This window comes from Heterodontus francisci, chromosome 9, assembly GCF_036365525.1.
Source record: "Heterodontus francisci isolate sHetFra1 chromosome 9, sHetFra1.hap1, whole genome shotgun sequence".
In the NCBI taxonomy this organism is placed as follows: Eukaryota; Metazoa; Chordata; class Chondrichthyes; order Heterodontiformes; family Heterodontidae; genus Heterodontus; species Heterodontus francisci.
This window is the reverse complement of record NC_090379.1, coordinates 57,630,314-57,886,761: the sequence shown is the minus strand read 5'-3', so window position 1 is coordinate 57,886,761 and position 256,448 is coordinate 57,630,314. Positions and strand designations below refer to the sequence as shown.

General features: G+C 41.9%; 1 protein-coding gene across 6 annotated transcripts; it reads right to left on the bottom strand.

The window, feature by feature from the left end:
* Positions 1-23,611: 23,611 nt before the first annotated feature.
* Positions 23,612-237,510, bottom strand: samd4a (sterile alpha motif domain containing 4A). Of its 6 annotated transcripts, none has more exons than XM_068039169.1 (13): positions 237,422-237,510; positions 234,632-235,166; positions 136,955-137,470; positions 112,890-113,153; positions 94,999-95,108; positions 68,172-68,258; positions 52,703-53,006; positions 46,177-46,262; positions 39,448-39,566; positions 36,447-36,648; positions 35,749-35,875; positions 32,725-32,808; positions 23,612-26,589 (listed from the first exon to the last, which is right to left on the bottom strand). In XM_068039169.1, the coding sequence occupies exons 2-13, from the start codon at positions 234,825-234,827 to the stop codon at positions 26,561-26,563; spliced, it is 2,124 nt and encodes a 707-aa protein (XP_067895270.1). In that variant the 5' UTR covers positions 234,828-235,166; positions 237,422-237,510; the 3' UTR covers positions 23,612-26,560. The 6 variants fall into 6 exon arrangements, 5 of the variants coding, with proteins under 5 accessions (XP_067895270.1, XP_067895269.1, XP_067895273.1 ...); XM_068039168.1 differs by lacking the exon at positions 237,422-237,510 and adding an exon at positions 236,080-236,538; XM_068039172.1 differs by lacking the exon at positions 237,422-237,510 and adding an exon at positions 201,770-201,868 and having other exon boundaries at positions 234,632-234,719.
* Between the last annotated feature and the right edge of the window lie 18,938 nt (positions 237,511-256,448).

Below are 256,448 nucleotides of genomic sequence, written 5' to 3'. Positions count from 1 at the left end.
TAAAGTTGAAGTCAATAGGGAGTGGTGGCACATGTGGTAAAGGCCTCGGTTTTGATTTCAAGGGTTCTAGTCAGACCGCTTGCTTGTAGTCATGGCTGCTGTACTTACCATCTCCCTTGGCCTGTAGCATGGAAGGGAGATTGAGTAGAGGCAGCACAGAATAGAACAAGCTACTCCAGAGGGAGAGGGAGAAGGAGGTCTCATCCACCCAGGCTCTTCAGGGAGCATTTGTCTTACCTCAACTTAAGTCAGGAACAGTGTGTGCCTTGTTTCCATTTTACAAAGGAGGTACTCACCTCTTGCAAACAGACCTGCAACCTCAGAGCAGGCCAAGTACGGCACAACCAGTGACTATGAAGGTGACCATGGCCATGTATTTCTTTTGAAAGAAAAGATTTTGTGAATGTGTATATGTTTTTTAATAGAAACACAGAAGTCTTTTACAGCCACAGAATGTCCCAAAGTGCTTTACAGCCAATGAAGTACTTTTGAAGCAGAGTCCACTGTTGTAAGCCAGGAGTTACCTTTTCTTTCCAGGTTTATCCTGGAGTAGTGAAGGTTCAGTTGAAATAATATCTTATACAAACAAATAAGTATTTCAAATGTGAAAGCTACTCAAACACTGGCACAATTAAGTAAGTCCTGTTTGTAGAAAAATGTAAAGGCAATGGTGCAAATTGATTCTGGATTACTGTATTGATTGGTAATTACAGAATTTGAAGGAGCTGTGATTCCTTGGATTAATTGTTGGATTTGTAAGAAGAGGATTGTGAAGCTACAAAAGGTGATCGCAACACCCCAGTAGGGAACTCCAAATGAAAAGAGATCACAGATCTGGGGTAGGGCTACAGTTACAGTAGTTCCGGTTCACTAACTGGTGCTCTCTGAGCATGGCTCCCCACTGGAAACATTGAATTTGTCCTACAGCATTTCCTGATGAGAAAATATAACTGCACTAAGTTTTAAAATTATTCCAATTTAAAAAAAAAAAAAAAAATTGCTACTCCCTTTTAGACAAGGATTCAGACTGCAATATACCATAGTCCATATTTTTGTCTTTCATTTCGTTTGCCCTAAATATTTGCCATAGAAGCAGCTCAACATGAAATTGTCAGTATTATTCCAGAATTGTCTAGAGCAGGACTGTCTGAGGTTTTGTCTTAATATATGGATTTTTTCCCTAAATTTATATTTTTAGCATCATTTGGGGAAAAACTGGAGCCCAAAGTAAATCATTGTTCGTGTCCCAACAAACTTTGTTTAGAGCTTTTTTTAACCTCCCTCGTCATTCTTTTGGTAATCATAAACTTATGCCTGCTTGTTATTGACTTACTAACCTGGAAATAGTTTGCCATTAGGACTATGAATCAATAAATAAACAACAAAAACTGAGTTTACACTGAAATCTGCAAAAATGGAAAATGTCAGCTAATTTTCACCATCTACTCTCTCAACAGTCTTCCATAATTTTCACGCAGCTATTCTATCCTGCTTTACCTGTTGTTTCTTTGACAAAGGATTACTTTTTGGCTCAACCTGTTTATCAGTTCTAGTGAATCTTTGCCGTATCCTTTCCATGGTTGTAGTGTATCATTCATATAATAGGATCCTATGTGACTGCGACAAACGTAAACTTTCTGTCCTCCTTCTCGACTTGTCTGCAGCCTTTGATATGGTTGACCACAACATCCTGCTCCATGGCCTCTCTACTGTTGTTCAGCTGGGTGGGACTGCTATCATCTGGTTCCATTCCTAGCTATCTGATCATAGCCAGAGTATCACTTACAATGGCTTCACTTCCAGCTCCTGCACAGTTGCCTCTTGTGTACCCCAACAATCTATCCTTGGCCCCCTCCTATTTCCTCATCTACATGCTGTCCCGTGACAATATCCTCTGAAAGGATAGCATTTGTTTTCACTTGTACACTGACGGCACCCAGCCGTGGCTTATCACTATCTCTCGCGACTTCTTCACTGTTGCTAAATTATCAGACTGCTTATCCGACATCCAGTGCTGGATCACCAGAAATTTCATCCAATAAAATATTGGGAAGTCTGAAGCCATTATTTCGGTCCCAGCTCCAAACTCCATTCCCTAGGTACCAATTCCACCCGTCTCCTTGCCAACAGTCTAAGGTTAAACCAGTCTGTTTGCAACCTTGGTGTCACATTTGGCCCCCGAGATGAGCTTCCAACCTCATTTGCGCCAAAGACTGCCTATTTTCACATTTAACACCACCCGACTTTGCCACTGACTCTGCTCCTGCTGCTGAATCCCTCATTCATTCTTTCCTTGCCTCTAGTCTTGACTATTCCAACACACTCCCTGCTGGTTTCCCACATTCTACCTTCTGTACACTTGAGGTCATCCAAAGCTCTGCTGACCGTGTCCTAACTTGCAACAAGTTAAAGGCCGGCTCGGGTCTGCAAATGAAACCTGACCCAGCCCGTCCTTTTATCTTTTCCCGTGCCCGACCCAACCCGACCACAGGAATGTTCAGTTAACCTAGCTTCTGTTTTTAACTTTTTAAGCTTGTGCAGATAAGCAACAAAAACTGTAATTGGACTTGAAAGGTTGTTTAAAAAGTACATTAAGATTGGAGTCACATACTGGAGGTGATGATAGAGTGTGTCTGGCTCGAGCACGAATGCTGGACCCAGGAGAGTTCCCCAGACCCAATACGTCGTCCGGTCCCATTGTGTTCGGGTCGGGTAGCCATGCTCGACAACAAGTGCTGTTGCACGCTGTCACCCGTGCTTCATTGGTTCCCGGCCAAACAATGTCTTGATTTTAAAATTCCTATCCTTGTTTTCAAATCCCTCTATGTCTTGCCCTCCCTATCTCTCTCTAATCTTGTCCAGCCCCGACAACCTTCAGAGATATCTGCGCTCCTCTAATTCTGGCCTCTTGAGCATCCCTGATTTTAAGGTGAGGTGAGAGTGACTGCCCATGACATCAAGGCAGCATTTGACTGAGTATGGCATCAAGGAGCTCCAGCAAAACTGGAGTCAATGGGAATCGGGGGGAAAGCTCTCCACTGGTTGGAGTCTGAACCAGCACAAATGAAGATGGTTATGGTTGTTGGAGGTCAATCATCTGTGCTCCAGGACATCACCGCAGGAGTTTCTCAGGGTAGTGTCCTTGGCCCAACCATCTTCAGGTGTGTCATCAATGACCTTCCTTCAATCATAAGGTCAGAAGTGGGGATGTTCGCTGATGACTGCACAATGTTCAGCACCATTCATGACTCCTCAGATACTGACGCAGCCAATGTCCATATGCAGCAAGACCTGGACAACATCCAGGCTTGGGCTGATAAGTGGCAAGTAACATTCGCACCACACAAGTGCCAGACAATGACCATCTCCAACAAGAAACAATCTAACCATCTCCCCTTGACATTCAATGGCAGTACGATTGCTGAATCCCCCACTATCAACATCCTGGGGGCTTACCACTGACCAGAAACTGACCTAGACTAGCCATATAAATACCATGGCTACAACAGCAGGTCAGAGGTGAGGAATTCTGCGATGAGTAACTCACCACCTGATTCCCCAAAGCCTGTCCACCACCTACAAGGCACAAGTCAGGAGTGTGATGGAATACTCCATCAACAACAATCAAAGCTCCAACAACACTCATGAAGCTCGACACCATCTAAGACAAAGCAGCCCGCTTGATTGGAACCCCATTGACATTCACCCCCTCCACCAACAACGCACAGTGGCAGCAGTGTGTACCATCTACAAGATGCACTGCAGCAACATACCAAGGCTCCTTCGACAGCACCCTCCAAACCCACGACCTCTACCACCTAGAAGGACAAGTGCAGCAGATGAAGGGAACATCAACACCACCTGCAAGTTCCCCTCCAAGCCACAGCATCCTGACTTGGAACTATATTGCTGTTCCTTCACTGTCGCTGGGTCAAAATCCTGCAACTCCCTTCCTAACAGCACTATGGGTGTACCTACCCCACCCACATGGACTGCAGCGGTTTAAGAAGGCAGCTCACCACCGCCTTCTCATGGGCAATTAGGGATGGGCAATAAATGCTAGCGACACCCACATCTGTAAATGATTTTTTTTTAAAAATCACTCTACCATTAGTGGCTGTGCCTTCAGTTGACTAGGCTCCAGAATATCCTCCCGACAACTCTTTACCTCACTTTCCTCCTTTAAGACACTCCTTAAACGTACCTTTCTAACCAAACTTTTGGTCATCTGACCTCATATCTCCTATGCGGCATGGTGTCATATTTTGTTTTAAAATTCTCCTGTAAAGCACCTTGGGATTTTATGTTAAAGGTGCTATATAAATAATAAGTTGTTGTTAATACCTTTGTTACATGCACTAATTACTCCAGCACTCCAGCTGTGGCATGCTCAATTTTTTTGTGCAAATTAACCATCACTGCCCAGCTTTTATGTTCAATGTCTCTAAGCATATGCATGCAGCTAAGTCTTAGGCAGAACTACCACGTAGCAATCCAACATTTTCACAGTAAATAATGAATGGAGATAACAATGTTTTATCAATTTCATTTCATACTTGTCTCCACTACAATCAGACTCTAAAACATACTTCAAATAAGCTTGAATACTTATTCGCTCAGTAATTGAAATCTCTGCAACAACTAGCCATAAATCCACAGTTATACAAAGTTCAGAACTGGTGGCCGTGTTGCTTTGAATGTCTATTCAGCATTTAACTTTCACAAAACTTATCGCGCTGAGGTGATTTTTAAAAACTTTATTCATTTTTTAAACTAATGAATAAACTTACCTCACTTCTGGATTTCCTGCAAGAATTTGTAGCTGAAAGCAGGATCCTCGGATGTGTTAGGGACATCGTACACGCTGTATGTTATAAGTGCTATATGCTATAAACATGACAGACACGTCTGATACAATGTGAATCTGCAGAGATCTGAATTTGACACGTTGCAAGTGAGGAGTAAAAGGAGATTGGATTTCACAAATTTCAGATTATTTCAAGCAAATTTATCAGTGGAATTTGGTTTTAAAAAATTTAATGATACATAGTGCAAAGTTTAAAATGACCACAGTTAACTAGTCATTTTAGTTAGTCAAAGAATAGAAAAGTGTAAGCAAGGCTATAACAGAACATGGATTTCTAGAAGACAATTAGTAAACTCTCAATATTCATACATTTAAAATCAAATTACAAAAAAAAGGATGTATATTGTGATCTTTGAGAAATAAATAAACTGCACCATTACACTCAAATATATTGCGCACGGTTGTACTGAAAATCTCTCCCCAACCCCAGTCCACATTTTGTCAAGAGGCAGATGAAAATAAGAATTAGTACTTTCAATGTAGTGTTTGTGCCACAACATCTCCCCTCAAACAGATTCCATTTAGTTTTAAAGCTAATTGTATCATGGCTCAGTGAATAAATGAAAGGTCCCAGATTTATCTATTTGGCTTTGCAGATGGTCCTACCACTATACCATATAATGGACGTTGCCTATCTGGACTTCAGCAAGGCCTTTGACAAGGTCCCGCATGGTAGGCTGTTCCAGAAGGTTCGAACACATGGGATCCAAGGTGAGCTAGCCAATTGGGTACAAAATTGGCTTGGTGACCGGAGGCAGAGGGTGGTAGTGGAGGGTTGTTTTTCAGATTGGAGGCCGGTGACCAGTGGTGTGCCACAGGGATCGGTGCTGGGCCCTCTGTTTGTCATTTATATTAATGACTTGGATGTGAATGTAGAGGGAATGATTAGTAAGTTTGCAGGTGACATCAAAATTGGTGGTATAGTGGACAGTGAAGAAGGTTGCCTAAGGTTACAACAGGATAGAGATCAACTGGGAAAGTGGGCAAGGGATTGGCAAATGGAATTTAATGCAGCCAAGTGCAACGTGATGCATTTTGGGAAGTTGAACCAGGGCACGACATATACAGTGAATGGCAGGGCCCTGGGGCATGTTGTTGAGCAGAGAGACCTTGGGGTTCAAGTACATCGTTCCCTGAAAGTGACAACACAGGTAGACGGTGGTGAAGAAGGTGTATGGCATGCTTGCCTTCATTGGCCGAGGCATTGGGTACAAGAGTTGGGACGTCATGTTACAGTCGTACATAACGTTGGTTAGGCCGCATTTGGAGTACTGTGTGCAGTTCTGGTCGCCGCACTACAGGAAAGATGTGATTAAGCTATAGAGGGTGCAGAAAAGATTCACAAGGATGTTGCCTGGTTTGGAGAGCTTGAGTTATAAACAGAGATTGGAATAGGTTGGGTCTGTTTTCCCTGGAGTGAAGGAGGCTGAGAGGGGACATGATAGAGGTATATAAAATTATGAGAGGCATAGATAGGGTAGATAGCCAGAGTCTGTTTCCCATGGTAGGGGTGACTAAAACTAGAGGGCATAGATTTAAGGTGAGAGGGAGGAGGTTTAAAGGGGATCAAAGGGGTACATTTTTCACACAAAGAATAGTGGGTATCTGGAATGAGCTGCCAGAGGAGGTGGTGGAGGCAGGAACAGTAGAGACATTTAAGAGGCATCTGGACAGGTACTTGAATGAGCAAGGCATAGAGGGATGTGGAATTAATGCAGGCAGGTGGGATTAGTATAGATAGGCATTATGGTCGGCATGGACATGGTAGTCTGAAGGGCCTGTTTCTCTGCTGGACGACTCTATGACCATACTGGGGACTATTACTGTTTCCTCGGTGCTGGTTGATATGTTAGTGAAGGGCAGAAAATGAAATGTAATCTCACATTGGGATGTATTTTCTTTTATTTCCACCTATGCTTGCTTACTTTGGGAGAATAATTTTCTGGAGATCCTCCGTCATAGCAGTTACAATTTGGGCATATGCCAGTTATCTTTTTGCAAACCGAAACATGGATCTAGTTCCACAAATCAGCCTAAACTTCTTATAATCTGAAGTATAAGCTTGGGATGGAGAGAGTCCTGGTTCAGTCATGTGCATTTCAGTCTAGCTTTCTCAACCTTGTTTAGCTGCTTCATCAATGACTTCATCATAAGGTCAAAAGTGGAGCTGCTTGCTAATGATTGCACTGTGTTCACCTCCATTCCCAATTCCTCATAATGAAACAGCCATTTTAACATACGATCACAATTGTATTTATTTGAAGGAAGAAAATGAAAGTTTCTTGGGGGGTCCTCCCTTATCCTCTAGAAGTCCAGTGTTTTGATTGTCAGTAAATATTTTGAACATAAAACAGCATAAGCTATTTACTATAGATCATGGCGAATAAGTCGACCTTTGAAGTCTCCAAAAAAGGGGGTTGATTTATACACTGCGCATAAAATCTGATCCGCCGATGTGGGTGGTCACCATTTTGAAATGTGAAAAATAAACATAACACCAGTAATTCACATTAAATCAATGTGGCACAATTTATTGAATAAAATAATTCTAATAGTCACTTGGAACAGAACATAGAACATAGCACAGCACAGTACAGGCCCTTCGGCCCACGATGTTGTGCCGAACCTTTAACCTACTCTGAGATCAAACTAACTACCTACCCTTCATTCTACTATCATCCATGTACCTATCCAAGAGTCGCTTAAATGCCCCTAATGTATCTGCTTCTACTACCACCGCTGGCAGCGCATTCCATGCACCCACCACTCTCTGTGTAAAGAACCTACCTCTGACATCTCCCCAAAACCTTCCTCCAATCACCTTAAAATTATGCCCCCTGGTGATAGCCCTTTCCACCCTGGGAAAAAGTCTCTGACTATCCACTCTATCTATGCCTCTCATCATCTTGTACCCCTCTATCAAGTCACCTTTCATCCTTCTTCGCTCCACTAAGAGAAGCCCGAGCTGCCTCAATCTTTCTTCGTAAGTCATGCCCTCCAGTCCAGGCAGCATCCTGGTAAATCTCCTCTGCACCCTCTCTAAAGCTTCCACATCCTTCCTATAATGAGGCGACCAGAACTGAAAACAATATTCCAAGTGTGGTCGAACCAGGGCCTTATAGAGCTGCAGCATAACCTCGCGGCTCTTAAACTCAATCCCCCTGTTAATGAAAGCCAACACACCACACGCTGCCTTAACAACCCTATCAACTTGGGTGGCAACTTTGAGCGATCTATGGACATGGACCCCAAAATCCCTCTGTTCCTCCACACTACCAAGAATCCCGTCTTTAAGCCTGTATTCCGCATTCAAATTCGACCTTCCAAAATGAATCACTTCACGCTTTTGCAGGTTGAACTCTATCTGCCACTTCTCAGCCCAGCTCTGCATCCTGTCAATGTCCCATTGCAACCTACAACAGCCTTCCACACTACCCACAACTCCAGCAACCTTCGTGTCATCGGCAAACTTGCTAACCCAGCCTTCCACTTCCTCATCCAAGTCATTTATAAAATTCACAAAGAGCAGAGGTCCCAGAACAGATCCTTGTGGAACACCACTGGTCACCGAGCTCCATGCTGAATACTTTCCATCTACTACCACCCTCTGACTTCTATGGGCCAGCCAATTTTGTATCCAGACAGTCAACTTTCCCTGAATTCCATGCCTCCTTACTTTCTGAATGAGCCTACCATGGGGAACCTTATCAAACGCCTTGCTAAAATCCATATATAACACATCCACTGCTCTTCCTTCATCAATGTGTTTTGTCACATCGTCAAAGAATTCAATAAGGCTTGTGAGGCATGACCCGCCCCTCACAAAGCTATGCTGACTGTCTCTAATCAAACCATGCTTTTCCAAATAATCATAAATCCTGTCTCTCAGAATCCTCTCCAATAATTTGCCCACTACCGACGTCAGACTGACTGGTCTATAATTCCCAGGGTTATCCCTATTCCCTTTCTTGAACAAGGGAACAACATTTGCCACCCTCCAATCATCTGGTACTACTCCAGTGGACAGTGAAGATGCAAAGATCATCGCCAAAGGCGCAGCAATCTCTTCCCTCGCTTCTCGTAATATCCTTGGGTATATCCTGTCTGGCCCCGGGGACTTATCTGTCCTCATATCATTCAAAATTTCCAGCACATCCTCCCTCTTAACCTCAACCTGTTCGAGCATATCAGCCTGTTCCACGGTGTCCTCACAAACGACCAGGTCCCTCTCACTAGTGAATACTGAAGCAAAGTATTCATTAAGGACCTCCCCTACCTCCTCCGACTCCAGGCACAAGTTCCCTCCACTATCCCTGAGCGGCCCTACCCTCACTCTGGCCATCCTCTTGTTCCTCATATAAGTGTAGAACGCCTTGGGATTTTCCTTAATCCTACCTGCCAAGACTTTTTCATGTCCCCTTCTAGCTCTCCTAAGTCCATTCTTCAGTTCCTTCCTGGCTACCTTATAACCTTCTGGAGCCCTGCCTGATCCTTGCTTCCTCAACCTTAAGTAAGCTTCCTTCTTCCTCTTGACTAGCTGTTCCACATCTCTTGTCATCCAAGGTTCCTTCACCCTACCATCCCTTCCCTGCCTCATCGGGACAAACCTATCCAGCAGTCGCAGCAAGTGCTCCCTCCACAACCTCCACATTTCTGTCGTGCATTTCCCTGAGAACATCTGTTCCCAATTGAGGATTGCTGAAAAAAAGAGATGCTGTTGAAGCTTTTTGTCTTGCAGCATCAGGACAGATGCAAAAATGTCAAATTTCAAAAGAAGCACAAATTTAAACTGCATGAGAATAGATTGCAGATTGGTTGGCAAGTTGACTGGTCGAGGCAGTGCCATGGAGAATGTACCAGGGAATGACTGTCCCCCACACTTTTGTTTAATTCAAAAAATCCAATGCCTGGATATGTGCCTTTTGTCTACAGAGGACAGCTCTCTGCATACGAATATAGGGGCGGTACAGTGGCGCAGTAGTTAGCACCGCAGCCTCACAGCTCCAGGGACCTGGGTTCGATTCTGGGTACTGCCTGTGCGGAGTTTGCAAGTTCTCCCTGTGACCGCGTGGGTTTTTGCCGGGTGCTCTGGTTTCCTCCCACAGCCAAAGACTTGCAGGTTGATAGGTAAATTGCCCCGAGTTAGGTAGGTGGTAGGGGAATTGAGGGAAGGTGGGGATGTGGTAGGAATATGGGATTAATGTAGGATTAGTAAAAATGGGTGGTTGATGGTCGGCACAGACTGGGTGGGCCGAATGGCCTGTTTCAGTCCTGTATCTCTAAATAAATAAATATGTAGATTTTAGCAAGCGTACATGAGCCACATTGCGAGCCTGACTAATAAATAATTTTACAAAGATACCTTTAACTACAATCAAACTCTTTTGAAACCCAGTAAATTCATTGTCTTCGGCATACGACGCACAGAGTTCAATGAATTCATTCTCAGTCACTTTGGCTATGGCATCATTGTAGGGATCCCACTCTGGATCAGATGTGGCGCTTTCAGTTTCATAATCATCCCTCCACAACAAATCATCTTCTTCTCCATCCATTGAATTGGGTATTCCACAATTTCTGAAGGATCTGATGACAGTTTGCGCAATAACAGCATTTAAAAAAAAAAATTCATTCATGGGATGTGGGCATCGCTGGCCAGGCCAGCATTTATTGCCCATCCCTAATTGCCCTTCAGAAGGTGGTGGTGAGCTGCCTTCTTGAACCGCTGCAGTCCATTTGGGGTAGGTATACCCACAGTGCTGTTAGGAAGGGAGTTCCAGGATTTTGACCCAGCGACAGTGAAGGAACGGCGATATAGTTCCAAGTCAGGATGGTGTGTGACTTGGAGGGGAACTTGCAGGTGGTGGTGTTCCCATGTATTTTCTGCCCTTGTCCTTCTAGTTGGTAGAGGTCGCGGGTTTGGAAGGTGCTGTCTAAGGAACCTTGGTGCATTGCTGCAGTGCATCTTGTAGATGGTACACACTGCTGCCACTGTGCATCGGTGGTGGAGGGAGTGAATGTTTGTAGATGGGGTGCCAATCAAACGGGCTGCTTTGTCCTGGATGGTGTCGAGCTTCTTGAGTGTTGTTGTAGTTGCACCCATCCAGGCAAGTGGAGAGTATTCCATCACACTCCTGACTTGTGCCTTGTAGATGGTGGACAGGCTTTGGGGAGTCAGGAGGTGAGTTACTTGCCTCAGGGTTCCTAGCCTCTGACCTGCTCTTGTAGCCACGGTATTTATATGGCTACTCCAGTTCAGTTTCTGGTCAATGGTAACCCCTAGGATATTGATAGTGGGGAATTCAGCGATGGTAATGCTGTTGAATGTCAAGGGGAGATGGTTAGATTCTCTCTTGTTGGAGATGGTCACTGCCTGGCACTTGTGTGGCACGAAAGTTACTTGCCACTTATCAGCTCAAACCTGGATATTGTCCAGGTCTTGCTGCATTTCTACACGGACTGCTTCAGTACCTGAGGAGTCACGAATGGTGCTGAACAGCTGCGAACATCCCCACTTCTGAACTTATGATTCAAGGAAGGTCATTGATGAAGCAGCTGAAGGTGGTTGGGCCTAGGACACTACCCTGAAGAACTCCTGCAGTGATGTCCTGGAGCTCAGATGACTGACCTCCAACAACCACAACCATCTTCCTTTGCGCTCGGTATGACTCCAGCCAGCGAAGGGTTTTCCCCCGATTCCCATTGACCTCAGTTTTGCTAGGCTCTTTGATGCCATACTCGGTCAAATGCTGCCTTGATGTCAAGGGCAGTCACTCTCACCTCACCTCTTGAGTTCAGCTCTTTTGTCCATGTTTGAACCAAGCCTGTAATGAGGTCAGGAGCTGAGTGGCCCTGGCGGAACCCAAACTGAGCATCACTGAGCAGGTTATTGCTAAGCAAGAGCTGCTTGATGGCACTGTTGATGACACCTTCCATCACTTTACTGATGATTGAGAGTAGGCTGATGGGACGGTAATTGGCCAGGTTGGATTTGTCCTGCTTTTTGTGTACAGGACATACCTGGGCAATTTTCCACATTGCAGGGTAGATGCCAGTGCTGTAGTTGTACTGGAACAGCTTGGCTAGGGGCGCGGCCAGTTCTGGAGCACAGGTCTTCAGTACTATTGCCGGAATATTGTCAGGGCCCATCGCTTTTGCAGTGTCCAGTGCCTTCAGTCGTTTCTTGATATCACGCGGAGTGAATTGAATTGGCTGAAGTCTGGCATCTGTGATGCTGGGGACTCCAGGAGGAGGCCGAGATGGATCATCAACTCGGCACTTCTGGCTGAAGATTGTTGCAAATGCTTCTGCCTTATCTTTCGCACTGATGTGCCGGGCTCCCCCATCATTGAGGATGGGGATATTTGTGGAGCCACCTCCTCCAGTTAGTTGTTTAACTGTCCACCACCATTCACGGCTGAATGTGGCAGGATTGCAGAGCTTAGATCTGATCCATTGGTTATGGGATCGCTTAGCTCTGCATATCGCATGCTGCTTATGCAGTTTGGCACACAGATAGTCCTGTGTTGTAGCTTCACCAGGTTGACACCTCATTTTGAGGTATGCCTGGTGCTGCTCCTGGCATGCCCTCCTGCACTCTTCATTGAACCAGGGTTGGTCTCCTGGCTTGATGGTAATGGTAGAGTGGGGGATATGCCAGGCCATGAGCTTACAGATTGTGGCTGAGTACAATTCTGCTGCTGCTGATGGGCCACAGCACCTCATGAATGCCTAGTTTTGCATTGCTAGATCTGTTCGAAATCTATCCCATTTAGCACAGTGATAGTGCCACACAACACGATGGACGGTATCCTCAATGTGAAGACGGGACTTCGTCTCCACAAGGACTGTGCGGTGGTCACTCCTACCAACACAGTCATGGACAGAAGCATCTGCAGCAGGCAGATTGGTGAGGACGAGGTCAAGTATGTTTTTCCCTCATGTTGCTTCCCCCACCGCCTGCCGCAGACCCAGTCTAACAGCTATGTCCTTTAGGACTCGGCCAGCTCGGTCAGTAGTGGTGCTACCGAGCCACTCTTGATGATGGACATTGAAGTTCCCCCACCCAGAGTACATTTTGTGCCCTTGCCACCCTTAGTGTTTCCTCCAGGTGGTGTTTAACATGGTGGAGTACTGAGTCATCAGCTGAGGAAGGGCGGTAGGTGGTAATCAGTAGGAGGTTACCTTGCCCATGTTTGACCTGATGCCATGAGACTTCATGGGGTCCGGAGTTGATGTTGAGGACTCCCAGGGCAACTCCCTCCCTACTGTATGCCACTGTGCCACCACCTCTGCTGGGTCTGTCCTGCCGGTGGGACAGGACATACTCGGGGATGGTGATGGCAGTGTCTGGGACATTATCTGTAAGGTATGATTCCGTGAGTATGACTATGTCAGGCTGTTGCTTGACTAGTCTGTGGGACAGCTCTCCCAACTTTGGCACAAGCCCCCAGATATTAGTAAGGAGGACTTTGCAGGGTCGACAGGGCTGGGTTTGTTGCTGTCATTTCTGGTGCCTAGGTCGATGCCGGGTGGTCCTTCAGGTTTCATTCCTTTTTATTAACTTCGTAGCCATTAGGTACAACTGAGTGGCTTGCAAGGCCATTTCAGAGGGCATGTAAGAGTCAACCACATTGCTGTTGGTCTGGAGTCACATGTAGGCCAGACCAAGTAAGGACAGCAGATTTCCTTCCCTAAAAGGACATTAGTGAACCAGATGAGTTTTTACAACAATCGACAATGGTTTCATGGCCATCATTAGACTAGCTTTTAATTCCATATTTATTAATTAAATTCAAATTCCACCTACTGCTGTGGTGCGATTCGAACCCATGTCCCCAGAGAAATACCCTGGGTCTCTGGATTACTAGTCCAATGATAATACCACTACGCCACCGCCTACCCACAATTTGATGGTGCAACCACACAAAACATCAAGCAGGGCAGCGTACATATTTCCACTCTGTGAAGGTTTTTTCTCTATCAACCATCCACTTTATCCATTTGGCGTGAACATGCTCCTTCAATGGCTGGTTGAGGCACTCACCCAAAGGTTGAACTATGGACGTTAGACACTACCCTGGTATAACTGCAATATGCGTGTTATTTCTTCACAGGTACCTCTTGATCTCATCGGCTATCTGGAATCTGAACATGTCTCACACTAACGAGCTGCATTCGTTACGTCGGCCACCAGGATGCAAATTCCACACATTATTGATCCATAACTTCACTCCATCCTCCCATGCAGCTGTTGTCATGGACATGCACAAAAACCCCTCCAGGGAACTTGATGTTTAGCATGGTTATACATTTGAAAATTACCATAGGCTTTAATTTCGTTCCGACGGCCATGCAGGCTAGTACCACCGTGAATCCTGTCTTTTCATGTCCTGTAGTTTACACCAGAACTGTTTTCGAAACTTTCACTCCACAGCTCGGTTGCTGGGCATATTGAAATTCATGGGCGTTTCATCCATATTGCCAATGTGGGATAATGGGTACTCATGTTTTTGCTGCTGTCTAATGATGAGTGGCTGGAAGCTGGTAATTTTGGCATTGAGGTCTTTTGGTAGTCTGAGCAATCTTGGTCTTCTGCTGCAACATTTTCGTTCCAAAAAGCAGCTACACCAACTAGCTGTTGCTCTGAAATCTTTGCTGGACTCAGGGTTTGATTTGGCCCACTCAAGTGCATATTCACATTGCACTTCAGGTCATGATGTAGCCATTCTGACGATTTTTGAGGACCCTTTCTGATACTTGCTGCTGAAGATCAGTCCAGTGACTGGTCCCTGTTCTCATGGTGCATTTAATCTTGTGCATTTTCTTCAGGGCGGATTTCTTCCATTCTCACACCAGTTTCTCACTAACACCAAATTCCCTCACTGCAGCACAGTTATTTGATGAGCTAGCAAATGTTATGACTTTTAGCTTGAGACCAGCTTCATACTTCATTCGTTTTGCTGGAGGACTCATTTCTCTTCGTCATTTGCCATGCGGGTCGGCTCTGTGTGGGCATGTCTTAAACTCCCGGGCATCTTCGCAACACAACCTGTATCGCCTGCTTGATCCCTTGTGCCCAATAAAGTAAGTAAAACATGCAGTTGTGAGGCAAAAATTGAGGCTGATTACTAATGTGAGTATAGCATGTTCACGGCTGAAAAGGGGGTCGACTTATACACAACGATCTACGGTAATATGAAGCATCAGTGATCAAGACTTTTATTTGGTGTGCGATACTAAAAAGCCAATTATAATTCATAAGGTGCTGTTAACACCATTATCAGCATGTTTTCTAACCAATACTTTAGACTCAGTTAAGACATAGTATAAGGGTGACAATATTTAATTTTAAAAACATAACTTTAATCATATTGAATGCTAGCCAGCATTTCCGACAATCGTGGATTTCTGCCCCCTGGTGGAATCATTTAAATTTTTACTGTGTAAAAATTGCTCTCGGTCAAATTATTATATTTTCCTTCTTGAAAAGGAAGCTCATCCAGGCCTGTGTAATAGATTATATGCTACAACAAAGAAAGAATAACTAAAAAAACAATTAATGGCCCAGACTTTGTGATCAAAGGCAAAACAACAACCCTCGCCCCTTACCTGGAAGAAAGCTGCGCACAAAATCTAGCAATCTCTGTGGTGTGGACTTCCCCTTTCCTGATGGCAGTTTAAATCTCGTGCCAACTCAAGGGAATCTCCTGGCGTGCAGCAATGGTGATGTCAGCAAGCAGGGTAAGCAGGAAATCACATTAAGGTATTCTCAAAAGCAGCAAACCAGGAAGTAAAAAGTACTTTATCCTTCACTTTTAATTTTAAACTTTCTGATAGCAAAGTAAATGATTATGATTGGATTATGATAGAGCTAAATATCATATAAACAAGAAAAAGCAAAACATTTAAAAAAGTGTGGAATTTCTTATCATAATGGAGAAATCTGACATTCAACAAAAGTAAAATGATTCTTTCAGAACCAGAGAGGGTGCTTTGTAGTAACAATGAAGTCAGTATGCCATTAAAAACCTAATTACACCTCATTCAACAACAAGCTGTAACATTTTAAGGGTTTTTACAGTGAAACTAAGAGTGTAAGTTCTCACCAATTCAACTGATTTCCTTTGAATGCGGTCTGAGGGGACCTCATCTGGCAAAGTGTGGAATCACTGACAGCAACCTCTGGATTTCCACATTATTCTGCACATGTGCAGAATCGCAAGGTTGTTGTCAGTTTCAGTGGAATAATGATAGCGAAACTGTCAGCTTTTGCTGTCCTTACCACTGCAAAATCTGGGCAATATAATGCTGTAACATCATATACCAACAATTTGTTTAGTTTTTCCATGCCACTTTATACGCCTCACACTTTTCCTGTCCTCAATGCACTGACTCCTTAATTGGGATACAGTTCTACCAATGTTAACAAGAACATAAGAAATAGGAGCAGCAGTAGGCCATATGGCCTCTCAAACCTGCTCTGCCATTTAATAAGATCATTCAATAAGACCAAATTGTGCACAGTCCTCCAAGTGCAGTCTCAGCAAAGTGCTATACAATTGTAGCTCACTTCTTTACTCTTCTACTCCAGTCCCCTTGCAATAAACACCACCATGCAATTTGCCTTCCTAATTCCTGTACCTGCATGCTAACTTTTGAGTTTTTCGTATGAGATAATCCAAATCTCTAAGTATTGAAAAGTTTCTCACCATTTAAAAAATATTCTGCTTTTCTGTTCTACCTACCAAAGTGAATAACCTCTGATTTCCCCACATTATACTCCACCTTTAGTTTAGAGATACAGCACTGAAACAGGCCCTTCGGCCCACCGAGTCTGTGCCGCCCATCAACCACCCATTTATACTAATCCTACACTAACCCCATATACCTACCACATCCCCACCTGCCACCTTATTTCCCACTCACTTAACTGCTCTATGTCTCTTTGCAGCCCGTGTCCTCCTCACAGCTTACAAGCCCACCTACCTTTGTATCATCAGCTAATCTGGATATATTACCCTTGGTACCTTCCTCTCAGTTGGGGGTCAACAACCAATCTGAAGAGCCTTTTTTGAAGAGCCCTTCGGCCCACCGAGTCTGTGCCGACCAACAACCACCCATTTATACTAATCCTACATTAATCCCATATTCCCTACCACATCCCCACCATTCTCCTACCACCTACCTACACTAGGGGCAATTTACAATGGCCAATTTACCTATTAACCTGCAAGTCTTTGGCTGTGGGAGGAAACCAGAGCACCCAATGGAAACTCACGCAGTCACAGGGAGAACTTGCAAACTCCGCACAGGCAGTATCCAGAACTGAACCCAGGTCGCCGGAGCTGTGAGGCGAACCACTGTGCCACTGATCTGCCCCTGATTAAATGCATTGTTTCAATAAGTTATGTATTCAGATGACAATGTTATTTTTTCACCACTTTCCCATCTTGTCCATTCTTGGGTGCTTGGTGGAAAGTGGCCTTCTAACTTGTTTGATGATGAATGTGAGGCCATAAATTTATGGAGACCAATGAGATGGATGTTGAAGGAGTGGCTGGTTGGTGCAGCACTGCTTTGTGCATTGGCAGGGATTAGGAAGGGGGAAGACTGTCTACTGCAGTTTCGGCTGATATGGATGCACTGGTGCAACCGAAATGATCCTTGCATTAGTAAGGGCATCCCTCACAGCCACGTGAGCAGCTGTGGGTAAATTGCCCTCATCATTCCTCCTCCTCTGTAGCAACCCAGAAGGATCTCAGCTCTTTGCTGCGTTCCTCCTGCAGTTCCAGGCATTGTTTTGTGGGATGTTGGGGCCAGTGCAGCAAACCATGACCAATCTAGAGCCTCTGGTCTTATTCAAAATAGGGGCATGGGTTCTTTTACATCCACTTTGGAAAGCAGACAGGGCCTCAGTTTAACGTCTTATCTGAAAGATGGCACTCCAGAAGTGCAGCACTAACTCAGTATTACACGGGAATAGCAGCCTAGTGTTTCTGCTCAAGACTTAGAGGCACAGGAATTGAATTTTACACAGGCGGTAGGGGGTCCACAAGCTGAAGCCAACCCTACTTTTGCAGACAGCAGGACCCAGGGCCACATTTTCTTGGCAGCAGCCAATTAGGTGGCTACCTTCCCTATTAAGCCCAAGAGCAAACAGCAGCTCAGCACTGCCATCGCTAGCTGGAGCTACACCTGAAGGATGAACGTGCATCGATGGTTATACGCCCTCAAAGTCAGGTAAAATCGGGTCAAGGGGTGTCAGGTTAAGTTAACCAAACCCTGGCAAAGGTGGGGAATGGTGAGTCATAGAGGGTAAGTGGGGCCATTGCCACAGGGGAGCCCTTTTGTAGGTCACAGAGCACCCAAAAAGGAGAATCACCCACCGCCAGGGTATACTTGGTAGTCTCCCCACATAGCAGCGGGTCCCCCAGCAGCTGGTAAAATAGGTGGAAAGTGGCTCAATTAGGCTGCTTGCCTGGAGCCTGCCAGCTTTCCTGCCACTGGGAAAATGGCATGGCTGAAGACAATGGGCACGGTACCTGATGCATTCCCGTACCATTTTACCAGCCTTCCCACCCCTCCGCCTGTCCCAAAGAGCTGGTAAAAGCCAGCCCATAGAATCCTAACAGCACAGGAGGAACCCATTCAACCCATTGAATCTATGGCAGGTGGCTATAGAGCAATTTACAGTCCCATTCCCCTGCCCTGTAAGTCTTTTTCCTCTCACGTGTACATCCAATTTCCTTTTCAAAATCATCTGTCTCCACTTCCATCATGCTTGTAGATACGAGTTCTTGGTCATTAGCACTCACCTCATTAAAAAAAAGTTCATCCTCACATCCCCCTGCATCTCTTGCCCAATACCTTAAATGTGTGTCCCCTAGTTCTTGTAAGATCAGCTACTAGAAAAAGATTTTTGTCTACCTTATCAAAACATATCAATCTTTTACATCTCTTTCAAATCCCCCCTCAATTTCCTTTGCTCTAAGGAGAACAACCCTAGCTTCTGCAACCTTGCCTTGTAGCTAAAATCCCTCAGCCCTGGAACCATACTGGCAAACCTCCTCTGCACCCTCTCAAGGATCCTTACATCCTTCCTAGTGTGCTGACTAGAACTGGATGCAATACACTAGCTGTGGCCTATCCAGAGTTTTATAAAGGTTTATCATAACTTCTGTTTTTGTACTCACAAAGTAGAGGTGTTGAGTCCCAAGATCCCATATACTTTGCTAACTATTCTCTCAATATGTCCCACCACCTACAACGATCTATGTACGTGAACCCCCAGTCCTTCTGTCGCTGCATTCTTTAGTACTATGCCATTAAATCTATATCACCTCTCCCTATCCCTTCTGTCAAACTGCACCACCTCACATTTCTCTGCATTGAATTCCATCTGCCCATTCTGCTAGCCTATCTATCTCATCCCATTGAAGTTAGGCCTTTTTTTCAGTTTAGAAGTCCTTCTTTAGATTGTTCCTTGCTCTTCTCCATTACTAACCTAAACCTTATATGATCACATTTACCCAATTCTTCCCCCCCATCCCCATCCCCGCAGACACTTAGGGAATAAGGCAGTCCAAATGGTCCAACACCAGATCCAGCAATTGACTGTTGCAGTCAATTAATATCATCCTCACTGTCTGCCTCCAAGTTTGGTATCAGCAAATTTTGAAATTTTACTCTGTATTCCAATATCCAAGTAATTTTTGTATATTTGGTCAGAGTACTGGCCTTTGGGGAACACCACTATATACCATCCTCCAGTCTGAAAAATCACCATTTACCACGATTCACATTTTTCTGCCCTTAAGCCAGCTTTTTAAGCAATCTGACACTGGCCCTTCTATTTTATGAATCTCAATTTTGTTAACCAGCCTTTGTCAAACACTTTCTTAAAATCCATAGTCAACATCCATTGTTTTCCCTTCATCAATCTTCTGCTACAAAAAATTGAATTATGTCAAGTGTGATCTGCCTTTTACAAATCCATGCTGGCTCTCCTTAATTAACTCAAACCTCTCCAAGTGCCTGTTGACATTTTCCCTGATGATTTGTTTCTAAAATTTTCCCCACCCCCCACTGATGTTAAACAGACCAGCTTGTAGTTACTACACCTTTTCTTGAATAAGGGAATCACATTTACCACACTCTGGTACTTCCCTGCATCTAGGGAAGATTGGAAGATTATGGCAAGCCCTATGGACCAGGTGACATCCATTCCAAGCATAGCCAGCCTTTCCAGTACATGATGCCTATTAATTTTCACCTCATTCATTACCTCTGGTTCTGCTGATATTTTGACAGCATACTCCTCCCTAGCTAGATCCCCTCTCATCCCATTGAAGTTAGACCTTTTTTTCAGTTTAGAAGTCCTTCTTTAGATTGTTCCTTGCTCTTCTCCATTACTAACCTAAACCTTATATGATCACATTTACCCAATTTTCCCCCCCATCCCCATAGACACTTGGACCATTTGGCCTGCCTTATTCCCCAATACCAGATCCAGCAATGCATCCTAGTTGGACCAAAGTTCTCCTAAACACATTTCAGAAATTCCTTCCCTCCTTTTCCTTCACTCTACTAGCATCCTAACTGATATTCGCATAAAGTCCCCCAATATTACTGCTCTATAGTTCTTATTTCCCTGTAGATTTGGTCCTCTATCACCCACTATTTGGAGCCTCTAGAATACCAATAACTTCACAACTCTAACCAAACAAATTCTACCCTTGCCCCCTCAAAGGACATCTCTTTCCAACACTACAATGTCTTCCCTAACCAGTACTGTCAACCCATTTCTCTTTTTCCTTCCCTATCTTTTGTATTCCTTGAATATTAAGCATCCAGTTCTGACCATTTTTAAGCCACGTTTCCATTATTGCCACTATATGATATGCCCACACAGCTATTTGTGCACGTAGTGTACCAACCTTATTCACCACATTTTGTGCGTTTACAGACATGAATTCTAATTGTCTTTGTATTCCTCGTAGTCCTTCTTAGAAGTTGTACCATATTAAAAGCAGCCTAACTACTTTCAACACTCACTTTATTCCTCTTTTTTACTTCTACATGTTGGCACCCATCCCCCCACTGCAAATTTAAACTTTCCTCAACCACACTCCTCGTGAGGACAATAGTCCCACTCATGTTGAGGTGCAACACACCATATTTGAATATGTGCCTCCTGCCCCAGAACTGGTCCGAAGGGCCCAAGAATCTGAAGCCCTCCCTCCTGCACCATACCTCAAGCCACATATTGATCCTCCCTAACTTCCTATTTCTACTCTTGCTAATGCACAACACAAGTAATCCAGTGATTACTACCTTTGAAGTCCTACTTTTTAAAGTTCCTCTCTAGCTCCAGAAAATCTGACCGTAGGACCTCAATAGCTGCCCTCTTTATATACCAATATGTACCACAACTTCTGGCTCAGTCCATTCCCTCTGCAGAGTACTCTGCACCCTCTTCATGATGTTCTTAACATACCATATGGGACTCACGATGAATATTACAGAAATGTCTGTCTGTCTGCCCACCTGACTATGGAATCGTTGATAACAACTGCATTTCTGCTCTTTGCTGTTCCCTCCTGTGCAGGGCCTTGTCCATTGGTCCCATGGCCTGGACTGCACTCCTTCAAGGTGTTGTCACTCCCAGAAGCCTCCAAAAGCACAGTACTACTTTGAGTGTGGCATGCACCCCAAAGACTCTTGCACTTCCTGCCTCTTCCAGATGACCACCCATCTACTATCCAGAACTCACTGCCTGTGGGGTGACCACCTCCTGGAACGTATGATCCAGTAAACTTTCATCCTCCCAGTGACTACAGCTACCCCTCAAGCTTGGAAACCGTGAGCTCAAGCAGCAGGAGACACTTCTTCCACCCCCAAGAAATATGAGGTGTCCTGAAGTTCCCACATGGCGTAGGAATTGCAAGCAACAGGCCCCATTGTCAACTGGAAAAAAAAATCTCTAATTCCTCTTTTAGCATCTACTTAGTACCTTGTTTAACTATTAATTTTAATTAATATATCTAGACCTGCTCTGTGCTAAAACTCTTAATAACTCACTTACGACACTTTCCCTAATGGAAATTTTTAACTTCCCAGCTCCTTATTCAAATGAATGCCCTAGTTTAGACAGAGAAAAAAAATTCATCAACCAATCACTTACTTACTTTCCTGTGATGTCACACTTTTGTTTTTTTTTCTTGAACAGTTGATCTGCTTCAAACCCCCTAGCTCTTCATACCCCCGCCAGTGTCACTTTGCTCTTTGGCCTACTGCACCACCACTCTTTAAACCCAGACACCGATCACACTCAGCTCTCTTGGGCCTGCTCTACTGCTGCTCTTATACCCCGCTGCCATCTTGTTCTGCTGTTGGGCCTGCTCTGCTGCTAATCACGCTCCTGCTTTTGGGACTTGAACCCATAACCTTTATTACTCAGACAAGAGTTGAAATAATTGCAGGCCCTGGCAAGCCATCCATCAGTCACCTGTCTTCTGCATTTGTGCACGGCCGACGGGGAGATATATTGCAGTGGAGCCCTGGAAAGATCCAGAGACAAAAAAGCTGAGCACAACAGTGGTTTTGACAGCCACTGGTAACTCGGCCACCAGGCAGCAGGTCGTCTTCTAGGAGGTAGCAAATGTTCAACACCTAACATAACGGCCTGAGCCAACCATGTTTTGATTCTCTGCTTGTAGACCGCTTTTATGGGTTGTGCCTCCTGCGAGCTTCTGCTCTCTGCTGGTCTCCTGTCTGCTGTGCAGCTACAGGTCTATTAGCAGTAGGCTACTGCAGTGCTGTCGCGTGTTATCTTGGTCCTCATCTGAGGTCCAACCTAAGGCAGCCTAAAGCAGCACCCGCAGTAAGAAAGAAGCCGAGAGGACTGAGTATTTATCCACATTTTTGGCTTAGATTGCTTCAGCCCCCTCATTTGCTGCTGTGTGAAACACTTATGCAACACTTGTGGCAGAACCTGCCTCTCAAGAATTGGCCTTCACAGCCAACAAAAGGTGCACCAAGAGAAGACATCCCACCTCAATGGATTGTTTGCTGCGTGTCCATCATTTCTTGTAGATGGAAAGATGCTAACATGAAACCTAGATTTCACCGGTGAGTTTCAGGAAGCTCGGGAAGCCCATGGACCTGATGTTAAGTGAAAACTCTGTCAATGTCACAGTGATTAGCATATTGAAATTGACAACTGCTTTTGCTGGTTTTAATACATCATTCTGGAAGCACATTGTGAATGTTTTGGGAATGCCAACATCACCTACAATATTCTAGCTCCAGCTCATTCTCCATGGAATAGAGGGTTATGCACAGTTTCAAACATTGCAATTGTTCTCAGGAGAACGTGCTGAATGAAACCCAAGCACTTTTCCAAAAAGAAGAGAAAATAAAGAGAAAGAGAAAGAATAAGAGGAACTGAGAAATCATTTGCTGTCCAAGTCAATCTGGGTTGTTCTACTATACCTGTTCATAGATGGCATAAGAGGAAAGGGTTTGGTAGCTTTTCCTGCTGCCTTCTTGATCAGAGAAAGATATAGGATATGGAAAGACCTAGAAAAAGGGGGGAAAAATACAGACTTCGACCCTTCTGCTTTCTGCCCATTTTTCTTTTCAACAGCATGACTGATTACATAGAGCCTTTTTCATTATGAATATTCAAACTAGCTGTGTGCATTTTTATTTTTGCAGTTAAAAAAGACACATACACCACAGTGTTACAAAAAATTGTATTAATCATCTCCCTTCACTTTCAATATAATGCTGATATGAAATAACCATCATTTTAGTTAAGTGACAAATGGGAGCAATAAATACATTGTAGCAAGTTTGCTGTTTAAGTCACAAGAGTAATTCATTGGTAACTTTAAACAAGAACATTTGAAAACTATACACTTGCAAAGAACAGCAAGTAAAACATATTAGTGTTTGTCATAAAGCTTTAACATGTAACAAACGTGCTTTTTCCATAAGGTGACAAACTGTAAAAATATGCATTTATGTGCAGCAGTAACTATGCAAGAAACATACTTCTTGTACACTACCTTCTTTACAGAGGGAAACAGGAACATAAGCATGCATGCATTTACAATGAGGGATTGCCTCTGCCTGACATGCAACAAAGAAAGAAAGCAATACAGGATTGTGTATTTTAAAGAGAGGAGAGGTTCTACCTTGAACTCTTCAACAAAACTGTTCATAAATATATATAGGGTATAATATAATAAAAAAAGGGAGGAAGTATCCAGGCCATTACTATTAGCGTTGCTGTTGCTTCCTATTCCTCCCAGAGGAATTAACTTTCACTATTTTCTGAATCAAGATAAAGAAATACAAAAAATAAAAGCCACCATAGCAAATTTTGATGACTTGTACAAAACAATTTAATTTCTTATTTAGTGTTTATATATAGTGCACCCACATCCATTGCAAGACCTGTCGTTGTAAATATACAGCACTTTTAAAATATCTTCACTATTTTATGTCTTGCATTCTAGCCATAATCTCTTAAAAGCATCACGGCAACCTGGCAGAAATTACAGAAAACCTTCATTTCTGGCACAGTTCACTACGGTAGGATGTGTTTTGTGTGGCTCTTCAAGTAAGTTTTTCAATGTCCAGAAGTTAAGCACTTCAAACATATTCAAAACAGTTACTAGGCCAGGCTTTGTGCTGGGCTTGCAGGGATATTCTGTGTGCACAACATTTAACAAAACAAAAACAAAGACTATAAATATCAAGAATATGTCTTACGACCTTTGTTTTTGAATTGGTGGTGCTACCTTGCTCTGTATAAAAGAGTTAACATTTGGGGTAGGTGAAAGATACAAAAAGGAAAGGCACTGCCACTTTATTTCTAGATATTTGACTTCACAGCCTTATATGCATGCAATCATCATTTCATAAATAATTCATTTTACATAGGATAGTATTAATCAAGCTCTACACCTGCAGTCAATACAGGACTCAACAGAAGAACAGAGAATGACGTCAATGTTCTCAAGACAGAAGCCACATGTTAAAATTAATTCACTAGATAGCACTTCTTAGCAAAATAAATTTTTGTCGCTATGTAAATATTAACCTATACCTTGTCAAGTGATAAGCAGTAAAAAAAAAATTAACTAAATGGATGTTAATATTTTGAGACATACTCATGGTTACCAGCCATAGCAAGTTAATACATAACATATCTAAAATAAGACATCTAATTAATAGATAACCTCTGCATCTATAATCAGTGGAGGAATAAATATCAATTCTGATTTGTAAATACTTTAGGACTCTCATTGAACAGGATGCTTTAATGTGAATGCAGTCACATTACCTTTTCTGAAGCTGTGTTCACTGTATAAACATAAATGCATTGTTTATGTATATAGTTTAACACTTTTTCACAACTTCATCTATAATACTGCATTTCCAACTCCCTTTCTGACAACACTATATCCACAGGTATTCAATCTCATCCCACTTCTTTCTGTTGTTTCTCAGCACTTGCCTTTTCCTTTCCTTATATATTGTACTAATTGCCAAGCTAGACTGTCTCTCACTCTCAGATGCTGAAGCTCTAGATTGCAGATATTTGAACATTTACTATGGGTATGTAGTTGGGGGAGGGGGCAGGAAAAATATTCAGGACCTGACAATCATATACTATATCAATTTTGATTTAACTAATTTTTAGGGCTTTTTGGATTGGGGGGCAAAAATGTAAAAGCAAAACAAGAGCAAGCAGCATACTCGCCGACAGTTAAACAGACTGCAAGGCTGATTAACTTTAACTCTTACCATATTACACAGGTCTCCTGCATTCAACAACATTCCAGAACCTCCTCTCTCATTTCAGCATTTTTAACATCTGTACCTATTTAGGACTAGCACTTATATTTACAACTTCTTTTAAATTGACCAAACATCCCCTAGAAGCATAGCTTTGCTGCTAATCAGAAAAGCAAACCTGCTGCTATTGCAGAAGGAAAATATAAAATGCTTTAACAATACAAATCACAATGGCATACCTGAAAATGTTTATGTACCCTTTATATTTATGTAAACAAGATGTAAATTTATTTTAGTTACACTTAAATCACTCATTTCAGATTCCCCTTCATGACAACAGTACTTCAATTCTGAAAAGAGCTTAATGACCCCGATCAGATGCAATGAATATGAAAGACACCTTACATGTTATCCTTTTTATTCTTCTGGTCACTCATTTGTATTACAAGTTTGTAGATTTTTAAAAAAAATAACTTTTCTGAATACAGAAATGTAACCAACCACTGTTGTGTTGCTTCAAGTTCAACTCTTCCCTTGTCACTAAAAAAGGTCTCCCCATTCATTTGCCATACCTACACTAAATGCTCTGCTTACATAAATTATGACCCTTCAGTATTAGGCATCTAAGGGTGCCTCACTGCAAAACCTTTTTCATGGACAGAATTACTTTTGTTTTGCCTGACAATAATTCAGGTTTTGATGACACAGTAACATCCAGACTCTTGCACAAAAATGAAATGTGTTCAATATAGCTTGCAGAAACATGAGACAAGACATCAGTTGACCCTGTCCAGGGCATAGGATTGGAACTTGTGAACTGTGGTCTGAACCTGCAGCTACTTTTGTGGTTCAGAGCCAGCACCAATGGTGTAGTTCAACCTTCTAGATAGTAGAGGTTCTGTCGACGCCATCTGAAAGTTAAAAGCAAAATCAGTACTCTACAGTTTTATTGTTAAGGGATTATATACAGCAGTACTTTATTGTACAAATATTTTTATTTAAAGCTACACAATACAATTTTCATTTAAGGATCATGACAAACATTCAGGGCTTCAGTTTAAAAGCCTGATGCCAAAATAGGCGTCGGGTGGAAAAACTTGCGGCCCGCACACATGGGGCCCATGTTGTGGAGCCACCATGATTCCAAATGTGGAGGGGGCGGGCGAGCCATCCCCTGCAACTGCATCCGGTGCCATTTTTAAAGGGCTTAGAACCATAAATGAGCGTTTAAAATCTTAAAAAGGAACATTACATTGTAAATTAATAAAAGTGAATTTTTTTTCCATCCTCTCTCACTCCAATAGCCTTGCATTAAATTAGTTGCCCGATCACCCCCCCAAAATACTTAACTTGAGGACGTGAACTTCTCCCCTCAAAGTTCATGAACTGTAACCCTCAATCCCTGTCCATCATCCCCCCCAACCAATCCGAAGATTTTTAACCCTGCTCCCACAGGTGTTGCGCCTCATTTCCCCAAACGGGGATTTGAAGGTGTGGCATTGCCGGCATGAAGATCCCAGCCTGATGGCAGAATCGTTGCAGCCTACATATTAAAGGCAAGTATCCATTTGCACATTATAATGCAGGTCCCGTCGCTGAGCAGCAGGGTGGCCTCGCCACCGTTGCTGCAATAGGGACGGGGCCTGCCGGCATCTGGGTCGGTGGCGGGCCTCATCCATTGCTATCTTCATTCTCCCCCCCACCCCCGTTCCCAGTGTCGGAGAACCTTTGAAATCCAGCCCATGATATCAATTACAAACTTTGGGTAAAAAATGTTAGTTTTAAATACATTTCAAAAGTGGCAGTCCATTATTAGACTTGTATCAATCTGCTGATATGAAAAGATCAGCCACAGTCTGGTTTGAACTCAAACTATGCAGCAAGAAAGGGATAGGCTAATAACTTGAGAGGAACATGGACATCTATAAGTGATACAATAAACATAACATATGTAGAAATAATGTACATACATAGCATGACATTTCACAAAATGCTTATGGAAAATGCACATACATGCATGATTCATCACCAGGATTGCTTAAAAAAAAAAGTGGGTCAATTCCAATGTTAATGATTTTAATTGACAACTATTGAACTTCTGAATAGGAGCAAGTCAGCTAAATTGTCTATTTAATCATGAGCATTTGTTCCTCATCAAATTAAGTCACTCTCCTCATCTGTAGTCAGTAACCTACCTAACTGGGACAATAGACAAAAGGTGCCTAATGCTTTTATGGACCTTTGTGCATAGAACATACCAAATCTCCCTTTTCCACACCTTGTAAAGTTCTCCCTCATGTGGTCAAAAAGTATACATCACTAAACACCAAGAGCCAGAGGTTCCCTTGCATAATGCCACAATGCAGGCCTTGTGCCACTTTGTTCTGCCCCTCTCACCACCAGCTGCTTCCTGTGCGACACACACAGCGTTCTGCCAGATGCCCTGTGTGCACGGTAAGAGCCTGATTCAAAACTATCCTGATGTCACACAGCCCAAGTCGCTGATGTGATGCCAGGATCCCAAAATTGGGTAACGAATTTCCAGACAATGTCTGTGTTATTTACTCGAGAAAAAACAAGTATGAAGCTTCAAGATGGGCCCTGCAGTCATGTTATTTAAAGAGCCAGGCACCCTGATTGCAGCTAGGTTAAAGTTATGGAACTTTTTCTATTGCCAAGTGCCTAGAAGTATTCTGGAGTGTTTTTGGATGGGTTTTGGTGAGTTCCTGCATTTGCCAGAGCGTGTTGCTGCATCCTCACAGGGATAGCAGAAGAGTAGGTGATTTGAGAACATAAAGGTCCAGCAGTCAAAGCCCCTGGCCCTGATGGGTCCACGGTACTTATTAAAATAAGAGATTTGCTTCTACACTCATTCATTCTATTTAGGATACCCAACCGCAAGTTCCATAACAAACTTAAGGTGGCCACAAATGCTGCACTCTCAAAAGGGAAAGAACAATTAATTGCTCCCCTCTCCAATTCTAACTGCAATCTTACTAAGACCCTGGTATCTCACTCGAAATCAGCTCTTATCCGTCTGATATACAAAGAACAGGATCATCAAAAGTAAATATATTCTATTCAACACTAACAGACTCCTTGATTGGTTAAATACACAAATTCAATCCACCAAACAGCTGCCGTTTCATTCGATGCTAGAACTACCCTTGGCTAACAGGAGTGGTTAAAAAACAGACAGCTCCCACCTTCTTAGACTGAAAAATTAGCTTGTATGCAGAACCTCAAGCTGAGATTTATTTGGTCTTCACAATTAACAAAAATACAATACGAGTATAAGAAACTTCAAATACTTCTTACTTCTTCACAAGAGAAAAATCAAAAAGTGTTCGTTAAATATCCAGATTTCCCTCCATCTTAATTTTAAAATATTAAAAACTTTTAGTCTTGGACAAAAATCTTCATCCTACCAGCTTTCTGACAGAGTATTATGGTACATCTACACACGATTACCCATTCATCATTTAAGACATTTGAAGCTCTGAATAGGGATTTTTTTTTTTTTAGTGCTTTCAAATTGGTATAACATTTTAATTTGGAGATGCATTATCACACAATTTATTTCCATCGGTAAATTAGAGCAATATTTGTAATTGCTCCATTTCAGAACTTTCACAGACTGAACATTGCATTAGCTTTTTAATGAAAATTGTCAATATTTGGACATGGCATAAGCTGGTTAACTGCAAAATTCATGATGGTGATGGGCTTTTATTATATTGGTAATAATATTATATAGTATAAATTTATTTATATTTTTGTCAGCACTGGCAGTTCCCATCTAACAAACACAGAAATATAGTAGATTACCCCAGTAATTGCCACAATATTTGAGAGTTTTGTTTAAAATAGAATTTTGAAATACATAACTGAGGGCAATATTTGCAGAACTAGATGAATTAAATTAGTAATTTATGTGGTTTACATAAAATTTGATTTAAAAATCAGTTCTATACAAGATTTCTCCTGGAATGCTGAAAAGTTATAGGCTTCAACTCTGGCAATTCAGGTATCAAGTAACTTGAACAGAGTGAAGCTTTAAACTCAGAAAAGGATTAAATTTTTGATGTATAAAGATTACAATTCTTCATTTTTTTTGTTGGAACAAAAACAAATCAACTATTTCAGCAAATAAAACTTCACCTTTTCCTACCAAATGAATATAAAACTTACTATTCAGTTGATGGCAAGCTGGAGAGGCTTTCACAGCACTTTAACTAAAACTAGCTGACTGCAAATAAAATCTTAAAATAAGTCAACCCAACACTGTGTACTTTGCCGGGAAAGTGATGTTTAAGGAAATGCCTCAAGGTTTGCTATACTAATAAGCTATTTAAGAGACATGCAAAGCAGATGGCACACGGACACAGTTCATTTTGTTAGAACTCTGGAGCTTAACATATGGATAGCAGTCCTGCATACCAAACCACACCACATTATTGGCTGAGTTTTCCAAAAATATTACTAATAAATGGCTTCATTGTGGATCTACAGGTTTAATTATAAGTAGTATGTTCATATTTCCACTTCATTAATGAAATCAAATGTAAATCTGCCAAATAAAGTTGTGTCAATAATTGGGGAATTCTTATCAAAAAGAAACTCTGACACTGGACATACTGTTTGACCAGATCGATCCTCAGAATACTGGATCAATATGCATTTTCAATCATACGTATTGTTTAACTGCTCCAAAGGTCAACTAAGGTAATAGCATTTAAGCACCATTAAAAAATATAAATCTATTTTTTTCTCCCACATAATATTTATGCTGCAGAACAAGCATGTATAAAAGTCACCTTGTAGCACTCAAGAATGGTTTGTGAAAAGGATGAGAAAAATCGTGCACTTTAATTAGGTACATCAGAAAATGTGTTCATCTGTCATCCATTAATTTAAATCAACCATTGCTGTTAAACAAAAAGTAATGGATTGCTAGGTAGTAATTTCAGTGGAAGATTTGATTATGTCCTCAACCAAGTGAATCTCTCTGCCTTTTCAACCTACCCCAAGTGAAATTTTACTAAGAACATATGAATTTAAAATGTAATTACAGCATTAAATCTATACTTTCATGCATCCATTTTGCTTTTAAAACATTGATAATTCAGGAAAAATTAAGTGAAGATTTAGAAATACAAATGTTATCAAGGACAGCCAAGATAAACTTGTAGAAGGTATGTTCCACTCGACAAATTTAATAGTTTTTAAGCGATTAATTGGATAAATAAATAGAACGTAGAAGATGCATTTTCAGAAGACATTCAATAAAGAGTCTTAGAGGCTTAACAAGTACAAGAAGAAATGTAACAACATGGATAGAAAGTTAATTGATGAACAGGAAACAAAGAATTAGGGTAAATGGGTTCTGCTTGGATTGAAGGAGGGCTGAAGTGGTGTAGGTCAAGGGTCAGTCCTGGTATACATAAATGATTTAGACTTGAGCATAGGGAGCACAATCTTAATTTTCTGATAGCACACTTTGGAAAACAGTAAAGAGGAGCACAAACTACAGCTGGAAAGCACAGATAGGCTGGTGTAATGGGTCGACTGGTAGAGGATGTAATTTAATGTGAAAAACTGCAAAATAATACATTTTGGGATTAAAACAAAGAATGGGAGTATACACTCAATGGAGTGTGGATGGAGAGAGATCACAAATACCTAACTCTCTGAAAAGCAAGTCAATCAAGCCATAAAAATGGCCAATAGTATTTTTAGATTTTAGAAATAGGAGCATAGAGTAATAAGTTTATATAAAACATTGGTTAGGCCACAGTTACAGTATTGTATGCAGTTTTGGTATGGCATTATAGAAAGGATATTAAAACCATAGAAAGCATACAGCATATATTCAGCAGGTTGATGCCAGGGATAGGAAACCATAGTTATGAAAAGACACAGGAGATACCGGGACTATTTCCACTGCAGAACAAAAGGAGTAACTGAAAATCAAGAATCCTGGTTTAGATGATTTTTGTCAGTAGCAGGTATTTAGAAAAAAAGCATCAATACTCATACTTCTTGCAGCTGACATTTCGGCCTGAATTTTACCAGCGCGCCACAAATCATGGCGGCACGCTTGGAAGTCAGTTGTCTGCCCACACGGAGTGGCCGCCACTGAGCCCCTGCCATATTTCGCGCGGGAGCTCATTTAAATGGAGGGGGCGGAACAGCCGCCCCCGATGACATAGAAGGGCGGCCACTCCATCCCCGGCAATGATGTCTGAAATTTGAATTTTATAGGAACAGTATTTCACATTGCCTTCAAAAAAAAAATTAAATAAAAGCTGGAGGCCCTATCCCACCTCCCTCCCAATGTTTGTTTTTGGGCCTATTGAACCAAAATTAATTTCATTCTCAACCCAAGCATCCCCCCACCCACCAACCTCGTTACCTTTGCCATTCAACCCCTTCCCACCATCCCCTCAGCCAATACAAAGTGTTTTCCTTGCTCCCACTCTCCCCCCCGCCCTGATAATTTCACTCCTGCCCCCTCCCCATCAGCGTCATGCCTCTGAACTCTGAATGGACAAGTTAGATGATTTGCATGTGTTTCAATTTATTTTATCAAAATGAAAGCCCCACTGAGGCCTTGCCGCCACCAGTAAAACATGGCGGGGCCTTCTCAGCGTCGGGCGTCTTGGTGGGCCTCTCCCAGAAGAATTTTCCAGGTCCCCTGCCACGAACCCAGCCGTCGGAGGGCTAGTAAAATTCAGCCCATAGTCCTGCTCACTGAAATTTGATTAACTGCTACAAATTTAAAGCGCAGAATGATATAAAAAAAATCAAAGAAGCTATAAATTTCACACTTTCATTTGCAAGTGAAAAGGAAACTTTTACACGTTTCTAAACTATTCCCCCACTAAAAGGCCTCTTTCACCATAAACTTGGTTCACAAAGGCTGTCCAGTTACAAGGATATTGTTCTTCTACATGTAAAGCTACTCTGAACATTCCAATTATACAGACGCTTCACTTAGTTTTCAGACATGCTTGCATTACATTGTTTTCATCTTTTACACTCACCACCCAGGGCATGTTCAGTCATACTGAGACACAGTGATTCTAGTCTGTTGTTTATATCAGGTTCTGTTACTGGCACTTGGAACTCTGAAAGGGAAATTGACCATCTATTAGGATTCAAAGATATATAAACCGACAAGAATTACTATTGTGAAACTGAACAAAAAAATTCACAGGTGTCAAACTATTGAAGCATTTTTGGCATCTAAAAATTGTACAAGTAATTTTCAAAAAGGTAATTTGGACTCAAATTTGCCTGTCCTTGGATGGCCAACAAGGTTGCTTCACAAAATTTAATTCAAGTAGGCTGAAAGGAGAAAGAGTGCGAGAAAAATTGCACTGATATATTTGGTACCCATTCCAGGTTGGGGCAAATTATTTAGAGTCAGGGATCCTGCTTTACATGTGACTTGGATACTTTAAATGTCAGTGGACATAAAAGTTCCAAAAGAAATCCAACCTTCATCCTAATGAACATATACAATAGAAGAAACATGCTTCACTGTATTGTGACAGGTTGACCTACAATCTGACCTTCCAAAAAGGACAGCAATTTTTCCCCAGAAGGAAGGAGGAGCTGATCTAGACTAATGCCCGGGAGTATAAGGAGCCTGGCACATATTCTCTCTTGTCCCAAATGGAGTGGAAAAGTTTAGATTTATGTCCAAGGATCTGATGGCCTTTCACTAGATCCATGACAAAGAATCAAATTAGCTCAAAATTTACTTTACCACAGAAGAAACCAAATTTTTAACATCCAAAAATGACATCATTATCTGGTACTTTGTAACTATTAACACCATTGTAGTGCTAAGTAATGCAACCTATAGTGCCTCCACTGACCAACCACCATTTTGATGCCAGGAGGAGAGATATGACATCACCACAACACAACAGAATGAGGTTCTAGGAACACTGGTAAAGGTCCTGGGATTTGAGAGCATTGGAAAGGAATATTGGGTGCACTGAGGTGTGTGTAGTAGGAGGGATCAGTGGGAATGTGGACTAAGTATTTCGGAGCACTGAGATGGGTTTGGGGTCCAGGGTAGAGGGGTTTTTGGAGCAAGAGTCTAGCAGTATTGGAGATTTTTCAGATCTGGCTGTAATACAGGCAGCAGGGTTTAACAGGTCAAGTTTGCAAGCAATACTAAATTGGGAGTAGAGGTAAAATAATAAACATCAAAGTACATAAATTCAAAATGATCTTGACAAGAGCAATCAGTGAGTGGAGAAATAGCAGGCGCAATTTAATACAAGGAAATGCAAGATGAGATGTCAGAGGAAAAGTGGATCATGTGTGAAATGGGAATGTTCAAGGTATCAACGCATGAGATATCTTAGGGCTTTAGTAAGCAAGTCAACGAAACCATCAGCACAATGTCCCCAGGCTGTTAGATTATCGGGATGTATAACAAATGGTATAACATAAATCCAGAGAAGTCATTTTAAAATTGTAATTGGTCTTGGTGAGGGCAAATTGGGGTATTGCATTCAGGTTTGGTCTCCCCATGTCAAAAATGATATTCAATTATTGGAAGGGGTACAGAGAAAGGCTACACTGTTGATTTGAAAACTTGTTGGAATGATGTAAGAGGAAAAACTGATTACCCTGGGTCTTTTCTCTCGAACAGAAAGCCAAGGGGTGATATGACAAATGATTAAAATTATGAAATGCTTGGACAATTTAGATCCAAGTTATGCTTTTCTGCCATGTACAGAATTTAAGCACAAGGTCGTCATATTTGCATATTAAGGATAACAAAATAAAATAGGAAATGCAGGAGGGCTTTTGTTTTAAACTAAAGGTGGTGGAAAAGGTTTGTGGCACAGGAGGTGGAACAAGACAGCTCAATGAGTTTCAAGAAGGGACTACACAGTATATTGTCAAATGGGATTCAGGGTTATCACAAATACATCAAGGGAATAATGTGGATAGTCGAGCTAGATAGACCAAAGGTGGTTTCAGCTGAAACTGTTAATATGTTATTATTTAAAATTTATGCCCTTTAGCTACTAACTCACCAACCAGTAAGACAGTTTTCCCTTATTTATTTCATCAAAATCCTTCCATTTTAAACACCCAAGTTAACCTTCTTTGTTTTTATAAAAAGAACCCTAGTTTCTCTAGTCTTTCCTCAATTATTGCTTGCTACAGTGAAGGCAGAAGTTACAGAGAGTATACGGGACTATTTCTAGCGTTCATAAATCTTAAGGCTGGTTATATAGCAAAATACTTAGTCAACCATGGTTGTAAAACCATGCACAAGCTTTCAAAATTATAATTTTTCCTTCACCTAGCAAATAACTAGAGTTCAAACATCCTACATGAAGCAATTTACATTAGCTGTAATTTTATTTTTAATTGACATTTTATTTAGCTAATATACATCACATCCAAGACAAGGGATGCTTAGCAGGTTTCCTGGAATTTTCTACTTATTCTACAAATTTACAAAAATAAAGTCACAAATGGTCCTATAAAAATATTTACAAGAGTAAAACAGAAAACATCTAAGCTTTCATAGTATATTTCTCAGTTTATATATATAAAAAATAAATACAGTAAGCCTAATCAATACTTAGCAGCTGAACATCTTCCATGAAGCATCTGTTATGCTACAATATTTAAAAATAGAAAAGTTTTTTGTAGTTGCACTAATGCAATAAAATTCCAGCTGTAACATAAAGCCTATGGTGGAAAGCTAACTAAAGATCCATCACAGACAACCTGTTATTTATAGGGACAAATCCCACCACTGATGTCTGTGGTTTAATCAATCCAGTAATCTGACTAGCGTCAGAAAATTTTTTGGTCGGGCTATAGCAGACTCTGGTTTGCATACTCTGGCCTTTAGCCAACCAGCCACCGTACATGCCGGCTATGTAGGGGATAAATGAATCTTTTGCAAGTCGAGAGGAATGCACGGTGACAATTGAGGCTCAACATTTTCCAAGCGTTTAAAAGTGTTGACGTTAAGTTTTATCCACATCAAGAATGGCATCAGCCTAAGCTTCTCTTAAGCTCACCTTGCTGCTGGAACATCAGCATAGTTTGTGGTGATGTGTGGACAGGCAGAGAGCGCGTACGCTGCACAGAACTATGGGTTCGGCTTGGCATACTGTTACTCCCTCCAGGGTTAGCAAACCAAAGGTTCTGTGGAAATACAAGCCATATATTGTAAAATAAGTTTAAAATATGCTGCCTCTAACAAGGTAACGCTGGCACTTGAAACCTATTGCACACTTCGTATAATGCAGTCGATATCTACCACTACAGAACTTACCATCCTCACAAGTTTCATTCACTGTTTTATGTCTACACTCTCTGAATGAATTTGTTGTACACTGTTCTGTACATAAAATTCTTGGCTTCTCCCATTCTCAGGGTAGTAGTCTGTTCTTCTTCCATATTTTAATCATTCCTTTTCAATACCTCTACACACCATAGTGAGGAAAAACAGGAAATGCCTGCAGACTGTTCTCACTGGACCTTTTTAAAAGGAACCAGACAAGTTACTCAAATCAGGAAAATCTGAGAAATTTTTCCAATCCAGATTTGGCAAATCTAGTTAAACAGTCTATTTTACTGCCCTTTAACTTAAACAAGGATGCTGTATCTTCCATTTGCTAAACAAAAATTACATTTAAACCAGCAAATTTCCAAGAGTTACACTTACACATCTCTATAGAAGGGACATACAAAAGGCAAAGAGACTTAAACAAACCTGTCTCCCTTGTTTTAATATGGCAGGGTTGCTGGTTGCACTACGCTGTGGGGCACCCATAAGTCCACTAGGGCCTATAAGACCCAGACGAGCAGTGGGCAGATTTCGAGGGGGCATCTGGAATTGGCGCTGAGTTCGTCTACCAATTCCTCCACCCACAGATCCAGCTGCTGGTAAGGAGTTGGATTGACTAAAACCCCAGCTGTGCAAAGAACAGATAGGTAAATACAACATTTAAAAAATGAACAACTGTTATGACAAAAATTGACAAAGTAAGACTATTAAAGCCCCTTCAGATATCCTGCAGCAAGCTGTTGAGATACCTTTGTGTGAAATGTTTACAACTTGTTTGGTTCTTTGCATCATTTCCCTCTAATTAAACTTTAAATTTGTACAGCTGGTAGTCAATTGGTAGTTAACAGGTAGCAGATGACCATAGTCATTGGCTTGGCATTAATCTACTGCAGTTGAGTTAATTTAGCAGCTGAAATTGTTTGATTTAATTTGGTAGGAATATAAAAAAGTTAGCAGAGAGTACATTGAAAAGAAAATGAGGTGGGAACACAATTGAAACAGCACTTCCATGAACAGGAATTTGACAAGAGGAAGGGTAAAGAGCAGAGAGGAAGAGGAGCAGAGTAGTTTAATTGAAATTAAAATAGATAAGAAACTTTATGACTAAAATAACATTAATAATAACAGCAGCACAGATGTGCAGTTCCTGCAGGATGTGGGAGTTTCAAATAGCAGATGCTAACGTGACATGAAATCCTGTGACATTGATCACAAGTTGTGGGAGTCAGTTGCCAGTGATCGCCAGAGTTGGCGGACAGCCATAAAAGCAGGGCTAAAAGAGTGGCGAGTCGAAGAGACTTAGCTGTTGGCAGGAAAAAAAGACAGAAAAGCAAGGGGAAAGCCAACTGTGTAACAGCCCTGACAACCAATTTTATCTGCAGTGCCTGTGGAAGAGTCTGTCACTCTAGAATTGGCCTTTATAGCCACTCCAGGCGCTGTTTCACAAACCACTGGCCGCCTCCAGGCGTTCACCCGTTGTCTCTCGAGACAAGGAGGCCAAAGAAGAAAAGAACTCGACAAACAGTTAAGGGCAGTTTCTCAGTGGTTGGACATGGGTAGATTGCCTCAGAGTGTTCTGTTCACAGTATGCAACAATGATTTGGACATAGGGTAGAGGGAGTGGTGTCCAACTTTACAGAAAATACTAAAATATGAGGCATAATAAATAATTCAGAATAGCAAAGGAAGTTGAAAAAGGGATATTGATAAGCTAGTGGAATATTCAAAAAAATGCAGCAGATGGAATGCAATGTCTGTTTGGAGGAAGGTTTCGGGGAGATGTCAGAGGTAGGTTCTTTACACAGAGAGTGGTGGGTGCGTGGAATGTGCTGCCAGCGGTGGTAGTAGAAGCAGATACATTAGGGGCATTTAAGCAACTCTTGGATAGGTACATGGATGATAGTAGAATGAAGGGTAGGTAGTTAGTTTGATCTTAGAGTAGATTAAAGGTTCGGCACAACATCGTGGGCCATTAGGGCCTGTACTGTGCTGTACTGTTCTATGTTCTATGAGCACTAGTGCAATTTTGGGCTTCACATTATAGGAAGGATGTTAAGGTACTGGAGAAGGTAGAAGACAGATTTTCAACTTCTTTTGCTATTCTGAATTATTTACTATGTCTCATATTTTAGTATTTTCTGTAAAGTTGGACAAATAGTGTCCAAAAAACAGACTGGTTGCATTTTGGGTTTTGGTTACTAGTCACTTCTTTAGGGTGAATGAGCAATTTCCTGTAGATATTTAACCTTGACTGACCCATCAAGAATAACTCTCAAAGACAGAACTGTAATTGCTATAAAATTAAATCAATAGTATGACATTTAAAACTAGTTTTGCTCCAAACTTTTGAGTTTCTCCACATTAATTAATTGATCATTTCACAAAAAAGTCAAACTACCCGATGAAGCAAAATAAATATGACTGTTTGGATTTCTGGCTTATCCCCATCTGAAAACGAAAAATCTGAAGTTTATAAATGAGATTTCATCAATCTCATGTGAAAAAAAACAAGCAATGACAGTTTGATAAGATTTGCATGAGAAGACTTGTGTTTGTTTGAATACATAAAATAGATAATTGCAGAAACTTCACACTGTTCTGTACTTTCAAGTCGATTGATCATTTTGCTATGAATGACTAAGAATTTGCAATGATTTTTAAGCTGTTGTGTTAGCTTTGTCGTGAGTATACACTGAGCTCCTATAGCCTGTTTGAATTACTTGAATAGTACATTCTTGGTCAATTAAGCTACCTGTCCTAAAATTGTAATCTACTGCACTCCCGCATGTCTGTTAGATTAATTTAGCAGTAAGTTGATGTACATTAAAAAGGAATCATAAACCAGACTACACTGGTCAATAGCAAGAATAATACACCTCAATTTGGAGACATTCACTTGATAGCAGTGAAGTAACCATTCACTAAAGTGATAAAAAAAATTCTAAAATCAAGGGCACATTACAAGTATCAAGACAAATTTCATTGCAACTGGTATTGCACTAAAATTCTTCTGTAATATTGTTTCACACATTTTCCTTTTTTGTGGCGTAGCAGACATACAGATTTAAAAACTTGAGGATACTTGATTATATAAACCAACAATGAACAACTTCCAATGTTATATTCGTGATTAATGTACAACTGTAAAAATACATATACTGGAACTCTACAAACATTAATTGTATGAATATCAGGGATAAGTAAGCAGTAACAGGGCATTACTTTATTTGGCTGATACTTAACAAGTATCATAGACGTTTACACTGTTTACATTAGTATCAAACCAAAGGAAAGTGGAAATTCAGATTTTCTTTTGCTCATCTCACAATTTTATCAGATAAAAGGCACTATTAGTTAGAAATGATAAATGGATTTAAAATGAATTGATAGTAAATCCACAATCGAGAAGGTAAATATGAAAACACACTTTCTTTGCTGTCGATAGCCTGGCATATCCAAGAGGGATTTCCGGGGGAAAGACCTAAAGAGCTTCTGAACCTGCTGTTTCCAGGACAACAATCTCTTCTTCTGTGTCTCTGTAAAAGCCTAAGAGAAAAGCAAACAATTCTAATTAAAATTATAAAATGTCAGTACACTATGAAAACATTAATTTTAAATTCATAAATTAAGTCAACAAACATAATTAACATCATTTGAGCTAATACTAATAGGGCATTTTCAGAATTGTAACATTATACTTCACATGCATCAGTAGTAAAAAAAAAATTCTCTTTAAATCAGTGAGTAATACATCAGGTTACACAGTTGTTCCAGATTATTATATATTTTGATTTTTCCAATGGACTGCAGTGGTTCAAGAAGGCAGCACACCACCACCTTCTCGAGGGCAATTAGGGATGGGCAGTAAATGCTGGCAGTAAATTAAATACAGATACCAGGTACATCACAATAAATATCTACTTCTGTAAAAAGACCTACACAATAAAAGATCATATGCCCAAAAGATATATTTACACAAATAATGCCTGGAATATCTCAGGTCATTAATATATGAAAATTAACAATTTACTTTACATTTGAAAGTTATAGTTATCACAATATAAAAGTCAATGTATAAATGCATTATGCACACACTGAATAATCTAAAGATGTAATGTAGTTTCATAACTAAGAGAATGTCTTTTCTCGCGTTGGAAAAATATCAACATTTGTTTGATAGGCAATCACAGCAGTCAATTATTGCATTGCAAAGCCCCACAAACAACTAAATCTGTTTTGGCAGAGTTGATCAAGCAAGGAATATTGTTAGGAAGCTCTCTTCAAAAATGTTTCATTGGCTTTTTGACATTCATCTGAAGGATCTTGAATCACATGTTTCTTGCTTGATTGAACATCTCATCCAAAAGGCAATACCTAAAACAATGCTGCAGGCCCTTAGAGCTGCACTGAAGTGCCAGCCTAGATTATAACCTGGAACAGGGTTTGAACCCACAACCATCTGATTGAGGAGAGTGTGCTACCACGGAGCTAAGCTGAATATCTAGCTGTGCTACACAAGGTACAGATGAAACCCATATTCTGTACAGGGTACCTATGCGAGCATCTTTCATTGTTTTCACGAAAGGCGTTTTTTTTAAAATTCATTCATGGGATGTGAGCATCACTGGCTAGGCCAGCATTTACTGCCCATCCCTAATTGTCCTCGAGAAGGTGGTGGTGAGCTGCCTTCTTGAACCACTGCAGTCCATGTGGGTAGGAACACCTACAGTGCTGTTAGGAAGGGAGATCCACGATTTTAATCCAGAGACAGTGAAGGAACGGTGATGTAGTTCCAAGTCAGGATGGTATGGGGCTTGGAGGGGAACTTGCAGGTGTTGGCGTTCCCATGCATCTGCTGCCCTTGTCCACCTAGGTGGTAGAGGTTGCAGGTTTGGAAGGTGCTATCTAAGGAGCCTTGATGTGTTGCTGCTGTGCATCTTGTAGATGGTACACACTGCTGCCACTGTGCGTCGGTGGTGGAGGGAGTGAATGTTTGTGCTTGGTGTGCCAATCAAGTGGGCTGCTTTGTCCTGGATGATGTCAAGCTGCTTGAGTGTTGTTGGAGCTGCACTCATCCAGGCAAGTGGAGAGTATTCCATCACACTCCTGACTTGTGCATTGTAGATGGTGGACAGGCTTTGGGGAGTCAGGTGGTGAGTTACTCGCTGCAGGATTCCAAGCCTCTGACCTGCTCTTGTAGCCACGGTATTTATATGGCTACTCCAGTTCAGTTTCTGGTCAATGGAAACCCCAGGATGTTGATAGTGGGGGATTCAGCTAGCGTAATGCCATTGAATGTCAAGGGGAGATGGTTAGATTCTCTCTTGTTGGAGATGGTCATTGCCTGGCACTTGTGTGGCATGAATGTTACTTGCCATTTATCAACCTTACCAAGTTGGGCCTAGGACACTACTCTGAGGAACTCTTGCAGTGATGTCCTGGAGCTCAGATGATTGACCTCCAACACCCACAACCATTTTCTTTTGCTCTAGGTATGACTCCAACCAGCGGAGAGTTTTCCCCGATTCCTATTAACTCCAGTTTTTCTAGGGCTCCTTGATGCCATACTCGGTCAAATGCTGCCTTGATGTCAAGTGCACCTCAACGAGTTCTGTTCTTTTGTCCAAGTTTGAACCAAGGCTGTAAGGAGGTCAGAAGCTGAGTGGCTCTGGTGGAACCCAAACTGAGAGTCACTGATCAGGTTATTGCTAAGCAAGTGCGGCACAGTGGCGCAGTGGTTAGCACTGCAGCCTCACAGCTCCAGCGACCCGGGTTCAATTCTGGGTATTGCCTGTGTGGAGTTTGCAAGGTCTCCCCATGTCTGCGTGGGTTTCCTCCGGGTGCTCCGGTTTCCTCCCACATGCCAAAGACTTGCTGGTTGATAGGTTAATTGGCCATTATAAATTGCCCCTAGTGTAAATAAGTGGTAGGGAAATATAGGGACAGGTGGGGATGTGGTAGGAATATGGAATTAGTGTAGGATTAGTATAATATGGGTGGTTGATGGTCAGCACAGACTCGGTGGGCCGAAGGGCCTGTTTCAGTGCTGTATCTCAAACTAAAATGCTGCTTGACAGCACTGTCGATGACACCTTCCATCACTTTACTGATGATTGAGAGTAGACTGATGGGGCGGTAATTGACCGGGTTGGATTTGTCCTGCTTTTTGTGTGCAGGACATCCTGGGCAATTTTCCACATTGCCGGGTAGATGCCAGTGTTGTAGCTGTACTGGAACAGCATGGCTAGGGATGCTGCAAGTTCTGGAGCACAGGTCTTCCACTCGGCACTTCTGGCTGAAGTTTGTTGCAAATGCTTCAGCCTTATCTTTTGCACTGATGTGCTGGGTTCCTCCATCATTGAGGATGGGGATAGTTGTGGAACTACCTCTTCCAGTTAGTTGTTTAACTGGACGCCACCATTGTGGCAGGACTGCAGAGCTTACATCTGATTCATTGGTTATGGGATTGCTTAGATCTGTATCGCATGCTGCTTACGCTGTTTGGCACGCAGGTACTCCTGGGCTGTAGCTTCACCAGGTTTACACCTCATTTTGAGGTATGCCTAGTGCTGCATTTGGCATGCCCTCCTGCACTCTTCACTGAACCAGGGTTGGTCCCCTGGCTTGATGGTAATGGTAGAGTGGGGGATATGCCAGGCCATGAGGTTAGAGTTTGTGGTCGAGTACAATTCTGCTGCTGCTGATGGCCCACAGTGCCTCACAGATGTCCAGTTTTGCATTGCTAGATCTGTTCAAAATCTACCCCGCACGGTGGTAGTGCCACACAACACTGGAAGACCACAAAGAACAGGAGTTCTGTGTTAAAACAAATTTCCAACAAAACTTAACAGTTGCTTGACTAAATTTCAATAGTAGGGTGAAAGTAGTATTTTTCTTAAAAAATAAATTGCAAAGGACATATATAAACATAAATAACAAAAAGAATTATGTATGCAGATAACAGCGTAAAGCAAAAACATCTAGGGCTGAATTTCATCAGCCCCTCGACACTGTGGGGCGCGGCAAGGAGGCCCGTAAAATGCTAGGGAAGCGGCCCGCCTCAACCCACGATGCAGAGAAGGCCTCGGTGCGTTAAAATATTAAAATGAGGATAATTTAATTTGAATGTTACTTACCTGCCGCTGGTAGCCATCCCACACCGATTTTAATGGCTAACCGGCCGCGACTCACATGCCTTCGGAACTCCATTGGAGTTCCCAGGCGAGACACTGGTGGGGAGGAGGGAGGAATAAAATTATCAGGGACAGGGTGGGGGGGGGAGGAGGGGGGGGGGGGGTGGGGTGGTGGAGGGGAAGAGCGGAAAAACACTTTTTATTAGTTGCAGGGAGGGTGTGAAGGGGTTGAGGGTCAAAGGGAACACATTCCGGGGGGGAAAGTTCAGAATATAAATAAAAGCTTTTTCTGGGCGTGTAATATCGCAAGGGCTGTGCGATGGCACTTGCATGTCGGAAGGCCGCTGCCTTCACAGTGCCACCACAGAGCGCAGCACGCTGATAAAATTCAGCCCCTAGAGTGTCCAGAGGGAGATAGGGAATTTTGATATGCAGCCAACTTCATTTTAAGGAATAGAACAGATAATTGTTTCTCTTCATTTGTTACTGCTAACATACCAAGGGAAAGTGTTCCAAAATTCAGAACACCGGTTTGTTCATTAATTAATGTTGAGGCAACCAGAGCTTCAACAAACAAAATATTTCTCTGCAACAAAATTTAAATAGCATTTGTCACCAGTGAAGGCATGATACTGAAAGAACTTTTAAAAAACAAAATATTATAGCTACTACAAAGCAGATTATTTGTATTTGACTTTTAAACAAAAAAAAAACTATTTTAGGTTCAGCAACGAACTCCAGTGTAAATAGACCTGTACTTTGAAAAGATTGTACAATGGACACCTAATTTACATAACTAAACTATTAACACTGATCTCACAGCAGTGCTAGCAAAAGAATTAATGCAGGACTGGAAGTGGGCCCTTGTAGTTTTTTTTTAACATTCCCTTCAGTCGAATAGGTGTGGAGTATTTGCACAGTCAAGTTAAAAACCTGCTAAGTACAGTCTGTATTGCTCCAGAATAACTCGCTACCATATGTAGTGGTTGAAGGAAATAGCACAGATGCATTTAAGAGGAAGTTACATAAGTATATGAGGGAAAAAGGAATAGAAGGATAGATTGATAGGGTGAGATGAAGTAAGGTGGGAGGTAGTTCATAGGGAACGCAAACAATGGCATATCTGTTCTATGCAAGTTAAATTAATACAAATCAAGAAACTACTTGAAGGCAAAAAATACTGAAATATTCTCACATTTAAAACATGCACGAAGACAATTTCGCCTAGTACCATAGGCGGCCAGACAACTCAGGAATGCTACAAAATATTTACTCAAACACAAATAACTGTTTGGTGATGGTCATCATAAGAGCTTATTTGAATGTAAATAATTATACAAAATTCAAGCGTAAATTAAATTTACAATTTAGTAATTTTCTGATTAAAAAATGAAAACCAAAAAGGCATATACAACAACTTATATTTATATAGCACCATTAACGTAATTAAACATTCCCAAAGCACTTCACAAGAGCATTATAAAACATATGACACTGAGCCATAAAAGGAGATATTAGGGTCAGATGACCAAAAGATTGGTCAAAGAGGTAGGTTTTAATGAGTGTCGTAAAGAAGGAAAGCGAAGTGAAGAGGCAGAGGGGTGTAAGGATGGTATTCCAAGGCTGGGGGGCCTGGGCACCTGAAGGCCAATGGTGGAAAGATTAAAATCAGGGATGCACAAGAGGCCAGAATTAGAGCACAGATATCCTGGAGAGTTGTGGGACTGGAGGAGATTACAAAGGTAGGGAGGGGTGAGGCCATGAAGGGATTTGAAAACAAGGATGAGAATTTTAAAATCAAGACGTTGCTTGACCAGAAGCCCGTGTTGGTCATCAAGCACAGGGGTAAGAGGGGAACAGGACTTGGTGCGAGTTAAGACACGGGAGGCAGAACTTTGGATGACCTCAACTTTATGGAGGGTAGAATGTAGGTGACCAGCAAGGAGTGCGTTGGAAATAGTAAAGTCTAGAGGTAATGAAGACATGAATGAGGGTTTCAGGAGCAGATGAGTGGAGACAGGGGTGAAGTCAGGTGATGTCATGGAGGTGGAAATAGGCAGTCTGAGCGATGGCACAAATTTGAGGTAGGAAGCTCATCTTAGGGTCAAATGTGGCACCAAGGTTGCAAACAGACTGGCTTAATATCAGACTGTTGCCAGAGAGAGGAATGGAATCAGTAGCTAGGGAAGAGAGTTTGAAGCAGGGTCCGAAAACAATGGCTTCAGTCTTCCCAATATTTAACTGGAGGAAATTTCTGCTCAAACAAAAACAAGAAATGCTGGATTCACTCAGCAGGTCTGGCAGCATCTGTGGAAAGAGAAGCAGAGTTAACGTTTCGGGTCAGTGACCCTTCTTCGGAAATTTCTGCTCGTTCAGTACTAGATATCCAAAGAAACTTCAAATGGCAATTTTTTTTTAAAAAAAGGACCTGATTACCTCTTACAGAACAGTTCTAAATCCATGTCAAACAGTTGATGAATCTCGGGTAAGGATCATGTTTTGGTGTACAGTACATTGACTGAATATTAATGTAAAACAGATCCTCACTTGCCAATTGTTGCAAAGCAAATAGAATGCTGAACAGTAGAGTTTGTGACAGGACACCATGGTTAAACTGCATCATGCTCTAGTCAGACCAACCTCTTATACTGTGTCCCATTATGGCCACTGAGACAACAACTAGCATTTATACAGCACCTTTTGAGGGGGGAAGGAGTAGACAACACAGGCAGATATACGAGATTTGGAGGCAGTTCAGAGAGAAGCCGTAAGGCTGACTCCTATTGTCAGAGGTCTGAGCAGAGGAAATGACAGAGGTATTCTTGCTGTATGTTTCCTACATTTGCAAATTTTTCTTTTTGTTTGGCCATCTAAGAGATATACAAGATAGTAAACAGTATGGAAAAGACACATCCGTAAAATGATTTCATACTAAATTGAGAATAGGACCAGAGGACAGGTTCAACCATGTAAAACTTCAAACAATGGTAGTTTATCCGGTTGAGTATTGTACACATACTCACCTCATGACCTACACATTTGTCTATGAGCTGCAGATAAGAGCTTATGTTCTCTTCATCAGGTCTAGATACTAGGAGCTGTGTACACACTGCAAAAGAGAATGATCGAGCATCACAAAAGCTGTAGTGGAGATCAAAACTACTTTCAAGTTTCCCTGATACAAAGCTGAAAACCACAAAGAAATGCAAAACTTAATTCTTCAACTTTACAGAATTCAGCAATGTTTACACACTTTCTTGGGTCAGAGAACTTTACAGGTACATGATACTTACACATTGAGGGTCTTGTACAGTTCTGTACTTTGATCATGCTAGAGAGGGGGGAAAGAGAAAGACACAGATAGACAGACAGACAGATGAGGCAGGGCAGGGTGACAGCGCAAGCAACAGACACACAGACAAATGGACAGAAGAGGGGGAAGCAGAGAGACACAGAGACAGGAGAAAAAGACAGGCAGAGAGAGACAGACCCACACAGACACCAAGAGAGAGAGAGAGAGAGAGAGAGAGAGAGAGAGAGAGAGAGAGAGAGAGAGAGAGAGAGAGAGAGAGAGAGAGAGAGAGAGAGAGAGAATGAAACACCGATCAGACAGAAAGGAACACACACCCAGAACAGTTGGGTTTAAGTACTGGTTTAGGAATATGCTAAGGATTGAAGGGAGAAATGGTTCAACAGGTTGTCACATAAAAGATAAAGAACCAGGATTTGGAATGGGTTGGAAAGACAGATACGAGACATATTAGGAAACTTTGCTGGGCACAAGAAGCACTAGAGTTGATAATGAGCCAAAATGGAAAAAGATCAAATGAAGCTAAAGACAAGGATTATATTATCAGAAATTAGAGTCATAGAGTTATACAGCACAGAAGGACCTTCGGCCCATCGTTTCTGTGCCGGCCATCAAGCGCTTATCTATTCTAATCCCATTTTCCAGCACTTGGCTCGTAGCCTTGTATGCTATGGCGTTTTAAGTGCTCATCTAAATACTTCTTAAATGTTGCGAGGGTTCCTGCCTCTACCACCCCTTTAGGAAGTGTGTTCCAGATTCCAACCACCCTCTGGGTGAAATTTTTTTTCTCAAATCCCCTCTAAACCTCCTGCCCCTTACCTTAAATCTATTCCCCCTGGTTACTGACATCTAAGGAAAAAAAGTTTCTTCCTATCTATGCCCCCCATGATTTTGTATACGTCAATCAGATCCCCCCTCAGCCTTCTCTTCTCTAAGGAAAACAACCCTAGTCTATCCAATCTCTTGTCATAGCTGAAATGCTCCAGCCCAGGCAACATCCTGGTGACTCTCCTCTGCACCACAATAACATCCTTCATGTAGCGTGGTGATCAGAACTGTACATAGTACTCCAGCTGCGGCACAGTGGCGCAGTGGCTAGCACCGCAGCCTCACAGCTCCAGCAACCCGGGTTCGATTCTGGGTACTGCCTGTGTGGAGTTTGCAAGTTCTCTCTGTGAACGGGTGGGTTTCCACCGGGTGCTCCAGTTTCCTCCCACAGCCAAAGACTTGCAGGTTGACAGGTAAATTGGCCATTGTAAATTGCCCCTAATGGAGGTAGGTGGTAGGGAATATGGGATTAATGTAGGATTAGTATAAAATAGGTGGTTGATGGTCGGCACAGACTCGGCGGGCCGAAGGGCCTGTTTCAGTGCTGTATCTCTAAATAAAATAAAACATAGTGTTTTACACAGCTCCATCATAACCTCCCTGCTCTTATATTCTATGCCTCGGCTAATAAAGGCAAGTATCCCATATGCTTTCCTAACCACCTTATCTACCTGTGCTGCTGCCTTCAGTGATCTATGAACAAGTACACCAAGGTCCCTCTGACCGTCTGAACTTCCTAGGGTCCTACCAACCATTGTATATTTCCTTGCCTTGTTAGTCCTCCCGAAATGCATCACCGCACACTTGCAGCACTAAATGAGGCCATTCAATCCACCATGCCTGTGCCAGCGTCCTACTACTCTAATCCCATTTCCCTGCTCGTTCTGCCATTCATCAATTTTTTTCTTTTACCAGGTAGCTGTCTAATCACTTCTTAAATGCAGTATAATGCATTCCTTATTGTAACGCATGAAAATATTTCTTTTAACATGCTGCTTTATACTTTTAGTAACTTCATGGCTCATTAATGATTCACTAATTCGTAATTTACCATCAACATTTTTAAAACTTTGAACACTTGTAGGAATTTCTCTTCCTCTCCCTTAGTCTCATCGATAGTGAATACAGTAATAGTTTTTCAAGTCTATTGTGAAATATAATTTTATGTTGAGTAGTATCCTAGTAAATCTATATTGTGCCAACACCTAGCTATAACTTTGCCTAACCATGGTCTTGTTCAAATTCATGCTTCTGTTTTTGTATTCAATGGGCCAAACTCAGATTATCATTTTTCCCGCCTGCAATTCTGCTTTTAAATATGTGTATTTGTACCTTTGAAATCTTAGCTCTTCCACTCTATTTTAATTTAGAATTTTTACCATTTAAGATATATTTCTATTCGGTCATCCTCCTATTCACCTCGCCCCACCAAATGTACAACCTCATTCATCTTCATTGAACTTTACTTAAACACATATCTGTCCACTTCTCTAAACCAATCTTCTTACATTCTTCCTCACATTTTGCTATACACCTTTATGTTGGCAAATTTGTGGTATGTGGGTTTGGTAGCCTAGTCCTCATGTTACTACTGCTAGTGACACCCATGTCCCAAAAACAAACTTTTAAACGTCCAAATCATTTATGCATATACAAAGGGGAAGTGGTCCCTAGACATATCAATTGCTAGGCCTGGACAATGATAAAAGTTAAATTTACTTTCTTTATTCATTTTACATTTAATAGCATAGGCTTTAGTCTTTGTAACAAGGCTGTAATGTGGCACTTTTTAAAATATTGCTTAAAAGTTCAAATATACCACATCACTTGTCAATATACTCAGCCATTTTGAAGAATTCAATGAAGTTACTCAAGTGTGGCCTGCACTTCACAAATCTGTGTTCACTATTCTTAATTAGTGAATTAATTCAACCATACCTTTTAAAGCATTAATGTCTGTAACAGATGTGGCATATTATTCAAATACTTTCAACACTAAATTTGCTTACATTATGACAGTAAACCTAGGCAACTTGGGGTCAAAATGAAGAAAAATTTGACAAACAATCTAAGGTATGCTAATAATACAGTTGTATTGCAAATATATAACATTACAAGAGACACAAAGATAAATCAGACAAACCTGGAATATTTATAAAAATGCTTAAACTGCAAAGTCAATAGCAATAAGTGAAAAAGTACTTCTGAAAAATTTCTTATGAGCATGGAAATACAGCAAGTGGATAAAATTGTTCACTTGAATAATCTGTTATTTTGGCCATGTAACAATGAAGTTAACACAACATAAATGAAACATTTAATTGGATAAAGAACCCTTTCAAAAAATCAAACCAGGACAATAAATAGAAGAGGTAATGTTCTTATTCACTGATTTCAGGACAATGAAAACCAGGCAGTTTCTAAGATCGCCAGTTTACCACCAAGCAGTAAAGATGAATAATTACCTCCAGAAAGTGTATGTTGTTAGAAGTATTGTATGGATGTAAAAATTGGACTTGAATTCTCTTGGATTAGGTGCTAAAAACATGCAATAGAACATATTTGTCAAGGCTATTTACAATTGAAGGGTACTTGAACTAGCACAAGAGGAAATAGAGGTGGCGATAAGGATCATACAAGGAGAACACACTGGGCTGAATTTCATAAGCCCATCAAAAAAAATGGCGGCCCACCCGTGTGGGCTGCACACCAAAGAGCCGCTGTGATTCCAAGCCCAGCGACTCATTTAAAAAGCTGGGGCGGACCAACCCCAACATCACGTGGAGGGAGCAGGCTGTCTGTCCCCAGCAATGGTGTCAGCTGTCTGTGCGCAGGCGCTGACGCCATTTTTAAAGGGCTGTTAGCCCTACCGGCATACGTAAATATTTAAAGCTTAAATGAAAATACATACATACATCTCTTTTTTCCCTTGCCCAACCACCCCCCCCCCACAATAACAATTAAATTAATTATTTACCCTTTCGCCCCAAAACACTTACTTTTACCATCTGACCTTCTCCACCCCATCCCCCTGCAAACTGCACAAACTTTAAACTTCGCCCCTTCCCACCATCCCCTACATCCATGGTGTTAATTTGACTCCGGGCCCCCTTCTCCCGCACTGAGAAACTTACCTCCTCCTCCCCAGCATTGTGCCTCGTTTCCCCGGACGGTGATCTGAAGGTGCAGCAGCGTCGGCCGCCAGGCCGAAGAATGCAGCAGGACATTAAGGTTAATGGTAAGTACATGCAAATCTAGTAATTTACTTTATTTGCATATAGCAATTGTGCTGCTGTCGTCAAGCGGCAGAGTCCGCCACAGTGCCCCGCCACCATCGGGAGGATTGGGCAGGACCCTACCGGCATCAGGGTCCGTGGCGGGCCTCATCCGAGGGCCATCTTCAGCAACCCCCCCCACCCCAGCCATGGATCCCAACGTCGAGGGCTCCTTAAAATCCAGCTCATTATTTGGGAGTCACAAGGAAAGTTGTTGAGACTGCTATGGTCTGGAAAAGAATATGGTACTAGATCAAGAGGCATGGAAAACAAGGCTGGATATTATAGAATCGGCAGATGCAACATCAGGGAATAATACAATCCATCTATGCAGAGACTAGAAAGTTGGAACACATTAGTCACCATCCTCCAGAAGGCAGGGGAAGCGGAGTGATTTTAATTGATAGATTACAGAATTACTCATCAGAAAACACTCTAGTCCATCCAACTTGTCCCATACAATTGTGATGCCTTGTACATCACAATACATATTCATCCCATCGAAAATCCACGTAATCTCCCGAGGTGAGAAACCAAATAAAAACCCAGGACAAATCAACGAAAAAAAAATTCCAGGAAATTCATCTGCGATTTCTCTACTCATTTGAAACAATTTGCTGATAGGAATTTATTAATTAAGCCAACAGAATTTCAGCTTCAGAGAACAAAAAACACTGAAGGGATTTTCACATAAGCATTTGATACACGCAAGTACAAATGTGAAAAAATATCTGAGGCTTCTGCCCATCTATTGCTTTCTTCTTCAGTTGGCAGAGCAGGCCATTATACTGGAGAATTCTTCATACCTTCAAACATCGTTAATGCTCTATAAACCAGCCAGAGATACAGCCACAAGTCACTGTTGATTCATAGATACTTCCTAGTGAGTTGTTCCACTTAGGGGGCTGACTGAGAATTTTTAACTCTCAAAAACATTTGGAAGCTTGAATGTCAGCCATAATTAGAACTTGACAGCAGGGACATTAAATGCTCATGTAAGCCAATACATTGCCTGACTAGTTACGATGGGTTTAAAACTGTATGTGCTCATCCAGGCAAGACACAACAGCAGAGCATTTTCTTATTTCAAGTATTAAAAAGTAACATTAAAAGAAACAAGAACAAACTTGCATTTATATAGTGTCTTTCATGACCTTATAATGTCATGAACTGCTTTACTATTGATTAAGTGCTTTTGAAGAGTAATCCCTTTTATAACGCAGGCAAACACGAAGACTTGGTTGTGCATAGCAAGGTCCCATAAATAGCAATGAGAAAAGTGACCAGCTAATTTGTTTTAGTGGAGTTAGCTGAGTGCTAAATATTGGCCAGAATACTGAGAGCATTCCCTGCACTTTTTCCAAATAGTGCTACGTCAGCCGAGGGGACAGGCAATTTAACGTCTCATCCGAAATATACCTCCAACAGTGCAGCAAAACAGTGTCAACCTTGATTACATACTCAAATCTCTGAAGTTGAGCTTGAATGCATGATCTCCTAACTCAAAGCCAAGAATGCTACTACTGAACCAAGGCTGATAACTCCAGTGAGACAGTAACATTTCCCTCTACTCTACCTATACTATGATTTTTAGAAGACCATGCCCTTTTGCACCAATGTGAATTTTCCCTTGTACTGCATCAGTGGCCTCATTGAATAAACATGAAACATCAGGTTAATTTAGAGATCTGTACTGCAAATCTAGATTCACTCGGAATTGGTTAAGAATGGGCACATATTTTCTGCAAGATTTATAAAGTTAGCAGAGCAACCTTTTATCTCACTGGTTTGGGGTAAATTTGAAATTGTGGGGTAGTATTTCAACTGGGGGTTTCTCTCATCTCCTGGTATAATTTTGGCAGGAGATAGGTGTAAACTCCAGAGAAGGGGCAGTAAACAACCTTGTAATGCTGTTTCTCCCGAGGTTCTTTCAATCTTTCACTGAAGCTATAACAGGAATGCAGCAGAATCCCAATGGAAATTGCTGGCATAAGTCTCAGTTAGCCCAAAGGCCACCCAAACCCCATGACATTCTTTTACTTTACAATCCACTGCACCATTAGATTTTCCTTTTATGACTTATTTTAACATTTTTTATATATTTTTAATTGAGACATCTTCAAAAGTAAGGCCTACCTTTGCCCATGACCCTTGTAAACTGTCCAGGCAGATCTCCTTCCGGAACAGGAGCACCTCCTGACTCACCCTCGCACCCTGTGACATTTTGTTGCTGAATGCCCACAGCAGCAGAGTCCTTCACATCAGGTAGTCGACTTCCTAAGCTGCTGTCTGAGTTCATTAAAGAGGACTGAGAGTCCAAGTCTTGGTTCTGTTCACCAGTGTTTTGGGTATGAGAGAAAGTGTAAGCTTTGATAGGGGTAAGAATCATTTGGTGCAGCTCCTGGAGTGCATTACGCAGATTACCACCTTCAAGAATATCCTGTACAATAGAATATAAAGCATCAATGCAGTATTAAAATGTGTTTAACTTATTGAAATATTCATTACATTTACATTGGTTGAGATTATTCATTGACTACATTTTAAAGCATGCATATTTATTTTATCTAGACTGATCAGGAAGTTAAGATATTTCAGATAGGTTAGGACTGTAGCAATCAATTTTGGGTATACTAAAAATATTTAACTGTAGATTTGCTAAATATTCTCCTGAGTCGGAGTGAAAAATGCACGCTTCACTAGTAAGGTTTTAAACTGAAGATATTGTATGACAGTTACCTTTTCCAATTGTTTCTTTTACAATAATTAAGTGGTATTATCTGACCTGCTCAGTTTTAGACCTCCAACAGTAGCAAAACAAATCTGATCAAATCAATATCCTGCTTTATATACTTTGTAAGTTATCACATTACTTGGACTGAACATTTCACAAAATTCCATTCTGCATTAATTGGTTGAAACACATTGGAGGGGTAGGAAGGCTAGATAGGGCAAGTGAACTATGTTTTGGGCTTTCTGAATATTTTCAATGTGATGGCAACAAAAGGCAGCTTCCACAAGCAGACCAAGTCTTCTGTAAACAGAAACCTGCACTCTTATGCAGGTTTTGAATGCGCACAAAGCAGCAATCATCTTTTAGTTATAGAACAAGGCACTGGAAGTGACATGGCCGATTCATTACTCCTGTCCTCTCCAAAAGGCAGTCAATACCAAATTGCCAAATGGCTATGACAACATCCAGGCTTGGGTTGGTAAGAGGCAAATAACATTCACACCACATAAATGTCAGACAGACAAGGGAGAGAGAGCATGACCAACTCCCCATGACACTCAATGGCATTACCATCAACATCTTGAAGATCACCAATGACCATAAATTGAACTGGACCAGCCACATAAATGCTGCCACTACTCCAGCAGGTGAGAGGCTAAGTTTTCTGTAACAAGTGGTTAACCTCCCAACTCCTCAAACCCTCTCCACCACATACAAGACAAGAGTTAAGAGTGTGATGGAATACTCCTCACTTGGAGCTGCAGCATCCAGGACAAAGCAGTCCATTGATGTAAACATTCACTTTGGCATACTGTGTTTGCAGTGTACTATCTATAAGTTGCACTGCAACAACTCGCTAAATCTTCTTTTGCAGCACTTCCCAAACACGAATTTCACTACCTAGAAGGATTGGGCAGCAGGTGTACAGGAATGCCATCATGTGACACACACCATCCTGACATGGAAATATATCGTCATTCTTTCATCGTTGCCAAGCCCTAGAAATCACTACCCCAATATTATAGGAGCAGCTTCACCAAACAGACCACAATGGTTCAAGAAGGCTGCACACCACTGCCTTCTTATGCCATTAGGGATGGGTAATAAATGCTACCTTTACCAGCAACGCCTACATCCAGCGAAGGGGTAGGAGGAAAAAAAACTGACTACACCAGCTCTAGGCCTGCTACGCCTCACCCATGTTGCAGAATTATTTACAAAATTCTGTGGGTTTGCACCAGCTTTACTTAAAGTCCTAGGTTTGAACTGTGTGAAAACAGATTGCATGTGTTGAGTAGACTGAATAGGTTTTAATTAGAAAACACTCCTCTCATGCAATCTCTCTCTACCCTAGTCAACTCATACCTCCTAGACATCTTGCCTAAGTTCCTTGCTAGCATATTCAACGACTTTCCATAGCATTTCTTGCATTAAAAAGACACCACTGTAAGAACAGAAGATATTGACACTAATTCAGAAAATAAAAGATAGATGGAATTCGGGTGTGTGCCCAAATAAAACTGAGAAAAGCTTTGAAAAGACTTTTAAAAACAGGAATGAGGAAGCATGGTGGAAGGATTTCCCAACAGAAGGGCACAGTAGCTGGAATACTGGCCACCAACCGTGGAGTATATAGGGCAGGGAACAAAAGCAAACCTGTATGAGAAGAATGGTGGGCATAAGCAGGGACATAAAACTGAAGGTAGATACTGAAACAGGATTGGGAAATGCTGTAGAGGCAAAGGTAAGAACACAGATTTTGTAACTGAAAAGGGCACAGGGAACCTGCCGAAAATTAAAAATCAGCAAAACTGAATTACAAGGATCTAAACAAAATTCTGAATAATTCTTAATTTATATAGATTATGTATTGGGCGGCACAGTGGCGCAGCGGTTAGCACCACAGCCTCACAGCTCCAGCGACCCGGGTTCAATTCTGGGCACTGCCTGTGTGGAGTTTGCAAGTTCTCCGTGTCTGCATGAGTTTTCACCAGGTACTCCGGTTTCCTCCCACCACCAAAAAACTTGCAGGTTGATAGGTAAATTGGCCATTATAAATTGCCCCTAGTATAGGTAGGTGGTAGGGGAATATAGGGACAGGTGGGGATGTGGTAGGAATACGGGATTAGTGTAGGGTTAGTATAAATGGGTGGTTGATGGTCGGTACAGACTCGGTGCGCCGGAGGGCCTGTTTCAGTGCTGTATCTCTAAATAAATAAATAAAAATAAATAAATGGAGGGGATCAAGTGGGTAGGCTGGCTGTAACATTATTGAAGCTGAACCTTGAGGTGAATGATTAAGCCATAGATTAAAGTCTTGGCAGTAATGGAGAAGTGGGAGCAGGGGTTGGATATGTTTAGGAGGTGGAAAAATGTAATCTTGGCAATATGTAATGGTAATAGATGTAATGGAAGAAAACAAAGCTCCAAATCAAACACCATGCCAAGGTCCTTAAATTGAATTTAGCCCAAGATAGTAATCAAGCAACTGATGAAGGTAAGGGGAAAGATGTGTAGGAGCTAACTGGAGCCAAAAAGAATTGCATCAGTTTTGCATACATTAAGTTAGAAGATTTTTAATTCTAAGACTTTAACCTCTTTTAAGAACTGACCCCTACCCTCAACCCTGGATTCCAGTGGGATTTTTTTTCATCTACTTGATGCAACCCATGGCAGTTACAGACTTTTCTAACAGACCTGCCAAAGCTTTGTAGAAAATAATAATCCCTATCTGAGGCCTACCCAACAAATCCTCTGCATTTAATGTTTTTATAATATCTGATCTAAGCTTTGTAGATAGTTCTACTCACTTGTTCTCAGGTTACAGCTGTTATAGCTGCGTTTTGCCTTGAAAAAGAAATATACACACTAACCCTACAGAACTGTAGGTAGGCTTCTGAACTACAACAGCTTCAGTTGTTTATATGGTGTTACGACCAGCCGAGAAGGGGTCTAGGGGTTCCCGCTCAGCCTTTGCCTGGTTTAAACGTAACAGGGTTTAATTTTAGAAACACTGTTTTAGCTCCCCCTTCAGTGAATCCTTGTTCGCTGCTCCAATTGTAAGGCAAAGAAATCAGACAAGTTTCCTTAGATTTAAACAAGAAAGGTAGAAGTTTATTCATCTTAAACTCTAATCCAGTCAACGACTACGAATATGCAACGCAACCAGGCTAGCATGCATACGCGATAAACACACACGCAGATAGAGACAGAAGAAGTCGAAAGAATAAAGGGGAAAAGTTTGAGGCAATATCTGTTAATTACTGCCCTTTGAGTTCAATGTGGAGTTTTTGGTTGTCGGTAAGTCCTGCTCTTAGTTGGGGCCCAGCTCACGCTTCAACTTGTTTCAATGTCGGAGTTTTTTCTCTCGAGGTGTACGTGATTTCCCTGGTCCGGTGGCTTGGGAGAAGGCGAAAGAGAACAGCTTCCTTGTTCCAGCTTCAGTTGCAAACTGCCTTCTGAATTCAAACTGTCCTGTGGCTAGTTCAAAAAACCTGGACCAGCCAGTTAGTCATGTGACCAGCTGGTTTAACCAGTGGATTTTATCATCTTAGCAGGCCCTGGAATGCACTTCCTCACGCCTTCAATGTCTGATGATCAAAATCCATTTGGGTTAATTGGAGCAAGGAATAGTCCTTTGTCTCCACAAGCAGCATCTCTTCATATGCAAATATCCTTCCAGCCCAGATCTTCAAACAAGTCTTTTCTTCACTGCAGCAACAGTTTAAAATCATATGACAAAATTAATATGCCTCATTCTTGGCAGGTGAGGGTCTGCATGACACCTCCACACCCAGCGGAATGAAATGCGATTTTTAAAAAGAGCATTTCATTAAAAGGGACTAGAGAGAAGATAAGGACAAGAAAACACACATGCATTTCCCTCATTCATTCAGAACCCTAACAATAGTCACAGCCTGTCTTTCCCTGGTAGCAGTGCTGCTTTAAAAGGCCCTTTTTGGCATCCTAATAAACATGTGGTTTTTGGGGAAATTTTTCCAGTTTGCACATTTCCATAACTGCCTAAAGTGTCTTTGTTATTGTTGAGGTCTGCAGGGGGCGGGCTTGATTTAATTAGCCCTAGGTTGGAGTTCCGCTCGGGGGCGACGGCAATGGGCGGTTCCACTCTGAACTCTCTTTCAGTGCTTTGACGAGTCATGCAATGGCTTTTCACCTTAGCGGGATGGCTGGTTCCCTTTTTTCCTGACTGTGGGGGAGGATTCTTTACTAATCTTCCCTTTGTCCTCTGGGACATTCCTGCTTGCAGGTATTTGTCCAGATTCTGCTGCACTCCCCACCCCCCCCCCCCCCCCCGGCCGTGACACTTCGATTAGGTGAGGCATCACCCTCCCGGTTTCTCCGCCCTCGAGGACTTTGTCTCTACAGGTTCCCATAAATGCTGTTAGCACCTCTGTTTTCCCTTTAGTTTCCAACAGTCAGCTCTTAAATGCCCCGCTTATTACAATGGAAGCACAGAGGTCTCTGGGTCTCACTCCTACTCACAGCACCTTTCTTTTTGGCTGGAGGAGTGCCCGTGTCTCCTGCTTTTCCTTTCCTCCCAGGATTGCTTAGGCTTCTATCACCTTCTCACCCTCTGTCCTTTTTGGATTTGTGGGGGTGATTAGGAAAGGTTTTCTCCTGGTAAACTGACTTATAAATGAGAGCAAACTCATCAGCCAGGACTTCTGCCTGCCGGGCTTTATGAGCCTTTTGTTCCTCCACATGTGTCTTTATAGGGAGCAGGAGAGTGTTTTTAAATTCTAACAGAATTACTTCTGAGATACTCATAGTTGAGTTGTACTTTAACAGCGCTCAGCCACTGGTCAAAAGCCAGCTGCTTATTTCTCTCAAACTCCAGGCAAGTTTGATCAGCTTGCCTCTCAAGGGTTCTAAACTTTTGGCGATAGGCTTCTGGTATGAACTCATATGTCCGGAGAATAGCATTTTTTTGTCCGTTCATAATCTGAAGAACTCTCATCTGGCAACATGGAATAAACCTCATTGGTTTTTCCTACTAATTTGCTCTGTAACAACAGAGTCCAAGCCTCAGTTGGGCACTTTAACTACCTTGCCAGTTTTTCAAAAGACACTAAAAACGCTTACACGTCTCCCTCATTGAATTTTGGGATCAGTTGGGAGAATTTTAACAATTCTGTACCCAGCCCTGAATTACGCTCCTCTTTATTGGCCATGCATTCACTGGGGTTACTATGTCACCCCTATTTAACTCAAACCGCTTCAGCTCTCTCCGCATTCTTTCTGGAGGGTTCTTTCTCTTTCCTCTTTTTCTTCACGTACCTTCTGGAAGGCTCTTTCTCTTTCTGGTCTCTCTTTCCTCTATTTCAAGTTTCCTTTGTTCCAATTGTATCTTTGCTAGCAATACCCTGTCAGGGTCTATTTCCAACCCTGCTTCTGCTTCTTCAGGTTCAAGGGAAAAATGGTTGGCCACTAGCCTTAGGAGTTCAGACTTCCTAGCCTTGCCACGTACAGTGATCCCACACTGCTCAACCATTTTCCTCTACTCCTCCATAGACAGTGATTTTAACTTATCCCAAGTTACTTCACCCTTGCTTAGGGAGTTACAAGCTTCAGTCATAAACATGTTAGTATTCTAGCACACACAATCACAAGAAAACCTATATGGAAACCTTTTCTCTTCTTGTTTGGGGTTAATTTGACTTCCCACTTCCAATTTCTCTCCTTTGTCTGTGGGTCAAATCCAGGATGCTAGCCTCCAAATTTCTGTTATGATCAGGCGAGAAGGGGTCTAGGGGTTCCTGCTCAGCCTTTGCCTGGTTTAACCGTAACAGGGTTTAATTTTAGAAACACCGTGTTTTAGCTCACCCTTCAGTAACTCCTTGTTCACTGCTCTAATTGTAAGGCAAATAAATCTAAGGAAACCTGTCTGAGTTCAACAAGAAAGGTAGAAGTTTATTAATTTTAAACTCTAATCCAATCAATGACTTCGAATATGCGACGCGACCACGCTAGTATGCATACACGATAAACATACACGCAGATAGAGATAGAAGTTGTCAAAAGAATAAAGGGGAAACGTTTGAGGCAATATCTGTTAGTTACTGCCCTTTGAGTTCAATGTGGACTTTTTGGTTGCCGGTAAGTCCTGCTATTTGTTGGGGCCCAGGTCACGCTTCAACTTGTTTCAACGTCAGAATTTTTTCCTCCCGAAGTGTACGTGCCTTCCATGGGTCCAGTGGCTTGGGAGAAGGCAAGAGAGAGAGCAGCTTCCTTGTTCCAGCTTCAGTTGTGAACTGCCTTCTGAATTCAAACTGTCCTGTGGCTCGTTCCAAAAACCTGGACCAGCCAGTTAGTCATGTGACCAGCTGGTTTAACCAGTTCTGGCTTTGTGGATTGTATCATCTTAGCAGGTCTGGAATGCACTTCCTTACACCTTCAATGTCGGGTCATCAAAAACCATTTGGGTCAATTGGAGCAGGGAATACTTCTTTGTCTCCACAAGCAGCGTCTGAGAATGCAAATGTCCTTCCAGCCCAGTGTCTGGTGATCTTCAAACAAGTCATTTCTTCACTGCAGCAACAGTTTAAAATCAATGTTCATATGACAAAATTAATATGCCTCATTCTTGGCAGGTGGGGGTTTGCATGACACATGGCCTGAGGTAAAATAAATTAGCTAACCACAGAATAGAATGGTTACAACACAGAAGGCAGCCATTCAGCCTGTCAAGCCCGCAGCAGCTAGTCCTGCTCCCCTGCCCTTTCCATGTAGCCCTGCAAATTTTGTTTTTAAATCTTCTGCTGCTTATTGAAATCCCTCATGAAAGCCACAATTGAATCTGCCTCCACCGCCCTTTTAAGCTATGCATTCCAGATCCTAACCACACGCTGCGTAAAAATGTTTTCTCAAGTCGCCTCTGGTACTTTTGCCAATTACTTTAAAATCTGTGTCCTCTGGTTCTCAACCATTCCACCAATGGAAACAATTTCTCTATCCACTCTGTCCAGACCCCTCATGATTTTGAGCACCTCTATCAAATCTCCTCTCAGCCTTCTCTTCTGTAAGAGCAGCCCCAGCTTCTTCAATCTATCCATGTAACTGAAGTCCCTCATTCCTGGAATCATTCTTGTAAATCCTTCCTGCACCCGCTCTAAAGCCTTTACATCGTTCCTAAAATGCAGTGCCCAGAACTGGACACAATACTCCAATTGAGACCAAACCAGCATTTTATAAAAGTTCATCATAACCTCCTTGCCTTTGTACTCTATGGCTTGATTTATAAAGATCAGGATCCCATAAGCCTTTTAAACCACTTTCTCAATCTGCTCTGCCACCTTCAACATTTTGTGCACGTATGCCCCCAGGTCTCTGTTCCTGCACCCCTTTAGAATAGTACCTTTGAGTTTATATTCCCTCTTTTCATTCTCCTTACCGAAATAGATCACTTCACATTTCTCTGCATTAACTTTCATTTGTCACATGTCCACCCATTCTGCCAGTCTATCTATATTCTCCTCACTTCACAATATTCCAAGTTTTGTGTCATCTTCAAATTTTGAAATTGTTCCCTATACACCCAAATCTAAGTCAGTGATCCTAGCACTGACCCCTGGGGAACACCACTGTATATCTTCCTCCAGTCCAAAAAACAAATCATTTACCACGACTGTTTCCTGTCACTCAGCTAACTCCCTGTCCGTGCCACCACTGTCCCTTTTATTCCATGGAACTCAACTTTGCTGACAAGACTATTATGTGGCACTTTATCAAACACCTTTTGGAAGTCCATAGACACATCAACCACATTACGCTCATCAAAAAACTCAGTCAAGTGAGTTAAACCTGATTTGCCTTTAACAAATCTATGCTAGTTTTCCTTAATTAATCCACCCTTGTCCAAGTGACTGTTAATTTTGTCCTGGATTATCGCTCCTGAAAGCTTTTCCCCCACCGAGGTTAAACTAACTGATCTGCTAGGTTTATCCTCATACCCCTTTCTGGACAAGGGTAGAACATTTTCAATTCTCCAGTATTCTGGCACCACCCTCTATCTAGGGAGGATTGGAAGATTATGGCCAGTACCTCTGCAATTTCTGCCTTTACTTCCCTCAGCATCCCATCTAATCTTGGTGAATTATCAACATTAAGTACAGCCAGTCTTTCTAATACCTCCCCTTTATCAATTTTTAGCCCATCCAGAATCTCAATTACCTTCTCCTTCACTATGACTTTACCAAGGAAGAAGATTCTGCCAAAGACAAAGATGCAAAGTACTCATTTAGTATATCAACCATGCCCTCTGCTGCCATACATAGAAGCTCTTTTTGGTCCTTAATCAGCCCAGCCCTTCTCTTACTACCCTTTTACCATTTATATGCCTAAAGACGACTTTTGAATTCCTTTTAATGTTAGCTACCAGTCTCTTTTCATACTCTCTCTGCCTCCCATTTCCTTTTTCAATATCCCTCTGAGCTTGCTAGTCAGCCCAGTTCTCGCTTGTATTATCAACCTAATGTCATATGCTCCCTTTTTCTGCTTCATCTTACTCTCTTACAATACCTACACATATTGGTGTAGTTCTCAATCTGTGACTTCAGTTTAAAAAAAAGATCCTACCCTTCACCATATTAGTATTTTCAGTCTACAGCAGAATATCAAGTTCACGTCAAATCTGCCAATATCCAGCTGATCTGAGAAATTATCACCGGTACACTTTTACTGACAACGCCATGGCTGCTTGCAAACGTTGCATCTTTACACCTGCATGGCGAATATGCAGTCTCCAAAGACTGCAACTTATAACACCTCTAATGTAATCAAACATCCCAGGGCACTTTATAGGAGCATCATACAACCAAGTATGACACCGAGTCACAAAAGGAGATATTGGGCTGAGTTTTACACCCCCCAAAGAGTGGGAAGGTGGTGGGGGCTGGCGTAAAATGGAGCGGGAGGCTCCGGGGTCCCTTCCCGACCTGCTCCTGCAGCCACTTACACAGGGCGGCGGTGGAAAACGGCCCGCCTGCCCAAGGCTAATCAAGGCCCTCAAGTGGCCACGTAACTGCGTTCACCAGCCTCTTTGGGGAATTTACCCATGGCTGGTCAGGCGGCCGAGGACAGAGAGAAGCCGCCTGACAAAAGCGGACCACCCTTGCGTCGCCAGGGCCCTACCAATTACTCCCGACGAGGCGACCAAAACTGTTGGCGATCCATCAGCTGTCTCAATTTCTCTGCCCCCCTCACTGACTCTATCCTGTCGCCCTCTGAACTTGCTGCACTCCGTTCTCTCAGGTCTAACCCCGACATTGTCATCAAACATGCTGACAAGGGTGGTGCTGTTGTTGTCTGGCATACCGACCTCTTCCTTGCAGAGGCTCAACGCCAACTCTCAAACTTCTTCCTACCTCCCCCTGGACCATGGTCCTGCTACCGAACCATCAAGCTAGTGTCCACAGGACTGTCACTGATCTCATCTCTTCCAGAGATCTTCCCTCCACAGCTTCCAACTTCAGTCCCGCAACCCCGGACAGCCCGCTTTTACCTCCTTCCTAAAATCAGTCCAGTCTCTTCCCACCTACATCTGTAACTCTTCTGACACCCTACGTCATTTTGACAATTTCCAGTTTCCTGGCCCCAACCGCCTCCTCTTCACTATGGATGTCCAATCTCTCTACACCTCCATCTCCCACCAGGATGGTTTGATGGCTCTCCATTTCTTCCTTGAACAGAGGCCCAACCAGTCCCCATCCACCACCACCCTCCTCCACTTGGCTGAACTTGTTCTCACACTGAACAACCTCTCCTTCAACTCCGCTCACTTCCTTCAAGTAAAAGGGATTGCTATGGGTATCTGCATGGGTCCTAATTATGCCTGTCCTTTTGTGGGATATGTTGAACATTCCTTGTTCCAGTCCTACTCAGGCCCCCTCCCTCAACTCTTTGTCCAGTACATTGATGACTGTATCGGTGCCGTTTCCTGCTCCCACCCTGAGAGCTGGAAAACTTGATGAACTTTGCTTCCAATTTCCACCCTTCCCTCACCTTTACATGGTCCATCTCTGACACGTCCCTTTCTCGACTTTTCTATCTCCATCTCTGGGGATAGGCTGTCTACGAATATTCATTATAAGCGCTCCGACTCCCACAGTTACCTTGACTACACTCTTCACACCCTGCCTGCTGTAAGGACTCCATTCCATTCACAGTTTCTCCGTCTCAGACGCACCTGCTCTGATGATGTGACCTTCCATGACAGTGCTTCTGATATGTCTTCCTTTTTCCTCAACCGAGGATTCCCCCACTGTGGCTGACAGGGCCCTCAACCGTATCTGGCCCATTTCCCACACCTCTACCCTCACCCCTTCCCCTCCCTCCCAGAACCACAACAGGGTCCCCCTTGTCCTCACTTTCCACCCCACCAGACTCCACATCCAAAGGATCATCCTCCGCCATTTCCACCACATCCAGTATGATGCCATTACCAAACGCATCGTCCCCTCCCCGGTCAGCATTCCGAAGGGATCGTTCCCTCCGTGACACCCTTGTCCACTCCTCCATTACCCCCCAACACCTCGTCCCTTTCTCATGGCACCCTCCCGTGCAATCGCAGGAGATGTAATACCTGCCCTTTTACCTCCTCTCTCCTCGCTATCCAAGGCCCCAAACACTCCTTTCAGGTGAAGCAGCGATTTATTTGTACTTCTTTCAATTTAGTATACTATATTCGCTGCTCACAATGTGGTCTCCTCGAGGCTGGGGAGACCAAACAGATTGGGTGACCGCTTTGCGGAACACCTCCGCTTAGTCCGAAAGCATGACCCTGAGCTTCCGGTTGCTTGCCATTTCAACACACCCCCCTGCTTCATGCCCACATATCTGTCCTGGGCTTGCTGCAGTGTTCCAGTGAACATCAACGCAAACTCGAGGAACAGCATCTCATTTACCGATTGGACACACTATAGCCTGCTGGACTCAACATTGAGTTCAATAATTTCAGAGCATGACAGGCCACCCTTTTTATTTTCAGCTATTTTTTCTTTTTATTTTATTTTAGTTTGTTTCATCATTCAATGTTTCTTACCATGTGCCTGCCCACTGTTTTTTTTCCATGTTTGTGCTTTGGGCCAGGGCTGCTCATTTTTCTGTCCATTAACACCCTCTCTGCACTAACGCTTTGTCTCTCAACGCACCATTAACATACCGTTTGCCTTTGCTCCATGACCTTCTGGTCAGTTACTCTCTGTGACCCTGTCCTATCAACACCTTGACTTTGGTTATCACTTGCCCCACCCCTGCTTTATTTGCTTAAAACCGATTACATTTCTAACCGTTGCCAGTTCTGATGAAGGCTCACTGACCTGAAATGTTAACTCTGCTTCTCTTTCCACAGATGCTGTCAGACCTGCTGAGTATTTCCAACATTTCCTGTTGTTATTTCGACCATAACTTACCTTGGTTCTGGGCTCCTCGACATCCTTTCTTCATGCTGAGCTGTAGTCCCAGCAGTAGCCATGGCTCCCAGTGGCGCTGCTTGGATAGTTAGCTGCCAGCCCGCTGATTGGCTGGCAGCTCTATTGGGCAGGTCTTCCTACCTCAAGCGGGTGGAAATCCCGCCTCAGAGCAATTAAAGCCCAAGGACCTGGAAAATATAGGTTGGATCCCCAGGCGAGACAGAAGCAGGTCCGCTACCGACTTTTTAGTCGGTGGCCGGCTCCCGACCGCCTAGGGTAAAATCCCAGCCATTAGCTCAGATGACCAAAAGCTTGGTCAAAGAGGTAGGTTTTAATGAGTGTCTTAAAGGAGGAAAGTGAGATAGAGGCGCAGAGAGGTGAAGGGAGCGTATTCAAGTTTAGGGCCGAGGCAACCGAAGGCACGGCCACCAATGGTGGAGCGATTAAAATCAGGGATGCACAAGAGGCCAGAATAACAGGAGTACAGATATCTTGGAGGGTTGACGAGATTACAGAGGTAGGGAGGGGCGAGGCCATTGAGGGATTTGAAAATAAGGAAGAGAATTTTAAAATCAAGACGTGGCCAATGTAGGTCAGCAAGCACAGGGGTGATAGAGGAACGGGACTTGGTGCGAGTTAAGACACGGGCAGCAGAGTTTTGGATGATCCCAATTTTCCAGAGTAGAACGTGGCAGACCATCAGGAGTGTGTAGGAATAGTCAAGTCTAGAAGTAACAAAGGCATGAATGAGGGTTTCAGCAGCAGATGAGCTGAGACAGGGGCAATGTTAGAGGTGGAAATAGGTGGTCTTAGTGATGGCACGAATGAGGTTGGAAGCTCATCTTGGGGTCAAATGTGACACTACGGTTGTGAACAGACCAGCTTAATCACAGATCATTGCCACAGAGAGGGATATAGTCAGCAGCTAAGGAATGGAGTTTGGAGTGGGGAATGAAAACAATGGCTTCAGTCTTCCCAATATTTAATTGGAGGAAATTTCTGCTCATCCAGTACTGGATGGTCAGATAAGCAGTCTGATAATTTAGCAACATTGGAGGAGTCGAGAAGGTAGCGGTAAGGTAGAGCTAAAGGTCATCAGCATCCACGTGAAAACTAATGCCTTGCTTTCAGATGATATCGCTGAAGGGTAACATGTTGATGAGAAATTGCAGGGAGCCTAGCATAGATCATTGGGGGATACCAGAGGCAACGGTGTGGGAGCAGGAAAAGAAGTCATTGCAAGTGATACTCTGGCCATGTTAAGATACATGGGAATGGAAGCAGGCAAGAGCAGTCCCACCCACTGGACGATAGTGGAGAGGCATTGGAGGAGGATGGTGTGGTCAACCGTGTCAAAGGCTTCAGACAGGTTGAGAAGGATGAGGAGGGAAAGTTTATCTTTGTTACGGTCACGCAGGATGCCATTTGTGATTTTGATAAGAACTGTTTTGGTACTGTGGCAGGGGCAGAAACCTGATTTGAAGGATTCAAACATGGTGTTCCAGGAAAGATGGAAACGGATTTGGAAGGCAACAACACATTCAAGGACTTTGGAGAGGAAAGGCAGGTTGGAGATGGGACGGTAGTTTGCAAGGGCAGTGGGGTCAAGGGTTGGTTTTTGAGAGGGGTAATGGCATATTTAAAAGGAGAGAGGACAACAACTGGAGAGAGAGAGAACCGTTTACAATATCAGCTAACATGGGGACCAGGAGGGGAGGTTGTGTGGTCAGCAATTTAGTGGGAACAGGATTGAGGGAGCAGGAGGTAGGGCTCATGGACAAGATGACTGCAGAGAGGACATGAGGGGAAATAGAGAAAGAGAGAGAGAAAAACTAGAGAAAGATGTGAGCTCCTAGGAGTAGTATTATAGGACGTATGGCCAGGTGGGTTAGTGGAAGAGTGGGACGCGGCAGAGGCAGCTGATCGGATGGTCTTGACCTTGACAAAGAAGTTCATGAGCTCCTCGCACATTGTTAAGGTGCAGAGGAGAGGAGAGGGCAGGATTAAGACAACGGTTTGCAGTAGGGGAAAGCAGCCAGGGGTTATCTTTGCTTTCCAGGAGGCCCCTGGAATAGGTGTGCCGTTTTAGTGGACAGCAGCAGGACCCGATTGTGTTTTAAATGGTCCAGCCAGATCTGGCAGTGGATGGCAAAACCAGTTGTCTGCTTGCAAGTCGGTGTTCCTTGGACTTGGGGAGCATAGATGAGGGCCGTACCTCAAGGGCAATAAAATGCTGGTCTTGCCAGCGATGGCCACATACCATGAATGGAAAAAAAAAGGGCAAGACATGCCAATCCAGATTGACTTGCTCAACCTAATACCAAACTATCTCAAATCTATAAGGCCATTTTGAACAGTCACCAAAGCCTTTCAGTCTTGATAATCAATGGTGTAATGCTTGAAGAACTGGGGAATAGCAAATGGATTCCTTACAGAGGAACCCACAGTATAACCTGAAGGACAAAACCTTCCTTGCCAACAGTGGACAAGAATTAGCATCTACCATGTTGGTTTTGAGAAGTTGTCACCTTTCCAATAGAAGGAAGACTGAAGTATCCCTATCATGTGATTAACTAAGCTCCTAATCAGATCCTGGAGCACATGAAACACTGCCCTCAGGAAATTTCCAGGCAGCCTACAAGATATCCACATTGTTATTTTGACCAAAGCATCCAGTGTATCAAATTAACCAGCTAAACAAATGAACCCAAATGATCATGGGACCAGGAACCTTTGCCCAGGACCTGTTATAATCTTGCCAGGGCCAGCAGGGCGAAGGGAGGGAAAGTAAGAATGAAAGTGTAATTTGTGTTTGCATTTTCCTACTTTCGGGAGAGGGAACACGCAATCATTTTCTAAGAAATAAGCTATAAAACAGGCTTAGAATGGGGCTAAACTAGGATCACATTACAAGGATCCCTCAAGATAAAATTTTGAATACATACACAAAGCAAGTCAATAAGACCCTGTGGTACGATACACTTTTCCTATTTCAATTCCTACAAACTGGTCACCGATGTCTATTAATATGGTTTATAGAAATGATCACTCTTGCATTGCTCTGACAAATTTCAAAGTTTGTTTACAGAACAGTATTTATGCAATTCTGAAGAGACATATAGTGGAAACTGATAAAATTCAAACAATGAAAAGATTGTAGAAAACTAAATGAGTGAGCAAAGTAAGGAACTATTCTTATATACAATTTAGAACTCAATAATATACAATTTGTAATTTGTAAATTGCAACAGTCCACAAACTAAGTTTAAGTAAAATTTGCCCCCATTAGATTGAAGAGCTTTTGACCACATACTTGCATAGCGATTGCAAGGATTATAGTGGGGAAGTAAGATTTGAATCAAGATGCTTAGCAAAAAGATGATCTCAAACTAAATTCGATGCACGGAAGAGGAACAAACATTTGTATCTGCACATTTCTTACCTTTTCCAATGATCTGAGCACATTCTGTCTCTCCTTCAGCTTTTGTATACTGAGGACAATTTTGTGTCTTGCACCTTTGGTAACATTCTGCAGTAAGAACAACAAACACCAGGCTTCAAACACTCGTACACAATGGTAATATTAAATTATGTTGTCCATGTCTAATTAAAATATTGTATTTGTTTTTAAACTTAAATGCCGGCATTAAAATTGCTTCATGAGGCACGAGTAATGGACAAAGTTAAAATGTTGCGCTCAATGGTTGCAGATAAAAGTCAAGCCGTAAAAGTTGCATCAGTCAATGCTATTCTTTTGGAGCCAAATCAGGAGAAATAAATCTTTTGACAGGATGGTGGTCTGTAGTTAAATGATCACCATCAATATTTTGGGAGGGCGCTAAGAAGGGAGAAAGCAGGAGAGAGATCTTAAGAAAAAATAAAAATGATCTAAAATAACTTTATTGCAAGAGGGCATTGATAAACTGTACCCAGAAAATGATTGAAAACCTGGCGAATGTGACTTATTTGTTTTGATGCCTATGGTTGCCTCGACTGAATTTGAGAACATACAGAATAGATCTGAAAAGGTTATCCAGGTAAGTCTTCAACTAGCTTATTAAAAAGACTCCTTGACCCTTCCTATGGTTATTCACATATGCACCAGTCATAACTGTTATGAAGATGTACACATCTCATTTTCAAATTCAAAAGCAATGATCTACTGTAAGATTATGTTCATTTTCAAAACTTGATGGCCCAGATTTTCCCGTCAAGGTAATAATGGGGTTAATGTCACTCACTATTATTTATGCGCAAATGGTACAGCAACTTCAGGTGAGGGGCAGCTATGTAGTTAAACTCAAATATCCAGAAGATGTTGTCAGAGTTCCATCGCGCCGCTGTTAGTTTTGCAAAAATGACACTCGCCAACTGCCTCACCACCGAAATGTATTGAATGGCGTGAAGTTGCTGTATTTGCACGGTATATACGAACTAAACTTTCCATAGAAAGTTCAGTCTGGTCTATTCCAGTCTAAGCATGATAAGTGGTAATGACTGCCAATCAACAAGTCTTGCACTAAAAATTAACTATGACAAGTGTGGAGGATCATTCCTTCAGGCTTTTTTTGGCACTTCTAAAAAGGATCAAATTTTAAATTTTTAACATTTCTGTCGTTAAAAAAAAAAAGAGGAAAGTCCCTTAATTAAGCAAGCCTGCAACATTATTAGACCACATGATTCCAATATAATCTTAGCTATAACAGACAAAATAAAAATAGAGGAATACAATAACCACTGCACAGAAATGTAGGTAGGAGGCACAACAATCACTGTATAGAGCCCCTCCCTGATACACCAGGTTGGATTTTACCAAGCCCACCACATTAGGCTCCGTGGCGGGGGGCGCGGAAGATTGTTCTGGCACAGGTCCACTACGGAGGCAGACGCTGGGAGGGCCCTGCCCAATCCTCCCGGCGATGACGAGGCTCTGTGGGGACCCCCCTGCCACTGGGTGGAAGGATCTGGATTTAAATATTTAAATTACTGATATGCAAAATTTTAAATCAAGGGTTAGCAAATTTGCGGATGACACGAAGGTCGGTGGAGTTGTGGATAGTGCCGAAGGATGTTGTAGGGTACAGAGGGACATAGATAGGCTGCAGAGCTGGGCTGAGAGATGGCAAATGGAGTTTAATGCGGAAAAGTGTGAGGTGATTCACTTTGGAAGGAGTAACAGGAATGCAGAGTACTGGGCTAATGGGAAGATTCTTGGTAGTGTAGATGAACAGAGAGATCTTGGTGTCCAGGTACATAAATCCCTGAAGGTTGCTACCCAGGTTAATAGGGCTGTTAAGAAGGCATATGGTGTGTTAGCTTTTATTAGTAGGGGGATCGAGTTTCGGAGCCACGAGGTCATGCTGCAGCTGTACAAAACTCTGGTGAGACCGCACCTGGAGTATTGCGTGCAGTTCTGGTCACCCCATTATAGGAAGGATGTGGAAGCTTTGGAAAGGGTGCAGAGGAGATTTACTAGGATGTTGCCTGGTATGGAGGGAAGGTCTTACGAGCAAAGGCTGAGGGACTTGAGATTGTTTTCGTTGGAGAGGAGGAGGAGGAGGAGAGGTGACTTAATAGAGACATATAAGATAATCAGAGGGTTAGATAGGGTGGATAGTGAGAGTCTTTTTCCTCGGATGGTGATGGCAAACACAAGGGGACATAGCTTTAAGTTGAGGGGTGATAGATATAGGACAGATGTCAGAGGTAGTTTCTTTACTCAGAGAGTAGTAGGGGCGTGGAATGCCCTGCCTGCAACAGTAGTAGACTCGCCAACTTTAAGGGCATTTAAGTGGTCATTGGATAGACATATGGATGAAAATGGAATAGTGTAGGTCAGATGGTTTCACAGGTCGGCGCAACATCGAGGACTGAAGGGCCTGTACTGCGCTGTAATGTTCTAATTCTTACCTTAAATCTTCCAGGGCTGCCGCTATCTTCGGTATAGCGGCCTGCACTCCCATGCCTTCAAGTCCCCATCTGGGGAAAGCCAGCGTGACACTGGCGGGGAGGAGTTAAGGTTTTTAGTGCGGGGTGGGGGGTGGCGCGGCGGAAAATGGGTCAAATAAGCGTAATAGGTGTAGGGCATGGTGGGAAGGGGTAAACCTTAAACTTTGTGCAGTCTGGGGGGGGGGGGGGGGGGGGCGGGGGTGCAGGTCAGATTCAACATGTTTTTTTTGTGGGGGTGGGGTGGGAAGAGAGAGAGAAATTGTTAATGTAATTATTAGGGGGTGGGAAAGGGGCATTAGAAATTTATTGTATAAATTTTGAGAGGGGATACTGCTTTAAAAATTCAAAACAACCAGCAGGACTGGCTGCCCTTTAAAAGAAAAAGGCGCCAGTGCCTGCACACAGGCATCTGATGCCATTGTTGGGAATGGACAGCCCACCCCCTCCAGGTGATTTGGGGGGGGGGGGGGGGGGGGCTGCCCCAGTTATTTAAATGAGCCACTGCGCGGGAGATCGCGGCAGCTCTTTGGCGTCAATTTAGATAGCCCCAAATTTCAGAAATAAAGGAATGAGTAAGAAAAAAGACAGTATTAGCCACTCTCCCTCAAATACATTCTCTCTCAATTTCAGTCATCAAATGCAATACATAGCCAATGTCCTATATAATTATGATAAATGAGTGTTAGTGATGTGAACTAGACTGTACCCTCAACTTTGATGTAAATTTACATAACTTATTTCTGTAGTTAAAAATACAAGGAAAGTCCTTTAAGTATGCCTGCAACATTTCTATTAGACTACAAGATTACTATATAATATTGCTTACAACAGACTTCAAACTAGATTGATCACCCCTCAAAGTAGTACCCGTCCCATCTCTTTCTCTTCTAGCCCTACAACCCACCAAGGTCTCTACCATCCTCCAACTCTAGCCTCTTGTGCATTCCCAACTTCTTTCCCTCCAACACTGGCGGCTGTTTCTTCAGCTGCCTAGGGCTTAAGCTCTGGAATTTTTTCCCTATACCTCTTGGCCGCTCTTTCCTCCTTTAAATGATTCTTTAAAACCTACCTGTTTGACCAAGCTTTTAGTCACCACTCCTAAAATCTCCAAATGGCTTAGTGTCACATTTTGTCTGATAATGCTCCTGTGAAGTGCCTTAGGATGTTTTATTACATTAAAGGTGCTATAAAAATGCAAGTTGTTATTGTAGGGCAGAAGATCCATCTCTGGGGTGCATGACTACACAATGATGAGGTACTATCTGCATAAAAAAGGGATAAAGATGTTGGAATACTAACTTTTGGGCTGATTTCCTCTATCTTCAAATGCAGTTCAAGTGCACACAAATGAATTGAGTCCCCTATAAATAACAATGTCTCCTATCAACACGAAAATAAAAAGCCTTGTTCTGGTTTTGTATTTTAGTACTTTTGAAGGAAACAGCAGAGAAGACTGTTGGCAAGACAGATCTATGTGCAAAAATAAAAGGTTTAAGCACTGCAAGGTGCACAATTTAAGCACAGGAAGGAGCATGGACTAATTATCAAACAAGGATGTCTCAATCATTAAAAGTGATGGTTGTTGTTTTGAACAATACTAAACATAGATAAGCTAACATTGGTATTACTTATACAAGCTCCATATGGAATGAATTACACTGGGGTACTACAATGGCAGAAATAGGAGATTCTAAAAAAGCTGTCACCTTAGATCACATATCTGCTTCGGACAGGTGAGTGAGGGATAGGGATGGTCCCCCTTTTTCACTTCTCGACTGACCGAAGACTGCATGCTTTTTTTTTTTAAAAAGTGCTTTAATTATTAACAGACAAATGACAGGTTTTCTCATAAGTTTAAAATGTAAACGATTATACAACACCCAAAATATACACAACAACCACTCTCTCGCTCATACAGATAGACACACGTTCAAGAAAAGGTAGCGATTATAAAGATAACATGCGTTAGGTCTGATACTTTTAAAGAGTTCTCTGTTAAACTTGCTTTTCCCTGGGATGAAGACTTGAAAAGGTGTAGGCCTGTAATCTTTTCCCTTGTTCACTGAAGACTTGAGGGGCTCAGGAAGGCAGATGCACTGTTGCAGACTGCTCGTTTCTTCCAGTCTAAAGGTCAATGGTGGAGTCCTGGTATGATTTCACAGGTAGGGAGTTCAAGGCCAAACTCCAGTCACTGACTAATAATCCCCAGAAGGACAGCGATGGGGTGGTAGTGAAAGGGAGAATAGAAGTGAGCACACAGGGGGCTCTCTAAAAGTCAGGAATGAAGTTGCAGAGGATAGGATTGAAGGGTTTGTGCGCAAGTTCATAATCGTTCACCATTGCAGCAGCATCCGTCACCTTTTGGACCCTTTGTTCTTTAATATGGGACTTGACATTAATTGGGACGCTATTTTTGAATTCCTCTAATAGGATCACTTCCAGTAGATTCCCATACAAGGGTTCTAGCTTCAAAGATCTCATCCAGCAATCAGAAGCTATGTGTTTAACTTGCTCAAATTCAATAAAGGTTTCGGCAGGCCTTTTTCAAGTATTCCTGAATTTTTGTCTGTATGATTCAGGGACCAACTCATAGGCAATTAAAACAGCAGTTTTGGCTTGCACATAATATAAAGAACTTTCATCTGGTAGCATGGAGCTTCAAGGGCTCTTCCCACTAATTCACCCTGTAAAAGTCAGGGCAAAGACTTTTTTGGCCAATTTAACCTGTGAGCAATTTTCTCAAAAGAGAAAGTATGATTTGACCTCATTCTCATTAAATTTTGGCACGAATAGGGAGCGTCTCAGGACAGAAAAGCTTTGCTTCGAATCACACCAGTATTTGAATTGCCGGTTACCCTCACTATTCAGTTTTTCTCTGTCCAACTCAAACTGTCTTGCCTCTCTCTCCCTTGTTGCTCTTTTTCCCTTTAAAACTTGAATTCCAATGTTTGTATGGCAAGTTCTTTTTCCATTTGAATTCAAGCTAGTGCAATTTTGTCAGTCTCAGCTTGTTTCTTCTGTTTGAGTCAACGTAAAAATGAGTTTTTAAGGTTCTCTGGTTTCCTTGCTTTTGGCCTTAAAAAGTTACTCTCACCTAGTTAGCTATAGCTTTTAGTTCCTCAACATTTACTGGATTCAATGCACCTCAAGATAATTTCCTGATTTACAAATGCTTTGGCATCGAACATGGCCATGTCTTAAATTTATCACAGTAAAAGTAAGAGAAAACCTGATTTACTTTTTCTTTTACAATTTTAGCGATCAATTCAACTCCCGTGTCCAATTCACTTGTTTAATCTAATGTTTCAGATCCCGGATGAGCCCCAATCTGCAACCAACAGGTGAGAGATGATGGGGATGATTCCCCCTTTTTCACTTTGACAGACTGACCTTTTTTTTTTAAAAAAGGTGTTCTCTTTAAACCAGAGTGCTTTAATCAGCAAGAGCAGACAACTGACAGGTTTTTGCGCAAGCATAAAAGAAAGATAAATGTTTATTATACAACACCTGAAATATATGCAACACCACCCACAATCACACTCAGATTTTATTTATTTTTATTTATTTTATTTTTATTTAGAGATACAGCACTGAAACAGGCCCTTTGGCCCACCGAGACTGTGCCGACCATCAACCACCCATTTATACTAATCCCATATTCCTACCACATCCCCACCTTCCCTAACACCTACCTATACTAGGGGCAATTTATAATGACCAATTTACCTATCAACCTGCAAGTCTTTGGCTCTGGGAGGAAACCGAAGTACCCGGCGAAAACCCACGTGGTCACAGGGAGAACTTGCAAACTCCGCACAGGCAGTACCCAGAATTGAACCCGGGTCGCTGGAGCTGTGAGGCTGCTGTGCTAACCACTGTGCCGCACACACTTAAGAAAAGGTAGAGATTATAAAGATTATAAAGATAACATGCGTTAAGTCTGATGATTTTAAAGAGTTCTCTGTTAAACTTGCTTTATCCTGAAGTAAAGACTTGAAACGGTGCGGGCCTGTAATCTTTTCCCTTGTTCACCTAAGAAACACTTGAGGGGTTCAGGAAGACTGATGCGCTGTTAGACTGTTCTTGTTATATTCCAGCCAAAAAAGTCAATAGTGAAGTCCTGGTACAAGTTCTTACGTAGAGATTTCAAGGCCAACTCCAGTCGTTGCCTACATGTAGTTCAAAACCAGTAATCTTTAGGCATAGATGAATTTCCTTTGTCTGCCCAGAATATACCTTTATTTAAGCTCATCAGAAACCTAGTTGGCCATGTGACCATAGTTTCTCTTTCCATAGTCCTCATAAATGGTTTCTGATGGTGAGGCATTGTTCAACAATGTTGGGGTGTCATTCATCTTTATCTCACCTTGAAAGAGTAGGGTTTTTCACACCCATTCTTTGGAATTTGAGTTTGGAGTCAAAAATATGCAAGAGTATTGTTAATCCAATCAGTTGGAGAGAAGCAGCCATCACCACGGAAAGGGTTGGTTTCATTTTAATGATTTCTCAAGGTTGTGTCCAGAAAGGTGGTTTGTATTTTAATGACTTCTCCAAGATTTGTCCAGTAGTTCAGGGCTCTTGTAGTTGTGTGTATTGGCAGGAAAGGAAAGCTCACCTGACCTCTTACTCCATTTTGTTTAGAAGAAAAAAAAAGTGTCCATTTCAGGTTTACTTCACAAGCTCATTTTTTAGTTCATAAGTTCAGATTGCGTGGACATGACACATCAAAGCACTTATTGTCTTGAACAGTCAATAGTTATGCTTCGTGAAGGCAAACTAACTACTCCATTACTTTGCAGGTAGTGCCGAGAGAAATCTTTTAAACCTTTTGAGGCCACTTGTGTAGAATGATCCTTTACTTTGCCTGGTGTTGCAATTGTCAGATGCACAAGCAAATCTATCCTATTTGCCAGTAAATCACAAGATGCTCTTGAAATAACTGCATATTTTAAGTAAACCAACAAAGGAACTGCTAGACTGTTTAATGTCCTAGGTACAGTTCCTATAGGAAGACAAAGACGCCACAAAACAAAATGCTACCTTTTCTCTCGACAAGAGGTTCCAAAACTGGGGTGGTGGAGGGCACAGCAAGGTCACCAGGGGAGGACAGTCCTGAAGAGCAAAGTGACGCTTCACTTGACTGCTCCCAATCCGACTTCATCTAACCCACACCACATTCCCAGTGTGCGCTCTCTAATCTATGCCCACAGCCCAGCCAGCGCCATCTTGGAATATGATCCATCGCAGTTCAAACAGAATCAACTTAATCAGTACAGAAAATTCTGGATAAGATGATGTTCGCAGAAATTCCTGCTTGTTACATCTATGTTGTGCATTTTACTTTAAATATAAAGCTGAATCAGTAAGCAGATTCATGGCTCAAGAGTTTTAACCTGCCTAGTTTTTAGTTCAATCCATGGAAAGCTTACTGAAAGCTAGTATTTTAAAATAACTTTTATATTTTGTGTGTTATTGGCATGACAGACCAGATTTTAGTTGATACCTTGAAACAGCTGGACAATAGCTATGGTTGTACACAAAGGGCTACAGTATTTTTGAGAAGAAACAATTTTTTTTATACAAAGTACATGCCATTAAATTTAAACTTAATTTATATTTGGTGGGTGTTTAAACAGCCTGGATTTTCTGATTGGTGTTATTTTAACACTGATACTTTATGCTAGTGTAAAAATAAGTGTGTCAGGCTGACATTTCATCAGGATTCATTTTAAAACGTTATTCCAAGCAACAGCAATCAATGATTTTTGTTCTGTCCCATCACTTAAAATGTTTAACATCGTGATCTTAAATGCCAAGTCAACAGCTTGATTTTGAATTGGGGTCCTGATGGTGAGTTCTTTCCTGATACAATTGTTGGCAAAACTTCACAAGAACTGTGGAAGATCCAAATGAAGTGTTCCATGTCCGCAACATCGGAGTTCCAAAACACTAAGTGGAAGGTGATCTGATATTACATTACATACAATTAACTTGTCAGAAACAGGCCATTTGGTGCAACGGGCCCATGCTGGTGTTTATGCTCCACACCAGCCAGTTTCCTTTTTGCAGCGGCGACAGGGAGAGCGAGGTGGCAGCTGGTTTCTTTTTGCAGCGGCGACAGGAGAGCGAGGTGGCAGCTGGGTAAGTAAGTCCTATATATTTGGGCAGCGGCTGAACCCGAGACACTACACCTGTAGTGTCTCCCACTCGCCCTCCTCCTCTAACCAAAAAAAAAAGGACTCGGTGGTGTGTAGATAAGGTAAGGCTTTTTCTATTTCTTTTTTTTTTCGTGCGATTGGTAAAAACTTTTCATTCCTTTTTCATTTATCTAAGTTAAGACTAAGTTAAGCTTAAGATTAAAAATGGCAGGAGATCTCAGACTCGTGTTATGCTCCTCTTGCTCAATGTGGGAGCTCAGGGACACGGCTGATGTCCCTGACTCCTTCACGTGCTGCAAGTGTGTCCAGCTGCAGCTCTTGTCAGACCGCATGACGGCTCTGGAGCTGCAGATGGACTCACTTTGGAGCATTCGTGATGCTGGGGATGTCGTGGATAGCACGCTTAGCGAATTGGTCACACCGCAGATTAGGATTGCTGAGGGAGAAAGGAAATAGGTGACCAAAAGGCAGAGAAAGAGCAGGAAGGCAGCGCAGGTGTCCCCTGCGGTCACCTCCCTCCAAAACAGGTATACCGTTTTGGATACTGTTGAGGGAGATGGCTCACCAGGGGAAGGCAGCAGTAGCCAGGTTCATGGCACCGTGGCTGGCTCTGCTGTTCAGAAGGGCGGGAAAAAAAAAAACAAAGAGTGGAAGGGCTATAGTCATAGGGGATTCGATTGTAAGGGGAGTAGACAGGCGGTTCTGTGGTCGAAAACGAGACTCCCGAATGGTAAGTTGCCTCCCAGGTGCACGGGTCAGGGATGTCTCAGATCGGCTGCAGAACATTCTGAAGGGGGAGGGTGAACAGCCAGTTGTCGTTGTGCACATAGGCACCAATGATATAGGTAAAAAATGGGATGAGGTCCTACAAGCAGAGTTTAGGGAGTTAGGAGCCAAGTTAAAAAGTAGGACCTCAGAGGTAGTAATCTCAGGATTGCTACCAGTGCCACGTGCTAGTCAGAGTAGAAACGAAAGAATAGTCAGGATGAATGCGTGGCTTGAGAGATGGTGCAGGAGGGAGGGGTTCAGATTTTTGGGACATTGGGACCGGTTCTGGGGGAGATGGGACTATTACAAATTGGATGGTCTACACCTGGGCCGGACTGGAACCAATGTCCTTGGGGGTGCTTTTGCTAACGCTGTTGGGGAGGGTTTAAACTAATGTGGCAGGGGGATGGGAACCAAATGAGGAGGTCAGTGGACAGTGAGGAGGTAGTAACTAAAGCCTGTAAGGAACTAGATAATGAACTCAGCGTGACTAAGAGGAAGAGTAGGCAGGGAGCAGATGATGAACGCAAAGGGACTGGTGGTCTGAGGTGCATTTGTTTTAATGCAAGTAGTGTAGTAGGTAAGGCAGATGAACTTAGGGCTTGGATTAGTACCTGGGAGAATGATGTTATTGCTATTACTGAGACTTGGTTGAGGGAAGGGCACGATTGGCAACTAAATATCCCAGGATATCGATGCTTCAGGCGGGATAGAGAGGGAGGTAAAAGGGGTGGAGGAGTTGCATTACTGGTCAAAGAGGATATCACAGCTGTGCTGAAGGAAGGCACTATGGAGGACTCGAGCAGTGAGGCAATATGGGCAGAACTCAGAAATAGGAAGGGTGCGGTAACAATGTTGGTGCTGTACTACAGGCCTCCCAACAGCGAGCGTGAGATAGAGGTACAAATATGTAAACAGATTATGGAAAGATGTAGGAGCAACAGGGTGGTGGTGATAGGAGATTTTAATTTTCCCAACATTGACTGGGATTCACTTAGTGTCAGAGGTCTAGATGGAGCAGAATTTGTAAGGAGCATCCAGGAATGTTTTCTAGAGCAGTATGTAAATAGTCCAACTCGGGAAGGGGCCATACTGGACCTGGTGTTGGGGAATGAGCCCGGCCAGGTGGTTGAAGTTTCAGTAGGGGATTACTTTGGGAATAGTGATCACAATTCCGTAAGTTTTAGAATACTCATGGACAAAGACGAGAGTGGTCCTAAAGGAAGAGTGCTAAATTGGGGGAAGGCCAACTATACCAAAATTCGGCAGGAGCTGGGGAATGTAGATTGGGAGCAGCTGTTTGAAGATAAATCCACATTTGATATGTGGGAGGCTTTTAAAGAGAGGTTGATTAGCGTGCAGGAGAGACATGTTCCTGTGAAAATGAGGGATAGAAATGGCAAGATTAGGGAACCATGGATGACAGGTGAAATTGTGAAACTAGCTAAGAGGAAAAAGGAAGCATACATAAGGTCTAGGCGGCTGAAAAAAGACGAAGCTTTGGAAGAATATCGGGATTGTAGGCGCAATCTGAAACGAGGAATTAAGAGGGCTAAAAGGGGTCATGAAATATCTTTAGCAAACAGGGTTAAGGAAAATCCCAAAGCCTTTTATTCATATATAAGGAGCAAGAGGGTAACTAGAGAAAGGATTGGCCCACTCAAGGACAAAGGAGGAAAATTATGCGTGGAGTCAGAGAAAATGGGAGAGATTCTAAACGAGTACTTTGCATGGTATTCACCGAGGAGAGGGACATGACGGATGTTGAGGTTAGGCATAGATGTTTGATTACTCTAGGTCAAGTCGGCGTAAGGAGGGAGGAAGTGTTGGGTATTCTAAAAGGCATTAAGGTGGACAAGTCCCCAGGTCCGGATGGGATCTATCCCAGGTTTCTGAGGGAAGCGAGAGAGGAAATAGCTGGGGCCTTAACAGATATCTTTGCAGCATCCTTAAACACGGGTGAGGTCCCGGAGGACTGGAGAATTGCTAATGTTGTCCCCTTGTTTAAGAAGGGTAGCAGGGATAATCCAGGTAATTATAGACCGGTGAGCCTGACGTCAGTGGTAGGGAAGCTGCTGGAGAAGATACTGAGGGATAGGATCTATTCCCATTTGGAAGAAAATGGGCTTATCAGTGATAGGCAACATGGTTTGTGCAGGGAAGGTCATGTCTTACCAACTTAATAGAATTCTTTGAGGAAGTGACAAAGTTGATTGATGAGGGAAGGGCTGTAGATGTCATATACATGGACTTCAGTAAGGCGTTTGATAAGGTTCCCCCATGGTAGGTTGATGGAGAAAGTGAAGTCGCATGGAGTCCAGGGTGTACTAGCTAGATGGATAAAGAACTGGCTGGGCAACAGGAGACAGAGAATAGCAATGGAAGGGAGTTTCTCAAAATGGAGACGTGTGACCAGTGGTGTTCCACAGGGATCCATGCTGGGACCACTGTTTGTGATATACATAAATGATTTGGAGGAAAGTAAAGGTGGTCTGATTAGCAAGTTTGCAGACGACACTAAGATTGGTGGAGTAGCAGATAGTGAAGGGGACTGTCAGAGAATACAGCAGAATATAGATAGATTGGAGAGTTGGGCAGAGAAATGGCAGATGGAGTTCAATCCGGGCAAATGCGAGGTGATGCATTTTGGAAGATCCAATTCAAGAGTGAACTATACAATAAATGGAAAAGTCCTGGGGAAAATTGATGTACAGAGAGATTTGGGTGTTCAGGTCCATTGTTCCCTGAAGGTGGCAACGCAGGTCAATAGAGTGGTCAAGAAGGCATACGGCATGCTTTCCTTCATCGGACGGGGTATTGAGTACAAGAGTTGGCAGGTCATGTTACAGTTGTATAAGACTTTGGTTCGGCCACATTTGGAATACTGCGTGCAGTTCTGGTCGCCACATTACCAAAAGGATGTAGATGCTTTGGAGAGGGTGCAGAGGAGGTTCACCAGGATGTTGCCTGGTATGGAGGGCGCTAGTTATGAAGAGAGGTTGAGTAGATTAGGATTATTTTCATTACAAAGACAGAGGTTGAGGGGGGACCTGATTGCGGTGTACAAAATCATGAGGTATATAGACAGGGTGGATAGCAAGAAGCTTTTTCCCCCCAGAGTGGGGGATTCAATTACTAGGGGTCACGAGTTCAAAGTGAGAGGGGAAAAGTTTAGGGGGAATATGCGTGGAAAGTTCTTTACGCAGAGGGTGGTGGGTGCCTGGAACGCGTTGCCAGCGGAGGTGGTAGACGCGGGCACGATAGCGTCTTTTAAGATGTATCTAGACAGATACATGAATGGGCAGGAAGCAAAGAGATACAGACCCTTAGAAAATAGGTTTAGATAGAGGATCTGGATCGGCGCAGGCTTGGAGGGCCGAAGGGCCTGTTCCTGTGCTGTAATTTTCTTTGTTCTTTGTTCCCAACTCTACTTCATCTAACAATATCTGCATATCCTTTTATTCCTTTCCCCTCATGCACTTATCTAGCTTCTTTTTAAATGCATCTATGATATGTTAAAATCAACAATTCCTGTGATTGACTGGTATTCTTTATTTCAGTTTTCTCTTTTATATATCCAGATCTTCTATCCACCTTTTCAAACTTGTCCTCATTTTGTGCCTTATTTTCTTTAATTTCTATGTTCTTCTCTTTCTGCTGTGCAACCTTTACATTTTCTTTTGATGGGACAACTGCTGATTTTGGTCATTTTTTCAGCTTATGCTGTACAACTCAGTTCCCTTTCACAGTTTTGAATAAAATTTAATCCATTCTTCCAAGGAATTCATACAAAATCTAAAAGATGGCTTATAATATTGTCATGGAGCTGAGCTGAAAATTAGGAAGGGTCAGAATGTACAAGACTTTCTGCTGAAGACAACATTACCGAGACTTGATTCTTATTTTAACCATTTCTACAACCCTTTGCAGCACAATACAATCACAAGGTTAAAATAGAAAAATTCTAGGGGAAATGTTAACAGGATAGAAGAAAATGGGTGAAAACTTCTGGATGGATGTAAACCAAAGAAAAACACAAAAGCTTAGCTGGTAAGGTTTTACTGGCTATTTGGTAGACATAATTGATCAGCTCAATGAACTTAACTTTTCTCTATAAGGGTAAGAAATATAATATCTTCATTATGCATGAAAACTAGTAAAAAAGTTATTTGGCAAAGCTCGGTATGTCCTACAATCATTATGGGCTGTGAAATGTCAGCCCTAAACAATAATAAAAGAGGGAGAAAACAGAGTGGAAACTAGCAAGAAATATAAAAACAGACAGCAAGAGCTTCTACAAGTACATAAAAGGGAAGTGAACAGCTAAAGTAAACATTGGTCCCTTGAGAGGGGAGACTGGGGAATTAATAATGGGAAACAAGGAAATGGCTGAGACTTTGAACAAACATTTTGTATGTGTCTTCATGGTAGAAGATACTAAAAGCATCCCAATAATAATAGTCAAAGGGCAGAAAGGAGGAACTTAAAACAATCACTGGAGAAAAAGTACTAGGCTCACTTAGGGCTCTAAAGGCTGACAAGACACATCCTAACATCTTTAAAAGAAGTGGCTGCAGAGATGGTGGCAACTAGCAGGGTGCCACAGAGATCAGTACTGGGGCCTGAACTATTTACAAACTATATTAATTACCTGGATGAAGGGATCAAGTGTACGTAGCCAAATTTGTTGACAAAGAAATGTGGAAAAGCAAGTTGTGAGCAGGACACAAAGTTTGCAAAGGGATATAGATATTTTAAGTGAGTGGGCAAAAATTTGGCAGATGGTGTATCATGTGGGTAAAATGGGAAATTATCCTCTCTGATGGGAAGAATAGAAAAGCAAAATATTATTTAAACAGAAAGACTACAGAATGCTATGGTACAGGGATCCAGGTGTCCTGGTATATGAAACACAAAGTTAGCATATAGGTACAGCAGAGAATTAGAAAGGCAAATGGAATGTTGGCCTTTATTGCATGGGGGATGGAGTATAAAGGTAGGAAAGTCTTGCTACAACTATACAGGGCACTGGTGAGACCACACCTAGAGTACTGCATTTCGGTCATGTTATTTAAGGAGGAGTATACTTGCATTGGACACAGTTCAGAAAAGGTTCACAGATTGATTACCAGGATGAAGAGGCTGTCTTTATGAGGAAAGGTTGTGCAGGTTGGGCCTACACTCATTGGAGTTTAGAAGAATGAGGTATGAGGTGATCTTATTGAAGGATAAGATTTTGAGGGGGCTTGACAGAGTACAGACGATGTTTTCCCCTTGTGGGTGAATCTCAGGGGCATAGTTTCAGAATAAGGGGTCACCCATTTTAAACAGAGAGGAGGAGGAATCTCTTCTGAGGGTTGTGAATCTTTGGAATTCTGTACCCCAGAGGACAGTGGTGGCTGAGCTATTGAATATATTCAAAGTAAAGGCTGACAGATTTTTGAGCTATGGGGGGTGTCAAGGGTTATGGGGAACAGGCAGGAAAGTGGAGCTGAGGCCAAGATCAGATCAGCCATGATCTTATTGAATGGTGGAGCTGGCTCGAGGAGCCATGTGGCCTACTCCTGCTCCTATTTATGTTCCTGCAGAAGGTAAAGATGTAACTGTGCAGCATTGGTCTCAGTTTTTACAAAATTCAGCATATTTTCCCCCAAATAGGCTAATGAATTGCAGGATTTCATCAGAGTTTAAAATCCATTTTCAGAGGACTTTGTAGTAAAGGCCAAAATTGTCCTAAGTCTAAAAGAGAATTTGATCAAAGTTGGTGGTGACTGGGCTGAGATAATTTTCACATCATGCCTTTTGAAAGAGTTGTCAAAATACTTATCCCCTTCACCTCAACACATTTTGTGTGACGTTCATTTTTCTTTGCTTATTTACATCAAACACTAATATAAAAGCAGCTAAAACTCTCCAAAATCAAACAGAGGCTCCATCATTTGCACACGAGCATCAAATCAGCTCATTCTACACACTGAGAAAGTTAAGCCATCAAGTTTTTGTTCAAGTTTATCCAATAATATAATACTGGTACAGTATTATTAATGTTGCTTTCCGATCTAAACAACATTAACTGAGAAAATAAAATACTCCTGTTCTATGCAAAAATACTATTAGAAAGAGGGGGATCATAAGAAGATTTGAGAACCCCTTCTCAGGACAGAAATCAGTGGCAAAACAATAATAACATTTAGGCACCCTAATGCTATAAAAGGGAAATAACATTTCAAAACAAACTGAAACAAAGATTAATACTTGGAACGGGCCAATCCTGAAACATTCAAACACAATTGGATGGGTGAACAAAGCGTGAAGTTCACTTCGTGCACAGTAAGAGCAAGAAATGTGTGAAAGTACTTGAAGCAAGGATGTTAAGGACACATTAAGTTATGGATTAAAACAGGCCAAGCTTGAGACAGAGAAGGACAAAGTTCAGATCCCAGACAGGCTTAACCTTTCATTGCCTCTCCCTATACCCAGAAAGCACCAATAGATTTTCTGCCACCTTCCAGTGTTGTAAGCTACAAGGCTGCTTTGTTGATTCTTAATATTGATGACAAACCTAAAGACAAAATCTGAAATAAAGAACCAATACCGCCCAAAATTGCAGGGATCATCCAGATATTAGGGCAATTTGTTTCAATTTAGCATTGTAAATATGTCTGAATTATCTCAATCCAGTACAAGAAAATCTTGCATTAACAATGGCTCTCAAAAGTCGAGCTGTCAAACGGAGACTGTAAGGGGAGTTGGTGGGCCCCTCGAATTACTGCAAGCAGGCGAATGTCCAGCCCAAGTAGATCAAAGAACTAAGTGCTCCTTCCTCACTGAAGTAATTACTGCCATTCTCTCTGAACAGATCGTAAGCATGTTCCTTGAAAATAGAAGAGTGAAAATAGAATACAAGACAAATTGTTACTCTAAAGGAGACTGAAAATCTGTATCCCTGCAGGTGAAATCTCAGCAGTTTGATCTAAACTGCCATGAAATCGCCAGGTAATCCCAACTTTTAAGAGCCACCTCATTGTCTTGAGGTGGACTCGTACATATATAACACACTTAAGGTTTTACTTGCCATATTCAACACATTTGCAAGTGTTAAACCTAAAATATAGTCATGTTCTGGTAGCAAAGCCAAATGCACACTGCATTCAGGGAGGAAGAATAAGTCCTTCCTTGCTTGCAGTAGCATTGTTGGCCAGAATTACTGACTGAAAAACCTAAGTATCTATAGCTCAAGGTCAATTTGCCTAAAAGGTAGCTGCTTCAATGGTAAAAGGGAAGATGGTTGTGGAGCTTACAGTGACAGTCTGTATAACACATGTGCTTAAGTCCATCAGTTTAAGGTGATAGCTGCTTTCTGGTTCATTTCAGTTTCCTAGGCCAACAATTAAAGGTTTGGGATTACTGTACAAAGCAGTTTAGTTGCAAAAGCTTCATAAAATGTTTTACATCCACTCAGAAGATAGTTACGGTCATAAACAGTATCTGCAAATCGTATTATCACCTCCTTCTGAGATGTTGGCTTATTCAAGATGCATGCTCATGCAACGATCCAAAGGAGACTACAATGAAGATTGCGTGCTCTTCATTTGATAATCTTATCCAAATATGGATTGATTGGAGGTCTGCAGCTGCTTGGCGCACTCCTGAACACAATTTGATTAATATGTAGTTTGATTAACACCTCAAACTTTACCTTTTAGATGTAGTTGACCTTCAGATTGGGTATTGGACAGAAATCTCTTGTCCTTGGAGGCTACGAAGCAGAACCCTAAATGGAAACTTCTTTAGTGTTACGACCAGGTAAGAAAGGGGTCTAGGGGTTCCCTCTCAGCCTTCACTTGGTCTTACCATAACAGGGTTTAATTTTAAACATAGTGTTTTTAGTTTCCCCTTGGTGAATCCTTGTTCACTGCTTTCCAATTGTAAGGCAAAGAAACCAAACAGGTTTTCTTAGGTTTAAAGGAGAAAGGTTGAACTATATTAAACTTAAATAAAATCAAGAAATGCTGGAAATACTCAGCAGATCTGGCAGCATCTGTGGAGAGAGAAGTAGAGTTAACATTTCAGGCAAGTGACCCTTCATCAGAACTGAATTGTGAGTTCTGATGAAGAGTCACTGACCTGAAACGTTACCTCTGCTTCTCTCTCTCTCCACAGATGCTGCCAGACCTGCTCAGTATTTCCAGCATCTACAGTATTTTGCTTTTATTAAACTTAAACTAATTCAGTTAATGCCTATGGATCTGTGACGCACCCACACTAGCATGCATAAACACACATGCAGACAGAGACAGAAAAGAGTAAAAGAAATAAAGTGTACAAGTTTGAGGCAATATCTGAAGTTGGTTTTGGTTACTGTTCTTGGAGTTCGCTGTAGAGTCCTTGATTGTAGGTAGATCTTGCATTTCCAGAAGGCACTGATATGATGCCACACAGAAGATCATTGCACAAGATAGGAGCTCACAGTATTGGGGGTAATGTATCAGCATGGATCGAGGATTGGTTAACTAACAGAAGACAGAGTTGGGATTAATGGGTCTTTTTCGGTTGAAAAGATTTAACTAGTGGAATGCCACAAGGATCAGTCCTAGGGCCTCAATTATTTACTATCTATAATTAATGTCTTGGAGGAGGGGACAGAGTGTATTATATCCAAATTTGCTGATGATACAAAAATTGGTGGGAGGGCATGTTGTGATGAGGACATAAGGAATCTGCAAGGGGATATAGATAGGCGGCGTCAGTGGAAAAAAACCTGGCAGATGGAGTTTAATGTAGGAAAGTGTGAGGTCATGCACTTTGGTAGGAAGAATCAAAAGGCACACTATTATTTAAATGGAGAGACACTCCAAAAAAGTGCAGCATAGAGGGATCTGGGTGCTCTTGTGCATGAAACACAAAAAAGTTAGCATGCAGGTGCAGCAAGTAATTAAGTCGGCAAATGGAATTTTGGCCTTTATTGCTAGCAGGTTGGAGTTTAAAAATAGGGAAATCTTGTTACAACTATACAGGGTGTTGGTGAGGCTGCACCGAGTACAGTGTATAGTTTTGGTCCCCGTATTTATGGAAGGATATACTGACATTGGAGGCAGTTCAAAAGGAATTCACTAGGCGGATTCCTGGGATGAAGGGGTTGTCTCATCAAGACTGGCTAAACAGGTTAGACCTTTATTCATTAGAGTTTAGAAGAATGAGGGGTGATCTTATTGAAACGTACAAGAGGGGGCTTGACAAGGTAGATGTTGAGAAGATATTTGCACTAGTGGGAGAATCTCGAACTAGGGGACACAGTTACAGAATAAGGGGACACTTAAAACTGAGATGCGAAGGAATTTCTTCTGAGGGTAGTAAATGTCTGGAATTCTCCACCCCAGAGAGTTATGGAGGCTATATCACTGAAAGTATTTAAAGAGGTATACAAGATAGATATTTGAAATATTGGGGAGTTGAGAGCTATGAGGAGCTGGCACAAAAGAGGAGTTGAGGTCTGGGGCAGATCAGCCATGATCTTATTGAATAGCGGGGCAGGCGTGAGGGGCCGAATGGCCTACTTCTGCTCCTATTTCTTATGTTCTTATGTTTCGTTGGGGCTCAGTATTCTTCTTAAACTTTGTTCGATGTGGGAGACTTTTATCTCGAGGTCCATTTCTTCAGTCGATTTGGATTCCGTGAGAAAGAGAGGGAGCAGACAGGAGAGGCTGTGGTGAGCCAGCCAGGAGAGGAGCAGGAGCAAACAGTCTCTCTCTCTCTCAAACTGCCTGTACAATTCAAAAAAAAAACTCAGGTTAGTCATGTGACTAGCTGGTTTAACCACATCGGTTTGTGGATTCCGCCATCTTAGCAATCATCCTGGAATGTGAGCTTCCTCACCTTCAATGTCTGGTGATCAAAGTCCATTGTGGGTTGAATGTGTCAGGGAATGGTCCTTTGTCTCCACAAGCACAATCTGTTAGTACGTAAATGTTTTTTCCAGCCATGGCTGATGTGTTTAACAAGTCATTTCCTTGCTCCAGCGACAATTTAAAATCAATGTTCATATGACAAAATGAATATGCCTCATTCTTGGCAGGTGGGGGTCTGCATGACAACAGTCAGAAATGAAAATGCACTTGCATATCTCAAAGGGAAAAAACAACTCAAAGGCTTTGACTCCTTCTTAGGAACAAAAGATTTTGAATGAGAAAGATAACATTGGGCAGAGACAAAGGTATAACTGGGGAAAAGATTGAAAGCAGCCAAACTCCAAGGCTTGACAAAAAACAAAAGCACAGACCCTATTGTCTATAGCCCTCTTTCCTCCTGATCTGAAAAAAACCTCAAAATGTTTCATGTACGATGAATAGTGTTACAACCAGGTGAGAAAGAGGTCTAGGGGTTCCCTTTCAGCCTTTGCCTGGTCTTACTGTAACAGGATTATGTTTAATAAACAGTGTTTTGAGCTCCCCCTTGGGTGAATCCTTGTTCACCACTTTCCAATTATAAGGCACAGTGGCACAGTGGTTAGCACCGCAGCCTCACAGCTCCAGCGCCCCGGTTCAATTCTGGGTACTGCCTGTGTGAAGTTTGCAAGTTCTCCCTGTGTCTGTGTGGGTTTCCTCCGGGTGCTCCGGTTTCCTCCCACATGCCAAAGACTTGCGGGTTGATAGGTAAATTGGCCATTATAAATTGTCCCTAGTATAGGTAGGTGGTAGGGAAATATAAGGACAGGTGGGGCTGTGATAGGAATATGGAATTAGTGTAGGATTAGTATATAAATGGGTGGTTGATGGTCGGCACAGACTCGGTGGGCCGAAGGGCCTGTTTCAGTGCTGTATCTCTTTAAAAAAAAGGCAAAAAGAAATGAGCACAAACAGGCTTTCTTAGGTTTAAAGAAAAAAAAAAGTGAAATTTATTAAAACAAACTCTAATTCAGTTAATGCTTATGGCTACACGACGTGCCCAAGCTAGCATGCACACGCGATACACACATGCAAATAGGGACAGAAAAGAGAAGAAAAATAAAGTGAAAAAGTCTGAGGCAATGTCTGAAGGGGGGGTGGTGGGGTCAGTTACGGTGCTCTGGGCTCGCTGTAGAGTCCTTGATTGTAGGTAATCTTGATTTTCATTGGGGCCCGGTATTATTCTTAAACCTTGTTCACTGTAGGAGACTTTTCTCTTTTGAGGTTCATGTGTCTTCAATGGGTCTTCAGTTCAGAGAGAGATGTGAACAGACAGGAGAGGCTGCAGCAAGCCAGCCACGAGAGGTCTTTTCACTCCAGCAGCAAACAGCTTTGAGTTCAAATTCTCTGTGGCAAGTTCAAAAACAACTTCCAACAACCAGTCAGTCATGTGACTAAACTGGTCTGATCACATCTGTGCGTATTCAGCCATCTTAGCATTCACCTGGAATGCAAGCTCCTCCACCTTCAATGTCTGGTAATGAAAAGTCCATTGTGGATTGAATGAGTCAGGGTATGGTTTTTTGTCCCTTTTAAGCACTGTCTGTAAATATGCAAATGTATTTCCCGTCAAAGGTCTGTTTTTTTTAAATTTTTCTTTACTCGAGTAACAGTTTAAAAATCAATGTTCATGTGGCAAAATTAATGTGCCTCATTCTTTGCAGGTGGGGGCCTGCATGACAATAACTTTGAAGCACAAGCATTATGTAGACAAGGTCAGCACCTTTACCACACTGCAGCTCAACCAAACATAAATGATTCAAAACAGCTTACTGGTTTCATTGGTTGAGGGGGAAATGTTGGCCATGACACCAGGAGAACTCTGCTCTTCTATAAACAGTACCATGGAATCTTTAACACCAACCTGAACTATCAGAATAGACAAGACACTGGCTAAACATCTCATCTGAAAGACATCACTTCGAACAACACAGCGTTCCCGCAATACAGAACTGCATGTCAGCTTGGATTATCTGCTCAAATCTTGAAATCTGTTGTGAACCCCTGACTTTGACTCCAAAGGTGAAAAGACGACAAACTGGTCCCATTAGATATTCATTACAAAAACATTTGTATAACTGAGAAACAAACAAGCATGAAAACTTTCATAGAACTAAGGCCACAGGAAAATCAATTATGCCAAGTCAAATTATTTCCTGGTGTCAGTGATCACACTCTCACCTGTCAGTCAAAAGGTCATGCTCCACTCCAGAGATCTGAGCACATAATCTGACAATTTGTACAGTATTGAGAGAGACTTGCAGATAAGAGATTGAACAGAGTCTGCTCTCAGCAGCTGACAAAGAATTCCATGGCATTATTTGAACAGCAAGGTAGCTCCAAGTGTCCTGACCAATAGTAATCGCTCAACCAAAAAAAAAAAAAACTTGGTCACTTTTTCCCATTGCTGTTCATGGGGTCTGGCTGTTTGTAAACTGACTACCACATTTCCCTGTATTAGAACAGTGACTACACTTCAAAAGTATTACATTGGCTGTGAAGCACTTTAGAACATCCAGAGGTCATTAATGGCACTATATAAAATGCAGATTCACTCTTTCTTGAACAGACAAACAGATCCGTGATCGATTATCAGAATAAACACACAAATATAGTTACATCACAGAATTGTAACAGTGCAGGAGGCCGCCATAGGGACCATCGTGTCCACATTGGCTCTCAAACAGCAATTCCCTCAGTTCCATTCCTCTGCCTTCTCCCCATAACACTGCACATTCTTCCTTTTCATATAACTGTAATTCCCTTTTGAATACTTCAGTTGAACCTGCCTCTACCACATTCTCAGGCAGTGCATTCTAGACCTTGACCACTTGCTGCGTTAAAAAGTTTTTCCTCATGTCACTTTTGCTTCCCTTACCCATTACTTTATATCTGTGACCTCTTGTTTGCGATCCTCGAGTATCCAGACCCCTCATGGTTTTGAATACCTCTAACAAATCACCACCCAGCCTTCCCTTCAAGGAAAACAGTCCCAACTTCTCCAATCTATCTTCATAATTGAAATTCCTCATCCCTGGAACCATTCTCGTGAATCTTTTCTGTGCTCTCTCCAATGCCCTCACATCTTTCCCAGAACTGGACGCAATACCCCAGCTGAGGCCGAACTAGTGTCTTGTACAAGTTCAACATAACTTCCTTGCTCTTGTACTCTATGCCCTATTAATAAAGCCCAGGATACTGTATGCATTAACTGCTCTCTCAACTTGTCCTGCCACCTTCAATGACTTATGCACATATACACCAAGGTCTCTCTGCTCCAGCGCCCCCTTTAGAATTGTGCCCTTCATTTTATATGGTCTCTCCACGTTCCTCCTAACAAAATGAATCACTTCACATTTCTCTGCATTGAAATTCATCTGCCACCTGTCTGCCCATTCCACCAACTTGTCTATGTCCTTTTGAAGTTCTACCCTATCCTTCTCAGTTCACAATGCTTCCAAATTTTGTATCATCTGCAAACTTTGAAATTGGCCCCTGTATACCAAGGTCTAGGTCATTATTATATCAGGAAAAGCAAGGATCCCAACACTGACCCCTGGGGAACTCCATTACAAACCTTCCTTCAGCCCGAAAAACATGCACTAACCACTACTCTTTGTTTGCTGTCACTCAGCCAATTCCGTATCCATGTTGCTACTGTCCCTTTTATGCCATGAGCTGCAAGTTTGCTGTGTGGCAATGTATCAAACGCCTTTTGTAAGCCCATGTACACCACATCAACTGCATTGCCCTCATCAATCCTCGGTTACCTCCTCAAAAAATTCCAGCAAGTTAGTGAAACATGATTTTCCCTTAAGAAATCCATGCTGGCTTTCCTTAATTAGCTCGCACTTGTCCATGTGCCTATTGATTTTATCCCGAATTATTTTTTCCAGAAGTTTTCCCACCACCGAAGTTAAACTGACTGGCCTGTAGTTGCTGGGTGTATCTTTACACCCCTTTTTTTGAACAAAGGTGTAACAATTGCAATTCTCTAGTCCTCTGGCACCACCCCTTAATCCAAGGAAGACTGAAAAATTATGGCCAGTGCCTCTGCGATCTCACTTGCCTCAGTATCCTTGGATGCATCTCATCCGGTCCTAGTGCTTAATCCACTAAGTACAGACAGTCTGTCTAATACTTCCTCATCAATTTTAAACCCTTCTAGTGTCTGACTTACCTCCTCTTTCAACATTACCAAGGAAGATGATGCAACCTAGGCAAAGACAGATGCAAAGTGTTCATTTAATACCTCAGCTAGGCCCTCTGCCTCCATGTGTAAATCCCCCTAATCAGCCCCACTCCTCCTTTTACCACCTTTTTACTATTTATATGCCTATAGAGAACTTTGGGATTCCCTGCCAGTCTCTTTTCATGCTCGCTCTTTGCTTCTCTTATTTGCTTTTTCACTTCCTCTCTGGACCTTCTCTATTCAGCCTGGTTTTCAATAGTATTTTCTACCTGGCATCAGTCATAAGCACACTTTTTCTTCTTTATCTTAATCTCCATCTCTTTTGTCATCCAGGGAGCTCTGGATTTGTTTGCCCTACTTTTCCCCTTCGAGGGAACATACCTTGACTGTGCCCGAACTCTCTTCTTTGAAGGTAACCCACTGCTCATCTACCAGTTTTCCTGCCAGCTTTTGACTCCAATTTATTTGCCCCAGCTCCATTCTTACCCCATTGAAATTGACCTTCCCACAGTTAATTATTCTTCCCGAGGATTGCTCTTTGTCCTTTTCCACAATCAGCCTAAACCTTATGATACAATAATCACTATCCCCTAAATGCTCTCCTACTGATAGTTAATCCACTTGGCCCACCTCATTCCCAAGAACCAGGTCTAGTAGTGCCTCCTTTCTTGTTGGACTAACATACTGTTGTAGAAAATTTTCCTGAACACACTTTAGGAACTCCTGCCCCTCACTACCCTTTACACGATTATCCCAGTCTATGTTTGGATAATTAAAGTCCCCCATTAAAACTACCCTTTAATTTTTGCATCTCTAATTTCCTTGCAAATTTGTTCCTCCACATCCTTCCCACTAGCTGGTGGCCTATAGACAACACCAAGCTATGTAACTGCACCTTTTTTGTTCCTTAGCTCCAGCCAAATTGATTCGGTCCTCGACCCCTCTGTGACATCCTTTTTCTCCAACACTGCAATGCTCTCCTTAAGCAATTCCACCATCCCTCCCCCTTTTTCCCTTTCTTATTTTTCCTGAACACCTTGTATCCAGGAATATATAAAACCCAGTCCTGTCCTTCTTTGAGCCAGGTCTCTGTTATAGCCACATATTTCCACTGGCAATCTGCCATACATGCACATTAACCCTGATTCAGACTATTACTTTCTCCCTTACTCTGACCCCACATAATAACTTACTATTCCCTACTCTAGTGCTATCTATCTCCCCCAGTATTCTGTGCACCTTGGTGCTCCTCTGATACTTGCTCCTGGTTCCCACACCCCTGACAAGTTACCAGGTTTGCTTCTCTCCAATCTGAGCTCCCTCTCAGGTTCCCATCCCCTGACAATTTAGTTTAAACCCTCCCCAACAGCACTAGAAAATCTCCGTGAGGATATTCATCCCAGTCCTGCCATGATGCAACCCGTCCATCTTGTACAAGTCCCACCTGCCCCAGAATCAGTCCCAATGTCTCAGATAATAGAAGCAAAATACTGCAGATGCTGGAAATTTGTAATAAAAATAGAAAATGCTGGAAATACTCAGCAGGTCATGCAGCATCTGTGGAGAAAGCAGAGTTAACGTTTCAGTCTGTGACCTTTCATCAGAACTGCTCTGATGAAAGGTCACAGACCTGAAACGGTGACTCTGCTTCTCTCTCCACAGATGCTGCCTGATCCAATGTCTCAGAAATCTGATACCCTCCCTCCTACACCAGCTCTCCAGCCACATGTTCAAATCGCTCAATTCTCCTACTCCTATGCTCATTTGCACGTGAGACTGGGAGTAATCCTGAGATTATTGCTTTTGAGGTCCTACTTTTTAATCTCCTCCCTAGTTCCCTAAAATCAGCTTTCAGGACCTCATTCCCCTTCTTACCTATGTCACTGAAACCAATGTGGACCACGACCTCTGGCTGTTCACCTTCCCCCAGAAGAATGTCCTGTAGCTGCTCTGTGACATCATTGACCCTGGCACTAGGGAGGCAACACATCATCCTGGAGTCACGTTTACTGCCACAGAAATGCCTGTCTGTTCCCCTAATGAGTCCCCCATCACTACTGCTCTTCCACTCTTCTTCCTCCCCTCCTGTGCGGCTGAGCCACCTGTGGTGCCACAAACTTGGCTCTGACTGCACTCGTCTGAGGAGCCTCACCAGTATCCAAAATGGAAAACCGATTAGCAAGTGAAATCATATCAGGGGACTCCTGCACTACCTGCTTGGTTCTCTTAGACTGCCTGGCAGTCACCCATTCCCTATCTGCCTGTATGCTCCTAACCTGCGGTGTGACCACCACCTGCCTCGCGAATGTACAACAATGACTTCAGCCGCCATTCAAGCTCCGAAACCTGGAGCTCAAGCTTCTACAGCCAGTGACACTTTCTGCAGATGTGTTTGTCTAGGACACATGGTGTCCATAACTTCCCACATGCTGCATGCAGCCCTCAGTGCAATGGCATCTCTGGAAATTCCAGAAGTCAACATCACGAGAAAAATGGATTTACTTAGCAAGAAGGCAAAAAAGGAAATTGAAAAGTATATTCCACTCGACCGTGCTGTCCTCCCATACCTTAACTTTACAGACTATTTATTGTAAGTAGAGTAGCTTAACAGTTACTCACCAATCAGCTCTTGCCACTGCACTGAAGCAAGAACCAAATACTGGAGGATTAAAAAAGTAGAAAAATGGAGCGCTTCCTTCCCCCTTCACCGAACTCGCCATTCACCAAACTCTAATCTCCACACTCAGTTTGCAATCTGCACACCATTTGCAGGCTGCACCCAGACCTCTATTTATATTTATTGAAGCTGAAACTGCAGCAACCAGATTTGACTAGTCAGCTACTTAACTAATCAGCTGCTTTGCAGTAGAGCCTGTTAATCCGTGCCCAAGACCAAGAAACTTGCTTTACTTTCTTAACCCTACTTTATCTAGAGGGTAAATCCCAGTTAAATGCTAACTGCAGACTAGACTTTTATAAAAAGACAGCACTTAAAATCCCCACTTACCAAACTCAGCTTGCAATCTGCACATGCAGCCACAACTGACTGAAAAAAGGACAACTTCTAAAAGGGTGATTTTTCTCCAAACAGCAAGGATATCACTTATACATAAGCACACACACAAATGAGGAAAGGTGGGGAAATGTGAAAATTATCCAAAAGTCAATTTCAATTTACAAACTGACTGAGCAAGTTCAATTGATAAAAACATTATCATTTAAGAACAATTCAGGCTAGTCAGGAGTTAATTAACATACCTGTGCTTCTAGCTGTACTTCTGTAAGTGCCATCATTTCTTCATATGTTAGCTGGGAGAATAGAGCTGCGTACTTATGCAGACGCAAACTTTTTAGCCAAGCTGGAACATCTGTAATTAAAATATTAACACCTTTACTAGAATTCAATAGCTGCATTTTTCAGTAATAATGTATTTATCACTATTATTAATGCTACAGTTTTCAAATCTTATAATTGAAAATTCTTAAAATATTGTAAGTAGTCAGTACCACCTTAACATTTAAGCACTAGGGCCACCAAATCCACTTTGCATACTAATTCACTGGCTAAATTACCTCAGAATTATCAGATCAGCAGCAGATTGTCCAGACCAGCTGTATAAATGCAGAACCAATATCAGTTGAGCTGACCCGACTCATCTGCTATGTCAAACACTTTCTAAATTTAGCACAGTTTTGGTGTACTTTTGCATAGTATGTTCCAATCTCTGCTCAGAGGAAAAAAAATTTAGTTGAACAGCCTTTCACAAAAGGCAAGGTGATGTCTTCCTGATAAACAGTTAATATGTATAAATTTCATGCCACACTTTGCAACATAGCGATGCCCAAGTACTGTAATAAAAACTGTTTTGAACGCCATTCATAGAATGCAAAATATTTTTGAACAATGCACGTTTATAAAATTCCATGTAAAAGGCAGGATAATTTTTTTATATAGCGATAATTTTATTATTCACATTTCTGGAAAACAGGCCATCAAATCTGGAGTACAACCCAGTGGAACATCTGCCTCCGAATCATATGGTCCCAGGTTTGGATCGTGGGACTCCACTTCAAATTAACCATGTCAGTTCTTGGCCAAGCCAAACCATACGTTGATAGTCTATGTTCAGGGGCTCAGGAGGTGAAAGAACACTCACATCTCACCCCTTTACAAGCACACTCCTGTATTTGGTGCATACAGCAACAGAGGCAGTGTCAAGTCAGAGATCACACCATACTGTTCTCGAGAGAGATTTCAGAAAGGTATCCAGTGGCTCTTACAGGGAAACAGAACACAAATAGATTTACAATTTTAAGAAAATATTGGCAATGAACCAACCAAAACTAATCCAAAAATAATTAGCTATTCAGAGAAATTTATACAATTCAGTAAATTTGCAAGTATTGTTTAGGTTCTGTATACCTAAATTTTCCTTTGTAAGTAAAAGCCAACTGTAAAATGCAAACCTCAGTTTTAAACCATAGCAATTTGTATTTATAGTTTACTTTTAATGTAATAAAATACCTACAGGCATTTCACAGGCGAGTTATAAATTAAAATGTGAAACCAGGCCACACAGGCAGATCACAAAAAGGTGGGTTTTGAGGAGTATCCTGAAAGAGGAAAGAAAGAGGTAGAGGGCCTTTTGCAGGGAGTTCTAGAGCATAGGACCTTGCAGCTGAAGGCACACATTTAATGGTGGAGGTGATTAAAAGCAAGGATGCTCTCAAGTGGCCAGAATTAGAAAAGCAGTTATCTGAGGCTTGTGCAGCTGGAGAAGCTTAGAGAGAGAGAGTCAGGGCAATCGGTGGGGGGGGCGGGGATTTGAAAACAAGGATGAGAATTTTAAAAAAGATGTTGCATTGCTGAAACCAGAGCTAATGTAGGTCCGTGGGCACAGGTCTGTTGGTGAACAGGACTTGGTCTAAGGACGGATACAGCAGAGTTTAGAATGACAAGTTTATGGAGGATAGAATATGGGAGGTCAGCCAGCAGAACATGAAATAGTCAAGTCCAAAGGCATGGATGAGGGTTTCAGCAGTAGGCATGCTGAGGTAAGGACAGAGTGTGGTGATATTATAGAGGTCTTAGTGATGGGCCAGTTACGTGGCCAGAAGCTCAACTCGAGGTGAAGTATGACACCAAGGTTGCAAACAGTAAAACAGAAAATGCAAGAGATACTCAGCAGTTCCAGCAGCATCTGTGGAGAGAGAAACAGAGTTAATGTTTAAGGTCTGTGACCTATCATCAAAACTGGGAAAAGTTAGAAATGCAATAGGTTCTGAGCAAGTGAAAGGGGGAGGGTGGGAAGAACAATAAAAAGGTCTGAGATAGGGTGGAGAGCAGGAGATTAAATGACAAATGGGTTCACGTTGCAAGACCAAAAGGAGTGGTAATGGGACAAGTAAAGAAACAAAAAGATGTGTCTAGAGCAGGAGGTGTGAAAGGTAGGATCCTGAATGATTTTTGCCCGTTTACTTCTGCAAACTTTCTGGTTCAGCCTCATAGTTGCTAGGGAGAGGGATGGAGTCAGTGGCCAGAGAACAGCACAGTGGTGCAGTGGTTAGCACCGCAGCCTCACAGCTCCAGCGACCCGGGTTCAATTCCGGGTCCTGCCTGTGTGGAGTTTGCAAGTTCTCCGTGTCTGCATGGGTTTCCTCCGGGTGCTCTGGTTTCCTCCCACATGCCAAAAAACTTGCAGGTTGATAGGTAAATTGGCCTTTATAAATTGCCCCCAGTATAGGTAGGTGGTAGGGAAATATAGGGACAGGTGGAGATGTGGTAGGAATATGGAATTAGTGTAGGATTAGTATAAAATGGGTGGTTGATGGTCGGCACAGACTCGGTGGGCCGAAGGGCCTGTTTCAGTGCTGTATCTCTAAATAAAAAATAAAAAAAAATAAATAAAAAAATAAACAGAGTTTGTAGCAGAGAACAAAGACAATGGCTTTGGTCTTCCCAATAATTAACTGGAGGAAATTTCACCTCACCCAGTACTGGATGCCGGACAAGCAGTCCGATAATTTCATGACAGTGGAGGAGTTGAGAGAGGTGGTATTGGAGGTAAAGCTGCATGTTGTCAGGGTACAAATAAAAACTGATAGTGTTTTCGGATGATGTTGCCAAGGGGAAACATGTAGGTGAGCAATAGGAATGAGCCAAATCCTTGGGGGACACAAGAGGCAATGGTGCAGGAGGGGGAAAAGAAGCCATTACAGGTGCTTCTCTGACTACAGGTTAGATAGATGAGAATGAAACCAGGTGAGTGCGGTCCCACTCAGCTGGACAACAATGGACAGGCATTGGAGGAGGATGGTGTGGTCAACTGTGTAATAGGCTGCAGACAGGTCGAGAAGGACAAGTTTATCTTTGTCACGGTCACACAGGATGCAAATGTATGGTAAAATTCCAAGTGTGCCACCACAAACATCAGACCCAACGTGGTATTGTGTATTCCAAGCTAACTGACAGGATAAAGAGACTAGTCCACTCATGAAAATTATCTGAAATTAACATTGTTTTAAGTCATAATAATCAGGATATTGTCAAGTTCCTTAATCCTTTTAAGAATGTCACTTTGTGGTTGTGGAAGAGCATTTGTTATTCAGTCTACTCTCTTAATTCAATGTTGCTTAAGTCAAAACATCTCCTGTTTTTTAAAATTGCTTAATATGAATTGATGAATAATTTGAATATTTTTACATGCCAACAGGAGTAAACTGTTAGTTGTACTTATCATCAGTATATGGATGAAATTTGAAAAAGAGTTTGGTTGCAGGAAACAAGTTGCTAGTTTTCCTGTGCATCTGGTGTTGTACATCATTCCCGGAGTCCTTGGTTGGGTAAGCAAATTACTACCATGGCTTGGTAACTTGGGTCAATTGGTAGGAAGCTTGCAAAAGTAAATTAGGATGACTAAGATTTTTTCTTGTCTAATCCTCTGTCCCAAATGAACTTCACAGGTGGAGAATTACATATTTGTAATTAAAGATGCACCAAAATATTTTGATATGCACAAATGGATGTTTATTATTTCTTACAGCAAAACTGATATTCTAGTAATTAACAGTCATTTTCACATTTTAAAACACCTTAGTTGATGCTAGGGATTCTCACTGAGATTTATCTGGCAATACTACTGTAAATGCTATTGAGGTCACGGATATTGGTGCAGCTTTCCACACATAAATCTTGGCAGATACTGCCAAAAGCATTAAGCAGCAGTTTGAGAAAACAGCTTATTTAACAAAGCAAAATCTGAAACTCAGACTCTCCTTCAAAATGCACAGAGGACTGTGTGCAGTGTACTGTCATGACAATCTGTAAACACAAAATGCATTTGTTTGCAGCAAACTCTCATCTGCAAAATGAATAGTTTCCGTATCATTTAGATATACTTGCCCATTCCTAGAGCATGACTGCAAATGTCAGAGTGGAGATGCGTGGGTGAGTTGCCAAGTTCCCCACATTAAAATATAATTTGGAAATTATACAGTATCTTGTGTGCTGCTAGTTTCTGGGTTTTTTTTTCAATACTGTTACACTAGTGCAGGATTTAAAAAAATATATTGTAGCCATGTTTAACAGAATCAAACACATTTTGTGGCTGTTCAAACTTGAAAGAGGTCTTGCTCGATTAAATGGGTGAGGGGACACTTCTTTCCAAAGGAACACTTCTCTATGTATTAATAGTTTGAGAAACAAATAAGTTAAATTTAATTAGTCTACACATCACTAATTTAAAAATTCCTTCTCTTGAATTTATATTATCTTCAGAAAATAAAAAAACTTTTGGCCTGGGGAATGCAATTTGAAGAGTTGGTCTCAAATTTCATTTTGATCGATGTCAATACTTCTCTTCCCTTTAACACACAAATGCATACATAAAAAAAAGTGTGGGGGACTCAAACTGTGACTTTGATCCAAAGTCGCCAACAATAATTCTGAATATGGACAACAGCAGGAGTCCACTTTTACAAACAGCTTATTTCTCAAGTATGTTGTACTTTAGAAACACCAGACAACTGTCCCAGTTTAGACAAGGGGTGACAACTAAAATAAAAGCACAATACTGCCGATGCCGGAAATCTGAAATAAAAACAGAAAGTGCTGTCAATACTCAGGTCAGGCAGCATCTGTGGAGAGAGAAGCAGAGTTAATGTTTCAGGTCTGTGACCTGATGAAAGATCACAGACCTGAAACGTTAACTCTGCTTCTCCCTCCACAGATGCTGCCTGACCTGTTGAGTATTTCTAGCACTTTCTGTTGACAACTAAAATGTTAACCTGCCCTTTCTCCTTAAAATTGCTGGTGGGCCTGCTGTGTACTTTCAGCATTCTTTTTCCAGATTTCCAGCATTTTGGATTACTTAAGCCACTGTCTTAGGAACATACTCTCAAGAGTAGGGTATTCAGCTTCTCGAGCCTGTCCCACCATTCATGGCTAGCCTATATCACAACTCCATCTGTTGCCTTGGTCCTATAACCCTCAAAGATTTTTTCTGAGGCAAGAATCATCAATCTCAGTTTTGCGCTTCCTGATATTACCCCTGAACAGGCTCTTTAAATTTTTAAGGTTATGGCACCATTGCCCTGGACTTCCTTCACCAGAGGAAATAGTTTCTATCTACATTATCAACTCCATTAATCACCTTAAACATCTCAATTAGATCACCCCATGATCTTCCATACATGAAGGAATACAAGTTTCAGCATCATTCTGGTGAATCTGTACAGTACCATCATGACCAATATTTTGTTCCTGATGTGCAATGCCCAGAACTGAATGCAGCACTCCATACGTGAACTAACCAGAGCTTTGTCTACCTTTAAATTATTTAGACTATATAAGTCACTAGTAGAAAGATTCACTTCTGTCCCATTTGATAAAATGGTTTCCAGACAAACAATTATTACCAGTAACTCACATCCAACACATTTAATATACAAAATGTCCCAAGGCACTTTACAAAGTAGCAACAAGAGAAACTAAGGCTGAGATAGGGGAGAGTGTTGAGGAGGGAGGACTGAAGGCTGGGGCAAAAAGATGGGAGTTTGCGAAGATTTTTTTTTTAAAAGCAGAGAAAGTTAGAGATAGACTTCCAGTAAGAACTGCGGGAGCAACATTTCTATAGTCCTTTAACAAGATGCTTCACAGAAGCAAAATAACTAAGACCGATTATGAACCAGAGGAAAGATTGGAAGAGGTGAGCAAAACTCTGTCAAAGAAATGGGTTTAAAGTAGGGAGATCTAGAGTTGGGAGGATTAAGGGAAGTGCAGAGTTGGATGAATTGAGGAAGACAATTCCAGAGAGCAGGACCTTTGTGGATGAAGCCATGGCTGCCAATGGTGGGACAAAGAGATGACACACCAGAGGCCAAAGAGATTTTGAAGGAACAATGTGGCAACTGACCCTATAATCTGCAAATGATGTCACCATGGAACAACACTTACACAAGAGGAGGAGCTAAAGATGAATCCTTGACAGGTCTTCAGAGACAACTGTGCAGGGGTGGAAAGAGAAACCATTGCTAGAGATGCTCTATGAGCAAATAGTTAAGATTTGAACCCAGTGAGGGGAGTCCCATGGAGATGGACAAGAAAGGAGATGCATTGCAGGAGGACACGTGGTCAAGACAAGAAAAGTTGAGGAACAATAATGTACCACTGTCACTGAAGGATGTTAGTGACTTTGGCCAAGATAATCTCAATGCTGTGACATGGGCACAAATCAGAAATACTTAAATTGCTGTCCATTCCCAACAATAAGAGCTCAGGTACACTGAAACTGTCAACATCTACAACATTTGCTGCTCAAAGTATACTATTTCATTATGAATTCAGTAATTTAACAAATCTTCAAAATAATGCCATAGTATTCTAAATGCATATGCTAAGATGGGCATATTCTTAATGTCCAACATTAACTGGATATATATTGCCCTCGTGTGTTAATTGTGGTAAAAAGAGCATTCCCTGATTTATGTTATGTCTATTTTTTTCGACCAAAATTCGTGCAGAGGAAAATATATTTCTTAAAAAGATAGTAGTTAAGACCAATGCTCAAAGCTGTGCAGCTGTAATCCGAAGGTTACGGAACAGGACACACACAAACCATTTGCTTTAAGATATGTGTGCATGGCCACGTAAAAAAATGTAAAAGGTATAGCATACTTAAATGAATCAGCCACGCACTGCAAAAAAAGAGGGGATGTTGGTTAAGACTACTGAATGTCAATCATAAACAGGAAACATTCAATACATAGTAGCAATGGGTATTTTTCTGAATAAAAAGCTGTTAACCAATGTAAAATGCTGCAATACTAATTTTATAACAAAATGGGCTGGATTAATTTTAGAAGGACTGGTGAACTACTATGATTTCAAAAAGAATTGCAATTCTATAGTGCCTTTCACAAGTTCAGGACATCTCAAAAATACTTTGCAACCAATTAAGCACCTTTGAAGTGTAGTCATGCTGTTGTAATGTAGGAAACAGCAGCCAATTTACACACAGCAAGGTCTCACTAATAGCAATGTGATAACGGCTTAAAATTCAGTGATCTTGATTAAGGGATAAATATTAAACGGGGCATCATGAAAACCACCCAGCTCTTAAAAATTGTGCCATCGATCTTTTTAGGCCACCTGAGGGTAGCTGGAGCCTCTGTATAACATCTCATCCAAAAGATGTCACCTCAAACAGTGCAGCACTTTCAGTACTGTGTTGGAGCTTGTGGAGTCTCGAGTGGAGCTTGAACCCACAACCTATTAATTCAGACAGTAGTGCTACCACTGAGCCGTGGCTGGCACGTAATCTTAGAGCACAGAATATTTCCAACAATGAAGTGTCATCTCTGATCTTTGGTTCTCATTAAAGCATTCTATTTTATGATATGTGCTTGGCAATTCATTGTTTGATACGTTGCCCTTGTGGTTCCAAGTTGTGGAAAAGGTATCGCTACACCAAAAAGGTCACAACAATGAACAATTTGTTCATTCCCAGGCAAGTTTTAATTTTAAAAAAAGCACAGCTTTTATATATGCAAAATGCATCCCTAAAGACTACGCGAAACAGTTTTCACTTCTGTGGCTAACCATAATGTATTTGAATGCAATTTGACTATTCATTAATGGGAATTGAAGTAGGAACAATAAAATATTCTGTAATCATAAATCTAGCATCTTGTTGTAAATTGGTTTTATAAACTCAGCTCCCTTTTAAAAGCGAAATAAAACATTACATATATAACACAATCTTTAGCATACAAATGTACAGAAGTTTCAGTAATACACATTGAAATTGGATGCATATGTTCTTACAGTCTTGTAAACTGGTTCATTTATATTAGATTAGTTTAACCAGACAGCAGGAACTGGAGAAATGTAGACCACTTTCTGATCTTTCAACCGACTCAAACTCCTTCACAGCAGACATTTATCTTTCTCGACTCCCAATGCTTTGCCTGTAGCACAAGGACATTCTAACAAGTGCTCACGGGGGGAAAAAAAACTAATCTGCATACAAATATTCTGATATAATTGGAAGTGAACCTAAGTACCCATTGACTGGCCAAGATTCCAAACTGTTCCTGATCACAGAAAAATGTCTGTGGGTTTAGGCCAATTCAGAAATGTGCCAAAGAGGCATCAGATTGAGCTGAATCCCTAATCAATAACTGTTTTTCTTTGTAATGTCAAAACAGATACAAGATTCTGAATGAAGCGATACATCGGGGCTCCTAATGTATTTTAGCGTAGACTTCATCTCTACATGCTGTCATGATCCTGTCTTTTTTTCCCCCCAGGAAATGTGTGGTGCGTCTTTTTAAGACAGCAAAGGAGCGATACAGCTTTAAGAACCAGCAACCCTCAAGAGTTAGAGAAAGTGCATTTTGGTTGCCGTTAGATACAAGCATACGGAGAGGGAACCAACCAGCTTCAAAGAATGCATCCTGGTTACCATTCAGGGACCAAGGACTAGATATACCATGTTGCAATTATCTTTTGAACTAGCTTTTTAGTTGAAAACAGACTGTTCCAGCTGGGGACAGAGACAGCTGATTGTTAGCACCTGAAATAAAGCCTGGCTTGGGTATAAAATTAAAACCCAACCTGGGCCCCGACCTGACAGCCAATCCGAACCTGACCCGGGCCCAAGTCCTTTAAATTTTTTTAAATGCCCGACCCGAGCAGTCGGGTTTGGTCGGTTAGCCAGGCTTTACTGCAGAGTGCAGATACCAGACTGCAGGTTTCCCGCCTTGACGTCCTGAATGTTCATTTGAAGATTACTTCCCGGAGCAAGGCAGCACTGTCCACGTCCAGCACGACCCGACCAGAGCCCGAATGCTGGACCAGGAAGAGAGACCCGACCCGAACCCGGCACATGTCGTCGGGTCTGGTCGGGTTCGGGTCGGGTAGGGTAGTCACACTTTAACCTGAAAGGAGAAACAGACCATTTAAACTGAAGGAAGAGAATTTAGTCTGTTTATTATCTCTCAAAATTCTAAAAATGTCAAGCCAAAACAGAGATCTCTGATAATTTAAACTGGAGGAAGTGAAGTTAGACTGTGACAATCTTTTATCCTCAAAAACTCTAAAGTCAGATTGATTCTATTGAAAGTGTTTGCAAGTTGTTAATTGTTGAAATTCATCACTGGAGAAGGAAAGCATCACTTACTGCTCGAATTAGACTACGGACTGTTCTACTGTAGAAGAACCTTTTCTCTCCATCGGACGGCTCTGAGGACTTCAAGCAACATTGGACTGTAAATTTGCAAGGACTCTAATTTTTTTTCTATTTTAAATGTTGTTTGTGTCTTTGTAATGTTTACAAATTTAGTTTTTCTAATTAAACAGTTAATTTGTTGATTTAAAGACACCTGGTTTGGTGCGCCTCATTTCGGGGCTAATAGATGGTACAATTTGGCTGGCTCTTTTAATTTGGAAAGTTTAAAATGATATGTTAGGCTATCTGTGGAGGGACAAGATTGAATAACAGTGCGTTTCTCCCACCACAATCAGAATCATATAATTTGAATGGGGACTTTGACTGGAGCGGTTGGTCACAACAATGCCTATTTTTATCTCCAGATCACTTCAGCTCATCCTATATCAACACAAATGAGGTCAAAATCCTCATATACAGAGAGTTTGGTCAAATTGTTTCCTGCTATACTGCTACATTTTGTTGAATATAGACATGACTGGGTGCAGGACCAGAGGGACCTGGGTGTATATGTGCATAAGTCATTGAAGGGGGCAGGACAGGTTGAGAGAGTGGTTAAGAAAACATACAGTATCCTGGCCTTTATTAATAGGGGCATTGAATACAAGAGCAAGGAAGTTATGTCGAACTTATATAAGACACTAGTTCGGCCTCAGCTGGAGTACTGCGTCCAGTTCTGGGTGCCGCACTTTAAGAAAGATGAGGGGGTATTGGAGAGTGTGCAGAAAAGATTCACAAGAATGTTTCCAGGGATGAAGAACTTCAGTCTATCTTCATAACTGGAGAAGTTGGGACTGTTTTCCTTGGAGAAGAGAAGGCTGAGAGGTGATTTAATAGAGGTATTCAAAATCTTGAGGGGTCTAAACAGTGTAGATAGAGAGAAACTGTTCCCACTCATGAAAGGATCGGGAATGAGAGTGCACAGATTTAAAAGTAACATGTAAGAGAAGCAAAAGTGATGAGGAAAAACTTTTTCACGCAAGTGGTTAAGGTCTGGAATGTGTTGCCTGAGTGTGGTGGAGGCAGGTTCAATTGAAGCCTTCAAAAGGGAATTAGACTGTTATATGAAAATGAAGAACATGCAGGGTTATGGGGAGAAGGCAGGGAACGGCACTAAGGGAATTGCTCTTTGACACGATGCACCGAATGGCCTCCTTCTGCGCTGTAACAATTCTGTGATCGTTAGTAATAGTTTCAAGGATTATAGTTATGTGGACAGACTGGAGATGCTGGCATTGCTCTTCTCAGAGCAGAGAAGGCCAAGTGATTTGATAGAGGTGTTCAAAATCATGAAAAGTTTAGACTGAGTAAATAAAGAGAAACTGTTTCCAACACTCGAAGAGTCAATAACCAGAGGGTACCGATTTAAAAAGGTAATTGCCAAAAGAAATAGAGGCAACATGAGGAAAAACATTTTTTTAATTAAAACGCAACACGTTAGGATTTGGAATGCACTGCCTAAAAGGGTGGTGGATACAGATTTAATAGTAGCCTTCAAAGGGAATTGGATAAATGCTTGGAGAAAGGGTTGCAGGGATATGGAGAAAGAGCGGGAAAGTGGGACTAACTGGATTGCTTTCCAAAAGAACTGGGGCAGACTTGATGGGCTGAATGCCCTCTTTCTGTGCTATGCTATTCTATGATTTTATATTAGGAGTTAAACACTTAATGCACTCAAGCTATTTCACTGTGCTCCATTTGAATGAAGAAACTAACCTCTTAAAATAGGAATGTCACATCACACCTCTGTCCCCCAATATCAACAGTAATTTCCAGGCTCTCTCAAAATGAGTCACTAATATTAATAATGAACAAAAAGTTCTTCATTACATAATTGCCACTAAGCATCATGATCTTCACTAGATGACTGTGCACATCACCTTGATCATCCAGCATTTGCTGTGTTGTGCTTTGGAGCAAGCTAGGATCTTAACGAGTACTTGCACATTGCAATTTGAACCTTGTGTTTGAGATGGGAAGCATTATTCTCTTGTCAATTCCCTTTATCAATCATATCAATTACAGTCTTCATTACTCCAAAATTACTGATCAAAATTTAAAAAAGGTTAAATGAACTTGCTGAGCAACGCTATACAGTTGATACACAGAAAATCTTACCAATTACACTTTCCAAGGAGATCGATAATCAAGAATGAGGTGTAAACTAAATAATTAGATGCCCGATTTGGGCAATAATCTGAGCTAAAAACAAATGTCATAAACAATTCATAATTATCCATTTAATTAGAAGAATGAGCATATTAACTTGTATTATTTGTTTAAAGGGGGAAATGTCATTTAAATATGGAATATGTATTTATGAGGACTAAACATAGTAATAAATAACAGAAAATGCACATGAATGTGGAGTTTACATATTGCATAATGATGATTTGGATAAGATATGAATGAGAATTAAATACTAGAGATACTAGTGATGACCTGTAAAACATTCACGGTAAAATCAGTATCTTTATTTCAACAATACTTCTTCAAATACAGGATTTCTAGTTATTATTTCAAAGACTTCAACAGAATCAAAACTTTGCATGCTGGAAAAAGCTACATAAAGCTGTTCATGTGTAAAAACAGACCAAGAAATATAAACACAAATTTTATTAAGAGTCTGGCCTTGTGACTTGTTTATAGTCATACAATACAAAAGTCTAATTGGGAACAAGTTACATTTATATAGCACCTTTAATGTAACAGAACATCGAAAGGCATGTTACAGGAGCATTATAAAAACAAAGTATGAAACCGAGCCACAAAAGGAGATATTTAGTCAAATCACCACAAGCTTGGTCAAAGAGGAAGATTTTAAAGGAGTGTCTTAAAAAGGTGGAAAGTGAAGTGGACACGTGTAAGGAAGGTATTCCAGAGATTGGGGCTTAGGCAACTGAAGGCACAGCGATTAAAATCAGGGATGCACAGGAGGCCAGAATCAGAGGATCACATATTTTGGAGAGTTGAGAGGCTGGAGGAGATTAGAGATGGGAGAGGGGTGAGGCCATGGAGGGATTTGAAAACAAGGATGAGAATTTTATAATCAAGATGTTGCCTCACCAGAAGCCAATGTAGATCAGTGAGCACAGAAGCGATAGATAAATGGGACTTGGTGCAAGTTAAGACGCAGGCAGCAGTTTTACATGAACTTAACTTTACAGGGAGTAGAATGTGGGAGACCAGCAAGAGTGCATTGGAACAGTCAAGTCTAGAGGTAACGAAGGCATGAATGAGGGTTTCAGCAGATTAGCCCAGATGGGTGAAGTCGGGCAATGTTATGAAGGTAGAAATAGGTGGTCTTAGTGATAGCACTAAATGAGGTCAGAAGCTCATCAGAGTCAAATGTGACACCAAGGTTGCAAACAGACTGGGTCAGTCTCAGATTGTTGCCAGGGAGAGGAATGGAGTCAGTAGCTAGGGAACAGAGTTTGGAGCATGGAACTAAAACAATGGCTTCAGTCTTCCCAATATTTAATTGGAGGAAATTTCTGCTCATCTAATACTGGATGTCATATAAGCAGTCTGATAATTTAGCAACAGTGGAGGAGTCAAGAGAATTGGTGGTGAGGTGGAGCTGAGTATTGGCTGCATACATGTGAAAACGAACGCCATGCTTCTGGATGATGTCGCTGAGGGGCAGCATGTACATGAGAAATAGGATGGGGTAAAAAGGATAGATCCATGAGGGACACCAGGGGCAACGGTATGAGCGCAGGAAGAAAAGCCATTGTAAATGATTCTCTGGATACAATTTAGATAGATAAAGAATGGAACCAAGTGAGAGCAGTTCCACCAATCTGAACAACAGTGGAAAGGTATTGGAGGAGAATGGTGTGGTCAACTGCATCAAAGGCTGCAGACAGGTCAAGAAGGATGAGGAGGAAAAGTTTATCTTTGTCACCATCACATAGGATGTCATTTGTGACTTTAATAAAAGCTGTTCAGTACTGTGGCAGGGTTGGAAACCTGATTGGAGGAATTCAAACATGGAGTTCTGAAAAAGCTGGGAGTGGATTTGCAAGACGACAACATGTTCAAGGACTTTGGAGAAGAAAAGGAGGTTGGAGATGGGATGGTAATTTGCAAGGGTGATGGCGTCAAGGAGTTTTTTTTCGTTGAGGAGAGGGATGATGACGGAAGATTTAAAAAGGAGAGAAGGACAACACCTGGAGAGGGAACTATTAACAATATCGGCTAACATGGGGACCAGGAGGGGAATTTGGGTGATCAGCACTTTAGTGGGAATAGGATCCAGGGAACAGGAGGTGGGTCTCACGGAAAAGATGAGCTTAGAGAGGACATGAGGGGAGATAGGAAAGAAACTAGAGAATATGTGAGCTCAGGATTAGGACAGTGGGGAGCATTATAGGAAGATTGGCCAAGTGGGCTAGTGGAAGGGAGGAACGCAGCAGAGACAGCTGATCGGATGGTCATGATCTTAGTGACAAAGAAGTCAATGAGCTCCTCACACTTATTGAGGGTGGAAGGGACAGGGGAAATGGGTTTAAGACGACAGTGTGCAGTTGAGAAAAGAAGCCAGGGCTTATCTTTGCATTCCAAGATGATCCTGGAATAGTGAGCACTGTTAGCAGCCGACAGCAGGACCTGATAGTGTTTTAAGTGGTCCAGCCAGATCTGTTTTCCAGAGTTGAAAAGGCAGGTTTGCTCCTGATGGGCTCCCTTATTATTTGAGGAATAAACGCTCTAATTCCTTGAAATCTGCCTGTTATAATTTCAGCATCTATCAAAGAAAACAAGTTTCATAGCAACATTATGACTGCTTCTTCTGAGTCTGTGCGGTGATATGCCCATTGGAGTTATACTGTGTAGAAACCCGAAGGTATAGACTGTTACCTTCTTCATCTATAGAATCAACGCTGATGTATTCTTTTAACTCACCAAACAGCTTTTCTAAAACTTTTTCATTCAAATCTAGTGAATCTTCATTCTTAGTACTAAGAAAAGCTTTCAAATAAGTTGTTTCAAATAACTGTCGCCACAATTTGCCAGACTTAACCAATTCTACCATCTCTTCCACTCCTCCCATGCCATCCATCATGGAAACAATCATTCCAACTAGGATAACTTTGTTGTTGGGCTCCCCTTATCTTCTGTTGTTTTTGTTCCCCACCAACTTCTCCACACACCCCTGCCACGAACCATTTGCAAACACATGCACATTACATGCTCCAGTCTCCCGGACACCCAACGTGGACCAGGCACTGTCCACCAGACCAACTGACATCTCCCTTAAATTGTCCAATCAAAACAGTCCGGACAGACAAAAACTGATTATAGATTCCTGACACCCAGTGATAATTCTACCTGCAGATTCCATAACGACCAGGCTTGGGAAGTTGAAGGGGCGGGGGGGAGAAAGAGAAAGAGATGGTGGTATTGGTCACCAACACCAATTTTCACATTTATAGCACCTTTAAAGATAGCAAATTGCCCCAAAGAGCTTCATAGAGGCACACAGCATCAACAGTGCTCTAGAGAACTGCAGACTAACTGAATTCAGGATTGGAATAAACAGATCTACCACACAGAGGTGATATGGTTCCAAAAATACATTGTCTGGGGTATCGATCCTGAAGAGACCCACTCACTGTCCAGGAAGATCATCACTAGTTGGGAAATTCCAAGTACTAGCGAAAATAATTAACACACGGCACCAAGCTTTCACACCAGGGTTGATTAGCCATTTTTTGCATCTTGGCTGATAATTGCCAGTACTATTTCAACTACCAGAGTGTGCCCAAATGTGGGTTATGTATTCACTTTCTACACTCCTCCTCACACTATAGAACAATGACTGCACTTAAAAGTAATTCATTGCATGTGAAGTGTTCGGAGGCATTTTTCAGATGCATGATAAAGCACTACTTAAATGCAAGCATTTCATCAAAAACATTTTATGATGAATGCCTCAGACTAACTTCTCAGCAGTCTGTCTCAGCTTTACTGCCTGCCTTATATTCTAGGTTGTAAACTATTTGGTTTACGGAGTAGAAGAATTAAGTTATTGACTTATAGTTTTGCTTACTCAACCAAGCTCTACCCCTTTTGTTGGGATCAGCATCTGAAGTTGGGCTTTAGAACAATTTTCACAGCCCAAGCAATCTCAATAGGAACTTTGGTTCTCCAAAACTAAAATCTGGACTGCCAGTATTCATGTTTAACCACCGGAAGATGAAGAAGTCCTGCAAACCTCACCACAACTTTTCCTAAATATACCAGCAACACTGTCCCTGTGTAACTTTCACCAGTTGAGAAAGAAATGGTTCAGCAGTTTAATGTTACCCACTGTTCAACTAAAATGTGCACATCAGTTGGTGGTACTAGAAATCAGGGCTGTCATATGAAGATAGCAACAAAGATCCTCAGCATAGATATGCTAGATTTTAATACATATTGTTCATTTCTATATGACCGCAGTGTCACAATTCTCTAATCGTACAGGTGTTTTTAGCATTCACAAGTAATGTAATTAGAAAAATTAAAGTTACACCCTGAAGATTTATTTTCTGAACAAGCCCAAAAGAATGATTTTTGTATCCAAGTGAAACCCTCAAACATCATCAGTTCTGAGTGAAAATTTCCCAGACCTGGCAAGGACATCTGCTTGTTTCCTGAAGCACTTTGGCAAAAGGCATTACAACGGAATTAACCAAACTTTCTGAAAGACTGCTTGCAATGAATGACTGTTTTCAATGTAGACACAAAATCACTTTTGCACATGTTCTACCCAATGTTCTGAAAAACACAGTTGCTCCTCAGTGTTGGTTTCTCTCATTGGGTTCTTTCAATTGTTACCTTCCGACATTAAGATGATTTGGTCTATGCTGGAAGCTTATATCATTTGGGTAGCTTTACGATTTTTGATAAAGGCAAAGAGATTTAGTGTGATTTCTTAAGCATACTACCGTTTCATCAACTGAATATTTTGGGGGCGATGGTTATTTGAACTAGGCACATATTATCACATGACAGTTATCTGAACCTTCTGGGCTGTCAATAGCCTGCTGAGTCAGGCAAGAAAGCAGTACCCAGTGACAAACAACTTGCTGACAAGTCACAGACCACAAACAGCCACTGCAGTTGGATTCTAAGTGCAAGTCATCTATCCACGTAATGGTTATTTTGGCACTGCCAGTAGTTGAGATATGCACCAGATTTGTTAACTAAGTAAAAACACACCATCTTGAGCCTCAATTTAGCTTCTGCTTTGGCCACAAAAAAAAATTCTATCAGCACCTGAAGTTATGGCTGCTCCTATAAGAGATACAAAAGTAGAATACAGCATACATGACTTAGAATCAGCATTCAACAGATCCTAACATAGTATTTGTAGCCATGTATCAGCTAAAAATTACGAGTGACTGGATCCACACCAGAGATAAAACTTAAACATATTTTATTCTTCCCGAAAGGGCTTGATAGCCATTAACCAGGAAGATGAATATAAAATTGCTCTATTTTTTAAATCAGCATCAGTCAGAGTACTCTTACAGTCAGAGACACTCATCTGGAGGTTAATACAAACACATTTTAGATTAATTAATTTAGATTAATTAAATCTTTACCACATGCAACACTATGTCACAATGTTACACAGAATCTTATTCAACCTCATGTGCGAGTTTCATTTTCACACCTTACCAGAGTTTGACAATTCTCTGCAATACAAATCTTTTCAGTCCATTTTCAACTTTGTCCTGATTTTCCTTTGATCTTGAAGTTCAACATGAGATCATATACTCAAAAAAGAAAAGCACCTACTATAAACCATAGCTGTACAGAACTGCTAATGGTGCTTTGTTTTCTGCATTGATTGCCCATATTACAGCATTCCAGATGTTTTACATATGTCATCTAATGACAGCACAGTATTTTTTGAGCAGTTATTTTAAAGAATGCTGCTTCTTTTCTCTGTTCCACATGTTACTATTTGGACACTGATAGAACCTTTTGGCCACTATACCAGCCCTTTTTTCTCTGAACCAGTAGAGCAGAAAAGCATAAAACCCACAATATCTTGTACAGGCCTGTGCAAGAACCAAAAATCCATCACTATTAGTAATGACAAAAACTTAAAGGTTGGCTGTTCAAGTTTTCATTGATTCAGCCTAAATTGGTTTTGCCTACAGCTCATTCAAAATTAGAAAAAGTTTGGGACAAAAACCAATTAGCCAGTTAACATGAAATTTGGTGGCAGGTTCCAGAGTTATGGAATCCTTGGGAAGTTTCTAACTAAGTTATTATAGTGAAAAGCCTTACCACAAAAATCCATTGTAGAGCACAATACATCAGCAATGTTAACAATACAAAAGGAACACTCCCTCACCCTTTCTGCGCTACCCGTTTAGAATTACATATTTTTCTTTAGTGAACACCATTCTAACAGTTACCCACCTTTCATGCCACTGCCCTCTTCTTGGAATGTATTACGTGTCACTGCTTGATCTTCAAGATGCTCACTCCCACCGCTACCCGAGGAAGCAACACTGCTCTGTGGGGAAAGAGGAGCATGGTCTGATGGGATACACTGAGGTCCCCTGGCTCGCAGGTCTTCATGGGACATCCATCCGTGACCTAGAGGCTGATTTGGCACATTGATTGGTGGGGTAAGAGATACTGAACGCTTCAGAGGGCTGTGGTGTGTCTGGCCTGAGAGAACTAGAAAACATATTATAACAGAATAATTATTCATTGAAAGTAATTAAGTGTCAAAATCTAACATCTGAAAGCCTACCAAATGTGTCAGTTTTAACCATATACATTCTCTTGCCTTTATCATTAATGACTTCTGAATTTTAATCCTGTAACAATCTTATGTTGGGATCTAGATTTTGTGGTCTCAAGATCATAATATTATTGCTTGGTTACACACAGGACATCAGACATCATGGCCTCCTCACCCATGGAATTCAGTGACATTCCCAAAAGAAATCCACAATTTGTTGTATACAGGATGGAAAGAGCTAGAGAAGTATGTAATGCAAAATTGGTTTTGGGCTTGTAGGTGCACTGGAGGTTAAAATAATGTCTATCCACGTCTAAAGACAATATCCTACCTACACACAATTCATTTACTTCAGACCTTCTATTTATCTTACTTAATTGTACACACTGAACAGCAAATTATTTCTTTTACAGGCAGAGATAATATCAAGTCTTTAGTAAGTGACATTTTCCTTCCTTGATAAAATATTTATGAGTAATCAACAAAACTAAAAAATACTTTCCATTTCTAGATACTCAGCTTAAAGATGCAATTGAACAAAGAATGTTGCATATTTTAATCAGATGTTAATCTCAATTTTGAGCCAAAGAACACCCAAATCACCAAGGCCTCAGTTTAAAACATGGTTGGAAAATATTTGGCCCCAAAGTAGCAAATAATAGTTGCCAATTTAAAATACCAGTGCATTAATATTGTTCCAGATGGAAAAAAAAAGGATCAGGAATGAAAAACGGTTAGAATTGTCATTTCACAGAAAAACAGAAAATGTCGACAACAGTGGCCACAATAACTAGAATATGCCCTTTTACAAACTGCTATACTGTTCCCCATCACCTTCGATCTTGTAGGTCATAAGTAGATTAGATTAGAGATACAGCACTGAAACAGGCCCTTCGGCCCACCAAGTCTGTGCCGACCATCAACCACCCATTTATACTAATCCTACACTAATCCCATATTCCTACCACATCCCCACCTTCCTGATATTCCGCTACCATCTACCTCTACTAGGGGCAATTTATAATGGCCAATTTACCTATCAACCTGCAAGTCTTTTGGCTTGTGGGAGGAAACCGGAGCACCTGGAGAAAACCCACGCAGACACAGGGAGAACTTGCAAACTCCACACAGGCAGTACCCGGAATCGAACCCGGGTCCCTGGAGCTGTGAGGCTGCGCTGCTAACCACTGCGCCACTGTACCGCCCTGGATGAAATCACTGCATGCGGGTGATAATTACATCTAGATGACTATACCATAAACATACAACTGAGTGTACGTGCCATAACTCCAATAGCCACCAGGCGAAGGACAGAACTGAAGCCTAGTCGTTATACACTTAGAAGCTTTTATTTCCCTAGATGCACATAACATATCGTGCGCCTACTACCAATAACACCTCTTTTAATCTGCGCCTATGTATATAAGTGCAGGTGAACCCCCAATTAATGTCCTCTACCTGAATACACTTAAACACCCAATTAATATAAAATTGATAGCGCGTGGTCATATTTCAGTTATCTGTTAGTGATTTTAAAGCACCAGTTCCTTCAATAAATCCCAACTCCATTTTGGGCTGGCAGTTACCCATTAGTAGCCTTGATGGTCACTCATTGGCAGTGTCTAAATTCCACTCTGCTTCTCATTAATGTTACGCACACACACATTTTTGCTCACCTTGCAACCAAGGCAGCAATGCAAGAATGAAGAAAGTTATTATGTGTTAAGAGGAGAGTGTACTTATATTATTCAAAAAAATTACTGCAGAAAGAGAAAAGCACAACACTACAACAAGCTTATCAAGTTCAATAAGCTCAACAAAAACTCATTGAGGAGTTTCTCTTAGGTTTTATATTGTACACAATCTCCTTTTACAGTTACATACAACTATGTCAGAGCACAAACTGCAGAGCTAGACAAGAAATGCAGAAGTGAGATGCATAATTTTTGTTACTAACTGCTGAGCTCCTTTCATTAACTTTGATTTAAAAATTTTGCTGTTAAATGTTAACACAGCAATGTTCACGCAGTTTTTTTCCCCGGGAAGAATGCAGTGTGCCTTTAAGGCAGGTACTGCCTTAAGGCAACAAACTGCAGAGACCGAGTCAAAGAATGCATTCTCATTGCCGGGATACAGCCATTCCGAAAACAAGGATACGAGATATATTGTTGCCGATTGACATTTGAAACTAGCTGAAACTGGTTTTTGAGACAGTCTGCCAGAATATACTGAAGGAAAAGAGCTCTCTCTCAGTTTATTTAAACCTTATTTAGAATTTGGATGTCAAGCCAGATTAATTTCTTAAAAGAAAATAACCAATTCTGTTAACTGCTGATCTGTAATTGCTGAAATTCATCGCTGGAAACAAAGAGCATCAATTCAATTGCTGAACTAGACTACGTACAGTTCTACTGTTGAAGAACCTTTTTTCCCCCCATCGAACAGCTGTGAGGACTTCAGGCAACCTTGGACAATTCCACATTGGAAAATTTCACTTTGGCAGGAGCGTAAATATGCAAGAACACCAATTTTTTCTATTTTAAATGCTGTTTATATCTTAGTAGTGTTTAAGAATTTAGTTTTTCTAATTAAACAGTTAATTCGTTGATCTAAAGACACCTGGTTTGGTTGGCCTCGCCTCATTCAGGGATTAATAGATGGTACAATTTGGCTGGGTCTTTCTTCAATTTGGAAACTTTAAAAATGATATGTTAGGCGATCTGTGGAGGGACGGGACTGAATCAACGGTGCGTTTCTCCCACCACAATCAGAATCGTATATTTTGACTGGGGGCTTTGTCTTGAGCGGTCGGTCATAACAGATGCATAACTTTTGTTCCTAACTGCTCAGCTCCTTTCATTAATTTTTATTTAAAAAATTTTCTGTTAAAAAAGTGAACACAGCAATGCTCATGCACACTTAGCTATTCTGGAAAAGAAATCAAGTAAACTCTAGATGGACATCCACAACCGGAAACTACACAGATATTTCTTCTGCCTAATGGAAACAGTCAAGTGGAACATCTGGCACTATCAGCTAACTTTAACACTTAAAAAAAAAACACAGCCAGATTAAATCTAACCTGTCAAACAGGAATAAAGACTTAAAAAGTACTTAGAATACTGCAATTTAAGTGAAGGATATGTATAATTAGGCCTAGAATTTGTGCTGAGAGATGAGCGCCTTACAGGCTGGGAGAATATGTTGTAAATTCGGGTGCAGGTTGTACATAATTTTCTGGCCTTTATTTTAAATGGTTGTCAAAATGTATGAAGTGCACTCCTGAGACATCCTACTGAAAAAAAATGAGCCTACAATGTAAGCCAGTTGCAAAGACCCTACATCATGTGACTTGTGTGGATACGCCACTGTACATCTTCTACAATAGTCATGTATATACACTGCTACAGATCACCAACCTGGAACAATATTCTACAGCATTTTTACACACAGGCCATACTCAAATATAAGTGACTTATAATACCTCACCATTACATTTCATTAAGGCCAAAATAAATGACCTTGTCTGAATAGCACAGAAAGGTCAGTTGAATTAAATTAGTCTACAGAATCCCAATGCAAAGTTTAAAAGTACATAGCCATTTCAATGCACTTAATAGTAACTTCAGTTCTCAGCAAAAATACAGAATATTCATCCTATCCTCATGACACAAATGCCAATTGTGAGTTATCAGAAATACATGTTACCTTTAACTGGAAATGTATGTGTTTCTGGTTGTCTTTAATCTTGTATTTTAAGGGTTGCTAGAATTTATTTTTGCATGTTAAGGGTCCATTATCAGTTACAAATGTCAGAAAATTATTCCTAATAATCTGAATTAATTTTCATAATTAAATTGAAAGACATGCTAACCAACGTAATCTCAAGACATCTCACAATGTTTGGAAATCTGTTCTAAGCACCCTCTCCAGCAGCACACAGATAAACCATCTGCTATGTTCTGCACCGTTTGCTGTCCCGCTACGCTAACATTAAAGGGAAAACATGTAAATTATAAACAAAATTTAAAGCAATTGGAAAGCTATAATCCGTAAAAGTAAATAAGTGGAAAGGTTCTTCACGAAAGCTCTAATGCCACACTTTCACTCAAAATAACTTTGTCCAACTGATTCTGCTTTTCCATCACTGTTTAGCTCCCCCTCCCGAAAGAACATTTTAAATAAAAGCATTGCAGAAAAAGAACAATACCGCAGTATTTTAAGATTACAGTGTGGGGGATTCCCTGCAAATATCGACAGTCCAAAGGGTTCCTGACACACAACTTCAGAAATTCTGAAGACAGTATCAGCTATCCAAAAGGAAAAAATGTGATGCCATTGCAGGTAATAAAAACAGAAAATGCTGGAAATACTGAGGTCAGGCAGCATCTCTGGAGAGACTGAGTTAATGTTTCAGGTCAATGACCCATCATCAAATTTATTAGTTCTGAGGAAAGGTCACAGACCTGAAACTTTAACTCTGTTTTTCTCTCCTCAGACACTGCCTGACCTTAGTATTTCCAGCATTTTCTGTTTTTATTTCAATTTTCCAACATCGCAATAATTTTCCTAATTGCAGATAATGTTTACTTTGCATGTTAAAAGAAAAATACAGAAATCTAATGAACTCATGTACCCTCAAGGGTCCAGTGACAGAGGATAATAAACATGGAGATTAAAAAAAGTTGCTAACATTGGAAATTTGTAGTAAAATAGAAAATCCAGGCAATACACAAGAGCTTCAACATCTGGAAAAAGGAAAAGTTAGGTTATATTTCATATGTAGTCCCTTGGTCACAACTTGCACCAGCTCTGAAAGAGACATAAAAAAAAATGCCGACAGGCATGTTGTATACTTCCATGAGAAACTTCAGTTGTTCTTGGGTGCAAAAAAAAAAAGAAAACAAACGCATCTCACAGGAAGAGAAGAAATAAACGTGTAAGTGATGTTGGGATACTGGCATTACGACAGCAACTATTGTTTCCAAAAGTAGGATTTCAGAAAGAACTTAAACTGGCCTAGTTAAGTTAGAAGTGACTGCAAAAACAACAAAAACAAAGTCTCAGGACTGGACTTGTTAAAGTGAAGTTTATTGATATTTTATTAACTATTAAAATAATTAACTAGTAAATGTTCAAAGATAAACCACAACAAAGGCAGCAGTGTGCAGTGCACTGGCAATTCTTATTTTCATTAGTCCCATTTAAGACTGCTGGTTTGGCTGCTGTGAGCCTGGGCAAACTGACAGCAGCGCACACACTGCAAACTGTAATCAGGCGCAAACTGAAATAGGCATTAAGCCCCAAATTTGGATTGGTATTGGCCTCAATGCCTGTTACAAGTGAACAACTACAGGGCAACCTAAACAATATGGAATGAGCATGCACAGGCCACAGACAATATTGGACCCTCCCGTGCCCCCTTTTTGCCTGGAAAATAATCACTGCACAATGCAATTTCTAGCTCTATAACCAGCCTCATTGTCTCTCTGCATTGCTTCTAGTACTTGAAAGTCTTTTCATGTCTCATAGACCTAGATGTAGTAGTCCTTTATGTTCAGTATGACAAGGGCACTATATAGCTTGGTTACATCTTCCTCTGACATACGGGGAGGGCATATTGACCATGTATTCTCTTCTAAATCTAAAAACACAGCATTAATTTTCGCTTGTATACCGATGACATCAAGTTTTATTTCACCATTTCTTGCAACTCCTCCACTGTTACTAAATTATCAGACTGCTTGTCTGACATCTAGTACTTGATGAGCAGAAATTCCCTCCAAATATTGGGAAGACTGAAGCCCTTGTCTTTAGTTCACACCACAAACTCCGTTCCATAGCTACAGATACCGTCCCGCTCAACAACTATCTGAGGCTGAATCAGATGGTTTGCATTCTTAGCATCTGACCCAAAGCCGAGTTTCTGACCACACATTCGCGCCATCACCAAGACCACCTATTTCCACCTCTAACACTGGTCGACTTTGCCCATGCCTCAGCTCATCTACGCCTATGTTACCTCTAAACTTGAGTATTCCACTGTACTCCTGTCTGGCACCCCTAGTTCTACCCTCTGTAAATTTGAGGTCACCCAATACTCTGCTGCCCGTGTCTTAAATCACACCAGTTCACCCATCACACTGGCTCCCGGTTCAGCAGCGCTTCAATTTTAAAATTCTCATCCTGGTTATCAAATCGCTGCACAACCTCTTGGTCTCTGATCTCCTCCAGCCCCACAACCCCCAGATATCTGTGCTCCTCTAATTCTGGCTTCTTGAGCATTTCCGATTTTAAAATCGGTTCACCATTGGTGGCCGTACCTGCAGCTGCTGCAAAGGCCCTAAGCTGTGGAATTTCTCCTTTGAAGCTCTCCGTCTCGCTTTTCTCCTTTAAAAATTCTCATAGCCTAGGCCTGGTATTCAGAGATGCAAACTTGCCGAGCATCTGCACTCACCTCTCGACCTCGTAGGCTGGTGCCCAGAGGAAAGCCTATACGTTCGGGGCCTATTTGATTGGCATTGTCGGAAGTTGCTAACTTGAGGGAACACCAACCGCCTAATGTGACTCCACTCCAGATTTTGAGAGGTTTACTCCCTTAGCCATTAACTATTGAAAGTTTTATTGTTGTTAATGTTGAAGGCACCGACTGACAGGGCCCAGATCAGCACAAAAGTAGGTGTGATCTTGTCCTCCAGGTATGCAAAGGGAGCAGCTACAGGTCGATGTTTCCCATCTCCGCACTGCCACCTCCATCCCCTGAACATTCCAGCTACCAAGCCCTCAGGTGGTCAATCTGAGATCACTAAGTCACTTAGGAGCAAACTCAGCGCAGGCGAGTGATTTTCTGGGCAGCAACTGGCTGAAGCGGAAAAAACAGTATAACCAGAGGCTAGTCTCAGGCTCAGCAGGAGACTGAATTCTCTCGATCACTGCAGTGATGGGCGAAGGGCAGTAAACTGACCAAAGTTACTTAAATATCACAACAGAGCAGCAATTTAGAGACAAAGTTGGATCTTACATCATAACAAGCGTAGCCCAGAGTAAAAAGGGTTATCTTGATGTTGAGATAAGTCCAGAAATTTGAAGCCAAGTTTGAAAATTCTAGATCTTCAATATGCTCCTTAAAACCCACTTCTTTGACCAGGCTTTTGGTCATCTGTTTATATTTATTTTAAAAACATGGCCCACTATCAACTTTAGTTTTATATTGTTCCTGTGAAGTACCTTGACAAGTTTTATGTTTAAGACACTATATAAATACAAGTAGTCGCTGTTGTTGTATATACACCTGACTCCTGGTCTTGGGAATTTAAATCCTGAATCATATTGAAATCCATCATTCTGCGGTCACTGTGGCCCTGGGGTTTTTTGGTTTTAATTTCTGACGAGCGGGATGGTGGCGTAAAATGGAGCAGGAGGCTCCATGAGACCTACCCAACCCGCTCCCGTCTCCACTTCACGCAGGGCTACGGCGGCAAAAAACGGCCCGCCTGCCCTAGGCCAATCCTCAAAATACAGGTCGGATCCCCAGGTGAGGCCGAAGCCGGTTCGCCACTGACTAAAAAGTCGGTGGCCAGCTCCCGTTCGCCATGGATAGAATCCCGGCCATTACTGAATACAAGACAAGATGAGCACTGCTTCGCATGGCTTCTTTGACATGCTAGGTCATTAAACAGTCATGCATTAGATTTAATAAAGTCAGTTGACAATATTAACTCAGTTGATATTTGGTCAAATCAAGTCTTCCAACTAAACTTTTCTGCTCTCCTCTGCATCCTGTTGCTTAACAGACCAACCATCCACATACTGAGCTGATGCCCTTTAACATGTACCTCACATAAGCTTGATTGGCATCCTTCCAGTTACGAAAGATGAAGAACACGCAAACAATCCATTTAGGTGGGGTATCTTCTCTTGGCACACCTTTGCTGATATGACCAATCCTTGAGAAGCGGGGCTGCCACAAGAAGCTGCCAAGTGACGCTGTGAGTTCTTGTTTTTGCCATTGGCACCTGTTGCCAAAGCTGCTGTCGCAGTTGGTCATTGGGATAGCGCACACCAGTCAACAGGATGGGTCACTATTTCCCTCTTTCACCAGCTAGTGACTCCCAGGTGTGATAGTTGACATTTAGGGCATTCATGTCACGCTTGCAAGCATCCTTGAAGTGGAGCTTTGGGCGCCCCACTGGTCATCTGGCCCCAGCTACCTCACCATACAGAAGGTCCTTGGGCATGCGACCATCTTCCGTCATGTGGACATGTCTGATCCACCAAAGCCACCTCTGTTTGATTAGTGCCAACACACTTGGAAGCTCTGCCTTTGAGAGACCTGCCACATTTATGGTTTTGTCCTGCCAGGATATACTCAATGCGCCACAGACAGCGAAGATGGAAATCATTGAGCTTTTCCTGGTAGCTGTAAGTCACCTATGCTTCACAGCCATACAGCAAGGTGCTGAGAACACAGGCCTTATAAACCATCAGCTTGGTCCTAAGGATCAGCTTGGCGCTATCCCGTGCACATTTCGCAAGTCGGCCAAAGGTGGCAGCTGCTTTCCCTATGCTTGTATCAAGCTCTGCATCAAGGGACAGATGGTCACCGTGGACCCAAGGTATCAGAATTTGCTAACTACTTCCAATGGGGTGTTTAGTGTGATCAGGGGCGGAGATGCAACAACTTGTCCCATGACTATGGTTTTCTTGGCGCTTATCGTCAAGGAGAACAGGTTACAGATATGATCTTCTCCATACGCCAGCTACAAGAGAAGTGAAGGGAACTGAGTACACCCCTTTACCTTTCTTTCGCAGATCTCATGAAGGCATTTGACACCGTCAGCAAATCAGGGCTCTACAAGATTTTGGGAAATATTGGCTGTCCACCGAAACTCCTCAGTCTCATCCACTCCTTCCCTGACAACATGCACTGCACAGTACAGTTTGAAGATTCCACATCTGACAATTTTGGAGTGAAGAATGGAGTGAAACAGGGTTGTGTCCTTGCCCCCACTCTGTTGGGCACCATCTTCTCCACGTGCCTGCCCATTGCCTTCCCTGCAGATATGGAAGCAGTCTACTTGCACACTAGGTCAGATGGCAAGCTCTACAATCTATCAAGGCTGAAAGCGAAGACAAAAACACATCGCGTCCTGATCAGAAAACTCCTGTAAGCTGATGCTGCGCTAGTCACTCACATGGAAACTCAGCTACCAAGACACATGGACTGTCTCTCCCATACTAAAGGCACAGATTTGAAGTATTTGGTAAGAGAAGCAAAAATGACATGAGGAAAAACATTTTCATGTAGAGAATGTTTGAGGTCTGGAATGCACTGCCTGAGACTGTGGTGGAGGCAGATTCAATTGAAGCATTCAAAAGGGAATTAGACAGCTATATGAAAAGGAAGAATATGCAGGCTTATAGGGAGTAGGCACGGGAATGGAACTGAGTGAATTGCTCGAGAGTTGGTGCAGACACGTTGGGCCAAATGGCCGCCTTCTGCACTGTAACAATTCTGTGATTCTATGCCTGTAACTTGCTCTCTGACTATAGTATAAATTAGACTCTCTCATACTTGAGGAGTCTAACCAGAGTAGCTCATTTTTTATTATGCCCCTTGCATCGAATTACTTTACCCACAGGTGGACCCAAAAACTAAGACTACACCATCTCCTTCCCCATGTATTTTATATCCCTGAATGTTAAACCCATGTACATTTTCTGGATCTGGCCATATTTCTGGTTACCACTGCACCATAGTTCACGACTAGCAGTTCTTACATTTTTTTTTTCCTAATGTTTCTTACACAGATTTACCACCAAAGTTTCCTCAATTTATTTTTGGAGTGCGCGTGTAATTTAAGTGCATGGCCATGCACACACGGTAACTTAAAAGGGCTGACTGGTGTGCAGCCTGCACGAGGGCATTAGAGTTGCTGCAGGGGCTACTGGGAACATTGTTTACTAGCTTCCTATGCCTTCCACTGTCTGAATACTGGTCTTCACTTTTTTTTCCTCATTTTGTCCATATGCACCTATTGTCCATCTTCTGTTCAACAGCCTGGGACCTTCTTCCCTTGCTGACTTTCTTCATCATCCCCATCTATCTAGTTGAAATAACTGAATTACTGCCTCGAGTCCCTTCATGCCTACTTAATCTTGGTGTAACCGTATCTTTTGTACCAACTCCTTTTAGTTCTAAAAGTATTCTCAATTTTTGATGAAGGTAGCATTGTTGCTATAGACTGCCATTCATTTACATTCTCAATTCCATTGACCCTTCCTTTTCCAAACAATGACATTGCATCAGAAAGCATTTCTTTGCAACTCCTATCTTTATGTATAGAGGCAATTCTTGTTTGACTTTCAAAGAAGCTCCATTACTACTTGGGTTATTTAGCTCCACATAGACAACCACCTTTGTGATCGATCTTATCCCCTTCCAACTTTCCTCACTATGCACTGCGCTAGCTCCAGGCACACAACTCTTGATTGGTTCCATTTGATTGTTCATTGAAAATGGAGACCGTTTTTAGTATTTTGTTGCACAATTCACATATTCAAGATGCAGCATTATATTAAAATTTTGCATTTAGTATGTGTCTATCACACCTCACATCATTACACTTGTGGTAGATTTATGAAATTATTTCAGCCAAACACCAAATCACAACTCAACAGGTACAGAACATAACCATGAAAAATACCAAGCAGGAATTAAAATAACCAATCAGAAAGTGGCTACTTTAAAAAGGGCAACTAAAACAAAGGTCACAATTTTTGAAAATTCCTGAACTCCACTTCAGTTTGCCAATCACCTTGCCAGTTTTAAAGTTGACACAAGAAAAACAAAAAATACACATTATTAAGCTTACCTGCACAGTTGATGTATGTGTTTTAATATCTTCAGAACAGTTCTGTTCCAATACCTATCCATGTTAGAAATCAAACATTTCAATTTACCACTTCCCCATGTTTCTGAGCAAAGACCATCAATCTAAGTAGCAAACTTCCAGAATTCACTGTTGCAGCTCACACAAAGATTACAACTTTCAGAATACAGTAAAGGTTGCCTCTTTCTGGAAAGGGAAGGCATGATTTAGAAACAGGAAGCAGTGGCCCAAACTTTGCAGCGACACTGAAGGCAAAACTGTGAGCATTCAGAGTCACTTCACCGGCTCAAACGGACGACAACATTAGGAGACCGCACATGTGCAGAATACCACAGAAATCTGGAAGTTGCTGTCAGTGATTCTACACTCCTCCAGATGGTGCACTGTTGAGGCCTCAGCAGTCTGCAATGCCTAAACAAATGGCGAATTAATGAAAACTTCCACTTTTACGCTATTAGTTTCACTGTAAAACTGCATGAAAACTTTGATCTTGTTGAATGAGTTGTAACCTGTTTTTTTTAAAATGGTGTACTGAGTTTGTAATTACTACTAAACAGCCTGAAAAGCTAATTTGAGAGTAAAGTCACAGAATCATTCCAGCACAGGAGGCAGCCATTCAGCCCATCGAGTCCATGCCAGCTCTCTATAGAGAGCAACCCAATCAAACTCATTCCCCTGCTCTACCCCCATAGCCCTGCAAGTTTATTTCCCTCAAATGCCCATGCATTTCATAGTCATAAATTCATAGAGATACAACACTGAAACAGGCCCTTCGGCCCACCGAGTCTGTGCCGACCAACCACCTATTTATGCTAATCCTACATTAATCCCATATTCCCTACCACATCTCCACCATTCTCCTACCACCTACCTACACTAGGGGCAGTTTACAATGGCCAATTTACCGATCAACCTGCAAGTCTTTGGCCGTGGGAGGAAACCAGAGCACCCGGTGGAAACCCACATGGTCACAGGGAAAACTTGCAAACTCTGCACAAGCAGTACCCAGAACTGAACCCGGGTCGCTGGAGCAGTGAGGCTGCGGTGCTAACCACTGTGCCACCCAAATTTCCTTTTGAAATTATTCATCATCTCCACTTCCACCACCCTTGCAGGCAGCGAGTTCCAGATTATTACAACTCACTGCGTATAAAAGTTGTTCCTCATATTCCCCCCCCTGCACCTCTTGGCCAAAACCTTAAATCCATACCCCCAAGTCCTTGTACCATCAGCTAATGGGCACAGTTTTTCTTTACCTATCCTATATAAAGCTGTCATAATCTTGTACACTTCTAACAAATCGCCCATCAATTTCCTCTGGACCATGGAGAAGAACCCCAGCTTCGCCAACCTAAGCTTGTAGCTAAAATCCCTCATCCCTGGAATCATTTTTGTACATCTCCTCTGCACCCTCTCAAGGACCCTCACATCCTTCCTGAAGTGTGGTGAACAGAACTGGATGCAATAAAGAACAAAGAAGAAAATTACAGCACAGGAACAGGCCCTTCGGCCCTCCAAGCCTGCGCCGATCCAGATCCTCTATCTAAACATGTCGCCTATTTTCTAAGGGTCTGTATCTCTTTGCTTCCTGCCCATTCATGTATCTGTCTAGATACATCTTAAAAGACGCTATCGTGCCCGCGTCTACCACCTCCGCTGGCAACGCGTTCCAGGCACCCACCACCCTCTGCGTAAAGAACTTTCCACGCATATCCCCCCTAAACTTTTCCCTTCTCACTTTGAACTCGTGACCCCTAGTAATTGAATCCCCCACTCTGGGGGAAAAAGCTTCTTGCTATCCACCCTGTCTATATACCTCATGATTTTGTACACCTCAATCAGGTCCCCCCTCAACCTCCGCCTTTCTAACGAAAAAAATCCTAATCTACTCAACCTCTCTTCATAGCTACCGCCCTCCATCCCATGCAACATCCTGGTGAACCTCCTCTGCACCCTCTCCAAAGCATCTCCATCCTTTTGATAATGTGGCGACCAGAACTGCACGCAGTATTCCAAATGTGGCCGAACCAAAGTCTTATACAACTGTAACATGACCTGCCAACTCTTGTACTCAATACCCCGTCCGATGAAGGAAAGCATGCCGTATGCCTTCTTGACCACTCTATTGACCTGCGTTGCCACCTTCAGGGAACAATGGACCTGAACACCCAAATCCCTCTGTACATCAATTTTCCCCAGGACTTTTCCATTTACTGTATAGTTCACTCTTGAATTGGATCTTCCAAAATGCATCACCTCGCATTTGCCCGGATTGAACTCCATCTGCCATTTCTCTGCCCAACTCTCCAATCTATCGATATTTTGCTGTATTCTCTGACAGTCCCCTTCACTATCTGCTACTCCACCAATCTTAGTGTCGTCTGCAAACTTGCTAATCAGACCACCTTTACTTTCCTCCAAATCATTTATGTATATCACAAACAGTGGTCCCAGCATGGATCCCTGTGGCACACCACTGGTCACACGTCTCCATTTTGAGAAACTCCCTTCTACTGCTACTGTCTCCTGTTGCCCAGCCAGTTCTTTATCCATCTAGCTAGTACACCCTGGACCCCATGCGACTTCACTTTCTCCATCAGCCTACCATGGGGAACCTTATCAAATGCCTTACTGAAGTCCATGTATATGACATCTACAGCCCTTCCCTCATCAATCAACTAATACTCTAGTTGTGGCCAAATAAGAGCTTTATAAAAGGTTCAGCATAACTTCCCTGCTTTTGTACTCAATACCTCCATTGGCGAAGCCCAGGATCCCACATACTTTGCTAACAACTCTTTCAATATGTCCTGCCACCTTCAAAGATCAATGCACACAAACTCCCCAGTCCCTCTGTCCCTGTACACTCCATTAAGTTGATATTGCCTCTCCTGATCCCTTCTACCAAAATGCATCAGCTCACACTTCTCTGTATTAAATACCATCTGCCATTTGTCTGCCCTATGTTCTATTACAGTCAATTGGTATAATCCCCACTGTCTGCCACACCTCCAAGTTTGGTATTAGCAATTTTGAAATTTTACTCTATTCCAATACCCTAGTCATTTATTCATATCAAAAAAAGCAGTGGTCCTAGCATTGAACCTTGCAGACCACCACTGTCTACCATTCTCCAATCTGAAAAACCATTTACCATGACTCACTGTTTTCTGTCTTTAAGTCAATTTTTTATCCAAGCTGACAAGGACCCTCCTATTCCAGCCTTTTATGTGGCACTTTGTCAAACACTTCCTTAAAATCCAGCAGGCAACTTCCATTGCTTTCCCTTCATCAACCTTCTCTGTTATTTCATCAAAAAAACAGATTAGTTAAACACTATCTGCCTTTTACAAATTCTTTGTTACGACCATGAGAAAGGTGTTTAGGGGTCCCTTTCAGCCTTCATCTGGTCTTACTGTAACAGGATTTCATTTTAAACATACCGTGTTTTGAGCTCCCCCTTGTTGAATCCTTGTTCACCACTTTCCAATTATAAGGCAAAGAAATGAGCACAAACAGGCTTTCTTAGATTTAAAGAGAAAAATTTATTAAAACGTAAACTCTAATTCAGTCAACGCCTATGGACACACGCCATGCTCCATGCTAGCATGCATATGCAGTACACACATGCAAATAAAGACAGAAAAGAGAAGAAAACAAAGTGGAACTGTTTGAGGCAATCTCTGAGGAGGATTTTTCGTTACTGTGCTTCGAGCTCGCAGTAGAGTCCTTTTGTGGGTTGATCTTGCTTTTCATTGGGGCCTAGTATTCTTAAATCTTGTTCACTGTAGGAGACTTCTCTCTTGGGGTTCATGTATCTTCAGTGAGTTTCAGTTCCGTGAGAAAGAGATGGAAGCAGACAAGAGAGGCTGCGGCGAGCCAGCCACGAGGAGGTCATTTCAGTCAAGGAACAAACCACTTTGAGTTCAAATTCTCTCTGGCGAGTTAAAAAAAAAACAGCAACAGCCAGTTAGTCATGTGACTAAACTGGTCTGACCAAGTCTTGTGTATTGGGAGCAGGGACTGGTTCCTTTGTTCCAACACTGTTTGCTAGCATGCAAAAAATGTCTTTCTGGCTAGGGGCCTGCCAACTCCTTGTAATAGGCCCGCTTTTCTTCCCAGCAACAATCTTAAGTTTAATGTCCATGTGGCAACATTAATGTGCCTCATTCTTGACAGGTGGGGGCCTGCATGACACCTTGCTGGCTCTCCTTAATTATCTCAAACCTCTCCAAGTGCCTGTTGAATTTTTTTTGATTATTGTTTCTAAAACCTTACCCACCACTGATGTTAAGCTGACGTCAGCCTGCAGTTGTGAGGAATGTCCTTACACCCGTTCTTGAATAAGGGTGTCACATGTGCCACCCTCCAATCCTCTGGCACCTCCCCAGTATCTAGGGAAGATTGGAGGATTATGATAAGCCTTCCGCTATCTCTGCCCCCTTCCTTTAACAACTTGGAATGCATGCCATCCAGACCAGGCAATTTATCCACTCTCAGCATGCCAACCTTTCCAATACAGCCTTATCAATTTTCACCCTATTCATTACCTCTACCATCTCCATTTCTACTGATACTTTATCAGCATCCTCTTCCTTAGTAAACACCGATACAAAGTACTCATTAAGTATTCGAGCCTAGTCCAGCACCACGAAACATCCATCACCCTCTTTATCCCTAATAGGCCCAACCAACTCTTACTAACCGCTTACTATTTACATGCTGGAGGAAGATTTTTGGGTTCCCTTTTGTGTTAACTGCCATTCGATTCTCTTATTCTCTCTTTGCCAATTTTACTTTCCGCTTCACTTTGCCTCTCAACGTATTGTATTTGGCCTGGTTCTCACTTGAAGAATTCACCTGATAATACACCCTCTTTTTTAAAAAAAAAATCATATTCCCCGCCTCCCTCATCATCTAAGGAGCCCTGGCTTTGGTTGCCTTACCTTCCGCTTTTATTGAAATGTCTCCTCCTTTAAGATCACCTATTGCCCGGTTACTGTTTTGCCTATCCATCTTCAATTCCATTTTACACTGGCTACATCCTTTTGCATCACACTAAAGTTAGCCCTCTTCCAATTTAGAAGTTCTTACTTAGATTGTTCCTTGCTCTTCTCCATTACTAACCTAAACTTTATGATATGTTGATAACTCTTACCCAAGTATTCTCCCACAGACACTTGCTCCACTTGGCCCACCTCATTCCCCAGCACCAGATCCAGCAACACTTCCTTCCTAGTTGGACAGAGATGTTATGACCAAGGCGGGAGTAATGCGCTGTTAATTCAGTTCCACTACTCCACAGGTCACAGCATATCAAATAAAATTTCCGACCTACTGAAGACTAGCCAAATTAAACACTATTTTTCCCCCAGTATAAAACACACCAAACCAGTTTTTTTAAAAAAACATTAACTATTAGAAAAGTAGCAATAGGTCTTAACTACTAACGAGATAAATCTATACATGAAAAATCCCTTATTCCCTTAACCCTCATGCACACACATACATTCAAAAAGAAACTGTTAATGCATTTCAAAAGGGGGTTTTGGATTATAACAGAGTCATAGCATTATACGGCACAGAAACAGGCCCTTCGGCCATCCCGTCCGTGCCGGCCATCAAGCACCTATCTATTCTAATCCCATTTTCCAGTACTTGGCCCATAGCCTTGTATGCTATGGCATTTCAAGTGCTCATCTAAATACTTCTTAAATGTTGAGGGTTCCTGCCTCTACCACCCCTTCAGGCAGTGTGTTCCAGATTCCAACCACCCTCTGGGTGAAAAGTGTTTTTTCCTCAAATCCCCTCTAAACCTCCTGCCCCTTACCTTAAATCTACGCCCCCTAATTATTGATACCTCCACTAAGGGAAAAAGTTTCTTCCTATCTACCCTATCTGTGCCCCTCATAATTGTGTATACCTCAATCAGGTCCCCCCTCAGCCTTCTCTGCTCCAAGGAAAACAACCCTAGCCTATCCAGTCTCTCCTCATAGCTGAAATGTTCCAGCCCAGGAAACATCCTGGTGAATCTCCTCTGCACCCTCTCCAGTGCAATCACACCCTTCCTATAGTGTGGCGACCAGAATTGTACACAGTACTCCAGCTTAGGAATAGAAGGAATAAAAAAAAATAATTGGGGTTCACGTTCTGGGAGGATGTTTTCGAGATGGTGAGGTGTCCCAGAATCGAATAGTCGATGCCACTCAGTCTCTCCAGGCAAGGTGATAGAAGAGATCGTTGACAGTGTTATCAAGCAGCATTTGCTCAGCAATAACCTGTTTACGGACACTCAGTTTGGGTTCCGCCAGGGCCACTCAGCTCCTGACCTCATTATAGCCTTGGTCCAAACATGGACGAAAGAGCTGAACACCAGAGGTGAGGTGAAAGTGACTGCCCTTGACATCAAGGCAAGCATTTGACAGAGTAGGGCATCAAACAGCCCTAGTAAAACTGGAGTCAACTGGAATCAGGGGAAAACTCTCCAATGGTTGCAGTCATATCTAGCACAAAAGGAAGATGGCTGTGGTTGTTGGAAGTGAATCATCTCAGTCCCAGGACGTCACTGCAAGAGTTCCTCAGGATGGTGTCCTAGGCCCAACCATCTTCAGTTGTTTTATCAATGACCTTCCTTCCATCATAAAAAGTCAGAAGTGGGGATGTTCGCTGATGATTGCACAATGTTCAGCACCATTCTCAACTCCTGAGATATTGAAGCAGTCCATGCAGAAATGCAGCAAGACCTGGACAACATCCAGGCTTGGGCTGATAAATTGCTCAGTAACATTCATGCCACACAAGTGCTGGGCAATAACCAGCTCAAAGAGAGAATCTAACCTTCTCCCCTTGATGCTCAATGGCGTTACCATCGCTGAAACCCCACTACTAACATCCTGGGGAATTACCACTGACCAGAAACTTAACTGGACCAGTCACAAATACTGTGGCTATTAGAGCTGGTCAGAGATCAGGAATTCTGCAATGAGTAACTCACCTCCAGTCTCCCAATGCCTGTCCACCATCCACAAGGCACAAGTCAGGAGTGTGATGGAATACACTCCAATCGCCTAGATGGATGCAGCTCCAACACTCAAGAAGCTCGACAACATCCAGGACAAAGCAGGCCACTTGATCGGTGAAGGGAGTGAATGTTGAAGGTGGTAGATGGGGTGCCAATAACATACAGTGGCAGTAGGATGTAACATCTGCAAAACACACTGCAGCAACTCACCAAGGCTCCTTCAACAGCACCTTCCAAACCTGCAACCACTACTACCACAAGGGCAGCAGATGCATCGGAACACCACCTGCAAATTCCCCTCCAAGCCACACACCATCCTGACTTGGAACTATAACCGCCATTCCTTTACTGTCGCTAGATCAAAATCCTGGAACTCCCTTCCTAACAGCACTGTGGGTGTACCTACCCCACATGGACTGCAGCAGTTCAAGAAGGCAGCTCACCACTACCTTCTCAAGGGCAATTAGGAATGGGCAATAAATTCTGACCTAGCTAGTGACGTCCACATCACATGAACAAATTTTTAAAAAACCCAGCTGAACTTTTATAAGGCTCTGGTTGGACCATAAATAGAGCATCGCATCCAGTTCTGGGCACCACACTTTAGGAAGGTTGCGAGGGTGCGAGAGGATGCAGAGGAGATTTACCAGAATAGTTTCAGGGAGAAGGGATTTTAGCTACAAGCTTAGGTTGGAGAAGCTGGCGTTCTTCTCCTTAGAGCAAAGGAGATTGAGGGGAGACAAATGATTTCAAAAAGGAAAATGGATGGGCATTTGAGGGAAATAAACCTGCAGGGCTACGGGGATAGAGCAGGGGAATGGGACTGATTGGAATGCTTTACAGAAAGTCGCCATGGGCTTGATGGGCCAAGTGACCTCCTTCTGTGCCGTAATCACTCTGCGACCTTTAACAAAGTAAAATGTTCCAAGGCACATCACAGGATAGTTACCAAATGAAATTTGTCCCCGAGCCACCTAGATATATATTTGGACAGGTGACCAAAAGTTTGGTCAAGGAAGCAGGTTATAAGCGATCATAAAGAGGAGGAAAGAAAAAAAAAAAAGAGGGGTGGAGAGGATGTGAGGTTTAGAGAGGGAAATTGAGAGCTTGGGAGTTCACCTGCTTAAAGTACAGCTCCCAATGCAGGGATTAAAAAATTGGGGGTGCTCAAGGGGCCAGAATTAGGGGTGTGCAGAGATCTTGGAAAATTGGAGAGCTGGAGGAGATTACTAAAATAGGGAGGGGCAAGACCATGGAAGGATTTAGAAAACAAGGATTTCAAAAATTGAGGCACTGCCAGATAAGGAGCCAACATAGGTCAGTGAGCATAGGGGTGATGGGCAAAAGGATGGTGCAAGGTTGCTATCTGGGCCAGGTTGGGGGCCCAAAGGAGAGGGTTCAGAATGAATGAGTACCCCACCCTCCACAGCAGGGCAAAGGGAGACAGTCCATGCGCACCCCAGCAGGGTGGGAGAGACCAAACAAGGGAAAGTGAGCGCACTCCAGTGCAACGGAGAGAGGGAAACAGAGTGTGAGCTGGACAGAGAAGGAAAAAGAGGTGTGTGAATGTGACAGACAGCAGGCCTACCCTGATGCATGCTAAAAAGTTAACGCTAAACAGGTTTGTTCAAATGAAAATCAAAGCAAGATTGACAGGTAACTCACTACAATTGCTTCCCTGGCTATTTACTGTAGTCATTCTGGTATTTGAATTCTGCTAACTTTCTGTTGACAGAGTCTCTGCTTGGAAAGGCTCCTTGAACTGGAGTCCAGGCTTTGGAAGCCGCTGACAGAAAAAGCTATTGATGACTTTTCCAAATGCAAAAACTAATGATTTCCAAATGTAATCATTCATTTTATTGTAAATTGTTTTATGTTACAAATCAGTTTAATGAGAAACCAAGATGGCAGGCTACAAGATTTTCAAAATATAATTGAAGCAATTTCTCGGTTCCTGGCATGCTTTCTACAATTGGAAGCCGATAATGGATTTCCTATATAGATTGAGCTTTTCAAACTCCAAACTGGCAATTTTTGTTCCTATTTGTGATCTGCTCTCTGGTAAATTCAGTGATTTCTCACTGGATTATGAATATAGAACTTTACTTAAATAAACAAATGTTGCATGTACAATGGTGTGGTGTCTGAGCTGCAATAGCCATGGGCATGTATTAGATACAAATCTTTATGGATGAAGAAAACAAATTATCTCATGACATATTCATGAAACTACAAAAAAGTAACATGTTAAAAAAGGTCACCCAAATTTCTTAATAGCTGAAGATAATATGGCATACCCATTGCCAGTTTTCTGGCTAATAATTGATCTCCAAGAACAAATTTTCAAAGAGGGCCCAGAAGTCATACAGAATGGAAGTTGCCTTGATACATACAATATACACTTCTAACAATTATTGCTCTTAAGATCTTATTAGAACACAATCTAAGATCCCAATTCATGTGTTCCTCAATAAAAAGGCAACGCACAATCATTTTCAAAGCATGAACGTAATGTGCTGTGTTCATTAAAATCAGAAGCAGATAACTCAATAGTATAAATTAAGTAAACACTTCTTACATTTCCCAGATGAACCAGAGCAAATCATGAAAAAAATCAAAACACTCAGGTAGTCTGACAAGTGGTTGTAAAGATGCAAGTCATGTTAAAGCTGGTTTTTACAAAAGGAAATTATTTGGCTGAGGAAACACAGATAGAAATATCTACAAGACTGTTTATTTTTCAATTTTAACACTGGCATCAATGGCACTAAACAAACACTCCAGGTCTGACACAGTAGTAGTCAGGCACTGCTTCAAACAGTACACAGATCTTTAAATAATCAGCAGGTTTAATTCAGCTCACCTACATTATAGCAATATAAAAGATCACAATAATTAAACTGCTTCACAACATGCTTTTAGAACTTGGTATTCTGATTTTCCACAACCTAAAGAAACACCACCATAATTTGTAAACCAAGAATCAATCTAACCTTATTTTGATTTTAGACATCAACTTATGCTGGAAAAAAATAAATGTCATTAATTTAGAGGCCAGTGACAACCACATTAACCACGTCAACAGCTGACAGAATAAAGAAGTGATGTTTGAACTCCCCTCGCGGTTTATTAAGTTTGTTCAGCGAGTAGTGAGCAACTGAGCCCAGAAATATCCCAGGTCTTGTGCTGAAATAGCTGATCAAATGAGAGGGAAAAAGAAAAGAAATTTAGACGTTGAGCAGGAACTAGGAATTAGAAGAGGTGATTAAAGGCAAGGTGGAAGAGGTAGGGTTTGAAGAATCATTTAAAAGGTGGGGTAGGATGATGCTAAGCAGAAAGTTTTTGGAAGAGAAATTGCAGTGAGCAAAGCCGTGATGGCTGAAGGCTGTCACTAAAATACAAAACAGCCCTAATATTCAAAGTTTCAGATTGTGAGGCTGTTTATTCTAATTATTCATGTGTTTAACTATGATCAGATTCTTGGCACAGCTATTAGAATTTAATAATTGTAAAATATTATGACCAAATTAAATGGAGAATGCGGGTGTTTGGACATTTCATTGAGTAGAGCATAGGAATTGCTAGATAAAAGACCTAGATCCATCTCGTTCACCTTCCTGATCGCGTAACCATTCCAATGATTCTACCACAGAAAGAAGCCATTCAACCAGTCATGACTGTGCCAGCTCTCGGCAAGATCGACTCAGCTCATCCCACTCCCCTGCCCTTTCTCCATAGCCTACAACTTTTTCTCTTTCACATGCTTATCCAATTCCCTTTTGAAAGCCACGATCAAATCTGCCTCTGCCACACACAGGCTGTGTATTCCAGATCCTAACCACTCGCTGCATAGAAGTTCTTCCTCTTTTTGCTATTGGTTCTTTTGCCTATCACCTAAAAATTGGTGTCCCCTGGTTCTCGACCCTTCGCCAATGGGAAGAGGTTTTCCCTATCTACACTGCCCAGACCCCTCATGATTTTGAACACTTCCAGCAATTCTCCGCTCAACCTTCGCTTCTCCAAAGAGAACACCAGCTTCTCCAATATATTCATGTAACTGAAGTCCCTTATTCCTGGAACCATTCTTGTAAATATTTTCTACACCCTCTCTAATGCCTTCACATCCTTCCAAAAGTGTGGTGCCCTAAATTGGACGCGATACTCCAGTTGAGGCTGAACCAGTGTTTCAGAAAGGCTCATCAGAACTTCCTTGTTTTTGCACTCTATGCCTCTTCGCACATGCACGCACACAAAAGGCATTACTTCACACTTCTCGGCATCAAATTTCATCTGCCATGTGTCAGCCCATCCCACCAGCCTGTATGCCCTCTTGAAGTCCTCCTCACAGCTCACAATACTTCCAAGTCACATGATACAATGATCAGAGAGTTGTTGACTAATCAGTCATCAAATTCAATTTTCAAGTCTACAACAGACCCAGACTTGGCACCAGGAGAACCACAGTGGCGGAGAGCTCTGGGAACCATGGATCCTGTTTTTCTCAAGCAAGTTACACTTGCAACATGCTATGTCTCAAATCAATCATTTACTATATCCCAAAATGTTATTTTCTGAAAGAAATCTAATTTGCATTTGAAGAACACTAACTGCTTCCACCATCTCTTTAGGAAGCCTATTCCAATGATCTCAACGAGATTAGGCACTGCTGTACCCAGGATTAAAATTTGCCCCTCCTCTCATTTCTCTAATGAACTAAACTTCCATGTTACTGATTTCAAAGTTACAATCTTCCTTTAAATATAAATCCAAACCTAAAACAGTGAAAGTCACAGTCCAAGGGTACATTTACACTACAACACTAACATTGGTGCAGTTTTACACCAAGAGGTTTAGTTTCACACCAAGACTATTGTGTAAATGTGGCTTCCAGGATGTCAATGATATCAGAACAAAGTAAAACTAAATTCTTTTGAGGAGCAAGTCTAGTTACATTTGGCAGCCAGCCAGTTTAGGCCTTCACACCTGATTTACATCCCACCAATTGAGCACTGGTGCAAAGCTGTAAAACACTTCAAATCAGAGCTATATTTATAGTACCAATGGACTGCTATTTTTCTCAACAGAATCTTTGCATTACTTGGATATTGAGTCATTTCACACTCAAGTACTTGCCTTCACACTTCCCTTAAGTTTTGGATAGGACAGATCTCCTAAATCCTTGCAGCAAGTTCTGAATCCATCATGGTACCTTAGTACTAAAGCAATCTCGTGCAAGATTGCAGTACTTTGTGGGACCAGGTATCTTGTAAACTGTAGAAACCTCAATTGTGTAAATGTGAGATTTCTGCAATTCCAAGCCACATTCTGAGGCAGGGAGCAAAAAATACGATTTCCAACTTCAATCTAAGCCTGGCAACTTTTCCTTGACAGAAACTGGAACTATGAGAATGTCAGATGTTTACATCATGTTCATGCAGCTGCCTTAGGAACATCTCAACCAAGAATATTAGTAGGAAAATTTAAAAGCAGTAGTGAATGTTTAAAAAAAAATGCACTAAGTGAATAATATGGTACCTTTGTGCAATTCATAAACTGAAATAAAAGGCAGTTTCAGTTGGCTGTTCTAACAGTTATTTTTTAAGGATGAAGTTGATAATGTACTTACAAGAATTTTGGAAAAGTACAGCAGAAGTGTCTGAAGTAACCATTATACATATTCTAGGAAAATTCTTTTCCTTTAACAAATTAATGCATCTAAAACTGAACTTTGGCCCTTATAAGTTGCGAAGAGATACTTGCATTTTCCCCAAAAACCTGAAAAATATTCAATCACAAAAAATCAGCAGCATTTTATACTTACTTGTAGTTGTGTTAGTCCCAATAGTGTTGATTGTTGTAGGTACAGATGTAGAAGAATAAAGTGGCAAATGCCCATTCTCACAAGCCTGGTTCTTGTCTGGCCAGTTAGAAGCAGACACACAGATCCCAGAATCACGTAGACTCTGCCAACCATTGAGCTTGTCATCAGAGTTCTGTCTTTGGTGATAATAAAGAGTTTGCCCATAATCCATCGTATCTGGACGTCCTCTGCTCTGGTTCCCATAACCAGAGGTGCGATCTTCTAAATGGTTCAGCCACATGGCTAGTGCATTTCTGTCCTCCAGTGAGGTGGCTGGATGGATCAAAGCGTAGGATAAGAGTTGTCTGCTCTCTTCTATATGCTGATTGTTCTCAATTGAATGAGCCAAGATTTTAGGTAAAAGTTTCATGTATTCCATTTTTGCATCAATATTTCCTGGCTTCAGTAATGGGAGATGGGTCAGCAACAGCATCATCACTTTGTCCTTGGATTCTTGATGCCATTGGTTAATGAATGCTGCAAAAATGTTAAAAGCAGGAAAATATTAATTTTTTGGGTTCTCTGACTCAGTCCAGGTTGGGTTAGAAACTTGAAACTACCAACCTTTTTCAACCCCCAAGACTTAACTGGTACTTCTGATAGTGTGTCAAGTGCTTAGATAACACTAAAATACCTCAAATAGTATTCAATGTGCCATTTTTATCAAGCAGTACAACTTCTTGCCATTAGGTATTGTAAACAAAGACTTAATAGACAATTTGCATTGCAGAAGTGCACTGACTTGATAATGCATAACAAAATTGGATGAATTGTAAATTGTATCCGGACAGCAGTTCTCAATCTTTCACTTCTGAGGCTGCACTCCAGCGTTATTACAAAATTCCAGAGACCCCAAAAGAAGTTGTTTTTCTGTATAAAATTTAGTTATACAATTAAATATATACTTATTTTTGCTTTACTTAATGTAAACCTTGTTGAAGAATAATTCTCACACAAACATTAAAAACCTATCAGATGGCTTCCCTCCCCAATTAAAGCACACTTTGAAAAAAAAATCTTCAACCATGCAAACACCAACACTAAAATACCATTTAATGTCATAATAAGGCAGAAGTGCCTCTAGGAAACTACTTTAGATGATTGACACCTTTATTGCTGGTACCTTCACCTCTCTCTGCCATGGTTGATTGGTTGCGCGACAGTCTGTCTAGTTGAAATCATGTTGAGATATAAGAATCTTTAAAAGTATTAAACATCTTTTCATGTATTCGCGAGGTTTCAAAATGCAGAGTGAATCATACTCAATGTAGTGGTCTTATTGAGGTAGGTAAACTAACTCAGACAAATGTAGGTATTTCTTCTAGGTAGTAACCAGTTAATTTATGGGTAAAGGTTTTTTTTAAAAAACGCACTCTCTGGTTATTTTTGGCAGACACCCAGTCGTGAACCCCTGCCCTAAGGTTCAAAGGACACACTTGAAACTACACACTATAGACCTCAGGCCTAAATAAGTCTTTTTAAATGTAAACAGCATCTTAATTTTAAAATTCTCATCCTGGTTTTCAAATCCCTCCATGGCTTACCCCCTCCCATCTCTAATCACCTCCAACCCCACCACCCTCTTGGATATCCGAGCTCATCTATTTCTGGATTCTTGAGCATTCCCAATTTTAATCACTCCACCATTGGTGGCCGTGCCTTCAACTGCACAGGCCTTAAGGTCTGGAATTCCCTCCGTACACTTCTCTACCTCACTTTCCTCCTTCATTACACTGTTCAAAACCTACCTCTTTGACCAAGCTTTTGGTCATCGGACTTAACATCTTAAGTGGCTCTGTGCCATTGTTTTATAATGCTCCTGTGAAGCACCTTGGGACATTTTATTATGTTAAAGACACTATATAAATATATGTAGTAGTTGTTGTAAGCTATTGCTGAGAGATCAAGGGCTGGTATCAGTAGTGTCAGTAAGTTATTGCAAAGGCTATTTGCTCTCAACTGTGCAATCATTACAAAATAAGAATATTCCCATGAGTACTATACTCCGTCCCATATCATTTGAGCACAAAAAAAGTTATTTTTGATTATATCTAAATGGCTTCATTTTGTGCACAGTGCAATCTATTTGGACTATATTTAAGAATAGCTGATTTCCTTCCCTGAAGGACATTAGTGAATTAGATGACTAAACTGATGGGAATGGTAGCATAGTGGTTATGTTACTGGACTAGCAATCCAGAAACCTGGACAAATGCTCTGGGAGACAGAAGTTCAAATAGCATCACGGCAGCTGGAGGAATTTAAATTCAAGCAAGTAATAAATCTGGAACCAAAAAAAGCTGGTCTCAGTAAAGATCATGAAACTACCGGGTTATTGTATAAACCAATCTTGTTCACTAATACCCTTCAGGGAAGGAAATTTACCATTTTTACCCAGCCTGCATGGGACTCCAGATCCACACAGCAATGTGGTTAACTCTTAACCCCCCCTCTGAAATGGCCCAGCAAGCCATTCAGTTGTATCAAACAGCTACAGAAAAGTTGAATAGAAGAATAAAACCGGACTTCTCACCTGGCATCAAGCTAGGCACCAGAAATGACAAAGGCACACCCTGCCCAGTCAACCCTCCAAAGTCCTCCTCACCAAAATCTGAGGACTTGTACCAAACTTGGAAGAGCTGTCCCACAGACTAGTCAAGCAACAGCCCAGTCATACTCACCAAATCATTAACTTAGTCAATGTCCCAGACTACTCCATCACCACCCCTGGGTATTTCCTGTCCCACCAGCAGGACAGACCCACCAGTGGTGATGGCACAGTGGTATACAGTCAGAAAGGAGTGGCTCTGGGAGTTTTCAACATTCAATTCGGACCACATGAAGTCTCATGGCATCAGGTCCAACATCGGCAAGGAATCCTACTGCTAATTACCGACTCCCCTCCCTCAGCCGATGAATCAGTACTCCATGTTGTGAACTTGGAAGACACAGGAGGATAACAAGAGCACAGAATGTACTTTGGGTGAAGGACTTCAATGTTCATCACCAAGAGTGGCTTAGTAGTACCACGACTGACTGAACTGGCCAAGTCCTGAAGGACATATCTGCCAGACTGGGCCTGCAGCAGATGGCGAGAACACCAACATGAGGGAAAAACATACTTGACCACATCCTCATCAAATCTACCTGTCGTAGATGCATCTGTCAATGACTGTATTGGCAGATGTAGCCACTGCACAATTCTTGCAGACCAAGCCCTGGCTTCACACTGAGGACATCCTCCATGTGTTGTGTGGCACTACCACAGTGTTAAGCTAGACAGATTCAGAATAGATCTAGCAGCTCAAAACTGGATACCCATGAGGCGCTGAGAGCCATCAGATGCAGCATAATCATACTCAACCACAATCTAACTTCATGGCCCGGCGTATCCCGCACTCTAACATCACCATCAGGCAGGGGACCAACCTTGGTTCAATGACGGGTGTAGGAGAGCATGTTGGAAGCAGATCCAGGCATATCTAAAAGTGAGGTGCCAACCTGGTGAAGTTACAAGACTGGACTGCATGCATGCTGAACAGCAGAAGCAGCATACTATGGATACAGCTAAGCGATCACACAACCAACAGATCATATCAAAGCTCTGCAGTTCTGCCACATTTAATTATGAATGGTGGATAATTAAACAGCTAACTGGAAGAGGAGACTTCACAAACAACCCCAATGATGGGAAAGCCCAGCATGCTAGCACAAAAAAAAAGGTTAAAGCGTTTTCAACCATGTTCAACCAGAACTGCCAAGTAGATGACCCATCTCAGCCTCCTCCCGAGGACCTTAGCATCACAGATGCCAGTCTTCAGCCAATTCGATTCACTCCGCATATCAAGAAAATGACTGAAGGCACTGGATACAGCAAAGGCGAGGACCCCAGCTGTAGAAGACTAGTACTTCAAAATAAGGCAAACTCCTAGCCAAGCTACTCCAGTATAGCTACAACACTGACATCTACCCAACAATGTGGAAAATTGGCCAGCTGTGCCCTATCCACAAAATGCAGGGCAAATTCAATCCGGCCAATAACCTACTCTCAGTCACCAAAGTGATGGAAGGCATTGTGACAGTGCTATCAAGCAGCACTTATTCAGCTGCACAGTGGCACAGTGGTTAGCACCGCAACCTCTCAGCTCCAGGGACCTGGGTTCGATTCTGAGTACTGCCTGTGCAGAGTTTACAAGTTCTCCCTGTGACTGCGTGGGATTTTGCCGGATGCTCCGGTTTCCTCCCACAACCAAAGACTTGCAGGTTGATAGGTAAATTGGCCATTGTAAATTGCCCCTAGTGTAGGTAGGTGGTAGGGAATATGAGATTACTGTAGGGTTAGTATAAGTGGGTGGTTGTTGGTTGGCACAGACTCGGTGGGCCGAAGGATCTGTTTCAGTGCTGTACCTCTAAATAAATAAATAAACCTGCTCATCAATGGTCAGTTTGGATTCCACCAGGGCCACTCATCTCCAGATCATTACAGACTTGGTCCAAACATTATGAAAGCGCTTCAAATTTTAACTTTTTTGAGGATTCATATTTTAGAATCATGGACATTGGCTTATTTGGCAAAACTGAAAAAACTCCATGGATGTGTTTTTTTTTAAAAAAAGGGTCACGGAGAAGTCTTGTTTGAAAACAAACCTTCACTGGCGGTCACATGCCTTGTTGACTTGGGAGAGATGTTTACAGAGAAGTGATATGTCAAAATTTGAGGGAGGAGTTGGTTTCACTTTTGAAATATTGTTTTGACTTTGATTGGGGTGTGGACTGCGTTGAAAAACAGTTGGGGGATCAACCTGCCAAGCAGAAACACCCAGCTCATCTTTCCTGCACTCTCTAAGAGATCCGAAGAAATACAGTGTGTCAACTCCACTTTCTCTACCTCTTTGAAAAACCTATGAATTCAGACTAGGATCACAAACCCGATGTCACATTTCTCCTGGAAAGCCTACCAGACTATTTCGCGACATCTCCAGAACAAACTGCTTCTGAAAATATCCCAATGACCAGTTTCTGTATACCCGGATGCCAGACCAAAAGGGACAACTGACATCCTTCCATATCTTCTTTTTCTAAAAGAATTAGCAAGTATTTTGCCAAAATGTTTTTTTTTTGTACAAGAGCTCTGCTGAGAAAATCTCTTTTTCTGAAAGAAAGCTTGACACTGCTCATCCAAAACAGGTTGATGGGCAAAGCTCATGAAGTTTAGTCTATGCTTTCTGAGGAGGCTTCTGTAGATTACAAGATGGCAAAAAACGCTACTCTCGCTGTTTATGAGTTGGTTCCTGAAGCTTACCGGTAGAAGTTACAGAACCTCTGGAAAAAGCCTGGACAGACTTGCATAGAATTTGAGAGGGTAAAGCAAATTAACTTTGATGTAAAAACATGAAATGCTGGAAATACTCAGCAGGTCTGGCAGCATCTGTGGAGACAGAAGCAGAGTTAACGTTTCAGGTCAGTGACCTTTCATCAGAACTAGCTACGGTTAGAAATATTATAGGTTTTAAGCAAATTAAGAGAGAGTGGGGCGAGAGATAACAAAAGTGAGGGCGTTGATAGGACAGTGTCACAGAGAATAACTGACCATGGAGCAAAGGCAAACAGTATGTTAACAGTGTGTTGAAATACAAAGCTTTAGTGCAGAGAGGGTGTTAATGGACAGATAAATGAAGAAAAAAAAAAGAGTGGAATGGAAAATGAAACAAATTAAAATAAAAATAAGAAAAAAAAAAACTGAAAATAAAAAAGGGGGCCCGCCATGCTCTGATGGTTGGATCCGAGCACTAAAGGTAGAGGCCACATGTGAAACCCTTAGGGAAATAATTCTCCTGGAAGAATTGAAAAATTCACTCCCTCCATTAGTAAGAACCCATGTAGAGAACCAGGAGGTTTCAACAGCCAGACAGGCAGCTGAGATCGCTGATGATTATGAGCTGGCTTACAAGCTGAAACCCTTTGTCAGTCACCCCCACAAACCCAAGAGAATAGAAGATGGGAAGGTGAAAGGAAGGCAAGTAGCCAGGGATAAGGCGGCACAGCTGGGAAAGCCCTGGGATTTCCTCCCCAGGCCAGCAAGTATTTTTGGGGTTTTTTTTTGTACAAGAGCTCTGCAGAGAAAATCTCAGTTAACCGGTGTGTGCGTGTATGAGGGCCGAAGGTAAAAACGGGACCTTTCAGATTTCAATCGGTGTGTTAATGCTTTGCTTCATTACTGGATATGTCTTATTTTATAATAAACTGATAATTTTGTTGTTTATTAAAGAAACCTGGTTGGTGTATTTTATTCCGGATAAAGAGTATATGATTGACTGCATCAGTACCTGGGTAAACATTTAAATATAGGTTGTGACCTGTGGAAGCAGAAATGACAGTGCACTCCTCCCACCTCGTTCGTAACATGAACGAAACAGCAGAATTGCAGAAGTGAGGGAAAGTGTCTGCCATGAACATCAAGGCAGCATTTGACCGTGTGGCATCAAGGAGCCCAGAAAATTGAAGTCAATGGCAAACATGGCGAAAACTCTCCACTTGTTGCCCAACAGCCACCAACGATCTTCCTTTATACTAGGTAGGACCCCAATCATCTCAGCCCCAGAACATTGCTGCAGGAATTCCTCAACAAGGTGTTCTAGGCCCAACTATCTTCAGCTGCTTCATCAATGATCTTCCATCCATCATAAGGTCTAAGGTGAGGATGTTTGCTGATGATTAGAGTGCTTGTGCGATTCAAGACTCTTCAGATACTGAAGCAGTCCAAGCCTGCATGCAACAGGACCTGGACAACATTCAGTCTTGGGCTGATAAGTGCCAAGTAACATTCCCGTCACAGAAGTGGCAGGCAATGACCATCTCAAACGAAAAAAAGAGAATCTAACCATTTTCCCTTGACCTTCAACAGCATTAACATGGCTGAATCCCCCATCATCTTGGGGGTTACCAATGACCAGAAACTGAACTGGACCAGCCTTATAAATACTGTGGCTACAAGAGGTGGTCAGGGGTTAGGAATTCTGTGGCAAGTAACTCACCTCCTGACACCCCAAAATCTGTCCACCATCTACAAGGCAAGAGTCAGGAACGGGATGGAATACTCTCCAATTGCCTGAATGAGTGCAGTTCTAACAATACTCAAGAAGCTTGACACCATCCAGGACAAAACAGCCTGCTTGATTGACACCCCGTTCACTACCTTAAATATTCACTCCCTTCACCACCAGCACACAGTGGCAGCAGTGTGTACTATCCTTCTTAGAACAGAGAAGGCTGAGGGAGGACCTGATTGAGGTATACAAAATTATGAGGGGCATAGATAGGGTAGATAGAAAGAAACATTTTTCCTTAGCGGAGGTGTCAATAACCAGGGGGCATAGATTTAAGGTAAGGGGCAGGAAGTTCAGAGAGGATTTGAGAAAAAAAAAAATTCCACCCAGAGGGCGGTTGGAATCTGGAACACTGCCTGGAGGAGTGGTAGAAGCAAAAACCCTCATCATTTAAGAAGTATTTAGATGAGCACTTGAAACGCCATAGCATACAAGGGTATGGGCCAAGTGCTGGAAAATGGGATTAGAATAGATTGGCTTGATGGCCGGCGCAGACACGGTGGGCCGAAGGGCTTGTTTCTGTGCTGTATAACTATGACTATCCACAAAGTGCACTGCAGCAACTCGCCAAAGCTTCTTTGACAGCACCTTCTAAAACCATGACCTCTACCACCTAGAAGAACAAGGGCAGCAGACACATGAGAACACCATCACCTGCAAATTCCCCTCCACATCACAGACACCATCCTGACTTGGACCGATATCGCCATTCCGTCACTGTCGCCAAGTCACAATCCTGGAAGTCCCTCCCTAAAAGCAGCGTGGATGTACCTACACCACATGGACTACAGTGGTTCAAACAGACGTCTCACCATAACCTCAAGGGCAATTAGTAGCAGCCAATAAATGCTGACCTTCATGTGGTATAGGGCTTGAAAGGGTTAATGTTTAGGACAGTGAGAATAATACCTCCCACTATGATGCAAGAGATCACGAGAGAGAGACTTGAAGGAGAAGCAGCATGCCAGTGGAGATAGACAAACTGGTGTAAAGCTGTATATAGTTCTCCAATACGTAATAAATTAGTTATTGCTAAAACTTACCGAAGACTCAGTAATCTCTCCTAGCTACACTAGCCAAACATACAACATTACTCAAGAGCAATTAGTGATAAACAACAAATAGGAGTATAGAAATAGGAGGATAGTGCAGATGAACGAGCGACTGGAAAAATGGTGCCATGGGGAGGGCTTTAGATTCCTGGGATACTGGGACTAGTTCTGGAGAAGGTGGGATCTGTGCAGGCCAGATGGGTTGCATCTGAATAGAGCTGGGACAAATTTCCTTGCAGAGCGATTTGCTAGTGCTATTGGGGAGGGTTTAAAGTAATTTGGCAGGGGTGTGGGAACCAGGAAGACATATCAGAGGAATACCATGGTGCACACAATACTAGGAGAGATAGACAGCACTAGGAGTAGTGGATAAGAAGTTATTAGGTGGGGTCAGAGTAAGGGAGAAAAGTAATAAAGTCTAACTCATGGTTATTGTGCGTGTATGTGAATGCACGAAAATTGCTAATAAGATCGCTGAGTTACAGATGCAGATTGACGTGTGGAAATATGATGTTGTGGCTACAAGAGACCTGGCTCAAAGAAGGGCAAGACTGGGTATTGAATATTCTTGGATACAAGGTGTTCAGCAAAGATAAGGAAAGGGAAGAAAAAGGGGGAGTAGGTGATGTTATTGATTAAGGAGAGCATTGCAGTGCTGGAAAAAAAGGATGTCCCAGAGGGATCGAGGGCAGAATCAATTTGGCTGGAGCCAAGGAACAAAAAAGGTGCAGTTACATTGCTTGGTGTTGTCTACAGACCACCAACCAGTGGGAAGGACGTGGAGAAACAAATGTGCAAGGAAATTACAGAGAGGTGCAAAAATTATAGGGTAGTTATAATGGGGGACTTCAATTATCCAAATATATAGACTGGGATAGTAGTAGTGTAAAGGCAGTGAGGGGCAAGAGTTCCTAGAGTACGTTCAGGAAAATTTTCTACAGTAGTATGTTTCTAGTCCAAGAAAGGAGGCACGGCTAGGCCTGGTTCTTGGAAATGAGGTGGGCCAAGTGGATTAACTATCAGTAGGAGGGCATTTAGAGGATAGTGATCATTGTATCATAAGGTTCAGGCTGACTATGGAAAAGGACAAAGAACAATCCAGAGTAAGAATGATCAATTGGAGGAAAGCCAACTTCAATGGGTTAAGAACAGAGCTAAAAATGAATAAATTGGAGTCAAAGGTTGGCAGGAAAAACAGTAATGATTAATAGGCTACATTCAAAGAGGAGATTATTCAGGCATGGTCAATGTACTCTACCTTTCCCCTTCAAGGGAAAACACCAGAGCTCCCTGGATGACAAAAGAGGTAGAGACTAAGATAAAGAAAAAGTGTGCTTATGATAGATGCCAGGAAGAAAAGACTATCGAGAACCAGGCTGAATAATGAAAGGTCCAGAGGGGAAGTGAAAAAGCAAATAAAAAGAAAAGAGAGAGCATGAAAAGAGACTGGCAGTTAACATAAAAGTGAATCCCAAAGTTTTCTAGAGACATATGAATAGCATGTTAATAGGTGTTAAAAGGAGAAGTTGGGCCAATTAGGGACCAAAAAGGGGATTTACGCATGGAAGCAGAGGGCATAGCTGAGGTATTAAATGAATACTTTGCATCTGTCTTTACCAAGGAAGAAGATGCAACCCAGACAATGGTGAAAGGGGAGATAATTCAGGCACTATAAAAGAGTTTAAAATTGATAAGGAGGAAGTATTAGATAGGCTGTCTGTACTTAAAGTGGATAAGACAACAGGACCAAATGTGATGCATCCAAGGAAATGAGGGTGGAAACCGCAGAGGCACTGGCCATAATTTTTCAGTCTTCCTTAGACTCGGGGATTTTTTTTTTTTATTTTAGAGATACAGCACTGAAACAGGCCCTTCGGCCCACCGAGTCTGTGCCGACCAACACCCATTTATACTAACCCTACAGTAATCCCATATTCCCCAACACCTATCTACACTAGGGGCAATTTACAATGGCCAATTTACCGATCACCTGCAAGTCTCTGGCTGTGGGAGGAAACCGGAGCACCCGGTGAAAACCCAAGCGGTCACAGGGAGAACTTGCAAACTCTGCACAGGCAGTACCCAGAATCAAACCCGGGTCCCTGGAACTGTGAGGCTGCAGAGCTAACCACTGCGCTGCCAGAGGACTGGAGAATTGCAAACGTTACACCCTTGTTCAAAAAAAAAAGGGTGTAAAGATAAGCCCAGCAACTACAGGCCAGTCAGTTTAACTTCGGTGGTGGGGAAACTTCAAGAATAATTTGGGAAAAAATTAATTAACCTGCATTTGTCCAAGTGACTATTAAAGAAAGCCAGCATGGATATCTTAAGGGAAAAAAAAAAAAATCAGATTTGACTAAATTGCTGGAATTTTTTTTGAGGAGGTAACAGAGGGCTGATGAAGGCAATGCTGTTGATGTGATGTACATGAACTTTCAAAAGGTATTTGATACAGTGCCACACAACAGACTTGAGCAAGGTTATAGCTCATGGAATAAAAGGGACAGTAGCAACATGGATATGGAATTGGCTGAGTGACAGGAAACAAAGCGTAGCGGTTAATGGATGATTTTTTGGGCTGGAGGAAAGTTTGTAGTGGAGTTCCCCAGGGGTCAGTGTTGGGACCCTTGCTTTTCCTGATATATATTAATGACCTACACCTTGGTGTACAGGGCACAATTTCAAAGTTTGTGCATGATAAAAATCTTGGAAGCATTGTGAACTGTGAGGAGGATGATGTAGAACTTCAAAAGGACAGACAAGTTGGTGGAATGGGCAGATAGGTGGCAGATGAAGTTCAATGCACAGAAATGTGAAGTGATTCATTTTGGTAAGAAGAACGTGGAGAGACAATATAAAATAAAGGGCACAATTCTAAAGGGGGTGGTGGAGCAGAGACCCCTATGTGTATATGTGCATAAGACATTGGAGGTGGCAGGACAGGTTGAGAGCACGGTTAATGAAGCAAACAATAACCTGGGCTTTATTAATAGGGGCATAGAGTACAACACCAAGGAAGTTATGTTGAACCTGCATAAGACAATAGATCAGCCTCAGCTGCAGTACTCTGTCCAGTTCTGGGCACTGCACTTTAGGAAAGATGTGAAGGCATTGGAGAGAGTGCAGAAAAGATTCATGAGAATAGTTCCAGGATGAAGAGCTTCAGTTATGAAGATAAATTGGAGAAGTTGGGACTGTTTTTCTTGGAGAAGGCAGAGGTGATAGATTTGATAGGTAGTCAAAATCAAGGGGGGGGTGCTGGACAGAGCGGATAGAGAGAAACCATTCCCACTCGTGAAAGCATCGAGAACGAGGGGGCACAGATTTAAAGTAATGGGTAACAGAAGCAAAAGTGACATGAGGAAAAACATTTTCATGCAGTGAGTGGTTAAGGTCTGGAATACACTGCTTGAAAGTGCAGTTGAGGCAGGTTCAATTGTAGTCTTCAAAAGGAAATTAGACTGTTCTATGAAACAAAACAATATACAGGGTTATGGAGAGAAGGCGGGGGAATGGCACTAAGTGAATTGCTCGTTCGGAGAGCCGGTGCAGACACAATGGGCCGAATGGCCTCCTTCGGTGCTGTAACACTTCTGTGATTCTGTAAACACAGACTTTTCTAGCACCATTTACATCCCATGAACGAATAAAAGAAAAACGTTTAAAGTGAGACAATACATGCAATTTATTTGAAAATGTTATGTTATTTGTAGAAGAAATCAAAATTCCAATATGACGCAGTCAAAAAAAAAAAGTTCAAACAGATTCAAGAAACCAAGGTGATACCACAACAGAATAAGTTCAGGAAATACTCAGGTCTGGCAGCATCAGGTCAATGATCTTTCATCAGAAAGATCAACTGTTTCTCTCACAGATGCTGTCCGACCTGCTGAGTATTTCCAATATTTTCTGTCTTTATTTCAGATCTCCTATATCTGCATTATTTTGCTTTAAAACATAGTTCAGGCATTATTTCCCTGAAGACACACACAGCTAGGTGCTCATTTTCAAAGCTTTATTATTTCATAATGCATGTGAAACACCTTGGGACATTTTATTACATTAAAGGTGCTTATTCTTATTATACATTAAGTTGCTGTTCTTGTTGCAGTCAACGGAATCGTATGTTTCATTATAATTCTTACCATGACAATTTGGTGAGTTTTTTCTTTAAAGCTAGACTAGGACACCTAACTGAAAATAAAAATGGTACATTATTTTGAAAATTGAAACTTTGTATAATCCTTTACAAGACTCTACAAACTTGCATTATTCCACATTAGTACACTGCAAAGAACAAAAAAGATATTATTCCAAATTCCATAAAGGAAGCATAAGGCATTACTATACCTTTTCTTCTCCTTTCTCTGGGTCAGGGTAGTGTCAGAATTCTATCTAGCAACACCTAAAAGTAGCATGATTGAAATCAAGAACAGTGTTGGAATTGCAAGTGCAAACCTGCAACTGATCACTCTGTTGCATCACATTTCAGCAATCCCAAAAGGAACTCCAAGCAAAGCAGAATTGCAACCAATCAAAAAAGGATATATTGATGAGAAAACCTTGGTACAGATTACAATTAAGAAACTGATCTAGATATCTTTAAAATGCATACCCAAATCAAAAAGGTCTAATTGTTAAAAATGTAGTCACCTATGCATTTTTACACCAAAATTTAGGTGTATTCAACTGCACCTTTTTGTACTAAAAATCAGGAATATAATTAATTGCAGTCAAGCAAACCTTGGATTAATTAACAGCCCTACGGAGGTAAAATGTTTCAGGAAAGAAAGTTGGAATAATTTTTCAAGAGGATTTAACTGCAGTTGAACCTTTTGACAAGGAGCAAAAGGAATTACAATCTGCTACTGCATGTGGCTGAGTCGAACATATCTTTGATCATTTCCAAGGAAAACTAGCATCCCAATGATTGACTAATTTAGGATGCTCCAAGAATTACAGTAAAGGAAAATTCTCATTACTTAAGTAAAAGTATCGCAAATGTGCAAAGACAAAATATTGTGGATGCTGGAAATTTGAAACAGACAGAAAATGTTTGAAATACTTGGCAGGTCAGGCATCATCTGTAAATGCCTCATTAGTGTGCACCCCAAAAGGGAATTGCTGCCTTTAAACTTAAAATCAATAACCTATGACGTGCCAGAAGGCTGACAGGCACAGTTGGGGCTGGCCTGCAGTCACAACTTTCCAGCACTTTGCAACAATCCCTGAATTAACCGTTTTAGAAAATATTGTTTTTGAATGGCTGAAATTCCCAAATGTTTAGTGTGGGGAATTACAAGTCTGTGTTAATTGAAGCAAAGTTACCTAGTTTCTAGTTTTCAGAACACAGAGGACAAAATTTTAAGAACTTTGCAGAGGCATAGTTGAATGATAATGAAGTCAGCTCAATAGAGCTGAGTAGCTGAGAAAGATTTACTAAACTCCCTAAACTGACTTGGAGGGATTGAGATCCACCTACTGATCCCATGATATGTAGTGACCACATTTTAAACTGAAGCCTCTGATAGCTCAAAAAATACAATGTTAGGAAAGGAAGGGAGAAAGGACACACACTAGCTTGGCCACTGGCAGGCTGGAAATACAACTTATTTGGTATAACTCTGGAAATAGCTCCATATATTTACATTCATTTTTCAATGTCATTCATGATAATAAATGTTGTCCCTTTTTTTTTATTATTCGTTCACGTGATGTGGGTGTTGCTGGCTAGGCCAGCATTCATTGCCCATCCCTAATTGCCCTCGAGAAGGTAGTGCTGAGCTGCCTTCTTGAAACGCTGCAGTGCTTGTGGAGTAGGTACACCCACAGTGCTGACAGGAAGGGAGTTCCAGGATTTTGACCCAGCGACAGTGAAGGAACAGCGATATAGTTCCAAGTCAGGATGGCGAGTGGCTTGGAGGGGAACTTGTAGAGTTCATCTGCCACCCTTGTCCTTCCAGTTGGTAGAAGTTGTGGGTTTGGAAGGTGCTGTCGAAGGAGCCTTGGCGAGTTGCTGCAATGCATCTTGTCGATGGTACACACTGCTGCCACTGTGCGGTTGTGAAGGGAGTGAACGTTCAAGGTGGTGGATGGGGTGCCAATCAAGCAGGTTGCTTTGTTCTGGATGGTATCGAGCTTCTTGAGTGTTGTTGGAGCTGCACGCATCCAGGCAAGTGGAGAGCATTCCATCACACTCCTGACTTGTGCCTAGTAGATGCTGGACAGGCTTTGGGGAGTCAGGATATGAGTTACCTACTGCAGAATTCCCAGCCTCTGACCTGCTCTTGTAGCCACAGTATTTATGTGGCTGGTCCAGTTCAGTTTCTGGTCAATGGTAACCCCCAGGATGTTGATAGTGGGAGATTCAGTGATAGCAACGCCACTGAACGTCAAGGGCAGATGGTTAGATTCACTCTTGTTTGAGATGGTCATTGCCTGGCATTTGTGTGGCATGAATGTTACTTGCATTTATTAGCCCAAGCCTGGATGTCGTCCAGGTCTTGCTGCATCTGGACGCGGACTGCTTCATGATCTGAGTCGCCGCAAATGGTTAGCATTGCGCAATCAGCAGCGAACATCCCACTTCTGACCTTATGATGGAGGGAAGGTCATTGATGAAGCAGCTGAAAATGGTTGTGCCTAGGACACTACCCTTAGGAACTCCTGCAGTGAGGTCGTGGGACTGAGATGATTGACCTGCAACAACCATAACCATCTTGTGCGCTAGGTACGACTCCAACCAGCCTTATTCCCATTGTCCAGTTTTGCTAGGGCTCCTTGAGGCCATACTCGGTCAAATGCTGCCTTGATGTCAAGGACAGTCACTCTCACCTCACCTAAAGTTCAGCTCTTTTGTCCATGTCTGTACAAAGGCTGTAATGAGGTCAGGAGCTAAGTGGCCCTGGCAGAACCCAACTGAGTGTCAGTGAGGTTATTGCCGCTCGATAATGCTGTCGACAACACCTTCCATCACTTTGCTGATGATAAAGAATCGACTGATAGGGCGGTAATTGGCCAGGTTGGATTTTTTTGTGGACAAGATATACCTGGGCAATTTTCCACATTCTGGGTAAATACCATTGTTGCAGCTGTACTGGAACAGCTTGGCTAGGTGAGCGGCTAGTTCTGCAGCAAAAGTCTTCAGTACTATTGCCGGAATATTGTTTGGGCCCATAGCTTTGGCAGTATCCAGTGCCTTCAGCCATTTCTTGACATCACGTGGAGTGAATCGGATTACCTGACCTTTACCCAATGTAGGCAACTCTTGTTCAGCATGTACCACTCTAAAGTGGTCACAGGCAATGATCTGTCAGGCCAACTGTCATCTGTGACAATTAGTGTCCAAAAGGAGAAAATTTGATATATGAGTAGTTTGCATAGCCACATTTATTTGTAATGCTCAACAAAGTGCAAGACCACCTCACTGTGGCCATTTCCAGTTTTTTCACTAGAGAAATAAAGACAATACAAGATTAGGGAGATAACGTGGTAATTCTAATCCTTTCCATTTCAGAATAAACTGGTTGAAAAGGAGCCATTTTCTGAAGTAAAATCAACCCATCAGGCAGTGCATTTCAAACCCTAACCACTCGTTGCATAAGAAAGATTTTCTTCATGTCGCCTCTGGTTCTCTTGCTAATTACCTGAAATCTGTGCCCCCTTGTTATTAATCTTTCAGCCATGAGAAATATTTTCTATTTACTCTAACTAAACTATTTTAAACACCCAAATGGCCACCTTCTATGCAGTTATATGCTGCGACTGAGATGCAACTTGGAAAAAAAATCCAACGCAGCACCAAAGTATTTAAAAATCACCACAATCATCTGAGCAAATGCGGAATCTTGCCAGGTCTGCCAATTTTGCTGACTGTAATTACTAGTTACATTCGTGCGCCATGCTAATTTAACTTTCTGTAGCAGCCTATTTTAAAATATTAAGAGCAAACTATTCTTGCATGTATGGTGAAAATTAAAGCCTTAAGAAAGTCTTTAAGTAACAATGATGGGATGGCTTCAGATTTATCTCTGGTATTCCACTTTCGTGCCATTAACAACTCACATTTATATATCATCTTTTAATGTTGGAAAACATCCCAAGGTGCTTTACAAAAGTATGTGATAAAAATTAACATGGAACCAAAGGAGGAGATATTGGGACAGGTGACCAAAAGCTTGGTCAAAGAGGCAGTTTTGAAGAAGTGTCTTAAAAGGAAGGGAAAGAGGTGGTGAGACAGAGGGGCTTAGCGAGAGAATTCCAGAGCTTGGATCCTGGATGACCTAAGGCATGGCCACCAATGGTGGGATGAGGGAAGTGGGAGATGCACAAGAGACAAAAAGTTGGATGCTGCATAGGGTCGTGTAAGGTTGCAGGTGGTTAGAGATAGGGTGGGGTGGGGCAGGACAGAGCCATAGAGAAATTTGACCATGAGGCTAAGCATTTTTGAATTGAAGTGTTCGTGTAAAGGGAGCTCATTCATGTCAGCAAGTACCAGGGTGATGGTTGAACAGATGTTGGTGCAAGTTAGGATATGGGCAGCAGAGTTTTGCATGAACTCAAGTTTGTGGAAGATTGGGGGGGGGGGGGGGGGGGGGGGCGTGTCTTGGAATAGAAAAGTACAGAGGTAACAAAAGCATTGATGAGGGTTTCAGCAGATCAGCTGAAGCTGGGCAGAAACAGGTGGTGATGAAAGTACGTGGCCTTTGTGGGAGTGGATACAGAATCACCCAATTGTTACAGCGCAGGAGGCGGCAATTTGGCCCATCCTGTCCACACCAGCTCTCCGAATGAGCAATTCACAAAATGCCATCCCCTCACCTTCTCCCGGTAACCCTACACAAATTCTTCCTTTTCAGAAAACAGTCTAATTCTCTTTTGAATGCCTCGATTGAACCTACCTCCACTACACTCTCAGGCAGTACATTCCAGACCTTAACCAATCGCTGTGTGGAAAAGTTTTTCCTCCCGCCACTTTTGCTTCTCTAGCCATTATTTTAAATCTGTGCCCTCTCGTTCTCTATCCTTTCACGCGTGGTAACAGTTTCTCCCCATCTATTCTGTCAAGACCTCGCAGGATTTTGAATACCTCAATCAAAGCTCCTTGCGGTCTTCTCTTCTCCAAGGAAAACAATCCCAATTTCTTCAATCTATCTTCATACCTAAAGTTCCTCATCTCTGGAACCATTCTCATGAATCTTTTCTGCACTCTCTCCAATGCCTTCATACCTTTCCTGAAGTGCGGCGCCCAGAACTGGAAACAATACTTTAGTAGAGACCAAACTAGTGTTTTATACAAATTCAACATAACCTCCTTGCTCTTGTACTCTATGCTCCCATTAATAAAGCCACGGATACTGCATGCTTTATTAACTGCTCTCTCAATTCTCCTGCCCCCTTCAATGACTTATGCATGTATACCCCCAGATCTCTCTGCTCCTGCAGCCCCTTTAGAGTTGTACCCTTTATTTTGTACTGTTTCTCCATGTTCTTCCCATCAATTGTCCGCATTGAACTTCATCTGCCATTTGATACGCGAGGCACAAGCTCAGCTCAGGGCCCAATAGGATGCCGAGGTTTCAAACAGTCTGGTTTAGTCTGAGGCAGTGACCAGGGAGGAGGACAGAATCAATGGCAAGGGAACAGAGTTTGTGATGGAGGACAAAACAATGGTTTCAGTCTTCCAAATGTTTAGCTGGAGGAAACTGCAGTTCATCCAGCACTAGATGTTGGACAAGCAGTCTAACAAGAGGCACAATGCATACACTGTGAGGCACTTCATACTTTAAAAAATAATTTTTCCCTATTTTCTTTTTGGAGATAATCCACATTGAAGAATTTCTTCGAGGTGCAAGTGCCTGCTGAATTGCCTTTTTGTATGTTTGACAGTTATGAATTATTATAAATTTAGTGTACAGGGAATCTGTAGCATGCCCTAAAAATGGCTAAACATTGAAAAGCAAAACCTAATTATACAGCTAGCATCTCAGCATTAATCTATTTAAAAATTAATTTAACCTCATCCACATCCAGTCAGACTAGTACTTAAATAATGAAAAAGCATGATCCAAGCTCCCCGAGGCTCTCTTAGATAAAGGCATGTCCTAGCTTAGCATTCAAACCATATCATAAAGGTCTCGGACATAAAAACAAGAAATGCTGGAACCACTCAGCAGGTCTGGCAGCATCTGTGAAAAGAGAAGCAGAGTTAATGTTTAGGGTCAGTGACCCTTCTTTGGAACCAGAGTTCCGAAGGGGGGTCACTGACCCAAAACGTTAACTCTGCTTCTGCTTTCACAGATGCTGCCAGACCATCTGAGTGGTTCCAGCATTTCTTGTTTTTATTTCAGATTTCCAGCATCCGCAGTATTTTGCTTTTATCATAAGGTCTCAGGTTCATTTCTAACACGTTGCTCATGTCTCAGCTCAACTGCTGCTGAAACCCTCATCCAGGCTTTTGTTACCTCTAGATTTGACTATTCCAACACACTCCTGCTTGGCATTCCACTGTCTGTAAACTTATCATCCGAAATTCTTTGCAGCCCGTATCTTAACTTGCACAAAGTCCTGTTCAGCCATCACCCATACTCTTTGACCTATATTGGCTCCAAGTTAAGGAACCTTTAGTTTTAAAAATTTTCATCCTGGTTTTCAAATCTCTCTATGGCCTCACACTTCCTGATCAATGTAATCTCCTCCAGCCCCACCATTCTCCGAGATACCTTTACTCCTCCAATTCACGAGTCTTGAGCATCCCTGGTTTTAAATTGCTCTACCACTGTGCCGCCACCTCTGCTGGGATAGTGACTGCAGTGTCTGGGACAATGGGCCTTCAGCTGCCAAGGCCCTAAACTTGAATTCTCTCCCTAAACCTCTCTGCCTTTCTATCCTCCTTGTGCCAAAGTTGGGAGAGCTGTCCCACAGACTAGTTAAGCAACAGCCTGAAATAGTCATACTCAAAGAATCATACCTTACAATGTCCCAGACACTGCAATCACTATCCCTGGGTATGTCCTGTCCCAACGGCAGGACAGACCCAGCAGAAGTGGCGGCACAGTGGTCTACAGTAGGGAGCGAGTTGCCCTGGGAGTCCTCAACAATCGACTCCGGACCCCATGAAGTCTCATGGTATCAGGTCAAACATGGGCAAGGTAACCTCCTACTCATTACCACCTACCGCCCTCCCTCAGCTGATGAGTAGGTACTCCATGTTGAACACCACTTGGAGGGAGCACGGAGGGTGGCAAGGGCACAAAATGTACTCTGGGTGGGGGACTTCAATGTCTATCACCAAGTGTGGCTCGATAGGACCACTACTGACCAAGCTGGCCGAGTACTAAAGGACATATCTGCTAGACTGGGTCTGCGGCAGGTGGTGGAGGAGCCAACACGAGGGGAAAAACATACCTGACCTTGTCCTAACCGATCTGCCTGCCGCAGATGCTTCTGTTCATGACTGTATTGGTAGGAGTGACCACCGCACACAGTCGTTGTGGAGACGAAGTCCCGCCTTCACATTGAGGACACCGTCCATTGTGTTGTGTGGCATTACCAACGTGCTAAATGGGATAGATTTCGAACAGATCCAGCAATGCAAAAACTGGGCATCCATGAGGTGCTGTGGGCCATCAGCAGCAGCAGAATTGTACTCAACCACAATCTGTAACCTCATGGCCCGGCATATCCCCCACTCGACCATTACCATCAAGCCAGGAGACCAACCCCGGTTCAATGAAGAGTGCAGGAGGGCATGCCAGGAGCAGCACCAGGCATACCTCAAATTGAAGGGTCAACCTGGTGAAGCTACAACACAGGACTACTTGCATGCCAAACTGCATAAGCAATAGACAGAGCTAAGTGATCCCATAACCAACGGATCAGATCTAAGCTCTGCAGTCCTGCTACATCCAGTCATGAATGGTGGTGGACAACGAAACAACCAACTGGAAGAGGTGGCTCCACAAATATCCCCATTCTCAATGATGGGGGAGCCCAGCACATCAGTGCGAAAGATAAGGCTGAAGCATTTGCAACAATCTTCAGCCAGAAGTGCCAAGGTGATGATCCATCTCGGCCTCCTCCTGAAGTCCCCAGCATCACAGATGCCAGACTTCAGCCAATTCGATTCACTCCACGTGTTATTAAGAAATGACTGAAGGCACTGGATACTGCAAAGGCTATGGGTTCTGACAACATTCCGGCAATAGTACTGAAGACCTGTGCTCCAGAACTTGCCACACCCCTAGCCAAGCTGTTCCAGTACAGCGACAACACTGGCATCTACCCAGCAATGTGGAAAATTGCCCAGGAATGTCCTGCACACAAAAAGCAGGACAAGTCCAACCCAGCCAATTACTGCCCCATCAGTCTACTGTCAATCATCAGTAAAGTGATGAAAAGTGTCATCAAGTGCCATCAAGCAGCTCTTGCTTAGCAATAACCTGCTCAGTGATGCTCAGTTTGGGTTCTGTCAGGGCCACAGCTCCTGACCTCATTACAGCCTTGGTTCAAACATGGACAAAAGAGCTGAATGCAAGAGGTGAGGAGAGAGTGACTGCCCTTGACATCAAGGCAGCATTTGACCGAGTATGGCATCAAGGAGCCCTAGAAAAACTGGAGTCAATGGGAATCAGGGGGAAAACTCTCTGCTGGTTGGAGTCATACCTAGCACAAAAGGAAGATGGCTGTGGTTGTTGGAGGTCAATCATCTCAGCTCCAGGACATCACTGCAGGAGTTCCTCAGGGTAGTGTCATAGGCCCAACCATCTTCAGCTGCGTCATCAATGACATTCCTTCAATCATAAGGTCAGAAGCGGGGATGCTCGCTGATGATTGCACAATGTTCCGCACCATTCGCAACTCCTCAAATACTGAAGCAGTCCATGTAGAAATGCAGCAAAATCTGGACAATATCCAGGCTTGGGCTGATAAGTGGCAAGTAACATTTGCGCCACACAAGTGCCAGGCAATGACCATCTCCAACAAGAGAGAATCTAACCATCTCCCCTTGACATTCAATGGCATTACCATCGCTGAATCCCCCATTAACATCCTAGGGGCGGCCATTGACCAGAAACTGAACTGGAGTAGTCATATAAATACCGTGGCTACAAGAGCAGGTCAGAGGCTAGGAATCCTGCAGTCAGGGTCAGGGATGTCTCGGATCGAGTCCGCAGGATTCTTAAGGGGGAGGGGGAGCAGCTAGAGGTCGTGGTACATATCGGTAACAATGACATAGATAGGAAAAGGGATGAGGACCTGAAAAGCGAATATAGGGAATTAGGTTGGAAGCTGAAAGGCAGGACGAGCAGAGTAGTAATCTCAGGATTGTTACCGGTGCCACGTGCTGGTGAGGCTAGAAACAGGGAGCGAGTGCAGCTGAACACGTGGCTACAGAACTGGTGTAGGAGGGAGGATTTCAGATATGTGGATCAATGGGATACCTTCTGGGGAAGGTGGCACCTGTACAAGAAGGACGAGTTGCATCTGAACTGGAGGGGCACCAATATCCAGGGCGGGAGGTTTGCTAGAGCTCTTCAGGAGGGTTTAAACTAGTTTGGCAGGGGGATGGGGTAGCTGTTGAACAGGCAGATACCGAGTGCAGAGAGTCTGTGAGGAAGGTTAGACAGTTGACAGGGCAAAGTTGCAGCCAGTATGATGGCTTGAAGTGTGTCTATTTTAACGCAAGTGTCAGGAATAAGGGTGATGAACTTAGAGCATGGATCAGTACTTGGAGCTACGATGTTGTGGCCATTACGGAGACGTGGATATCACAGGGGAAGGAATGGATGTTGGATGTTCCAGGGTTTAGATGTTTCAAAAGGAATAGGGAGGGAGGTAAAAGAGGTGGGGGAGTGGCATTGTTAATCAGGGATAGTATCACAGCTGCAGAAAGGGAGGTCGTCGAGGAGGGTTTGTCTACTGAGTCATTATGGGTGGAAGTCAGAAACAGGAAAGGAGCAGTCACTTTGTTGGGAGTTTTCTATAGACCCCCCCAATAGCAACAGAGACATGGAGGAACAGATTGGGAGGCAGATTTTGGAAAGGTGCAGAAGTAACAGGGTTGTTGTCATGGGTGACTTCAACTTCCCTAATATTGATTGGAACCTCCTTAGTGCAAATAGTTTAGATGGAGCAGTTTTTGTCAGGTGTGTCCAGGAAGGTTTCCTGACTCAATATGTAGATAGGCCGACTAGAGGGGAGACTATGTTGGACTTGGTGCTTGGCAACGAACCAGGCCAGGTGGCAGATCTCTCGGTGGGAGAGCATTTTGGTGATGGTGATCACAACTCCCTGACCTTTACTATAGTCATGGAGAGGGACAGCAGCAGACGGGATGGGAAAATATTTAATTGGGGGAGGGGGAATTACAATGCTATTAGGCAGGAACTGGGGAGCATAAATTGGGAACAGATGTTCTCAGGGAAAAGCACGGCAGAAATGTGGAGGTTGTTTAGGGAGCACTTGCTGCGACTGCTGGACAGGTTTGTCCCGATGAGGCAAGGAAGGGATGGGAGGGTGAAGGAACCTTGGATGACAAGAGATGTGGAACAGCTAGTCAAGAGGAAGAAGGAAGCTTACTTAAGGTTGAGGAAGCAAAGATCAGACAGGGCTCCAGAGGGTTACAAGGTAGCCAGGAAGGAACTGAAGAATGGACTTGGGAGAGCTAGAAGGGGACATGAAAAAGTCTTAGCGGGTAGGATTAAGGAAAATCCCAAGGCGTTCTACACTTATGTGAGGAACAAGAGGATGGCCAGAGTGAGGGAGGGCCGCTCAGGGATAGTGGAGGGAACTTGTGCCTGGAGTCGGAGGAGGTAGGGGAGGTCCTTAATGAATACTTTGCTTCAGTATTCACTAGTGAGAGGGACCTGGTCGTTTGTGAGGACACCGTGGAACAGGCTGATATGCTCGAACAGGTTGAGGTTGAGGGAGGATGTGCTGGAAATTTTGAATGATATGAGGACAGATAAGTCCCCGGGGCCAGATGGGATATACCCAAGGATATTACGAGAAGCGAGGGAAGAGATTGCTGCGCCTTTGGCGATGATCTTTGCGTCTTCACTGTCCACTGGAGTAGTACCGGATGATTGGAGGGTGGCAAATGTTGTTCTTGTTCAAGAAAGGGAATAGGGATAACCCTGGGAATTATAGACCAGTCAGTCTTACGTCGGTAGTGGGCAAATTATTGGAGAGGATTCGGAGAGACAGGATTTATGATTATTTGGAAAAGCATGGTTTGATTAGAGACAGTCAGCATGGCTTTGTGAGGGGCAGGTCATGCCTCACAAGCCTTATTGAATTCTTTGAAGTTGTGACAAAACACATTGATGAAGGAAGAGCAGTGGATGTGGTGTATATGGATTTTAGCAAGGCGTTTGATAAGGTTCCCCATGGTAGGCTCATTCAGAAAGTAAGGAGGCATGGGATTCACGGAAAGTTGGCTGTCTGGATACAAAATTGGCTGGCCCATAGAAGTCAGAGGGTGGTAGTAGATGGAAAGTATTCAGCATGGAGCTCGGTGACCAGTGGTGTTCCACAAGGATCTGTTCTGGGACTTCTGCTCTTTGTGAATTTTATAAATGACTTGGATGAGGAAGTGGAAGGCTGGGTTAATAAGTTTGCCGATGACACGAAGGTTGCTGGAGTTGTGGGTAGTGTGGAAGGCTGTTGTAGGTTGCAATGGGACATTGACAGGATGCAGAGCTGGGCTGAGAAGTGGCAGATAGAGTTCAACCTGCAAAAGCGTGAAGTGATTCATTTTGGAAGGTCGAATTTGAATGCGGAATACAGGCTTAAAGACGGGATTCTTGGTAGTGTGGAGGAACAGAGGGATCTTGGGGTCCATGTCCATAGATCGCTCAAAGTTGCCACCCAAGTTGATAGGGTTGTTAAGGCAGCGTATGGTGTGTTGGCTTTCATTAACAGGGGGATTGAGTTTAAGAGCCGCGAGGTTATGCTGCAGCAATATAAGCCCTGGTTCGACCACACTTGGAATATTGTTTTCAGTTCTGGTCGCCTCATTATAGGAAGGATGTGGAAGCTTTAGAGAGGGTGCAGAGGAGATTTACCAGGATGCTGCCTGGACTGGAGGGCATGTCCTACGAAGAAAGATTGAGGCAGCTAGGGCTTTTCTCAGTGGAGCGAAGAAGGATGAGAGGTGACTTGATAGAGGGGTACAAGATGATGAGAGGCATAGATAGAGTGGATAGTCAGAGACTTTTTCCCAGGGTGGAAAGGGTTATCACCAGGGGACATACTTTTAAGGTGATTGGAGGAAGGTTTCGGGGAGATGTCAGAGGTAGGTTCTTTACACAGAGAGTGGTGGGTGCGTGGAATGCGCTGCCAGCGGTGGTAGTAGAAGCAGATACATTAGGGGCATTTAAGCGACTCTTGGATAGGTACATGGATGATAGTAGAATGAAGGGTAGGTAGTTAGTTTGATCTTAGAGTAGGTTAAAGGTTCGGCACAACATCGTGGGCCGAAGGGCCTGTACTGTGCTGTACTGTTCTATGTTCTAAGTAACTCACCTCCTGACTCCCCAAAGCCTGTCCACCATCTACAAGGCACAAGTCAGGAGTGTGATAGAATACTCTCCACTTGCCTGGATGGGTGCAGCTCCAACAACACTCAAGAAGCTCAACACCATCCAGAACAAAGCAGCCCGCTTGATTGGCACACTATCCACAAACATTCACTTCCTCCACCACGGATGCACAGTGGCAGCGTGTGTACAATCTACAAGATGCACTGCAGCAACGCACCAAGGCTCCTTCAACAGCACCTTCCAAACCTGCGACCTCTACCACCTCGAAGGACAAGAGCAGCAGTTGCATGGGAACATCACCACCTGCAAGTTCCCATCCAAGTCACACACCATCCTGACTTGGAACTATATCGCCATTCCTTCACTGTCGCTGGGTCAAAATCCTGGAACTCCCTTCCTAACAGCACTGTGGGTGTACCTACCCCACATGGACTGCAGCGGGTCAAGAAGGCAGTTCACCACCACCTTCTCAAAGGCAATTAGGGATGTGCAATAAATGCTGGCATAGCCGTGATGCCCACATCCCATGAATGAATTAAAAAAAAAGACACTTCTTAAAACCTCTCTCCTTGACCAAGCTTTTGGTCACCTACCCAAATTTCTCCTTATGTGGCTTGGTGTCATTTTTTTTGATGACAGAATTACGTAGACTATACAGGGTATCTGGCTCAACCAGTCCTTGCCGGCGTTTATGCTCCACTCAAGCCCCCTCCCAATTTTCCTCATCAGCATAACCCTCTATTCCCTTCTCCCTCATATGCTCATCTAGCCTTCCCTTAAATGCATCAGTACGATTCTTCTCAATCATTCCCTGTGATAGCAGGTTCCACAATTTCACAACTCTCTGGGTTAAGTTTATTCTGAATTCTTCATTTGGTTTCTTGTGTATTAATTGCCTCTAATTTTGCTCTTTCCTGCATGTGGAAACACTATCTGCTCTATCAAAACCTTTCATAACTTTAAATATCTTCTCTTTTCAATTAGAGACACTTTTTTTAAAAATATACTTCATTCATTAAAAATCTGTAAACACTACATTGCAACACAGTTGAAAACAGCACCAAGTTGACATTCCAAAAAGTGCAAAGGAAATCAGTTTTCTTCAATACACGAGTGAGTTGCCTCACAACCCTTCTATTCCATTTTACATGCAATGTGCACTTTATAGCAAACCCATAATTGGTGTCTACAGCCAGAGGGGTTTCCCATGGGTCCATCCCCTCAATTCACTATGGCGAGAGGATCCTACAGTGGTCTTTCCCCATTGCGCCTTTGTGTCAGCTGCCCCAAGCTTTAGGGCATCCTTCAGCACGTAGTCCTGGACCTTGGAATGTGCCAGTCTGCAACATTCGGTCGTGGAAAGCTCTTTGCGCTGGAAGACCAGCAAGCTTCGGGCAGACCAAAGAGTGTCTTTCACTGAATTGATGGTCCTCGAGCAGCAGTTGATGTTTATCTCGGTGTCCCCCCCTGGGAACAGCCTGTAGAGCACAGACTCCTGTGTTACAGAGCTGCTTGGGATGAACCTCGACAAAAACCACTGCATCTCTTTCCACACTTGCTTTGCAAAGACACATTTCAGAAGGAGGTGGTCAACAGTCTCTTCTCCACCGCAGCCACCTCGAGGGTAGCGTGCAGAGGGGGACACACTCTGGGCGTGCAGGAAGGATCTGATGGGGCGGGCTCTTTTTTTATTTCCAAAATATACTTTATTCGTAAAAAACTGTAAAAAAAAAAAAAAATACATTACAAAACAGTACCAAGTCAAACAATACAAAGAGTGCAAAGGAGATCGGTTTCTTCAATACAGGAGTGAGTTGCCTCACAACCCTTCCCTTTCATTTTACCTGCCATGTACTTTTTTCAGCAAACAAATATTTTCTGCATACAGCCAGAGGGGTTTTCCATGGACCCAGCCCCTCAGTTCAACTTGGTGGGGGGACCTTACACAGTGGTCTTTCCCCATCGAGCCTTTGCCGCGGCTGCCCCAAGCTTTAGTGCGTCCCTCAGCACATAGTCCTGGACCTTCGAATGTGCCAGTCTGCAACACTCGGTCGCGGACAACTCTTTGCGCTGGAAGACCAGCAAGTTTTGGGCAGACCAAAGGGCGTCTTTCACCGAATTGATAATCCTCCAGCAGCAGTTGATGTTTATCTTGGTGTGTGTCCCTGGGAACAGCCCGTAGAACACAGACTCCTGTGTTACAGAGCTGCTTGGGAGGAACCTCGACAAAAACCACTGCATCTCTTTCCACACCTGCTTTGCAAAGACACATTTCAGAAGGAGGTGGGCAACCGTCTCTGCCCCACCACAGCCACCTCGAGGGCATTGTGCGGAGGGCGAGACACTCCGGGCGTGCAGGAAGGATCTGACGGGGAGGGCTCTTCCCACCACCAGCCAAGCTACATCTTGGTGCTTGTTTGAAAGTTCTGGTGATGAGGCATTCTGCCAAATGACTCTGGCAGTCTGCTCGGGGAACCATCTGACCGGATCCACCATTTCCTTTTCCCGTAGGGCCTGGAGAACATTCCATACAGACCACCGCCTGATGGATTGGTGGTCTGATTGATGCATAGGTGGTATGGCGCAGTCCAACTGGATGGAGCGTTCCGCAGCAATGTGACCAGACGCATCCTTCGCAACACTGGGGACAGATGGAACCTCAGCACGTCGTGACACTTGGAGCTTGCATACTGGGGATCTACGCACAGCTTGATGCAGCCGCACACGAAGGTGGTCATCAGGATGAGGGCGGTGTTGGGTACATTTTTCCCGCCCTTATCAAGAGGTTTGAACATTGTGTCCATTTTGGATCCCCATAGGAGGCGGAAAATGGCTCGGGTGACCGCCACGGCACAGGAGTGGGGTATGGGCCAGACCTGCGCCATTTACAGCAACAATGTGAGCTGATGGGGAGGGCTCTTCTCGCCACCAGCCAAGCTACATTTCTGGTATCATCCTTGCAAATCTTTTTTACACCCACTCCATTGCCTCTATAGCCTTTTGACAATATGGTGACTGGAACTGTACACAGTATTCCAAGCATGTTCTAGCCTAGTTTCGATAAGTTTAATACAACTTTTCAGTCTTCCCTCTTGAATTTTCTTTGTTTTTGTTTAATATATATGAGCTCATTAACATGCACTGCTTCTTTTGTAATTTGTGTATTTGTACTAACAGATCCTTTTGCTCCTCTGCCCAATTAACATTTTCCAATTAATATGCGACAACCTTATTTTTCTTACCATAATGTAATCTCACTTTCATTTGCATTGAAATTAATTTGCCAATTATATGCCCATTATGAAATTTTAACGTTTTCTTGTAATTTGTTGCAGTCCTCCTCAGTATTGACTGTCCCTCCCAATTTGGCATCATCTGCAAATTTAGGAATTGCATTTTGATTCCAAAGTCTAAATCAGTAATATAAATTGTGAACAGTGGTCTTAGCACTCTCCACCTTCTGCCATATTAGATAGCTACCTTATACTCCTATTCCCTGCTTTCTGTCTTGCCACAGATTATTTGGTCATTATCACATTGCTGCACGTGGGCGTTTGCTGTGGGCAAACTGGCTGCCATGTTTTCTATACGGAGTGTCTCCTCACAATGCAGTGTGCGCGCAGAGCAATCAGCAACATCATCATTTGCCAGCTTGTCAGTATGGGTCAATGCATGCACCACGTAATGACATCAGACATAATGGCCTCCATGCGTTGCTTCACTCTTCAATCGCTGCCTCCAACATTACCCCACTCCCTCCTGCGATCGGTGCCTCAACTGCTGCTCCCTCCCACTCCCTTCTGCTCGTCACTCTATTTCGCTGCTCCTGACTGCTTGCTGCCCGTTTCGCGCCTCGCACCCCGCTCACAGCAGGATGGAACTGCAAAGAGTTGAGAGTAGCGAGAGGGAGCAGGAAAGAGAAGCAGCGATCACAGGAGGGAGCAGGAAAGTGAATGCGGCGATTGAGGCAGCGGCAGTCACAGGAGGGAGCAGGGTATGAAGGCAGCAATTGCGGCCATTGACTGAGGGGATTTGGGTACAATTCATTTTGTGTGTCAAATAGAGTAATGCCATTTTTATTACTGGCTGCTGCCTGAGACATCACAGGCAGTGACGTTTGTCGATGAGGCTTCCTGTGCCAGCTGTGCACCACCTAGTGGTCGCATTGTCAACAAACACAGCCTTTCCTACAATACAACAGTGGCTATATTTCAAAAGTACTTCATTGGCTGTAAAGCACTTGATGTCTGGTGGTCGTGAAAAGTGCTATACAATTGAGTGTCTTTCTTTTTCAACTAGCTAACTATCCATTCTGCTACTGTCTCTTGACTCCACATGCCACCTTATTCATTAATTTATGACATGGCACTTGATTGAAGACTTTTCCAAATCTAGATAAATGACATCCATTGCATTACCTTTGTCTAATCTCTTGGTTACCTGCTCAAAGAATTCAGAGAGTTTGGCAAAAAAGATTTTCTTAAAATCCATGTTGACTACTTAGAATCATAGAAAGCTTACGGCACAGAAAGAGGCCACTTGGCCCATTGTGTCTGCACCAGCCAAAAAATTATCCCACCTTCCTGCATTTGGTCCGTAGCCCTGCAGGTTACAGCACTTGAGGTGCCTATCCAGACAACTTTTAAATGATTTGAGGGTTTCTGCCTCTACTACCCTTTCAGGCAGTGAGTTCCAGACCCACACTACTCTCTGGGTGAAAACAGAATTTTCATCTCCCCTCTAATCTTTTTATCAATTACTTTAAATCGATGTCCCCTCATCACTGACCTCTCTGCTAAGGTAAATAAGCCCTTCACATCCACTCTATCCAGGCCCCTCACAATTTTGTACATTTCAGTCAGATCTCCCCTCAGCCTTCTCTGTTCCAAGGAGAACTTCAGCTTATCCAATCTTTCCTCATAGCTGCATTTTTCCAGTCCCAGCAACATCCTCGTAAATCTCCTCTGTACCCTCTCTAGTGCAATTACATCCTTTCTGTAATGAGGGGACCAGAACTGACACAGTACTCAAGTTGTGGCCAAACCAATGAGTTATACAGTTCCAGCATAACTGCCTTGTTCTTGTATCCTATACCTCAGCTAATAAAGGAAAAGGATTCCATATGTCTTCTTAACCACCTTAAATCGATCTGTCCTACTACCTTCAGGGTCCTATGGACATTCACTCCAAGGTCCCTCACTTCCTTTACACTTCTTAGTACTTTCCCATTTATTATGTATTCTTTTGCCTCGTTTGACCTCCCTAACTGCGTCACCTCACACTTCTCCAGGTTGAATTCCATTTGCCACTTTTCTGACCAGATCAATATCTTCCTGCAGTCTACAGCTATCCTCCTCACTATCTACGACACGGCCAATCTTTGTGTTGTCTGCAAACCTCTTGATCACGCCCCCTACATGTATGTCCAAATCCTTAATATATACCACAAAAAGCAGGGGACCCAGTACTGAGCCCTGCAGAATGCCACTGGAAACAGCCATCCAGTTGCAAAAACACCTGTTAACAATTACCCTTTGTTTCCTGCCACTGAGCCCATTTCGTATCCACCTTCCTACATTTCCCTGGATCCCATGGGCTTTTATGTTTTTTTTTTAAACCAGTCTGCCATGTGGGACCTTGTCAAAAGGCTTGCTAAAATCCATGTAGACCACATCAACTGCATTACCCTCATCAATCTTGCTTGTTACTTCTTCTAACAATTCGATTAAGTTGGTCAGACAAGATTTTCCCGTAACAAAGCTATGCTGGCTATCCTTGACTAATCTATGCCCTTCTAAGTGACAGTTTATCCTGTCTCTTGGAATTGATTCCATTAATGTGCCCACTACTGAGGTTAGACAGACTGGCCTGTAATTGCTCGGTCTATCCCTCATCATTTTTAAACAGAGGTACAAAATTAGCAGTCCTCCAATCCTCCTGCACCACACCTGTATCCAATAAGGACTGGAAAATGATGGACAAACCTTCTGCTATTTCCTCTCTTGCTTTCTTTTAACAGCCTGGGGTACATTTCATCCGACCCTGGTGATTTATCAACTTTCAAGGATGATAATCCCATTAATACTTCCTCTCTCCCGATGTTTATCACATCCAATACTTCACACCCCTCTCCCTTAACTAAAATAGCTGCATTGTTCCCCCCCTTTTGTGCAGACAGACGCAAAGTATTCATTAACAATACCAACTTCTGCCCTACACATGGGTCACCTTTTTGGTCTTTTATGGGCCCTACGCTGCTGCTTTCCAATATTCTTTCATTCTCTTTGCTTTTCTAATTTCCTTTTTGATTTCACCCTTCCACTTCCTATACCCCTCCCAGCTTTCTGCAGTATTCAGTTCTGTGCGTCAGACATAAGCTTTCCTTTTCTGCCTCGTCTTACCCTGTAAGCTCCTGGACATCCATCAGGCTCTAGATTTGACCATCTCACCCTTTTTCTTTGTGGGAACAGGTTTATTCTGAACCCCCTGAATCTCTCCTTTCAATGTCTCCCACTGCTTTGATACTGATTTACCTTCAATTAGCTGTTTTCAGTCCAATTTCACTAAATCACTCCTCAGTTTAGTAAAATGGGCCTTGCCCCAATTGAGAACTTTAACCCCTGTTCTATCCTTGTCCTTTTCCATAATTATGTTAAAACTGACTGAATTATGATCACTACCACCAAAATAGTCTCCCACTGCCACTCCTTCCACCTGCCCAGCTTCATTTCCTAAAACTAAGTCTAAAACTGCGCCCTCGCTTGTTGGACTTGCTACATACTGGCCAAAAGAGTTCTCATGAATGCACCTCAAGAATTCTGCTCCCTAAATTCCTTTCATACTAGAACTATCCCAATTAATATTGGGGTAGTTAAAATCCCTTACTACTGCTGCCCTATTGTTTTTGCACTTCTCAGAGATTTGCTTACATATATGCTCTTCTAATCCCTGTTTGGGTGTCTTTTGTGCACACCCAATGTAATTGCCCTTTTTTGTTCCTTAGCTTGATCCATATGGCCTCATTTGATGAATCTTCCAACATATCATCCCGCCTCACAGCTGTAATTGTTTCTTTGACCAAAATTGCCACTCCCCCTCCTTTCTTATCCCCTTCCCTATCGCGTCTGAAAGCCCTGTAATCAGGAACATCGAGTTGCCATTCCTATCCCTCCTTAAGCCATGTTTCTATAATAGCTATGATAGCATACTGCCACGTGTCTGTGCCCTCAGCTCATCTGCTTTGTTATGCTCTTTGCATTGAAGTGGATATGCTTGAGCACTGCCAAAGTCTTATTTTTCTAGTTTTTGTTTCCTCTGCCTTCCAGACACATCCATTAATTTTCTCCCTTCCATTTCTGATTTTGTTCCTACTGAGTCTACCCTCAGATCCCCACCCCTCCTGCTAAACTTGTTTAAACCCTCCCCAATAGCACTAGCAAAACGTTCCACAAGGAACTCAGTACCAGCCCTGTTCAGGTGCAACCCATCCAGCCTGTACAGTTCCCATCTCCCCCAGAGCTGGTCCCAATATCCCAAGAATATAAAGCCCTCCCTCCTGCAACAACTTTCCAGCCACACCTGCATCCTTCTGTTCCTGTACGCACTTGCGCGTGGCACTGGGAGTAATCCCGTTTTAATGTCTAGATATTTTTCTATTTTCTCCTTTAGTAGGGATTCCATTTTTCTTGCGACTGCTGTTAAGCTGACTGATCTATAGTTCTCTGGACATGTTCTCTCTCCCTTATATATACGGATAATGGCCTTGATTTCACAGTCAGTGGTGAAGCAACAGGACTCGCCACTGACCTTGAAGAAAGCTGCCCACAATAATCTAGTAATCTCTGTGGCATGGATTCCAAAGAACCCTATGGGGAGATGTACAATCATTGACAGCAACTTCTGAATTTCTGCATTTAAACTGTGCATGCACACATTCCAGAAGTTGGTGTCAGTTTTAAAGAAGTAATGATGGCAAAAACTGACAGTTTAACTATTACTTCTGCAAAATCCGGGCCATGTTAGCTCTCCACCAGTCCTCTGGAACAACACCTTTTTCTAATGAATTATTAAATGTCTAATAGTTCCTCTTCCATCTCTTCTCTGGAATTTTATCCCGAGTTTGATTAGTTTATTTAATACTACTGCTCTTTATTTTAAATGTTGTTTTATCATTTCTAATCCCATCTTTCAATGTCATGTCCAACTATCTACGTCTCAGTAAAACTGAAGCAAAGTAATTAGTTAATATTTCTGCATTGCACTATCGCTGCCTTGATTTTACCCCAGCCATCCCTTAGCTTTCCTAATAGTTTTTTTTAAAACTTCCCTCCTAACCTCTTGGTATTTTCTATCATGCTTTTTCCTGCTGTCCTTGTACTTATCATATGCCTCTTTCCTCACCTTCAATTTTTCCCTTCTGTCTTTATTCATCCATGGTGTCTCATTAGTGCTTGGTTTGTTCTAGTTTTTTTTTTTAAGCAGAATGTATATTTCCTGGACTGTGGAAAAGTGTTTTAATAGTTTCCCATTGCTGTTTGCCAATATTCTTAACCATTTTATTCCCCCCCCCCACCCCAAAAGTTGTTTTCTCGGCTTCTGAAAATCATCTTTTCTGCCTTCTCTTATCCTGACCCTTGTAATACTTATGTCCTTCTCACTTATCTTAAAACTGTACATAATGGCCACTATTGCACAGATGTTCCCCTACTTTACTTCATGTACTGCTCCTAATGAAGTGCCTTGGGATGTTTTTCTGTCAAAGGTGCTACACAAATGCAGTTTGTTACTGCCGAAACTCAGAGCGAAGAAAGACTTGCAATTCACACAGCAACTTTCACAACCAGTCATCCCAAAGCACTTTACAACCAAAGCACTTTTGAAGTGCAGTCACTGTTATAATGTAGGAAATGCAGCAATTTTGCACAGCAAACTCCCACAAACAGCAATGTGATAAGGATCTGTTTTGTGATGTTGATTGTGGGATAAATATTGGCCAGGACGCTGGAGATAACTCCACTGCTCTCCTTCGAAATAGTGCTATGGGATCCTTTAGGTCTACCTCACAGTGCAGATGGTACCTCGGTTTAACATCTCATTTGAAGGACAGTGCAGCACTCCCATAGTACAGCCTAGACTGCTGTGCTCAAGTCCTGGAGTGGGACTTGAACCCACAACCTCTGACTGAGGCGCAAGAGTGCTACCCACTGACCAGCAGCTGACTTCACATGCAGGTGAAATCTACACACCAACTCTGATTTGTGAGGAAGAGAATAAAGTCTGCCATCATCTTAGGTTGAAACCTAGCAACGGGTCCAAAAACATAAGAAAAAGTTTAACTCAAAGTAAATATAGTCCCCACTAAATGGTACACGTTATCAGTGAAGTATGAAAGTTTCAAGTGGCTGAGAACAAATGAGCTTATATTCCAACCTCTTCTGAAAGAGAGCAAATGAAGTTCCTCAAAAGCATAATTGTGTGAAGAAATATGAAAGATAGCAATAGCTGCAATGCAATATGAATCTTGAGGTTTTTTTTTAAACAGTTAAATAACAGATTTCAGTAGATATTAAAATAATGAAGACCATCAGAAAATCTGCATGATGATAGCGCACTGTTGAAACACTAGATACCAAATGCTTCCACCACATTGTATGCCTTATTCATGAAAAGTTTTCTAAAATTCAACAGAGGAAGAAGCAATTTCTTTAACATTGTGCACTTTGAAAGTAAAGGCCAACAGAAAGCTCAAGTATGGACTACAGCTTTCTGTAAAAAATAAAATCAAAAACATTTGCAGGTAACAGCAGCAGCAAAAACTCAGACCTCCTCTCTACTGCAAGCAGAAATCACTGCAGTGTGCATCAGAAATCTATTCATTACCTGTTGGCAAGGTTTCAGAGTTAAAAGGGAAATTCTCTTTCAAGCATGGAAAAGAGAGGTTAAGTATCCCCAAAAACTATTGTCTCATTTTGTCAAGGTTACCCAGATGACATATCTTGTAGGGTCCACTACCCCGAGCACAGATCTGCATTCATCCCTTGCTTACATGGGGAACCCGCATGCCCAAACCTTTCAAAAGTCAATAGTGGTCTGGAAGGTAATGGCAATCCTCATCACTCTTCTTCACTTCAAAAACTCCAATGAGGCCGCAAAGAAATTTGCCTCCTGGATTATCTCCTTTGAGTGATGAGGGGCCATCAAACTATCATGGTCACCAAAAGAGCAACGGGAGAAGTTATAAGGATGTTCTTTGTGCAGAGATTTGTTGGTGTATGAAAACACTTTGCACATGGAATAATTGAGGCAGAGACCACTACACCTTTGAGAAAAGCAGACAGACAGGAAGATACAGAACAACAGGAAGAAAGTAAAGTAGAGTAGTGGGATTAGTTTCAGACTGCTCTAGTAAAAAGCCAGCACAGATGAGCTGAAAGGATTCTCTCTGCACCGCAAACTTGCGACTATAAATCCCTACTTTCTCTTGTGGCAAGTTAATTTATGAATCTGACTTTTCACTAACAGACGGCAAATTGACTTTAAATGCTACAAAAACTGATGGCTAACAAAAAAAAAAAGTAGAAAAGGAAAATGTTTTAGACACAATTATTAACCAGTGAAAATAGGCAGACAGTTACCAACAGATTTTCAGAAAGCCGCTGATGAGGTGCTTTATAAGAAACTAATTGTGAAAATCAAGGCACACAACATTAAAAGAGAATATGATTGAAGGTCAGTTAGCCATCCCTGCATCCAAAAGGGAGAAGATTGGGGTAAATTAACATTTGATATTGGTGGATATAGTTATTAATAAATTGCATTTGGAGCTCTTGTTGTCCATTTATATAAAAATAATTGTTGGACAAGGGTACACGAGAAATCATACCTGCATTTGCTGATACCACCAAATTGGGGACATTGAAAACTTGACAAAAATGCAAAATGGGCAGATATTTCTCGATAAAATATATGAATGTGTTCCTTTCAGAATAAATGAAAGGAAATTAAGCCTAAGTTATAAGATTCATGTGAATTGAACAAAGCTCACAGATTTTTTTGTTCTAAAAGTTGAAAGAGCAAGTAGAAAAGCCACTAAAAAAAATAAATAGGATTCTATGTCATAGGAGTTGAATGTAAAAACAAGATGCGATACTGAATTTGAAGAACATGGCATTTATTCACAATACTGCCCGATCCAAAAAATAATCACATGACCCTTTCTCTTGTATATGATTCAATCCCCACTCCGAAAGGTTGGGGGCCCCCTGGATTAATAGACCATTAGATTAAATATTTTAGGACTGTTTACACTTCAGTGGAGATGAATTCTCAAGGTACGCTGGAAGTATTAGTGAAGTTACTATAGGGTAAAGTTTATTTTCTATAAATAGGAGTATATGGAGGACAGGTTCATCCTACCCCACATGAGTTTGAATCACTAGTAATAGAAAGGTTTGTCACATTCATCAGCAATGTTGTGTTCTTTCACTCATACACCTGTATTTTCCGTTGAAACATGTCTACTATATTAGGCATGTGTTAGCACAATCAATGGTATGACATACACTCATTAACATTCTGCATCAGGCAATCCATTAGATACACAAATCTCTGGAGACTTTCCAGAACCATTACTCACTGTTCACTTATTTCCAATACTACCAAGATGTTAACATAGAATATATTTTTAATATAAAATTCAAACTCTTTTACAATCAAATTTTAGTGCACATTAATCTGATGTTATATACAGTATAAGCATCAGCTGGATACCCAGAATTATCTGGCAGTATGATGAGAGGGATGTGACAGGAAAAGTTTTTGAAAACAGTAGGAAAAATTACATTGGCAGCAGCCTGCTAATGTAGGAATTTCAGGCACCATTGAGATGAGTGTTATCTTATCCCAGAAAACCTGAAAAGAGGATTCTATTAAGGACACAGCTACATTTTGTTCCAACCCTATGGATTTGGGAAAGAACAGCTTCTTGCAATGCCTTTGTTACTACCAGGTGAGCAATGCGTCTAGGGGTCTGTTACTATCTTCAACTGGTCTTATTGTAACAGGGTTTAATTTTAAACACACTGTTTTGAGCTCCCCCTTTGTGAATCCTGGTTCACAACTTTCCAATTATAAGGCAAAGAAATTAGCACAAACAGGCTTTCTTCAGTTTAAAGAAGAAATATGAAATTTATTAAGCCTAAAAACTTAAACTCTAATACGGTTCAGCCCTACGGATAAACGACATGCCCTCGCAATATATACATGCAGATAGGGACAGAAAAGTGAAGATAAGTATTACAGTTTGAGGCAACATCTTGTTAATGTTTCTCGAGCTCGCTGTATTCCTTGATTGAAAATATGGTCTTGCATTTCGTTGGGGCCCAGTAGTCTTCCAAAAACCTTGTTCACGTAGGAAACCTTTCTCGGAGTTTCATGTGTTTGCACAAGATTCAATTCCGTGGGAAGAGATGAAGGCAGGCAGACAGGACAGGTGTTCAGTCCGTGAGCACACGGCGTTGTGACTTCAAAATCCTAAATTGGAAGTACAAATTCTATGCAACAGTCATGTGACTAAAACTGGTCTGACCACTTGTGTACACTAGGGAAGCAACTGCTGGGTTCCCATTGTTTCAACATTGTCTGGTATTATGCAAATGCCCTTCCAGTTAAGTTTTTGTTCACGTGGCAAAATAATGTGCGCCTCAGTCTTGGCAGGTAGGGGTTTGCCTGATGCCTTCAACAGCAAATTGAATCTTTGCCCCTTCCCCATGATCAGGCCTGCAGCTCCCTGGCTCGGAGTTGTCAGTTTTCTTTTTGAAAATTGAAACTATATGAGTTATTTTCCAATCTAAGGGAACAATCCCCAACTCCACTTAGTCAGATGTCAAAGATCCCATGCCACTATGGAAAAACTGCCCTTCAGCATCTGAAGAGTACAAGTACACTGGTTATCTGCACAGGTGACACAAATGTGGTACATTGCATATTACAGTCTGCACTTGGAAAAACTGGTTTTCCAGCGAACAGGACTGCTCATGACCACAACAGCAGTATGTGGAAATCCATCCGATTGCAGTGCTCTTACTCTCCAATACATGACTTCATCTTATTATACAAATTTGATTCAATTTTTTCCATAGGCAATTTAAAGAAAATGAATATTCTAAAAAGTTATGAGTGAAGTAGAAGTTGCTGCCCTGCTTACAAGAACGTAGACGCACTGCAATATAAACCTAACCAAGCATGAGCATTCCTGTTTGCATAAAGTGGGATAGGTGCGCTCTGATCCCTTTGCCCATATCTTCAATAGTGCAATAATCAGGGACAGTTCCCCTAGATTGAGAGGTATCTCAGTTTTCAAAAAGAGAAAAAATCAGAGTCAGAACTACAGGTCTATCCACTTGCCATCCATCATAAGATCTCTTCAAGCATCCTCCTTAAAAGATGCGCTTCATCACTGGGAAAGAAAAGGTGCTTCTCACATGGTTACTCGATAAGATACAAATCATGTGGCATCAGTGGCAACATAATACACTGGATTAGAAATCAGCTCCAATCCTGCAGGCAGAAAGTTGTAGTGAACGGTTGGAGACCAGGAGGCAGGTGTCCCATAAGGATGTGTTAACGGGCCTTTACTTTCCACTATTTCCATGAACGACCCAGCAATATTGGGGTACAGTTAACATGTTTGCACAGGATTAAAAAATGTGCGGGTGTCAAGACTAGAGGAGCATAAACTTCTGCAAAGATTTAGATGCTCTGTGGGAATGACATTTAACCTAGGCAAATGTAACGCGATGCAGGACAAAACACAGAATTAACTACCATTTACTCAGAACTATACTGAAAATCAGACGAGAGAGAAAAAAGATCTAGGTGATACCAATGCAGAGGCCACAGCCAAAAACAAACAATATAGTGGCTTGTATTAAAGAGAACCATTCAATAGAAAGAAAAAGGACCTGAAATGCCAATATACAGGTCCTTGGTTAGACCACATCTCGAGTGCAATGTTCAGTTTTGGTCCCCTCACATAACGTGTGAAAGTATCCTTGTAAAAGGCTCAAAAGGAGAGTCCCAAGAATGTGTCACAGCTTAAAAGCACTTTGGTTAAATCAGATAGGCTGTAACCAGTGGAGTGCCAAAGGGATCATTGCGGGGGGCCTCAACTATTGAAATCTACATCATCGATTTGGATGAAAGGACCAAATGTATGGTTAATAAATTTGCTGATGACACAAATAGGTAGGAGTGCAAGTTGTGTAGAGGACATAAAAAAAAGTCTATAAAGGGATATAAATAGGTTAAGTGAGTGGGCACAAATTTGGCAGAAGGGGTATAATGTGGGAAAATGTGAACTTGCAATATATTAATTAATAATTCATATTATTTAATGGATAGAGATTGCAGAACTCTGCAGACAGAGGGATCTGGGTGTCCTGATGCATGATTCACAAAAAGTTAGTATACAGGTACAGCGAGTGATTAGGAAGGCAAATGGAAGAATGTTGTTGCTTATTGCAAGGGGAATATAAAAGTAGGGAAGTTTTGCTACAGTTGTACAGGGCATTGGCGAGACGACATCTGGAATACTGCGTAGAGTTTTGGTCTCCTCACTTAAGGATACAATTACATTAACAGTTCAGAGAAGGTTCACTCGACTGATTCCTGGGATGAAGGGGTTATCTTATGAGGAAAGGCTGGACAGGTTGGGCCTATATCCATTGGAGTTTAGAAGAATGAGGGGTGATCTTACTGAAACATAAAATGAGGGGACATGACAGGGTGGGTGATAAAAGGAGGTTCCCCCTATGGAGGCAGCTAGAACTAGGGGACACAGTTTGAAAATTAGGATGCTCCTAATTAAGACAGATGAGGAGAAATGTTTTTCTGAGAGTTGTTGGTCTGTGGAATTCTCTTCCACAGAGAGCAGTGGAGGTAGGGTCATTGAATATTTTTAAGGCCGAGTTAGATTGACAAGGGAGCCAAAGGTTATAGCAGGTAGACAGGAGGCCACAATCAGATCAGCCATGATCTTATCAAATGAGGGAGCAGGCTCGAAGGGACAAATGGCCTACTCCTGCTCCTAATTTGCAGGTCTGTAGATATGTATGCATAGGCTTAAAAAACTGGGTTCATTTACTTTAGGGCTGTGTAGACTTAGAGGCAACGTGATGGAGGTATATAAAATAATCAAAGGGTTGGACTGCATTCCAATAAATAGTTTGTGGTTATTTAGACTGGGGAGAACCAATCGTCAAGCATATTACTTACACAACAGTAGGAATAGGCTAGATGTTAGGTAGCTCTTTTCTCTGCCCCGCCCTCACACAGTCAGTCAATATGTGTTGTCTCTCTGCACACCTTACAAAGAGAGCTGGACAGATTCCTGACTGCAGCAGAGATCGCATCTTATAAAAGAGAAGCAATTTACCAGTTAACACATGTATGGTAAATGTGGTCTTCTGGACTGATTTTGATCACAAGGGGGTCAGAGAAGAATTTTCTGGATTTTTTTTTTGGGCCTAGTTTTTCTCTGGTTTTTTGCTCTTGCCAGAAGATTCCATGGTTGCTGCAGGGTCGCAAGTATCTAATCATGGCATCAGGAGTGTGAACAGGCTTGATGGACCAGCTGGTCTTTTCATGCCCCTCAGGCAAATGGAGCTTCAGCTTAACAACTTAGTTGAAAAACATCTGAGTGTAACATTCAGTGTGGCACTAAAGTATTAATCTGAATTATGTGCTCAAATCTTGGATTAGGGCTTTAACTCACTTACTTCTGTCTCAGACCAAAAACAGTGCTAACAGAGGCAAGGCAGCACCTAGGAGGAAAGGTGCATCTCTGAAGAATTTTAAAAAAAATAACTGAAAAATCATTTTAATTTTCCTATTGCAAAGACAAGTGAAACAACTTGCAAGCATACACACAGTTCATAAGAACTGAAGATATAGCAGAAGTAGACCATTTGGCCCCTCGAGCCTGCTCTGCTATTCAATACGATTATGGCTGATCATCTACTTCAACTCCACTTTCCTGCCCACTCCCCACATCCCTTGATTACCTGAGAGATCATAAATCTGTCTATCCTAGCCTTAAATATACTCAACAAGGTAGCATCCACAACCCTCTCGGGTAGAGAATTCCAGTGATCCTTCCTAAAGTGTGGTGCCCAGAACCGGACACAGTATTCCAGTTGAGGCTGAAACAGTATTTTTAATACAGGTTTATCATAACTTCCTTCCTTTTGTACTCTCTGTCCCGGTTTATAAAGCCCAGGATTTAGTATGCTTTATTAACCACTTTCTCAGCCTGCCCTGCCACCTTCCATGATTTGTGCACATCTACCCTCAGAGCCCCTCTGCTCCTTCACCCCCTTTAGAAATCTAACCTTTAATTTATTTTGCCTCTTCTCATTCTTCCCATCAAAATTGATCACTTCTCTGAACTAAATTTCATCGGTCCTTCGTCTGCCCATTCCACCAGCCTGTATCCTTTGGTAACTTGTCACTATCCTTCTCACAGTTCACAAAACTTCCAAGTCTTACGTCTTGAAGTTGTGCCCTGCACACCCAAGTCTAGGTCATTAACGTACATTAAGAAAATCAGCATCCCAACACCAACCTCTGGGGAACCCCTCTATATATCTTCCTCCAGTCTGAAAAACAATCATTCACAACTACTCTCTTTCTCATCACTCAGCCAGTTTTGTATCCCTGTTGCTACTGTCCCTCTTATTCCACGAGCTGTAACTTTGCTGACAAGCCAGTTATGTGGCACTTTATCAAAACGCTTTTTGGAAGCCCATGTGCACCACATCAACTGCATTCCCCTCATCAACCCCCTCCGTTAGCTCATCAAAAAACTCAAGCAAGTTAGTTAAACATGAGCCTTTGAAAAATCCTTGCTGGCTTTCCTGAATTAATCCACATTTGTCCAAGCGACTGGTAATTATGTCCTGAATTATCATCTCAAAGCTTTCACACAACTGAGCTTGGACTCACTGGCCTGTAGCTGCTGGGCTTATCTTTATACCCTTTTTGAACAAGGATGCAACATTTGCAATTCTCCACCACTCTGGCACCACCCTTGTGTCTAAGGAGGATTGGAAAATTATGGCCAGCGCCTCCGCAATTTCCACCATTATTTCCCTCAGTATCTGCAAGGGGATATAGATAAGTTGAGTGAGTGGGCAAAAACTTGGCAGATGGAGTTTAATGTAGGAAAGCGTGAGGTCATGCGTGAGGAAGAATCAAAAGGGAGACTATTATTTAAATGGAGAAAGACTACAACATACTGCAGCACAGAGGAATCTGGGTGTTCTGGAGCATGAAATACAAAAAGTTGCATGCAGGTGCAGCAAGCAATTCAGAAGGCAAATGGAATTTTAGCCTTTATTGCTAGTGGGTTGGAGTTTAAAAATAGGCAAGTCTTGTTACAACTGTACAGGGTGTTGGTGAGGCCACACCTGGAATACTGTGTACAGTTTTGGTCCTCCTATTTAAGAAACGATATACTGGCATTGGAGGCAGTTCAAGAGAGAATCACTAGGTTGATTCCTGGGATGAAGGGGTTGACTGATCAAGAACAGCTAAACAGGTTAGGCCTTTATTCATTAGAGTTTAGAAGAATGAGGGGTGATCTTATTGAACGTACAAGATTCTGAGGGGGCTCGACAGGGTAGATGTTGAGATGACGTTTCCACTAGTCGGGGAATCTCAACCGAGAGGACATAATTACAGAATAAGGGGACACTTAAAACTGAGATGCAAAGGAATTTTTTCTGAAGGTAGTGAATGTCTGGAATTCTCTACTCCAGAGAGTTGTGGAGGCTAGATCACTGGAAGTATTTAAAGAGGAGGTAGATAGACTTTTGAAATAGTCGGTGAGTTGAGGGCGATGAGGAGTTAGCACGAAAAAGAGTTGAGGTCTGGGCAGATCAGCCATGATCTTATTGAATGGCGGGGCAGGCTTGAGGGGCCGAATGGCCTACTCCTGCTCCTATTTCTTATGTTCTTATGTATCCTTAGATGCATCCCATCCAGTCCTAGTGGCTTATCAACTTGAAGTACAGTCAGCCTAATACCTCCATCAATTTTTTATGTTAGCGGCCAGTCTCTCTTCTCATGCTTTCACTTTGCTTTTTTGCTAACTTTGTGTGCCCTATATGAATATACCAGACATTCTCTGAACATCAACAGTTAAAAGTTTCATTCTTTTTAAAAAAATATTCTGCTCTTCTATTCTACTTATCAAAGTGAATAACATCACACTTGTCCACATTATACTCCATCCACCACCTTGTTGCCCACTCACTTAACGTGTCTATATCTCTGCAGTCTTTGTGTGCTCCTCACAGCTTCGGTGTTGCTATGGGTACCCGCATGGGTCCTAGTTAAACCTGTGTTTTTGTGGGATATGTCGAGCATTCTTTGTTCCAGTCCTACTCAGGCCTCCTCCCCCAACTCTTTTTCCGGTACTTTGATGACTGTAACGGTGCAGTTTCCTGCTCCCACCCCGAACAGGAAAACTTTATCAACTTTGCTTCCAATTTCCACCCTTCTCTCACCTTTACATGGTCCATCTCAGACACTTCCCTTCCCTGACTTCTCTGTCTCCATCTCTGGGGATAGGTTGTCTAATATCCATTATAAGCCCACCGACTCCCACAGCTACCTCAACTACACTTCTTCACACCCTGCCTCCTGTAAGGACTCCATTCCCTTCTCCGTCTCCGATGCATCTGCTCTGATGATGCAACCTTCAATGACGGTGCTTCTGATATGACCTCCTTTTTCCTCAACCGAAGATTCCCCCCTACTGTTGTTGACCGGGCCCTCAACCGTGTCCGACCCAATTCCCACACCTCTACCCTCACCCCTTCCCCTCCCTCCCAGAACTGTGACACGGGTCCCCTTGTCCTCACCTTCCACCCCACCAGCCTCCATATCCAAAGGATCATCCTCCGCCATCTCCAGCGTGAAGCCACTACCAAACGCATCTTCTCCTCCCTTCCCGTCAGCGTTCCGAAGGGATCGTTCTCTCCGCGACACCCTGGTCCATTCCTCCAGTACCCCCACCACCTCGTCCCCTTCCCATGGCACCTTCCCCTGCAATCGCAGGAGGTGTAATACCTGCCCATTTACCTCCTCTCTCCTCACTATCCCAGGCCCCAAACACTCCTTTCAGGTGAAGCAGCGATTTACTTGTACTTCATTCAACGTAGTACACTGCATTCACTGCTCACAATGCGGTCTCCTCTACATTGGGGAGACCAAACGCAGACTGGGTGACTGCTTTGCGGAACACCTCCGCTCAGTCCGCAAGCAGGACCCTGAGCTTCTGGTTGCTTGCCATTTCAACACTCCCTCCTGCTCTCATGTTCACATCTCTGTCCTGGGATTGCTGCAGTATTCCAGTGAACATCAACGCAAGCTTGAGGAACAGAATCTCATTTACCGATTGGGCACACTACAGCCTGCCAGACTGAACATTGAGCTCAATAATTTCAGAGCATGACGGGCCCCCCATTTTAACTTTTATTTTTAGTTAGTTTTTCTTTACATTTTTAAAAAAATGTTTATTTCATTTCATCTTAGTTTGCTTACCCACTGTTTTTTTTCCATGTTTGTACTTGCTGCTGTTCAATATTCAGTCCGTTAACACCTAATCTGTACTAATGCTTTGTCTTTCAACACACCATTAACATATTGTTTGCCTTTGCTCCATGACCTTTTGGTCAGCTATGTGACCTTGTCCAATCTACATCTTCTCCTTTGTTATCTCTTGCCCCACCCCCACCTCACTTGCTTATAACCTTTGACATTTCTAATATTTCCACAGATGCTGCCAGACCTGCTGAGTATTTCCAGCATTTCTTGTTTTTATTTTACATTTCCACTTCGCTTCGCATCGTCAACAAACTTTGATACATTACGGTCAGTCTCCCTGTCTACTTCAAAGTCATTAATATAGCTTGTAGATAGCAGAGTCCCCAGCACTGATCCTTATAGCACTCCGCTAGTTAGCCTGCCAACTTGAAAATTCCCCATTTATTCCTACTATCTCTGCTTCCTGTCCATCCATATTACCCCCAATTCTATGAGATCTCAAACTTAGATTTGTCAAAAACAATATTCCTTTCATAAAACCATGTTAATTTTGTCTGATCATACTATGATTTAAGTGCATTGTCAAGACTTACTTAATAACAGATACCAGCATTTGCTGGACGACTGATGTCAGACTAACAGGCCTGTAGATCCCAGTTTCCTCTCTCTCCTCTCCCTCCCCTCCCCCCCAACTTTCTTGCACAGCAGTGTTACATTTGCTACCTTCCAATCCACTGGGACCATTCTCGAATCTAGGGAATTTTGGGGGGGGGGGGGGGGGGGGGAAATAAATCAGTACATTCACCATCTCTGCAGCTACCTCTTTTAGAACCCTGGGAATGTCAGCTTTTAGTCCCTCCTGTTGATAATTAATTACATTAATAAAAACAAGAAATGCTGGAACCACTCAGCAGGTCTGGCAGCATCTGTGAAAAGAGAAGCAGAGTTAACGTTTCGGGTCAGTGACACTTCTTCGGAGAAGATGCTGCCAGACCTACTGAGTGGTTCCAGCATTTCTTGTTTTTATTTCAGATTTCCAGCATCCGCAGTATTTTGCTTTTATTTTAGTGATTAATTACTTTAAGTTCCTCAACTCCAGCTGTTAGGACATCTTTAACCCTGGCACAGGCAAGCAACTCCTGGCCGCAGCTGCAGAGAACAGTATCTAGCCCTCTCTCTACACTTTCCCATATCACTACCACATTCCTTTTCACTTGCCCCACTTGAATGCCTTCCTGTACCATGGTGCAATGGTCAGTTTGCTCATCCACCCTACAGCCCTTATTCTTATCCACACAGGAAGGAAGTAGCTCGTACCTGTTAGTCAGTCAATGGGCGAGATTCCCATCTCTAAATCCTAGATCCTTTTATCTGCCTGACTCGCAGCCACAATCTCCTATCCCTGATCACTGACCAACTTTAACGTTCTACTTAAACTCAGGGACGTGACTGCCTCCTGGAACAAAGCGTCCAGGTAACCCTCACCTTGCCTGGGGGCCCGCCATGTCTGCAGCTTAGACTCCAGCCTAGCAACTGAGCCATGGCTGTCCAAACTATTTATTTGATTACTTTACAAAATTAGTAACTAGTTAACTAAAGGAATAGCAACTTACAGCCTCCTAGCTTGGAGATGAAAAGAACTCTCACCAGGAACTGGAGTAAAACAAATAAAAAGCAACTCCAACCCCCTCTGCACTGAATTCCCACTTACACCAATTTCCTGACTTTAGCTCTGTTTCCCGACCACTCTGTGCTTCACATACTCTGCACACAGATTCACAGTCATGCTAAATTGAATGATGGCTATACACAAATTGCTATGTAGAAAAGTGGATTTTGTGCTACATTTACATTTCACTTCAATTGTAGCATCAGTGAGAAGCAATTACATTGAACTAGGAAGAACTATAACAGAACAATAGATGATCTAGGAGAAAATGTTTCAGGTACAAGCTAGGTACATTCCAACAAGGGTGAAAATTAAGAGAACCAAAGCTAGGGCTCATTGGATGGCAAGGGAGATAGAGAATATGATAAAGCAATAAGAGAGAGAGATTGTATGACATGTCAAATGAATTCTTCAAGCAAGAACAAGGCCAAATACAATTTGATGAGAGGGAAAGTGAAGAGGAAAGTAAAACTGGCAAAGCGAGAATATGAGAATAGAATGATGGTTAAAAGGGAAACCTACCAGCATGTAAATAGTAAGCGGGTAGTAAGGAGGTGGGATGGGCCCCATTAGGGACAAGAATATGCTCAGAGGCACAGGCCAAGACTAGACTACTTAATGAGTACATTGTATTAGTTTTTACTGAGGAAAAGGATGCTGACAAAATATTGTTGGAAGCGAGGTAATGGATGGGGTAAAAACGGATAGGCAGGATGTACTGGGAAAGCTGGATATGCTTAGAGCGGATACGTCGCCTGGTCCGGATGACTTGCATTCCACATTGCTGAGGGAAATGGGGTGGAGATGGTGTAAGGGCATGCCATAATCTTCCAATCTCCCCTAGATACTGGGGAGGTGCCAGAGGATTGGAGTGTGGCAAATGTGACATCTTTATTCAAGAAAAAGGTGCAAATGCATTCCTACTAAGTACAGGCTGGTCAGTTTAACATCAGTGGTGGGTAAGGTTTTAGAAAGAATCAACGGGCACTTGGACAGGTTTGAGTTAATTATGGAGAGCTAGCGGGGGATTTGTAAAAGGCAGACCGTGCTTGACTAATGTAATTGAATTTTTTGATGAAGCAATAAGAAGATGGTGTCAATGTGGATTTTAGGAAAATGTTTGCCGAAGTACCACATACAAAGGCTGGTTAACAAAATTGAGGCTCATGGAATGGGAGGGTTAGTGTCAGCTTGGATTTTAAAAAATTGGCTTAAGAACAGAAAACGATGAGTCATGGCAAGCAGCTGTTTTTCAGACTGGAGTATGGTGGGTAGTGGTATTTCTGCAGCAACCCCCCCACCCCCCCCATCCCCCACACAACCTGGTCAGTGCTCGGACCACTGCTTTTTTATATAAACGCTTTGGATTTTGCAATAAGAGTAAAATTTCAAAATTTGCCAATGATACCAAACTTGGAAGTGCGGCAGATAGCGAGGACGATGCCATTCGTCTGCAACAAGACAGGCTAGCAGAATGGGCAGACAAATGGAAGACGGAATTTAATAGAGACATGAGGTGATGCATTTCGGCAGAAGGGATAAGGAGGCAATACAGACGAAATGGTACAATTCTAAAAAGTGTATAGAGACAGAGGGTTCATGTGCACAGATCTTTGAAGGTGGCAGGGCATATTGAGAGTAGTTAGCAAAGCATATGATCTTGGGCTTCAAAAATAGAAGTAAGAGTAGAAAAGTAGGAAAGTTACGCTGAAAGCGTATCTTGGGCTTTTTAATAGAAGTACTGAGTACAAAAGCAGGGAAGTTACACTGAAGGTAGCAGGACAGGTCAATAAAGGTGGTTAAGAAGGCATATGGAATCCTTTCCTTTATTAGCCGAGGTATAGAATACAAGAACAAGGAGGTTATGCTGGAACTGTATAACTCATTGGTTAGGCCACAACTCGAGTACTGTGTGCAGCTCTGGTCACCTCATTACAGAAAGGATATAATTTCACTAGAGAGGGTACAGAGGAGATTTACGAGGATGTTGCCAGGATTGGAAAAATGCAGCTATGAGGAAAGATTGGATAGGCTGAGGTTGTTCTTCTTGGAACAGAGAAGGCTGAGGGGAGATCTGATTGAAATGTACAAAATTGAGGGGCCTGGATAGAGTGGAGATGAAGGGCCTATTCACCTTAGAGAGGTCAGTGACTAGAGGGCACTGATTTAAAGTGATTGGTAGAAAAATTAGAAGGGAGATGAGGAAAAACTTTTTCACCCAGAGGGTGATGGGGGGTCTGGAACTCACTGCCTGAAAGGGTAGTTGAGGCAGAAACCCTCAACTCATTAAAAGGAATCTGGATATGCACCTCAACTGCTGTAATCTGCAGGGCTACAGATCAAATGCTGAAAGGTGGGATTAGAATGGTGGATCGTTTTTTGGCCGGCACAGACACAATGGGCCAAGTGGCCTCCTTCTGTGCCTTAAACTATGATTCTATGAATCTTTATAAAGCTGATAGGCCACAACTAGAGTATTGCATCCAGTTCTGGTCACCCCACTTTAGGAAGGATGCAAGGGTGCATGGAAGATTTACCAGAACATTTCCAGGGATGAGGGATTTTAGCTACAATATTAGGCTGGAGAAGCAGGGGTTGGTTTCCTTGGAACAAAGGGAGATTGTGGAGAGATTTGAAACAGATGTACAAGATTATGACAGGTTTAGATAAGGCAGACAAAGAAAAGCTGTTCTTATTAGCTGATGGTACAAGGACTAGGGGATATAGATTTAAGGTTTGGGCAAGATGTGAGGAAAAAATTTTTTTTTTTTTTTATAAACACAGTAAATGGTAATGACCTGGAACTGTCTAGAAGGGTGGTTGAAGCAGAGACGATGAATGATTTTTTTTTTGGAATTAGAATTAGAACATTACAGCGCAGTACAGGCCCTTCGGCCCTCGATGTTGCGCCAACCTGTGAAACCATCTGACCTACACTATTCCATTTTCATCCATATGTCTATCCAATGACCACTTAAATGCCCTTAAAGTTGGCGAGTCTACTACTGTTGCAGGCAGGGCATTCCACGCCCCTACTACTCTCTGAGTAAAGAAACTACCTCTGACATCTGTCCTATATCTATCACCCCTCAACTTAAAGCTATGTCCCCTTGTGTTTGCCATCACCATCCGAGGAAAAAGACTCTCACTATCCACCCTATCTAACCCTCTGATTATCTTATGTCTCTATTAAGTCACCTCTCCTCCTCCTTCTCTCTAACGAAAACAACCTCAAGTCCCTCAGCCTTTGCTCGTAAGACCTTCCCGCCATACCAGGCAACATCCTAGTAAATCTCCTCTGCACTCTTTCCAAAGCTTCCACATCCTTCCTATAATGCAGTGACCAGAACTGCACGCAATACTCCAGGTGCGGCCTCACCAGAGTTTTGTACAGCTGCAGCATTACCTCGTGGCTCCGAAACTCGATCCCCCTACTAATAAAACCAACACACCATATGCCTTCTTAACAGCCCTATTAAATCCCTGAAAGTTGCTACCCAGGTTATGTACCTGGACACCAAGATCTCTCTGCTCATCTACACTACCAAGAATCTTCCCATTAGCCCAGTACTCTGCATTCCTGTTACTCCTTCCAAAGTGAATCACCTCGCACTTTCCCGCATTAAACTCCATTTGCCATCTCTCAGCCCAGCCCTGCAGCCTATGTCCTTCTGTACCCTACAACATCCTTCGGCACTATCCACAACTCCACCGACCTTCGTGTCATCCGCAAATTTACTAACCACACCCTTCTACACCCTCATCCAGGTCATTTATAAAAATGACAAACAGCAGTGGCCCCAAAACAGATCCTTGCGGTACACCACTAGTAACTAAACTCCAGGATGAACATTTGCCATCAACCACCACCCTCAGTCTTCTTTCAACTAGCCAATTTCTGATCCAAAGCACTAAATCACCTTCAACCCCATACTTCTGTATTTTCTGCAATAGCCTACCGTGGGGAACCTTATCAAACGCTTTACTGAAATCCATATACACCACATCCACGGCTTTACCCTCATCCACCTGTTTGGTCACCTTCTCGAAAAACTCAATAAGGTTTGTGAGGCACGACCTACCCTTCACAAAACCGTGCTGACTATCTCTAATGAACTTATTCTTTTCAAGATGATTATAAATCCTATCTCTTATAACCTTTTCCAACATTTTACCCACAACCGAAGTAAGGCTCACAGGTCTATAATTACCAGGGCTGTCTCTACTCCCCTTCTTGAACAAGGGGACAACATTTGCTATCCTCCAGTCTTCCGACACTATTCCTGTCGACAATGACGACATAAAGATCAAGGACAAAGGCTCTGCAATCTCCTCCCTGGCTTCCCAGAGAATCCTAGGATAAATCCCATCTGGCCCAGGGGACTTATCTATTTTCACACTTTCCAAAATTGCTAACACCTCCTCCTTGTGAACCTCAATCCCATCTAGCCTAGTAGTCTGAATCTCAGTATTCTCGACAACATTTTCTTTCTCTACTGTAAATACTGACGAAAAATATTCATTTAACGCTTCCCCTATCTCCTCTGATTCCACACACAACTTCCCACGACTATCCCTGATTGGCCCTAATCTAACTCTAGTCATTCTTTTATTCCTGATATACCTATAGAAAGCCTTAGGGTTTTCCTTGATCCTATCCGCCAATGACTTCTCGGGTCCTCTCCGTGCTCTTCTTATCTCTCGCTTTAGATCCTTCTTGTAACCCTTTAGCTTGTAACTCTCAAGCGCCCTAACTGAGCCTTCACGTCTCATCCTAACATAAGCCTTCTTCCTCTTGACAAGCGCTTCAACTTCTTTAGTAAACCACGGCTCCCTCGCTCGACAACTTCCTCCCTGCCTGACAGGTACATACTTAATAAGGACACGCAGTAGCTGCTCCTTGAATTAGCTCCACATTTCGATTGTTCCCATCCCCTGCAGTTTCCTTCCCCATCCTACACATCCTAAATCTTGCCTAATCGCATCATAATTTCCTTTCCCCCAGCTATAATTCTTGCCCTGCGGTATATACCTGTCCCTGCCCATCCCTAAGGTAAACCTAACCGAATTGTGATCACTATCACCAAAGTGCTCACCTACATCTAAATCTAACACCTGGCCGGGTTCATTACCCAGTACCAAATCCAATGTGGCATCGCCCCTGGTTGGCCTGTCTACATACGGTGTCAGAAAACCCCCCTGCACACACTGGACAAAAACTGACCCATCTAAAGTACTCGAACTATAGTATTTCCAGTCAATATTTGGAAAGTTAAAGTCCCCCATAACAACTACCCTGTTACTCTCGCTCCTGTCGAGAATCATCTTCGCTATCCTTTCAAAAGGAAATTGCAGAGCATCTGAGGTTAATAAACTTAAAAGGGCTACGGAGATACAGCAGGGGAATGGGACTGATTGGTTGCCCTCCAGAGGGGCAGCATGGATTTGATGGACCAAATGGCCTTCTTCTGTGCCATAACTACTATTTTCAGAGTACTATTTGGAAATCCAAAGTGGCCCAGGAGCCCAACAAGAATCTGTCAGGGAACTGAAAACTTTCAAAATTTAGTTTATTCAGTTACATTTTCAGCTAATTAAGGCCCTCCCCTACTCATAAGAACATTTACCTATACTAAAATTGCATGAACCTTTTTGACAATTTAATTCTTTAAAATTACAATACAATTAAGTTTAGGTCACCAAGGTGGAACCCAAGTGCTCATGCAACCAGTTTTGGAGTGAGTCTTGGAAAGATCAGGTTTCAAACAAAAATATATTTCAAGATTTAAAAAAAAAAAATACAACTGTTGTTTTAGCCAATTGCTGCATATAAACTGAATAATTTTAACTGGCTCTGAAAGTAAAATAAAAATTAGGATTTAATTTAATTTCACATTAGTCTAACTACTAATGGAAATCACAATGAACTGTGCATCTTGAATGTAATGAATGAATATTTTTCCTAAACCTCACGAGAGGTATAGATCACTGCATCCACTACCAAAATTCATTACACCTCATGACTCTGGAATGTGCTGGCATGCCGCAAGTTTGCCTGAAGAATGTGGAGTTTCCGTACTACTTCTGAAGATCCCAAATGACATTGGCTAGCCACATTCTTTTCAGTATGGATCATTCAACACCACATACTGTATAAACACTTTCAGAGCAACAGATAAAGGCTAGACATCCGACATTTCCATTCTTCTAAATGTGGGTGCACTATTAATAGCAAAAACGGCAGTGTACGCAGTGGGCAATTATAAATTTACCATTCAAACAGCCTTAACCTTTATGCTGCTGTGCAAGAACTGAGTGGAACAACTGAACAGTTACAATGCTTGCCCACAGAACAGCTAAAACCTCAAACCAAAAAACTTATTTTCTACCAGTTGGAACACTCTAGAAGTCTTAGCTTCATCCTGAAAAAAGGCAGCGTTTTTCTTCCAAGATGATCTATGACAATTCTTTTAAAAAATATTTTAAATAAAAGTTTTCAGAAAAGGCAACAAGCTTTCTGATTAAGGTCCCCATTTTGCTTCAAATTCAAAGAAGACTGGACAATCATCTTGTAATTTTCTTCAATTTTAATAAGTGAAAAGCATTTAAATGCACCAAAAAGGGCAATATTGAGCTTTATATATTAGTACAATGCCACATTCAATAACTCATCTTTAGTAAATTAGACAGTTCCAGTCAGGGTAAATTACATCTGGCCTCAGTGGCCCTGGTACTGATGGGAAACCACAAGTTAGCTGAATGGTCATATTAGGATTGTGCATCTGAATATTGAGCGAGGATAGGATAATGCACAACTGCAATGCCCTCGATGGTCAAACAGCCCACCAATATTCATCATCAGAGGTTAACAAGTGAATAGGTGATGTGCTTGACTGCAGTACCTGGATGCCTGACAATCCATGGCAACTATGTCTGTACTAAGTGTTTGCAGTTTGAGGAGCTTCAGCTCAGAGTCGTTGAACTGGAGGCCGAGCTGCAGACACTGCGATACATCAGGGAGGGGGAAAAGTTACCTGGACAGTTTGTTCCAGAAGGCAGTCATACTCCTCAGGATAAGGTCATCTGTTTTGGTCAGTGGTCAGGGACAGGAGGGTGTGACTGCTAGTCAGGCAGGTAAGGGGATCGAGAAGGTGTGAGCAGAAGAGCCTCAGCCCTTGCAATTGAGCAGCAAGTTCAAGGTTCTTGCAGTTTGTATGGACAAGCAGACTGACCATGGCACCATGGTACAGGAAGCCATTCAAGTGGGGGGAGCAAAAAGCAAAGTAGTGATAGTAGGGGACGGTATAATGAATGGGATTGACAACATCTTCTGCAAAGAGTGAGAGTCCAGAAGGCTGTGTTGCCTGCCTGGTTGTAACAATGTCCACACTGCAAGTCCTTATGGAGGTAGGTAGCAAAGCTGCTCAACTGCATATTTGATGAAGCACACTTTCTTAAATATATTTTTTCACTGAGGTCCTCACAGGACCTCTGCTGTGTCTCTATATTCTATAGGGGTAATTCCTGCTGGGTCCATTCTTCTCAAGTGCTCCACAACTTTACGTCATTCTGTTCTCCTCCACCACCACGATATTAGCACACAAGGATATGCCCATAGGGAATGCCATAGTTGCCCCCGAGAAGTTCTCACTGTGGATGGTGCCAGGGTTTGGGACATCTGCTTAGGGCTGGAGAGGAACTTAGTGGGAGGGGAGGATCTAGTTGTCATGATCCATGTAGGTGCCAACGACATAGGCAGGACAAGGAAAGAGGTTCTGCATAGACAGTATGAGGAACTAAGCACCAAATTAAGGAAGGCCTGTTGGGCCCAAGGGCTGGACCAAATTTTGACAATTACGCAGTTTGACAATCAATGTGAATTAATTTTACCTCCTCTGGTATGAAGCAAGAACAACAATCAGTGGTTCAAAAATGTTGTAGTTTAATTATTTAACAAGAGTCAAATTATTTTAAGAGGTGGGCAAAGTGCATTTATATAGCACCTTTAATGTAGATAACCCTTCCACAGCACTTCAGGAGATATACTCATACAAATGCTGATCCTGATACCAAAGGCATATGACATATTAGAAGAGGTGGCCAAAAGCTTGTCAGAGCTGGATTTTAAAGGAGGTACTTGGGGGTGGGGAAACAAGGTAAAAAGAGATTAAGGGATGAAATTCCAGAATGTGGGACCTAGACAGCTTCTCCTTCCAAAAAAAGAGCTTTGACTTCCCAATTTGGAAAATTCCTCATCATAGCCTAGACAATGGGATGAAGAAAGAGTTTGCCAGGAAGAGTGGGTTACAGAGATAGGGAAAGTGGTTGAGGGCATGGCCATAAAGGGATTTAAACAATGAGAATTTGAAATGGGAGGTGTGGGGCTTTTGAGAGTCAATGTACATCTGCAATAACCAGGACAAATGGTGACAGTGTGGAATAGGATACATGCTGCAGAGGTTTGGATGAACTAAAGTTTGCGAAAGGTGGAGAATCAGGCCAAGCCAGGAGAACAATGGTATAGGTAGAGACTGAAGGTGACGAAGGCATGGGTGAGGTTTCAAATGCAGATGGTCTGAGGGGAGGAAACAAGAGTATATTAGAAGTGGAAGTGGGTGAGTGAATGATGGAGATGATATCGAGTTGGAAGTTTAGTTCAGGGTCAAATAGGACACAAAGATTGCAAATAAACAGACTGATTCAGCCCAAGACAATGGCCAGGGAGAGGGATGGAATTAGTGGCAAGCGTAGAGATTGTGGTGGAGGTCAAAGACAATTGCTTCAAGGAAAAATGGGGCAAGAACACATCCTTGGGAGGTTACCAAGTTGATGGTACATGGGCAGGAAGAGATTAAATTGCTGGAAATGGGCAGATACGCAAGATTGGAACTAAACGAGGGAGATCACAATAAGCTGAACAATTGAGGAAAGGCATTGGGAGGAAGATGATTTGGTCAAATAGGCTAGAGTAATGTCAAAAAGGATGGAGGAGGAATAATGCTTCATGTTTATAGTCACAATCAAAGTCACAAATGAAATTGACTAAGGCCATTTCAGTGCTCTGGCTGAGATGGAAACCTGAGCAATGAGATTCACATATGTAGGAGTTGCAAGCAGGGATGGTGACAATATGTTCAAGGACCTTTGGCAAGAAAATGAAGTTATGAATGGAGCGCTAAGTTTGCAAGGATGGGAGCGACCAAGGCTTTCTTTTTAAAAGGGTGAGAGGGTTGATGATAGTCCCAGACTCAGTCACCATCCCTGGGCACGTATTGCTTTAATCGACATGACAGACCACCAGCGGTGGCGGCACAGTGGTGTACAGTCAGTGAGGAGTAGCCCTGGGAGTCCTCAACATTGACTCCAGAACCCATGAAATCTCATGGCATCAGGCCAAAAATGGGCATGGAAACCACCTGATTACCACCCACTAAGGGCACAGAATGTACTTTGGGTGGGGGACTTCGATATCCATCACCAAGAGTAGCTCAGTAGCACCACTCCTGATAAAGTTGGGCAAATGAGCAAGTTGGCAACTGACTTTCTGCTGACAGCCCTGAGCAGACAGACCCACTGCAGATTTCAAAAGCACAATATTTGTAATGTTTGTCTTTTCACTGGCCAGCTGGGGGAAAATACTTTGCTGTGTTTTTGTATTTATTTTAAACTGAGTCCAGTGCACAGGATGCAGCTGTCAGACAGGGCACGTGGCAGGTGGTGAGAGAACCAAGAGCAAAAAACCTACTTGACCTCGTCTTCACCAATCTACCCATCACAGATGCATCTATCCATGACTACCACACCATCTTTGTGGAATGAAAGTTCGTCTTCACACGGAGGACACCACCCATCTTGTTGTCTTCCACTACCATCATATTAAATGGAATAGATTCAGAACAGATCTAATCATCTTAAAATTAAGCATCCATAAGGCATTGTGGACCATCAACAGAATTGTATTCCATCACAATCTGTAACCTCGTGGCCAGACATATCCACTCTACCTTTACCATCAAGCCACGAAACCAATCCTGGTTTAGTGAGACGTGTTGAAGAGGGCAGCGCCGAGTGTATCTAAAATTGGGCAGCGCAGTGGTTAGCACCGCAGCCTCACAGCTCCAGCGACCCGGGTTCGATTCTGGGTACTGCCTGTGCGGAGTTTGCAAGTTCTCCCTGTGTCTGCGTGGATTTACGCCGGGTGCTCTGGTTTCCTCCCACCTTCAAAAGACTTGCAGGTTGATAGGTAAATTGGCCATTATAAATTGCCCCTAGTGTAGGTAGGTGGTAGGAGAATGGTGGGGATGTGGTAGAAAATATGGGGCTAGTGTAGGATTAGTATAAATGGGTGGTTGTTGGTCGACACAGACTCAGTGGGCTGAAGGGCCTGTTTCAGTGCTGTAACTCTAAATAAAATTTAAAAAATAAAATTGTCAACCCAGTGCTACAATATAGGATATGTATGCTAAACAACAGAAGCAGCAAAGTAGAATTGCAAGTGGTGAAAATGTTTGTTTCAAATTCAATGAGACTAACAGTAGTATCATTTACAAGAAACATACATAGACCTGCGAATACAACAAAAACTAAAAACCATATCTGGGCACAACACAATGAGCTAAATCAGATTAAGTTTGCTTTCCGCCGTAGAATGCAATGTTCATCCGAACTTTTTAAACTATAAAATGGGTGGAAAGAATATATTTTTATTTAAAATTTGTACAAGTCTCTTGTTGGGTTTTAGCTGTGAAGTATAACTACAGAATTGCACAACTTGAAAGGAATCGTACACAATTAAAGTATAGTTGATCCAGCATTCTACAGTTTTTCAATGTCATATCTCAGACCAGGTTTTTGATCTTAGACCAGCTATCAGAGTAGCATTAAGCAGATTTTTTGCAATAGAACGACAGCAAGTAAAATCAGAAGCCAATCAAAATGACTTGAGAAACCAATGAAGCAGGAGACTTTTGCACCTTTTTAACTGGGGAATTGTGTATTGCACACTGGGAAGAAGGGGTCAGAATCAAATTTTGAAGTGGATTTTTTTTTTAAATCAAACAGCAACTTCACGGCTGGTCACTGAGAAACAAAAAAAGTGATGCAAACTGTGCACTTTAAAAAAAAGACAACTTTGGACAACTCTTTGCTGTTGCTCTGTGTTGGGCAGCTGATTAGCTGGTCTTCCTTTTGAGGTCTGACTTTATTAGATGAATCACATCATTAAACAAGTTTCCCAAATTAGGAACATACATTTGGAGCGAAGACAAAGCTCTTTGAAATAACCATGGGATGCAATTAAACAAATGGCTTTAAGAAAAAAAAATCCTTATAAAATATGCATATACAAATATCCAATTATATAGAAATAATCTGATAAGTTCAATAATAAAGCATCTGCCTTCCCACCAGAGGGCTTCAAGTCTCAGTCACAAGACTGCTAGTCATTTTAGCTTATCTGCTATTGGTTTTGTTATAGCAGGATGCTGCTTCAAGAGGAGAGTCAATCTGGAGACAAATAGCACTACTAGAGTTATACCTTCTGCTGGTCAGTTACCTGACCACAAGCAATATTCAGATCAACTCAAAATATATAGCGATATTGTGGCAAACAGTTGCTATAGGAATACCATGTAGGAATATAATGCGAAAAATAGATTGGATAAATGCAAAAATACACCAATGCAACATACCAATTTAATCCTTCTCTAAACCATCCACCCTTAGATCTAATCTGAATTAGGCAATAAATGTTATGTATCTAATCATGTGGTCCTTTTTATTTTAAGATGGGTTCAACATTTCAAATTTTAATATAATTCTAGTTACTTAAACATTTGAATGATAAAAAAAATTAATCTAAAAATGCAACTGAAGTTGATCAGTCCTAAAACATGCTAAAAATATGTAGAAACCATGATATCAGATATAGAAGTTTTCAATATATGCTGACTGGAACAACTACAATATTAAATAATTTTAACCACAGAGCTTTGGAGAATCAAATCATGTAAACCCATAACCAACCCAAAGGGTTTCAGAACACTCATCTTCGAGGCACTTGTACCCACTTAATTACAGAATACAGTTGAATCCATCATTCTTTTATAGCCAATTCCACGACCAATTGGTATGTTAGTGTAGTGGTTATGTTATGGATGAATAACCCAAGGGCTCAGACAGACAAACAATCCAGAGAATTAGTTCAAATCCCACCATAGCAATTTGAGAATTTGAAATCAGTTTTTAAAAAGTTATGGAAAAAAAAATGTTAGTATCTGTAAAAACCCAACTGGTTTATTAACTTAGAGAAGGAAACCTGCCATTCTTACCTAATATGGACTCTGACTCCAGTGCCACAAAGACTCTTAACTTTTGAGGTGGCTTAGCAAACCTCAGCTGCATCAAATCACTTGTTCAAGTAGGTGACCCACCACCACCTTCTCAGGATATCTAGAGATAGGTAATAAATTCTAGCAGTGACCACATCTAGATAATGAACACAACATTGGCACAAATGCACATCGTTTAAAAATTGCAATTCACTTCCTTTAGGCCACTGGATCTTCCCCAATAGTTGGCTCACTTATACAGGTGACCTAAGCACTAAGCCAGCCAGGGACAAAAGCATCAATTCCTTGCCCTGTAGGCAACAGCACCACTTATTTACTTTACCAACAATGCTAAGAAAAAAGGGGGAGGCAAAGAGTATGGCGAATAATTTTATATGAATATGCCCCAATCATTGGTTTATTTGCTACAATTGTCCTTCAAATCTGTCGTTATCACCCCTCTCCAAAAAAAAACCCTCAACCCCCTCTGTCCTTGAAAACTACCACCCACTTCTCCAACTTTATTTATCCTCCCCAAAGCCCTTGAGCATGCTGTCAGCTCCCAATTTCATGCCCATCTTTGCCAGAACTCTGAATCCCTCCATAAAATCATTCCAGACAATAAAAGGCCTAAAAATGAGAAATACACATATGGTAAATAACTTGTCTGAATGAACCAACCATAATGACAACCTCGAAAGTACAGCAAAATGGCTGAGGTTTCAGAATACACACCTCTGTATTTTAAGCCTCCGGAGCTATTTCTAGAAAAACTGAGCAAAATATGATTATCCTTGCATTCCTAAGCTTAACCATGTAGTTCCAGAGATAGTAAATTTGTAACACTAACATTGTATTTTGCTTAACTTAGCTTTGTTTCAGTTGAGTCAACTTCATTCTAAGAAGATTGGAAGCCAGCTTATTTTAAAAAGGAACAAAATCTTGGAAAAAGTACAAACTGTTCAAAAAATAAAACTATCAGCTTGACCATAATGCCAATGTATATTTTAATTAAACTAGACGACAGTAGGATTCAGTATGCCATCTTGTTAGGAGCCCCAAGGACAAAATCCTGTGGGATATATGTGGTCAAAAACTATTGGTACATCACATTAATTATGGAATCTCGGTATTTCTCTCTGCCATTAACACCTTCAGGATAGAAGGGGAAAATTGATCAGGAGTGCAACACTGGAAATGAAGGACAACCACTTTTTCCAATTGCCATCAGGTTTAGCAACACAGATCACTGTACAGGCCTGCTATGCAGTTTTTCCATTCATTGGTCTACATGGGCCTTCCCACATACTGGCCAGAGTATAACAGCCAGAAACAGCACACAATAATTAAAAAGCAACTGTAGATAAACAAAAAGCAAAATGCTACAGCACTGGAAATATGAAACCAAAAACAGAAAATGTTGCCAATATTCAGCAAGTTAGGTGACATCTACTGAGAGGCAGAAGTTAGTCCACGTTTCAGGTCCAAAGACTGTTCCTCAGGGCTGTACATGCATAAACTTGCATTTATATAGTGCCTTTCACAGGTTCAGCATGTCCCAAAGCACTTCAGAGCAAATGATTTTTTTTGAAGTGTAGTCAGTGTTTAAAAAGTAGGACAACATGGCTGCCAATTTGTACACAGCAAGGTCCCACAAACAGCAATGAGCTAAATGGCCAGATAATCTTTTTAGTGATGTTGGTTGAGGAATAAATGTTTGGCCAGAACACCAGAAGAATTCCTCTACTCATCTTCAAATAATGTTATAGGATCTTCCACATCAAGTTGAGAGACAGGCTTGGTTTAATGCCTCATCTGAAAGAAGTTACCTCTAACACAGTAGAAATTCCTCTGCTGCACTAATTGTTCGCCTAGATTATGCATTCAAATCTTTGAAGTCAGGCTTGAACCTTCTGACTCAGGTGAGTGCTATATCTGAGCCAAGGCTGGCATCCGCTCATCAGGCTTACTTCACTGCATTTGTACAAACACTATGCAATTTTTTTACTTGCAAGTCTGTGTGGATCGTTTGAGTAGTGGATAATGAATAAAATCCAAGAACGCAGTGCAAACTGATTTTCAAACAACTATACAAAATTGTGTACAGTATTTTTTTTTATTCATTCACGGGATGTGGGCGTTGCTGGCCAGGCCAGCATTTATCGCCCATCCCTAATTGCCCTTGAGAAGGTGGTGGTGAGCTGCCTTCTTGAACCGCTGCAGTCCACGTGGGGTAGGTACACCCACAGCGCTGCTGGGAAGGGAGTTCCAGGATTTTGGCCCAGCGACAGTGGAGGAACGGCGATATAGTTCCAAGTCAAGGTGGTGTGTGACTTGGAGGGGAACTTGCAGGTAGTGGTGTTCCCATGTATTTGCTGCCCTTGTCCTTCTAGTTGGTAGAGGTCGCGGGTTTGGAAGGTGCTGTCGAAGGAGCCTTGGTGCATAGCTGCAGTGCATCTTGTAGATGGTACACACTGCTGCCACTGTGCGTCGGTGGTGGACGGAGTGAATGTTTGTAGATGGGGTGCCAATCAAGCAGGCCGCTTTGTCCTGGATGGTGTTGAGCTTCTTGAGTGTTGTTGGAGCTGCACCCATCCAGGCAAGTGGAGAGTATTCCATCACACTCCTGACTTGTGCCTTGTAGATTGTGGACAGGCTTTGGGGAGTCAGGAGGTGCGTTACTCGCCTCAGGATTCCTAGCCTCTGACCTGCTCTTGTAGCCACGGTATTTATATGGCTACTCCAGTTCCGTTTTCGGTCAATGGTAGCCCCTAGGATGTTGATAGTGGGGATTCAGCGATGGTAATGCCGTTGAACGTCAAGGGGAGATGGTTAGATTCTCTTTTGTTGGAGATGGTCATTGCCTGGCACTTGTGTGACGCGAATGTTACTTGCCATTTATCAGCCCAAGCCTGGATATTGTCCAGGGCTTGCTGCATTTCTACACAGACTGCTTCAGTATCTGAGGAGTTGCGAATGGTGCTGAACATTGTGCAATCATCAGCGAACATCCACACTTCTGACCTTATGATTGAAGGAAGGTCATTGATGACGCAGCTGAAGATGGTTGGGCCTAGGACACTACCCTGAGGTACTCCTGCAGTGATGTCCTGGAGCTCAGATGATTGACCTCCAACAACCACAACCATCTTCCTTTTGTGCTAGGTATGACTCCAGCCAGCGGAGGTTTTTCCCCCTGATTCCCATTGACCAGAGTTTTGCTAGGGCTCCTTGATGCCATACTCAGTCAAATGCTGCCTTGATGTCAAGGGCAGTCACTCTCACCTCACCTCTTGAGTTTAGCTGTTTTGTCCATGTTTGAACCAAGGCTGCAATGAGGTCAGGAGCGGAGTGGCCCTGGCAGAACCCAAACTGAGCATCACTGAGCAGGTTGTTGCTAAGCAAGTGCCACTTGATGGCACTGTTGATGACACCTTCCATCACTTTACTGATGATTGAGAGTAGGCAATGGGGCAGTAGTTGGCCGGGTTGGATTTGTCCTGCTTTTTGTGTACAGGACATACCTGGGCAATTTTCCACATTGCAGGGCAGATGCCAGTGTTGTAGCTGTACTGGAACAGCTTGGCTAGGGGCGCGGCAAGTTCTGGAGCACAGGTCTTCAGTACTATTGCCGGAATATTGTCAGGGCCCATAGCTTTTACAGTATCCAGTGCCTTCAGTCGTTTCTTGATATCACGTGGAGTGAATCGAATTGGCTGAAGTTTGGCATCTGTGATGCTGGGGACTTCAGGAGGAGGTCGAGATGGATCATCAACTCAGCACTTCTGGCTGAAGATTGTTGCAAATGCTTCAGCCTTATCTTTCGCACTGATGTGCAGTGATGGAACCCAGCACTCAAACAATACGGCCAGCCGCTAAATGCTAACAAGTTAAAAACACAGCATAGACGTTTTTATTACATTGAAATGTTACAAGACAGATATTTGAAACTTCAACAGTCACGACCTTGAACTATACCTCTACTTCAGTTAGCCTTTATAAATATACACAATGAAGTTAATAGGCATTTATTCCCCATAGTTTTCTCCAATTTTTCCCCTATTTCGCTCGAGGGCAGATTCCTGATGGTGTTCATTAAAATATGTTCTAACACCCCAAAGTACCACACCAATGTAATTATTCCTCATTAGAGCTAAGCAGTAAATGCCAGCAGGCTATTTTATCATGAGAACCCAGTTTCATCTTCACCTGACATTGCACTCGCATGCACATTCCAGAAAGAAAGTCACTGGGTAGCAATCAGGAGTGAGAACCTTTGGACTAATTTTCCCCTTCCAACTTTTGGGTGCCGAGACCAATTATAGTATTCCAAGACACCCTAATTGAGATCACTTGACTCAGTATGGGCCAGCAACTGAATCTGGGGCTTTCTGGATCAAATGGCTTAACTACATGTTGCTTTTATTAAATGGTAGACAGCTGGATTCTTTTCCTGGGCTGGCAGAAGGTGTAATCCTAGATACCAGACTTTCACAGCTGCAACACGGTATTTGAATTTCAATACCACATGATTTACACCATAGCACTCAGTTTTACTTGATGTTTCAAGGTATTAGTATACCTTATACACAATAGCTAATGCACCAAAGACAAAGATGGAAATTGAGCTTCTTTTCTTGGTACCTGTAAGTCGCCCATGTTTCACATCCATACAGCAAGGTGCTGAGAACAGAGGCCTTATAAACCATCAGCTTGATGTTATCCCATGTATGTTTCACAAGTTGGCCAAAGGTGGTAGCTGCTTTCCCTATGCATGTATCGAGCTCTGCATCAAGGGACAGACTGTATGTCACTGTGGACCCAAGGTAGCAGAAATTGCTAACCAATTCCAGTGGGGTGTTAATTAGTGTGCTCAGGAGCAGAGATGCAACACCTTGTCCCACGATCATGGTTTTCTTGACACTTATAGTCAAGGAGAAGAAATCAGGCTTGGGAGAGACAGCCCATGAGTCTTTGTAGCTGAGTTTCCCTGTGAGCAACTAGTGCAGCTTCATCAGCGTACGGGAGTTTGCCGATCAGGATGCGATGTGTTTTTGTCTTCACTTTCAGCCTTGACAGATTGTCATCTGACCCAGTGTGCCAGTAGACTCCTTCCAGATCTGCAAGGAAGGTGAAGGTCAGGAGCATGGAGATGATGATTATTGGCATATCCCGGCAGAACAAAAATGCAACAACCCTCTCAAAGGCAAAGCTCCCAAGTGTGCTGTCGCTAATCAAACAGAAGCAGCTTCGGTGAATCAGACACATCCACAGGATGGAAGAGTCACATACCCAAGGACCTTCTGTATTGTGAGGTAGCTGGAGCCAGGCGACCAGTGGGGCACCCAAAGCTCCACTTCAAGGATCCTTGCGAGCATGACATGAATACCCTAAATGTCAACTATCACACCTTGGAGTCACTAGCTGCCCAAAGAGGGAGATGGCAACACATCCTATGGACTGGTGTGCACTACCAGGATGACCAGTTTCTACAGCAGCTTGCCAACAGGCGCCAATGTTAAAAACAACAATTCAGTGTCACTTGGCAGCTTCACATGCAGCACTTGTGGCAGAACCTGCCTCTCAAGGATTGGCCTGCACAGCCATCAGCAAAAGGTGCACCAAGAGAAGACACAATTGTTTGCATGTCAATCATCTTTCACAGATGGAAGGATGCCAACCACCACACACAATAGAGAACACTAGGCAGGCAAGAGTGCTTGCAGGGAAAGGAGCTCTGGCAAGGTCAAACCAGTAAACAGAAACTCGAGCTATTTGACATCTGAACATAAGTGAGATTAATTAACAGTTCCACCTACCCCATTATTTGTGAAGTAAGTGGCCTAGACGTTCCAACCATGACACCAAGGGTAACCTATTAGAATGAATGAGCTACCATTGGCATTACAATCGAAAAACCTAACCCATTAAATTTGGCCTGTTGTGCTGCTGTCCATGGAAGCAGAGAGGACTGCTCTCACTTCCTGTCTCTCTCTACCAGATCTTAGTGAGTTGTCTCAGGCAGCATGCTTCATTTGCACAATCACATTTACACTGAACGGTTATGATATGAAACATAGTGACTGGTAGATTGATATAATTTAATCTGCACCAGATTATTAGGAAACAGAATTGTATACAAATATCTAATAGGTTTCAGATTACTTTATAATCTGTTCTCACTTTGTCAGAGGTCTAAGATGTTAACCATCGCATGTCCATTACAACTTCATAACAGTCAAAGGCAGCTATTACTGTATTCAAAGAGTGTATAAATTTCCTTGTAACCCCCAAATAATTTTTGGAAAACTTCAATTAATGTCTCAAAGAAACACCCATCCATTTAACCCATAAGAACTGAAAGTTTCTGGAAGAAAGTACTGGAACAGATGTGTCATTGCAATTTTTCACTCGAGGATCATTGTACAAGACAGATTTCAGAGAATGAGTTGAAGGCTATTACTATACCTCATTAGGTCAAATGATGTGGAAATGAAAGAACTGCTTGAGGTGCTCTCCTGGCAGTGATGTTTGAACCGTTAAATGGCGATACAGCCCTGTAAAATACTAGAAACAGCCATCACTTGTTATATGTAATGAAGTTAACTGTACTCAGTGTACAAGTAATCAAATAATTCCAATTCATGGGAAGGCATGTGAATATTCCTCTCTTTATTCCCCATCTTCCAAAAAAATATCAGGAGTCAGATCATGCCAAAACTGATGAATTTAATTTTGCTGGAACTATCCTTTTCCAGACTTCACCTCGAGCTTGATCCAAACATGGGTGCATGAGCCGATGTCAATAGAAAAGTGCCAGTAGCTGCCCTCGACATCAAGGCAGCATTTAGCCAAACATAGCATCAATTAGCCAAAAGTCAAAGGGGAATCAAAGAGAAAAGTATCCAGTAGCTGGAGGATGTGTTTGATTATGTCTGTGACTGAGGCCAATCAGATGCTCAAGACATTACTACAGGCATTCAGGGAAGCAACTAACTATCTTCAGCTGCTTATATTAAAGCAAAATACTGCGGATGCTGGAAATCTGAAATAAAAACAAAGTGCTAGAAATACTCAGCCGATCTGGCATCATCTATGGAGAGGGGGAGTTAATATTTCAGGTCTGTGACCTTTAACTGTTTCTCTCTCCACAGATGCTGCCAGAGCTGCTGAGTATTTCCAGCATTTTGTTTTTAATCTTCAGCTACTTGCTTGAATCAAAATCAATCACCTTCCCTCCATCACATATTAGCAGTGGAGCTCTTCACTGACTAGTGTTCAGCACCATTCACAACTCCTCTAATAAATGAAGCAAGCTGCAACAGCCTAATTTGGACCAGATCATCCAGGTTTGGACTGATAAACAGCACGCAGCAATCACATTTCAGAAGTGACAGCTAATGATCAGCTTGAATAAGTTAAAACCTAGTCATCAGACCTTATCCTTCAAGTACTCCAGTTGAAGGGTAATCATTGACCAGAAACATAACTGAACCAGCTATTAGCACTGTGGCCACAAGGACAGGACAGAGGCTAGGTACTCTGTAACAAGAGGATCACCACCTGACTAGAGTCTTAAATGATTCACTACCCGTCTGCACAGGTGAAGCCCCAACAAGTCAAGAAGCTCAATACAATCCAGAAGATGGTTTGACTGGTTCCCCCCTACCACTGGACTCAACATCATCCTGGTACGACCAGGTGAGAATGGTGTTTAGGGGTCCCTCTCAGCCTTCACCTGGTCTTACCGTAACAAGGTTTTATTTTTAAACACATTTTAAGCTCCCCCTTGGTGAATCCTTATTCACCGCTTCCCAATTATAAGGCAAAGAAACCAGCACAAACAGGTTTTCTTAGGTTTAAAGAAGAAAAGTTAAAATTTATTAAACTTGAACTTAAACTCTAATTCGGTTGATGCCTACAGATACACGATGTGCCCACGCTAGCATGCATACATGATACACTTGCAAATAGCAACAGAAAAAGAAAAGAAAAATAAAGTAGAAAAGTTTGAGGCAATAGCTGAAGAGTTTTTGTTACGGGTCTGCGAGCTCAGTGCAGAGTCCTTCATTGTGGATAGATCTTGCTTTTCGTTGGAGCCCAGTATTCTTCTTAAACCTTGCCGCTGTAGGAGACCTTTCTCTCTTGGGGTTCACATGTCTTCAGTGAATTCAGAGGCTTCTGAGAAAGAGATGGGATCAGACAGGAGAGATCTTCAGTCCAGGAGCAAACAGTCTTTCTGCGTCCAAACTCTCTGTGGCTAGTTCAAAAGACCCTGGAACAGCCAGTTAGTCATGAGACCAGCTAGTCTAACCAGTCCTGGATTGTATCACCTTAGCAGTCTCTGGAATGCTCCTCTTGCACACAATACCTGGTGATCGAGGTCCATTGTGGGTTGAATGTGTCAGGGAATGGTCCTTTGTCCTTCCAAGCCCTGTCTGTTAATATGCAAATGTCTTTTCCAGCCACGGGCTGATCTGTTTAACAAGTCATTTCCTCGCTCCAGCAACAGTTTAAAATTAATGTTCATGACAAAATTAATGTGCCTCATTTTTGGCAGGTGGGGGCCTAGCATGACAGTCCTCAATCACTGGCTCATTTGTGGCTGCAGTATGTACAAAGAACAAAGCTGCCTCTAGGCAACAGTGAATGTGAAATTCCTCATGTTATGCTCAGTTTGTGGTTGAGAAGTATGAGTCTAAGACTAGTGTTTTAAACTTAAATAAAGGCAATTACAAGGGTATGAAGTCAGAATAGACTAGAGTAAACTAAGAAATTAGATTTAAAAAGATAGGAGATTAAAAGTAGAGAAGCCATGGCAGGCATTTAAGAAGATATTTCATAACTCTCAGCAAAGATATATTCCAGTGAGAAAGAAAGACTGTGGCTAACTAAGGAAGTTAAAGATGGTATCAAATTGAAAGAAAAAAATAGTACAATTCTGGAAAGATCTGTGGTAGATCAGAAGATTGGACAAATTTTTAAAACCAGCAAAGAATGGCTCAAAATAGAAAAAAAAAAAAGAGTATGAGAGAAAGCTAGCTAGAAATATAAAAACAGATAGTAAGCATTTCTACAAGTATTTAAAAAGGAAAAGAGTAACTCAAGTGAGTATTGGTCCTCTAGAGAGAGCGTGTCTGGGGAATTAATAATGGGCAACAAGGAAATGGTGGAAGCATTGAACAGGTATTTTGTGTCGGTCTTCACTGTAGAGTCACAAAAACCTCCCAAAGATACTTGAAAAACAAGTAAAAGGGAGGGAAGCATGTAAAATAATCACATCACTAGGGGAAAGGTATTGGGAAAACTACTAGAACTGAAGGCTGACAAGTCCCCTGGACTTGATGGCCTGCATCCTAGCACCTTAAAAGATGTGGCTGCAGAGATAGGAGATGGATTAGCTGTGATCTTCCAAAATTCCCTAGATTCTGGAAAGGTCCCAGCAGATTGGAAAATAGCTCAATGTAACACCTCTACTCAAGAAAGGAGGGAGACATAAAGCAAGGAACTCTAGGCCAGTTAGCCTAATATTTGTCATAGGGAAAATGCTAGAATCCATTATTAAGGAAGTTATAGCAGGACATTTATAAAAGCATACTGCAATCAGGCAAGTCAACATGGTTTTGTGAAAAGGAAATAGTGTTTAACTAATTTATTAGAGTTCTTTGAAGAATTAACAAGCAATATGGATAAAGGGGAACCTGTAGATGTGGTGTACTTGGATTTCCAAAAGGCATTCAATGAGGTGCCTCATCAAAAGTGACTATACAGAATAAGAGTTCATGGTATAGGGGGTAACATATCAACATGGACAGAGGATTGGTTAGCTAACAAGAAGCAGAAAATAGGGATAAATGGGCTGTTTTCGGGTTGACAGGATGTGACTAGTGGAGTGCCACAGGAATCAGTGCTGGGGCCTCAACTGTTTACAACCTACATCAATGACTTGGATGAAGGGACCGAATGTATGGTAGCTAAATTTGCTGCTAACTTATCTTCCTACCTATCTTTGTTGTCAAGAGGAGGTAAAAAGTCTACAAAAAGGATTATAGATAGGTCAAGTGAGTGGGCAAAAATTTGGCAGATGGAGTATGACGTCGGAAAATGTGAACTTTTCCAATTTGGCAGGCAGAAGAGAAAGTAGATATTATTTAAATGGAGAGAGACTGCAGAACTCTGCGGTACAGAGGAATCTGGGTGTCTTGGTACATGAATCACAAAAAGTTAGTATGCAGGTACAGCAAGTGATTAGGAAGGCAAATAGAATGCTGCTGTTTATTGCAAGAATAGAATATAAAAGTAGGGCAGTTTTGCTACAGCAGGGCCTTGGTGAGACATCTGGAGTACTGTGTACAGTTTTGGCCTCCTTACTTAAAGGATAAAATTGCATTAGAAGCAGTTCAGTGAAGGTTCACTCGACTGATTCCTGGAATGAAGGAGTTATCTTATGAGGAAAGGTTCAGCCTATAGTCAATATAGTTTAGAAGAATGAGGCGATCTTCTTGAAACATACAAGATCCTGAGGGGACTTGACAAGGTGGATGTTGGAAGTATATTTCCACTTATGGAAGAGACTAGAACTAGGGGATACAGTTTAAAAATAAGGGGTCTCCTATTTAAGATGGAGATGAGGAGAAATTTTTTCTGAGGGTTGTTAGTCTGTGGAATTCACTCCCTCAAAGCAGTAGAGGCTGGGTCACTGACTATATTCAAAGCTGAGTTAGACAGGTTCTTGATAGACAAAGGAGTCAAGGGTTATTTGGGCGGGGGGGGGGGGGGGGGGGCAGACAGGAAAGTGGAGTTGAGGCCATGACCTTATCAAATAGTAGAGCAGGTTCAAGTGGCCAAATGATCTATTCTGACTCCTAATTCGTATGCATGTTCATAATGCACTAACACAGTTACTTCAACAGCACCTTCCTCCTGTAAGCTCTACAACCAAGCAGAAGCACAGCAATGTCGTGCAACATAAATAAAAACAGAAAGTGCTGGAAATACTCAGCAGGTCTGGCAGCATCTGTGGACAGAGAAGCAGAGTTAGCGTTTCAGGTCAGTGACCCTTCTTCAGAACTGGCAGATATAAGAAATGTAAAAGATTTTAAGCAAGTAAAGCGGGGGTGGGGCAAGAGATAACAAGAGAAGGTATTGATAGGACGAGGTCACAGAACAGCTGACCAGAAGATCATGGAGCAAAGGCAAACAATATGTTAATGGTGTGCTGAAAGACAAAGCATTAGTACAGATAGGGTGTTAATGGACTGAAAACTGAACAGCCACAAGCACAAACATGAAAAAAGTGGGTAGGCACAGTAGAAACAAACTGAACTAAAATAAAACACAAAAAAAAAGATAAAAAGTAAAATGGGGGGGCCCCCCCGTCATGCTCTGGAATTATTGAACTCAATGTTCAGTCCAGCAGGCTGTAGTGTGCCTAATCGGTAAATGAGATGCTGTTCCTTGAGCTTGCGTTGATGTTCACTGGAACACTGCAGCAATCCCAGGAGAGAGATGTGAGCATGAGAGCCGGGATGGGGGGGGGTTGAAATGGCCAGCAACCGGAAGCTCAGGGTCATGCTTTTGTGCAACATAATCCTGATTTGGATTTGTCAATGTCAGTGTCCTGGAATTCCCTACCTTACATAATTGCGTGAGCATCGTCACAAGGCCAGGAGCAAAAACCCATCACCTTCTCCGGGTAACTAGGGATGGGTAATAAATGAAGCCTTACCAGGAGCACCCAAATCCCAAGAAAAAAATTGAAGTATATATTGACAGTTACATTACAGAAATTCAAGTTATAATTGACCCCATTTGCAACATATTCTGAACCCTACAAATTAGATGTTCTATTTCCTATAAAAATCTCAAGTACATTTTAAGTTATATTTTTATGCAATTTAAAAATTATGGCACCAGTCAGGTTTTGTCTCAAATTTAAAATACTGATCTCATAACTCAATTGAAAGTGACGGCTTCAAAAAATTATATATCTCAAGGCTAATTTGTCCGTCTCCTTAAGCCTACTTTTAATATTGCAGCCATGACGATCAGAAATGACAGACAATACTGGACAGTTGCATGAATTAGAAAAGTTATGTCATTCAATCCTTGTTTGGAAATTTTTATTCTTTTGTAACTCAGCCAACTAGCATTGTACATTGTTTCCCAAAATCAATGGACATGGAGAGACATCCTGTTATCAGGACTCTGCCAAGCCAGTCACTCAGAAATGAGAGGGCACTAGTTTTTGGCCCAAATGAAATAAATACTCAATGGAGAGAAAATAATTCTGCCAACCAGTTTAAAAATGTCATGCAGGGCCCCACCTGCCAAGAATGAGGCACATGAATTTCACCACACAAACATTGATTTTTAAACTTGTTACTGGAGTAAAGAAAAAAAAAAACTTGGTTTTTAAAAGAAAGCAACACCAGACCCTTGACTGGAAGGACATTTGCACATTTACAGGTGGTGCTTAAAGGGGACAAAAGGACCATTCCCTGCTCCAGTTTAATCCACAATGGACTTTTGATTACCAGACGTTGAGAGTAGAGGAGCTCACATTCCTGGTTAACTGCTAAGATGGCCGAATACACAAACAGACGTGGTCAGACCAGTTTAGTCACATGACTGACTGGCTGTTGGAGTTTTTTGAATTTGAACTCGTCAGAGTTTCAAACTGACAGAAAGCTGCTTACTCCTGGACTGAAAAGGCCTCTTGTGGCTGCCTTGCCGCAGCCTCTCCTGTCTGCTCTCATCTCGCTCACCAGCTTCTGAATCCACTGAAGACATATGAATCCAGAGAGAGAAAAGTCTCTACAGTGAACAAGGTTTAAGAATACTGGGCCCCAACGAAAAGCAAGATCTACCTACAATCAAGGACTACAATGTGCTCGAAGCACAGTAACAAAAACCTCTCTTCAGAGATTGCCTCAAACCTCTCCACTATTTTTCTTCTGCTTTTTTCTGTCTCTATTTGCATGTGCGTATCGTGTATGCATGCTAGCATAGGATGTGAACCGAATTAGGGTTTGTTAGTTTTTATAAATTTCACTTTTCTTCTTTAAACCCAAGAAAGCCTGTTTGTGCTCATTTCTTTGCCTTATAATTGGAAAGTGGTGAACAAGGATTCACCAAGAGGAAGCTCAAAACACTGTTTAAAAACATAAATCCTGTTACAGTAAGACCAGATGAAGGCTGAAAGGGAACCCCTAGGCTTCTTTCTCACCTGGTCGTAACAATATCTTTTACTCAAAAAATGGATGCAGTTAAACATTCTATTATTAGATTATGTAAGCAAGTAGAATCTCGCAAGACAACTGTAATCCAACAAATATGATGGTAGCAATTTATGGAAACTATGGGTCATTGCAACATTCTACTCTAATATTAGAATTGTACACCATACTCCTTTGCAATTTCTAGTTCAGACATTGGAGCTGAAGTTAACTCGTACAAACTGCTCAAATTAAATTCAAATCAGCTCTGCTGAGTTTTTCCTTACTTCTTTTTGAAATTTAGTTAACTGGAGCATTATAGTTATGACATCATTTGACATCAATCCACCCAAGCACAGCTCATGCATTCTACCAACATCATTTCATCCCGAAAATTCAGGCCACTGCCTTGAAAGTACAATTTGATTGGTTACATTTTTAATGTTCAAGCAGCAAGTATTAGAGTGATATTATGCTGTAAACACTAGTCTCAGACCATAACTACAATGCTGGCTGCACCTTGCATCAAATTCCCTTCTCAGGATCCTTTTTTGTTTTACGTTTTCTCTCAATTTATTGGTATTAAACTTTTGTAAATTTAAAAGTCTAGAGATCTGATGGTTTTGCTCTGGATGTGACACTGGGTGTCAAATTCAAGCACTGCAAGACTTTAATCGACAAGAGATGATCTTACACTACTTGGATTAAGTCTGCTAGAGAGCAAGCTAGTTACACAGCTGCTCTTTCACTACTGAGCATTACAAACTGCTTAACATTGATACTGAAGTGGTGGTGCAACAGCATATGTGGATTCATTGCTGGTGTACTCAGTTATCAAAACTGGCTTTCACAAAGTTTAGGAACTGATAAAACTATATTTAAATTTGCATTTAGTTGATCAAAAGAATATACTATGACTGCTACAGAATGAAATCAAATGAAGCTTTCTTAAATTATTGCATGTCATGTGCTTAGTTCGACATATAGCATCCACAATTGGTAATTATATACTTAATCTATAAAAAGATAGCAGAGTGGTTTCTGTACAGTTAAAATGCAAGTTGGAAGGTTTTTTTATGCTAGTAAAGCAGTGCTTATGGGTGCACATGCTCATTTACAAAGTTTGTTTCAAATCGGCATCGGATTTGAAGCTATGAATGCAACAAGATAGCATTAAGGCAACAGGCGCAGGCAGCATCAAAATAAATTCCTCATTTCCAGATGCAGAGAATCACACAGCAATGAAAGAGACCATTTGGCACATTGTGCCTGCTCTCCTACAAATTACTCCAAGTATATATCAAATTCCCTTTTGGAAGCAACTACTGAATCTGCTTCCACCAGGCAGTGCCTTCAGATCATAACCCAATGCATAAAATGATTTGCCAATTACTTTAAATCTGTGTCGGCTGGTTACCAACCATCCTGCCAGTGGAAACAGAAAACAAATAGGAGCAGGCATAGATCATACGGTCCCTGGAGCCTGCTCCCCCATTCAATATGATCATGGCTGATCTGCAGCCTCAGCTCCACTTTCCTGCTCACTCCCCAAATCCCTCGATTCCCTGAATATACTCAACGATGGAGCATCCTCAACCCTCTCAGGTATACAATTCCAAATATTCGCAACCGAGTGAAGAAAATTCTCATCTCAGTCTTGAATGAACGACTCCTTATCCGGAGGCTGTGCCCCCATGCTATAGATTCCCCAGCCAGGGGAAACAATGTCCCAGTGTCTACCCTGTTAAACCCCTTCAACATCTGGTATGTTTGAATAAGATCACCTCTCATTCTTCAGAACTCAAAAGTTTAGGCCCCATTTACTCAGCCTCTCATCCCAATCTATTGAACCTTCACTGTATCACCTCCAGGGCAAGTATATCCCTCCTTAGATATGGAGACCAAAACTCTGCAATGTACTTCAGGTATGGTCTCACCAAAGCCCCATACAATTTTAGCAAGAAGTCCTTATTCTTGTATTCCAATCCCCTTGCAAGAAAGATCAGCATGCCATTTGCCTTCCGAATTGCTTGCTGTACCTGCATGTAAACTGTGTGTTCCTTGTACAAGTACACTGAAGTCTCTGATCAAAATTTGGTTTATCTTGTGAAAAATATTCTGCTTTTCTATTCTTACTACCAAAGAGAATAACCTCACATTATACTTCAACTGCCACCTTGTTGCCTACTCATTTAACTTGTCTGTACCTCTTTGCAGCCTGTGTCCTCCTCAGTTTACATTCCCACCTAGCTTTGTTTCAAAAACCCTTCATAATTTTAAACACTACTAATTCTCCCCTTAATTGCCTCAGCTCTAATGAGACCAACAGCAGCTTATCTAGTCTCTCCACATAACAGAAGTCCCTCACGCCTCGTACAATTTCAGCAAATTTCTTCTGCACCCTCAGAGGCGGACATCCTTTCTAACATACAGTGCCCAGAATTGGACAATACTCCAGCGGAGGCCTGACCAGTGATTTAATGTTTAGTTTAACTTTCTTGCTTTTATTCTTGAAATCTCTAACAGCATTTTATGAACCCCAAGTTCTCTGTTGCTGCACAGCTTTTAAAATTGAACCAATTAATTTGTATCCCCTCTCCTCATTCCTCTTTGCAAAATGCATCACTTCACACTTCTCTGGGTTAAATTTTACTTACCACTTGTCTGCACATTTCACCAGTCTATGTCCTCTTGAAGTCTGCTACTATTTTCCTGACTGTTTATTACATGAGTTTTGTGCCAACTGCAAACTTGGAAATTATACTTTTTATACTTAAGTTCAGGACATTAGCATACATCAGAAAAGTGCTGGTCCTAACACCAACCCCTGGAGGAATACAGGACAACATTGTATATTTCTCTCCAGTTTGAAAAAGCAACCATTCACCACTACTCTCTGCTATTCGTCCTTTAGCCAATTTTGTATCCACACTGCCAATGCCCCTTTAAGCCCTGGACTTCAATTTTGCTAACAAGTTTATTATCTGGCACTTCAGCATCACATTTTGACAGTTCCTTTGAACATCAAGTGCACTACCCTCAAACTTTCTCCATTACTTCAAAGAACTCCAAGTTTGTCAAACATGACTTGACTGAAACAAATCCGCAGTGTCATTTATTAATTCATGTTTTCCCAAGTGGCAATTTTGTCCCGAATTATGCTTTCCCACCAGTTAGGTTAACTGGTCTGTAGTTACTAGATTTATCCTTCGACCCCTTTTTGAATAGGAGGAGTAAAACATTTGCAACTCTCCAGTCCTCTGGCACCACTCCCATATCCAAGGTGGAAAGATAGATTGTGGCCAGAGCTATTACAATCTGAGCTATTTCACCTGAACACAGCAAACTATGTAGGCATGAGAGGCCAGTTGGCTACAGTAGATAGGGGAAACTAGAGATACGATGGTAGAAAATGGCAAATATTCAAAGAATTAATTTATAATTTGCAATGATCATGCATTCACCTAATAAAAACCCCACGGAACTAACTAGAAGTTAGTGATAGTATTAGATTAAAGGAAAAGGTTGGAACTATAATCGCTGTTCCTTCACTGTCACTGGGTCAAAATCCTAGAACTTCCTCTCCAACAGCACTGTGGGTGTACTTATATCACATGGACTGCGGTGATTCAAGAAGACAGCTCACCAACTCCTTCTCAAAGGCAGTTAGGGATGGGCAATAAATGTTGGCCTTGCCAGACACACTCATCCCATGAATGCATAAAAAAAAACTCAAACTCTAAACATATGCGGTTTAAAACGTGGTATAATACTCCATTGAAACTTTTGTCACATTCAACCTTGGGCTGATAAGTAGCAAGTAACATTCATGCTACAGAAGTGCCACACAAAGAATATCCCTTTCTAGTGCTGCAACATAAAAGTCTTGATTATATTTAGCATATACCTTTAACCTTTTGTATTTAATTCTTTCCTATACTTGTTCCAAGTTATCAGGCACCATGATCTTCAGCACCAGATAAGTACAGTATCCAGATTGAAGACATCATACAAGCTGCCAACTTAAGATAGCAGGCTTGAGCAAAGGCGAAACTTTAGATTTGCCACATTGGAGCAAGTTTCCAAATTCAGTATACTCCAATAGTGCAGTGATTCTCTGCTTGCAAAAAAAAAGTTATAATTTGTCTTAACCAGTGAATTAAGACTGGACTACATCAAAGATGAAAAGGGGTCAATTAAGAAACACTGATACGTTAAATCTTCAAACCATCCAAAAATCTGTACATCAATTCTCAGTTAGAGATGAACATTAATTCATAGCAAACTTATACGAACAGGTTAATAATGTACTGTACAGTAACCTAAAGGAAATTTATATATTTGATATATACACTATTACAGTAGTTCAGGGCCTTACCAAAAACTCCCTACTGGGCTTAAGTCATTTTTCCTCGTTCAATTATCTTTTGCATGGTTTGTAGCATACAAAGCTACTTTTACACATTGGTATCATTCAACATTCGTGGAAGCCGACACTCCACCCCTCCATTGCCAATGCATTACTAGAGCAAATGGCTAGTCCGTGCAAATTGTTGTCACCTCCCTCCTCATATTTCAGCACAACAGCATGTCATTTCAGCATTTGTAAACTCAGGACCAGTTTCCTGATTACTATCCACATGTATATTTGTTCAAGTCAGTGTTGTCTTAGGAAGTTTATTTTGTCATGTGCTTGCTTATTTAGAGAGTCACCTGTCAGAAGGCTCTTCCTTAGTTGCTTTGCTTATGAAAAGCCTCGTAAGATTTTTTGATAATCTGCTCAGTCACCTTATTTCGGGTCTGACTAATTTGCATAGCCTGCAGGGCACAGATTTTGCCCATCACTTCTACCCTCTCTATGAATGCAATCATGTTGCTCATTAGGTAGCACTGTAGAGTAGATAACATTGAAATATCTTATGCCTTCATACAGAAGTTGATTATGCCTCATATTTGGGGAAGGTAGATAGTCTTTGTTGCTCTGAGGCACCATGTGCCATTCCAGGCAAATTCAGCAATTATTTAAGATAATTTGTTTGCTCAATCTGAGCATAGCCTTGTCAAAAGCTCTGGACCCATTCTGTGAAAAAAAATGTTCTATTGTCATCCAAGCCTTTTGCAGGTCACTGGGAATGAGTGTACATTTTTCCAACCCTATTGTTTTATAGGTTTGCTGATAAACATTAGAAGCCTTTCCTCACAACTCTTACTGGGATAATGCAAGGTGCTTATTGCAGTTTTCCTGCCTGACCATTTCTCTCATATGAAACAAAATGAATTGCTAGGGTTATAGTAATAAATTAAACTATGCTCATCTACAGTTTATTTTAAAAAATCATCTGGAGGGTAAATACACGATAGTGAGGAATGTTTGATGCAACCCCAATCCTCAACTATTTCCAGTGTGACAGACTTGGCCATGGCACTTTAAAAAAATTGTTTGGACTCATTCTTTAACCATGTGTGCTGCTAAAATGCACTGCTGACAACTATAGTTTAAAAAAAAAAATCTTTCTCCCCCACCCCCAAGAAGCACTATAAATGTTCTCAACAGCAACTAACTTCATTGCGATCTTCATGCATTTGCTCTTTGCCATTTCTGCCATCCCTCATGCTCACTGCAAGGTTAAGAAAACTTGAATTGTATTGTGTACACTACAACCCCTACTTAGATTAGGTAGCAAAAGCCACAAGTACAATATAGCCATTAGGTGCACTGACGAGACTGCATAGTATCCATGAAAAATAATTAACATAGCACAGTGTTCCAAACATGGCATATACTCTTGGCTTGGATTTGTCCATTTAAAAAAAAAGGTACAGAATTAGTGGTATGGCCACTTTTTATTTTGAAATTCAATCTGCTATACATGACTTAAAGAACATGTTTCAAGCAACTATACTGGTTCCACAGCAAGCATTACCAACAAGTTACAAATTGACTGAGCTGATAACTAAGCAAGAACCGCAGGGACTGGAGTGCATCATCGACGCCGCTTTGGAAATATGTTTCTTTTTTTTTCTTTTTATATTTCATGACGAGGGGGCCTTTATTCCTCAGGCCCCCTTTATATACATAATTTTAAAATATTATTAAACATATTTCCAAAGCTACAAAGTACCTTACAACATAAATCTCATTTGATGCTTGTAGGATCTTGCTATATGCAGAATGGATGCTGCATTTGACTACATAACAGTGGCTGTACTTCAAAAGTAATTCATTGGCTGTGAAGAACTTTGGGATTCTGAAGACATTAAAAAAGGTACAATATAAATGAAGTTCCTTCTTTCTTCATTGATCCAAAGGTTTTCTGTATTCTACATTAAGGACTAGATGACCAGAAATTCCCTCCAACTTTGTGCCAGCAGAACCAATTCCACCACCCCACACTACCCTCCTCCCAACCCTCCAAGTAGTTACATGCCTCCAGCTAAGTCAGGAATTGTAGAATTATAAATATTTGGAAGACTGAAGCAATCATTTTCGGTTCCTGCTCAAAACTGCTTCATCTCTGACTCTTGCCTCCCCTTCCTTGAATTCTCGGTCTCCATTTCTGGAAGACAATCAACAATATTCACCATGGACTCCCACAGCTACCTGGACTACACTTCCTCACACCCCACTTCCTGCAATCACTATTCCATGCTCCCAGTTTCTCCATCTCGGTCACATCTGTTTGGACAATGCAACCTTCCATACCAGTGTTTTTGATAGGTCTTCCTTTCTCCTCAACCAAGGATTGTCCCCTCCCTCCATGGTCGACAGGGCCCTTGACCATGTCCAATCTATTTCATGTACTTCTGCCCTCACCCCTTCCTCTCCCTCCTAGAAGCATGATAGGGTTCGCCTTGTCCTCACCTTCCACCCCACCAGTCCCTGTATTCCACAGATCATCCTCTGCCATTGCACCACCAAAACATCTTTCCCTGCCAACCACCCCCCCCCCCCCAACTTTTCAGTGTTCTAAAGAGTGTGTTCCCTCCGCAACATCTTGGTCCACTCATCAGTCACCCACAACGTCTCCCCATTTTCCTACAGCATTTTTCCATGCAACATATGCCCTTTTATCTCCTCCCTTCTCACCATCCAAGGCCCCAAACACTCCAAATGAAACAGCACTTTACTTGAACTTCTTTCATTCAGAATATTGTATTTGCTGCTCACGATGGGGTCTACTCTACATTAGGGAGACTAAACGCAGGCTGGGCTACTGCTTTGTGGAATACCTCGGTTTAGTCCACAAGCATGACCCTGGGCCTACTGTCGATCATTTCAATTCTCTACCTTGCTCCTACTCTAACCTCTCTTTCCTTGGCCTGCTACAGTGTTCCAATGAAGCTCAACGCAAGGTCGTGGAACAGCATCTCATCTTTCAACTGGGCACTTTACAGCCCTCCAGACTCGGTGTTCAAATAATTTTAGATCCTAACCTCTGCCCCCATTTTTTCTTTGTTTTTTTCCCCACTCATTTGTTTCTTTTCCTTTGTTTCTTTCTTAATCCCTTTACTTTGTGTTGGGATGGCCGCTCTACTGCCATTCACACCTCATCCAGACATATTTTGTTTCTTTACTTGTCCAATTATCAATCCCTTTGGCTTTGCACCATGAAACCTTGTCATTTAATGTCACTTTTCCTCCACCCTTTTGTCCTTTTTTCCATTCCCCACCCCATAACTTTCATTTACACAAAGTCTCTGTTTCTCCCTCCACAGATGCTGCCAGACCTGTTGAGTATTTCCAACATTTCTGCTTTTATTCCAAATTATTTTTTGCTCCTTGCTCACTGTCCACTGTTACTTTCAACTCCCTGGCACTCTCCATAAAATCCCAATTTCAAAAGGTTTCCAAAATCCATCAGTTAACTATACTACCAATCCTTTCAATCTTGCCGGTTTACTCTTTTCCATCCTTCCTCAACGCACTTCAAGACGTTTTCCTTGCATGATTATAGAAAAAGTGTAATATAAAAGTAGTCTCTTTTCAAGAGTAGAGCTTACCAAATATCAGCTCTCTTTCACATCATTCATTCTCAGGCCTTTATCAATAGCACTCTCATTCTGGGCTCTCAAACATGCCAAGGATGAATGCAGAACTTCCCCTTATTACCTTTGGTAGTGTCACACCTACACTCAGCATCTTCTAGTGAAGGCACGATAAAAAGAGGAAAGACCTGTGTGGTGAAATCTGGCAGGCAATCTACATTACCAATCAGTACTGATAGCACCACAGTATCAGATAAACAAGGCAACAGCAGCAGTGTTGCAAACTGCCAAAAATCAGACACCTTCAAAAAAGGCATCGATGATCGGTTTTGAAAACTGCAGATGGGCTCTGACTATTTTTTTTTTAAAAAAGCACACACACAATTAAGGGTGGTCAACCTGACCATACCATGCTCCAGCTACTCCATCTCTAGCACTGAGCTTATAGGCACCATCAGCAGCTTAAGAGGTAAGCAATGCGACTGAATATAGATGAAACCTTGCAATATTCCTTATGCCAGCTAAGTAGATCCTACTTTGTATCTACCCAAAACCATCAATTTCTTTTCACTATATACTGCATAATTCAGGAGAACTTAAATACCCCATCTCATCACAATGTACATTACATAAGCAAATAATGAATTAAATATTGCATTAACTATACATCAGTAGGCTACTGTAAAATATTTATAGTACAGTCACAATCCATTGCAATATTAACACACTGCCTCAGATTTAGCAAATGAGTTCCCACAAGCCAATCCACTGAGTTCCTGTTCTCAGCAACATTGCTGTGGAGAAATACTCATGAAAAGCCAAGTGTTTCCTCAGAGGAAATAAATGGGAAAATCATTGCATACATGCAGCCACTGCCACAACATGCATTTAGAGGGTACTGGAAGTACATGGCACATGGCATCAAAACCTTTAAACAGGTGGAAATAAACTGAAAGTGTTACAATAGATTCACTGTGTCTCACTTCACCTTTTAATGTACTTAGTTGTACTGTTCATTCGTATGGATATTATAATTATTCAGCACAGTATTCTGTGCACTGAAAAAAAAATAGACCCAATAATAGCCCAGAGAATCAAATGATTCCTACATTAAACTAAATATAAATCTTCATTGAAATTAATATTCTCCACACGATAGGCAACTTAGTCTTCATATAATTTAATCCCTTCAGTGCCTACCAATTTTATTCTACCTTTTAGCACCAATTAATTCCTTTTGCAAGCTTCAAAACATATTCGAACTTTCTAGTGTCAATATTAAAGAAAAAGACTAGCTGCACACCTCCTAAAGCAGACCGACATACTTTAACTACAAGTTCTCAATTAACTGGAGTTTTTTTAAAAATTATTCATTCATGGGATGTGGGCATCACTGGCTTGGCCAGCATTTGTTACCCATTCCTAATTGCCCTTGAGCAGGTGGTGGTGAGCTGCTGTCTTGAACAGCTGCAGTCCTTGCGGTGTAGGTACACCCACAGTGCCGTTAGGAAGGAAGGGAGTTCCAGGATTTTGACCCAGCAACAGTAAAAGGAATGGTGTGTGGCCTGGAAGGACCTTGCAGGTGGTGGTGTTCCCATGCATTTGCTGCCCTTGTCCTTCTAGGTGGGAGAGGTTGTGAGTTTAGAAGGTGCCGTCTAAGAAGCCTTGGTGAGTTGCTGCAGTGCATCTTGTATACGGTGGCGGAGGGAGTGAATGTTGAAGGCGGTGGATGAGGCGCCAATCAAGTGGGCTTCTTTGTCCTGGATGGTGTCGAGCTGCTTGAGTGTTGTTGGAGCTGCATCCATCCAGGCAAGTGGACAGTATTCCATCACACTCCTGACTTGTGCTTTGTAGATGGTGGACAGGCCTTGGGGAGTCAGGAGGAGAGAGTTACTTGCTGCAGAATTCCCAGCCTTTGACCTGCTCTTGTAGCCACAGTATTTATGTGGCTAGTTCAGCTTCTGGTCAATGGTAACCCCCAGGGTGTTGATAGTGGGGGATTCAGCAACTGTAATGTCATTGAGCATTAAAGGGGAGATGTTTACATTCTCTCTTGTTTGAAATGGCCATTGTCTGGCATGAATGTTACTTGCCAGTTATCAGCCCAAGCTTGGATATTGTCCAGGTCTTGCTGCATATGGACATGGGCTGCTTCAGTATCTGAAGAGTCATGAACGGTGCTGAACACATCCCCACTTCTAACCTTATGATGGAGAGAAGGTCATTGATGAAGCAGCTGAAGATAGTTGGGCCTAGGAGCATGGGTGCAGAAATACCAATGCATTTCTCAAATCATCAATTTCAATCATTCGGGGTAAGTGGACAGGGGTGTGGAGAATCATTAGTCGTTTTATGCATCGAATCTCTTTTTAAGCAGAGTCTTATCTTCAAGAATTGGTGCATGAACTTAAAAAGTAATTTTGCTCAAATTCATCACTTTAACATAAACTCAAGACAGTAATGTAATCTGCATAATATCAATTTCCTAATTCAGGTGAGGCAAGTGACCACAGAACAAAATAGCACATCTTTTCCAAATTTAATTTGTATGCAGTTGATTTCTGGAAAAAAAAACAAAAACAATATTTTTCACACACCACTAAGTTGCATCTATTGGAGAGCAAAAAAAGTCAATATTGACAGCATGTAGTCTTAACCAGACCACCCTCCCAACCAATGACAACAGTACGACCGCGAAGAAAATAGACAGCGATTAAAAAGAGTTACAAGATTGACTGTGGAAAACAGCAACACAAACCAAATACTAGATAAAACATATGGCAACAGAAAACTCCTTTTAATTGTGTTTCATGTACGACAGTCCCAAAGAGCTTCAAACATTCAAAACAGAAAATCTAAAGATGTGCTTTGTTATATGTATACATCAATCTCAAGACTGCTATACTACTTCTGAACCAAACATGCACTTATGTCAAGACTGTTTGCATTCTAAATACTGCAGAATTCAAAATTAGAGACCACCCCAGCAAATTTTTCAAAAGGGAACAGTGACAGCAGGAATGTGATGTCACATGGAACAAGATAATATTCCAACATATGTAGCTCAGGGTAAATTACATACAGGAAGACACTTCGAAAATTTATAGGCATCCAAACACCTGTGCACAATGTATAAACACCATTTTCTTCTGTTACTACCAGTAGAAATCTCATGGTGGTCACAAAAAGTCATAAAATGTTTTAAAATGTCATATTGGTGCATTATGTTATGTCGTAGGAGGACTGACAATTTATTACTTAATAACTCAATTTCCTTTTATTGCATTGTACTCTGGGAATTTTAACCATTTGTGACTGAATCCCACAACTCCGTGCACTTAGGCATGAAAGCTATAAATTAAGATTGTTATTTTTTCTTTATTAAAAAAGGGAGAGAGATCCCAAAATGCTTCACAGCCAATTAATTACTGTTCTGAAGTGTAGTCACCGTCACTGGTAAATATGGGAGCATGTGGGTGTGCACGGCAAGTGCGGTGCATGCATGCGCGAGGAGAGGACCAGAAACATTGAGAAGAGGCTGCTGGAGAATCTGGGCTAATCTGCAGATGATCCAGTTATCCTCTCAAAGACAAAAACACTTCAAACACAAGTACGCTGCTTAGTTTCTAAGTTTTCAAAACAAGCATCAGAGCAAGCTTTCTATGGTAGATAAGAAACTAATAACTATACAATTGAATTTCTGTGCAGTTTCTTTAACAGTCACCATAGCTGCTGTAGCTCTAGATCTAGCTTGGGACTTAACTTTCCCCCCCCCCCCCCCCATGAAAAAAAGCACAAGTATTTAAAATGAAACATTATTTGAATTAACCTTAGATTGCATGTGTGTTAAGTACCTTCAATTATACTGGAAAGAGAGATCCGGTCAAACCCAAAAAGAAAATATTTTAATGGACATAATAAAAGACAATTCTATGGCAAAATTTCACCATGTGTGTGCTTTTGTGTCATTATTTTGTTGAAAATCTTAGCTTGAACATTACAAATTTACTTATGAAAATAACAATGGATGAAATGATTTTTCATTGATTTGATCGACCAGTCTGCAGAAGTTACAAATAAAAAGAAAGAAGGCAAGTCAGATCGACTTCCTTAACATTTTTCATCCGTTTTCATGGTTTTTGTTTATGTCCCTTGCCTCTCTAATGTTGATTTGCTGTTTTCTTACTGAGCTATTAAAACATAAACATGGCATAACAGCAAGTATTACATGTCAATCTATTACTAATAGATCTCCTTTAGTGTTACATAGCATAAAACAAAGTATCCTCTAATTCACAGTACCACCCAATATAGCAAAACACTGATTTAGTGATTAAGGAAGACAAATTATGCTATTATAGATGTATGACATAGTTTTGGGCTCAAATTCAATAATTATAGATTTGTTTGCAAACTACAAATCAGTGGCTTTGATTACTATTAAAAGCTTGATCATATGATTATTATTGCAGGAAGGAAGTATTAGCATTTAGTGGTACGAGCAAGTTGGAGGAGCAAGAGCCTGTCAGACTTGGTAACATTGAAAGGGGAGTCCTGAAGTTTAGCAGAAATGGATATATACAGTGCATGGGTGGGTGTGAAAATCTGTAAGAACTAGAAAGTAGGACAGCGAATGTGGCAGCACTGAGATGTTTGTATGTTTTCCAGATTGGGAAGGAAGTACTAAAATCGGTTAGGAATGGTGCATTTCAATTTAGTAGACTGTGGATGGAGGGGTGGGGTAGGTGGAAAGAGAGGGAGATGTTGGGTTTGTCGGCAAAAGATGGTGGTACTAGTGGAATTAGGGTTTGAGAAATTGGGGAAAGGGGTTACTGCGAATGGGAACACTGGAAAGATGATTGTGGATGCCACTAAAATGCATAGTGATGAGTTTTTTTTGGGACAGAAACACCAGACAGCACTAGGAAGAGGAGACAAGGGCGCTTAGCGTGCATGAGCCAAGAGGTGTGAAAGTGGCAACGGAAAGATGTGAAAGAGCAAAGAGAATCCAGTCAATGGGGAGAAGAGTCAAGAAAAAAAAAAAAGTGGGAAAAAGGGAAACCCAACATCTAAAACTCGTGTGATTCCTTTAAATAATGCAGATTTACCCAGATAACTACTTGCAAGACCACCCCCCACCCCCAAACCATGACTTGCTTCCCAAACTTGTGTCAATCATGGGATTCAGGGTATGGTCATGGCAAGGGTGGGGGAAATAGCTTAAGTTTCTTAAAATGGTTTCACGAGTGGACTGAGTATTTATATTAATATACATGCTTCCTTTCATTTGAGTAAAGCCCAAGTTCCTCAACCACCCTCCCAAGTTGCTGTTGCTGGCTGACTCCAACTATAGAGGGCAAAGGCTATAGCAGTAGCAGCAGTGTTGTGAGGAGGAATTTTAATAACTAAGAGAAGAGAAATAGAAGGTGGAGTCAGCTTCAATTTTCATTTTTAGGAAGTCAAATGAAGATTGGCATTGTGAATCATCTATCTCGGGAGTTGCAGCTGGGAGGTCTTACCAGCAATGTATTCGACCTTGAAGGAATTGACAAATTTTTGGTGCTATATGCAAGTGTTACAAGAATGATAAAAATAACTTTCCTGTCAGTGTTACTGTAAGTATGTGAATACAGACAGATGTTTTAATATAGGACATACTCAGGACATGGGCAACACTGGCAAAGCTGTAATCGTGGTCCATCCCTTCAATGACATTAAAAACAAAAGTCAGCCACATATGGTGTTTGAGAGTCATATCAAGGTCAGGTCAGTTAAGGGTGGCAGAACATTAGGTGAACCAGTTATATTTCTACAACAATTATTTTCATGGTTACACTTTCATAGTCAAGTCAAATATATTAGATTCAGTTTCACAGTTTGCCACTGAGATCTGAAATAACGATACCTGGGTTCTTAACACACTAACATAACCACTACGCTATAATACCAAATATGGTTAGATGGTGGTGGCTTCTCTTCAATTTGTCCCATGGAATCTTTACTATCCATCCAAACAAGAAAAAAAAGGGATCTTACTTTAACTTATCTGAAGGACTGTACCTTCCACGATGTAGTATTCCCTCAATACAGCACTCAATGTCAGCTTAGTTTAAATTTTGAGCTCAAACCCAAAACCTTTGAAACTGGAGAAGAGCACAACAGCAAATGAGCCGAACTGACAGGATTTGCCCGAGTGTCCTCTGTTCCACAAGAGGTCGAACTTTTGTCCAGTGTAGCCATGCCTTGTATAACCAACTTCGAAAGCCACATTGCCTTGCTACCTCTCCCTCTATTTAACAGCCTCATAACCCAATTTGATTGCCCCCCAAATTCCTGTACTTTCTGCTGGCACGCACAGCTAGTTTCCCCACCTGGTGGAAGAGCACCACAGAATTACATGAGCCAGTATTTATAAAAATATAAATTGTTGTTCAACATCTAGAAAATGCTTATTTGTTCAAACTCACTTTCTCCTTAACCCCACCCTCACAATCAAATGAAAAATTCAGCTGCTGCTTTGTTTCTGGTGCAATGACATATGTAAATGGTTATGGTTCCTGGACTCGCAACTCAGAAGTCACATGTTCAATTCAGCAATGGCAAGCTGTAAAACTGAATTCACTAAGTGGACTAGCACCAGAATATAATTATGAAACCTGTCAAAATACCATAAAACTCCAATTGCTTCATACATGCCAGAGAAAATAACCTGCCACCTTACCCGATCTGGCCTACACATGACTCCAGTTTCACCCTAGTCACCCTGAGCATGCTAACAGCCAACCTCGTAGTGACAGGTAATAAATGCTGCACCACCCAGATCACAAAAATAAAATTTAAAATATGCAACACTTCTTTTGCAAGTTATTTTAGATGACAACTACCTCTACAGTTGATAATAATGGGGAGGGGGAGGGCAGGTGAGAGCATGTGACAAAAGCAAGCTCATCAGTTCTTATCCTGACAAATTCCTTATATATGGATCACTTTTTTTGGGGGGGAGGGGGGGGGGGGGGGGGGTGAGGCTGGTGGTGAGGGGTAATGGCAGTGATGGAAGAGTTACCAAGAACCTAAGCTGACCAGCAGATCATTACAGTTAGATCAGAAAGGCAACAATGGTATACTAATCTGCATTTCACCCTCCACCTGAATACGCACATTGCTGTTGTGTTCACCTTAATACAAAAAAGGGAGATTCAAATACAAATTTTCCTCATGGTCGAAGAAATTCCGAACAGTTACAATGCCTGATTGTTATCTACCGATCCCTGCTGGAAGTCTGTGTACGCAACACAATTAGGCTTAGCTGTAATGCCCTCCCATTGCGAAGCATCACAACAACAACTACCTGGGCAAAGTACAAGAGGACAACAGTGCCCACAGAACTGTACTCACCAGCACAAAATCAGTGCTTTCAAGAGGATGCAAGAGAAAAGGGGGTGAATAAGAACTATATCTAGATAAAAATGCAACAACTGTTCATTTGGGTTTGTTACAAAACAGATGCCATTAATCAAATCTAAACTCAGACCACCGTTTAAAAAAAAAAAGTGAGCAATGGATTTAGCCTTCCCTCCTGTTCAGAAAAGCATAGCGAGTTTACATAAGACTTTTGGCAGTGCAGAATCCAAAAGTTAGCATAAAATCATTTTCAAAATGTTTGTGTGGTACGCAACTGAATGTAAAATGGAAACATTTATATACAAGGATTGCAAGATAAAGATATATTTCTTAGAAATCCTTCAAGTTTAGTTTCTTATTTATAGTACATAATTTCAATGAAAGTTCAACATGAATCTAGTAAAAATCAAATACTTAATTCCCTGTATTTAGTTTCAATTCAAGTTGAGTTTTTCCAATGAAAACAAAAGCAGATTGGTCTTTGTCTTCAGAACCAGTTGATGTGTTTCAAGAATTAAAAAAATGTGCAATACAATCCTCCAAAAAAAAGTGTCAATTTAATAAAAATGGAATATGATTTATTGCAAACAAGTCACCTGATCATCCTCCATGATTTGAAATATTACAATGGTTGCCCAAAGAGAGTTAATGCACATGCCTTGAATTGTGTTATACTGAAATGGATATTCAAAACCATTTGGACATCAAGATAGTAATATATTCCTTATTCAATTAAAGATGAAACTGGTATATAAACTATCTCCAGCGCTGGTCATCACATTGGTATTTTCTTGGTCCAGGCACTTGAATACCAATACTAGTATCCCCTCAGATTTTTCATTCCGGTCATTCCTTGATTGATACATATTTATGATGCAGTCAACAGTCAAACACAAATTATATGACCAGGACTGTTTTGCAATTGCATAACTTAATAATCAATGTTATCCCACCATGATTACTGTATTAATAGGACAACGATTCCATATTTTGATGATCTTTTCATAAAATTAGAGTTTTTAAATTAACAAACTTGGCCAACATGCACTTGAAGTTTCAAAAAAAATGAGACCAGCTGCATTAGCAATTACATCAATGCATAAAACATTTGTATCTGTTGGGAGGTATCAATATGTAAACATCATATATGTATGGATCTCAAACTGATCTTTGGATATACAAGATAAACAGTTTCTTCAAAAATCTGTTGCTCCATTATGGTTTACACCTATCATAAAAGGTCCTGGAGAGAAGATGCCAAAGTGAATTGTGTGGAGACAAAAGCTCTTGCATACATGCCCTTTTAAAAAATATTTAAACTTTTCATGAAGTTATATTTAATTAAAGGCTTTTGGATTTCCTGGTTTTTCCAAGTTAATTCGGTAATTACTCATGAAATTTCCATTTTCAAGTCTTAACTATTCTCGTAACAAATACTGAGTGTTGAGTAACAAAGCTCATTAGTGCCAAGGCTGCTGAAATTTGCCTTTCCCCCCTCATTCTCCCTTTTTCATAACTGACTTGGGTGAAGCATTAAGAGAAAGACATTATCCCTGAAGGTGCAGGGGTACCAAGAGCTTTCACACCTTGCCTATAATTTCATGAGCAACATCACCAGCAAACTTAGCTTACAAATTGCACGATGCATACAAACTGCAGAATTGGGCAGGAAGGGAGAGATAAGTTCAGGAAGATAACTAACGTTCTAACAGCTTGGGAACTGATTTTGAATAGTTTTGCTTATGTTACTTAAAAAAAAAGCCTGACCTCGATAAAGCCACTAGCAATGAACAAACATTCAAGCCCTACTGATAAATACTAGATATAAATTAAAGCAGATGGCAAACAAAATTTGTTAATAAACTATTTGCAATTACATAATTGGTGTGATCTTAAAGCTAAAACTACAATTATTTTTATTCTTTCATGGGATGTGGACATGACTGGCCAGCATTTATTGCCCATCCCTAATTGTCCTCGACAACTGAGTGGCTTGCTAGGCCATTTCAGGTGGCATTTAAGAGACAACCACATTGCTGTGGGTCTGGAGTCACATGTAGGCCAGACCAGTTAAGGACTGCAGATTTCATCCCCTAAAAGGACAGATTTTTACAACCATGATATTTTCATGGCACCATTACAGAGACTAGCTTTCAATTCCAGATCTTTATTAATTGAATTTCTTCATTATTGAATTTAAATTCCACTAGCTGCCAAGGTGGGATTTGAATCAGTGTCCCCAGGGTATTAGCCTGGGCTCTATGCCCCTGAAACAGACCATCACTAATTAGGTGACCTGTTATGGTTCTCTGCATATTAGTCTTTCAGTACTTGCTAATAAATTAAATGCCAGACAAATTGAAGACTTACATAGAGCAGTGTTACCTGTAAAATGTAGGAATACCATTAAAAATGCAATCTGGGTGCTTAAGCTCCATTGACAGAGTTCTTTTTGAAAAAAAATTAATATCCAACCTTAAATGCACAGAACCCAAAACATCTAAGCAGCTGGCACAAAACAGACGCAGCTTTTAAACTGATGCAATATCAAAAAGAGACACATTGATGCACAGCATGTACTTGGAAATGTTTTCAACACCTGTATAACTTTTAAAATACAGTCAAGAATTAGTTTGTGTACTTTGTATATACAAAATCTAAATTGAGTAAAAAATTAAAATGTATTGAGTGTTAGATACATTAATGCCAGTCTAAGTGAACACACAGACTGAATTCTTTAGCCAGTGAGCTAGTTGCCTAGCTAATAAATTCAAGACCTCAAATTATAATTAACATATCCTGTTTTACAAACATTACGTTTCAAGTGAAATATAAACTGTTACAAGTTTGATGGAATTTCGATCACTTGAAAAAAAAATCAATTTAATCAGCATAGACAAATGCGACAATTTCTCCTCACATGCAGAATTTGTGTGTTTAATTATTTCCATTTTGTGTAGTTATTTACAGGTAGTTTGAATACTATTAGGACTTACTTTTGCCATGCACATTTGATATTAAGAAAATTTATTTTAGGATGCATCATTCTGTCATTGTACTAGGGCTCCTTGATGCCATACTCGGTCAAATGCTGCCTTCATGTACAACTAAGTACTTATATTTGGAGTTTTGGGAATCTTGTACTCAAGTTTTTAAAAGGGGCAAATCTGTAAATGTGCAAGTGAGGAACACCACATTTTTGTTCATATTGGAGCTGGAATACATTAGCCAATTACTCCATTTTCCTACTTTCTGGATCACCAATAAATCCCTGGCATACTGCTTCCACAAAAGTAATACAATTAAAATTTACCAATGTTACCATTTAAATTTCTTTCTTTCTTTGGCCTCCTTGTCTTGTGAGGCAGTGGGTAAGCGCCGAGAGGTGGTCAGTGGTTTGTGGAACAGCGCCTGGAGTGGCTATAAAGGCCAATTCTAGAGTGACAGACTCTTCCACAGGCGCTGCAAATAAAATTGGTTAAATTTACAGTATTGATTTCTTTGCTGGTTACTAACTTGGAAATGTCTTTAGTTTTCATTTATTTAGTATGTTCTTTCCATGATGAGTAAACAGACACGTGGAGCAAAGTCAACTGTCAAGTTTTTCTTCCCAAGTGACAAATGTCAATTTTCCATAATTAAAATGAATGAGCATTTGATTTGAAAGTTTGCTGGTATGCATTATATATATATACACACAGAATAATGCTCAAGTATCAAAACAAAAAGACATGGGTATAAAGTCTCACTGCAGCAAGGATACCAGGATACACAAAAACACCAGCTGAATTGATTTCAAGATAATGAAATATTAACTCATATTGCAATATTGTGATAGCATTCTCACCTGAGTTAGAAGGTCATGGGTTCAAGAGCCACTACAAGACTTGATCACACTGGTACTTCAGTGCAGTACTGAGGGCGCTGTCTATCGGATGAGATGTCAAACTGAGACTCCATGTGCTGTTTCAGGTGAACATAAAAGTTCCAATGGCACTATTCACTGAAGAGCTTGCCCAGTGATCTGGCCAATATTTATCCTACGACCATCACAAAACAGATTACCTGGTCATTTCTGATTGTTCTTAAAGTCATAAATGACATCCTATGTATCTGTGACAAATGTAAACATTCCCTCCTCACCCTTCTAGGCCTGTATGCAGCCTATGACACGGCTGACCGTGCCATCTTCCGCCAACATCTCTCCACTGTCGTCCAGCTTGATGGGACTGCTGTCACCTGGTTCCATTCCTATCTATCAAATTGTAGCCAGACTATCACTTGCAATCGCTTCTCTTCTTGTCCCCACACTGTTACCTCTGGTGTCCCCCAAGAATCTATCCTTGGGCCCCTCCTATTTCTCAATAACCTACTGCCCATCAGCAATATCATCTGAAAGCAGAGCATTTGTTTTGACATATATGCTGATAACACCCAGCTCTACCTCTCCATCACCTCCTCTCTCAACACCTCTACTGTTGCTATTTTTTTTTTTTAATTCATTCATGGGATGTGGGCATCACTGGCCAGGCCAGCATTTATTGCCCATCCCTAATTGCCCTTGAGAAGGTGGTGGTGGCGAGCTGCCTTCTTGAACCGCTGCAGTCCATGTGCAGTAGGTACACCTACAGTGCTGTCAGGAAGGGAGTTCCAGGATTTTGACCCACTGACAGTGAAGAAACGGCAATATAGTTCCAAGTCAGGATGATGTGTGACTTGGAAGGGAACTTGCAGGTGGTGGTGTTCCCATGTATTTGCTGCCTTGGTCCTTCTAGTTGGTAGAGGTCGTGGGTTTGGAAGGTGCTGTCAAAAGAGCCTTGGTGCATTGCTGCAGTGCATCTTGTAGATGGTACACACTGCTGTCAGTGTGCGTCGGTGGTGGAGGGAGTAAATGTTTGTAGATGGGGTGCCAATCAAGCAGGCTGCTTTGTCCTGGATGGTGTCGAGCTGCTTGAGTGTTGTTGGAGCTGCACCCATCCAGGCAGGTGGAGAGTATTCCATCACACTACTGACTTGAGCTTTGTAGATGATGGACAGGCTTTGGGGAGTCAGGAGGTGAGTTACTCGCCACAGGATTCCTAGCCTCTGACCTGCTCTGGTAGCCATTGTATTTATATGGCTACTCCAGTTCAGTTTCTGGTCAATGGTAGCCCCTAGGATGTTGATAGTGGGGGATTCAGCGATGGTAATGCCATTGAATGTCAAGGGAAGATGGTTAGATTCTCTCTTGTTGGAGATGGTCATTGCCTGGCACTTGTGTGGCGCAAATGTTACTTGCCACTTATCAGCCCAAGCCTGGATATTGTCCAGGTCTTGCTGCATTTCTACACTGACTGCTTCAGTATCTGAAGAGTCATGAATGTGCAATGTTCAGCTCCAATCATCAGCAAACATCCCCACTTCTGACCTTATGATTGAAGGAAGGTCATTGATGAAGCAGCTGAAGATGGTTGGCCTTCGGATACTACCCTGAGGAACTCCTGCAGTGATGTCCTGGAGCTGAGATGATTGACCTCCAACAACCACAACCATCTTCCTTCGCACTAGGTATGACTCCAGCCAGCGGAGGGTTTTCCCAGATTCCCATTGACCTCAGTTGTGCTAGGGCTCCTTGATGCCATACTCGGTCAAATGCTGCCTTGATGTCAAGGGCAGTCACTCTCCCCTCACCTCTTGCATTCAGCTCTTTTATCCATGTTTGAACTAAGGCTGTAATGAGGTCAGGAGCTGAGTAGCCCTGGCAGAACCCAAACTGAGCGTCACTAACCAGGTTATTGCTAAGCAGGTGCCGCTTGATGGCATTGCTGATGACACCTTCCATCACTGTACTGATGATTGAGGAGTAGGCTGATGGGGCAGTAATTGACCGGGTTGGACTCGTCCTGTTTTTTGTGTACAGGACATACCCAAGCAATTTTCCACATTGCAGGGTAGACGCCAGTGTTGTCGCTGTACTGGAACAGCTTGGCTAGGGGTGCGGCAAGTTCTGGAGCACAGGTCTTCAGTACTATTGCCGGAATATTGTCAGGGCCCATAGCCTTTGCAGTATCCTGTGCCTTCAGTCATTTCTTGATATCACGCGGAGTGAATCGAATTGGCTGAAGTCTGGCATCTGTGATGCTGGGGACTTCAGGAGGAGGCTGAGATAGATCATCAACTCAGCACTTCTGGCTGAAGATTGTTGCAAATGCTTCAGCCTTATCTTTCGCACTGATGTGCTGGGCTCCCCCATCGTTGAGGATGGGGATATTTGTGGAGCCACCTCCTCCAGTTAGTTGTTTAATTGTCCACCACCATTCACGGCTGGATGTGGCACGACTGCAGAGCTTAGATCTGATCTGTTGGTTATGGGATCGCTTAGCTCTGTATCGCATGCTGCTTATGCAGTTTGGCACACAGATAGTCCTGTGTTGTAGCTTCACCAGGTTAACACCTCATTTTGCGGTATGCCTGGTGCTGCTCCTGGCATGCCCTCCTGCACTCTTCATTGAACCAGGGTTGGTCTCCTGGCTTGATGGTAATGGTAGAGTGAGGATATGCCAGGCCATGAGGTTACAGATTGTGGTTGAGTACAATTCTGCTGCTGTTGATTGCCCATAGCGCCTCATGGATGCCCAGTTTTGCATTGCTAGATCTGTTCGAAATCTATCTCATTTAGCACGGTGGTCGTGCCACACATGAAGGAGGGTATCCTCAATGTGAAGGTGGGACTTAGTCTCCACAATGACTGTGCGGTGGTCACTGCCACCAATACGGTCATGGACAGATGCATTTGCGGCAGGCAGATTGGTGAGGACGAGGTCAAGTATGTTTTTCCCTCTTGTTGGTTCCCTCACCAACTGCCACATACCCAGTCTAGCAGATATGTCCTTTAGGACTTGGCCAGCTCAGTCAGTAGTGGTGCTATCGAGCCACTATTGGTGATGGACAAGTACTGTTCAACATGGAGGAGTACTGACTCATCAGCTGAGGGAGGGCAGTAGGTGGTAATCAGCAGGAGGTTTCCATGTCCATGTTTGATCTGGGGTCCAGAGTCGATGTTGAGGACTCCCAGGGCAACTCCCTCCCTACTGTATACCCACCTCTGCTGGGCCTGTTGTGCCGGTGGAACAGGACATACCTGGGGATGGTGATGGCAGCGTCTGGGACACTGTCTGTAAGGTATGATTCCGTGAGTCGGACTGTCAGGCTGTTGCTTCACTAGTATGTGGGACAGCCCTCCCAACTTTGGCACAAGCCCCCAGTTATTAGTAAGGAGGACTTTGCAGGATTGACCGAGCTGGTTTGCCATGGTCGTTTCCGGTGCCTAGGTCGATGCCAGGTGGTCCGTCCAAATTATCAGACTGCTTATCCGACTTCCAGTATCAGATGAGCAGAATTTTCCTCCAATTTAATACTGGGAAAATTGAAGCCATTATTTTTGTTTTGTTTTGGTCCCAGCTCCAAAATCCATTCCCTAGCTACTGACTCCATCCCTCTCTGGCAACAGTCCACGACTAAACCAGTCTTGTCTTCAATCTTGGTGTATATTTGACACAGAGAGGAGCGTATGACTATATATGCTTTCCACCACTACCACTCATTTCCACCTCCGTAACATCACCTAATGTCACCAGTCTTACCTCATCTGCTGTTGAAACCTCATTCATGCCGGTTACCTCTAGACTTGATTAATCCAACACATTCCTGGCTGGTCTCCCACATTTCACCCTCCAGAAACTTGGTCATCCAAAACTCTCTTGCCCGTGTCCTAACTCACCAAATTCCATTCACCTATCACTTGCGCTTGCTGACTTACGCTGGCTCCTGGTCAAGCAATGTCTTGATGTTAAAATTCTCATCCTTATTTTGAATCCCCTCCCTGGTTCACCCCTCCCAATCCGTAATCTTCTCCAGTCACACAACCCTCTGGGTTATCCGTGCTCCTCTAATTCTAGCCTCCTGTGCATCCCTGATTTTAATCGCTCCGCCATTGGTGGGTGTGCCTTCAGTTGCCAAGGCCCTAAGCTCTGGATTCCCTCCCTACACCTCTCTGCCTCGCTTTCCTCCTTTAGGACAGAACAAGGCATAATCTTAAAATTAGAGCTGGGCCATTTAGATATGAAAAGCAGAAAGCACTTTTTCCCACACAAATGGTGATGGCAATATGGAACTCCATACTTCCCATGGATGTTGGGTCAATTGAAATTTAAGACCAAGATGGATAGATTTAGGTTGGGGATGGACAAAGAATATGGAACAAAACCATGTAAAAAAGAGAGTTGTGGTTCAGATCACCCATGATTTAATTGAATGGCAGATAGGCTCAAGCTGTTCAGTGGCTTACTCCCATTCCTAAATTAATCCCAAAAAGGGGAAAAATGCCACAATTTCACAATATGCAACTAACTTTATTCCATTTAGTCACTTTTTGGTTTGCTGGTTACATATTTATGAGTTGGATCGCAGGCTATTCAACAAGATCCTATGATCTTCATCCCGACGAGGCTAGAGACTACTCAAACCATAAACCAATAAGGGTTTATGTGATAGCACCCCAAAGCGGGGAATTGAGGCTTATTTTTCAGATTTAAGATAACCTTCTTTACTACTTCCAAAAGCAAAGGGGTCATGCGGCTTTAACTATTGTCAGTTCAATTTTAAGCAAGCACTGAAGTCTATAGCTGACAACTAACCCAAATTAGTTCCTTTCCCCTATATCCTTTCCTGGTTGCTTATCGCCACCAATTACTATCTGAACAAATGTCTTGGTGCAGTTACATCTTCAAAACACTCACTATACAACAGTATTTGAATAGCAATATTCTTAATTAAAACATACTCAGCTATTGACAAATTAGGGATTTAAAAGAATATCAGTTTATAGCTGTGTTTATTGTTGATTTCTCAGGTTTGCACATCAAAAGGTTTTTATACTTTATTTCCTATTTTGTATTGGTGTAAATGTTTACATCAGTCCTTGTCAGTGAACATCATTGTACACAAAACTAAGACAGCTCTGAATACAATCAATTAGAATTTCCCCCAAGAAATTTAATTATAAACATATGTTTGTGTTTAACTGCTGGGCACAAAATAGCAACTATTCCTTATGAAGTATAATCCTGCAATAAACAGTATACTGTGGATAGAACAGGAAAGTAGATGTACAAAGTGAAAATGTATAACCTTTCAATTAGCAGTGTTTCCCATTCTCAGTGTAGATTGCAAACCAAATAAAGATTCATGAAAAAGAACCAAGAGGCACAGGAGCTGCTGCTAGCTAATGCAACATCCATTTAGAACTTGTACTTCAAGCATGACTTTTTTTTTTTTTAAAGTGTCTCATGCTTCTAAACTGACTTATGCATTACTAACAGGATAACAATTTTACAGATGAGATACTTCACTGAAGATTTTATCACTAATACGGAACAACTTCTACCCATATTGTACACCAAATATTTCTGCTGACTCTACACCCAACTTCTGATACAATATAATAATAAAACTGCATTTGTGCAACGAGATATCAGTGGCTTTTCACTGTTATCTTGACATTTTTGCATCTCAAATCAAAATACACATGCAAATATTCAAATTCTACCTTCCCATCCCCCAATATAATCTCAGAATTACAGACTAGAATAGTTTTCTCAGTGTTTGCTGAATGCATACATAAATATCCTAGCAGCAGAGCATAGTACTGGAGGCTGTCAGCAAATGGCAGTACAGACAGCTGCCAAGTCTTGCAGGCTCCGTGCTCTAATATGGAACAGCTGGAAGAGGACTGTGCATTCTTTTCTCTGAGTAAACACTAAGGGCTCTGTTCAGTATCCTACTGCAATCAAGCCGAAAGAATTCCACCAATCGGTGAACACAGACTTCTATTATTCCTCCCCAATACACCCTTTGTATTCCTAGAAAAAAAAAACTGAAGATGTACATAATTTGATCTGGTGATGCAACTGTGTCAATTTTGAACAACTATTTGGGGCGGAATTCTTCCAGGTTCCACTATTCCATAAATCAATCTTACCACATTCTGTATGCTGCCTAGATCAGAATGAAACATTAGAGTAAAAGGATTTTCATTCTTACATTTTAGCCTCAGCTCCTGCTACAAGTATGACGATGCGTCTCTCCAAACGGAGATTGCATATTAAATTCTCTAAGTTTTTTGGTGAATAAGCTCCTGTATTATATTTAATTGACCGTTTTATTTCGAACATACAAGTCGACTCAGACTTTTGGCCTTCACCCTCGCGCGTGCTCCGTTTGAGTGAAAAAGGCTCTTTTCCCAAAATCAAAATATGGTGCATGTAGCGATTTAAATATCCTTTTGGTTTGACGGTCAAATATAGATGAAATGACAATATTCTTAAAAAAAAGTTTGTTATCTTTATTTAACCAGATCTGCATTCAATAAAGCAGAAAGCTACGTGTAACTAAAAGATCGGAAAAGAAACTAAGCCACGTTGTCCAGAAAGCCCAGGATACCCAGACTCTACGTGACATGACTGGGTTATTACACAGGAAATTGCAGAACAAGATGCATCAAAGCGTTTTATTCCTTACGTTGATGTGATGTTGCTTGCATACCGCAATGAAACACACCAATTGTCAATTAAAAGGTTACAAACCACATTTGTATATCGAATTACTAATTTACAAAGATTTCGCATCGATCTCGGATATGAGCTAGGAAAAGCAGCACGAAAAAAATAATTAGTTGCTTTAAACTTACCGGGATCATTTGCCTCTCCCTCAAGAATGTGAAGCTCGGTGCAATCGGACAAAGAATGCTCTAGACAAATTTGAAGAAAACGAGCTTGCGTCCGGCTCACTCGTTTCAACAGGGACAACAAAGCTACAGTTTGTTCACATTCATTCCACCCTTTAAACCATCCTGCAAGAACGCCGACTTGATCTCGAAACATCATGATTAAAGAACAGCCTCAGCACTCGGCGAGTTTATATGGTTGGGATTCTTCGACACAAACACCACCCCCCAAAAAAAATCTCAAGCTCAGAAGCGTGTAGAGGAGGGGTTGTCACATTTTGTGTGGATCGAGTTGCGATTTTTTCTTTCCTTTTCTGTAGAATAACGTCACTGTTGACACGCTCCCTCTTCCTCCAAGGCAATCAACAGTGGGCCAAAAATCTAGAAGGCACTACAAGTATATCACCTGTCAGAATTAGCAGGCCTTGGGTTCTAGATCTCCTCTCCCCACGATGTCAATTTTAATCCTCCAAGCCCGCATTCCCATGCATGGTCACAACTAGAAGGGAATTTGAAAGAAAACGACTGTTGAAATTTACCGTCATTGAAGGATAAATAGTTCAAACTTTACGCTGAAGCGATGGATCTTTTCTCCCCTCCCTCTGCCTGCAGTAACTAGTCATTCATTACAAATTATAATGCAGCAACTCCTTTAGGTTTGTAATTAAGCGTTCAAAGCACCCAGTCTACGAATGGTCGCGAAACGATAAGATAATATGCTCTGAAGACACATTATACGAAAAACAAGAGCAACGAGCCAGCCAACAGACTGTTTAAACGTTTCCAAAAGCATTGCAGAGCAACGCAATTTCTCTGGGTTTAGGCCCAATGCAGACGGACCGAGACCAAAAGAAACTATCCACCCAAACCTCAAATAACCGAGCATGTGTAGCCATCGCCTTGCCCGGGATTTTCCCTGCCAGGCTGAGAATGAACAAACCCTCAGGCTGGACCTTACTTAACGTTGGTATTAACGGTCCCTGCCCCGTGCAACACTGCGGAAACTCACAGCAACTCTACTGGCATCTGTCTGCCAGTGGAGCAGTTTCATTTGCAAACAGGAGTTTTAAAATGAAGCGATTTAGAAATATATAGAAAACAATCGTCCCCCACCACCCCACCCACAACTACCAGAAAAAGTTAGTTCCGTCACGCTGTGGTAATGTCAGGGCTTTAAAGGGTGAATATCTGAGGATCAGTAAAGAAAAACACTCTTTAATCCCAAACGTTAAGAAAACCCGCCCCTAACACACATTTTACTGATCAAAACAGAAAGCAGATCCTCAAACCGGCTAAAAATAACACGAAAGGCGCAGCCTGTGTGGATTATTAATAAATATGACTCAGACTCCTCCTGGATACAGTTACAGCGGCCGCCACACTTTCCGTCGGTCCGTTCCTTACACACCAACCTGCAGCAGGCCCGGCTCGGCTCAGGAGCTGCTGGTGGTTCACTTGGCGCCGCTCCTTGAGGCCATGACAGCACCCGCCGTCTCTTCAACTTGGAATTATTTTTAGGCCAGTCCCCGCCCCGGGGCCACTTCCCCCCGGATCATTAACATGCAGCATTACGTCATGGGAGGGCCAGAAATAGAGGCCGCGGCCCCTCCCCGGGTATTTATACCAGGCTGGGCTTCCCCTCCCACTCACCGGCCCGGCCCAGCCCCTCGGCTCCTGGTTCGCGGGGCTAGGGCTCGTTGCTAAGCGCTCGTCACGCATACGCAAGATGTCTGTTTTAATTGGAAACGAAAGTGAAGTTCCTCCAGTGATTTATTGTGAACCCCGCCCCACCCCGGCGGCGGGTGTTGGCTGCGGGAGCCGGTTGGTTTCAGGGCCAGGGCCGGGTCCGGGGCGGGCGGCTGACTGTTTACCTGTTGTGAAGAGCGCGGCCTATCGGTTCCAGGCGCGCGCTGTGTCTCAGCACGTGATCAGGGTCAGAGCCCAGTGCGGGCTTGCTTTCTCTCTAACATCAGCAGAGTCTCGGCTGTTGCATTATTAGACGGACGTTGTCCCAGGGAATGAAAGAAAGCAATGCACCCAAAACTTCCCCAAGGAGCACAATATCTCTATATTACTGATACAAAACAAATGTAAATAATACTTGACATCATGTTAAATTCCTAGTTGTCCTCTGTTGAGATGGCAGCATCAGCTTTTTCAACGTTTTTGAAAACAAGGTTTTATAAATGAAATTACATTTTTGGTGTGCACAGTTGAGCTTTATTTAACTAAATGCACTTTATAAATACTTTTCTACAGTTGGCAGTTAAACCATTATAGAATTTAGCCAGTTTAGAAATATGGGCGTCCAGCATTTCTGGACCATTGGCTAAGAAATATATTTATCTAGACCAGTTGGGAGCAACGCCCTGTAATGTCTAGTTCTGTAACTCATGATAAGTTTGCTACACCACAATAACATGCATGTAGTGTTACGACCTCAGAGATCGTTAACGTGAAAAATATGAGATATGAACCCCCAGACCAATTTAACCAATTACAACAAGATTTCACATTTTAAGTCTTATTATAACTAAATTTTTAAAAATCCTCAATTAACTAAATAGTACTTTGTAAGTAGCTGATACCCCAAATTACAAACAAAGGTATTTACTTATTCCACGCTTGAAAATCAGACACCATTCTGAAACATTACACAGTCCTTTTTAATGACTAAATCCTTTGTGGTTAAAAGTCCTAAACTCACAGTTTCAATGGGTTGTATGTCCCAGACTCTTCAAAAATCAATATTACCTTCACTCGCTTCTTGAAGCACTTGCAACCTGAACCTCTGTGAGTTCTAGTGATCTTCTTGGCCCTTTACTCCTCTGCAAGCTTCGACTCTTAAAAAAGGTTTGAATATTCACAGGCTTTCGCTGCATATCTTCGGAAAGCAGGCGTTTCCTCTCTCCAGCTGTAACTGCTGGGCGTTTTCTCTTGCAGTTTGCCCAGAGGCCGCATCCTGATGGGTTCCCTTCTTACAGCCTACATGAAGCCACAACCCGATGGATCCTTTCTTACAAAACCAAAAGCAAAATACTGCAGATGCTGGAAATCTGAAATAAACCAGAAAATGCTGGAAATACTCAGCAGGTCAGGCAGCATCTGTGGAGAGAGAAGCAGAGTTAACATTTCAGGTCTGTGACCTTTTAGCAGAACGGGCAACGGTTAAAAATGTAATAGGTTTTAAGCAATTGAAGTGTGGGGAAGAGAGACAAATGAGAAGGTGTGTGATAGGGCAGAGGACAGGAGAGATTAAATGACAAAGATGTCATGGGGCAAAGGCTAATGGTGTGGTGAAAGACAAAGCATTAGTTCAGAGAGAGTGTTAATGACAGAATAATAGACAGCTTTGTCCGAAAGCACAAACGTGACAAACCAAGTTTAAGGCAGGCACATGGTTAAAAAATAAAATAAATAATGAAAAAGGCCCGGCATGCTCTTAAATTATTGAACTCAATATTGAGTCCAGAAGGCTGTAGAGTGCCTAATCGGAAAATGAGGTGCTGTTCCTCAAGCTTGAGTTGATGCTCACTGGAACACTGCAGCACACCAAGAACAGAAATGTGGGTGTGAGAGGAGAGTGCTGAATTGAAATGGCAAGCAACCAGAAGCTCGGGGTCATGCGTGCAGTCTGAGTGGAGGTGTTCCGCAAAGCGGTCACCCAATCTGCGTTTGGTCTCCCTTATGTAGAGGAGACTGTATTTTGAGCAGCGAACACAGTATAATAAATTGAAAGAAGTATAAGTAAATTGCTGCTTCACCTGGAAGGAGTGCTTGGGACCTTGAATGGTGAGAAGAGAGGGGGCAAAAGGGCAGGTATTATACCTCCTACGATCGCAGGAGGCTGCGATTACAGCCTGTTTTCTCCAGAAAGTCTGTTAAATTTATCTGGAGTTAGAATTCAATATTTCATTGTTCTGCTCCAAAATGCAGAGACCAGTAGTCTGAGTTCCGCAAAGCTATTTAGCCTTTCCATTCTCCCAGGTGCTAACACTTGCCTGGTTAGGTAGCATTTTATCAACTCCTTGTTTTACAATCCAAAAGTCTGGGAAGACAAAACCCATTGTTTGTCAAGTGTTAATGCTGTAGTCTCTGTTCTTCAGAAGACAGTCTTTGATCTGTACTCCCTGTTGCCTGGTAACCTTTTGCAGAGTGGAGGTGAGGTCAGCTGACCTTCTGGACTCCATCTTGAACTTTAAAAAAAATCACAATCTTTAAGACATAATCATGTTCCAAGGTTCAGTGTTCAGAACAAAAGTGAATAAGCAAGTGCAGAAATCACACCCAGAGATTCAGTGTATCAACATAGCCAAAAAAGACAAGACTATAAATGGATCACTCATAGGGTTGCTCATAGGAACACAATGCCAAAATTCAAATCAGGAAGAGATGAGAAAGTCATAAGTCACACATGTGCAAAGTGGTCGTGAGGAGCACTGATAGCTTGCATATGTCAACAAGCTACAAGGGGCCACTGAGCTCACACATATGGGCAGCATAGTATTGAAAGGAGCCACGGAGGAGTCCATATCTAGAATCTTCCCACTGTCATGGCTGAGAAAGGAAAGAGGGTAGTGGAAAGAATACAGCAATGGAGGAACCCTAAAGAGCTAAGCAAAGGGAAGAATAAAAAAAAATCAGTAGATTTGAAGTAGCTGTTAACCGTGCATGGGGAAGTACTTTACTGAAACAATGGTTATCAATTAAAAGCCGCACAAGAACAACAATATAGTCTACGAGTATTCATTACTAAAGTGTGCATTTACAGTGACAAAAACTTAATGTAAATCTCGAATCATGTAATACAACACAGCAATACAATCTTGGGGGTACCGATGTCATTGTAAGTCACAATAATGAGCCTTCTAATCCAGAAAGCTAGTTGCTGAAGGATAAAACTGGAGCCAATTGTTGTTTCCTCTTTGGTAAAGACATAATCAGGTCCACATATCTACTTAATTCTTCCACTGGTCATATGGTTCAGACTCTGAGAACATTGGAGGATCATCATACCCTGACAATTTACACTTGCTTTCTGCCATTTTTCACAATAACCACTAAGATTATAGTTTTCTACTTGAATTATTTTTTCTTAGCTTCCAACCTTCAACTTTAGGCACTCATTCTCTGCTACCTGTTCTACTCCAGAAAGCTAGTTTGTGAAGGATAAAACTGGAGCCAATTATTATTTATACCTTTTTATTTATTCAGAGAGTTACACATTAAAAGCATACACCTCCTAACCCAACAACCGTAGTTTTAGTCTGCCTATTTATAGGGGCTCAAGTGAATGTCCACCACATGCACATAATTAAACACAATTAATATGCAATTAACAATGTCTTCATGCTTCATATATGTTACAACTTCATGGTGCATTTCAAACCAACTATTATATATTCTCTATTGAAAAATCTGTTACTAGCCTTATTGGCACAGGAACTCAAACACTGATAATGAAGCATATACAAAATTATTTAGTATGTCTCGTGTTTGTAAGAATAACTCCACATTTTCACACAGAAAAAAATAGTGTTTATAACAAATAATAACAGCTGACTTTTATCATGTGTTTCAACACAGTAATATATTCCTAGGGTTCAAATTATTTATTTAGATATAGTCTTTTGCTACAACATATTTTACCTACAAGAACAGAAAGGAAAAGTCATTTGATATATAGTCAAAAGGTAATTTTAGCATGGTTTGGTGACTACCTATTGGATGGTCAGGGGTGAATTACAGACGTGTGCATGTATTTTAAAATTGGATTTGGTCCAGTATCCACTTGAATAACACAGCCAGACCGGCACATACAAAATCCAAATCAATGAGTGATTTCACACACGTCTAATACACCCTCTGGCCATCTCTTATTTTCTATATTACAATTATAATCAGAATGGACAATTTAATATCAAGTAGTTAGACAATCACAATTTTAAAGCATAGTTCCTCTCATATCTATTATAAGTACATATAGAAGTGAAAACACTTACATGTGTTCCTTCAAACCAAGTTTAAAGATAAAAAGCTATACATAAATGACAGAAAAAATTCCTAGGCCTCCTTAGTGTGTTTGAGCAAGTCACTGATTCAGAGTGATGGTTGGATTGTAAAAGACATCACAAGAGTTGGAAGTGGGAAAGAAAGCAAGCAAGTAAGTACTGTAGTAAAAAGACATGGCGAAATGGCAAAGCAGAACAGATCAGCAAACAGTAAGCAGTAAGCAATGGGTGTAAGGATCAGGAGGGGTTTGAAGCAAAAGGGACAGGAAACTGGAAGATATAGACAAAGCTTGTATTTCTACACTTCCTTTAAAAAACCGAAGGCATTTAATGAGATCTCAGCAGACAAAAATAGACGCTGAGGCAAAGAATGATATATTAGGAGATATATTAGGAAGGGCAAAAATGGCAACTGAACATCTCTGCATATAGAGTTTTCAGGCGGGATAGCGAGGGAGATAAAAAAGGAGGGGTGTAGCATATTACTTAAGGAATCAATAACAGCTTTGAGGAGGGATGATATGCTAAATGAATCATCAAATGAGGCCATATGGGTGGAGCTCAGAAATAAAAAAGGGGCAGCCACGCTATTAGCAGTGTACTATAGATCCCCAAATAGTGAGAGGGAGGTAGAAGAACAAATATGTTGGCAAATTTCTGAGTGCAAAAACTATAGGACAATAATAGTTGGGGATTTCAACTACCCCAGTATCAACTGGGATACAAACAGTGTGAAGGGCACAGAGGGGACAAAATTCTTGAACTACATTCAAGAGAACTTTTTTAGCCAGAACGTAACAAGCCCAATAAGAGGGGGCACAATTCTAGATGTAGTCTTCAGTAATGAAGCTGGGCAAGTGGAGGAAGTAACAGTTGGTGACCATTTTGGAGATAGTGACCGTAATACAGTAAGTTTTAGCATAATCATGGAAAAGGACAAAGATAAAACAGGAGTAAAAATTCTAAATTGGGGAAGGCAAATTTTAAGAAACTAAGAAGTGACCTGGCGAAAGTGGACTGGATACAGCTACTTGAAGGAAAATCAGTGGCAAACCAGCGGGAGACATTCAAAAGTGAGATACTACAGGCACAGTATAGACATTACCCCACAAAGATAAAGGGTGATACTGCCAAATCTAGAGCCCCCTGGTTATCTAGAAGCTTACAGGGTAAGTTAAAGCAGAAAAAGAAAGCTTATAACAATTAAAAAAATCTAAATACTTTAGAAAGCCTAGAGGTGTATAGAAAGTGCAGGGGTGAAGTAAAAAAGGAAATTGGAAAAGCAAAGGGAGGACATGAAAAATCATTGGCAGGTAAAATCAAGGAAAACCCAAAGATGTTTTATCAGTACATGAAGAGCAAGAGGATAATTAAAGAAAGGGTAGGGCCTATCAGCGATGTACAAGGGAACTTATGTGTGGATACAGAAGATGTGGGCAGGGTTCTTAATGAGTTTTTTGTCTCTGTCTTCACAAAGGAGAGGGTTGATGTAGACATTGTAGTTAAAGAGGCAGAGTGTGAAATATTAGATATCATAAGCATAATGAGAGAGGAAGTACTAGAGGGTCTGACATCCTTGAAAGTGGATAAATCGCCAGGGCCAGTTGGATTGCATCCCAAGTTGTTAAAGGAAGCCAGGGAGGAAATAACAGATGCGCTGATGATCATCTTCAAATCCTCACTAGATACAGGAGAGGTACCAGACAATCGGAGGTCTACAAACATTGTACCATTCTTTAAAAAGGGTGTGAGGGATAGGCCAAATAATTATAGGCCAGTCAGTCTGACTGTGGGTGGTGGGGAAATTGTTAGAATCTATTCTGAGGGACAGGATAAACTGCCACTTAGAAAGGCACGGATTATTCAGGGATAGTCAGCATGGATTTGTTAAGGGAAGAACATGTCTTACTAACTTATTGAGTTTTTTGAGGAAGCAACAAGAAAGATTGATGAGGGTAGCGCAGTATATGTGGTCTACATGGATTTTAGTAAGGCATTTGACAAGGTCCCACATGGCAGACTGGTCAGTAAGAAGAAAGCCCATGCGATGCAGGGGAATGTGGCAGGTTGGATCCAGAATTGGCTCAGGGCCAGGAAACAAAGGGTAGAAGTCGAGGAATGTTTTTGTGAATGGAAATCTGTTTCCAGTGGCGTTCCACAGGGCTCAGTGTTGGGTCCCTTGCTGTTTATGGTATATATTAATGATTTGGACTTAAATGTGGGAGGCATGATTGGGAAATTTGCGGATGACACAAAAATTGGCCATGTAGTTGATAGTGAAGAGGATAGCTGCAGACTCCAGAAAGATATCAATGGTTTGGTTGAGTGGGCAGAAAAGTGGCAAATGGAATTCAATCCAGAAAAGTGTGAGGTAATGCATTTGGGGAGGGTAAATAAAGCGAGGGAATACACAATAAATGGGAGGATATTGAGAGGGGTAGAAGAAGTGAGAGACCTTGGAGTGCATATCCATAGGTCCCTAAAGGTGACAGAACAAATAGATAGAGTGGTGAAGAAGGCATATGGAAAGCTTTCCTTTATTGGCCGAGGTATAGAATTCAAAAGCAGGGATGTAAATGCTGGAACTGTATAAAATGCTGGTTAGGCCACAGTTGGGGTATTGTGTGTAGTTCTAGTCACCACATTACAGGAAGGACATAATTGCGCTGGAGAGAGTACAGAGGAGATTTACAAGAATGTTGCCAGGGTTCGAAAGTTGCAGCTGTGAGGAAAGATTGGGTAGGCTAGGGTTGTTTTCATTAGAACAGAGGAGGCTGAGATGTGACTTAATCGAGGTGTGCAAAATTATGAGGGGCCCAGATAGATTAGACAGGACAGACTTGTTTCCCCTCGTGGAGAGGTCAATTACCAGGGGGCACTGATTTAAGGTGATTTGTAGAAGGATTAGAGGGGACATGAACGGTGGTGGAGGCAGAAACCCTCAATTCTTTTAAAAGGTACCGAGGCATGCACCTGAAGTGCTGTAAGTGGCAAGGCTATGGACCAGGTGCCTGAAGGTGGGATTAGATTGGGTGGTTAGTTTTTTTTCTGGCTAGCACGGACACAATGGGCTGAAAGGCCTCCTTCTGTGCCGCAATTTTTCCATGGTTCTATGAAGTGAGCACCAAATGCTTGCTCTAAAAGATGGGTTTTAAAGAAGATCTTAAAGGAGGAGAGGGCTGTGGACAGGCAGTGGGTGTTAAGACGGGAATTCCAGTGCATGGAGCCTAGATAGCTGAAGGCATGGATGCCAATGATGAGAGCGAAGGGTGGGGAGCAGGCAAGGTTACACAAGAGGCCAGTGTCAGAGAAAGGAGAATTCTTGATGAGTGGTGGGGTGGTAGTTATTCTAGGAGGAAGCTGCATAGATATGGACGGAAGTGACTATTAAGGGTTTTAAACAACAAAGATAAGAATTTTACATTGGGGTTATTGGGGGACCGGGAACAAATGTAGGCCAGAAATGACAGGTGCGATGAGTAAGTGGGTCTTGGTATGAAATAGAATACAAGCAGCAGAATTTTGCATGAGCTGCAGTTTAAAAATGCAGAAGATGGGAGGCCAGCCAATTGAGAATAGAAATGGTTGAATCTGAAAGTGATAAAGACATGGAGGAGGGTTTCAGCAGCAGCTGAACTGAGGTAAGCGCAGAGGCATACCATATACAGAGGTGGTAGTAGGTGGTCTTTGTGATGGAGGGGATTTGGTGTTAGAGGCACAAGCGTTGAATAGAACATCAAAGTTGAGTTCGGTGTTTCAACTTGAGATGTGGCTAACAAGGATGGAATTGCAGGGAATGGTATGAAGTTTGTGGCAGGGGCAAAAGGCGACGACTTAGGTCTTCCCGATGTTTAACTAGATGAAATAGCAGTTCACCCATTACTGGATGTCAGACAAACAGTGGATGGGCCAGGAAAGGTGGTGGAGAGGTGGAGCTTACCCCATGTTATCAGATGATGTTACGAAGAGGCAGCAGCTCGGTGAGAAAGATGAGCAGGCCAAGAATAGATTCTTGAACCTTACCAGAGTTTGGAGATGGGATGCTAGAATGAAAAGTCAGAGGGGTGATGGAGAGCTTTTTGGGGATGGGAATGATGCTGTTGGCTCTGAAAGTGAGAGAAACAGTATCTGAGGAGAGGGAACCATTTACAATGTCAACTAGCACTGGGGCCAGGAAGGGAAGTTTAGTGCTCAACAATTCAGTGAAAAGGATTTCGTGAGCAGAAGGTGGGGCTCATGGTCAAGATGTATTTGAAGATGCCATGAGGGGAGGAGAGAAACCAAAGAAAGTCACAGCTTCAGAGGTAAGGCAGGAGGTAGCCTGGTAGTTTGGTGAGCAAGGGGAATTGGGGGGCAGCAGAGGCTGATGAACAAATGGTCTCAATCTTATGAGCTCTGCACACTTGCTGTAAGGATGGAGAGGACAAAGGAAAAGGCATTTAAGGAAATAGTTGGTAGAAGAGAAAAGAAGTCAGGCTTAGCTTTGCTCTCCAGGATACAAAGAGATTGAAAAGAAAGATACTTCAACAGGCAGAAACTTACAATGATGGTTTATCGATCATTGTGAGTTTTGAATTATTTTTTCATTTGTGTATCTCAAAAGCAGAAAAGTTATGTTAAACTTATACAGAACCTTGATTAGATTGCACTTAAAAGTACTCTGCACTGTTCTGTTCTCTGTACTATAGAAAGGATAAAGAGGCACATAAAGATGCAAAAAAGATTTAACAAGGATGATACTGGAAATGAGTGTTTACACCTATTAGGAAAAACAGAACAGGCTAGACCTCACTTCTCTAAAAAAAAAAAGAGAAGGCTGAGGAGTGACCTGATTGAGTTCCTTAAGATTATGAAGGGGTTTGATAACGGAGACAGAGAGAAGATGTTTCCACTTGTGGGGAGATCATAATCTAGAAGTAATCATGATTTTTAAAAAATGTGATGCACAATGTAGGTCTGACAGACTTATACTAGACACAAAACATTTACTTTTATCCATTTTTCAGGAATCCATTGTTATTGGTGGAGAGGCAACTTAAGGAATTTTTTTGTGCAGATAGATGTAGAAACTTCTCTTGTAACTTTCAACCACTTACAAATAAGAGTTGAAACTATAAAACTGATAAGCCTTATGACAATTCACACTACTGCTCCCTGTGATTAATTTTGCTATATTTTTAGACCTGAACTATATAATGAAGCAGTGTACGGCAGATTTTATGAATTTGGATTCCTGGTGCAAGGCTTCACTCACCAGGAATGCATATTAGGCATTCAGTGTCCCCTGCAGGATTTTCTGACAGGAACACAAACTTATAAAATATACCCTTAGATCCCAATTATTTGTGATTCACTTTCCAAAAAGCAATCATAAAATTCAAATACCAACCTACAAATACCTGACTCAATCAATTATATGTCAGCCTAACCAATGAGGTCAACACGTGTGACAGATTGAGCCACAAGACAATAAATTGAAATAGTGACTGTACTGATAAAGAATATATTGACACTGGATTATTCATACAAAGGCTACTTGTATATATAGGAGTTAAACATCATGTTTAAATGTGAGGAGAGCTAGGGAGCAAGTTTCAAAAGAAAATCTACTAAATTCTTTAAAACTTCAAAATAGTTCAAAACTATCAAAATAGGAAAAGTCTGCATGAAACTGAAAACTACGTGTGTCATGATCCTGTAGTTTTTTTTTCAGGAAGAATGTGGTGTGCCTTTAAGGCTGGAAAGGGAGCAGTACTAGCTTTAAGGCAGCAAGCTCTAAAAACTGAGTCAAAGAATGCATTCTCGTTGCCCCAGGATACAGCCATTCAAAGAACAAAAGAACAAAGAACAAAGAAAATTACAGCACAGGAACAGGCCCTTCGGCCCTCCAAGCCTGCGCCGATCCAGATCCTCGATCTAAACATGTCGCCTATTTTCTAAGGGTCTGTATCTCTTTTCTTCCTGCCCATTCATGTATCTGTCTAGATACATCTTAAAAGACGCCATCGTGCCCGCATCTACCACCTCCGCTGGCAACGCGTTCCAGGCACCCACCACCCTCTGCGTAAAGAACTTTCCACGCATATCCCCCCTAAACTTTTCCCCTTTCACTTTGAACTCGTGTCCTCTAGTAATTGAATCCCCCACTCTGGGAAAAAGCCTCTTGCTATCCACCCTGTCTAAACCTCTCATGATTTTGTACACCTCAATCAGGTTCCCCCTCAACCTCCGTCTTTCTAATGAAAATAATCCTAATCTACTCAACCTCTCTTCATAGCTAGCGCCCTCCATACCAGGCAACATCCTGGTGAACCTCCTCTGCACCCTCTCCAAAGCATCCACATCCTTTTGGTAATGTGGCGACCAGAACTGCACGCAGTATTCCAAATGTGGCCGAACCAAAGTCCTATACAACTGTGACATGACCTGCCAACTCTTGTACTCAATACCCCGTCCGATGAAGGAAAGCATGCCGTATGCCTTCTTGACCACTCTATTTACTTGCGTTGCCACCTTCAGGGAACAGTGGACCTGAACACCCAAATCTCTCTGGACATCAATTTTCCCCAGGACTTTTCCATTTACTGTATAGTTCACTCTTAAATTGGATCTTCCAAAATGCATCACCTCGCATTTGCCCTGATTGAACTCCATCTGCCATTTCTCTGCCCAACTCTCCAATCTATCTATATTCTGCTGTATTCTCTGACAGTCCCCTTCACTATCTGCTACTCCACCAATCTTAGTGTCATCTGCAAACTTGCTAATCAGTCCACCTATACTTTCCTCCAAATCATTAATGTATATCACAAACAACAGTGGTCCCAGCACGGATCCCTGTGGAACACCACTGGTCACATGTCTCCATTTTGAGAAACTCCCTTCTGCTGCTACTCTCTGTTTCCTGTTGCCCAGCCAGTTCTTTATCCATCTAGCTAGTACACCTTGGACCCCATGCGCCTTCACTTTCTCCATCAGCCTGCCATGGGGAACCTTATCAAACGCCTTACTGAAGTCCATGTATATGACATCGACAGCCCTTCCCTCATCAATCAACTTTGTCACTTCCTCAAAGAATTCTATTAAATTGGTAAGACATGACCTTCCCTGCACAAAACCATGTTGCCTATCACTGATAAGCCCATTTTCTTCCAAATGGGAATAGATCCTATCCCTCAGTATCTTCTCCAGCAGCTTCCCTACCACGGACGTCAGGCTCACTGGTCTATAATTACCTGGATTATCCCTGCTACCCTTCTTAAACAAGGGGACAACATTAGCAATTCTCCAGTCCTCCGGGAGCTCACCCGTGTTTAAGGATGCTGCAAAGATATCTGTTAAGGCCCCAGCTATTTCCTCTCTCGCTTCCCTCAGTAACCTGGGATAGATCCCATCCGGACCTGGGGACTTGTCCACCTTAATGCCCTTTAGAATACCCAACACTTCCTCCCTCCTTATGCCGACTTGACCTAGAGTAATCAAACATCTGTTCCTAACCTCAACATCCGTCATGTCCCTCTCCTCGGTGAATACCGATGCAAAGTACTCGTTTAGAATCTCACCCATTTTCTCTGAGTCCAAGCATAACATTCCTCCTTTGTCCTTTAGTGGGCCAATCCTTTCTCTAGTTACCCTCTTTCTCCTTATATATGAATAAAAGGCTTTGGGATTTTCTTTAACCCAATTTTTTCAGGACCAGAGATTGAGAGATACATTGTTACAATTTAATTTTGAACTGGCTTATAGTGGAAACAGACTGTTCTAACTCAGAGACACACAGACAGACAGCTGGGCCAGCAGGAACGGAATAAATTAAACTGAAGGAAGGGAAGTTAGACTGTGACAATCCTTTATCCCTCAAGAATTCTAAAGCAAAATTGATTCATTAAAAAGTGTTTGCAAGTTGTCAATTGAAATTCATCGCTGGAGAATGAAAGCATTAATTTCAACCCCTGAATTAGTCTATGGACTGTTCTACTGTTTATGAACCTTTTTTTCCCCATCGGACGACTGTGACGACTTCAAACAACCTTGGACTGTTCCACATCCGGCAGGAGCGTAAAACAGCAAGGACTCCAATTTTTTCTATTTTAAATGTTGTTTATATCTTAGTAGTGTTTAAAAATTTAGGTTTTCTAATTAAATGGTTAATTTGTTGATTTAAGGACACCTAGGTTGGTTAGCCTCATTTGGGGGTTAATAAATGATACAATTTGACTGGGTCTTTATTTAATCTGGAAAGTTTAAAATAATATGTTAGGCGATCTGTGGAGGGACAGGATTGAATTAACAGTGCGTTTCTTCCACCACAATCAGAATCGTATATTTTGATTGGGGGCTTTGACTGGAGCAGTCGGTCATAATATGTGCGAACATCTATTCATAGAAAAGGAATAGCTCTGTGTTAGGGTGATGCAGCTGAATAAATCAATGCCAAACAGCAAATCAACATCAAAGCATTTCAACGATTCTTGTGAAGGGCTGTGAGGAAAAAAAAACAAGAGAACAGTGCCATTTTGACAGGCTGTTTAACATTAGGTGATATTCTCTGGAAAAACAGATTTTATTTGTACTGAGCTCAATATATAGAGAATTAAGAAAAGTCTATTCTGTAATTTGAAAAGTCAATTTGTTGAGATGTTGAGAATTGAATTGAAGAACTTGAAATTGCAATTGGTAATTAAAGCTCCAGCTGTTACAGCAGAAGACAGAATTGGAACAGCAATAACAGGCAAATGAATCCCAGGAATGCCGTGCCTCACGCGAGTGTGCATATGCGATACGCACATGCAAATGAAGACAGAAACTAGCAGTAGAAAAATAAAACAAAAAAGTTTGAGGCAATCTCTGAAGAGGGTTTTATTTTTTACTGTGCTTAGATCTCACTGCAGTCCTTGATTGTAGGTAGTCTTGCTTTTCGTTGGGGCCCAGTATTCTTCTTAAACATTGTTCACCGTAGGAGATTTTTCTTTCTTGGGGTTCTTGTGTCTTTAATGGGTCTTCAGTTCCGTGAGAAAGAGATAGGAGCAGACAGGACAAAGATCTTTTCAGTCCAGGAGCAAACAGCTTTCTGAGTTTCTTTCTCTCATCAAGTTCAAATTCAAAAAACTCCAACAGTCAGTTAGTCATGTGAATAAAGTGGTCTGACCACTTCTGTGTATTGGGGAAGAAAGGACTGAGTTCCTTGTTCCAACACTGTCTGGTAGCATGAAATATCTTTCCAGTCAGGGGCTTGGCAATTCCTTGTGATAGGCCCACTTTTCTTCCCAGCAACAAAGTTTAAATGTTCATGTGACAAAATAATGTGTGCCTCAGTCTTAGCAGGTGGGGGGGGGAGGGGCCTGCATGACACTGTCAAAAACACTGACCTGGATTTTGTGGTTGTATTGATGGCAAAACTGTCAGCATTCTCTGCCATTACTCTGTGAAACTGACAGCAATTTCTAGCATCTACATATGCACAGTTAAATCTGGAAATCTAGAAATTGCAGTAGTGATTTCCTGCTCCTCCACAAGATCTGCTGTTGAAGTCCTCGCAGATGGAAATCAATTAGAAATCACTGAATTGGTACGAAATTCCATTTCTTATGCTATTATTCTCACTGTAAAACCCTTGAAAAAGTTACACCTTGTTGAACGAGGTGTAACTGGGTTTTAATGTTTATTAAGTCATAATTAAGTCATAAATATAACCGCACTATTTAAGAAAGGAGGGAGAGAGAAAATGGGAAACTGGGCTTCAAGGAAACAAGAAATTGGAGATCTAGAGTGCGTAATAAAACAATGAATAGAGGAGTTCGGAATACGTCAATCCCTAATTGCGTGAGATACAGGAAAATGGTGACTATCAAAAACACTGAACCGGATTTTGTGGTTGTACTGATGGCGAAACTGTCAGCATTCTCTGCCATTACTCTGTGAAACTGACAGCAACTTCTAGCATCTTCATAGGCACAGTAAAATATTAGTTTGGCAGACCTGTTAGTTTGATGTCAGTAGTCGGGAAAATGTTAGAATCTATTATAAAGGATGTGATAACTAGACACTTAGAAAATAATACGATAGGGCAGAGCCAACATAGACTTATGAAAGGGAAATCATGTTTGACAAACCTGTTTGGAGTTTTTAAATGAGGGTGTTATTTGTAGCATAAAGGCAAACCAGTGGATGTGGTGTTTATGGATTTTCGGAAGGATATTGATAAGGTCCCACACAGGAGGTTAGTAAACAAAATTAGAGCACAAGGGATTGGGGGTAATATACTGCTATGGATTGAGAATTGGTTAACAGTCAGAAAACAGAGGATGGCAGGCTGTTATTAGTGGGGTACTGCAAGGATCAGTGCTGGGGCCACAGCTGGTTACAATCTATATAAATGATTTGGATGTGAGGACCAAATGTACTATTTCCAAATTTGCTGATGACACAAAACTAGGTGGGAATGTAAATTGTGAGGAGGGTGCAAGGAGGATACAAGGAGGTTTCAAGGGGACCTGGACAGGCTAAGTGAATGGGCAAGAACATGGAAGATGGAATGTAATGTGAATGTGTGATGTTAGCCACTTTGGTAGAAAAAACAAAGACAGAATATTACTTAAATGGTGAGAGATTGGGAAGTGTTGATGTCCAAAGGGATCTGGGTGTCCTTGTTCATGAATCACAAAAAGCTAGCATGCAGGTGCAGCAAGCAATTAGGAAGACACATGGCATTTTGGCCTTTATTGCAAGTGGTTTTGAGTACAGAAGTAAAGTCTTGCTGCAATTGTAGAGAGCCTTGGTGAGACTGCACCTAAAGTATTGCATACAGTTTTGGTCTCCTCATCTAAGGAAGAATATACTTGCCATAGAGGAGGTGCAACAGGGGTTCACCAGACTAATACCTGGGATGCTGGGATTGTCTTATGAGGAAAGACTGAGGAAACTGGGCCTGTATTCGCTAGCGTTTCGAAGAATGAGACCTGATCTCAATGAAAATTACAAAATTCTTATAGGGTATGACAGGACAGATGTGGATAGCATATTTCCCCTGGCCAGTGAGTCTAGAACCAGGGTACATAGTCTTAGAATAAGGGGTAGGCCATTTAAGACTGAGATAAGGAGGAATCTCTTTATTCAGAGGGTGATGAATCTTTGGAATTCTTTACCCCAAAGGGCTGTGGAAGCCCAATCATTAAGCATGTTCAAGACAGAAATCAAGGGCTATCGGGATACTAATGACATCAAGTGATATGGGAATAGCTTGGGAAAGTGGCATTGAGGTAGATGATCAGCCAAGATCTAAACGAATGGCACAGCAGCCTCAACTGGCTGAGTGACCACTCCTGCTATTATGTTCCTAATTACTACTGAAAAACCTCTTAAAAACTTCTTTTAATTTGTGGAATGTCAACTTTCTCCATTCCCTAACAAAAATTCCATCAGTATTAAATATTTAAAAAATCGTTTGGATTTCAGCTTCTACTGTAATCGCATGTGTATGTAACAATCTTTATTTTGCTTTTAATAAAATTAGAAAAAAGCCAATCATAAAACATACCTCCTGGTTTGCTGTCTGTGAGAATGCTTCAACGTGATTGGCTGCTTAGCCTGCTTGATGACATCACTGGTGTTAGACACCAGAGATCCTCTATAGCTGGTGCCAGATTGAAATTAACACAAGGAAAGGTGAAATCCACACCAGAGCTACTAGATCTTTCAGCTTTCAACGTCAGCAGCAAGTAACATCATTACACAGCTGATTGCAAAATCTGGGGCAAAAAGTTTAAGATTGTGGGCAAGGTTTTTGATGACAGCAAATGTTTGACTTCCTGTTAGAACTGTGATGCACCAATCCAGAAGTCATACTGGCATTTTATCAAGCGAAAGAAGCTGCTAGTGATACAATGCTCTACTTTATTGCACACCAGTTACATAGATAATTAAGGGCAACATCGAGCACTGTTCGATCAGTGGCTAAAAAAATCTTCTAAGGCTAGATTGAAATAAAAAAAGAACAAAGCCTGTAACCGCAGAACATCAGGAAACCGCACATAACCCCTTATTTGCTCTGGGCCATTGGTTTACTCAAGATGAGGTACTGTCAATGTTCCAACCACATTTCTATATGGTGCTGATATTTAAATACCATACTCTGTATCAGAGGTCTGCAACCTGCAGATGCGGCTCATTAAGGACTCCCTTAATGCCACTCCCAACCTTGATCGCTCAAACCCATTTTGATGGCAATTAAATGGCTTGTTTAATTTTTAAAAACTTTTATTGATTGATACTTTCTTATAGTACAACGTTAACTTTTTTTTTTAAACATTTAAAATGTTGTTGAAATGCATCTCTCTTGTTCTTCATTATTAGTGGCATTTGAGTAACAGCATTGCAGCTCTTAAGATATTAAGTTTTTAGCTAATTTTTTAAAAATGCTATTAAGGTTTCTGACCCCTGCTCTGCATTCATGCAGTAACAGATAAAAAATGAAGCGGGTATTCTACATTGCATTGGGTCTTTAGTGAGTGTGTTCTTGTACATCTATCAGATATAGAGGAGGCCTCAGAAATAACAAATGAAGAATAATTTATTTTTCTAGCAGTTTTCCAATACTTCAAATGTACTTTGCAATTTATGGTTTCCCATGAAAGAACCCAAAGTAAGTAAAGCAATAATTGAAACCATAGACTGTAACCTGCTTGTTGCCCTGTGACAAGTACTTTTATATTAGATCTACTTTAATTCCAACAATTTTGTCTATGTACCAAAACAAAGTCTAGTGATTTTTGTGTCATCCACAATCCATAGTGTACTGCCATAAAAAGGAACAGTGAAGTACTAGGTACAATTGGAGACTCTGCTCATCGACTTAAGTAATTAGATCTGTTTTACAATGGACAAACCCATTTTCTGATGGTATCAAAATGAAATCCTTTGCTTTCAAAATACTATCTGTAGCTTTTATAAACCAGATAACAAATTCTTTCTGCCATAACTGAACAAACAAGGACCAAATTCTACTGAGAACACTAACGTGTTGAAGCATCTCATCAATGCTGTCTCTTCTTGCCTGTAAAGGCTGAAGTTTCAGATTCTGAATAGCATAAAATTACCATCGCTAGCTAACAGAAAAAAAAAGAGAATCCTTGCCCAGGCAATATATAGTATGGCCAATCACAGTTACTTGGCACTAAAGGGAGGAAAGCAAAAGCTTTCATCATCATTCGACAGTCTCCTAAGCTTGGTGAAGAAACCAAGGAAAACAAATAAAATACAGAAAGCAGAGAGGAGCTCTGCAACATTACTCCAGATGTAATTACAAAGATTTAAGGAGACTGAAAAGTACTGATGAAAATTAGGACTACGACATTGATGATTGACAATGTTTTCTTGCAACTCTTACTTAAGTTTGTAATTGCAAAATGGGGCATTAACACCATAGCAACAGTATGTAGTTCCTTGGTGTATCTTGGAACAAAGGAATATATAATTGGAGCAACAGAATTTGTTCTTAATTATGAAAATTGTGCAAATCTTCCAGCCTCTCTCATTTCTGACATGGCAGCTAATTTTGTCTTCTATGTATCAGGGAAAAGGCAGAAGTACTTGCTGAACCAAGATGAGAAGAAAAAAGGATGTTTTGGTGCAACTATTGAGCCTGAAGACGTTGAAGCCTGAAGCAGCATTTCCTTTACCAATATAAAAGGGGCAGAGAAGGGTGCCATGCCGGTTTCAAGCCTGCAGGCCTGGAAAGTGAGTCTTCAATTTGCCAATGGAAGTCAGGTGTGAAGGGTGTCTCAGGCAAAGCTGCAAATGGAAGAGGGCTTTAAATGACAAAGATTTGCCAGGTGTTGCAGACTTTACAGCCAGAAATTCACATGGTAATGCTGGAGCTACTTCTAATTTTATTTTGGTTTTTGTTTCTGTTGGCACATAAGCTTTCATGAACCTGTCAGTTGTTACTGTTTTTGCCCCGAATTCCCTTTATTAGCACCAGAGCGAGTGCCAATATGGATCCTTCAAACTGATTTGTTGACGCAAAGAGCAGAAGTTGCAGAGGAATTTCTGCTCAGACTGACAGAGAAGGCTAAGTTCTCCCATTGGTATTTACACACCAACATCTGCAAAGAGTGATTACATTTTCACATTAGCAGACATTGTGCTGATGGAAGCTCCTTTTCCAAAAGACTATACCCCATATGTAAAAGATGGGTATACTTTTATTAAAAAAAATTCAGTCTTAGATTTTCCAATATCAATTCCCTACACGAGGGGCACTATGCACAGAGATTTCTAAACAAGTATAATGCAAATAAAGTCTAACAAAGGACATAAGTTTTGTTATTAACTTTACTAAAACCAGACTGCCATTTTCACAACGCTTAGGCATCATTTTAATATAATTCCAATATTTCTTTAAGCACATAAGTGGTGGAAATAAAGAATAGGCCCAGAAACCTCTGAAAGAAAGAAAGATTGAGATTATCAGGAGTTTTTTGTCAGACTGCTGACAGGCAAACCCCTCACCTGCCAAGACTTAGGCACACATTATTTTGCCTCATGAACAAAAACTTAAAATTGCAAGCCCTGACTGGAAGGACATTTGCATAGTACCAGACAATACTGAAACAATGGGGACCCAGCAGTTGCTTCCCCAATACACAGAAGTGGTCAGACCATTTTAGCCACATGACTAACTGGCTGTTGCAGAGAATTTGAACTTCCAACAAAGGATTTGAAGAGAACGTTGTGTGCTTATGCACTGAGAACATCTCCTCTCCTGTCTGCCTGCTTCCATCTCCTCCCACGGAAATGAATTTTGTGAAAACATGTGAAACTCAAAGAGAGAAAGGTTTCCTACGTGATCAATGTTTTAACAAGACTACTGGGCCCCAACGAAACACAAAACCATATCTTCAATCAAGGACTAGAGCAAGCTCGAGAAACAGTAACATTTCTTTGCCTTATAATTGGAAAGTTGCGAACAAGGATTCAGAAAGGGAGAGCTCAAAACACAGTGTGTTTAAAATTAAACCCGGTTACAATAAGGCCAGGTGAAGATTGTAACAGACCCCTAGACACCTTTCGCACCTGGTCGTAACACTGTCAACATTTGGATTCGTAGTTCATTAAATGACTAGTTAATTGTTCTCAGCATTCTCCACTAATATTTTTGTCCCTATGTAAACAACAGAAACTTCATACTTACCATGATCATTTAAACAGCCTGAAATAGGAAACCTGCTTGTTTTGACATCTTGTGGAATATTCTGGTCATTACAGAACATTGTGAATTTCAGGACATGCACAAGAGTGTTCCTGATCCTGAATACAGACTGAAAGCAAAACTCAGTATTTGTAGATTATAGGTGTAATTGATTGCATTGAGTAGTTTGAAGTGTTAGTGATAATCTGATCAGTTTTCATTCAAGGCTCCTACCTGCAATTCCAACAAATGTGTAGCTTTTTGGTGTATGCATAGCACAGTGGCGCAGTGGTTAGCACCGCAGCCTCACAGCTCCAGGGACCCGGGTTCAATTCTGGGTACTGTCTGTGCGGAGCTTGCAAGTTCTCCCTGTGTCTGCGTGGGTTTCCTCCGGGTGCTCCGGTTTCCTCCCACCGCCAAAGACTTGCAGGTGATAGGTAAATTGGCTGTTATAAATTGCCCCTAGTGTAGGTAGGTGGTAGGGCATATGGGATTACTGTAGGGTTAGTATAAATGGGTGGTTGTTGGTCGGCACAGACTCAGTGGGCTGAAGGGCCTGTTTCAGTGCTGTATCTCTAAAATA

What these genes read in the sequence shown, in the direction of transcription:
- samd4a (XM_068039169.1), bottom strand. Translation starts at nt 234,827, where the DNA reads ATGATGTTTCGAGATCAAGTCGGCGTTCTTGCAGGATGGTTTAAAGGG. An exon ending in GGGAGAGGCAAATGATCCCG is followed by an intron (nt 137,471 to 234,631) that starts GTAAGTTTAAAG and finishes ACATTTTTGCAG; the next exon opens with CATTCATTAACCAATGGCAT. An exon ending in TATTAAAACAAGGGAGACAG is followed by an intron (nt 35,876 to 36,446) that starts GTTTGTTTAAGT and finishes GTATTTCCACAG; the next exon opens with AACCTTTGGTTTGCTAACCC.